At 44.3% G+C, this 288358-nt stretch overlaps 5 protein-coding genes, 2 long non-coding RNA genes and 1 pseudogene across 19 annotated transcripts; 5 read left to right on the plus strand and 3 right to left on the minus strand.

The window, feature by feature from the left end:
* Positions 1-20502: 20502 nt before the first annotated feature.
* Positions 20503-39405, minus strand: LOC118943636 (filamin A-interacting protein 1-like). Its single transcript, XM_036959585.1, has 4 exons — positions 39110-39405; positions 21595-21804; positions 20940-21125; positions 20503-20733 (listed from the first exon to the last, which is right to left on the minus strand). The coding sequence occupies exons 2-4, from the start codon at positions 21763-21765 to the stop codon at positions 20503-20505; spliced, it is 588 nt and encodes a 195-aa protein (XP_036815480.1). The 5' UTR covers positions 21766-21804; positions 39110-39405.
* Positions 39406-41148: 1743 nt separating this feature from the next.
* On the plus strand, positions 41149-46737 carry LOC110501603. 3 transcript variants are annotated; one of them, XR_002470229.2, is made up of 5 exons: positions 41149-41302; positions 41393-41467; positions 44444-44522; positions 44594-44718; positions 44861-46737. It is a non-coding gene; the product is annotated as an uncharacterized LOC110501603 (long non-coding RNA). The 3 variants fall into 3 exon arrangements; XR_002470228.2 differs by having other exon boundaries at positions 41161-41302; positions 44648-44718; XR_002470227.2 differs by having other exon boundaries at positions 41162-41302; positions 44620-44718.
* Positions 46738-49570: 2833 nt separating this feature from the next.
* Positions 49571-52276, plus strand: LOC110502117. Its single transcript, XR_005038800.1, has 5 exons — positions 49571-50011; positions 50328-50542; positions 50678-50758; positions 50944-51097; positions 51251-52276. It is a non-coding gene; the product is annotated as an uncharacterized LOC110502117 (long non-coding RNA).
* A 900-nt stretch (positions 52277-53176) lies between these two features.
* Positions 53177-76041, minus strand: dcbld2 (discoidin, CUB and LCCL domain containing 2). Of its 2 annotated transcripts, XM_021579287.2 has the most exons (13): positions 75567-76038; positions 73768-73992; positions 73469-73606; positions 64203-64327; positions 57988-58121; positions 57865-57905; positions 57369-57709; positions 56620-56767; positions 56347-56472; positions 56156-56249; positions 55734-55783; positions 55508-55642; positions 53177-55433 (listed from the first exon to the last, which is right to left on the minus strand). In XM_021579287.2, exons 1-13 carry the CDS (start codon positions 75670-75672, stop codon positions 55015-55017), a joined length of 2082 nt encoding a protein of 693 aa, XP_021434962.2. In that variant the 5' UTR covers positions 75673-76038; the 3' UTR covers positions 53177-55014. The 2 variants fall into 2 exon arrangements, with proteins under 2 accessions (XP_021434962.2, XP_021434963.2); XM_021579288.2 differs by lacking the exon at positions 56347-56472 and having other exon boundaries at positions 75567-76041.
* A 44377-nt stretch (positions 76042-120418) lies between these two features.
* LOC110502004 (collagen alpha-1(VIII) chain) lies at positions 120419-144037 on the plus strand. Its single transcript, XM_036959552.1, has 3 exons — positions 120419-120523; positions 141011-141338; positions 141589-144037. The coding sequence occupies exons 1-3, from the start codon at positions 120515-120517 to the stop codon at positions 143541-143543; spliced, it is 2292 nt and encodes a 763-aa protein (XP_036815447.1). The 5' UTR covers positions 120419-120514; the 3' UTR covers positions 143544-144037.
* A 12845-nt stretch (positions 144038-156882) lies between these two features.
* On the plus strand, positions 156883-157545 carry LOC110502028 (annotated as a pseudogene).
* Positions 157546-160997: 3452 nt separating this feature from the next.
* Positions 160998-186896, plus strand: LOC110502013 (protein TFG). Of its 6 annotated transcripts, XM_021579914.2 has the most exons (9): positions 160998-161185; positions 163875-163968; positions 165683-165896; positions 166205-166288; positions 171765-171911; positions 174285-174458; positions 174609-174755; positions 185002-185085; positions 185258-185670. In XM_021579914.2, the coding sequence occupies exons 3-9, from the start codon at positions 165713-165715 to the stop codon at positions 185668-185670; spliced, it is 1233 nt and encodes a 410-aa protein (XP_021435589.1). In that variant the 5' UTR covers positions 160998-161185; positions 163875-163968; positions 165683-165712. The 6 variants fall into 6 exon arrangements, with proteins under 6 accessions (XP_021435589.1, XP_021435590.1, XP_021435588.1 ...); XM_021579915.2 differs by lacking the exon at positions 163875-163968 and having other exon boundaries at positions 185261-186896; XM_021579913.2 differs by lacking the exon at positions 163875-163968 and having other exon boundaries at positions 165686-165896.
* Positions 186897-194298: 7402 nt separating this feature from the next.
* On the minus strand, positions 194299-232221 carry LOC110502006 (target of Nesh-SH3). 5 transcript variants are annotated; one of them, XM_036959546.1, is made up of 22 exons: positions 231696-232221; positions 224097-224276; positions 223357-223425; positions 223094-223226; positions 222129-222310; positions 221868-221917; positions 216412-216454; positions 215354-215419; positions 215090-215167; positions 212592-212897; positions 211061-211255; positions 209862-209927; positions 202579-202653; positions 201947-202060; positions 201607-201684; positions 199584-199793; positions 198806-198911; positions 198014-198093; positions 195757-195786; positions 195486-195644; positions 195203-195325; positions 194299-194964 (listed from the first exon to the last, which is right to left on the minus strand). In XM_036959546.1, the coding sequence occupies exons 1-22, from the start codon at positions 231787-231789 to the stop codon at positions 194849-194851; spliced, it is 2553 nt and encodes an 850-aa protein (XP_036815441.1). In that variant the 5' UTR covers positions 231790-232221; the 3' UTR covers positions 194299-194848. The 5 variants fall into 5 exon arrangements, with proteins under 5 accessions (XP_036815441.1, XP_036815443.1, XP_036815442.1 ...); XM_036959548.1 differs by lacking the exon at positions 215090-215167; XM_036959547.1 differs by lacking the exon at positions 209862-209927.
* Between the last annotated feature and the right edge of the window lie 56137 nt (positions 232222-288358).

The following is a 288358-nucleotide window of genomic DNA, read 5'->3' on the forward strand; positions in this document are numbered from 1 at the left end:
ATTTATCTTGAGTCACATTCAGGTTACGAGTGCCAGGAGGGAAACATGCATTCTGACAAGCAGTCAACGCACAACAATTATTGGCCTTTGTTAAAAAGGGGGGGGATCCCAGCTTTCCATTCCTACTTTATTTATCTAAATGTGCGAACTACACCATTTTAAACCCAGAGTATTTAGCAGCAGCATGGTTAGGCACGTCCATAAAGATGGCGGCCCCACATGTACTAACTACAGTTCACCGTATTGTACAGTGCTCTCATTACTCTTTTTTTGTATTGCATTAAGACGGTATACATGATCCCAAATCGATCTCCAAGAGGGCGCAATTAAAAAAATAAAAAAGTAGATTGAGCTGATTTATAGTTACATTGAACCATTTTGTGCACCGTAGTTCAAAAAGTCTGTGGATAGTTCTCATACAAAGACGTCATATCTTAATTGCTCCATCTACTGTGTATGCACCTTCACCATTTACTGTGAGTGCATAAGGGAGAGTGGGGCTAAATGTTGCACGGGTCAACTGTAGAGTAACTTGTGGTAAAACATCACCCTACTTAACATTTTTGGGGGGCAGTGACTTAAATTATGATGAGACAGATTACATTTTTAGTTTAGCAAAAGTAGTGGTAATGAATGGACAAAGCCATCGATCACGTGACACCATTCAATCCCATGTGAAGACTCAATAGCGCATTTGAAGCCAAAGAAGTTGGTTAATCGGTTAAAAGAAATACTGGTGTAATCGAAGCAGTTATTGGTACCATGATTGTCTTAAACAAAAGTTTTAATTACACTAAGATTGAACACGAAGATTGCCATTCCCATTCACTATAAAGAGCATCGCGGCCGGCCTTGAAATATGTGGCTTCAATGAGAGGGGGCTGCCGTTCTTCCCTGATCTCCACACACACACACACACACACACACACACACACACACACACACACACACACACACACACACACACACACACACACACACACACACACACGCACACACACACACACACAGGAAGATGCTCTTGGAGCTGTCTCTCTTTCCCATGGGAACTGATTCTCTAGAGGAACAACATTGTGGCTAAACACTGGTCAATTCACTCTGAGGAGGAAATATAAGTTTTTCCCTCCTTTTTGCTGGAGAAAAAGCCTCAAGTCCCCAATTAAGGGTGAAATATGTCCCCTGTGACATGTCGTCATCACACAAGCATTTACAAAACAGCCCAAAGACCCACAGTTCTCTGGAAACTTCTCTATTTATAGAAGGGACTGTTGGTGAGTATATGTGTGTGTATGCATGTATGTGAATTAGTCAGCATAGGACTAAAGCTCAAGACAAACACACACACACACACACACACACACACACACAGAGAGAGACAAAAGAGGGAGTAGCTCATGTGACATCCATTAAACCTGGACCAAGCTGATTAGCAGCATGTGGCTCCAATTCCAATAGCAAATAACAGCAACAACACTGTAATAGCCCTGATGTTTTCAGGTAGTAGTTTACAATGAAGGCAGGAACTACTGTACGTTGTGCAATTCACAAGTGTGTTAACACTTTTTTTTACCATTTAACCTGTTGAGGAAAAGCTCGGTTTGGGGTTTTATCTGGTCAGTACCCATGGTCAGACCCATGGTCAGACAGTGCTCCTCATTCCAGCCCATTCCACTGTCCTGGAATACTTCAGGAATGTATTCTTCCTTCTTCCCTTGAAGTAGCTTAGGCCTATGGGTTGGCAGATGGCCTAGCGGTTAGAGTGTTGGATCAGAGACTGAAAGGTTACTAGTTCAAATCCCTGAGCAGAAACATCTGCTGATGCGCCCTTGAGCAAGGCACTTAACCCTAATTGCACCATGGTCATTGTTGATAATGGCAGACCCTGGCTATGATCCCACCCTCCGATGGTGTCTCAGGGGGCATTGGGATATGCAAAGAACGCATTTCCAATTCATGTATTTATACACACTTATACATGTGTGAAATGGTGCACCAAATTACTATACGCCCTGACATGTGATGGAGGGCTTGCAGATGCAGAAACCTGTAGCTTAAATTGAGGAAGAAGGATGCATTTTGAAAGTATTCAGAAGGACCACTAACTTTAAACACAGGGTTCATGGGGTCCTGTTTCGCTTCAAGGAGGGGCTGGCTGCCTCATTGCCTTTCCACAATTACATGAATGATTGAATCTCTCAAAGGCATTTCCAGGAAAGCCCTTAAAATGGCTGCCATGTAATAGGCCTGTTATATGAGGAGAGCTGATGTTTGTGACAATGCTGTTGCTGGTTGCAGTTATCTGCTTGAGCTCACAATTTATTAAATTGTGTACATCTCTTATGTCCCTGCCAGTGGTAGGCCCTAATCAGCAGTGTGTGTGAATGTGTGTCGGGGGTTTTACTAAATCATGGCCAGTGTTGAGTCAAGCAGGGCCTCTCTGCTGTCCTAAGTGCCTTTACTCTGCTCTTTTATGAAGAACTGACTCCATTTCATGTCATGCCAAACTACTCAGAGGAAGGAGTTAATTTGTGATTTATAACTGATCTGTCAGGGGATTTTTTGTTGTTGCGTAAATTAAGGTTTGGCAGCCTCCAGAGCCTGTTCTCAACACAGTTCTCTGTGCAAGGCAACTGTAATCCTTTGGGCTATTGTATCCCCTTCTTTTCCCCTGACCCTTCTCAATGGCACTATGGTTCAGATCATTATTGAGCCCAGTAGTTCAGACAATGGATTCACTTAGACCTATTTGGAAATTATTGGCTGTATCAAATCAATAACCAATATTTTAGAGTTCTGAATGAACCCATCAGTTTATATCGTTGTGACTTCTGAATGAGTTTGCAGTGCCAGATCCTCCTGTTAATGGCCTTGACACATTACTGGCTGAGTGAACGGATGTGTGAGCGTGGAGGACAGATGAAACAGCTGGTTTCCACGACGACTCAGCCAAGTTTGCACTGTCCTGTCCTGTTCCTCAGGATGACTAATTAAAACATTTTATTGACACCCTTGATAAAGATGAGCAAAAATTACTGTATAAAATAAATTGTTCAAATACTGAGCTATATTGTGTGCTCCAAAAAATTGGGAAAATATCTAATTTTATACTAGTACAAAGAATGAGATTTAGTTTAAAAATGAATCATTCGTTTAAAAAGCAATCATTCAAATACTGATTCTCATTTCGACACCAAACAGCTCTCTTTTTATGTAATCTAACCAAAACACCGGTTTCAATCCAAGTGCAAATGCCGTTTAGCAAACTCCATTTGTTGGATTACATCAAAATAGAGCTGTTTGGCCACGCAGAAAATATGGGGGCATCTTGCTTCCATTGGTCCTGGGGCCCTTGTCAACGGCATCATGAACTTTACTCAGTATTCTGTATGGAGGAATGGTCTAAGATCCCTCCCAATGTGTTCTCCAACACGCTCAGTGTCGTTATCCTCTCAAGGTTGAGGTATTGAATGGTCTTGAAAACAGGGTGTCAAAAAGTTTTGACCCCTACCTTAATTTTTTGTTAAATAAAACTTGTTAAATTAAATCTCTTCCTCTGAGCAATTGTATCAGTATAAAATAATATACTTTCCCCCAAAAATGTAGCATACAATATAGCTAATTATTGTAGGATCTGGCCTTTTTTTCAATTTTTGCCTAAAATGACATACCCAAATCTAACTGCTTGTAGCTCAAGACCTGAAGCAAGGATATGCATATTCTTGATACCATTTGAAAAGAAACACTTTGAAGTTTGTGGAAATGTGAAATTAATGTAGGAGAATATAACACATTAGATCTGGTAAAAGGTAGTATATTTTTTTTATACCATCATCTTTGAAATGCAAGAGAAAGGCCATAATGTATTATTCCAGTCCAGGTGCAATTTAGATTTTGGCCACTAGATGGAAGCAGTGTATGTGCAAAGTTTTAGACTGATCCAATGAAACATTGCATTCTGTTCAAAATGTTGTATCAAATGTGCCTAATTGGTTTATTAATACATTTTCAAGTTCATAATTGTGCACTCTCCTCGAACAGTAGCATGGTATTGTTTCACTGTAATAGCTGCTGTAAATTGGACAGTGCAATTAGATTAACAAGAATTTAAGTTTTCTGCCCATATCAGATATGTCTACATCCTGGGAAATGTTATTGTTACTTACAACCTCATGCTAATCACATTAGCCCACGTTAGCTCAACCGTCCCACGGGGGGGGGCACCGATCCCGTAGAGGTACATGATTAATTTTATACAGTTATTTCTGCTCCTCTTTACAAGGGTGTCAATAATTTCAGACCCCAACTGTATAGATACACTGAGTGCACAACACATTATGAACACCTGCTCTTTCCATGAGATAGACTGACCAGGTGAATCCATGGGAAAACTATGACCCCTTATTGATGTCACTTGTTAAATCTACTTCAATCAGTGTAGATGAAGGGAAGGAGACAGGTTAAAGAAGGATGTTTAAGCTTTGAGACAATTGAGACATGGATTGTGTATGTGTGCCATTCAGAGGGTAAATGGAAATGCCTTTGAACAGGGTATGGTAGTAGGTGCCAGGCAGACCATTTTGTGTCAAGAACCTTAACACTTATCACGCTCAACACTTTCCTGTGTGTATCAAGAACGATCCACCACCCAAAGGACATCCAGCCAACTTGACACAACTGTAGGAAGCATTGGAGTCAACATGAGCCAGCATCCCTGTGGAACGCTTTCAACACCTTGAGTTCATGACCCGACGAATTGAATCTGTTCTGAGGCAAAGGGGGGGTGCAACTCAGTATTAGGTAGGTGTTCTAAATGTTTTGTACAGTGTAATTTCGTGATATGTAATTGTATCGATTTGTCCCCCTATCTCTCGCTTGGAGTGGCCATCTGTTATGTGCCACAAGACTCTCTTACATTCAGATGGTTTTGATGCGATCATTCGAACAATACCGTACATTTTTGGGACACATTTGAGAAAACATGAACGAGTCTGGAGAAGGTTGCCGGTGTGGGGCGATATTTTAAGACGTGCGAGTGAGTAAAAGATAACACACACACAGACATGTGTGCGTGTGCGCACTGAACATGTGTGTGTCGTCAACAACATGTGGGAGCGGTTAACACTTAAGACCTGTCATCCTAATGACGGGGCATAGAAAACAGAGATTCAAAAGCGTGGTCTGATGTCTGGGGTTTGAACAGTCAGATCACTGCATTCTGATAGACGTGTAATCATGCTGTAACACGCAATGATGGCCTAATCATACTATAACACGCAATGATTACATCATCCTTCACACAATGAATAGCCTAAAGTCTACAGTTCATGATCACAGCAGAACATCTAGGCAAATCTCTGTATACACACTATCTTGTAATTCTTCCACACAAACAAGTTTCTTACCTAATCTCTTTTATTTACCAGAGGATGGGGAAAGAGGAAGGGAAGGGGCGATCAGATATTAAGTGGATGGCTTTAAACCCCGAGTGGGTGGATTGAGAGGAGGAGGAAAGGATGGATAGATTGAGAAATAGATATTAAGAGGAGGAGAGTGGGAGACATTCCTTACTGAGGCACTGTATATTAGTTATTTAGAGGAGAGGAGGATGGATGAGAAATGGATTGAGAGCTAATAAACTTTAGACTCAGTCACTTGTCTTATTTACGCAGCAGATGGGATGGAGTGATGACACAGAGAGAGAGAGAGATAAACGGCAGATTAAACATCTCTTACTTTTTCCTCTCCAGCACTACCATGTGTAGTCTCTTGTCAAAGCATGGAGAATTTTCTCTTTCTCTAATGTTTTAAGAGAGGTCATTATCACTGACTCAATCTCCAACCTTTTGTCTCCATCAGGCTCCAAGGAATGTGTGTGTAGGAGTGTGTGTGTGTATTTTTAGAAAGGGAGAGAAGTAGAGAGGATAAATTATGTTGTAACAACCGTCTAATTGAACGAGTGTGTCCGACATCAAAGATAGACATGGCAAGTGAAATGTAAGCCTTGTGAAGCTTAGAGTTGTGTGTGTGTGTGTGTGTGTGTATGCACACTGATCTCACTCTTCTAGAATGTTCTTAGTCCACCTGCACAATGTCATTTATTGTTGGGAAGAGGGTGAGGCAGGAGGGAGAGAGAGGATGAAGTGGGAGAAAAACATAGATCCTTCACACTCTTACCTGTTCTCATCTCACCCTCACCTGGAATCTCTTCGCTGTGTGTATGTGTGCGCTCGCATGTCAGTGAGAGGACTTGGCCATGGTACAGTGGGGCAAAAAAGTATTTAGTCAGCCACAAATTGTGCAAGTTCTCCCACTTAAAAAGATGAGAGAGGCCTGTAATTTTCATCATAGGTACACTTCAACGATGACAGACAAAATGAGGGAAAAAAAATCCAGAAAATCACATTGTAGGATATTTTATGAATTTATTTGCAAATTATGGTGGAAAATAAGTATTTGGTCACCTACAAACAAGCAGGATTTCTGGCTCTCACAGACCTGTAACTTCTTCTTTGAGAGGCTCCTCTGTCCTCCACTCATTACCTGTATTAATGGCACCTGTTTGAACTTGTTATCAGTATAAAAGACACCTGTCCACAACCTCAAACAGTCACACTCCAAACTCCACTATGGCCAAGGCCAACGAGCTGTCAAAGGACACCAGAAACAAAATGGTAGACCTGCACCAGGCTGGGAAGACTGAATCTGCAATAGGTAAGCAGCTTGGTTTGAAGAAATCAACTGTGGGAGCAATTATTAGGAAATGGAAGACATACAAGACCACTGATAATCTCTCTCGATCTGGGGCTCCACGCAAGATCTCACCCCGTGGGGTCAAAATGATCACAAGAACGGTGAGCAAAAATTCCAGAACCACACGTGGGGGCCTAGTGAATGACCTGCAGAGAGCTGGGACCAAAGTTACAAAGCCTACCATCAGTAACACACTACGCCGCCAGGGACTCAAATCCTGCAGTGCCAGACGTGTCCCCCTGCTTAAGCCAGTACATGTCCAGGCCCGTCTGAAGTTTGCTAGAGAGCATTTGGATGATCCAGAAGAAGATTGGGAGAATGTCATATGGTCAGATCAAACCAAAATCTAACTTTTTGGTAAAAACTCAACTCGTCATGTTTGGAGGACAAAGAATGCTGAGTTGCATCCAAAGAACACCATACCTACTGTGAAGCATGGGGGTGGAAACATCATGCTTTGGGGCTGTTTTTCTGCAAAGGGACCAGGACGACTGATCCGTGTAAAGAAAATAATTAATGGGGCCATGTATCGTGAGATTTTGAGTGAAAACCTCCTTCCATCAGCAAAGGCATTGAATATGAAACGTGGCTGGGTCTTTCAGCATGACAATGATCCCAAACACACTGCCCGGGCAACGAAGGAGTGGCTTCGTAAGAAGCATTTCAAGGTCCTGGAGTGGCCTAGCCAGTCTCCAGATCTCAACCCCATAGAAAATCTTTGGAGGGAGTTGAAATTCCGTGTTGCCCAGCCCCAAAACATCACTGCTCTAGAGTAGATCTGCATGGAGGAATGGGCCAAAATACCAGCAACAGTGTGTGAAAACCTCATAAAGACTTACAGAAAACGTTTGACCTCTGTCATTGCCAACAAAGGGTATATAACAAAGTAATGAGAAACTTTTGTTATTGACCAAATACTTATTTTCCACCATAATTTGCAAATAAATTAATTAAAAATCCTACAATGTGATTTTCTGGATTTTTTTTCTAATTTTGTCTGTCATAGTTGAAGTGTACCTATGATGAAAATTACAGGCCTCTCTCATCTTTTTAAGTGGGAGAACTTGCACAATGGATGACTAAATACTTTTTTTGCCCCACTGTATACTGGCTGTGTAGTCTGTATGTCTGCACTGCCTGCCTGTCTCAGTACTAAATTGAGGTTAGCCAGGAATGCATGAGTAAGTCGCACGCTAGGCTACAGATCGGGCTAGCATGGCTGTGACACTGACGGTGTCTACTGCTCATTACATTATATATTATATAATATGATGTGATATATCATCCTAGATGTATCACAAAGCGTGGCATGTGTTGACTCCTATGTCTAAATCACAAGCCGTATGAATGGGTGTGAGAGTGTATGTCTTCCTATAGACATTCCCTGTTAGAAGTCTAACTACCTCCAGAGCCCACACCGCATCTATTAACAATTTCATTTATTTGGACTCGTCTTTTGGACACAGCCGCTGTCACTACAGTATATCGTTTCGCTCAGAAACACTTCTTTAACCCAGTAACCCTCTCTGTGTAATCGCTGTTGTCCCAACCTGAAAGCCCACACATCTAAAGCTTTGGCGGCATACAAATGTGTGTGTGCAGGACCCTAGACTAACATTTTTCACCTTTTCTGTTGATTGCACCAGCACAATTTTTACTACTGCGCACCGATAATGAACTGACCTGTGTCCGATAATGTACCTGCATTCCATACAGAACCAGGCTAATAATGGCTAGCCATCTTTTAAATTAGCATGCCCTTGTGTTCTTAAATTGATTTGGATAGATTTAGAGTTCAATGCATGGTTTCCGTTAGGAAAATGTGGCACTGGACATTTGACTGGCAGAATTTAAATTTACCAGACCCATATGCATTGGGTGCGTATCCTGATTAGGGCGTCACACCCACTGGGGTCAGAATGACAGAAATCACATTTAGATTATAGCAATTCATATTAACATGCAAGTCGAGGATGCAACGATATGCAGTCCTTCTTACTGAATTCAGATGTGCACTTTGAAGATGTTAGAATAACTGTCCACATTTACTTTTCCTCAGCCAACAAGACCAGTAACCAACAGCAACATCACCAGCCTATTTCAATCTAATATCCCCCATAGTAGAAAAGTTATTTTATTCTATTGGTTAGCTTGTCTAGAAAAGAATAGCCTTTTCCAAACAGACTCTGGGACAAACCAGTAGGCCTAGGCTAAATAAAAATAAGAAATAACATTAAAAAGCAATGTGTCTGATGTATCGGATCAGAACGTTTAGCTTAAAATGTTGATAAACTATTATTTCTTCACATTATCAAATCAAAGTTTATTTGTCACGTGCTCCGAATACAACAGGTGTAGGTAGACCTTACAGTGAAATGCTTACTTACAAGCCCTTAACCAACAATGCAATTTAAGTTTAAAAGATAAGTAAAGAAATGTAAAAAATGTAAACAGTAAAATGACAGTGAAAATAACAGTAGCGAGGCTATATACAGGTGGTACCGGTACAGAGTCAATGTGGAGGCTATATACAGGTGGTACCGGTACAGAGTCAATGTGGAGGCTATATACAGGTGGTACCGGTACAGAGTCAATGTGGAGGCTATATACAGGTGGTACCGGTACAGAGTCAATGTGGAGGCTATATGCAGGTGGTACCGATACAGAGTCAATGTGCGGGGGCACCGGTTAGTCAGGCTAATTGAGGTAATATGTACATGTACATGTAAGTATAGTTAAAGTGACTATGCATAGATGATAAACAGAGAGTAGCGGCAGCGTAAAAGTGGGGGTTGGCGGGTGGGGGGTGACAGGACACATTGCAAATAGTCAGAGTAGCCATTTGATTACCTGTTCAGGAGTCTAATGGCTTGGAGGTAAAAGCTGTTGAGAATCCTTTCGGACCTAGACTTGGCACTCCGGTACCGCTTGCCATGCGGTAGCAGAGCTGGGGTTTTTGACCCCAGAGGGCCTTCCTCTGTAGAGGTCCTGGATGGCAGGCAGCTTAGCCCCAGTGATGTACTGAGCCATATGCACTACCCTCTGTAGTGCCTTGCGTCCGGAGGCAGAGCAGTTGCTGTACCAGGCAGTGATGCAGCCAGTAAGGATGCTCTCGATGTGGCAGCTTTAGAACCTCTTGAGGATCTGAGGACCCATGCCAAATATTTTTAGTCTCCTGAGGGGGAATAGGTTTTGTCGTGCCTTCTTCATGACTGTCTTGGTGTGTTTGGAACATTCTAGTTTGTTGTTGATGTGGACACAAGGGGAACTTGAAGCTCTCAACCTGCTCCACTACAGCCCCGTCGATGAGAATAGGGGCGTGCTCTGTCCTCCTTTTCCACAATCATCTCCTTTGTCTTGATTACGTTGAGGGATAAGTTGTTATTCTGGCTCCTCCCTATAGGCTGTCTTGTTGTTGTCTGTGATCAGGCCTACACTGTTGTGACGTCTGCAAACTTAATGATGGTGTTGGAGTTGTGCCTGGCCATGCACCACCTGGGGGCGGCCTGTCAGGAAGTCCAGGTTCCAGTTGCAGAGGGAGGTGTTTAGTCCCAGTATCCTTAGCTTAGTGATGAGCTTTGAGGGCACTATAGTGTTGAACGCTGAGCTGTAGTCAATGAATAGCATTCTCACGTAGGTGTTCCTTTTGTCTAGGTGGTAAAGGGCGGTGTGGAGTGCAATAGAGGGTGCATCATCTGTGGATCTGTATGAGCGGTATGCAAATTGGAGTGGGTCTAGGGCTTCTGTGATAATGGTGTTAATGTGGGCCATTACCTGCCTTTCAAAGCACTTCATGGTTACAGATGTGAGTGTTACGGGTCTGTAGTCATTTAGGCAGGTTACCTTAGTGCTCTTGGGCACAGGGACTATGGTGGTCTGCTTGAAGCATGTTTGTATTACAGACTCAATCAGGGACATGTTAAAATTGTCAGTGAAGACACCTGCTAGTTGGTCAGCACATTCCCAGAGTACACATCCTGGTAATCCGTCTGGCCCCGCAGCCTTGTGTATGTTGACCTGTTTAAAGGTCTTACTCACATCGGCTATGGAGAGCATGGTCACAGAGTCATCCGGAACAGCTGATGCTCTCATACATGTCTCAGTGTTGCTTGCCTCGAAGCGAGCATAGAATTGAATTAGCTCATCTGGTAGGCTCGTGTCACTGGGTAGCTCGCGGCTGTGCTTCCCTTTGTAGTCTGTTATATTTTGCAGGCCCTGCCACGTCTGACGAGCGTCAGAGCCGGTGTAGTGCGATTCAATCTTAGGCCTGTATTGATGCTTTGCCTGTTTGATGGTTCATCAGAGGGCATAGCAGGACTTCTCATAAGCTTCCGGGTTAGAGTCCCGCACCTTGAAAGCGGCACCTCTACCCTTTAGCTCAGTGGGAATGTTGCCATGGCTTCTGGTTGGGGTATGTATGTACAGTCACTGTGGGGACGACGTCATCGATGCACTTATTGATAAAGCCAGTGACTGATGTGATGTACTCCTCAATGCCATCAGAAGTATCCCGGAACATATTCCAGTCTGTGTTAGCAAAACAGTCCTGTAGTTTAGCATCTGCTTCATCTGACCACTTTTTATTGACAGAGTCACTGGTGCTTCCTGCTTTAATTTGAGCTTGTAAGCAGAAATCAAGAGGATAGAATTATGGTCAGATTTGCCAAATGGAGGGCGAGGGAGGGCTTTGTACGCGTCTCTGTGTGTGGAGTACAGGTGATCTAGAATTGTTTCACCTCTGGTTGCAGATGTAACATGCTGAAAGAATTTAGGTTAAACTGATTAAAGTTTCCCTGTATTAAAGTCCCCGGCCACTAAGAGCGCCGCCTCTGGGTGAGCGGTTTCCTGTTTGCTTATTTCCTTGTACAGCTGACTCAGTGTGGTCTTAGTGCCAGCGTCCATCTGTGGTGGTAAATAAACAGCCACAAAAATAATAGATGAAAACTCTCTTGGCAAATAGTGTGGTCTACAGCTTATGATGAGGTACTCTGCTTCAGGCGAGCAAAATCTAGAATCTAGAATCTACTTCCTTAGATTTTGTGCACCAGCTGTTGTTTACTGGAGTGTGCTGTTCTATCTAGCCGTATATTCCGATAGCTGAATGTGTTCAATGTTGTCACTCAGCCACTTTTCGGTGAAACATAAGATATTACAGTTTTTGATGTCCTGCTGGTAGGATATTTGTGATCGCACCTCATCTAATTTATTATCCAATGATTGTACATTGGTAAGTAATATTGCTGGTAAGGGCAGATTTCCCACTCACCGTTGGTGGATCCTTATGAGGCACCCCGCCCTGTGTCCTCTATACCTGCGACTCTTTCTCTTGTCAATGACAGAGATTTGCCCTTGTCGGGTGTCTGAAGTATATCCTGTGTATCCTGCTTGTTGAAGAAAAAATCTTAATTTAATCCAAGGATAGTGTTCGCTGTCCTGATATCCAGAAGCTCTTTTATGCCGTAAGATACGGTGGCAGGAACATTATGTACAAAATAAGTTACAAAATACGCAAAAAAAAACCCACATCATTGCACAATTGGTTAGGCGCCCGTAAAACGGCTCCCGTTTCTTCCGGCACCATCTTTTTAGAAAGTGCACAAGGCAGTATGCTATGCTCAAATGTTCATTGCATAATGCAATTAGCTGAAAAACACTGTTGTCAAAAGGGCACAGCACATGCAAGTGTTTTCATGTGACAGAGATTAAAACATTCGTTAGAAATTTTGAAAGAGGGGAGATCTAATATGCAACAACTAGCATGGGTTGCTAATATGACTAGGATTGTGCCTTTGGCTACTGGACAATGAAAAAAAAAAACCTCCACAGATATGATATGATTTTGGCTAGGCGACATTGAAGCAAGGTAAGACATGCCTCATAATATGTATTAAAACATTCAGGTTTCAAACAATTAAGTATATGTTTTCAAAATGCATACTGCCTACAGCTCATTGCAACGCTGTGTGTGACTCGCTGATGAAACTGTAATAAGTTGTAATAAGACGATTGTGGGAGCTGTACTGTTAGATTTCAGTGCAGCCTTTGATATTATTGACTATAACCTATTGTTGAAAAAACGTATGTGTTATGGCTTTTCAACCTCTGGCATATTGTGGATTCAGAGCTATCTATCTAATAGAACTCAAAGGGTTTCCTTTAACTTCTTGGTGACAGGGGGCAGTATTTTCACTTCCAGATGAAATGCATGCCCAAATTCAACTGCCTGCTACTCATCCCCAGAAGATAAGATATGCATTTTATAGTAGATTTGGATAGGAAACACTCTGAAGTTTCTAAAACTGTTTGAATCATGTCTGTGAGTATAACAGAACTTATTTAGCAGGCGAAACCCAGAGGACTAACCGTTCAGATGTTTTTTTTTGAGGTCACTCTCTTTTCAATTGGTTTTCATTAGGAATCCAAATTTCTAAGGGACCTTCTTGCAGTTCCTACCTCAAGTTTACAGGTAAGTTTACAGGTAACTTTTGAGATATTTTGTAGTCACGTTGCGCAAGTTGGAACCTGTGTTTTTCTGGATCAAACGCACCAAATAAATGGACATTTTGGATATATATCGACGGAATTAATCGAACAAAAGGACCATTTGTGATGTTTATGGGACATATTGGAGTGCCAACAAAAGAAGCTCGTCAAAGGTAAGGCATGATTTATATTTTTATTTCTGCTTTTTGTGTCGCGCCTGCAGGGTTTGAAATATGCTTTCTCTCTTTGTTTACGGAGGTGCTACCCTCAGATAATAGCATCGTTTGCTTTCGCCAAGAAACCTTTTTGAAATCTGACATGTTGGCTGGATTCACAACAAGGGTAGCTTTAATTTAGTATCTTACATGTGTGATTTCATGAAAGTTTGATTTTTATAGTAATTTATTTGAATTTGGCGCTCTGCATTTTCACTGGCTTTTGGCCAGGCTCGGATGCTAGCATTCCACATATCCCAGAGAGGTTAATGGAAGCTTCTCTAATGTCAAACATGTAAAGTGTGGTGTACCGCAGGGAAGCTCTCTAGGCCCTCTACTGTTTTCTATTTTTACCAATGACCTGTTACTGGCATTAAACAAAGCATGTGTCCATGTATGCTGATGATTCAACCATATACGCATCAGCAACCACAGCTAATGAAGTCACTGAAACCCTTAACAAAGAGTTGTAGTCTGTTTTGGAATGGGTGGCCAGTAATAAACTGGTCCTTAACATCTCTAAAACTAAGAGCATTGTATTTGGTACAAATACTTTTTTAAGTTCTAGACCTCAGCTGAATCTGGTAATGAATGGTGTGGCTGTTGAACAAGTTGAGGAGACTAAATCACTTGCCGTTACCTTAGATTATAAACGGTCATGATCAAAACATATAGATTCAATGGTTGTAAAGATGGGGAGAGGTCTGGTCGTAATAAAGAGATGGTTGTCTGAACCGGAGCTACCTGGGAGGCTTCAGCCGGTTTGTCTGGTTCCCCTGCCTCAGCTGACGGGTTTCCATGCCTCAGCTGGCTTAACAGACTGCCATGCCTCAGTGGGCTCGATAGGCTCCCATGCCTCAGCTGGTGAACAGCTTCCCGTGCCTCGAACGAGGCAACTGGAGAGGTCTCAGCCGGCTCATCAGGCTCTCACACCTCAGCCTGTTCGTCAGGTTCCTGCGCCTCACCGGAGGCGAATGGTCCGCTCCAGATCCCCGGGATCGTCCCTTTGGTTGGCATCCTGTGGCCTGAGCTGAACACGCCAGGGAGGGGGTACCGTCACGTATGCTCTCTTCGGTGCTCTAGGTCGCCATGCTCCCATGTCTGACAGGTTTCCCGCACCTCAGCGGAAGTGACCGGTCCACTCCTGATCCCCGGGATCGTCATTGTAGTCGGAGTCCTGCGGCCGGGGCCGCATGTCAGGGAGGGGGTACTGTCACGTGTGCTCCCTCTCCGGCCTCTAGGTCACCAGGCTGCTCATTATGGCGCACACCTGCCACCATTGTTATGCAAACCTGCGCGTCATCAGACTCACCTGGACTCCATCCCATCCTTGATTACCTGCCCTATACACAGTTGAAGTCGGAAGTTTGCGTACACCTTAGCAAACACATTTAAACTCAGTTTTTCACAATTCCTGATATTTAATCCAAGTAAAAAGTTAGGATCACCATTTTATTTTAAGAATGTGAAATGTCAGAATAATAGAGAGAATTATTTATTTCAGCTTTTATTTATTTAATTACATTCCCAGTAGGTCAGAAGTGTACATACACTCAATTAGTATTTGGTAGCATTGCCTTTAAATTGTTTAACTTGGGTCAAACATTTCAGGTAGCCTTCCACAAGCTTCCCACAATAAGTTTGGTGAATTTTGGCCCATTCCTCCTGAGAGAGCTGGTGTAACTGAGTCAGGTTTGTTGGCCTCCTTGCTCACACACACTTTTTCAGTTCTGCCCACAACTTTTCTATAGGATTGAGGTCAGGGCGTTGTGATGGCCACTCCAATACCTTGACTTTGTTGTCCTTAAGCCATTTTGCCATAACTTTGGAAGTATGCTTGGGGTCATTGTCCATTTGGAAGACCCATTTGCGACCAATCTTTAACTTCCTGACTGATGTCTTGAGATGTTGCTTCAATATATCCACATACATTTTCCTCCCGCATGATGCCATCTATTTTGTGAAGCGTAGCAAAGTACCCCCACAACATGATGCTGCCACCCCCATGCTTCACGGTTGGGATGGTGTCTTTGGGTTGCAAGCCTGACCCTTTTTTCTCCAAACATAACGATGGTCATTATGGCCAAACAGTTCTATTTTTGTTTCATCAGACCAGAGGACATTTCTACAAAAAGTACGATCTTTGTCCCCATTTGCAGTTGCAAACTGTAGTCTGTCTTTTTTATGGCGGTTTTGGAGCAGTGGCTTCTTCCTTGCTGAGCGGCTAGCAAATGCAGCTAACTAAACTCAGCAAAAAAAGAAACGTCCTCTCACTGTCAACTGTGTTTATTTTCAGCAAACCTAACATGTGTAAATATTTGTATGAACATAACAAGATTCAACAACTGAGACATAAGTGGAAAAAGTTCCACAGACATGTGACTAACATAAATGGAATTATGTGTCCTTGAACAAAGGGGGGGACAAAATCAAAAGTAACAGTCAGTATCTGGTGTGGCCACCAGCTGCATTGAGTACTGCAGTGCATCTCCTTCTCATGACCTGCACCAGATTTGCCAGTTCTTGCTGTGAGATATTACCCCATTCTTCCACCAAGGCACCTGTAAGTTTCCTGACATTTCTGGGGAGAATGTACCCTAGCCCTAACCCTCTGATCCAACAGGCCCCAACGTGCTCAATGGGATTGAGATCAGGGCTCTTCGCTGGTCATGGCAGAACACTGACATTCCTGTCTTGCAGGAAATCACGCACAGAACGAGCAGTATGGCTGGTGGCATTGTCATGCTGGAGGGTCATGTCAGGATGAGCCTGCAGGAAGGATACCAGATGAGGGAGGAGGATGTCTTCCCTGTAACGCACAACGTTGAGATTGCCTGCAATGACAAGAAGCTCAGTCCGATGATGCTGTGACACACCACCCCAGACCATGACGGACCCTCCACTTTCAAATCTATCCCGCTCCAGAGTACAGGCCTCGGTGTAACGCTCATTCCTTCAATGATAAACGCAAATCTGACCATCACCCCTGTTGAGACAAATCCGCAACTCGTCAGTGAAGAGCACTTTTTGCCAGTCCTGGTGGGTTTGTGCCCATAGGCGACGTTGTTGCCAGTGATGTCTGGTGAGGACCTGCCTTACTACAGGCCTACAAGCCCTCAGTCTAGCCTCTCTCAGCCTATTGCAGACAGTCTGAGCACTGATGAAGGGATTTGTGCGTTCCTGGTGTAAACCGGGAAGTTGTTGTTGCCATCCTGTACCTGTCCCGCAGGTGTGATGTTCGGATGTACCGATCCTGTGCAGGTGTTGTTGCACATGGTCTGCCACGGCAAGGATGATCAGCTGTCCATCCTGTCTCCCTGTTGTGCTGTCTCACAGTACGGACATTGCAATTTATTGCCCTGGCCACATCTGCAGTCCTCATGCCTCCTTGCAGCATGCCTAAGGCACGTTCATGCAGATGAGCAGGGATCCTGGGCCTTTCTTTTGGTGTATTTCAGAGTCAGTAGAAAGGCCTCTTTAGTGTCCTAAGTTTTCATAACTGTGACCTTAATTGCCTATAGTCTGTAAGCTGTTAGTGTCTTAACGACCGTTCCACAGGTGCATGTTCATTAATTGTTCATGGTTCATTTAACAAGCATGTGAAACAGTGTTTAAACTCTTTACAATGAAGATCTGGGAAGTTATTTAGGATTTTTACAAATTATCTTTCAAAACCAGGTTTTTTTTGCTGAGTTTAGTTTAGCCTACTGATACACCCTGCTCAAACAGAGGGATGCTATGTTAGCTAGCTGGCAATGACTTTCCAACACAACACTGGAACTCTTCCAAGTCAAGGTAAGCTTTTGATTTTACTCATTTATTGCCCACTGGGGCCCGCCGGTGTAACTGCTTACTGACTGACTGACTAACATTACTGCATGAATGTAGCGGGCTTACTAACACATTAGTTATATTAGCTATGCTGATTAGGACTTTACTTTAGCTCAGTGGTGGAAAAAGTACCCAATTGTCGTATTTGAGTAAAAGTAAATATACCTTAATAGAAAATGACTGAAGTAAAAGTGAAAGTCACCCGGTAAAATACTACTTCAGTAAAAGTCTCAAAGTATTTGGTTTTAAATATACTTAGGTATCAAAAGTAAATGTAATTGCAAAAAGTAAAAGTATAAATAATTTAAAATAGCTTATATTAAGTAAACCAAAAGGCACATTTTTTTTACAGGTAGCCCAGGGCACACTCCAACCTTTCAGACATAATTTACAAACGAAGTATTCGTGTTTAGTGTGTCTGCCAGATCAGAGGCAGTAGGGATGTTCTCTTGATAAGTGCTCGAATTGGAGCATTTTCCTGTCCTGCTAAGCATTCAAAATATAATGAGGGCCTTTGGGTGTCAGGATAAATGTATGGAGTAAAAATTATATTGTTTTCTTTAGGAATGAAGTGAAAGTAAAAGTTGTAAATAATAAAGTAAATTACAGATACCCAAAACAACTACTTAAGTAGTACTTCAAAGTATTTTTACTTAAGTACTTTACACCACTGCTTTAGCTAAGATGGTGACAACGATGTAGGCTGTGTGTACAGTAGCAGTTTGGCTTGGAAACTTTTTTTGCCTGGCCACATACAGCTGATGTGTTGTGCAGTGAAGTCCACAAGTGAAGGGAAGAGGTGAGAGGAGAGCGCATAGGACGTGGCTGCCATGAAAGTGAACTGTGTTTACTCGTGATCAGGGGTGTATTCATTCTGCCGATTCCGTTGAAAAATGTTTCTTAAACAGAAGCAAATGGAACAAAACGGGAATAAACATACCTGAATTTGTTAGTTTGCAACTCAATTTTTTCTCTTGACCTGTGTGCACCTATGTTGTAAACATTAATTCATAGGCTAGATTGTAGCAACCTCGTGATGGGTACAGGGGAAAAAATTGTATCATGTAGTAGCCTAAAACTATCGCTGCTACATTGAACTTGGTGAATAGAATATGAAGGAGAGTCATCTGATATGCTGTAATAGAAATAAGGCCATGCTCATGAAAAGAAAATTGCCCTCCCTCATTTTAAACGGCACTGACCACCACTGCTGCCCTTTATGAGAGTGGCAACTGGCACTGAAGGAGGTAGGGTTATGGTGGATTTGTAACCAAGTGGAAATTTACCACATACAACAAGGAAAAATCCACTTGAACGGCCCTCAAACTGGTAATTACTATTGGGAAAATTGTATATCATTCTGAGCACCCACTTCTCAAACATGGTGACCTCTGACTTCACCTTTTAAGGAAATGGCCTCTAAAACAATATTTTAGGCAGTAAAATGCAGCAACAAAACATTATTTATAAAAAGCAATCAATTAATATGGTTTTTGAACTATAGAATTTGTTTACAAACATGATAGCTGTTTATAATTGACAGCCTGTTGGCCATTAGCAAATCAGCATTTTTCAACGCATCCAACTGTTAAATTCCCACCTCCCGCATGGTTACGAAAGCAGCATCAGAGTGGAAACTTGAGCGGCCCGACATAACAATCCGGTCACAACAGACAATGCCCAGAACATTGTGAATGCTGAACCTTGTGAATGGCATTTCATTTGACCGCTGTACCTGAACCAAACCGCGACCCCAAAATTGCAATAGGTACGGAACTGTGGGTTTGGTGAACCGTTACACCCCTAACAAACACACACACTGAAGTCAGCTCAGACAGATCCAGCTCAGAGAGATCCATCAGCAGCAGATTTAAATGTAGAATGGAAAATAAATGTGTTTATGCAACAATTGTTAGTGCATCCCATCGAACCGAATCGCATCGATTTGATCTCTAATCAAGCCGAATCGCACCGAATCCTTTCAAGCTAGAACGTATCGTTCCTGTATTGTATCGGAGCCCGTGTATCTAGATAAGTATCGAATCATCTTGAAAGGGAAAGATGCACATCCCTATAAGCTACTTCATCTACAACATCCAGGGAATGCATGATTGATATTTTGATGTCGAAATAGGATCCAGAATTATCAGATTTATTTTTGGACATATTTGTGCATATTGGCCTAGGCTATATTATTCACTACCTGAGGAAGTGGGAACTCTAAACACTTAGCTAGATTGTCAACTTTAAATATGACAATGTTACTAGATAACCATGTAGGCTAATTGATTCATCTATCAGTAAATGTAATATCCTACAAAAACTTTCCATCACTAGGCCTATACAGGCTACTTGATATCGGCCAATTCCCCACAAATGGCCCACTCCGCTACACGGGATGTATCAACACCATATACTATGTAGCACAGGTGGTAATGGTTGTGCTTTTAAGAATGCTCCTCTCTCTCCTCCGTGCACGAGGGAGTGACTCGCTCACACAGCAGCCGATAGCAGAACAGGGACATTTCTGATCAAATGAACATTACTGTTTGAATAAATCATGATAATTAAAAAAGAAAATCAAATTGCGAACCGAACTGTCGTGACTAGCTACATTTGTTTCACTGGCACAATAGCGACCAATAAAAAAATAGTTTCACACTGCCAAGTCAAAGGGTTGCAAATGTGTGTGTGCGTGTGTGTGTGTGTGTGTGTGTGTGTGTGTGTGTGTGTGTGTGTGTGTGTGTGTGTGTGTGTGTGTGTGTGTGTGTGTGTGTGCGTGTGTGTGTGTGCGTGTGCGTGTGCGTGTGTGTGTGCGTGTGCGTGTGTGTGTGTGTGTGTGTGTGTGTGTGTGCATGCTAACATGTGTGTTTCTAAGGGACTGAGAGTGATTAAGGAGTGAGCAGGGGTAATGGTCCGTGAGTGAGGATAGTAGTTATAAGAACAGGCCTGAGGTTAGCAGCACTACACTGCTGCGTATATGAACACATTGTGGTCACAGTGGCCCTACACACTCACTCAGCCATGGAAATCACATTATAGACTACTCTCTTGGTTGCAACAGAGGAATCTGCAGCCCTTAAACTTTGTTACATTACAGGGTACAGATGGATTGGTTCCAATGTCCTTAGATAATCTCCTCTACCCTCTGATCTCTTTCCCTATGTGACCTCTGATCTGATAGGATAGATTACCCTAATATGGTAGAGCCCCTGCTCTTAGCCTAGGTAGCATTTCCAACACGGGTCCTGTTGCGGTTGGTGGGTGTCACTGACCTCTCGCGGTCCTGCTCCAGTAGACAGGTGAGGTCATCGCTGCGTTGCAGGAAGGCACGATGCTGCTGATCCTGCTCCTCCAGCCTGCAGAGGGCGCCACTGTGGGAGCACTCCACCTGCAGCAGCTGCTCCAGCATCCGCCTGTAGCTCTGCTTTCCAGTCTCCACCAACCGGTCCAGCTAACACAGAAAGAGAGAGAAGTACTTGAAGAAAGGGTTGAAGACACCGTGGCTCTCATTGCGTTGCTGGAAACGGGCAAAGGGCCAATGGTTTATCATTAGCTTTCTACTTCAAAACCCATGCCTTAAAGCCTATACAAGCCTATGTGTGACTGGTGGTTTTAACAGTGGCTGTGTTTTCAATCTTAGCGTTAATCTCCTGATACCTCAACCATGGGTTTCTCGTAGACATCCTGCTGTGGGGCCACCTGGGCCTCAGAAGCCTGGGCCTGGAGTGAGTCTCTCTGCAAGGCCCGGAGCACTTCTACTGGGGTGAGAAAGCCATACTGGGCCTCCAACAGAGCCAAATCCATCTTCTCTGCTTTCAGGAACGTGATCACCTCGTCTCTGGCCTGGTGGGATGGACAGATGTAATAAAAAAGGAGGGATGCAGAATGATAGAGATGAAAAAGAGATTGCACTCCCAAGTCTTTCTTATGCAGCTGCGGTTTAGGCTGTGTGTGTGTCACGTTCTGTGAGGCATGTCTAGGAGTGTTTTACTCATGGTTTTAGTTAGTCACAATAGGCTATTTTATTAGAGTCTGATTCATTCTGTTTCCTCTACAGCTCATCTACAGCTGGTCTCAACTCAGTTCGGAGCAATTGGCGATGTCAATGTGCGATGTAACACTCGCATTTATGCTTAAAAGGATTTGGCCCTATTGTGGTTTGGCCAAGTCTGAGCTATGGGTTACTAGCCCGCATACTACCATCCTGATCTTGTTAGCTTATAGAGCACAGCGGCCATGATTGTGGATGAAACATCTACTGTAAACCTAGATCCAGAAATATTAGAACACAACCGTTCTGTCCTGTCCTCACCTGCAGCTCTCCCTCCATTATACTGAGGAGGAACACAAGGTCATCCCTGGACAGGTCTTTCCCCCTCTCTCCCCCCTTTCCTCCCCCCATGCTGTCCCTCAGGACGGTGCCCTTGAGGGGGTTGAGGTGGGCCACGGAGTTCTGTGAGCCATTACTGTTCCAGGCAGCCATGTTGGGGCTGTTGCTACGGGAACGTATCTGTGGATCCACCTGGGAAGAAGAGTGAGGGAGAGATTTATGGACAGGTAGTACAAGAGTGGGGAAGGAGAATATGGAGGCAGTAAAGGGAGGTTAGTGCAGTGACAATAGATGGTGATATAATTTGAAGCTGAGCACTCAGGTAAGCCTATTTCTTGTTTGAATCAATGAACGAGTGCTTTGTGTGTATCAGTTACATGTTTGATGACTCTATTACAACTAATGTAAAGTGTTAGGCACCTTGTCATAACCAGCCGCCCAGGGCAAAAAAAAAATAGATTTAGCATGTTTGCTTATGTTGCTTATATCACCCTTATGTCATCTCATAGTTTCTCTGTTAGCACATAATTGACTGGGAGGTCTGGCTGACGGCTTGGCAGGCATAAGGAGCGTGCCAGAGACCAAGGGCTTAATTACTGACCATATGAGGAGATGAACTGTGTGTGTGTGCGTCTATGTGTAGTGTATATGTGTTCTCAACGCTGACTCCCAACAGGTTACAGCAACAGCAAACAATGCTGGTCCAACCGCAGATTATATTAAGTCGTATATCCAGGCCTAATAGTATCTCTGCAGATCCCAATCTATAAGAGAATAATTTGAATACCCAGCCAAAGCGTTAACTATATTCAGGATTTTAAAGGCTCACACACACACAGCTGTGTGTCCCAAACCTAGCCAGTAGGTGGGCGCATACACAGAAAGCACACGTATGCATTATGCACACATGATAGGCCTGCTAACACACATGCATGTACACAAACAAAAATTACACTAGAAACAGGACAAGTTTTTTCAAAGTTCTACAACAGTGAGAGATGAGTCAGATGTTCCAACACAAGAGTGGGGGAGTGAGGATTTAGGCAACAGCTGGATGTTGTCATCAAAACAGCCCATCTTTCTAAACAAGAGAAACAAACAGAATGGCTTATAGAAAAAGTGGATTATAGGTTATAGGAAAGGTGATTGTGCATGTGTGTGTGTGTGTGTGTGTGTGCGAGAGCTGTCAGCCTATCTGAGTTGTGATCCTCTCCGTATCAATTACTAAGACAGATGGTACTATCTGGACAGAAAAGTCTAAATGGAATCTTTGGAACGTCCCAAGTCTGACATCACCCCATTGAAATTGAAATGTAACAGGTTTAGGGTTAGATAAGGGTTATGGTTAAGGTTAGGGTTATGGTTAAGGTTAGGTAAGGGTTATGGTTAAGGTTAGGGTTAGGTAAGGGTTATGCTTAAAGTTAGGGTAAGGGTTAGGGTTAGGGCTATGGTTTATGGTAGGGACGTCCCAAGGATCTCGGATAACAGAAGCTCAATCTGGACTCCCTTTCCTTTCTGGCATTCATCCCTCCACTCGTTTACTGGGATGGAAGGAATGATAAAGTAACACAGAGGCCTTTTATGAGGTCCCATTCTTACAGCAGGTACTTCCAACCTACGACTCACAGCCACACAGGTATCATCTTGGAGGACACACACAGCTGAGGTCTACACACACACACACACACACACACACACACACACACACACACACATACACACACACACACCACACATGCCTACATTGTGAGCAGACATATTTTGAGGTTTTGAGCTGAACACTTTTACAGGGTATGATGATGTTATATTATGTCTTTAGTTTGGCTGATATTTTCTACTGACTTGATTTTTGTTTCCTTTGGACTAGGTCATGCATGCTCTCTTGCCCCGTCCATCCTGCTAGCCCACTACGTGCACTTATCTGGACACACTCACAGATATGCACTCATGCTTATACACGTATGGACATAGGCTTAATCTCTGCAGACAAATGCAGACTAATTTGCGCATACACAACACACACCTAATTGTAAGTGCCCAGTTGAGGGCTTTCCCCTTGCAGACAGACTGGCAACGCCCATTGGCTCCTTGGTTTATTTTCTTAACCATGGAGTGCTACCCGCGTCTCGCCTGTCTGCCCCGTCTCCACGGAAGGCCACCGGCTGCACCGGGATAAAAAATAATGAACACTTTGGAATGAAAACATGGTCACAAGTGTGTACACACACCCTTTCACCTCCCACCCATTAAATAGCTCCTATATTTTACATGGTGATACACTCACACACACTTTCACCGCTCGCTTGCCCTCTTATTAAATATCGCCTCAAACCCAGATGCCATTTTAAAGCTTGATTAATGTAAACATGACTTCAGTCTATGAATGCACATTTATTCACTGACATTCTGAGTCATGTTATGTAACCATTAACGCTAATAAACCATAGAGAGGATTAGTACATGTTTAATAAACCATTAATAAATGTCTGAGAAAGTGCCTGACTTGTCCAACCTGTGTCTACCCATTCACTCCCAATAGCCAGATAATATCCACCTGTTGTGGGAGGCCTAGGTTCAGATTAAGGTTCCCTCCTACTCAGGTTAGGTGGCTAGGTGCCATGGTCATTAAGGTTATGTCCTACGGTGGTCACTTCTTAGGGAGGGTGACTGGGTAGTGGGTGATTCTCAAGAAACTGGCACTAGACAAAAAAAACTTTGTGAGAAAAAAAGCAACACATTTTTCACCATAATTCCTCTTGGATCACTAAGATCTGTATTGATATCTTTCCTAATTATGTTTATTGATAAGGTATTATGCAATTTCCACAACTACCAATGCAAAAATTCTCATTACCCCAAAAGTTTTCAAAGTACCAAAAAGTTATGAACAAATCAATTTATAATATTTTAACATCGCTCATTTAATGAAAAGGCCTCAGTTAAAAATAACACTGAAAACAAATATATTTTAAAGTAAACTATTAAAATGTTTTTGTAATTTCTCATTACCGCAACACACAACCTTTTCTGAATCTTGTTTTTTGTCAATTACTTGTGTTTACAAGTACAGTCGTGGCCAAAAGTTGAGAATGACACAAATATTAATTTTCACAAAGTCTGCTGCCTCAGTTTGAATGATGGCAATTTGAATATACTCCAGAATGTTATGAAGAGTGATCAGATTAATTTAAATTAATTGTAAAGTTCCTCTTTGCCATGCAAATGAACTGAATCCACAAAAAACATTTCCACTGCATTTCAGCCCTGCCACAAAAGGACCAGCTGACATCATGTCAGTGAAGTGATTCTCTTGTTAACATAGGTGTGAGTGTTGACGAGAACAAGGCTGGAGAGCACTCTGTCATGCTGATTGAGTTTGAATAACAGACTGGAAGCTTCAAAAGGAGGGTGGTTCTTGGAATCATTGTTCTTCCTCTGTCAATCATGGTTACCTGCAAGGAAACACGTGCCGTCATCATTGCTTTGCACAAAAAGGGCTTTACAGGCAAGGATATTGCTGCCAGTAAGATTGCACCTTAATCAACCATTTATTGGATCATCAACAACTTCAAGGAGAGCGGTTCAATTGTTGTGAAGAAAGCTTCAGGGCGCCCAAGAAAGTCAAGCAAGCACCAGGACCATCTCCTAAAGTTGATTCAGCTGCGTGATCGGGGCACCACCAGTACAGAGCTTGCTCGGAATGGCAGCAGGTAGGTGTGAGTGCATCTTCACACACAGTGAGGCAAAGACCTTTGGAGGATGGCCTGGTGTCAAGAAGGGCAGCAAAATAAGCCACTTCTCTCCAGGAAAAACATCAGGGACAGACTGATATTCTGCAAAAGGTACAGGGATTGGACTGCTGAGGACTGGGGTAAAGTCATTTTCTCTGATGAATCCTCTTTCCGATTGTTTGGGGCATCTGGAAAAAAGCTTGTCCGGAGAAGACAAGGTGAGCGCTACCATCAGTCCTGTGTCATGCCAACAGTAAAGCATCCTGAGACCATTCATGTGTGGGGTTGCTTCTCAGCCAAGGGAGTGGGCTCACTCACAATTTTGCCTAACAGCCATGAATAAAGAATGGTACCAACACATCCTCCGAGAGCAACTTCTCCCAACCATCCAGGAACAGTTTGGTGACAACGTGGCTCGGGGAACAAAACATCAATATTTTGGGTCCATGGCCAGGAAACTCCCCAGACCTTAATCCCATTGAGAACTTGTGGTCAATCGTCAAGAGGCGGGTGGACAAACAAAACCCCACAAATTCTGACAAACGCCAAGCATTGATTATGCAAGAATGGGCTGCCATCAGTCAGGGTGTGGCCCAGAAGTTAATTGACAGCATGCCAGGGCGGATTGAAGACTTCATGTAATTGTCAATAAAAGCCTTTGACACTTATGAAACGCTTGTAATTGTCACGTTCGTCATAACGAGGAGACCAAGGCACGGTGTGATATGAATACATTCTTCTTTATTTAAACAAAGAACACTTAACAAAACGAATGTGACACTATAACACGAGTACTGACATGAAACTACACATAGACAATAACCCACAAAACCAAAATGGAAAATGGCAACCTAAATAGGATCCCCAATCAGAGACAACGACAAACAGCTGTCTCTGATTGGGAACCAATTCAGGCCACCATAGTCCTACATATACCTAGACATACTAAAACCCCATAGATATACAAAAACACCTAGACAGGACAAAAACACCTCGACAATACAAAAACTAAACCAACCTCCCTTGTCACACCCTGACCTAACCAAAATAATAAAGAAAACAAAGATAACTAAGGTCAGGGCATGACAGTAATTATACTTCAGTATTCCATAGTAACATCTGACAAAATATCTAAAGACACTGAAGCAGCAAACTTTGTGGAAATTAATATTTGTGTCATTCTCAAAACTTTGATCCACAACTGTAATATGTACATATATTTGGATAAAGATTAAAAGGCACCCTATCAGGTTAATCTCAAATTACTTAATAAGTATACATTTCATTTTTCCTAATATTTCCTAAATGTCGGTGTATTGCGGTAATGATAATTAGTGTTGCATAGTTTGTCATTGAAAAACTACTGAGCTCTCTTAGAGATTTAGTAACCCAATAAATCATCAAACAGTGTCATTGGTTAATCCCAAATGCCTTGCATAAAGGCACTAACAGTGCTAACAGCTCAGGACAGACGGGAGACTCTGGCAGCTCAGGACAGACGGGAGACTCTGGCAGTGCTGGGCAGGAGGAAGGCTCTGGCAGCGCTGGACAGGCGGGAGCACCTGTAGGGAGAAGACGGAGAGACAGCCTGGTGCGGGGGGCTGCCACCGGAGGGCTGGTGCGTGGAGGTGGCACCGGATATACCGGACCGTGAAGGCGCACTGGAGCTCTTGAGCACCTAGCCTGCCCAACCTTACCTGGTTTAATGCGAACCGGGGACACCATGCATAAGGCTGGTGCCACGTACACCGGCCAGAGGAGACGCACTGGAGACCAGATGCGCTGAGCCGGATTCATGGCACCTGGCTCGATGCCCACTCTAGCCCGGCCGATACGAGGCGCTGCAATGTACCGCACCGGGCTATGCACACGCACCGGGGACACCATGCGCCTCACGGCATAACGGGGAGTTGGCTCAGGTCTCCTACCTGACTTAGCCACACTCCCCGTGTTCCCCCTCCCAATATATTTTTGGGGCTACCTCTCGGGCTTCCAACCGCGACGCCGTGCTGCCTCCTCAGACCACCGCCTCTCAGCTTTCGCTGCCTCCAGCTCAGCCTTGGGGCGGTGATATCCCCCAGGCCAAACACAGAAATAGAAAATCATAGACAACCCACCCAACTCATGCCCTGACCATACTAAACAAAAGACAAAACAAAGGAACTAAGGTCAGAACGTGACAGAAATGTGTGTTTCGTTAATGAGGCCTTAGCTCAATCTGCAAGTAATAGATGACAGCCATAATGTATCAGCCAGCAAATCATTAAAGCCCATTCATGCCTCAATGTTGGTAAAGTAAAGGTTCTCTAAGTTTTTCCCAATTTGAGCTTTTTCATCATTTTGGTAATGAGAAGGTCAAGTGTAGTAAAGAGGTTGTTTCAGAATAAGTTCCTCATTCTGAAGACATATAAGTGAAGAAATTAAAGGAACTAAGGAATACTCTTCCAGATGATGCATTATGGTTGAATTGAAAACTTGAAAAAATTCAACTAGTATACAATTTTTATTATTTATAGACAAACTATAGCAACATATTTTGTGTTTTATTCAAATAAGTTAGGTTTTTCTAAAGTAAAATGTTCTAAAATTATCTGAGAATTTAATCCGGACGCATTCCGGTAATGAGAATTTAAGGAGAACATTTTTTAAATTTAGGTGGAAATTTAGAATTTATTTCAAATAAGAAACTGTGCCATAAACTAGGTATGCGATGGCCAAGCAGCATAGGAGGTATACATGTGATATGAGTAATGTAAGATATGTAAACATTATTAAAGTGGCATTATTTAGAGTGCATTGTATAACGTGACTAGTGATCCATTTATTTAAGTGGAAGTGATTGGGTCTCAATGTGGGCAGCAGCCTCTCTCAGTTAGTGATTTCTGTTTAGCAGTCTGATGTCCTGATGGCCTGCTGAAGATACATCATGGTTTTCTAACTCAATTTTCTACTGCCATGGTAAAACTGGTTTCATGAGAATCACCCTGGCAGTTTTCTGATCAACTCCTCGCGAAATGGAACAAAACTATCATCACCACCCATTCTCTTCACCTCTCTTCTGTTAGAAAATGGCTCAGTTACTTCTTTCTCAGGAGGAGAGTTCATTACTTTTTTTCTCTCTCTCTTTCTGCTTCTATGGAGAGCTAGTAAATGTGCCAGACATATTGGAACGGGTGTCCAGTAGGGCAGGGGTTCCCAATTTTTTTTACTTGGGCTCCCCTTCCAGGATTGGAGAAGAGGTTTTCTGCTGATTGTAAAACACTTATATTAGTGACACGAGTCCGAGTTACGTTTCAGACAGCGAACCATTACCACAGAGATCAAAGGCTCAAAGCAAATCTCAGCGCTGCTTTATACACCGTGGCCTACTGAGTCAGCTCTGATGGGAAAACAAAGTAAAAGGAATTAGCTGAACCGTCGTGACCCTTATGAAGTCATATGTTGATATGTAGGGGAGCTGTTTATGCCTATTAATGTGGTTTAATATTCTGATCCCGGGTCGTCTCAGGTTGAATCTCTAATACTCTATGCACATTCACTCAAGTTAGCTGACATCAAGTTAGGATTCTGCGGCCCTCAGAGAAGCAGGGTTTTATGGAATCTTGGGGGTGAGGCAGTTTTCACAGATATTACGTTTTATTGTGTACTGTTCATGGTATGGCACCAGAGGAAAAAGTCATGCGCAATGAAGTGAAAAAAAAAACATGTCCACAATCCAGGAAATGTCTATGGTGAACAGTGTGAACCTTCTCCTACCTTTGAAACTGTACGAGAGAAAATCACAATTCATAGGACTTAACAAGCTGGCTGCCATTGTGATGAGTCACCCTGCACAAGAGGTTTGCTTTGTAGGTTTTACTAGTCTAATACTGTAATATGGATCATTTGATACAATGGTTAGAGATTCTAGAGACTTTTTACCGCTTATGAATCAGTTATATGTGTAGTTTGTCTCTCTCTGTTTCTTGTCTTTGGAGAGTTCCCACTTCTGGCCTCTGGAGTTTCACACATGCGTGGTTAGTGCTTCGTTCTCCCACACTAATATAACTGATGCATATGACCTGATGCAATGTCCCTTATTTATTGTTATTATTTTGGCTAAACTGCCCTCAGAGGGTAATATATCTCTATACGATTCCCAATAATTTTACTGGTTATTTTCTTGGCTGGATGCAGTCTCTTGGCTTTAAACATACTTAAAATCACTCTTTCCGACTGTAGACCTCTCTTTTTCCAAGCAGAGTATGCCTGTCAATCACAACGGCGTAACATGGACTCAAGTGTGGAAAGCAAAGCAGAGTCCATTTGGATGTCAGTCTGATGTAATGAAATGTGGAGTGAGGATATAAGATGGTGTGTGAGTCCTCTCCTGCAAAATTAAGATTGTACTAAATTCTCTTGACTGAAGGTCAATCTCTGGATAGGGGGAAGCATTTGAAATTACACTGGTGTGTCTTTTTGCCTGTGTGTTTGCACGCTCACATGTGAGACTGATGTGTATTTCTGTGGGATGGATACAGTATGCTTGCAAGGTAGAGAGAAGTTTGCAGTTTACGCATATCACATTCACGTACGCACACACACACCTGTGTTTGCCATCCATCCACAGCCATCAGATCCTACATTCTTCTGGCATTGCTTCAGAGTGCTACAGAGATGATTGATAGAGAGAGGATGGAGTGATCCTAAACATCAGACACACACTACCTGTCAGGGGGAGAGAGGGAAAGTTTAAAGATGCGCTTTGGCCCTCAAAGACACATGGATCTCACATGCAACCGTTCTGACATCACAGGTCAATGGTTTTATGACTCTGTACCCCTGCATTGTGAAAAACCCAAAGCTTCTTATTCTGGATGTTACCACGAGAGAGTGGAAGAGAACCAGCTGGGAAATGACAGTCCACACACACACACACACACACACACACACACACACACACACACACACACATTATTTTTTATTTAAGTAAGACATATTGGCAGTTACACAACACACACTCACGTGCACAGGAAGGGGTGAGGAAAGAATGTGATGTTCTTGTCCCAGTGGATGTTAACCTCTGTCTTTGTTTAGAGAACATTGTGTCAAGTACAGTACAGTCACCCAGGGTTGATGAATATAAAGCCATTAATGGGACGTCAGCTTCATGCCTTTTATCTTTGGCCCTTTAAAAAAAAATTGAATTATTGATAATGATAGTTGTAATTGTCAAATAGCTGGAGTATTTCATCTGTAAGTTCCGTTTTAATTTCTCCATCACTGTCTGGGCTATGAGGTTATGTACATGAGGAACTAGACTGGCCAGTAAGTTTTTGCTGTGTTTATATGCAGACTGTTTCTCTCCGATCCTAATGGAAAACTTTCTATACTATAATACTGTAGACCCCCAGAGTGCACTGTGGTCTTGTGTGACATGCTTGTGGCTTTGGATCAGGAAATGTAGACATTAGCGAATCGCTCCCCGGGGCAAGCACACACACACTACCACACTGGAGAGAAAGGGTCAAATTTAACAGCACTTTAGAATTATATGTGCTGGCTTAGTGGCCCTGAATTGTGCTCACTCTGCTGCCAAAATAAATGTCAATACTCTAAACTCACAAGAGTCTTATTCAGTATAATACATTGAAGTGTTTTGACACTTGCTTGAATAAAAATGCTTGGTTATTCATTACCACCTCTCTGCTTAGCATGTGAAAGCTGAAATGTGTTGGTCAATCCAATAGGGGGCAGTATTTAGCCAAATATTCTGCCGTGGTGACACCAGTGACTAGATAACTCTATCACCACAGATCTAAATAGACCATAGGCTAGTGGTTGATCCATGTCAGAGTTTGCAACCTGCGCTCCCTGCCCTTTCCTGAAACTGCTTCATTTCCTAACCCCCCATAAAATGTATTACTGCCTTTAAACCAAAGGAAAACAATCAACAAATGTGTTACCCCTTTCTACGGAAAGGAGGACGGAAATGTTCCTTGACCTCATTCTATGAGCAGAACATCTCCCCAGACACGTTTCATCAATCTGACTTCTCCCACCGACTCAGACACTAAAGTGGTCGTTAACTTTGTGCTTGTAGGAGGCTAAATTTACTATTGATTTAACAATAACACATCTTCAATAGTGGCTTTAGGAGGAAGAAACTGCAGGCCTCAACATCACCAATATATCCTTGGACTGCAAAATAGGTGGTTGCTACTTGACCTGGGATGAAGTATAGATTTTTGTACCACTTCAAGTTGATTAAAAAGTCGGCTAGAATTTCTGAAACACAGAAACATGTTATTTTGCTGACCCAAAAGGTCAAAATGAACAACAACCATAATGAAAGAAAAGATGAGAAACACAGTCTGGTCAAAATGGGCCTGAGGGGATATCATATTGGTCAGTTTTAGCCTTCATAACTATCCCTATACTAAGCTACTGACACACTAGTATCCAGGGGCGCAACTTTAGTTTTAGAAGTGGGGGGGAATAACTTTTTGTTTTTTAATCCAGTGGGATAAACACTCCAAACAGCCTACCCGACCACTTGGAGGTGTTCGAATGGTCCTAAAGCACACTGTTACCTCGTTTTGTATCACATTCCAATTATAAAACTGGGGGGGGACAAAAATGCTATTTCAGAATGTGTGTTGGGGGGGCATGTCCCCCCTGTCCCCAGTGAAAGTTGCGCCCCTGCTAGTATCCAAGTAAGCCAGGAGAGTGGAAGACGGAATTGTGTTGATGATATGGATATTGGATACTGAATATTGGATATTGCTGTCAGACTCTTTTTTGAATGGAGACCTCGGAAGTGTACTGTAACATCATAACATTTTGTATCTCCCAATGTTACGGTGTGAAAACAGTTTTCATGGGCACACATATCCAAAATAATGTATGGATTGCAAAATCGTATGCTTCTAACTGAAAGAGTAACTTTAACAAGAAGAATCAAGCAAAATGTATGCTGTCATTAACAGAGTTCTTCAATAATGATGCATTATAGTTGTTTGATACACATTTGATGTTTAACTGTTTAGTTAAGTGGGGAAATTATCACACAACATCAGCTCATTCAGGAAATAACTTTTTGAATGACAGTCAATAGATGAAAAGCTGGTGTGATACTGCACGTGACAGAACAACAGCCAAAGTACGGGAATTAATGTTGATCTGGACAATTGACAAAACATTTTGGTGTCTATGTTGTCACAGCAGTCAAGATAATTAGCCTATGTTGTGGACAACATTATGTCAAGATTCCTGAGGTAAGATTACAGTCTGTGGATGTTTTCACTGTTTGTTTTCAGAGTTCAAATGGACCAACCAGGAACCTGAAAATGGCTTGTTTGTTTTTGAATAGAAATAGAAAAATAAAAAGTGGGTTGGTTTTAATTTTTGCATATAAAACCAAAAACAACTGCTTAATATTTAGATTTTCACATGGGGTGGGGTTAAATTTGGAATGCCTGTCATTGGTTAAGTGCACAGCCTACACTTCCTATCCGTTCAAATTAGGAGTTCACCCTTCTAACGCCATTCCATGAATCTATGAATCTATTATCAATTAATTAATCTATTAATAGCTCCCCATATTGTGCCACACTGCCAAGATAAAGTAAGATTTCGTGTGAATTGACTTAGTAATGAACTGCGGTTACTGTAAATGGTTAGCTGACTGATATATAAAACAACCGTTTTTATTGCTAGACTAGAGATATGCTTGCTAGCTATAGTTAGTCAGTGGTTGCACATCTAACTAGCTGGAATAAAGCATGAGTGTGAATAGTAGACGTGTAAATATATCCTTTCATTGTCTACAGAAGGTCTTCAACTACTCAGAACTGTCTGATCAGCCTGATAGGGTGCTGTGGGTGTGTCCAGTTTACACCTGTGCAAATCCATGTGTGTATAGAAATCGAATGAAACATCCAACCAACGCCTCGAAGGTTGTGGAGTCCTGTCCAGAAGCAACCCCTAGCCCCTGCCCCTAGACACTTGTGGAGGTCTGAGAGGATTGGACAGGAGTAAACAATACCACCAAATTTCCACCAAGCCTTTTCGGTGGGGAAGGTGGAGCTCTCACCATGTCACCACCCATCAATCCCTCGCAGATCTCCACAAGTGTCTAGACTCTGGGCAGTAGGGGCTAGGGGTTGTTTCTGGACAGCCATGGGTATTATGGTAGCACAGTCAATTAGTCAGTCTGGCACTGTCTAAAAATGTTAAATGGTCAGTGCAGTTAAAAACTTGATTTCCTGTTTTTTTTATATATATTTCCACACACACACTATGAGATAGGGCCAGGATGATATCAGTGTTTTTTCCATGGCAAAAATGTAAACACAAAGCAGACCAAACTCTTTGGTCCTTTAAAAACCTGCTGTATGTAAAATATTGTGTGCTATATCTAAATGTGACTCTGGATGACAACATAATGATGTTTGTTTCCAACATTAGGGCTGTTTTCCTAAAGAAGTTAAATCTGCTAAGTGTTTTGTTTCAGCCTGTTCAGATGTGATGGAACTTTTGGTGCACATCATGACGTCACACAATGTGACCTGATTATAATAGACCAATGACTGTTCTTCTGGGTAAGGGGGTGAGCTCCAGACAAATACTTGCTTCCTCTGTCCTTGAGAGAATCTCAATTGCATATCCTTGATTCGTCGCATCCTCTCTTCTCGTCTCCACCTCTCACCTTCTTATCCAATGGGTTTTGAGAAGGGGGCGAGGGGGGAGGACGTGAGAAATCAAGTAAATGCAATTGAGATTATCCCCTTGTTTCCCACATTCCTCACCTCCCTCTCAAAGCACATTGGGGGAGAGGAGTAAAGCCAAGTCACATAATTAGTTAGATTGCACACAGTTGGACTTTATTTAAGTGTCACATGACCTGTCACATGATCACAGTATATATACATCTGTTCTGAAAGGCCCCAGAGTCTACAACACCACTAAGCAAGGGGCACCACCAAGCAAGTGGCACCATAAAGTCCAAGGAGCTCTCCAAACAGGTCAGGGACAAAGTTGTGGAGAAGTACAGATCAGGGTTGGGTTATAAAAAAATATCCAAAACTTTGAACATCCCACGGAGCAAATTCATTATTTAAACATTTAAAGAATATGGCACCACAACAAACTTGCCAATTGAGAGCCGCCCACCAAAACTCACAAACCAGGCGAGGAGGGCATTAATGAGAGAGGCAACAAAGATACCAAGATAACCCTGAAGGAGCTGCAAAGCTCCACAGCGGATATTGGAGTATCTGTCCATAGGACCACTTTAAGCCGTACACGCCACAGAGCTGGGTTTAACGGAAAAGTGGCCAGAAAAAAGCCATTGCTTAAAGAAAAAAATAAGCAAACACGTTTGGTGTTCGCCAAAAGGCATGTGGGAGACTCCCCAAACATATGGAAGAAGGTACTTTAGTCAGATGAGACTAAAATTGAGCTTTTTGGCCATCAAGGAAAACGCTGTCTGGCACAATCGCAACACCTCTCATCACCCCGAGAAAACCATGTTTTTCATCTGCACTGACTGGGAAACTGGTCAGAATTGAAGGAATGATGGATGGTGCTAAATACAGGGAAATTCTTGAGGGAAAACTGTTTCAGTTTCAGTCCAGAGATTTGAGACTGGGACGGAGGTTCACCTTCCAGCAGGACAATGATTCTAAGAATACTGCTAAAGCAACACTTGAGTGGTTTAATGGGAAACATTTAAATTTCTTGGCCTAGTCAAAGCCCAGACCTTAATCCGATTGGGGCGGGGTGAATAGTCATGAACACTTAAGTTTTCAGTTTTTTTTGTCTTATTTCTTGTTTGTTTCACCCCAACAAAATTGCATCTTCAAACTTGTAGGCATGTTGTGAAAATCAAATGAAACAACCCCCCAAAACATCTATTTTAATTCCAGGTTGTAAGGCAACAAAATAGTAAAAATGCCAGGGGGATGAATACTTTCGCAAACCATTGTATCTCAAGGCCTGTTAAACAGCTATCACTAACACAGAGAGGCTGCTGCCTACATACAGACTTCAAGCCATTGGCCACTTTAATACATTGATCAATAGTAACTTTAATAATGCCACTTTAATAGTGTTTACATATCTTGCATTACTCATCTCATATGTATATAGTGTATTTTATACCATCTATGCCGCTCTGTTAGATACTACTGCACTGTCGGAACTAGAAGTACAAGCATTTCGCTACACTCACAATAACATCTGCTAACCCTGTGTATATGAACAATAAAATGTGATTTGATTTGATCTTGAATCGTATTGCAATGTCTGCATCTGATTCCAAATCTGCCAGCTGAGAAATGCATTTTCTCATTCCGCTAAGGAATAATTTCTTAATTTGATCCTTGTTGGCTTTTGTAGGTATGGGTGTCATGGCAACTAGCTCAACAAATACTAGCCTCAATGACCTAAATGGAGAGAGATTTTCCAGGTGACAAGTGAAGAGCTGTCGTCGCAAGTTAATCATTTAAGAGCGTAAACTGTACATTATGTTACATGTACAGTTGAGGCCATCTTTTTATCACTAAATTGATTTGTGAAATGTAGTTTGTGTACTCTTGAATATGTTACAATGTATGAGATCTACTTTTTTTTGCCTGGCCGGTTTAAACCGTTACGGGAAATATGTCCCGTTTGTCATGTCCAGGTTGGCATGTCCAGGTTGGCATGTCCAATCATTGAAGATGACACGCCAACTTGCGCGAGTCCACTCCCTCCATATCAGACACCCCGGTCCCTGCTCCTCTCGTGTCCCTCCTCCACCTGCCTGTGCTGAAACAACAAGTAGAGCGCCTCTCCTGAGTCACACGAGCAAGTCCCCATTGAAGTAAAAAAAATATCAAGTGTATTTCGACTATCCGCATATCCCCAAAAATGCATGATATTATTTGAATAGTGAAGTCATTTCAAATGCCCATTCCTAATTAGGGGTAATTTACCTCATCCACTACCAATGGATGTTGAACGTATGCATACACTATATATCTCAAGTAAGGATTCAGTAAGTGAGGATACGGTCTTGAGTGATTAAAAGTGAGATTAATCGTGATGAAGCAGCACACAAGCACAAACAAACAAACACACACACGGGTTGATGCTATCCTGCAGGGCTGAGTGGTATCTTTAATCAGACTAATAGAGTTAGCCCTGTTAGTGATAAAGAGCTTTTCTCAGGGCATTTAGAGCTATCTGCCCCGCAGTGATAATCACCAAGAGTGTGTGTGTGTTGTGTGTGTGTGTGTGTGTGTGTGTGTGTGTGTGTGTGTGTGTGTGTGTGTGTGTGTGTGTGTGTGTGTGTGTGTGTGTGTGTGTGTGTGTGTGTGTGTGTGTGTGTGTGTGTGTGTGTGTTTTGAAAAGAGTCTACCTGGTTTTTATACGGTACTCAAAACCATTCCATGATTTTATCGTAAATTTACAACAGCAACAGGGTATGCTGTACCACAGAGACAATTTAAGTGGGTGTGTGTCAGTGACAACATGGTGTCTGTCTGAGGCAGAATCAGCTCTATCCGGAAACCAGTCAATTGATCTCCAAAACCAATCACCTCTAGATTCCCATTAAAACCAGTCATCTCCATTGATCTTAATTAAAACCAGTCAGTCACCACAATGTATTTTAGTATTGGCCCCCTCTAAGGCCATTCACTTCCATTGATCCCTGTGTCTCTCTCCTGTGAACTCATTCACCCATAAGCCTTATCTGTGTCCAGAGCAGTTTCTAACCATCTGGACTGGATGAGGGGTCAGGGGTTAGGGGTCAGAAAAAGAATGCGTCTTGTGGCAAAATTTCACCCCCCTCTGACCTTTCACCTTTTCAGGCTGTGGGCCTGCTCAGATGGAGCAAGACCAGGAGTGTGTGTGTGCGTGTTTGGTAGGACTGGCTGGCCCAGTGTGTGTGGCGTACTCGTGATGTGTGTGTAGCAGGACTGGCCCAGATGTATTGTGCGTGCGGTATATACGATGTGTGTGTAGCCGAACGGACCCAAAATGTCAGTGACTTTTAGGAGTGACCTCTGTGTGATGCGTCATGGGGGGTATTTTTACTTTTCACACGTCACACATGTATAAATCAGGGATTCATGTGCAAGTACTTTGACAAGAACAGGACAGGTCAGTACATAGCAATACAGTACATAACACAGCCTATCCTAGCAGTGTTCCGACACACAAACTAGAACACTTGTGCTGTTATGTAGGCCTACATGTGAATGTGTTTAGCATCTTTCCTTACTTTCTAGGCTACAGTAGTTGTGTGTCACGCCCTGACCATATAGAGCTTTTTATTCTCTATATTGGTTAAGTCGGGGTGTGACTAGGGTGGGTCATCTAGGTGATTTATATTTCTATGTTGGCCTGGTATGGTTCCCAGTCAGAGGCAGCTGATTATCATTGTCTCGGATTGGGGATCATATTTAGGCAGCCATTTCCCCATTGTGCTTGGTGGGATGTTGTCTATGGATAGTTGCCTGTTAGCACTGTTGTTAGCGGCACGTTTCGTTTTTGAGATTTCTTGTTTTTGTTTTGCTGAGAGTTTCACTTAGAAATAAAAAAAGATGTGGAACCCAGATCACTCTGCGCTTTGGTCCAGTTATTATAACGATTGTGACATTGTGTACTGTGTAGGGTACTGCATGTATTTGATCATTGATAGCATTCTTGCTAGTGGCTTAAATGTAATTAGCATTAGCCTTTCCTCCCAGCGGTCCAGCTGCCCTGAGGGGGTTTCATGCTAGTATTAGCATAGTGTGTTCTTGTTCTAGCATTAGAACATTATATTAATAGAGCTCTTTTCCTAGAGTCACCTCCAGGGAAATGTGATCCATCTGCTGTTCCATGGGGGAAAACCATATCCCTTGTACCCGATGCCCTCAGTAACCCTGTGCCCATACTTCACACGCACGCCTGGCCCGCACCATATACACACACATACTTATACTTGTATTAGAGACCCCCACCTGACTGTTATAGTCGTTGTTCACTCAATGTAAACCCGGCCCCTGCATAATCCTAAAATCAGTCAGACACTTGCTGAATCAACTCCACACACACACACAGCTTGACAGTGGTATTTTTTCATTTGATTTAACTAGGCAAGTCAGTTAAGAACAAATTCTTATTTACAATGACGGTCTACCACAGCCAAACCCTAACCCGGACAATGCTGGGCCTATTGTGCGCCGCCCTATGAGACTCCCAATCATTGCCAGTTGTGATACAGCCTGGAATCGAACCAGTGTCTGTAGTGATGCCTTTACCACTGAGATGCACTGCCTTAGACCGCTGTGCCACTCAGGAGCAAAATACTCTGGAGTATTTGTGGTCATTCATTGCTCAGCATTAGTCATACAGTGCTTGGCACATCATGAAACTACATATTACTGAGCGATTGATGTAGTCAACCAGGAACTGGTGTTTGGTGATTAGGTCACTGTTTCCCAGCCCCAGACTGTACAGAAGAGAGGGCATTGTTTCAGTCTCACACAGTGAGTCACACACTCAGATCCTCACGCATCTACAGTGTAGATGGAGTATGAAGTGAGTCAAACGTAAGAAGCAGAGAAACTCAATTGTAGAATTTAGAATAGAACAGCAGCTAAAACTGGCTCATCCAAACCAGTCCAAAGCAACCACAGAACTGGAATTAGTTGTTATTTCTAATAGAGCAACTCCCAGTTTACAAAGCCAATGTTTACGCAGCCAGACAGGTTAACAGGCAGACAGACAGGCAGGCAGGCAGGCAAATGTACCTGCAGGACTGATGGAGCAGACAAGTGATTCTGTCCGGCTGTGCTGCTCCGTCTGAGTCTGGTACTCCTTCCCCTTATCTGTCATCCAATAAAGTCCTCCCCTACTCTTCTTCTTCTTCTGCTCTCCTCTTGTCCCCTGTTTGTCTATTCCTTGATACACTTTTCTCTCTCTTCCCTATTTCCCCCACTTTTGTGTCCTTACATTTTCTCCAAGTGGTCCAGATAGAAGGAAAGAGAAGGGGATGTGTGTGTGAGAGAGAGTGTGTGGTTTGATCCTTATGGAAGGGATGGAGTGGGGCTTAGAGTGGAGGATGGACGGATGGAGAGAGGGAGCGATTGCCCTGACAGATGACTGTAAAGTATAGAGTGAAGGGGTGGGGCCAGGGAGTAGTGGTTGGATCAGACCTACCATGCAGAAATGAGTCGGTGCTAATTAAATGTAACATGCACCCTCTCTCACACTAGACACACACACACACACACACTTTCCTGCTACAACCCCCTGTGCCTAAACACACTAACCTCCTAACCTCTTTCCCCTGGACAGATGGTCATGACTGAAAAGTGTCAGAGCAGGAAAAAGAGAGGGACAGATCAAGATAGAAAAGGGATAGATGGAGAGAGATCGTGAGATGGGAACAGAGAGGGTGACCAAGATGGAGAACAACGGGAAAGGAGATGGCTGATAACCATGCATGCACAGACACACACTCTGGTTGGTTGGCGTTGTGTTGAGTGCAGTTTGTCATTGAGGTATATTGAGCGGCTAATGTACGTCATTGTCAGCTATGCCGGACACTCAGAGACTGACCCAACCATCCTGCAAAGTATCCTGTGAGTGTACTAAGCCTAAAAAGATCAGTGGACACCCTTGTGTTACTCCAAATATACTCCTTCATTACTCTAAATATACTCTGTAGCCACATTGATGTTACTCCACAAGTGCTTGGCAACCATAGTGATATCTACATCTCCAAGTGATTTCCAGCAACTCTTAAAGTCACAGTCTGTAAGATTTTATCAATTAATTTCAGTTGTGCCAATTGATTAATGCATTGCGAATATAGTCTAGTGTGAATGAATGCCTACGCATACATACACTAATGTGTAAGCTCTGTCACTGTCTGGGCAGACAGACACTCATCTGTATTTTAGAGGGAGAGTTATTATCACTCCTTCACCTCATAGGCCTATGGATCCATGGGAATTGGGAATGACCTATTGCTGTTCCTATTGGTGGTATTTATGAGGGTCACATGAAGAGGGAATCAGGCAATGGTGTCTTAAAAACATATTATAAATATATGCACTCCTCAGCCTACACATTCAGTCAAACACCACAGCTCGGGTTGATCTCATAAAACCCAGCCGTGCCACATGCCACCAGGTCCCCAATAAGCCCTGGTCACATTGCGATCATTATACACCTGGGACCGACAGACAGACAAGCAATGGAACATACATGGGCTTTAATAAGGACGTGCCACAAGGCAGCCTCAGGGGTAGATTATGTTCTCTGGGACAAGTGAGGTTCTACCACAGATATGGAATAGATAGAATGAACACTATCATTAAAAGGCAGACTTGTACTGTATGACAGACAGGATGTCAATATCTCAACGTAGCCGTTCAATTCTATCACCATGTGGGTGGGTCCATGACATGATAACCTGTGGAATAGTGTCAGTCTGGTCTTTACAGTCTATATCTATGGTTACTTTGGCATTAGCCTGTTTAAATTAAACCAGAGGTATTTCTGAGCAGCATTCTCCTCTGTCCTCTGTTCCCATGGGACCTGAACATGATTTCACAGCATGGGGATAAGAGGTGAGGGGTGAGAGAGATGAGGGGGGAGATGGGTGGGAAGTGGTATAGAGGGGAGAGAGGGTTGTTAAAGATAGCCAGGCATTTGGTTTGGCTCTATGTTACAACATTGATATCCATGGTGACTATAATGTAATGTTCTTGTTGACAATGCACCTTGTTGTTATGGTAACTATGCCTGTCCAGTGAGCAGAGGTTGAGGTTGCGCAAAGTCAAAATATAACAGACACTTTTTTCCTGCTTTTTCAGATGCCTCGGGGGGAGAGGAGGAGAGAGAACTGGAGAAAGAGGAGGAGAAACAGCCCACAGGAGAAGAAAGGAAAGAAGAGGAAACAGGAACCCGTTCCGGCTAAGAAGAAGACTGCACTGGTATGTAAAAGTTTGTTTTAAACTTCATTGCGTTTCATTTGGTGTACGACTGTACTACTACTTTCTCAATTATTTTATTTGTCTACACAGAAATCCCAGGAGTGATTTATGGCTCAGGAGAAGAAAGTTGATGAGGGCGAGAAAAAGACCAAGAACAAGAGATAGGTAAGACTAAGGCTGGAGGGGATTGAAGAGACACCTGCTGTCCTAAAAAGGAACTGCAGTTAAAATGTGCCTTAATTCAACCACATTGCTGTTAGAAGTGGGAATTATATCTCTGTTTGTATTCAGAAGAAGACGATCAGAGACGTTCTGGCCACGACGGAACCCAAACCGGTCTCTCTAGGCGACCTGCAGAATCTGGTTCTAAAGCACTTCAAAGATGAGGCGGCCAGGTAGCCTAGTGGTTAGAGCGTTGGACTAGTAACCAGAAGGTTGCAAGTTAAAATCCCCAAGCTGACAAGGTACAAATCTGTCGTTCTGCCCCTGAACAGGCAGTTAACCCTGTCATTGAAAATAAAAATTTGTTCTTAACTGACTTGCCTAGTTAATAAAGGTTAAAGAAAAAAAAAGATGACCACTCCGTCATCAAGCTGGAATAGTTTAAACTGCAGGGTGAGTCACCTGACCTCTGTATTCTTTTACCAGCAGGTAAGGCTGTCAGCCTTTCTGTCAGTCTCTCTCTCTCCCTCTGTACCCCTTCTCTCACTCCCCCTCTCTCTCTCCCGCTCTTACTCACTCACATTCCCTGAATAACGTAATGTGACTTTTTTTTCTCTGGTTCCTGCTTCCTGACGAGTAATGACCTCACACACAGCCTCTCTTCCTACCTGAAAGAAAGTGAGAACAGTGGGGCAAAAAAGTGGGGCAAAAAAGTATTTAGTCAGCCACCAATTGTGCAAGTTCTCCCACTTAAAAAGATGAGAGAGGCCTGTAATTTTCATCATAGGTAAACTATGACAGACAAAATGAGGAAAAAAAAATCCAGAAAATCACATTGTAGGATTTTTAATGAATTTATTTGCAAATTATGGTGGAAAATAAGTATTTGGTCACCTACAAACAAGGAAGATTTCTGGTTCTCACAGACCTGTAACTTCTTCTTTAAGAGGCTCCTCTGTCCTCCACTCATTACCTGTATTAATGGCACCTGTTTGAACTTGTTATCAGTATAAAATACACCTGTCCACAACCTCAGACAGTCACACTTCAAACTCCACTATGGCCAAGACCAAAGAGCTGTCAAAGGACACCAGAAACAAAATTGTACACCTGCACCAGGCTGGGAAGACTGAATCTGCAATAGGTAAGCAGCTTGGTTTGAAGAAATGAACTGTGGGAGCAATTATTAGGAAATGGAAGACATACAAGACCACTGATAATCTCCCCCGATCTGGGGCTCCACGCAAGATCTCACCCCGTGGGGTTAAAATGATCACAAGAACGGTGAGCAAAAATCCCAGAACCACACGGTGGGACCTAATGAATGACCTGCAGAGAGCTGGGACCAAAGTAACAAAGCCTACCATCAGTAACACACTACGCCGCCAGGGACTCAAATCCTGCAGTGCCAGACGTGTCCCCCTGCTTAAGCCAGTACATGTCCAGGCCCGTCTGAAGTTTGCTAGAGAGCATTTGGATGATCCAGAAGAAGATTGGGAGAATGTCATATGGTCAGATTAAACCAAAATAGAACTTTTTGGTAAAAACTCAACTCATCGTGTTTGGAGGACAAAGAATGCCGAGTTGCATCCAAAGAACACCTTACCTACTGTGAAGCATGGGGGTGGAAACATCATGCTTTGGGGCTGTTTTTCTGCAAAGGGACCAGGATGACTGATCCGTGTAAAGGAAAGAATGAATGGGGCCATGTATCATGAGATTTTGAGTGAAAACTTCCTTCCATCAGCAAAGGCAATGAAGATGAAATGTGGCCGGGTCTTTCAGCATGACAATGATCCCAAACACACCGCCCGGGCAACGAAGGAGTTGCTTCGTAAGAAGCATTTCAAGGTCCTGGAGTGGCCTAGCCAGTCTCCAGATCTCAACCCCATAGAAAATCTTTGGAGGGAGTTGAAAGTCAGTGTTGCCCAGCAACAGCCCCAAAACATCACTGCTCTAGAGGAGATCTGCAAGGAGGAATGGGCCAAAATACCAGCAACTGTGTGTGAAAACCTTGTGAAGACTTACAGAAAACATTTGACCTCTGTCATTGCCAACAAAGGGTATACAACAAAGTATAACATAGTATTGAGATAAACTTTTGTTATTGACCATATACTTATTTTCCACCATAATTTGCAAATAAATTCATTAAAAATCCTACAATGTGATTTTCTGGATTTTTTTTTTTCATTTTGTCTGTCATAGTTGAAGTGTACCTATGATGAAAATGACAGGCCTCTCGTCTTTTTAAGTGGGAGAACTTGCACAATTGGTGGCTGACTAAATACTTTTTTGCCCCACTGTACCTACATCCCTCACCAAACCATCCCTCATTTTTAACCTCAATGTTAAACTAATTGAACTTCTGTCCCATTTGTGCTTTAAGTCTTCTGTCATGTTGCTAGATGTGTACTTGGGTATAACTTAATAGTCTGGTGTTGGCTTCCTCTCCTTATCTCCTCTTCTTCATCTGACTGATCTGTGGAGGAAGTTAAAAGAGGAAGCCACTTTAGATTATTGACATCTGTCTCTTGTATCACAGTATATGTTTTCCCTTTCTCTTTTCGCTCAGTGTGTCCCAAATGGGCTGAGGTCCAGACGCAGCACACAGAGAATAGTTCTGTAATTTTGTTCATTGTCTGTAACTCCACCCTCAGACTCATCAAGCACAACAACTCACATCTCCTTCTTTTAAAGTTATTCATCTGATTTGTATTTCCTTTCATTTTGTATACTTTATGGTACTTCTCAGCTCACTATAATGCTCCCTTGTTTTTATGTCTTCACCAGACAGTTGACAACATTTGAGCGAGAGGCTAAAGTGCTGAAGCTGTTTGCAAAGCACATCAATGTAACATACTTACTTTATTGTAGAATAGATTCCTATGAATGTTTGTGTATACAGATGAGCTGTTCTGTGAGTGAGTAAAGCCAAGTGTGACCGTCCTCTGTATGTCTGTCTGTCTCTGTCCCCAGGTAGAGGAGCAGCTGAAGCTTGAGGTGACATACATTGGGGAGGGAACACCAGGGAGACTGAAAGCCCTCCTAGGGAAAGGTAAGGGCTTGTCCTTAGTGTGGTTTAATTTACATGATACTTTGTTCTGATCGTCTACGCTTCACCCTGAGGTGGGCACTCATTTACTCCCCCTCAGGGTTTTAACCCCAGTTTGGCTTTGCCAGCGCTGCGCTTCCTGCTTCTGGACTGGAATTGGAGGGACCAGAAGCTTCGCATGATGGTGGACATCCTTGATGTGAGACTATAATTCCCCCTGCTGGGCAAAGAACACAGTCACACTTTACACAGCACTGCAAATATTATCTGGTAGTACACAGGCTTTCTGTCACAGGCAATATGGTGTTTCTTAATAATATAGCCCTCTTTTTCACTTCCAGGTCCAAACTGATTTGCTGAAGCTGCTGGATACGGGCATCTTGAAAGGCTGTAGAGAAGGAAAAGTCCAATTGGGACTCTTCTGACACACAAACACACACCCAACCATTTCGAACTGGACCTCTTCTGCTCTCAGACAAACACACACACCACATTTATTGTAGTAAACAAAAACTGAAACAAAAATTGGGGAAACAATTGCAAAACAAACTGCAAAACACACTAAAACCAAATAAAATAAATAACAATTATTTATGTTTTGTTTAATTTTTTTATTCTGAAGTTTGAGCAAAAATCGAATATTTTTGTTGTTGTTGACGTTTAGTTTTGATTTAAATTTGGTTGAGATGTCAACTAAAGTGATTTCAACGTGAAATCAATAACAAATGTCACCATGTCATTGGAGTTCAGTAAAAGTTGGTGAAAAAAGATTAAATGCCCTTTCTAATTCCATTTTGCAAATCCAATCAGTTTTCACCTTGATTCAACGTCATCAGATTGATTTTTTGGGTTGAAATGACGTGGAAACAATGCTGATTCAACCAGTTTTTGCCTAGTGGGTAGCATGTGCATCACTATCACTAGCTAATGTATCACCAGCTAACAGGGAAGAAATCAGAGGGCGAGCGAGGAGCGTGACTGGGCCAAGCTAGAACGTCTTGTGAAGTTGCTGGAGCCATTCGCAATCCACACAACCAACTTGCTGACCAGTGACTGGGCCAAGCTAGAGCAGCTTCAAACTGTCTGATTTGGTGCCGTGTCTTCTCAACCTTGAGGCACACTTGCAGTCATCTACTGTGTCAAAACAGTTAGCACAGGTCCTCCTGAAATCACTGTTTGAGCTCTTTGCATGCATACTGAATCCTCTGGCAGCCAACTTCCATCCATCCCCTTCAGCAGCTTGCCTGATAGACCCATGTATATCTCTGGCACTTCGCTCTACAGAGATGGAGCCACTGATGAGGGAAGCGGAGTCATTTGTACTTCAACAAATCAGAGAGTACAGCTGTGGAGCAGCAGGACCCCAAGGAAAAGGGAGATACCTAGTCAGTCAACTAAATGTATTCAACTGAAATGTGTCTTCCGCATTTAACCCAACCCTCTGAATCCGAGATGTGCAGGGTGCTGCCTTACTTGACATCCACGTCATCGAAGATGCCAGCACGATGAATCCAGTAAACATCACGACCACAGTTCTTCAGAAATATAGCCTTGCATCAAAGATTGTGTCTGAGGTCACTGTCCAGCTGGAGGGTCAACCTGGCAGGGCATTAAGTGCCCGGTGTCAGATGCGGAAATACCTGAAGGGGGTAAGGGGGGGGCATGTTTACAGAGTCACCTCTCCAGTTCTGGCAGACAAGGATGACTCTTTATCCAAAGCTGTGCCCTGTGGAGCTGGATCTGGTTTCTGCCCTTGCATCCCAAGTGTTTGTGGAGAGAATATTCTCTGTCTGTGGACAACTGTCATCCGGCTTGAGAACCAGCTCTCTGGAACACAGTCTTATTGAAGATAAACCATCAAATCTTGTTTGGTTGAACAGAAACAATCACACACGTACAAGCTGGCTGACTGGCTGGCTGTGAACTGATAGATCTGTGAATAAGTGTTGTATGGCTTATGTTTCTTCTGTTGTTGCATCTGTTTTTATTAACCTTATTTGAAGTCAGTGATACTTGTTTAATATTACAGAAACATAACAGGTCAAATATGCCATGACTTAATTTGTAATTTTTTCCTCTCTCTTTCTGTCAGATAAAGGGAAAGTTACTTGATTCTTCTTACATCTAAATGAAAGGATTGGATTGGTTTAAACATGAGTATTTCTCCCGAGTGGCGCAGCGGTCTACTGCATCTCAATGCAAGATATGTCACTACAGTCCCTGGTTCTAATCCAGGCTGTATCACTTCCTGGCCATGATTGGGAGTCCCATAGGGTGGTGCACAATTGGCCCAGTGTTGTCTGGGTTTGGCCGGGGTAGACCGTCATTGTAAATAAGAATTTGTTTGTAACTCACCTGCCTAGATAAATAAAGGTTACACATCCTTCCACCATATTTCTTGCACCAGTCTAGGTGCTTATCCTTCAAATTCAAGTCACATTAGGATTGTTTTATAATTAAACCTAACCAAACCTTTATCCTGGCTAAGGTATGGTCCTGGCCCAGAACTGTACGTATTACTGCCCCCTAGTGGCCAGAAGTGACTTCCCAAAAACAAAAAACACTATAGGCACATAATGGCTCCTAGCCTCCTACGCATTCTGTCCCCAACACTAGAACTGAAGCTAAATAATATAAAAACTAAATAGAAATGTTTTTATCAAACTGAAACTAAATTAAAAAATGAGCAAATCAAGTCTGAACTAACTGAAACTAAACTGAATTTCCAATAAAAATTTAAAACAAATAGAAACAAATATTAAATCACAAACCTATAATAACCTTGACACACACACACACACACACACACACACACACACACACACACACACACACACACACACACACACACACACACACACACACACACACACACACACACACACACACACACACACACACACACACACACACACACACACCAAACTTAAGTGGGGCTTCTCAATCCAATCTCCAGAGACTGCTGGACACTTCAACCCTCTTCCCTATCCTGTTCTTACCTTCTCTGTGTGACACTTTTGATGTTATTGGTATATTTTAAGTGACCATGTAACATGTCTGATATTGTTTATACAGTGTTGTAGTTCAACACCTCCACCCCTCCTGTGGGATGGTCCGAATAAAGACATTCTGAATGGAACCAGATTCTCTTTGTTTGGTCACCCACACCACCAGGAAGCCCATCCCACTGAGTCTGAGGTCATGAGATGTTTCACCCAGTAGGAAGTCTGATTTATCATAACATCCTGTTTGTGAAGTTGTTCTACAACGAGGCAGGCACAGACACAGTCAACTGCTTTGAAGGGGAACTGATTGTAAGTTACCGTCTAAAATAAACCTTTAGTATTTAACTCGATGATCTGTTAGACTGTAAAACATCTGTATGTACAGTGCCTTGCGAAAGTATTTGGCCCCCTTGAACTTTGCGACCTTTTGCCACATTTCAGGCTTCAAACATAAAGATATAAAACTGTATTTTTTGTGAAGAATCAACAACAAGTGGGACACAATCATGAAGTGGAACGACATTTATTGGATATTTCAAACTTTTTTAACAAATCAAAAACTGAAAAATTGGGCGTGCAAAATTATTCAGCCCCCTTAAGTTAATACTTTGTAGCGCCACCTTTTGCTGCGATTACAGCTGTAAGTCGCTTGGGGAATGTCTCTATCAGTTTTGCACATCGAGAGACTGACATTTTTTCCCCATTCCTCCTTGCAAAACAGCTCGAGCTCAGTGAGGTTGGATGGAGAGCATTTGTGAACAGCAGTTTTCAGTTCTTTCCACAGATTCTCGATTGGATTCAGGTCTGGACTTTGACTTGGCCATTCTAACACCTGGATATGTTTATTTTTGAACCATTCCATTGTAGATTTTGCTTTATGTTTTGGATCATTGTCTTGTTGGAAGACAAATCTCCGTCCCAGTCTCAGGTCTTTTGCAGACTCCATCAGGTTTTCTTCCAGAATGGTCCTGTATTTGGCTCCATCCATCTTCCCATCAATTTTAACCATCTTCCCTGTCCCTGCTGAAGAAAAGCAGGCCCAAACCATGATGCTGCCACCACCATGTTTGACAGTGGGGATGGTGTGTTCAAGGTGATGAGCTGTGTTGCTTTTACGCCAAACATAATGTCTTGCATTGTTGCCAAAAAGTTCAATTTTGGTTTCATCTGACCAGAGCACCTTCTTCCACATGTTTGGTGTGTCTCCCAGGTGGCTTGTGGCAAACTTTAAACGACACTTTTTATGGATATCTTTAAGAAATGGCTTTCTTCTTGCCACTCTTCCATAAAGGCCAGATTTGTGCAATATACGACTGATTGTTGTCCTATGGACAGAGTCTCCCACCTCAGCTGTAGATCTCTGCAGTTCATCCAGAGTGATCATGGGCCTCTTGGCTGCATCTCTGATCAGTCTTCTCCTTGTATGAGCTGAAAGTTTAGAGGGACGGCCAGGTCTTGGTAGATTTGCAGTGGTCTGATACTCCTTCCATTTCAATATTATCGCTTGCACAGTGCTCCTTGGGATGTTTAAAGCTTGGGAAATATTTTTGTATCCAAATCCGGCTTTAAACTTCTTCACAACAGTATCTCGGACCTGCCTGGTGTGTTCCTTGTTCTTCATGATGCTCTCTGCGCTTTTAACGGACCTCTGAGACTATCACAGTGCAGGTGCATTTATACGGAGACTTGATTACACACAGGTGGATTGTATTTATCATCATTAGTCATTTAGGTCAACATTGGATCATTCAGAGATCCTCACTGAACTTCTGGAGAGAGTTTGCTGCACTGAAAGTAAAGGGGCTGAATAATTTTGCACGCCCAATTTTTCAGTTTTTGATTTGTTAAAAAAGTTTGAAATATCCAATAAATGTCGTTCCACTTCATGATTGTGTCCCACTTGTTGTTGATTCTTCACAAAAAAATAGTTTTATATCTTTATGTTTGAAGCCTGAAATGTGGCAAAAGGTCGCAAAGTTCAAGGGGGCCGAATACTTTCGCAAGGCACTGTATGTAGGACTGAAGCGCTAAGGAAGAACTGAGAGAAGAACAGTAGAACAAGAATGAGAAAGAAGAGAAGATGATTCTGGTTAAGTATTTCTCCCAGTAGCTTGCTGGGAAAAAATATCTTGGTAAGGAGGGGAGCGAGAACAAGGGAGAGAAACAAAGAAATTAGACCGTGTTAAAAAAGACCGGAAGAGAAGAGAGACAAGACTCACATTTCTTGCTTTCTCTGGTTGTCTGACCCTATCTGTGCTCCTCTCCCTGCCACAGCCGGAGCTCTCTGTCATGGGAAAGGCGAAGGCCAATGCTGGGCTCCTGGCCCGGAGGCCTGACAACTTGGCTTTCAAACATCAGAGACTGCCTGTCTGGTCCCCAATGCTCACTGCTCACACCATCCTGCCTTCCTTTTATTGTATGGCCACTATACGTGTGAAACTGGGAGTGTGCCTACTTGCCACCGTGCAGAATACACATGAACTGAAGGTGCGTAATCAATCCCTTCAAATGAATCAAATCTTTTTGCCTTTTTTTTCTCTACTTCCAACGTTTACACACACATAATCACTTGAAATGGAGCAGGTAACACCCTCCACAATGCATAGCTTATCTAACCATGAACACAGAGATAGAGATAGACAATGAGAAGAGTTTAAAGGTATTCTGAGAATGAGTGTACAGTATAACAGGAGGAGTGGCGGTGGAGAACGAACATGTATCTAAAGATCCAATGGGTTTTTAATGTTTGCTATCTATTTCTGTCACTCCCTCTCTCACCATCTCTTCTCCTCTCTCTCCACAGGTGGACTACACACACGCAGGGTCATGTGATAAGTGTTTTGAGACCACAAGCTGTTGAACCAAATCCAAGTCCTTTGAGAAGCACAGTGATTATGTTTCCTATTTCCTGTCCCAGAGAGATGTGTTCTTCTACTTTGGGCTGATCAACTTCCACCAGAACATACATGGACTCCAGGGATGATGGACAGATGGTCAGGAGAAAATAAAAGCCTGCAGGTAGCTACTGTTTCTGTCTACTTCTATCTATCCCTGTCTGTCTGCCTCTATCCAACTTTATACTGGTTCATTCTGAGCTTTTACAACTTCTTCTCTGTCAAACTCTTCCTGTCTGTCTGCTCTACATAATCCCAGCGCCTACAGAGCCCTTCATAAAGGAAAATAATGGACTCCCTATCGCCCCCTGCTGGGCCATGGCCAACAGCATGTTCAACGGTATTACACCATTACCCACACTATGTTCTGAGTCTCTGCTAATGATGTGACAGCATTATAAGATTTTTGGGGGAAACACCTTTTAATATCCAGTGATATGATCAAATCAATCTGACATGAGACCTGGTTTTGATTAATTTATTGACTGACTGATTTCTTGATGTGTTTTCTTTTGTTTGTCCCAGACTCCTTCACTCCGACGTACTAGTCAGGAGAGGAGGGTCCAGTGGTCCATGTTCATCTGTTCAGGAAGGGCATCCCCTGGTACACCGACAAGAACGTCAAGTTCCGCAACCCACCAGATGAGAACAAGACACTAACGTTAGCAAGTGATTGAAGGTGTGTCTCACAATACACCCACACAGTGTGTTCATGGCCATCTCGATTATGAATAGTCATGGTGTAATGTCACATTCTTATTTAATATTAATAGCCATATGTATTGCTGCTCTCTCTTACTTAACTTTCCAAATGTTGTCTATGTGTTGGCAGGCACGGCCCGGCCTCTGTACTGGTAGAAGCCCGTGTTTGACCTGGACCCACAACAACGGCTTCATCAACGAGGACTTGATAGTGTGGATGAGGGAGGCTGCCTTCCCCAACTTCAAGGAGCTCTACGGGGTCCCGAGCTAGAGAACCCTTCACTGAAGGGCTGCCGACTGGGAACTACTGCATCCATATCTCCTACAGTAGCCATTATTATTAATCTGCTTATTAATGCTTTATTCTACCAGATTGATCATTTTGAGATTTAAATCAATTTAATTAAAACGATTTCCAATTGGCAGATTACTATTTCCGACCTTGAGGCAGATTGGGGTTAGCTAGTTTCTCATTGGGTGGAAGTGAAACAGTAGGTTGTGGCTTAAAATGTTGGATTTGTTTATTTGGTCAGTTATAAAAACAATGTGGGCCACAGCACATGAAGCCCTGCGTTAGACTGCAGTGGATTCCTTCTAGGGCAGAAAGGAAGTGGTACTGTCCACAGTCAGCTGGTTCGGGAGTCAGAACAACTTCCTGCCCGTAGCCTACCTGATCACTGGCTGTCTCATCCTGCTCCTCGCTGTTATCCTCACCGCCATTTGGTGGAAGTTTGGTAAGAACAGACGGAATATGGAGGAGTGATGTAAAAGGACCAATGTGAAAAGGGGTGAGGAAGAAAATACATATTGAGTGAATCATGAGAAAGAGAAGTCTGATATTTCATTCTAAATACTGTGAATGTGACCAATTGATTTACTGAAATGGTCAACGATCCAAATGCACGTAGTTCACATTTGAGATGTGGTTTGTGTTATTAGCGTTTGATTATCATGAACGCTTGTGCTTGGTTTAATTTCCCTACATCGCCATGTGGTGGCAGAAGTGGTGTTAAAATGAAATGAGGTGGGATACATTCGGAAATTGTTTTCAGATTATTACAGTGCAGTCGGGAAATATTCAGACAGTTTAATACTTTCCAGTCGTATTCTAAAATTGATTAAATGTTTTTTTCCCCTCATCTACACACAATATATAATGACAAAGCGAAAACCGTTTTGAAATGTATTACAAATTTTTAAAAAACATACCTTATTTACATGAGCATTCAGACCCATTGCTATGAGACTCTAAATTGAGTTTAGGTGCATCCTGTTCCATTGATCATCCTTGAGATGTTTCTACAGCTTGATTGGAGTCCACCTGTGGTAAATTCAATAGTTTGGACATGATTTGGAAAGGCACACACCGGCCTTTCTAAAGGTCCCACAGTCAACAATGCAGGTCAGAGTAAAAACCAAGCCAAGGTCGAAGAAATTGTCCGTAGAGCTCAGAGGCAGGATTGTGTCGAGGCACAGATCTGGGAAAGGGTAACAAAACATTTCTGCAGCATTGAAGGTCCCCAAGAACACAGTGGCCTCCGTCATTCTTAAATGGAGGACGTTTTAAACCACCAAGACTCTTCCTAGAGCTGGTCGCCCGGACAAATTGAGCAATCTGGGGAAAAGGGCCTTGGTCAGGGAGGTGACCAAGAACCCAATGATCACTCTGACAGAGCTCCAGAGTTTATTTAACTAGGCAAGTCAGTTAAGAACAAATTCTTACTTACAATGACGGCCTACTCTAGCCAAATCCGGACAACGCTGGAGTTCCTCTGTAGACATTGGAGAACCTTCCAGGACAACAATCACACCCAAGAACTCAAGGTTGTAATCGCTACCAAAGGTGCTTCAACAAAGTAGTAAAGGGTCTGAATGTAAATGTCATATGTTTTTGCACAAATGTAAAAAAATAACACATTTTGGAAAAAGTCAAGGAATCTGAATACTTTGAATGCACTGTATAATTTATACCAGTGCTTGAATATCTATTAAGAAATGATCTTCAAGATATTGATATGAATTCATGTGAAATATAAAGGAATCATTTAAGATGACATTTTTTATTACTTATTTTCAAATGTCTTTATTTCTCTTTGTACAATCTGTGAACTCACAGAAACACGCACACTGACCTAGGGCCAGCCTTCCTTACTGATGTCCTAACCTTTAACAACACACAAGTTAAACTGGTCCAGGATCAGATTTGGTGTTCAGAACAGGGAGTGAGCTGACAAATGATCTCCTCACATCCATTACTATAGATATGACTAATTAAACACAGATACAGTACACTCATCGGGACAGACATACAGACATAGCTAGCTTCACACAGATGCTCTCTTTAGGACTGCCATACAAAGATACACCGATACAAAGGTTCAACAGACACAGCTACTCGCACAAAGACAATAAGGAAAGTCATCACGTACACACACACACACGAAACACAGCAATCACAGTAGAGACAAACAATGTCCAAGAAATACACACAGGAGAGTAATTCAGACACAGATGCACATTCACACACATACTGTATATTGGAATTTGAAGTGTTTCTGTACATATTGATACATATTCAGTATGCTGACCAGTCACTAGTGTTGTTTCCTCTCCGGACCATCTTTGACAGGATCCATGACCTACACACAGCTCTTTAAGGCTGACGAGGTGACCTACACCAGGGTTTCCCCAAACTTATTTCAACCCGCTGTGTGGTGCAAGGGAAAAAAAATAAAAACTTGCACCCAGGGTGGGCCCCGGGACAGGGTTTGGCTGGAGCTTCTTCTAACTAGCACACACAGACATCCTACAACCTCTGGATTCTGTGTGAACTTACAGACAGTGGCCATATTTGCATGCATGGCTATATGATGCATAATAGTAAAACACAAGGAAACATTTAGTCTCACTGACATACTGTGGAGAACTCAGCCCTTCAGTTGGGCAGCTCCTCTCTTGGCTCACCATGACAGCGGATTCTGCCTCAAGTCACTGGCCCTAATCTGGCAGTGTGTGAATCCAATCAGGCGAACACAAATGGCACCTAAACTTTGTGTATGGGGTCTTTTTTTGACCTGTCACCAACCAGTGTCACGTGAGGCAAGGTGTCCATGACAACAGTGTAACCATGAAAACAGTGCAACCATCATTATTTGATGCCTTCCTCGTGGAAGCGGATTCGTCACCGCTGTCCATAATGGTTGGGAACATTCAAGTGAGAGTATGTCCTTTTCAGCAGGAATTATGAAAGAAAAATAAATAAAATAAAATCATTTTGAGTAACTTGAGCACAGGTTTTTGGTGTGGATTTCACTCTAGATTTATGTACAAAGGTGATTGGTTAAATTCAAAAGTTAAGAGATCTGATTGAGAACTAACAGATCTAAAAGCCTCCAATCAAAGCGTACCGTAGTAAAAATGACATAGTGTTTTCATAAAGGACAAAGGTCACCTATTAGAACACATTAGTGGTAGAAACATGGCCTTTCTATCGAAGGCAACCATTTCAGAGAACCTAACACATGAAAGGAATATAAACTCACAGTTTGACTAAACATAAAATGAAGACACACTGACAGAGTGGATTAAGCCTGGCTGAAACAGTAGTGAGCTCTCCATCTCTCCTCTTTCATGTAGACATTCATCTTTGTGGTTTCAGTGATAAGACTGATATGGCACTATGCTAGCACTCTCCGGCCACGCATGTATATGTAAACACACACATACTGTACATACAGACTCCTGTGTAGACACACTCACATACCAAGTGAACTAACTTGAAGGCAGTGTGTTTTTTACAGACTCAGACCCAGGTTTTACATCCCCCTCTCTCTGTCCATAGGGGATGTGGTTTATGGTTACGGCCCCGTCAATCACAGTCCTCACTCCACCCCTTCAGCTCTGCCCCGCTGGCTTCTGAGAGCTGCTCTGAGGCACCTGATAGGCTAGATCCTCAGTGGGCGTGGCCTGTCCTGTACTCTTGGGCGTGTCGTACATTGACCTACCCGATTGCCCACTGTCTGTCCGCGTGAGTAGGGAGGCAGGGCCACGGCCCATGAAGCTGGAGACTGTGGGTGGCTGGCTCAGCAAGGAGCTCCCTGATAGGTGGCTTGCTATGTCAATCACGATGGGTGTGGCGTACTCAGCACCGGAGGCGGGCAGGGGTTCAGCATAGGCGTGGTAGATGTCTGTTGCCATAGGAGCACCGTACAGGTCAGGGTCAGTGTAGCAGTGGTCAGAACCTTCCTCTGGCTTGAAGGTTGATCTCTGACCTAGTGATGTCACCACACCGCTCACCAGGGGCTGGGCATATTCTAATGGAGGAGATGAAGAGGGTGTGTTACACATATAAACACTCAGTTCGGTGTGTGTGTGTGTGTGTGTATACCTGCAGGTTTGGCCTGTAGTCTGGGGGCGATCCCTCTTCCTCTGAGCCGGCCCACTTCACTGCTGCAGTAGCGGACTGACTGCTCCCCCTCCGCCATCTTGGACGGCAGGAACTGCTTCATACTCTTCCACCAGTCTGGACAGACACACACACACACATTAAACACACACACACATTAAACACACACACACATTAAACACACACACACTGAGAGTGTTGTGTTTACCTGTACGGTCCCAATGAGGTAAATCATAAGCCCCCTCTGAACTCTTCTTCCTGAGGAGAGAGAAAAACAGAGGAGGAAATCAAAGAGTGTGATACTCTGCCCTGATGCTAGGACAGCAGAGTTCCTGCCCATTTTCTGAAAACATCAAAACGTCTTCAAAGACTATCTTAAATAAGACAACTGTCACCCCCCCCCCAATAAATTGCGCTTTCCTACACGCAGACTGCTGATAACTTCTTTACTCTGGAAAAATGTACTTCCTACAGCTGTGATATGTAGTTGTCTCACCAAGCTATCTGAAGATGAATGCACTAACTGTACGTCGCTCTAGATAAGTGTCTGCTAAATGACTCAAATGTAAATGTGCTTTGTTCGGAGCTACTGAGTGCAAGGGTATTCAGTTGTTACTAGTTAATCATCACCTGTTTCTCCAGTGCCAGGCACAGACCATGGTCAAGACGAGGGCGGTCAGAACCATGACCAACACTGGCACCAACACTGCTGCCAATGCCACATCTATGACCACAACACAACCAGTGTGAACCAATCACGATCATCAACACAACTAGATACTGTAACTATTTCCCCTCTATCTGTTCCCTTCCTCCCTCACCGTTACTGGTGCGTGGGGGCATGGTGGTGTTTCTGATTTCAGGGGTGTGGGTGGTCAAGCCGTACAGTGAGGGGGTGTCTGTGGTCACTGGGGGAGGACGAGGGGGGTGGTTTATCCGTGGCCTAGCTGTCCAATAGGAGAATTGGCAGAACAGTTATAATCACTCTATGCCAAAAGAAAACCTTTGACTGCCCACAAGAAAATCTAATTTACTAATGGGCAAAAAAAAAAATCGAAACACCTGACTTGCATCTGATTGGCTGGTTTGGTTACCTTGATGGAACTGGCATCCGAGCAGCTCAAACTTAAGGGCAATTCGCTGGTGCCACTGGGTGGGGCTCATCCTCACATATCGCGCCTCGATTGGTGGGATGAAGTTATTGCGCACTTCCTGGAGATAGTTGGTGTTTCCTTGAAAACTCTGTTAGGAAAGAGAAACAGTCTTCAGTACACACGGACATTGAAGCTACAGTATGTTTCCAAATGATATCATGTTATCTTGCCTTTGCCTACTGTATTGTTAATATTATATATGGTTTGTAACAAATGTTTGATTGCTTGGGGCAGGTTTCTCTCGTAAAATAGATTTTTAACCTTAGTGAGATCATCTCCTGTATAAATATAGGATAAAAAGCAGATCCTGACTAACACAGCCACTCAATCAATCTCCATCCATCTTTAATGAGATGCTGTCCTGCGTGACCACAGGACTTAACAACCACAGTCAGCTCTCATGTTTCCTGCTATAAACAACCGCAATCAATCACTGTTGCCATAGAAACAACTCACAACCCCTCCCCCCCTACTCTTGTCTAAAGTGGCTTCCTCTCTCCTTAAAGGGAAAATTCACTCAAAACTATCTTTTTTTATCTTTTTTTTTTAAATCTTTTTTTCAAGATATTGGACTTTCAAGAAGCGAAGTATCACCTGCCACATCATCATGATGATGCAAAATGCCAAAAATATCATTTTTGAGTGGAGTTTCCCTTGAATGTTATTGATAAGAGCAGTGTTTAGTTCACCTTGTCCTGGGTAGCATCTGCCTCCCGATAGGTGCTCCAGTACTGTCCATCATTGCTATAGAGGATCCGATAGGCTGACACGTAGAACTGATACTCCAGGAGGGTGGAACCTGTAGTGGTGATGCCTGTAATCCTCTTCTCCTTCTTCAGGTCCACCTGTAGCCACTGCTGCTGGTCGCTGTGAGCCGACGCCCAGGGAAGCCCCACCCTTTTAAGGCGGGCCCCAGATGGGGCCCACTCGCTGGGCTGGCCAATCACGTCACTCCATTCCCACACAGAGGAAGCAGAAAGCTGGGAGTCCCTAACAACGCCCGACTCTAGACCCAGTGTCCCATAGCAACCTGAGAGAGCGAGAGCAAGCGAGAGAAACTGAGTGTATTTTAAGTGGGAGGACACATGGCTGTCTTGGTGATTGTGGTGGCAAGTATAGTTGAAAAGGTTACAGAAGCATGTGTGGCTGTGGTATCATGGTCTGTTGTATTGTAGCTTAACTCACCACTGGTCTTGAAAGTGAAGAGGCTGTTGGACAAGGGACCACTGGAGAAAGATAGACATAATGATGGAGAGAGATGGAAAGGGAAGAGAATGCAGATGTATTCTCCCAGACAGGAGTACTTACACAGTGGAGGAGACGTTGTTAGCCAGCGAGCCATCATAGTGAGGGATGCCCTTACTGCTGACCACACTGATCTGACCGCCCACAGAGTTAGACACTACACCTGCATGGATGGCTGCTAGACACACTGGAGATGACTAGAGGAGGGAGAATGAGATATTCATTATGATCCAAGTGTTTAGAAATGTGAATTTTTATGTATGAACATCTTCATCAAATGACTTCTATGTCAATTGAATCCTCACTGCTGTAAGAAAAGGGTTCAAACACTGCAGGGAGAAAGAGGGATGATGAGAGGGGGAGATAAGAGCGTGACATCGAGAGAGGAGAGAGACAGATGGAGAGAGAGAGGGAGCGGTCAGTCGGTGGTTAGGATTGTTCCACTGTCAACTGAGAGGCCACATATCCCAGTGAGTGACAGTAATGGCTTGTGTAAGATTTTACAGCTAGATAGATCAAAGAACAGCTCTCAGTTCCCAGACCTCAGCTCCACGGATAACAGGAGATGAGTTGGCACGATGATGTCACTTCCCGGCAGGGGGAACCCTGAGTGGCATGAAAATTTTAAAAAAAACTCTGATCCAAGGCCTGTTTTAATAGCTATCTATGAAGTGAAGGTGGTAAATTACCTTTTAATGGCATCAAAGGCTCTGCATCTGTCCTCATGCTCCTAGACCTTAGTGCTGCTTCTGACACCACATTCTTTTGGAGAGATTGGAAACCCTAATTGGTCGACACTAGAGGTCGACCGATTATGATTTTTCAACCGATTACAGATTATTGGAAGACCAAAAAAGCCGATACCGATTAAAAATAGGTCGATTTTTAGAAATACATTTGAAATAATGACAATACTGAATGAACAATGAACACTTTTATTGTTAATATAATACATAAATAGAATCTATTTAGTCTCAAATAAATAATGAAACATGTTCAATTTGGTTTAAATAATGCAAACACACAGTTGTTGGAGAAGAAAGTAGAAGTGCAATATGTGCCATGTAAAAAAGCTAACGTTTAAGTTCCTTGCTAAGAACATATGAAAGCTGGTGGTTCAATATTCCCAGGTCTTTAATATTCCCAGTTAAGAAGTTATATGTTGTAGTTATTAAAGGAATTATGACACGACGACTATCTCTCTATTCCATTTGTATTTCATATACCTTTGACTATTGGATGTTCTTATAGGCACTTTAGTATTGCCAGCCTAATCTCCGGAGTTGATAGGGTTGAAGTCATAAACAGCAATGTGCATTCAAGCATTGCTAATTGCTGCTGGCAAACGGAGTAAAGTGCTGTTTGAATGAATGCTTGTGAGCCTGCTGCTGCCTACCACCGCTCAGCCAGACTGCTCTATCAAATATCAAGTCATAGACTTAATTATAATAAACACAGAAATACGAGCCTTTGGTCATTAACATGGTCAAATACAGAAACTATCATTTCGAAAACAAAATGTTTATCAGTGAAATACGTAAGCATTACGTATTTTATCAAAAGTCTAAATATTTCTGTTATATTGCACATCCTTCAATATGTCATAATTATGTAAAATTCTGGCAAATTAGTTCACAGTTCGCAAACAAGCCAGGTGGCCCAACCTGTTGCATATACCCGGACTCTGCTTGCACTGAACGCAAGAGAAGTGACAATTTCCCTAGTTAATATTGCCTGCTAACATTAATTTATTTTAACTAAATATGCAGGTTTAAAAATATATACTTCTATGTATTGATTTTAAGAAAGGCATTGATGTTTATGGTTAGGTAAATATGTACAACGATTGTGCTTTTTTTGCAAATGCGCTTTTGTTAAATCATCACCTGTTTGGCGAAGTTGAAGTAGACTTTGATTCGTTGATAAATTAACAGGCACCGCATTGATTATATGCAACGCAGGACATGCTAGTTAACCTAGAAATATCATCAACCATGTGTAGTTAACTAGTGATTATGTGAAGATTGATTGTTTTTTATAAGATAAGTTCAATGCTAGCTAGCAACTTACCTTGGCTCCTTGCAAGCCTCAAGGTCCTTTTGACGCTGCACTCGCGTAACAGGTGGTCAGCCTGCCATGCAGTTTCCTCGTAGATTGCAATGTAATCGTCCATAATCGGCACCCAAAAAGGCCGATTACCAATAGTTGGTTCCATAGTTGGTTCCAACTTCCAAATCGGCCCTAACTAAATCGACCACGCCGATTAATCGGTCGACCTCTAGTCTACACGGACAAGTTCTTGCCAAGTTTAGATCTTATCTGTCACAAAGATATTAGTTTGTATCTGTGAATGGTTTATCCTCTGACAAATGTTCCTCAAGGTTCCGTTTTAGGACCACTATTGTTTTCACTATATATTCTACCTCTTGGTGATGTCATTCGGAAACACAATGTCAACTTTCACTGCTATGCGGACGATACACAGCTGTACATTTCGATGAAACATGGTGAAGCTCCAAAATTGCCTACCCTGGAAGCCTGTGTTTCAGACATAAGGAAGAGGATGGTGGCAATTTTTTTTACTTTTAAACTGAGAAAAAACACGCTAGTTCTATGTTCAATGCAAAAATCTGAAACTTTTTGGCGAAAAATTAAGCAGCTTTCAAGGTTTTACTGCTAACCTACAAAGCATTACATGGGCTTGCTATGTCTCCGATTTGGTCATGCCGTACATACCTACACAAGACACAGGCCTCCTTATTGTCCCTAGAATTTTTAAGCAAACAGCTGGAGACAGGGATTTCTCCTATAGAGCTACATTTTATGGAATGGTCTGTTGATCTATGTGAGAGACACAGACTCGGTCTAGACCTTTAAGTCTTTACTGAAGACTCATCTCTTCAGTAGGTCCTATGATTGAGTGTAGTCTGGCCCAGGGGTGCGAAGCTGAAAGGTAAGGCACTGGGGAGAAGAAGCGCCCTTGCTGTATCTGCTTAGCCGGCTCCCCTCTCTCCACTGGGATTCTCTGCCTCTGATCCTATTACGGTGGCTGAGTCACTGGCTTGCTAGTGCTCTTCCATGCCGTCGCTAGGAGGGATGCGTCACTGACGTGATCTTCCTGTCCGGTTTTGCGCCCCCTTGGGTTTGTGTGGTGGAGGAGATATTTGTGGGCTATACACAGCTTTGCCTCAGGGTAGTAAGTTGGTGGTCTGTTGATATCCTTCTAGTGGTGTGAAAGCTGTGCTTTGGCAAACTCTCTCTACCGCACCTGCCGTCTTGTCCTCTGAATGCTCAGCTATGATTTACTTCTGAGTTACTGACCTGTTGCACTCTCCACAACCACTCTGGTCATCTATGAACATTTGAACATCTTGAAGAACAATCTGGCCTTACTTACTTTACGCTTATAATCTCCACCCGGCACATTCAGAAGAGGACTGGCCACCACTCAGAGTCTGGTTCCTCTCTAGGTTTCTTCCTTTCTAGGGAGTTTTTCCTAGCCTCTGTGCTTCTACACCTGCACTGCTTGCTGTTTGGGGTTTGAGCCTGGGTTTCTGTACAGCACTTGGTGACATCAGCTGATGTAAGAAGGGCTTCATAAAAATGTTTTATTTGACTTTGATATACATCCTTCCTTAACTCCTTCCCCCCTTCCGTGAGTTAATACCATATAAAGATCACAAAAAAAAAAGGATTGTTTAAACATTTCTCTCTCTTCTTCAAGCATTCCCTTAGCTTTCAAGTAACTAATGCAGTCATTTGCTGATGTCATAAAATGTATCTATTCATTCATGTATTGGCAAAACACGTACACACACTACTGAACACACATTTAGTGAGATCACAGTTCCCAGCAGTGGGCAGCTGCGTGAGTGAAGTGGAATGGTTTTCCTGGTAAGGCCCCACATGGGGTTTCACAGCTGACAGGACAGTGGGTAACACCAAAGGCACCGTGTTGTGACACATACTATGCAATCATAGACACGTTCTACACATTCACACACACACACTATGCAATCATAGACACGTTCTACACATTCACACACACACACACTATGCAATCATAGACACGTTCTACACATTCACACACAATGCAATCATACACACACACACACAATGCAATCATAGACACGTTCTACACATTCACACACACACTATGCAATCATAGACACGTTCTACACATTCACACACACACACACACTATGCAATCATAGACACGTTCTACACATTCACACACACACTATGCAATCAGACACGTTCTACACATTCACACACACACACTATGCAATCATACACACACACACACTATGCAATCATAGACACGTTCTACACATTCACACACTCACACACTATGCAATCATACACACACTATGCAATCATAGACACGTTCTACACATTCACACACGCATAGACTTTAACCACATAGTCGAGGTACCCACAGGCACTGAACACTTGCCCTCACAGCTCTACAACATCCCAGTAACACACCACATCCGAAGCAACACCCCACCAAACCACTAACACAAACACACTGCACTGCTCCAAACCACCACACCCAGGAACTCAGCGCACTGACCGCTTTCACACACACACTCACATAATGCAGGCACACATACACAAACCTTCTCACTCGTTACAACACCTCACACACCAATCCAAAGGTATGGGAGAAGGTACCAGAGAACTGTTAGAGCAAGAGAGAGAAACAAATTCCTACTAAAAAGTTGACAGTGTGAGAGAGTAAAGTAGAGGTTCAGAGATGGGTGGGGTGCACTGACCCCCATGTGACTTTTGGTGTGGTCCAATGAGCAGCAGATGGCAACGCGCCATAGAAACCAAAGTCAGATTGACTCGGGTTGTAACCCCGTACAGCTCTGTCTGGCTGAACATGGAGAACCAGGAATCCTGTTCTGCTATGCAATCTGCAACACCGCTTACACAAACTCAGAAACATACACACATACCACACCACCAGGTACAAAAGTACGCCTGCACACACCACAAAGGCACGCTCACATGCACACCAGTCCGCTCAGCACTCTCCTCCAGATGGACTGGATTAGAAGCTGTTCCTTCGGCCAAACAATTAGCTCACCACCCCCAAACCCCCGTCTCCTCCCCTATGACTCAGAGACACCCCCTGACACACATACATACACACACACACTCCTGCTCTCCACTGTGCCTCGGAGCGCCAAGTCTAGGACCAAAAGGCTCCTTAACAGCTTCTGCCCCCAAGCCATAAGACTGAACAATTAATAATCAATCAAATGGCCACCGGACTATTTACATTGACCCCCCCCCCATTTGTTTTTACACTGCTGCCGCTCGCTGTTTATTATCTATGCATGGTCACTTTATCCCTACCTACATGTACAAATTACCTCGACTAACCTGTACCCCAGTACATTGTATTTGGCCTCGTTATTGTGTTACTGTGTTACTTTGTTTATTTGGTAAATATTTTCTTAACTATTTTTTGAACTGCGTTGTAGGTTAGGGCTTGTAAGTAAGCATTTCACGGTAAGGTCCAAACCTATATTCTGCGCATGTGACAAATAAAGTTGGATTTGGTTTGAGCCACCCCTGGGCCCCCATCTTCGATAACACCCACAACCCCAAATCTAGCCCTCCCGCCCTCCCATGGCCCCCGACCCGCCCAGGCATGAGGCCATCATCCGCAGACTCACTCAGCCCACATGACCTCAGACACAGCCGGGGTATTGTGAGGTCATCAGCCTGGGATGTGCATACGCTGAGAGAGGCTCTGTTTACAAAGAACTTTGTGAGGGGGGGGGGGGTTAGGACAGACAAGGTCCAGCAGGGGAAAGAGAGAGTGAATGAGATAGGAAAAAGAGAGATTGGAAGAGAGAGTAAAAGAGATATAGAATGAGAGAGAGAGAGAGAGAGGGGAACATAGCCATGAAGTGAGTCATGACTGTGTGTGTGGCCAGTTAGTTCCTGTGGGGTAGTGGCAGTGGTGGTGGGTACTACTGAGTGGTGAGCAGGACAAAGACAGACTGAGTTGGTGGAGGGGGGTATAGGGCAGTGTGAATCACCTGGGAACTTTGTGCCCTCCACAATGACTAACACTGACACACAAATACCACACAAATGCACACGTTTACACACACACAAAGATGCACACACCCACACACGTGCACAGTTCCCACCCAGTCTGTTTCTATTTTATTGACTTGCTCATCACTCATTACCCAGCACCACTCATGCACATCCAAAAACACACACCATTCCCTGAGTACTCCGCATATACTCACGTCTCTGTAGCCATGGGGAACAGTCCCAGCAATCTCCCCAACAGAGGTCATACATCCTGCAGGACAGTATCTTGTGAACTCTGCCTCAGTGAAGTGGATTCCTTTGTCGAGACAGGTGATCAGATCTAAAAACAGGGATGCAAACTGGTGAAGGTCCAAAACATGCAAAGAAATCTGTAAGAAAGTGTGCCTATTTTCAGAGAACGTGATACCAGACCAAGTATCACGATACCAAGCAGTATCGTGACACCACACGGTTTGCCCCAAAAAGTTAGGCACCAAACTGAATTTAAGGAACGCCAGAAAATTACATAGATTTTTTAAATTCATATTTATTACATTGATTAGGTATACGCATCCTACCATTGAATAATATTTTTCAACAGGCTATCATAGTGGTTCCCAACCTTTTTAATATATATTTTTTATTTGATTTTACCCCCTTTTCTCCCCAATTTCATGGTATCCAATTGTTAGTAGTTACTATCTTGTCTCATCGCTACAACTCCCGTACAGGCTCGGGAGAGACGAAGGTCAAAAGCCATGCGTCCTCCGAAACACAACCCAACCAAGCCGCACTGCTCCTTAACACAGCGCGCATCAACCCGGAAGACAGCCGCACCAATGTGTCAGAGGAAACACCGTGCCCCCGGCGACCTGGTTAGCACACACTGCGCGATGAGACAAGGATATCCCTACCGGCCAAACCCTCCCTAACCCGGAAGACGCTAGGCCAATTGTGCGTCGCCCCACGGAAGGCCCGGTTCCCAACCTTTTTTGAAGGGTCGCACACCTTGACGGGATAACAAATTCTGTGGCACACCAAAAAATGTCCCTCATAATATATTCAGTGGTAATTACCTCCACCTCATCCATACTGTAAATCATCCATTTTCTGTGACAAAGACATATATAGATTAAGGGCGTTTTCTTACATCCCCATATGATCTGGATCCTGGAGTGTTTGGCACCCTGATCCTCCCTATAAAGCATTTGTGAAACGCAAACAAACCCTGGCTGAAACTAATCCTGGACCTGAGTTGGTAGCTTTCCAAGATCCTGGACAAGAGTAAATCAAATTGTATTGGTCACATAAACATGGTTATCAGATGTTAATGCGAGTGTCGCAAAATGCTTGCGCTTCTTGTTCCAACAGTGCAGTAATATCTAACAAGTAATCTGACAATTCCACAACAACTACCTTACACACAAATGTAAAGGGATGAAATAAGAATATGTACATATAAATATATGGATGAGCGATGGCAGAGCGGCATTGGCAAGGTGCGATAGATGGTATAAAATACAGTATATATGAGTACACCGATCAGTCGTCCTGGTCCCTTTGCAGAAAAGCAGCCCAAAAGCATGATGTTTCCACCCCCAGGAGGTATGGTGTTCTTTGGATGCAACTCAGCATTCTTTGTCCTCCAAACACGACGAGTTGAGGTTTTACCAAAAAGTTATATTTTGGTTTCATCTGACCAGATGACATTCTCCCAATCTTCTTCTGGATCATCCAAATGCTCTCTAGCAAACTTCAGACAGGCCTGGACATGTACTGGCTTAAGCAGGGGGACACGTCTGGCACTGCAGGATTTGAGTCCCTGGTGGCGTAGTGTGTTACTGATGGTAGGCTTTGTTACTTTGGTCCCAGCTCTCTGCAGGTCATTTCTACTCTGCACATTCTTCCATTGCAAAACTACCATTCCAGTGTTTTACTTGCTATATTGTATTTACCTTGCCACCATGGCCTTTTTTGCCTTTACCTCCCTTCTCACCTCATTTGCTCACATTGTATATAGACTTGTTTATACTGTATTATTGACTGTATGTTTGTTTTACTCCATGTGTAACTCTGTGTTGTTGTATCTGTCGAACTGCTTTGCTTTATCTTGGCCAGGTCGCAATTGTAAATGAGAACTTGTTCTCAACTTGCCTACCTGGTTAAATAAAGGTAAAATAAAAATAAAAATTCACTAGTGTGGTTCTGGGATTTTTGCTCACCGTTCTTGTGATAATTTTGGCCCCACAGGGTGAGATCTTGCGTGGAGCCCCAGATCGAGGGAGATTATCAGTGGTCTTGTATGTCTTCCATTTCCTAATAATTGCTCCCACAGTTGATTTCTTCCAAGCTGCTTACCTATTGCAGATTCAGTCTTCCCAGCCTGGTGCAGGTCTACCATTTTGTTTCTGGTGTCCTTTGACAGCTCTTTGGTCTTGGCCATAGTGGAGTGTGACTGTTTGAGGTTGTGGACAGGTGTCTTTTATACTGATAACAAGTTCAAACAGGTGCCATTAATACAGGTAACGAGTGGAGCACAGAGGAGCCTCTTAAAGAAGAAGTTACAGGTCTGTGAGAGCCAGAAATGGTGCTTGTTTGTAAGTGACCAAATACTTATTTTCCACCATAATTTGCAAATAAATTCATTTAAAAAATCCTACAATGTGATTTTCTGGATTTTTTTTCTCATTTTGTCTGTCATAGTTGAAGTGTACCTATGATGAAAATTACAGGCCTCTCATCTTTTTAAGTGGGAGAACTTGCACAATTGGTGGTTGACTAAATATTTTTTTGCCCCACTGTATCTAGCTATCAGTCAGTAGTCAGCTAACCAATGCTAGCGGTCATCAGCTAACCTTTTGCTCGGAAAGCTCTCGCCAGTTCGTACAACGCATTTCAAACCAGAGCATGCCGGACTTATTTTTCTCTCTCCATATCCCTGGATTCCTACCGCAAACTCTGAACCTTTTCAGCTGGATCATCACAGGTAGCTAACCGCAACCCCGGGTTGACTACTCTTGGCTAACGTTTCCGTCCCGGAGCTAGCACCAACTAGCCTGGAGCTAGCCCATGCTAGACCCATCTCCTGGCTAGGGCTCCTGGGCTACTCCTGAAGCCCACTCCTCGGCTACAATATCCGGACCCCTTCTACTGCCGGTACGGGGCATGGAACCCCGCCGATACTTCACGACTGGAATACCGACATAATCTGCCGGAGGATACCAACTGGCCCCTCAGGCGCGACGTCCCCTGAAGGCCCATTCTGCTAACAGCGGCTATCTAGAGCATATTGGACTGTTAGCTGATCCATCGGCCAGTTTCTTGGACCACTATACCCATTTTGCCAATTGGACTTGGACCCCTCTGATACTTGGAACCCTACTAATTCCACGACGTCACCGCACGAGGAGGCAAAAACAGACTTTCCCCCGTTGCAACGTCCATCTAAGGCCCTTATGGTAGCTTGCTAGCTCCGGCCTGCTAACTGCCTGAATCGCCGTGTCCCCAGTCAGCCCAACCACCCACTGGCCCCACATGATCATTTGGCTACGCATGCCTCTTCCTAATATCAATATGCCTTGTCCATTACTGTCTTGGTTAGTAATTACTGTCTTATTTCACTGTAGAGCCTCTAGACCTGCTCAATATGCCTTAACCAACCATGTTGTTCCACCTCCCACATATGCGATGACATCACCTGGTTTAAACGTCTGTAGAGACTATATCTCTCTCATCATTACTCAGTGCCTAGGTTTACCTCCAATGTACTCACATCCTACCTTACTTTTGTCTGTACACTATGCCTTGAATCTATGCTATCGTGCCCAGAAACCTGCTCCCTTTACTCTCTGTTCCGAACGTGCTAGACGGCCAGTTCTTATAGCCTTTAGCCGTACCCTTATCCTACTTCTCCTCTGGTGATGTAGAGGTTAATTCTGGACCTGCAGTGCCTAGCTCCACTCCTACTCCCCAGGTGCTCTCATTTGTTGACTTCTGTTACCATAAAAGCCTTGGTTTCATGCATGTTAACATTAGAAGCCTACTCCCTAAGTTTACTTTATTCACTGCTTTAGCACATTCTGCCAGCCCAAATGTCTTAGCCGTGTCTGAATCCTGGCTTAGGAAAACCACCAAAAACTCGGAAATTTCCATCACCAACTATAACATTTTCCGCCAAGATAGAACTGCCAAAGGGGGCGGTGTTGCAATCTACTACAGAGATAGGTCTCACTATCCCGGTCTGTCCCAAAACAATTTGAGCTTCTACTTCTAAAAATTCACCTTTCAAGAAACAAGTCTTTCACCGTTGCCGCTTGCTACTGATAAATTGAGAATTTCAATAAGCATTTTACTATGGCTGGCCATTCTTTCCACCTGGCTACACCTACCCCAGTCAACAGCCCTCCGCTCCCCACAGCAACTCGCACAAACCTCCCCCACTTTTCATTCACCCAAATAGCTGATGTTCTGAAAGAGCTGTAAAATCTGGACCCCTATAAATCAGCCGGGCTAGACGATCTGGACCCTCTCTTTCTAAAATTATCTGCAGAAATTGTTGCAACCCCTATTACTAGCCTGTTCAACCTCTCTTTCATATCGTATGAGATTCCCAGTTTGGAAAGCTGCTGTGGTCATCCCCCTCTTCAAAGGGGGAGACACTCTAGACCCAAACTGCTACAGACCTATATCTATTCTACCCTGCCTTTCTAAGGTCTTTGAAAGCCAAGTTAAACAGATTTGAATCTCACCATACCTTCTCCGCTATGCAATCTGGTTTCAGAGCTGGTCATGGGTGCACCTCAGGCACACTCAAGGTCCTAAACGATATCATAACCGTCATCGATAAGAGACAACACTATTTAGCTGTATTCATCGACCTGGCCAAGGCTTTCGACTCTGTCAATCACAACATTCAAATGATTGGTGAACCAAGCGAGGCAATTACTTCTCAGATAGAGCTCAGTATGTCAAATCGGAGGGCCTGTTGTCCGGACCTCTGGCAGTCTCTATGGGGGTGCCACAGGGTTCAATTCTCGGGACGACTCTCTTCTCTGTATACACTAATGATGTCACTCTCACTGCTGGTGATTCCCTGATCCACCTCTACGCAGACGACACCATTCTGTATACCTCTGGCCCTTCGTTGGACTCTGTGTTAACTAACCTCCAGATGAATTTCAATGCCATACAACTGTCCTTCCGTGGCCTCCAACTGCTCTTAAATGCAAGTAAAACTAAATGCATGCTCTTCAACCGATCACTGCCCGCACCTCCAGCATCACTACTCTGGACGGTTCTGACTTAGAATATGTGGACAACTACCTAGTTGTCTGGTTAGACTGTAAACTCTCCTTCCAGACTCCCATTAAACATCTCAAATCCAAAATTAAATCTAGAATCAGCTTCCTATTTCGCAACAAAGCATCCTTCACTCATGCTGCCAAACATACCCTCGTAAAACTGACCATCCTACGGATCCTCAATTTCAGTGATGTCATTTACAAAATAGCCTCCAACACTCTACTCAACAATGCAGTCTATCACAGTGACATCCGTTTTGTCACCAAAGCCCCATATACTACCCACTACTGCGACCTGTATGCTCTCGTTGGCTGGCCCTCGCTTCATTCTCGTCGCCAAACCCACTGGCTCCAGGTCATCTATAAGTCTTTGCTAGGTAAAGCCCCGCCTTATCTCAGCTCACTGGTCACCATAGCAGCCCCCACTCGTAGCACGCGCTCCAGCAGGTATATCTTACTTGTCACCCCCAAGGCCAATTCTTCCTTTGGCCGCCTCTCCTTCCAGTTCTCTGCTGCAAATGACTGGAACGAACTGCAAAGATCTCTGAAGCTGGAGACTCTTACCTCCATCACTAGCTTTAAGCACCAGCTGTCAGAGCAGCTCACAGATCACTGCACCTGTACATAGCTCATCTGTAATAGCCCATCCAATCTACCTCATCCCCATACGGTATTTATTTATTTGTCTTACTCAGTATCTCAACTTGCACATTCATCCTCTGCACATCCTACCATTCCAGTGTTGAATTACTATATTGTAATTATTTTGCCACTATGGCCTGTTATCCTACCTCATTTGCACATGCTGTGTATAGATTTTCCTACTGTATTATTGATTGTATGTTTGTTTATTCCATGTGTAACTGTATGTGTCGAACTGCTTTGCTTTATCTTGGCCAGGTCACAGTTGCAAATGAGAACTTGTTTTTAACTAGCCTACCTGGTTAAATATAGGTTAAATTAAAAAATGTAAGTGTCATTATTTAAAGTGACTAGTGATCCAATTATTAAAGTGGCCAATGATTTGAGACTGTATGTAGACAGCAGCCTCTCTGTGTTAGTGATGGCAGTCTGATGGCCTTGAGATAGAAGCTGTTATCAGTCTCTCGGACCCAGCTTTGTTGCACCTGTACTGACCTCGACTTCTGGATGGAGCGGGGTGAACAGATAGTGGCTTGGTTGGTTGTTGTCCTTGATTATCTTTTTGGCCTTACTTTTTCATCGGGTGTTGTAGGTGTTCTGGAGGGTAGGTAGCTTGTCCCCGGTGATGCGTTGTGTAGACCACACCACCCTCTGGAGAGCCTTGCGCTTGAAGGCGGTGCAGTTGCCGTACAGGGCAGTGAAAGAGCCCGACAGGATGCTCTCAATTGTGCATCTGTAAGAGTTTGTGAGGGTTTTAGGTGACAAGACAAATTTCATCAGCCTCCTGAGGTTGAAGAGGCGCTGTTGCGCCTTCTTCACCACACTGTCTGTGTGGGTGGATTATTTCAGTTTGTCCGTCCGTGATGTGTACATCGAGGAACTTAACTTTCCACCATCTCCACTACTGTCCCGTTGATGTGGATAGGGGGTTGCTCCCTCTGCTGTTTCCTGAAGTCCATGATCATCTCCTTTGTTTTGTTGACGTTGAGTGAGAGGTTGTTTTCCTGACACCACACTCAGAGTGCCCTCGCCTCCTTCCTGTAGGCCGTCTCGTCGTTGTAGGTAATCAAACCCACTACTGCTGTGTTGTCTGCAAATGTGATGATTGAGTTAGAGGCGTGCATGGCCACGCAGTCATTGGTGAACAGGGAGTACAGGAGGGTCTGAGCACGCACCCTTGTGGGGCCCCAGTGTTGAGGATCAGCGAAGTGGAGATGTTGTTTCCTACCTTCACCCACTGGGGGCAGCCCGTCAGAAAGTCCAGGACCCAATTGCACAGGGTGGGGTTGAGACCCAGGGCAAGCTTAATGATGAGCTTGGCGGGTACTATGGTGTTGAATGCTGAGCTGTAGTCAATGAACTGCATTCTTACATATGTATTCGTCTTGTCCAGATGGGACAAGCGGCATAGGCAAGAGTACCAGGTATTGTGACGCTACAGCGCAAGTCACGTGGAACTTTTTTTCCCGTTGTAAACAAGCTAGCTCACTCACGTAATGTAGAATATGTGTCTTGCTTATCGTACCCTGAAACTGTTATTTTCAGGTCTTGTGAAAGCAAAATGTATTCTGTAGAATTCTCACAAAATGCTATTTAAAAAAAAAAATAATAATAAAAAAAAGACTTGTTTGTACAAAGGCAAACAAAAACCGATCACATTAACACAGCTCTCTCTGTCCTGATTCCACCCTGTCTAGGTACATATGCACACAAGCAGAACAGACACGCACAGACGGACCCACACACACACACACACACACACACAGTGTGCTGTAACGGGAGACATGGTCATTTTTTTCAAAGAAAAAACACTGAGGGGATGCCCACAAGGTTAGAAATCCCCATCCAGTCACTGAGGATGATAACGCTCTCCAACATATGAATGTGTAATAACATATCCATCTGTCTTTCACCCCATCTCTTCCTCTCTCCTCAGTAATTTGATTTCCTTCTTTCAGAGGATGTAGATAAAAGCTTTGTTGTATCTCCCTCATCTCTCTCTCCACCCCCCCCCCTGCATCCCCCTTTAGTTTCCTCCATCTTCCTTTCCCATCCATCTCTCCTTCTCCTCCATCTCTTCCCTCCCCACAGTACTCCAGGGAGACTGCCAATGTAAACAGACTCCTGACACAACAGAAGTGTGACCACACACTGGATCTGCTGTGGACAGCGCTAATGGCTCTCAGCGCACACACACACACACACACACACACAGTCTGTGCCACTCTAGTCTGCAGAGATGTACAGCTCTTTGGAGTGCTGTGTGACGAAGCCCAGCCACACTGGGACAGGTTGGGCTTCATCTAAGGGTTCTGGACACACTGTTCCCGACACTCTCACTGCAACAGCACACCTCATCATTAAGGCCGGGATTCAATCCGATCACGCGTATAAACAATGCTTACAGACAATGGTCCACGGGACCGAGCAGCTTACAAAACTGAGCCATCAGCACCGTCCACGGGACCGAGCAGCTTACAAAACTGAGCCATCAGCACCGTCCACGGGACCGAGCAGCTTACAAAACAGCTGACATTTTGTCGCTCACCGCCCTACTCCCATTGAAGTCTATGCGATCATTGCGTTTACTTGATAGCTACCTACACAAATAGCTAGCTAGAACAGAGTTAATAAGATAAATTCATTAAAAAGATTAAAAGCAATACAAATAAGTTATCCAGTAGGCCCGTCTGTAAAAGCCTTAAAGGCAATGTTACCCCGTTCGCAGGAGATCGCATTCAAGGTAAACGATGCAGATGTCGCCTCAGTTGGAAATGACCTTTAAATGTGAAGCGCACTATATACAGTTGTTTCAGATTGAACCTCCCTGTCCTTCCATCTGCCCTCGACCAAAACGCTCCTTTAACTTCCTTCTCTACTCACTTCCCATCTCACCTTTTCTTATACCCTCTCTCACACACATTCACATAAAGACACACAAAACACATCCACACATGCAAGCTCACATGTACACATGCATGATGAACACACACACAGAGCTGCAGTATGTCTAGATATAGAACTCCAGTATTAAAACACACACACGGTTATGTGGAGATAAATGCCAGCTGTAATACTCCCCAGGCATTCTCCATGTCTGTCATGTTATAGCAGATCACATCTCCCTGTAACGGAATTCACTCCATACATCTCACACACACTGACAGAGAGAGCAGCATGAGATACCACTTACAGACAACACAGTCAGTCTCATACATTTAAAATAGTTATTTATCCAGTAAGGAAAAGGAGCTAAAGGGAGAGAGTAGACGAGGAGAAATGGTAAAAAAAGAGAGAGCAGAGAAGCATTTATAATAGGACTCACATGAGACCCTGCGACTCCCAATCATGCAAACACACACTGCTACCTAGGCAACTCCCTCGGCCATGGGGGCACAATGTTACTGTAAAACAATCCATTGTAATCTCAACTAAGAGTTAACACAGGAGTCTATAATGGGGGACATTGTCATATCTGAGGATTGGATGTAGTTAGGATGTAGTTCAGACCCCAACCCCTGACCCTTGACCCATTGTACCTGTGTGTTCTATGGTGGAGTAGGACAGGGAGAAGCCCCGCCCACTGCGGTGAGTTCCACTCATGAACTGGATGGTGACCCGGTTCCCATCGGACTGGATGAGCTCAGGAACCTTCAGACCCAGACCACAGAACTTCACTGGAGGTCAGGAGGAGAGGGGTAAGTTACTTAATCTTATACTCTGATGTAGTGGTTATTATCTACATTCAGATAGTGGTACAGACAGTTATATTGATTGATGATGTACATTTCAGCCATTCCCCATCCCCTCCACCTTCCCATCTCCATCCCTCTCTCACCTATCTGGGTCCTCTGGGGTCCTACACCGTCGTAGATTCTGAGGTAGTTGACCTGACAGTTGTTGTCCTCTATGTCCAGGTCAGCGAAGCGGAAGTGTAGCCTCCGGCCCTGCGGCACACTGATCTCCCACTCACACACCGTGTGGTTGGGGTAAGTCCCGGGGTAACCCAGAGAGGACAAGGTCCCACTGCTAGGGCCCAACACACTGGGGCCACAACCATCACCTGTACACACACACACCGAGTGACTTAGGGGAGACATACATGTACTGTTCCTACCCACACATAATGGGTGGATGTATATGCACATAAGTGTTGTGTTACACAACTACACATTATGGATAAATCTAGAGTTAGAAATATCAGTGGGATAGACACACCAGTAGTTTGGACAGGAGAGGGTGAGTATAAGGATTTTACCATCACTGTTTAGTTTAGAGGATTCCAAAGGAGTTCTAGTGAACAAATCCATTGCAGCCGATTTAAGTCAATCCTGACCGTGGTTTTTGGCTTGACCCTGGCCTATACTGTACTAGGCCCAGTCAGAGGCCTCATTCGAAAACATGACCAAGTAGATGTCCGTCCTTTAATCCATTTAAAGTCAAGCTAGGTGGAGTCCACCCCATATTGGTACACTTTACAGATGTGCGAAAACTGAGAGGTAAAGACTAGAGCTATAGTGGAATAGGCTAGGGCTAGTTTTCGGAAAAGAGATATCAGTGGACAGTTGTGCGTCATGGGCTGAGTGGATCCGCGGCTGGGCTGGTGTCATGTAACGTAACTGACATATTATTCAGATGAACTTGACAACAACTGGACTCCCTTCGATACATGTGTTTGTACGTAGCATCTTATTATTCAGATTAACCTGACAACAACTGGACTCCCTTCGATACATGTGTTTGTACGTAGCAGCTTAGGATAATACTTTCGCTAACCCTAAACCTTTTTTCCTAACCTCGAACTAAATTATCCTACCTGCTATGTTAATTATCATAACCTTCTGCGTAAATTCTCATAACCTGCTAACCCCCCCCCCCCCCCCCAAAAAAAAAAAAAAAATCGTAGTTGTATAGAAGTGGCGTGTTTTCTGTGGATCTAAACACAGCGACCTCCCCACCCCTCCTGACCTAGAGAAGCAGCTTTTTGATTAGTTTACACCAACCAAATGCCGTACTCTGCCACCAATGTTTCCAAAAAACGTTTAAAAAAATGTCCCAAACGTCGAAGTAAAAATTTGAGAAGAGATATAAGTTTCTGAACCAAGGTTGTGGGGTTAGATAGACTGTTGTTATTTAACTCGTTACTTGCCTACCCGTACCGCCAAGAGACGCTGAGGCTGTTTACCTCTCTACCACTTCAACCCATCCCCCTCCGCTAGAATTTGACCAAATGGTGTATTCTCTTTTATCAGCTGAAATCCTGCCCACAAATTACTATTGTTTATTTTGCACTGTCTGTCCTTTATATCTAGGCTAAACACTTAACCAATTCTAATGACTACCAAACTACTACAGAGAAGAGAGCAACTTTTGCAGTCTGTGATTCTGGCTACATATTTGGGATAGGGGAGAGAAAGAAGCAGTCGAGCCATGTAAGGTAGGCTATCTAGCGATCGGCTCTTTTCAACCTTGCTGAGGCGCAGCAGCATAATCTCTGCCGCTGGCTATCCGGAATGCAACAAAGCAGAACCACCTCATACTAACACTGCGTCAAAGCGAATGTGGTACTGTCTATATGTATCTAGTGTACACTTGTATTACACATGGTTACATTAAGTGGCACCGACCGACACCAACCTTTCTGCGCTCGACTGCTTCTGGCGGTGAGGAGGATAATGAGAGTCGACAGGAAGAAAAGCCCGGCCTCTGTCGGTCCCCTGCCCACCATTACCGCTCTGCCCATAGCAGCCTGCAGTCCGAATGCATACTGCTCGCTTTCACACCGGTGAACTCAGAGTTTAGTCTGTATAGGCAGTTTAAAACGCTGCTCCGCAAAACCTCCCTCCTCAGTCAACCCGCTACTTCTTCTTTCTGCGCTCGGAAACGTCCGACGCTCTCTCTCTGAAAACACAGCGCGGGTCGCGGTCAGATTCGTTTTCACAACTGAATCTGAAGGAACATTACCCAAACTGCTGTAGAGCGACTTCCTCCACTTCAGCTCCTCCCACACTGCAATATGATTCAATAGGAATCCGAAACCCACCAAGTGGTATGACGGAAGAAATTAAGAAATATTTAGTATCCTGCAACGACTGTTCCCCGTTGAACGCGATATGGATGAACCAGATAATCAGCATTCACTGGAGGACAAAGTGTTATAGGTCTACAACATATTGCCCATACAGCCATATACTATACCTGCCCAATGCCATGGCCAATGACCCAACCACAGTGTCAGTGTCAGTACTTAGTTGTTGTGTACAGATAGAAGGGTTACTTTTTCTCTCCAATATCACTGAGTGGTCTAGTTATTGACTGTCTGTTGTAATTAGTAGATTGTATGCCAGTAAACATCTATAATTAATGAACACATTTTGGCCAGTGTCCAGATGTTCCTGAGTCCCAGAGGTGCATTAGTTTCTTTCTACATTTATGTCCCACACACATCATGCGGTTATTATGTCTCAGGCACACTTGGCAGAGAGGGAAGAACAAGATAGCTTGCTTTGGATTTTGATGCAACTAACTGAGTATCCATTAGTAACCCGTAGCAACAAACAGTGTTTTCGCCAGTGAGGAGCCTAGTGTAGGTGTGTGTGTGTAGGTCTACAGTTGAGGAATCTGAATGCATACAGATGTTTTCTACAGGGACATGATTTCTGCTGTGTAGAGGAGTGGCCGAAAATTGTCTCGTTATTGAATATTATGTCCTCTCTCTCTATCTCTCTAGTGTGTAAAGTTTGGGGAATTCCAGTAATGTGTGTTATTGGAGTGTTCTTATCAGTAGATGCCCTGGGAAAAGGCTGGGCTACGCCGGTTACGCAGCAGACAGCAAAACAGTTCTCCTGCAGAAATTTCTAGGCAGTGGATAGTGGCTGGAATCCTCCTCTCTTACCAGCTAACTTCTCACATTGACCAAATGTGTTGTCTAAAAGTAATACAACATGTGATTCAAATGATCTAAATAGCAGAAATATGTTTCTGATTAGGAGGTTGACCTCTGCCCCTGGATAGAAATAAAGGATGGCATTGAGGAGTACACCACATCAGTCACTGGCTTCATCAATAAGTGCATTGATGACGTCGTCCCCACTGTGACTGTACGTACATACCTCAACCAGAAGCCATGGAGTTCCCTCTTTCAAGGAGTGGGACTTTAACCAGGAAGCTTATAAGAAATCACGCTATGCCCTCCGACAAACCATCAAACAGGCAAAGCATCAATACAGGACTAAGATCGAATCGTACTAAATCGGCTCCAATGCTTGTCAGATGTGGCAGGGCTTGCAAACTATTACAGACTATAAAGGGAAGCACAGCCGAGAGCTGCCCAGTGACACGAGCCTACCAGACGAGCTAAATTACTTCTATGCTCGCTTCGAGACAAGTAATACTGAAACATGCATGAGAACTTCACTGGAACTAAGGGGCCTCGCCCGAACCGTGAAAAACAGACCCAAACCTTTATTTTTCCTCCATCAAACTTTACAGGCACTATGCATTGGGGCCAGTAGCATTCTAGTGGTATCTGCCAAACCCAGATTCGTCCGTCGGACTATCAGATGGTGAAGCGTGATTCATCACTCCAGAGAACGCGTTTCGACTGCTTCAGAGTCCGATGACGGAGAGCTTTACACCACTCCAGCCGACACTTGGCATTGGGAATCTTAGGCTGTTCGGCCATGGAAACCACTTTCATGAAGCTCCCGACGAAGAGTTCTTGTGCTAATGTTGCTTCCAGAGGCAGTTTGGAACTTGGCAGTGAGTGTTGCACCGAGGACAGAAGATTTGTATGCGCTATGTGCTTCAGCACTCTGCACTCCCATTCTGTGAACTTGTGTGGCCTAGCACTTCGCGGCTGAACCATTGTTGCTCCTAGACTTGTCCACTTCACACTAACAGCACTTACAGTTGACCAGGGAAGCTCTAGCAGCACAGAAATTTGACGAACTGACTTGTTCGAAAGGTGGCATCCTATGACAGTGCCACACTGAAAGTCACTGAGCTCTTCAATAAGACCATTCTACTGCTAATGTTTGTCTATGGAGATTGCATGGCTGTGTGCTCGATTTTATACACCTGTCAGCAACGGTGTTGCAGAAATAGCCGAATACACTAATTTGAAGGGATGTCCACATACCTTTGTATATACAGTATAATGTACCTCCATAGTATTACACTCATCCTGTTTTTTTTATAAAAACAAATATTTAACCATTATTTAACTTGGCAAGTCAGTTAAGAACACATTTTTTATTTACAATGACGGCCTACCCCGGCCAAACCCAGACAACGCTGGGCCAATTGTGCGCCGCCCTATGGTTACCATGGCAGCCACACAGTGTGATGGATACAGCCAGCAGGCTGGGAGAGCGACACCATGGTTACAGGGCTCTGAGTGTTTGCAGGGCTCTGAGATGTTGAAGGATATCGGTGTCTGTCCGTGTGCTCCTCAGATGAGTAACCCCCGCCTCCCCCTGTCCCCCCCCCCACTCTCTCTCTCTCTCTCTCTTTTAGTCAGTCTAGACAGGAACCAACACGACACAACTGCACCCTTTCTCTGCCTCACACTTCAAAAGACAACCATACTAACCCCAGAGTTTACACCTCAATCCCCTACTCCTCCTTGGTTAAGATTCTGAGGGAAAGGAGGAAGATGGAATGGAATCTGTCAACACACGCTTTGAGCTCATGTTTGATTGGCAGTGTCCCTGTTTGATGACGTCACTGTTAAGATGACTTTTTGGTATGAAGGAGAAGTCCCATCTGGACAACAGGCCAGGCTCATTACTGGGAGATGTAGACAGACACCCAGCAGCAGTAGCCAGAGCTCAGAGAGATGTAAACATAGGCCATGTAACTGCGCACATATGCATTAGACATGTTACATGGGAGTGAGCGCAGGGGTGCACCGATCAATTTGTTGAGGGCCACATCACATTTAATTAATCAGTTTAGTGTCAGGGAGGAAGGAAACCCAGCAGGACTGTGGCCCTCAAGGACTGTAGACTGTAGCAGATGACTGTAGCTAGGAAAAATACACTAGTGCTCATATTGTAGGCCATAGGCTACTCATGTAAGTTGAATAATATGAGAATTGGGTAATAAAGTACTTAAACATCTCTGACCAATTAGATTAATGTCCCAGAATCCTCCGACATTAGAATGTTCTGAGCAGAATGTTCCAGAGAAGTCAGTGGACTTGACAATTGTGGAATGTTGGTGTCTTCCACATACATTCTAACACACTGACCAGTAGAGAGAGAATGTACCTTCTGGAAGGTCCTGACAGTGACCAGGCCAGGGGTCAAGGAGTTGCAGGTTCAGAGCTACAGGCTCTGACGACCTGGAAAATGTGTCTCCAATCCACTATTTGTGCTCAAAAGACCCAAGGCAATCACAAATACCATTCCATTGGATATAAATCTATTTTTGGTTTATTAAATATGTGGTGAAATATGGTATTGAATAGATATCATATTGGTTTTACAGTAAAAGTAGTCACTGTCTTTGGAATTCAAAGTTCAGCCTGCTGTACTGTTTACACCCACCTGGTGTCAGTATAGAGCTCTTTATATGGGCAGTCACTAGACCAGTGTTGAGAGAGACAGGGTGAGGGTCAGAGTGTTGCCTCATTAGCATATGGCAGAGGCCACAGGTTCTGTCTGGTGATATCATTCTGTTTGATTTGGAGGGACAGCAGACCAGCAGACTCAGGTCACTGTAGATTGACATATAGAACATACTGGGAGAGAAAATGTACAGTGGATTCAGAAAGTATTCAGACCCTTTGACTTTTTTCACATTTTGTTACGTTACAGCCTTATTCTGAAATGGATTAAATAAAACATTTTCCTCATCAATCTACACACAATGCCCTATAATGACAAAGCTAAAACAGGTTTTTAGAAATTTTGCAAATGTGTATACATAAAAAAAATATAATACCATAAGTATTCCGACCCTTTGCTATGACAGTTTGAAATGGAACTCAGTTGCATCCTGTTTCCTGTTTACATTGATCATCCTTGAGATGTTTCTACAACTTGATTGGAGTCCACCTGTGGTAAATTCAATTGATTGGACATGATTTGGAAAGACACACATCTGTCTATATAAGGCCCCACAGTTCACAGTGCATTTCAGAGCAAAAACCAAGCCATGAGGTCAAAAGAATTGTCAGTAGAGCTTCAAGCCAGGATTGTGTCGAGGCACAGATCTGGGGAAGAGTACCACAAAATGTCTGCAGCATTGAAGGTTCAAGAACACAGTGGCCTCCATAATTCTTAAATGGAAGAAGTTTGGAACCACCGAGACTCTTCCTATAGCTGTCTTCCCAGCCAAACTGATCAACCAGGGGAGAAGGGCAGGAAGGTGACCAAGAACCCGATTATAGAGTTCCTCTGTGGAGATGGGAGAACCTTCCGGAAAGACAAACATCTATGCAGCACTCCACCAATCAGTCCTTTATGGTAGAGTGGCCAGACGGAAGCCACTCCTCTGTAAAAGGCACATGACAGCCCGCTTAAAGTTTGCCAAAAAGGCACATTAAAGCAAGATTTTTTGGTCTGATGAAATCAAGATTAACTCTTTGCCCTGAATGCCAAGCGTCACATCTGGAGGAAACCTGGCACCATCCCTACAGTGAAGCATGGTGGTGGCAGCATCATGCTGTGGGGATGTTTTTCAGCAACAGGGACTGAGAGACTAGTCAGGATTGAGGGAAAGATGAACGGAACAAAGTACACAGAGCTTGAAAAATCATAGAAGGAAAAAGCACAGTGGAGGCAGGAACAGTAGGGGCATTACTTTGATAGGTTTGCAGGTGAATGGTGAAGCTTTTATCATAGGTCCATAGAAGGGTGTGCGTGCTCACGCAAGCCTTCCAGACCATCGTCACAGTGACTCATTGGGGTTATAGAGGTTATGGTGGGTGTTTTGGGGGTGGGGTTACAGCTACCTCCAGCTACATGTATGTAACATTTTTGTTCCATAAATAAAAGTCTGCTCCATGCTGAGTCAGTCTTAGTGAAGCCACCCAGCTTCTAATAGTGGACCGTGGCCGGTGGTCTCGTCCATAACGTACCGTGCTCTGCTGGGATGTTTGGGGCTCACAGACACACACACACACACACACACACACACACACACACACACACACACACACACACACACTGCATATGGCCACATGGGGAACCTTAAAACACAGACACACACATTGCACATGAAAGACACTCAAAATACACTCAAACTGCACAAGAAGGAGACACACACAAATAAACACTGCACATGGAGGACACACATACACACACACTGACAAATGTTTGTCTGTTTCTTTGGAGCCCCCATGTGGCCCGGAACCTTAGGAGATGCAGCCTTTTCTTTCCTGGGGACTGAAAAACAAGCAGCAGATCTCCAAATCTGGGACTTTAAATGAGGGGTACCATTCTACCTCAGCTGGCCTCCCACCTGCACAGGGGAACACACACAGCTAAACAACAGGACAAAGGGACCATTCACTCACGCATATACACACACACACTATACATAGACACAGAGGGGGAACACTGCACACACACAAACATTAATGAATGGGCAGACACGCATAACACATTCACACATGGACTTTGTGTAGACATACATGTTGAGACAGAAACACTAACATTAGACAGACATGGTTTTTCTGTACAGTATGTACATGGTCATGGAAGGAACTCTAGGAATATTTGTTCCATCTGTGTGTGAAACGTATGAAGCTACGGGTCCCGTGTCCTGCGGTCTACTGCACCGTCTGTCCGTTGTGGTAAACCATGGGGTGTTGGGTTGAGCGTGCAGAGATTAACACAGAGACAGGGAAGTTCTAGTCAGAAAACACGGCTTCCTGTCCTTACATAATTGCTGTAAGGACAGGAACCAGCGGGTGACGCGGCGAGACACTCCTTCTCGACAATCCAGTACTTCTTCTCCCTCCGGAGGAGCTTCCTGCTGACATACATGATGGTGTGCTCCTCGCCTTCCTGCTCTTGGGACAAGACGGCCCCTACCCCTGTGTCAAACACTAATGGAGAAGGCTGTCTTCTCCTGAGAGGCCGCTGCCAGTTGCACCTGACAATACCCCTTCGTCAGGTTCAGGGTGCTGATGTATCTTGCCTTCCCCAAGCGGTCGATCAGTTAGTCCACATGTGGTGGGCATCGAATTTACTGACCTCGTTCAAGCCCAGGAGGTCATTACAGAAGTGGACGGCTCCGTCCGATTTCAGTACCAGCACTATAGGGCTAGACCACTCACTGTGGGACTCCTCCAGTACCCCCATCACTAGCATTGTCGTCACTACCTGCTGGACCGCCGCCCTCCCGGCTTCTGGTATCCGGTATGGTCGTTTACACACTTTTTCTCCCAGACGAGTGTGGATATGATGTTCCACGAGATGTTCTCGTGCATGCCACTTCTTCAGTAAGTTCACATGGCAAAGCTGGAGGGGTTTTCTCCGCTACGGTTGGCGGACCTTATAATTGACGTTGCCTACCCGCTCAACGATGTCGTAGGGCCCATGCCACGTAGCCAGAGATTTGCTCTCCATTGTGGGGATCAGCACCAAGACCTTTTCACCCTGGTTGAACTCTGCTGGATGGGCCCCCCGGTTGCACCTAGGCCATGTGCTCCCTCACAACTGGCCAAATCACAGTTATCCTGTCCCTCATCTCCTCCACATGTTCCACTACGCTGCAAAGGGGGGTTGGTTGCTCCTCCCAGACCTCCTTGGCTAGGTCCAGCAGTCCACGGGGCTGACGGCCATGCCAGAGCTCAAACGGGGAGAAACCAGTGGACGCTTGGGGTACTTCATGCACCGAGAACATCAGGTGGGGCAGCAGCTGGTCCCAGTTTCTCCCATCTTTCTCGATTACCTTCTTCAGCATCTGCTTTAGGGTCTTCTTGAAGCGTTTTACTAGCCCGTCCGTTTGTGGATGGTGCACACTGGTCCTCACTTGTTTGATTCGTAAAAGATTGCAGACATCTTTCATTACACAAGACATGAATGCAGTGCCATGGTCCATCAGGATTTCCCCTGGAATACCCACCCGGCTGAATAAATGGAAGAGCTCCCATGCGATACCTTTCACCTGTCACTGTGCGTAACAGGATCACCTCAGGATACCGGGTGGCGTAATCCACAATGACCAGGATGTATTGGTGTCCCCTCATGGTCTTCACCAACGGACCCACCAGATCCATCGCAACTCACTCAAACGTCACCCCTATAATGGGCAAGGGAACCAAAGGGTTTATATAATGTGCCCTCGGAGCTGTAATCTGGCACTCCGGGCAGGTACGGCAGTAGTCCTCCACTGTGCGCTTGACTCCGTGCCAGTGGAACCGATTCCCGATCCGCTCCTTGGTTATCTCCATCCCCGGGTGTGCCCCAAGCAGGTGGGTGTCGGCGAGCTGCAAGACAGTCCTAACATTCTGGGTGGGTATGAGTAACAAGTATTTCGTCTCACCATTGTACTTTACTATCTGATACAATAAATTATGCTTGATGGCGAAGTGGGGGTAGCTCCACTCACTTATCCCAGGTAATAGCAAGCCATCCAGCGCGTTCACCTGGCCCCTTGCATTGTGGTGGTTGGTGTCTTCTAACTGGGCCGTCCCGAACTGGCCCATGAGTATTCCCGTGTCGGTAAGTCCGTCTGGTACCTCCTTCTCCATAAAGGGGAGCCTGAGGTCCTCCTCGGACAATGGCTCGCTTCCCGGCGCAGGGTCGTCTCCCTCCTCCTGGTTAAACTCGGACCCAGTAGACACCTCTTGCCACAGGGCATGGGTTGCACAGGCGACTGTCCTTTTTCCTCTCCTTCCTACCTCGCATGCGCTCCTCCCCAGGTCCTTCCACAGTGCCTGGAAGAGAGTGCAATCTCTACCGAGGAGAATGAGCACGGGCAGGTTATGAACAGCCCCCACACGCATCTGGCACTCCCCCCTTGAGGTGGTTATCCACACTGGCACGGTTGGGTACCTCATTGTGTCCCCGTGTACACAGGGCACTGTCACCTCATCGTCCCCCGGTTCGTCTTTCCCCTCTCATGTGAGCCACTGCGGTTGGGCCAGTGTCACCATGCTGCCAGAGTCCAGCAGAGCACTGGTGTTGACGCCATCGAATCCTACAGGAATCACTGGAGGGGCCATCTCAGTGTGCGCCCAACAGGAGGTGACATAACTCACCATCTAATTTACCCCAGAGCTGGGGGATGCAGAGGGTATGGACTCCTCCCGGCCAGGGCAGCTCCATGCAATGTGTCCCGGCTAGCCGCACTCATAGCAGCGCCTCTGATCTAGGTCCAGTAGCGGACGTCATCATTTGTTTGGGTACGCCTTCCTCCTTCAGGACCTCGGCTGGTTCCGTCCGGGTCCCCTTCAGCCCCTCGCCTCTTTCTGTGCTTTTCTTCCCCCTCCCCATGTCCACTCCCTCTGCCCGGGCCCCTTTCAGTAGGTCATGGGTGTTCTGGTGGGTTTCCACCGTGGTCAGAAATTCCTCCAGGCTCTGGGGGCTCGACCCCACGGCACCCAAAGCTACTGAGATGCCCGCATTCTCCACCATATGTGGTATCCGTGGGGTGTTGGGTTGAGTGTGCCAATATTAACACAGAGACAGGGAGGTTCTAGTCAGAAAACACAACTTTACTAGGCAACAAAATAAACACAACAACAAAATAACGTAGGTTTGGTTCGACCCTTCTTCTCAGGTTCTGCTCTGTATCTGTCTCTCTGGTCCCCCTCGTGGTGTGCCACGGTGCTCCCTTTATATGACCTGCACAGCTGGCTGGCACTCTCCCCTAATTACCTCTACTTGGAGTCATCAGCGTCGGGGGTCACAGCCTGTGTATTCCCAGCAGAGGGAGCAAACGTTGCGGCACGTACCTCCCGTCTATCACCAACTGCTGGGGTAGACCTCCTGGGATACCACACCACCTAAACATGTGTATCTGTCCTTATATGTGTTCCATTAAATGACACTGCTTTTTGTAGCAACTTCAGCCTAAATTAACACATCGGGGGGCTGGTATAAAGGTGATGGGCAGGATGGGATGGGAGGGGTCCAAATTGAGGTGAAGTGGTGGACAGTAGTGTGAATCACCTCAAATCAAATCAAATTTATTCGTCACATACACGTGTTTAGCAGATGTTATCGCAGGTGTAGCGAAATGCTTGTGTTTCTAGCTCCAACAGTGCAGTAATATCTAACAATAGTTGAGTATCTGGAGCATCAGCATTTTTGGGTCGATTACAGGCTCAAAATTTGCTTTTCTTTCAAAAACAAGGACATTTCTAAGTGAGCCCAAACTTATGAACAGTAGTGTACATCTGAGATGGGTAATGCAAAATATGTAGCATTAATAAAGTGACTTGTGTTCCAACTATTGAAGTGGCCAGTGATTTCAATTCTATGTATATAGGGCAGCAGCTAATGTGCTAGTAATGGCTATTTAACAGTCTGATGGCCTTGACATAGAAGCTGTTGTTCAGTCTCTCGGTCCTAGCTTTGATGCACCTGTACTGACCTCGCCCTCTGGATGAAAGCAGGGTGAACAGGCAGTGGCTCGGGTGGTTGTTCTCCTTGATGTTATTTTTGGCCTTCCTGTGACATCGGGTGCTGTAGGTGTCCTGGAGGGCAGGTAGTTTGCCCTCGGTGATGTGTTGGGCAGACCACACCACCCTCTGGAGAGCCCTGTGGTTGCAGGCGGTGCAGTTGCCGCACCAGGAAGTGATACAGCCCGACAAGATGCTCTCAATTGTGCATCTGTAAAAGTTTGGGAGGGTTTTAGGTGACAAGCCAAATTTCATCAGCCTCCTGAGCTTAAATAGGCGCTGTTGCACCTTCTTCACCCCAATGTCTGTGTTGGTGGACCATTTCTGTTTGTCTGTGATGTGTACGCCAGGGAACTTGAAGCTTTCCACCTTCTCCACTCCGGACTCGTCGATGTGGATAGGGGTGTGCTCCCTCTGCTGTTTCCAAGATCAGCTCCTTTGTTTTGTTGATGTTGGGTGAGAGGTTATTGTCCTGGCATAACACTCCCAGGGCCCTCACCTCCTCCCTGTATGCTGTCTCGTCATTGTTGGCATCATGGGTGAACAGGGAGTACAGTAGGAGGCCCGTCAGGAAGTCCAGGACCCAGTTGCACAGGGCGTGGTTCAGACCAAGGCCTCGAGCTTAATCATGAGCTTGGAGGGTACTATGGTGTTGAATGCTGAGCTTTCGTCATAGAACAGCCTTCTTACATGTGTATTTCTCTTGTCCAGATGGGATAGGGCAATGAGATGGCGATTGCATCGTCTGTGGATCAATTGGGGCGGTACGCAAATTGAAGTGGGTCTAAGGTGTCAGGTAAGATAGAGGTGATATGATCCTTGACTCATCTCCCAAAGCACTTCATGATGGCAGAAGTGAGTCCTACGGGGTGATAGTCATTTAGTTCAGTTACCTTTGCTTTCTTGGGTACAGGAACAATGGCGGACATCTTGAAGCATGTCGAGACTTAAATGTCTTACTCACGTCAGCCACCGAGAAGGAGAGCTCACAATCCTTGGTAGTGGGCCGCATCGGTGGCACTGTGTTAACCTCAAAGCGGGCGAAGAAGGTGTTTAGCTTGTCCGGAAGCAAGACGTCCGTGTCCCTGACGTGGCTGGTTTTCTCTTTGTAGTCCGTGATTGTCTGTAGAGCCTGCCACATACGTCTTGTGTGTGAGCTGTTGAATTGCGACCCCACTTTGTCTCTATACTGACGTTTTGCCTGTTTGATTGCTAAACGTAGGGAATAACTACACTGTTTGTATTTGGACATATTCCCTGTCACCTTGCCTTGGTGAATTACGATGGTTCGAGCTTTCAGTTTTGCGTGAATGTTGCCATCTATCCACAGATTCTGTTTAGGGTAGGTTTTAATAGTCACAGTGGGTACAACATCTCCTATACACTTCCTGATAAACTCAGTCACCGTATCAGTGTATTCGTCTATGTTGTTCTTAGAGGCTACCTGGAACATATCCCAGTCCACTTGATCAAAATATTTTTGAAGTGTGAATTCTGATTGGTCAGACCAGCGTTGAATAGTCCTTAGGACGGGTACTTCCTGTTTTAGTTTCTGCCTATAGGAAGATAGGAGCAAAATGGAGTCGTGATCAGATTTGCCAAAGGGAGGGTGGGGGAGGGCCTTGTAGACATCCTGGAAATTGGAGGTTTAGTGTTTTAGCAGCGCGAGTACTGCAGTCATTGTGTTGATAGAACTTCGGTAACGTTTTCCTCAAATTTGCTTTGTTAAAATCCCCAGCTACAATAAATGCGGCCTCAGGATATGTGGTTTCCAGTTTGCATAAAGTCCAGTGAAGTTCTTTGAGGGCCGTCGTGGTATCGGCTTGAGGGGGAATATACACGTCTGTGACTATAACCGAAGAGAATTCTCTTGGGAGGTAATACAGTCGGCATTTGATTGAGGTATTCTAGGTCGGCTGAACAAAAGGACTTAAGTTCTTGTATGATCACAATCACACCATGAGTAGTTAATCATGAAACATACACCTGCACTTCTTCTTCCCAGAGAGATATTTATTCCTGTCTGCGCGATAAACTGAGAACCCAACTGGATGAGCGGACTCAGACAGTATATCCCGAGAGGGCCATGTTTCCGTGAAACAGAGTACGTTACAATCCCTGATGTCTCTCTGGAAGGAAATCCTTGCCTTGAGATCGTCAACTTTATTATCCAGAGACTGAACATTAGCGAGTAATATACTCGGAAGTGGTGGGTGGTGTGCGTGCCTCCTAAGTCGGACTAAAAGTCCGCTCCGAGTACCTCTTTTCCGCCGGCGGAGCTTTAGAACAGCCTCTGGGATCAGTTCAATTGCCCTGGAGTTACGAACAGAATATCTGGTTCGGGAAAGTCGTATTCCTGGTCGTAATGCTGATAATGCTGGTGAGTTACCACCGCTCTGATATCCAAAAGTTCTCCCTGTATGTAATCACACCCAAAAAATCTTGGGCTAATAATGTAAGAAATAACACAGAAAAAAAACTAAATACTGCAAAGTTCCCTAAGAGCTTGAAGCACGGCAGCCATATCCCTCGGCACCATTTTTGGTATGTGAGTGCGGATATGGCATATCATTCATTATAAGTTAGTTAGAGATGGAATCAATTCCACCTCAATTGATATGTGATTTCGAATTGTTAGGGAGACTGTTGTGGTAAAGTAGTGAGGAGGCAGAAAAGATAATCCCAGTGCAATGCCCAGAATGGTGTACCCCCGATCTACATAGAGGAGTTAGACAGCTAACTTCGGTCAACCCGGAGTTCACCTCGGGATAACCGGTAACACGAAAGTTAGACCTTTTAGCCAGGTCAATTTCTATGGCAACAAATCCTTCAGAACTAACCTGCTCCGGGTCAGGCTAACTCACGGCAAACTCCACTTATACTGAATTAAGTGTTGGAGCTGTGAATTGAGGACTAATCCAATTAGATTCCCTCCCTGTCGCAAAGAGCGTGTCATAAAAATAAATGCCCTAGTTATAACTCATGGTCTGGTCCGAGTCACATGATCAGAAATACTGCTGTCCATAGCTATGAAATTAGCCCACTGTCACGTTCTGACCTTGATTTTCCGTTGTTTTGTATTTATTTAGTATGGTCAGGGCGTGAGTTGGGTGGGCAGTCTATGTTTGTTTTTCTATGTTTTGGGGCATTTCTATGTTTTCGGCCTAGTATGGTTCTCAATCAGAGGCAGGTGTCATTAGTTGTCTCTGATTGAGAATCATACTTAGGTAGCCTGGGTTTCACTGTGTGTTTGTGGGTGATTGTTCTTGTCTCTGTGTTTGTTTCACCAGATAGGCTCAGTCATTTTGTTTTTTTTCTTTTCACTTGTTTTGGAAGAGAAGAGAAGAGAACGAGCGCCATTCTCCTTGCGGAGATGGTGCTAAATACATCAACACGGTCGGTCCCTGGGATTGGGCTGGCTAACACGATTAGGTTTGCTTGGAAGGAAAAGGAGATGGAGCCTTTAGGACGGGAATCTTTTGGAAGGATAATATTGATGGGGATTCTAAAGCTGACGGTGAAGGACGTGTTTTGTTTCCAAGGCAACTCGTTGGAGGGAGCATACGACGTGGCACTATATACAGAGGCAAAACACGATGATATCCTGAGAAGGGCAAGAGCAGTGGGAGGTGAGAGGCCGATGTGCCACTACGAAATAACAAGCCTGGCGAAGAATAATTTTAGGGTTGTAACTGTCAACATTTACAACCCTTACGTTAAGGACGAAGAGGTGAGGGCTTTTCTAGGGAGATATATGGATAACGTCTCCTCAGCAAGGCACCTCAAAGACTCCCTTGGGTTTTGGAATGGGAGGAGAGGTTTCCAGGCCCTCCTCAGAGAGGACCCAAAGGGACATGGTGGCTACCTCCATCCTCCTGCTATGTTCTCCCTAGGGGCTGACAGGGGGACGTTGTTTTATGCACGTCAGCCCCCATTTTGCAGACGCTGTATGGCCTACGGTCACATATTCGCCTCATGCAGTACAAGAAAATGCAGATTTTGTGCATCTGAGGATCATGAGGCGAGGGATTGTGACAAGCCTAAGACGTGCCATGGGTGTGGCTCGTCAGCACACCTGTGGCGGGGGTGCCCGGCCCGTCAGCGGTCATATGCGTCTGCGGCTGGGGGGGGAGCAGGGGCGGGGGATGGGGGGAGAAGAGGAGGGGAAGGAAGCACGCCTCATGATCAGAGTACAGGTCCAGAGGGGAAGGCCACAAGGAAGGAGGAGGAGCAAGAAGCGGCGGACGGAAGAGAGAAGGAAACGGAAGGCACGGGAGTAGGAGAACCAGGAAAAGCGGCGGAAGACGGCAACCGAGTGGAGGAGCATGAGAGAGAAGAAAGCGATGGAGGAGTGGTGGAGAAGGAGACGGTGGAAGAGCAAGTGGACTGGGGGGAATGTGCCCTGGTGGAAGAGATGAGGGGTATGGTGGAGGAGCTGGCGGGGGGGGGGGTTGGTATCTCTCCACTGCCGTCATCACCAAAGAAGAGAATGAAGAGGAGGGAGCGATTGGCCGACAGTGAGAGGGAGGGGATGGCCAAGAGAGTGATGGGGGTGGGAGAAACCTCTGGGTTGCTGCTGGTTTCCACAGGCTCTCAATATCTGTTGGGTGGGGACACACCTAACAGGACTCAGGACTGGGTACAGGAGGAGGTGGGGAGTTTTTTGTTTGGGGACTCAGCCTCCCCAAATTTTTTCCAATCCAGCTGCAGCACTGGGGAGGGGGAGGATTGTGGGGGTAGACCCAGGGTGCAGGGCACCCCGGAGCCAAACACTATTCCTGCATCCTGGGTTGGTGAGATGGAGGAAGAGGGGGGGATGTTGGGAATACAGATGGTGTCATCACCGGTAGATATGGAGCAGGGGAGCATCGGGTGAGTCTCCTGTTTTTGTTTTTTTCTGTCTGGGTTTAGAATTTGAGTGTATTACATGTTTTTATTTTATTCTTTCATGGGGTCTGATTTAACTTTTGTTAGTTTAAATGTAAGGGGTTTAAGGGATTGTGTTAAGAGGAGGGCGGTTTTTAGTTATTTGGAGGGTGTGGGGTTTGATTTTTGTTTTTTACAGGAGGTTCACCTGAGGGATGGAGGGGATGTTAATAGGTTTAAGAGGGAGTGGGACAAGGGGGAGTCGGTTTGGGGTGTTGGGGGGGTGCACTCATCGGGGGTAGGGATTTTGTGTGGGCACAGGGAGGTTAAAGTGGAGGATTCTTTTGTGGTAATGCAGGGGAGGGTTATAGGGGTGGATGTCACGATAAGGGATTGTAATTTTAGATTAGTGGTGGTGTATGGACCACAGGTGGTGGCAGACAGGAGGGAGATGGTGGACTGTCTGACGCCCCTGTGTGTCACAAATAGGAAATTAGTGATAGGGGGGGATTTTAATACAGATTTAGGAAGAGGGGGGGATAGCAGTGCAGGCGCCATTGCCAGGCTAATGGCTTGCCATGGTCTGGTAGATGGTGGTCTGCACACTACTCCGAAAATGGACGGTCCTACATGGCGCAACTCCAGGGGGGTTGAGCGGAGGCTCGACTATATTTTTGTACCCAGGTCTTTGGGTAAGTTGTCTGGGCGGCTGTTGCCTGTTTCCTTTTCGGATCACGACGGGGTGCTCCTGCAGGTGGGGTCGCCAGTCTGCCTCTTTGGTAGGGGGTACTGGAAGCTAGATCGGGATGTGCTGGAGGAGCAGGCTTTTGTTGACGGGTTTTATGGTTTCTTTTGGAGGCTTGAGGGTCTCCGGTCCATGTGCGAGGGGGTGTTAGAGTGGTGGGATTTAGTTAAGGTGAGGATTAGGGCTTTTATAATAGGATATTGCAAGAGGAAAAAAAGGGAGGAGAGGAGGGAGGTGGATCGTATCCAAAGGTTAATTGAACTTGAGTACGAGGCAGGCAACCTCGGCGGGTCGTTTGACTGGGAGAGATCCGCAACCCTAAAGGCGCAGCTCAGGGAGTTGCAGGAGCGGAAGGCTCGAGCTTTCCTGGAGCGTGCGCATATTGGCTTTCTAGAACACAATGAGACTTGTTCTGCTATGTTCTTTAAGTCGGTTAGGGCCAGACAGAGTAGGAAGGTAATGCATGGCGTTAGGGAAGAAAATGGTAGTATAGTTAGAGAACCAGAGGATATGGTCAGGGTGACAACTGATCATTTCCAAGGTTTATTTAAGGAAAGGGAAATAGATGTAGAGCAGGGAAATGTGTTTTTAGAACACTTGTCCAGGCGGTTGCCGGAGGACATTAGAGAAGTGATGGAGGCCCAGATCTCACTAGAAGAGGTTGAGAGCGCTCTTAGGAGGATGGGAAAAGGGAAGGTGCCTGGGATAGATGGGCTGCCGGCTGAGTTTTATCTCAAGTTTTGGGGTATACTTGGACCAGTGGTCCTCGAAGTCTTGAAGGCCATCCTTGAGACGGGGGTCCCGGGGGGGATCAATGGCTGTTGGTGTGCTGTCACTTTTATATAAGAAGGGGGAAGTAACAGACCTTGGCAACTGGCGGCCGTTGACCATGCTGTGTGTAGATTACAAGCTACTTGCAAAGGTTTTAGCAGACCGGTTGCGCACAGCCCTTCCCTACGTCGTCCATGAGGATCAGACGTGCGGGGTAGAGGGCCGCTCTATTAGATGGAACCTACAGTTAATCAGGGACTCCATCGCTTGGGTTGAAGATAGAGGACTGCCTTTAATGGTAGCAGCGCTAGATCAGGCGAAAGCCTTTGATCGCGTGAATAGATCATTTTTATTCAGAGTGTTAGGTCGATTAGGATTTGGGGAGAAGTTCATAGGATGGATTCGTACATTATATGTCGGAGCGGGGTGCCGAGTTAGTGTAAATAGTCACTTGGGTGACGTTTTTGACCTCTCGTCTGGGGTCAGGCAGGGGTGCCCACTCTCGGCTCTCCTCTTCGTTCTGTACATGGAGCCTCTGGGGGCTGCCATTAGGGCAGACACAGGGGTGGAAGGCTTGTTGATCCCTGGAAGTGGTGGGCTGCGTGTTAAGATGACGCAGTACGCCGACGACACTTCCTTGCTGCTGTGCAAGGACTCGTGCCTGACAAGGTCCCTTGCCATCTTTGGGGATTTCACCCGAGCGTCGGGAGCAGTTCTGAACCATGCAAAGTCTTCCGTCAAGTTTTTCGGAAGATGGCGCGGTAGAACGGATGTGCCCGGGGGGTTATCTCTCTGTGAGGGGGCCCTGAGGATTCTCGGGGTCCATTTTGAGACCTCCGGCTCAGCGACGCTAAACTGGAACATGCGTATCGCAGTGGTACAGAGGAAGCTAGCAATGTGGAAGGCTAGGTATTTGTCTTTTATGGGCAAAGTCCTGGTTCTAAAGGTGGATGTGTTGCCGTCTCTTTTGTATTTGGCGTACATCTACCCATTGCCGGCTAGTCTGAGGAGGCCTCTAGTGAGGCTTGTGTTTCAGTTCATGTGGAGTGGCAGGTGCGAGTGGGTCGCCAGGGCACGCATGCTTTGTCCCATCGGGGAGGGAGGTAGGGGGGTACCACATTTCCCCCTCAAGCTGGACGCAATTTTTGTTTCTTTCTTGTTAACGGAGCTTGCTCATCCAGTGATACACCCGTCCGGTTACCTCCTGCGGGTGTTCTTCTCGTATCAGGCGAGAAGCGTAATGGTGTGGTCTAACACGGGTCCTCGGGCGGAACAGCTGCCGTGGCACTTTGGTCATGCGGCCAAGTGGCTGCGTGAGCACCCTGAGGTTGAAGTTGCCCGAGTAGGTTTAGATCACAGGCACCTGTACGAGGAGGTCAGAAAGGCAGGGAGTCCGGCGCCTGTAGTGGGCATCTCGGAAGTGGTCTGGGAGGGAGTGCAGGCGCGGGGTCTGGACAACAGGCTCAAGGACCTGAATTGGTTGAGCCTCCATAAGTGCTTGCCGGTACGTTCCATCATGTACCGGTATAGTTTGGTGCAATCCCCCACCTGTCCAAGATCTTCTTGTGGCAGGGAGGAGACTGTGCGCCATGTCTTTTGGGACTGTGCCTTTGCCGGAGTAGTATGGGCTAGGGCACGGGTGTTGTTAGGTTTGGTAAGGGGGGATTTTGTATTGACGTGGGCCAGGTTAGAGAGAGGTGTAGGGAGAGCGAGAGGGACGGATAGGGACAGGTTTCTGCTCTGGCTTCTCATGAGTCTCTTTAAACGGGGGCTGTGGGAAGCCAGGCAGAACATGGTGAAGACAGGGAGAGATTGGGGGGTGGAAGGGATAGTGAGGAGGGTGGAAGGAGATTTGAGGGGGAGGATGAAGAGGGAGGAGAGGAAGTGGGGGCAGCATGCTGCCCGGGAGAGGTGGAAGGGGGGTTTAGGGCTGGGTGTCATTTAGATTTGTAAGGGGATAGATTAGGGACGGGGAGATAGGGAAAGGTAGTTTGTAGGATGACGGGGAGGGAAGATGCTCCCCTGAGGTTTTGTTTGGGGTTTTTGTTTTGTTTAAATTAAAATACCACTATTTGATTTTGTATGGAAATTATGAGTTGTAAAGAATGAATGGTATTGATGATAATAAATTATTTTTATAAAAATAAAAAAAAAAAGGATAGGTTGTATAGGTTTTTCACGTTCCGTTTGTTGTTTTGTAGATTTAAGTTATTTCATGTATCGTTCATTTTCCATTAAAGAACATGAGTAACCACCACGCTGCTTTTTGGTCCGCTTCTCCTTCTACAGACGAACGTCGTTACACCCACAATATTAATTTTCTCTTTTGGTCAGACCTGTTCAGGAGGAAGCTTTATTTTCTCACCAGGTCTGTATAAAATCTGATCTCTACTCATATAGCATATTGTGACATTTGCGTAATATGAAGAACACACCCACGTATGCACACACAGGCTCCAGTGTAACATTTTACGCCATGGTTAAGAAATCCATATGTTTGTGTATGTATGTTTATATGTGCTTTGGCTAATATATATGAATAGTTTAGTAGTTTATTTTGGAGGAAAGAGTGTATGCTTGTTACCTAGAAGGTTTTATAAATACCTTAGTGAGACACCAACAAATAGAGGAGAGGTGGTAAGGAAAGGTGACAACAGATGAGACCATCTTCCCAAACTTGTCTAGGCCACACACGCAGACAGATACGCACACACACACACACACACACACACACACACACACACACACACACACACACACACACACACACGTTATGGTTAATTGTCTTTGTTATCACAAATGTTCTTAATTTTATGAAAGCTCCTATTATGGTGGAGTTTGTTGTTGATGAACTTTCCCTCTAAAAGATCAAAGACAGAATGACATCATAGGTGACAGTATGGATGGACAGATGCTACTGTCAGATGTCTGTGTTTGCTGATTATCTGTCTCTCTCTCTCTCTCTCTCTGATTTGTGGTTATATTTATTCTCTGGTGGGTGGACGCTGTGGTGTTTCTGTCTCTCCAGACACGGTGTTTGATCTCAGCAGTCTTACACACACATTGTGACTTACACACACACATTGGTCCCTGTCAGTAATGGTGAGCTTCAGACATTGTGTGTGTAATCCAACAGTAGTAATACAGTATAACCCAGACATTTGGTGTGTAATCTAACAGTCTGTGTGTGTACTCCAGACCTTCTGTGTGTAATAAAGCAGTATTAGGGATGTGGGACATACGGAGTCCCTGAGATACTTTGACATGCCATTGGTTTGTAACAGTAGGAAGAGCAAATATCCATCTACAGTATCAAAGATGGAACCCTCCAACACTCTATCTTTCCTCCTTTCGCTCACCCTCTTTGTCTCTCATTACAGTATGAAGCGTTTGTCTTATAAATGTCAGCCGACCGCAAGGCTCTGTCTGGTTGGGTACTTCTTGTGTGACCTCTGACCCCTCCCCTGGGTGGCATGTTTGCCCCGGGCTGGTTGAAGAGGAATGTAACTCTGTTCTGTTTGTTCCATCTGTGTCAGCGCTGACACATGTCCCTTTCACATATCCACTGTGTGTGCCCACCTGCCAATCATTTTTGTATATGTCACTCAACTTATGAAGTGTATGTGTGCCTGCTTGTCAGTTATGTGTGTACCCTCTGAACCCTCTGAACCCTGGGGCTGGGTCTCTGTATCAGTTGTTATGTAGTTATGTAGCTGTGTAGTTTTGATGTAGTTGTGTAACTGTTTAGCTTCTGAACCCTGGGGCTGTTTGCATATCTGGTGGTGCACTTGTAATTGTGATGAAGTTGTGTAGTTGTGTATTGGTATAGTGGTGATGTAATTGTGCAGTGAGTAATATGTAATTGTGCAACTGTGTACTCTGAACTGTAGAGCTTGATGCGTGTATGTATCAGTTGTGGTGTAGATGTGTAATTATGAGGAAGTTGTGTGGTTGTGATGCAGTTATTTAGTTGTAATGAAGTTGTGTAGTATGTAGTTGTATAACTGTGTACCCTCTGAACCCTGATGCTGGGTGTGTAACTGTCTGTCTAGGATCCTCTCTCACATTCCTGCTCCAGGTGCTGTGTATTTTCCTTTCCATCCTGCATGAATCCCCATGTAAACCCCACAAGCTGAATGCATACATTACCTAAATACTTCGTAAAAGGTTTCATTTCTACCATCAACAGCAGAAGCATTTAAAGCAGGGGTGGGCAAATCCAGTCCTCGAGGGCCTGATTGCTGTCACAGTTTTTCCCCAGCCCAATAATGACCTAATCATGATCTTCAGTTTAGAATGACATTTGATTAATCAGCTGTGTTTGCTAGGGATGGAGAAGAAGTGTGACACCAATCAGGCCCTCGAGGACTGGAGTTGCCCATCCCTGATTTAAAGTGTAAAATTGAGATTTGGGATTTTGTCGCAGAAGGACAGGGTATAAATGTGGGAGTATTTTACCTATTCTGTCTCTTGTTGAAAAATAAGTTGTCTAAATTGTATGCTTACCACAGACAGAAAATGTGCAGAATAAGATGGAGTTGGGGCCTGGGGACTAGGAAACACCGGCCTGAGCAGGGAGAAATAAAAAGGTGATATACGGTAGTCACTGGGAATCTGTAACCTATACGTCACCTCAGTGACCCTCTGGAGAACCTTGAATGGCCCCACTAACAGGGTGCTCAGCGGGAGGTTCCTGGTAGGGAGCCAGACACGATCCCCAGGATGGAACACGGGAGCCTCAATGCAGTGGTGGTCCGCCTGCTCCTTCTGAGAGTGGACGGCTGGAAAGGAGTCAGCCCGGTGGAGGAGTGATGTAACAAATTCTGGGCATACTCCGTCCATGGAAGGAATCGGGCCCACTCTCCCTGCCGGTCCTGGCAGTGACTCCTCAGGAACCGCCCTTGCTCCTGTTAAATCCTCTCCACCAAGGTAGGCTACCAATACTCCTCGGAGACAGATTGCGTAGTACGAGAAATACCTTGATGTCCAGCGATGACAGCTGTGTGTGCCCAGTACAGCAGCCAATCCCTTATCCCTGTGGGAACGTTGATGCGCTCAGGAAGACAGGTAGTGGGTGCGGGCTCCCTCTCCAGAGCCTGGCAAATGACCACATCTACCTCCCAGACCACAGGGTCTACGACTCGAGAGGAAGGGATTATGGGTGCATTCAGAAATCTCTCCCAAATCGAGGAGACAGGACAGGGCATCTGCTTTGGTGTTCTTTGAAACTTGGCGATAGGTCAGCGTGAAGTCAAATCTCATAAAGAAAAGGGCCCACCTTTGCTTGGCCCGGATTCAGCCTCCTCCATGTTCCGATGGTCAGTGAGGATGACGAATCCGTCCTGGCACCCTCCAGCCAGTGTCTCCACTTTGCACCCTCCAGCCAGTGTCTCCACAGTTTCTTAGAGTAATAAGCACACAGATTATTTTTTGTGGATTACCTTGTCGTTGAGACATAACTGCCCCCACGCCCACCTCTGAAGCGTTCACCTCCACCACAAAGGGTATCGTGAGATCTGGGTGTTTCAGCAATGGGGAGGAGGTGAAACATCCCTTCAGTAGGCGAAAGGACTCGTCAGCTGATGGACTCCACACCAACCTACGGCGACCACGCTTGAGGAGAGAGGTGAGAGGATCGGCGAAGGAGCTAAAGTTCCTGATGAAACGGTGTTAGAAGTTGGAAAACCCCAAAAACCATTGTAACCCCTTTATGGTGGTTGGGACTGGCCATGACCTGACCGCATTTACCTTCTTGATGTCCATCTTCATCTTCCTTGCAGGCTGATTTGATAGCCTAAGATGGAGACAGCCTCCTGATGAAACTGGCACTTCTCAGCATTGGCAAACATTTGATTAGCCAGCAGGCATTCCAGGACTACTCGGACGTGAGCGATGTGATCCTCCAAGGTAGCCGAGTAGACCAGGATGTCATCGATATACACTACCACCTGGTGTCCGAGTATGTCTCCAAATACCTCGATGACGAATGCCTGGAACACTGACGGACCATTGGCGAAGACAAAAGTACTCGTAGTGACCAGACATCATGCTAAAACCTGTCTTCCATTCATCCCCCTCCTGGATGGGGATGAGATTGTATACACTCCGCAGGTCCAATTTGGTAAAGAACCGGGCCCCGCAGAGCTGTTTGATGACTGCCGGCACCAACGGGAGAGGGTAACGGTATTTGGTGGTGATATCATCAAGCCCTCAGGAATCCATACACAGGCGTAACCCTCCATCCTTCTTCGCCACGAAGAAGAATCCTGCAGACGCAGGAGAAGTGGACGTGTGGATGAAACCTTGTTGGAGCGCCTCATGCATGTACTCCTCCATGGCCTTGGTTTCAGCCACCAACAGAGGGTAGATGCGGGCAGAGCCTGCAAGCAGGTCCATGGCACAGTCCCAGGGTTGATGAGGAGGGAAACAGGTGGCGCGGGTTTTGGAAAATACTGTACCTCCTGCAGGTCCTGGTATACCTCCGGGATGTTGGACTGAAGGGCAACCACATGACTCACAATTGACATGGAACCACAGGGGAAGGGAAATCAGGTTAACCCGGCATTCAGGTGCCCAGTCCGTGATTTTCATCCTCAATGAAGTGATGTTAAGAGAGGAGGCAAGGTTCTGGTCAATAAAGTTCCCCGCGGCACCGGAATCCAGTAACGCTGTAAAACAGTACAAGAGGGACAGTCAACTAGTATGATCATCACCAAAAAGGGTTTGGCTGGAAGTGATGAAGAGGGGATACTCACACCTGCCCCAGGAGGTGGAAGATCATGTGACCGTCCATCTGCTCTCGTGGATACCGAGTTGGGACATACCGGACACTGCTGGAGCTGGTGCCCTCCTTGACCACAATAGAGACAGAGGCCCAGATGTCGTCATCTGAGTCGCTCCACCACTGGGAGGCGTGTGACCCCTACCTCCATGGGTTCAGGCTCCGATCCAAAATGTTCACTGAGGGAGGGAGAGTAGCGATGAAGTAGGTCATCCAGACGGATGGCTATCACGATGAGTGCGCCCAAGGAGAGGTTGTCGTTTCGACAGGCCAGTTCTGTCTGGACCTCTTCTGAATAGCGTACCTGCCTCTCGTGTATGTTCGAGATGTTGAACGCTGCGAAGAACCTCTTCCATAGCCATCCCCAGTTGCACCAGCTAGTCGTGGTGTTGACGAAGTAGGTATCCCTGTTTGTCAACGCTGGGAGTCGAGAAGCAGGTGGTAAGTTTAATAGAACAAAGAACATGGAACACTACAACATAGGAGTAGCTTCGTGACATGAACCACGGAAACAATAATGAGTGAGGTAATGGAGCCCAGGTGTGGCTCATGATGAAGCACAGGTGCACGTAATGATTGATTCCAGGTACGCGTGATGATGGTTGCCAGGACCGGTGGTTAGTAAACCAGTGATGTTGAATGCCGGAGGGTAGGGGCGGGAGTAGATGTGGCATAGAGAAAGCATTATCCTACTGTATAAACTGGCAAACCCACAAATATGCTGTCAAACTCAAAATCTCCCCATAGTCATATTGATAGGCATGGATTTAACCCATAGAGAGACATTAGAGACTGCATAAATCATACCATACTAAACTACTGCAATGTCAGGCTTTTTCACTCAGAAGCAAAGTTTTGCTTTAATTAATTGAAACTTGTGCTCTGGCAGTTTATGGTATAGCTGAGATGTAAGAGTTTGTTACCGTAGTAGTATTTAACGGTGGAAAGAGAAGATCATTCTAGGGACGATTGAACTCAAAGGAAGAACAAATAAGCACTAACTGTACTGGAGTCAGAGTTCAACTTCTAAGGGATCGTTACAGGCAGAAGATGCCTTCATGGGGGCCTAGTGAATGTACGGTGTGTGAGTGTGGGTGTGTGTGTGTGGTTTTATTACTAGGTCTCCCACGAAGTACACAAAGGGTGTAAAACCGTCTCATTTCATGCTGTGTGCTCACATACACACTAGACACATACTGTAAAGCACCCACAATACATCTTCACACAAAGATTACTGTGTTCTAACACTGTTAAAAGGTGGAAGCAGTGGGCATTGGAGGGATTTCACCGTTTTGTATCACAAAGACAATAGCACACACACACACACACACACAGTTGTCAGTTGTGGCACAGGTCAGTATTTCACATTTTCCAAGGCAACATAACAAGCATTTATCTTCAAAATATCATCCTTGCTCCAAAGTTACAACAGTATGAATTTACGTTTAGGATACAGTGTCTATCAAGCGAACTCTTCCCCCCCAGTCTTAACACTCACGTATGAAAGTTGTCACACCTGTTAGCCAGAGGTTTCTTTCAGTGAATTCAACAGCAGAAAAAAAGTATTTCCTTTCAAATAAATCTATATGGAGACAGGAGTATGAGAAACTAGAGTGGAAATGTAGTGAAATCAGCTGTTTAAAAATGTGTTTTTAGCGATCAGAGTTTTTTTTAAACATCTTAAATATAATAGGTATCACCACTAAAAGTTGTTACCTTTCGATCAAAATTAGTTCAATATCAGTTTGACCTAAAAACAACAACACATTACGTATCCCTCTCATAAACTGGGTGACCAGTTTGGGTGGAGAAGGCTCTTTCTGTGCCTTCAGTATAGGGAACCTACTCCTTCTACTAGTCTGCCATGCATTGGCTTGTTCTCAAATGTGCATCTATGCCTTCCACTTCCCCAGAGGAAACTAAGTAGAACCAACTAATTCAGCCAAGAAGCAAAACAAGAAACAAACAGTTCCTATAGCTAAAACTCCACCCCTCATCCATACAAACAAGTGCAGGTGCCGGAAAAACGGAAGGCTACGGTCCATTGAGCATGTGTATTAGTCCCACCCGGTTCTAGTGGAGTCATGGATGTGACAAGCCACAGGCACCTCTCTGAGACCTGAGGTTTACAGACATGCTCCATAGCAACTATAGTTTCACACACAGCCATTTACCTTGGTTCCTCTTACAGTGCTACTGTGCGGACTTGAAAAACCCTCTGTTGCGGTATGCTTAGTGTTATGGCTGGAGCACTCCCGGTAGCCGTCCCATACGTCACAGACAGGCACGGCAGCAGATACACAAAGTGTCCCAGTGTCACTCGGATGCAGGCTAGACTGTTTTCCCATGATGACTCCACTCCTGTGAGGCTGTCCTCTTTGGGAGTTTTCCTAAATTGATTCATTTGCTGACAGACAGACCCTTTACACCAGATAGAACTCACCTGCTGACGGTAGGTAGAGAAGTCTGTTGTCTTGGAGATTTCAAACACGTTTAGGTCAACACAGAGAGTCCGGCTATGACTTACAGGCAGGCCGACAGACAGGCAGGCAGTCCACCACTCACACTGTTTACTGTAGATCAGAACCAGAGAGCATTTTTGGCACCAACGATGACTTTGGTCAGTTTGCTGTGAGTCCATCATCTCAGAATTATTTTTTTTCATCTAATGTGTTTGACATTGACATTTTCCACCACCTGCCTGAGAGAGAGGGGGGGGGGGGGGATTCTAGCAGAAAACCTAAGAATGAAACCTATCCAATCAAAAACACAGAGACCCATACAACTAGAACCTATGCCTTCACTATGGGAAAACACTCAAATCGGATGTGCGTATGACCATAAACCTTTCTAAACACTAAAACAGTGCAGAAATAAACTAAGAAAAAAGAAGGAACAGCATGTCAGAAAACATCTCAATGTGATTAAAGAATCCACATAATCAAATCAAATCAAATTGGTACCCACTAAACAAACAACGCAAAGAGCTATCTAACCAAAATGGAGATGTATGGACAAACTACTTATTCAACATTTATGGCCATATTACAATGAACCAAGAGCAAATACATTATAATTTGCAAAACATAGAATCAGCTATTAAAGACTACCAGAACCCACTGGATTCTCTGATTACATTGGATGAGCTACAGGGTGAAATACAGTACAAACACTCCTACCCAAAAAGACCTATGGTGTTGATCGTATACAAAACAAAATAATAAAATGTACAGACCACAAATTCCAATTGGCTAATCTTAAACTCTTCAACTTTAACCTCAGCTCTGGCATCTTCCCCAATATTTGGAACCAAGGTCTGATCATCCAAATCCACAGAAGTGGAGACAAATTTGACCTCAATAATTACTGTTATCTGTGTCAAAGGTAACCTCTGAAAAATCTTATGCAGTATCATCAACAGCAGACTCCAACATTTTCTCAGTGAAAATAATGTCAAATTGGCTTCTTACTAAAATATCAGAAAACAAACCACATACAGTGAGGGAAAAAAGTATTTGATCCCCTGCTGATTTTGCCCACTAACAAAGAAATGATCAGTCTATAATTTTAATGGTGGGTTTATTTGAACAGTGAGAGACAGAATAACAACAAAAAAAATCTGAAAATGCACGTCAAAAATGTTATAAATTGATTTGCATTTTAATGAAATCAGCAGGGGATCAAATATGTTTTCACCTCACTGTATACACCCTGCAAACCAAAACAAAAGCAAAGTCTTCTCATGCTTTGTTGATTTCCCAAAAACTTTTAACTCAATTTGGCATGAGGGACTGCTATTCAAATTGTTGGGGAGGAAATATATGATATTATAAAATGAATGTATACAAGCAACAGGTTTGCAGTTAAAATTAGCAATAAACACATATTTCTTTCCTCGGAGCTGTGGGGTGAGTCAGGGATGCAACATGAGCCTCAAACTCTTCAACATACATGCATACATACATACATACACACACATATATATATATACTAAACAAAAATATAAACACAACATGTAAAGTATTGGTCCCATGTTTCATGAGCTGAAATAAAAGATCCCAGAAATGTTCCACATGCTCAAAAAGCTTATTTATCTCATATTTTGTGCACACATTTGTTTACATCCTTGTTAGTGAGCATTTCTCCTTTGCCAAGATAATCTTTCCACCTGACAGTTGTGGCATATCAAGAAGCTGATTAAACAGCATGATCATTACACAGGTGCACCTTGTGCTTGGGACACTAAAAGTCCACTCTAAAATGTGCAGTTTTGTCACACAACACAATGCCGTAAATGTCTCAAGTTTTGAGGGAGTGTGCAATTGGCATGCTGACTGCAGGAATGTCCACCAGAGCTGCTGTCAGAGAATGACATGTTTATTTTTCTACCTAAGCCGCCTCCAACGTCGTTTTAGAGAATTTGGCAGTACGTCCATCCGGCTGCACAACCGCAGACCACGTGTAACCACGCCATCCCAGGACATCCACATCCAGCTTCTTCACCTGCGGGAGACCAGCCACCCTGATAGCTGATGAAACTATGGGTTTGCACAACCAAATAATTTCTGCACAAACTGTCAAAAACCGTCTCAGGGAAGCTCATCTGCATGCTCGTCGTTCTCACCAGGGTCTTGACTTGACTGCAATTCGGCATCGTAACCAATTTCAGTGAGCAAATGCTCACCTTCGATAGCCACTGGCACTCTGGAGAAATGTGCTCTTTACGGATGAATCCAGGTTTCAACTGTACCAGGCAGATGGCAGACAGCTTGTATGGCGTTGTGTGGGTGAGCGGTTTGCTGATGTCAAAATTGTGAACAGAGTGCCCAATGGTGGCGGTGGAGTTATGGTATGGGCAGGCATAACCTACGAATAACAAACATAATTGCATTTTATCGATGGCAATATGAATGCCCAGAGATACCGTAACGAGATCCTGAGGCCCATTGTCGTGCCAGTCATCCGCCACTATCACCTCATGTTTCAACATGATAATGCACGGCCCCATGTCGCAAGGATCTGTACACAATTCCTGGAAGCTGAACATGTCCCAATTATTCCATGGCCTGCATACTCACCAGACATGGAGCTGTGTCTCAGTAAGACACAAATAAGGTTGTTCTTTAAAAGGTCCAGTTGCCAGGGCAACAAATTATATATAGACAGCGCTACCCTAAAGAACACAAAGAATGATGACTACCTCTGCCTAAAAATCAACATCACTTTCACAAGGCTGTTAACGATCTAAGAGACAAGGCAAGAAGGGATTTCTATACAATTCACAAAATGGAACAAACACCCATTTCAGACTGCATGCAGAATTCTGCAAAAAATAACATCAATGTACAACAGAAAACCCCAAACAAGGCATGCAGAGCAGAATTAGGACTTTACCCGCTAATTATCAAAATCCACAAAAGAGCTGTTAAATTCTACAACCACCTAAAAAGAAGCGATGCACACACATTCTACCACAAAGCCTTCACCTACTGAGAGATTGACCTAGAGAAGAGTCCCCTCAACCAGCTGGTTCTGGGGCTCTGTTTACTAATACAAACAGACCCCACGGAGCCCCAGGACAGCAACACAATTAGACTCAACCAAATTATGAGAAAATAAAAAACGAGCAATTTGACACACTGAAAAGAATCAACCAAAAACACAGCAAACTGGAATGCTATCTGGCCCTAAACAGAGAATATGCAGTAGCAGAATACATGACCACTGTTACAGACCTAAAATTAAGGAAATCCTTGACTATGTACAGACTCGGTGAGCATAGCCTTGCTATTGAGAGAGGCCGCCATAGGCAGACCTGGCTCACAAGAGAAGACTGGCTATGTGCCCACAAAATGAGATGGAAACTGAGCTGCGCTTTCTTACCTCCTGCAAACATATGACCGTATTAGTCACACATATTTCCCGCAGATCATACAGACCCACAAAGAATTTGAAGACAAATCAAACATTGATAAACTCCCATATCTGCTAGGCGAAATACTGCAATGTGACCTGTTGCCAGTGGAGCACAAACAACACTGTAAATACAACCAATATCTGTTTACTTATCTTCCCCTACTATTCGTATTACAACTATTTGCACATTGATAAATACAATGTGCATAGCTGATAATATAACATTTGAAACATCTTTACACTTTTGAAACCTTTTTGAGTGCAATGTGTACTGTGCATTTTTTGTTTTGTTTCTTATCTCTTTTGCGTGTGAGAGGAGATAGAGAGCTAGAAAGATGTTCATTTTTTATTATTTATTTCAATTTTGTTAAATATCTATTTCACTTGCTTTGGCAATGTAAACATATGTTTCCCATGCCAATAAAGCGGCTTATTCCAAGATGGCGCAGCAGTCACACGTGTGTGTTTTGTCTTGTCTTGTCACATCATTTGTTTTTTCCGTATATATTTCATATATATTTCAGTCACTCTTTCCATCTACGGACTGAATATACTTTCCTGCAATCCGCCTCACCCAATGTGGTATGGATCTGCTATTTTTATACTTTAGAACCGGGATCCCCATCAGAAGCTAGGCAGCTATCTAGATACTAGCTAGTAGGCAGTTAGCCACTGCTAGCGGTCTTCACCATGAACACGGACACCAGCAAGCTTCTGCTCGGTCAATACCTGCCAGTCTGCACAGCGCGATATCAACCCAGAGCATATCGGACTGCTTTTTCTCTACCACATCACCGGATTCCTACTGCAAGCTCTGGACCAGTACACCGGATCATCACAGCTATCTAGCTGCAACCTGAGTGGCTACTGCTGGCTAACGCCTCTGTCCTGAAGCAAGCACCAGTTAGCCTTGAGCTAGCCTCATCGTCACTCAATGCCTAGGTTTACCTCCACTATACTCGCATCCTCTATTCCACCACGCCCAGAAACGCTCCTTTTATTCTCTGTTCCCAACGCACTAGACAACCAGTTCTTATAGACTTTAGCCGTACCCTTATCCTGCTCCGCCTCTGTTCCTCTGGTGATGTAGAGGTTAACCCAGGCCCTGTAGCCACAAGCACCACAACTATTCCCAAGCCCCAGGCACTCTCAATTGTTGTCTTCTGTAACCGTCAATGCCCTGGTTTCATGCATGTTAACATCAGAAGCCTCCTCCCTAAGTTTGCTTTATTCACTGCTTTAGCACACTCCGCCAACCCTGAAAAATTCAAGCTTCTACTTTTAAAAATCCACCTTTCCAGAAATAAGTCTCTCACCATTGCCACTTGTTATAGACCCCCCTCAGCCCCCAGCTGTGCCCTGGATAACATATGTGAAATGATTGCCCCCCACCTATCTTCAGAGTTCGTACTGTTAGGTGACCTAAACTGGGATATGCTTAACGCCCTGGCCATCCTACAATCTAAGCTAGACGCCCTCAATCTCACACAAATTATCAAGGAACCTACAAGGTACAACCCTAAATCCGTAACCATGGGCACCCTCATAGATATCATCCTGACCAACTTGCCCTCTAAACACATCTCTGCTGTCTTCAACCAGGATCTCAATGATCACTGCCTTATTGCCTGCGTCCGTAATGGGTCCACGGTCAAACAACCACCTCTCGTCACTGTCAAATGCTGCCGAAAACACTTCAGCGAGCAGGCCTTTCTAATCGACCTGGCCCGGGTATCCTGGAAGGATATTGACCTCCTTCCATCAGTAGAGGATGACTGATTGCTCTTTAAAAGTGCTTTCCTCACCATCTTACATAAGCGTGCCCCATTCAAAAAATGTTGAACTAAGAACAGATATAGCTCGTGGTTCACCTAAGACTTGACTATCCTTGAGCAGCACAAAAACATCCTGTGGCGTACTGCATTAGCATCAAATAGCTGCCACGATATGCAACTTTTCAGGGTAGTCAGAAATCAATATACACAGTCATTTAGGAAATCTATGGCAAGCTCAAACAGAAATTAGCATCCTGTAGCAATAATTCCAAAAGGTTTTGGGACACTGTAAAGTCCATGGAGAATAAGAGCACCTCCTCCCAGCTGCCCACTGCACTGAGGCTAGGAAACACTGCCACCACCGATAAATCTACGATAATCGTTAATTTCAATATTCAAACATTTTTCTACGGCTGGCTATGCTTTCCATCTGGCTACCCCTACCCCGGCCAACAGCTCTGCACCCCCCCCCCCCCCCCCCCACAGAAACTTGCTCAACTTGCCCCGCTTTTCCTTCACCCAAATCCAGACAGCTCATGGTCTGAAAGAGCTGCAAAATCTGGATCCCTACAAAGCAGCTGGGCTAGACAATCTGGATCCTGTCTTTTCAAAATTATCAGCCTAAATTGTTGCAACCCCTATTACTAGCCTATTCATCCTCTCTTTCGTATCGTCTGAGATCCCCAAAGATTGGAAAGCTGGCACGGTCATCCCCCTCTTCAAAGGGGGAGACACTCTAGACCCAAACTGTTATAGACCTATATCCATCCAGCCCAGCTGGAATTGAAAGCCAAGTTAACAAACAGATCACCAACCATTTCAAATCCCACCGTACCTTCTCCACTATGCAATCTGGTTTCCGAGCTGGTCATGGGTGCACCTCTGTCACGCTCAAGGTCCTAAACGACATCATAACCGCCATTGATAAAAGACAGTACTGTGCAGCCGTCTTCATCGACCTGGCCAAGGCTTTCGACTCTGTCAATCACCACATTCTTATCGACAGACTCAATAGCTTCTCAAATTACTGCCTCGCCTGGTTCACCAACTGCTTCTCAGACAGAGTTCAGTGTATCAAATCAGAGGGCCTGTTGTCAGGACCTCTAGCAGTCTATGGTAGTGCCACAGGGTTCAATTCTCGGGCCGAATCTTTTCTCTGTATATATCAATGATGTCGCTCTTGCTGCTGGTGATTCTCTGGTCCACCTCTACGCAGACGACACCATTCTGTATACATCTGGCCCTTCTTTGGACACTGTGTTAACAAACCTCCAAATGAGCTTCAATGCCATACAACACTCCTTCCGTGGCCTCCAACTGCTTTTAAATGCTAATAAAACTAAATACATGCTCTTCAACCGATTGTTGCCTGCACCCTCCCGCCCGACCAGCATCCCTACTCTGGACGCTTCTGACTTAGAATATGTGGACAACTACAAATACCTAGGTGTCTGGCTAGACTGTAAACTCTCCTTCCAGACTCACATCAAGCATCTCCAATTCAAAATTAAATCTAGAATTGGCTTCCTATTTCGTAACAAAGCCTCCTTCACTCATGCTGCCAAACATACCCTTGTAAAACTGACTACCCTACCGATCCTTGACTTCAGCGATGTCATTTGCAAAATAGCCTCCAACACTCTACTCAGCAAATTGGATGTAGTCTATCACAGTGCCATCCGTTTTGTCACCAAAATCCCATATACTACCCACCACTGCAATCTGTATGCTCTCGTTGGCTGGCCCTCGCTACATATTCATCGCCAAACCCACTGGCTCCAGGTCATCTATAAGTCTTTGCTAGGTAAAGCCCTGCCTTATCTCAGCTCACTGGTCACCATAGCAACACCCACCCGTAGCAAGCGCTCCAGCAGGTACATTGCACTGGTCATCCCCAAAGCCAACACCTCTTTTGCCGCCTTTCCTTCCAGTTCTCTGCTGCAAATGACTGGAACAAATTGCAAAAACCACTGAAGCTGGAGACTCTCCCTCTCTAACTTTAAGCATCAGCTGTCAGAGCAGCTTACCAATCACTGTACCTGTACACAGCCCATTTGTAAATAGCAGTGTTAAAAAAATTAATTTTAAAAAGCCAATTGAATTGAATTGAGAGAGAGCGAGAGGGAGAGAGAGTAAGAGAGAGAGAGAGAGATGGAGGAGTGAGAGAGGGGGCAGTGAGAGAGCGAGAGATGCGTTTTTTACATGTGAAAATGTTCATTTGATTTTCACATGTCAAAGGTATTTCACAGATTTCACGTTTTTTTTTTGTAAGGGAAGTGATGAAATGTTATAGGGGTTTTAAGGAAAGTGGTGCGATGTTCAGCTAAAATGTCTATATAAAAAAAGCTGTACCAATCTTTCATCAATGACAATATGATTACATTTGACATGATCTCTCAGTACTGAATTTTCTATATGACCCTGCCTGGGATTTGAACTCACAGCCTCTGGATTTGGATTGCTCTGGTCTTTCTGCTGCACCACGAAGTCTGTTGCTTTCTCAGAAGTCCCCTACACATTGATTACCTATAATACATCTCTGCATTTAGCAAAACAGTGCCATGTGCACTGCTATTTTAGTTAATCTGACTATTCACTCATCATTGATTAAATTTAGTTATTTCAGCAAGTTGTCGGTGGGGCATATATAAATATTTTTTATGTTACTCCTGAATCACTATGAATATAAACGCATTTCTGTGTATTATACAAAGCTGAGATTTACTTTGAAGTCCTAAGTGTAGGAATACAGGTGAAATAGTCATTGACACGGACATGGTGGCAGGAAGACTGAAACAGGTTGTGAGTTCAAAAGTCGAGGTGAGCACATGTTGAATTATAATGAATGTATAAATAAACATACACCATGTAATCATGTGTGTCAAATATGTACGTGGAAACCACTGCGGCTATTTCGTGACAACCTAGCGACTTCTCGTTTGAATGACGTCATCTGAACATTTTAGTCCTCATGTGAAATATCATCCCATGTGAAGTGTTCCAAAACCACATGGTGCCACATGAAAAATCATGTGATGTGGTTTTTCCATCAGGGGGAACATAGTTTTACTGTAAATAATGAAGTTATTTGGGTGTAATACCCTTCCATGAATTTAAATGAATCACTGTCAGAAAGGTGAAGTTGGATTGACTATTGTTGCATGCATAATTAAGCACAACTCTGTTTAAGGGAAGTCTGGCTCCACATGTCAATCAGGTGGATTGTTTGTGGCGTGCTTGCCTGCCATGTTGCCTGCCTTATTGTGATATCTAGCGATGGTGACAGTTTGAGTAGGGTTGAATGCTACTGGGGTAGAAGAGTGGCTTGGCAAATTACTGTATGCTATACACCACTGTTTTCTGTCTGTCTTGAGTCAGACATGGGTTGGGGACACAGCCAATATTTACAGTCATTATACCCATTCTTTCAATATGTCCTCAACCACTAGCCAGACACATTAAGTAGTACCTGTGTGTAAGTCTAGCTCAGGTTGATATAAGACATTTACTGAGGGGGTTGGAGGGAGGGGATATGAAAGGCATAGATGTAAATGAATACCTGCTAGACACAGACGTCAATTCAACTACTATTCCACGTTGGTTCAACGTTATATCATTGAAATTGGTTCAATGTCATTTATTTGAAATTACGTGGAAACAACGTTGATACAACCAGTGTGTGCCCAGTGGGTAGGGATGTGAATGAAGCTAATTAATGTGTAGTTGTGTTTAATGACAGCCATGTGGTTCACTTCTTAGTTCCCACTTAGTGCTCCTTTTCTGTGTTATGAGTATAACAGGCTCCTTGAAACACTGTGTTTTGTTGATGGGACTTTGGTTGGTGTTTACAGCCATAAATCAGAAGGCTTCAGATAATCCAGTGATTCTTGTGTAAATATTTTGATGAGCACAAGGACGGAATGTATTTCCATCATTCATTACTTGTTGTTGGTAAGATGGATGCATTCCCAGCTACCACACACATTTGTTTTTTTTTTGGGGGGGGGGGGGGGGGGGGGGGGGGGTGAAAGGGCTGGAGATGGCAGGTAGGTGCCACATGTATTTATTATATCCTTGGCAAAATGTAGTTTTCAGTAACATTTCTGCATTTTACGATTTCAAAACATCACCATAAATGTAGCCACTCAGCCCCCTGACAAATAGGATCAAGCCACAGCCTTTCTAGATTACGAAAGAAAACAAAAAGAGTGTTGAAGTGCAACTATTGGACTTCCCCATCTTTCATAGAGGGATCCCAGCATGCTCTCTGTTTGTCTCAGGTCAACACTGAGCACCGTGCGCATTCCTCACATAGCTGCACATCACTGCAGAATCCTCTACCCACAATCCCATTCAGCTAACAGCAGCCATATTTATGGCCCACGATCTTCTCCTTTCGTCTAGTTACTCTGAGTGTGTACGTGTGTGTGTGTACGTGTGTGCGCGTGTGTGTGTACGTACTGTATGTAAATCAAATTCTCCCTATACGTAGAGATGGGACTCCATACGTAGCCCAGCCTGGCATCTCAGTTAACCCCTGACCTCCCAGGTACCAGCTGCAGTGATGCGTGCTAGGTCATATCCTGTGGTCATGGTCTGGTCATGTCCTGTCTTACTTCTTCTTAGAATCATCACCCTATTCTTCATCTAACAGTCTGGGCATCCCTTACTCTAACCCATACTCTACCCTCCCATCCATCATCTTCTCCATTGCTCATATACCCCTCCTTACCATACCTTAACCTTCCCTAATCTCAACCCAACATTGTCTCTAACCCTGAGCCTATTTAATAATGGTGTTTTGTCTGTCTGTCTGATGTGTCTTAGCTAAGCACAGTGAATTGTGCAGGATCCTAACTGATATCTCTTGTGATGAAGCTGTCCCTGTCTACAGTAGTCCTGACCTTACATCCATCCAGGCCAAGAGTAACAAGTGACAGAAAGCTGGGAGAAATATGAAACACATAAAAAGCCCTGTAAAAGTCTCCTCACTCTGACACAGGAAAATAAATGTACTTATTCAAACATTTCACTACCATGACATAATTATGTGTGGTCGTTCGCCAGACAAAGACAAGATAGTTAATTGAGAGAGGTGAAATCGATTCTCACATAGCGTCAAAACACAAGAACTGGCATGAGGCTATGAAAGCTGTGAATCACCTGAACAGCACAAACATGAGGTCTGTGTGTGCGTGTGTTGGACAGAACCAAAACAGATTTAAAGGAGCTGAGGAGGGGAGAGGAGAGCAGTTGAAGAGGATTGATAAGATAAGGCTGCAGAATTCAAGGGATTGGTACATGAAAAACCAAACAGCAACAAAGCCATATTTGACTAAAACCTGGGGGTGTATGAGATTTAGAGGCGTGCAAAAGATGCCACAACATGTACTGCTGGCTGCTGCTACTGTCCGGTGAGCTTCATCTATGTCAGGCAAAAAGCAACAAGACAGGATGGAAACACAAGATCTCAGTCCAAGAACATGTGCATGTATGAATCATGTCTACTGACCAAAGACTTCAAGTACAGCATGTGGGTCCAGACCTGTCAGCTGATGGCGATGCTCTGGCGGCTGGTATCGTGGCAATACTTCTGTTCCAGGACAGAAAGAAAAGCAGCAGTACAGCGGTCCTGAAGGTAGGGATGGACGACATGGCCTAAAAATACTATCTCAATACCCTGCATTTAAAACAGTCAGCAATAATCAAATGAATAGAAGGCCAGCATCCCGGAGTCGCCTCTTCACTGTTGACATAGAGACTGGTGTTTTCGGGTACTATTTAATGAAGCTGCCAGTTGAGGACTTGTGAGGCGTCTGTTTCATTGTACGAGATCTTCAGTTTCTTGGCAATTTCTCGCATGGAATAGCCTTCATTTCTCAGAACAAGAATAGACTGACGAGTTTCAGAAGAAAGTTCTTTGTTTCTGGACATGTTGAACTTGTAATCGAACCCACAAATGCTGATGCTCCAGATACTTAACTAGTCTAAAGAAGGCCAGTTTTATTGCTTCTTTAATCAGTTCAACAGTTTTCAGCTGTGCTAACATAATTGCAAAAGGTTTATCTAATGATCAATTAGCCTTTTAAAATGATAAACTTGGATTAGCTAACACAACGAGCCATTGGAACACAGGAGTGATGGTTGCTGATAATGGACCTCTATACGCCTATGTAGATATTCCATCAAAAGATCTGCCATTTCCAGCTACAATAGTGATTTACAACATGAACAATGTCTACACTGTATTTCTGATCCATTTGATGTTATTTTAATGGACAGTTTTTCTTTCAAAAACAAGGACATTTCTAAGTGACCCCAAACTTTTGAACGGTAGTGTTTATATATATATATATATATATATATATATATATATATATACTGTATGTTGAGAGTTAGAATAATAGAATACACAAGATGGTATTTCAAAATCAGTCACTCAAGTTAGCCCATGTCAGCCCCATTTGTTTTAGATTGGTAAATTAGTCTAGCGGCCAGCTATCTAAACTTTTGTAGGTAGCATGGTCGAATTACCGACTGGGGTGAGGACCATTGATCATCAGTTATTATATTAAAAACTGCCAACATTTTCCTCCATCCCATGGCAAATTGCACAGAATTGCAAGATATGAACTTTAAAATATTTTCTTTTTTTCTCTTCGCTGTCACAAGGGGGGATGCTAAAAATGTTTTGCTCTGGGGTGGGAAGCGTGAGCCTCTGCTGATGAGTTCTGTTTTATTGTGGCCTCCACTCCCCATCAAAGTTACCCATCCCTGATCTATATGATGTTTTGCTCACCACAAAAAGGTGAGATGGGGGGAGAGGGTAATGTTGGGTTACTCATAGACATACATACATTGTCAGAGTCATGGTACCACAAAATGGTTTACCTTCTCATGTAGTTTTGTGTTCTGACTGGAGCTGGTCATAGGGGTCGCCAATTTCAACACACGCACACACACATACATTCCTTTACAAGCATGTCGCTCAAGTCGTTGACAAAGTTGCTTTTATTCTGTTCATGTTCAATGTCCTTTAAAACCTGTCAGTGGGATAAACTGCTTTTTTATGTCCGCCCATGGACTGGGGGTCACCCTACCAAGCCCCCTAACCTCTAGGCCTAGACCTTGTAACCCCCCCCCCCCAGCGAGAGGCAGAAATGTTACATTCTGGGGGATTATGGGTCGGGTCTTGTCAAGTGGCATGCATAGTGTGTGTGTATGAGTTTGTATGTATGAGGGGGGACTTTACTGCGACACTGCGGTGTGAAGCCTGGTCTTTGTGTACGGGCCAGCTGTGTGTGTGTGTGTGTGTGTGTGTGTGTGTGTGTGTGTGTGTGTGTGTGTGTGTGTGTGTGTGTGTGTGTGTGTGTGTGTGTGCAGGACAATGACCCTAAGCATACTGCTAAAGCAACACTCGAGTGGTTTAAGGGGAAACATTTAAATGTCTTGCAATGGCCTAGTCAAAGCCCAGACCTCAATCCAATTGAGAATCTGTGGTATGACTTAAAGATTCCTCTACACCAGCGGAACCCATCCAACTTGAAGGAGCTGGAGCAGTTTTGGTTTGAAGAATGGGTAAAAATCCCAGTGGCTAGATGTGCCAAGCTTATAGAGACATACCCCAAGAGACTTGCAGCTGTCATTGCGGCAAAAGTTTGCTCTACAAAGTATTCACTTTGGGGGGGTCAATAGTTATAGTTATTATTTCTTGTTTGTTTCACAATAAAAAATATTTTGCATGTCCAAAGTGTGTGCATGTTGTGTAAATCAAATTGACCCCCCCCCCCCCCCCAAAAAAAAATAATAATAATAATAATTCCAGGTTGTAAGGCAACAAAATAGGAAAAATGCCAAGGGGGGTGAATACTTTCATAAGTCACTGTATATGTTTGCCATCCCCATGGGCACACTGTACCACCCTCTTTTAGGCTATTGATGAAGTATGCAATCACATTACTCCAGACCTACAGTACCAGTCAAAAGTTTGGACACACCGACTCATTCCAGGGTTTTTCTTCATTTTTACTATGTTCTACATTGTAGATTAATAGTGAAGGTATCAAAACTATGAAATAACACATATGGATTCACCCAACAACAACAAAAAGCACCGTTCTGCACTAACTGTCATTTTTATTCAGACATTTGGAACAACACAAATAAATAATCATAACATTTAAAACTATATAGAAGTAAAATGATATACAAAAATAAGATTCATAAATATCAAAAAGAAGTAACAAAGACAAATAGAAACAAATTTGTGTTTATTTGGCACTCGAGAATCAATGCATTACCCATCCCCCAACACTGTCAACCAAGAGTCAAGACTACATTACCCATCCCTCAACACTGTCAACCAAGAGTCAAGACTACATTACCCATCCCTCAACACTGTCAACCAAGAGTCAAGACTACATTACCCATCCCCCAACACTGTCAACCAAGAGTCAAGACTACATTACCCATCCCTCAACACTGTCAACCAAGAGTCAAGACTACATTACCCATCCCTCAACACTGTCAACCAAGAGTCAAGACTACATTACCCATCCCTCAACACTGTCAACCAAGAGTCAAGACTACATTACCCATCCCTCAACACTGTCAACCAAGAGTCAAGACTACATTACCCATCCCTCAACACTGTCAACCAAGAGTCAAGACTACATTACCCATCCCTCAACACTGTCAACCAAGAGTCAAGACTACATTACCCATCCCTCAACACTGTCAACCAAGAGTCAAGACTACATTACCCATCCCTCAACACTGTCAACCAAGAGTCAAGACTACATTACCCATCCCTCAACACTGTCAACCAAGAGTCAAGACTACATTACCCATCCCCCAACACTGTCAACCAAGAGTCAAGACCTAACCAATTCACAGTGGTGGTGTGCAGACTGGTTTATATTATTCTTTAGGATTCTGCACAAACCAGAAAAAAATGCAACAATATGTCTGTGAAACTATATATTCACAGTATTATGAATGAATTGTGGTTTATTTGGTAGCATTTCGTAGCGTGACGGATTTTCCTAATTAGATTAGTACTATATAAAGTTAGAGGCGATCTATATGATAGATTCCCCCGCTCTCCCTACCTCGGGCTTCCAGTTTGAGGTAGTGTGACTGATTTTACTAATTGCATTAGTACTATATAAAGTTAGAGGTGCGCTATATGATAGATTCCCTCACTCCCCCTACCTCTGGCTTCCAGTGGGGAGACAAAATATAGTTTTCAGCAACATTTTGACAGAGCTTGAAGAATTTTGAAATGAAAATTGGGCATATATTGCACAATCCAGGTGTGCAAAGATCTTAAATACTTTCCCAAGAAGACTCACTGCTGTAATCAATGCCTATGGTGTTTCTAACATGCATTGACTCAAGGAGCTGAATTTTTGTTACACTTTGACATTACAGACTATTTTGTGTAGATTGTTGACAAAAAAAATGACAGTTAAATCAATTGTATTCCCACTTTGTAACACAATACTTTAGCAAGGCATTGTATGTCAACAATCCTTCCTCCAAATGACCCTTCTATGGATTAAATGTTGTACACGTCCGAGAAATCATGGTTTGTTCTAGTTTTGTGAAGAATCACCCTAATGTCCTACCGCACCTCAAGCCGTGTGTGTGTGTGTTCTGGGAGGGGGGAATGTATAAGTCATGGGAGCCCCCAGTGAGTGAGTGACGGGCTTGTTTTTACAAAAACATTCAAACAAACATTGGGCCATGCTGGTGGTGAGAGTGGCACTTTTAACATGGCACTGGGGACTCTTAAATGTCTACACAGACTGATTTACTTGCAGTCGCAGAGTAGGGGCTTGGGGGATAGGGTAGTGGTTCCTACCCGCCCTGGGTGTAGCAGGTGTGGGATGTGAAGTGTGACGACGTACCCCTAAGAGCCAGGGGAGGGACAGGGGAGAACCAGGGGAGGGACAGGGGAGAACCAGGGGAGAACCAGGGGAGAGCCAGGGGAGGGACAGGGGAGAACCAGGGGAGAACCAGGGGAGGGACAGGGGAGAACCAGGGGAGAACCAGGGGAGAGCCAGGGTAGGGACAGGGGAGAACCAGGGGAGGGACAGGGGAGAACCAGGGAAGGGACAGGGGAGAACCAGGGGAGGGACAGGGGAGGACCAGGGGAGGGACAGGGGAGAACCAGGGGAGAGCCAGGGGAGGGACAGGGGAGAACCAGGGGAGGGACAGGGGAGAACCAGGGGAGGGACAGGGCGGAGAGTTCTCATCAAGCCCAGGATGGGACAACCTCATTGGTAGGGTCAGTTGAACTTTGTGAATCCACAGTTTTCCCGACCAACTTGTCCCACTCCTGGTTCTGGAGGGCAATATGGTGTACAAACCTTTTTGGCAGGCGAGCGCAAACAGCGAACACGAGTTTCAAGTAGTAACAAACACTTTTTTTTCTACATTTCTCATCAAGACCCTGAGATGCTGAATCAGATGTATTTGTGCTGAGCTGGAGGAAAAGCCTGCATACCATGTGGCTCTCCAGGACCAGGGTTGGTGACCACTGTTAAAGTTCTCCAGACCCATGGATGCCTTTGTTTTAAGCCCTGTGTGAGGCTGTGGTGGACTTGTCATTGTGTAGGGAACTGTTTTGAAGGAGTCCTCTCTTTGAAGTCAGACCCATGTTTTCACTAGCCCGAGGGCCGAGAAACCAACATGGCCCAGTTGTTTGCATGTCTGTTTCCATTTGGGGACGATGTCCAGGGCTATAGGTTCAGAGCTGTGACATATTGGGGACAGACAGGAACCGCACACAGAAAGGGGGGATTCCTAGCTCCCCTGGGTGCTTCTGTCCCCCTGGGATGGTGTGACAATAGTGTTGGGATGTTGACTCCTCTGCTTGCCCACGGAATTCCAGCGTTGCCACACAGAGAACGGGAAAGGAAGGAAGAATGTGGCAAAGTGGGAGTTTCGCAAAGTTAGGCTTTGCCAACCAATCAGACGGCTGTGGAACTGTAAAGGAGAGATGGTTGACCCATCATTACCATGGTGACAGGTTCAGCCTTTCAACTCCCACTGTAATAACTGTAATAAAAGAGTAGTCTGAAAGTATGATTGGTTTGGAGGGTCTCCTCTCTTATCCCCCTCTCATCTCTCCTCTCCTCTTCTCTCCTCTCCTCTCCCCACCTATCCCCCTCTCCACTCCACCTCTCCTCTTCTCTCCCCTCTCCTCCTCCTCCCCTTCTCCTCTCCTCTCCTTTCTCTTCTCTCCCCTCCTCTCCTCTCCTTTTCTCTTCTCTTCTCTCCCCTCCTCTCCTCTCCTCTCCCTCCTCACCTCTCCTCTCCCCCTCGCCTCTCCTCTCCCCTTCTCCTCTCCCCCTGTCCTTTTCCCCTCTCCTCCACTCCCCCCTCTTCTCTCCTCGCCCCCCTCTCCTCTCCTCCCCTCTCCTCTCCACCCTCTTCTCTCCTCTCCCCTCTCTCCTCTCCTCTCCTCCTCCTCTCCTCTCCTCTCCTCTCCTCTCCTCTCCTCTTCTCTCCTCCTTTCCCCTCTACTCTCCCCCTCTCCTCTCCTCTTCTCCCAACTCCCGTCTCCTCTCCTCTCTCCACTCTCCTCCTTTCCCCTCTACTCTCCTGTTCATCTGCAAACAGTAGACCAGATGTCATAGATGGATACAGGGGGTGGATGATGTTTGAAGGCCAAACACAGAGAGCTAATTGAATACTGTGTCTCAGTGCCATTGCATAGCTAGGATTCCCCTTGACTGTGTATCTGCTCTATGACACACACACACGTGCACACACACACACAGTAAGTCATTGGAGCGAGAGCAGTAGAGAGAGACACTGACAGATGGACTGGGCAGAGATTGCTCTGTATAAGTAACAATTAACAACACATTACCAAGCAAAGCACAAGCACTTTCACACATTCACACACACTGTATATTCTGTAGACTTGCCATTTTGCCTGGGATCCTTTCACTCCAATAGTTATTACTGAGTTATTTCAATAGGATATTTCTGGTTGGACTCTAAGCATGTTTTCGTCGAGCCTCTAAATAGCATTCCTGGGGTAATACTCATCAGTGGTACTGGACAATGACACCATAATATGCATCATAAACTTTCTCTGGCCTGCTGGCTAGATGGTGTGTGTGTTTGTATGTGTGTGTGTGTGTGATGGGGGTGGGGGTATGGGTCTGTGTCCCACTCATTACATTACTTTACATTTGGTTAGGTTAGGAACCCATTGACATTCTCTTCACACAGTGTGTGTGACTGTGATTAAAGCAAGACTGTTTCTCACTCAGTCTAGAGTACAGTTTTCTGGTTTTCATTAGTCAAACATGCTTCTAATCCTCTGTCTGTCTTTCTGTCTGTAGTCATCTGGGAGAAACACAGCACCGGGCAGCTCTGTAATGTGATGATAAGGTGCTGAAAGCTCCTGTAATGTCCTTCATATCACTCTACTCACACCCACTGTACAGCATGCTTTCAGTTGACTGGTTTTACTCTCACTCTCTGCTCTCTCTCTCTGCTCTCTCTCTCTGCTCTCTCTCTCTGCTCTCTCTCTCTGCTCTCTCTCTCTCTGCTCTCTCTCTCTGCTCTCTCCCTGCTCACTCTCTCTACTCTCTCTCTTTCTGCTCTCTCTCTTTCTGCTCTCTCTCTCTGCTTTAGTCTAGGTGCTGATGAGATGTGTCTGTGAGCCAACAGGAAGTGGTCATGATGAGTGTGGACTGAGATTCAGATTTCTGTAGATATGAATATTTTACTGGCAGAGAATTGAGAAAAGATGGGTGTTTGCACTATTTAGAGTAGGGACTGAAGACAGACAAACACACACACACACACACACACACACACAGTGGGAGGTGACTGAGGCTTATTGAGGCTTCATTAAAGGAACAGGAAGAGAATTTAAGCCCAGGGACAAACACACTGTCCCATTACAGCCTAACTAACGTGTACCTTTCACACCGTGGCTCAAAGTGTGTGTGTGTGCAGTAGAGCTCCATCAGGCTGAATGCCCACATCGCAATTTCAGAGAATGAAAGGGAATCCTTGCAAGCAGTTCAACTCTACTTACTGACATTAATTAAAGCACACTAGAACATTGTTGAAGTGGTTGACTCCAACAGGAATGCAAATATTTTAATCGGATGTGTTAGTGCTAGGCTAGGACAAAAAAGTGCAATGCTTTGGACAGCAGTTGAGAAACACAACATGAGACTATTCAGTTCTATTCATTTTCTTGACTTACTCATACGTCATTAGTCGTTAATCATCAGTAGTGACAGGCTGGACATGGCTGGCAGAGCTGACGCTTGCCTGTAGAAGACAGGATGGGACAGCCACCCTTTCACACCCCTCTGTCAGTGTGGTCCCCCCACACACACACTTACTGCATTCCGTCACCCACGGTGGCGACATACTGCTACTCGCTGTCCATTCTCTAAGACCCTGAGGGCTAAGAGCTCTGTCAGTGGAGGGGTGGACACATGGCGGTGTGCACGTACACAGGCACACACACACTCTGGAGACCACAAAGTGAGCGAGTCAGGTGGGTTGGGGCGTTGAGGACAGGTGTCAGAACTGCATTGGGAGAACAGTGTCATGTTCTTGCTCTTAGGACTCCTGACTTGAGTGTATGTAAGGGGTGATGGCGTCCAGTGATGGCCTATTGTGGAATCCCCTGACTCAGCATCTGACCCACAGTGTGTGTCGGGCCAGGTGGCTTGGAGTAGCTAACACACACACACACACACACACACACACACACACACACACAACCCTCCACACACAAAAACACACACAACCTTCCACACACACACACACACACACACACAAACACACACAACCCTCCACACACAAACACACACAACACTCCACACACACACACAAACACACACAACCCTCCACACACACAAACACACACATACTTTTACTCCCTACTACTGTTAAGCAGGTCTTCACTCCCCCCCCCCCCCCCCACCCCCCCCCCCCCCCCCCCCTCCTCCTCCCTCTGACTCCTCCCAGTAGAGTATATAAATCAGGCCCATGCCGTGTGGTGCTGTTCGGAGCTCCTATCACAGGGCTTTCTCTGTCCGTCTGTGTGTCTCTCCGTCTGTCTGCCTGCAGTGATTATTCCCCCTTTACAAAAGCCACTCAATGAGAAAGGTAAGGAACCTTCCAATCCTCCAGCCTCAGCTCCTTTTTCAGAATTTCAGATGACAAGCAGGGATGAATATCCTGATTATTACAGCAGATAAATGGTGTAAAGAATGAAGCTTTTTAGATGCATGTAAAACAGAAAAACATCTGCTTCAGTTCTGGGCAACATCTGATGGTACACATTTTGTCACTTGGTTTGTGTGTCTGTATATGTGCAATATGTTTGTATTTGTCTAATAAGTACTGGTCATTTAGAAAATGCTGACTGGCTGACCACCATTGAGTGTATTCTGGAGTTGTATATGTCAGAACCAGAGGTGTATATGTCAGAACCAGAAGCAGAGGTGTATATGTCAGAACCAGAGGTGTATATGTCAGAACCAGAGTTGTATATGTCAGAACCAGAGGTGTATATGTCAGAACCAGAACCAGAGGTGTATATGTCAGAACCAGAGTTGTATATGTCAGAACCAGAACCAGAGTTTTATATGTCAGAACCAGAACCAGAGTTGTATATGTCAGAACCAGAGGTGTATATGTCAGAACCAGAGGTGTATATGTCAGAACCAGAACCAGAGTTGTATATGTCATAACCAGAGGTGTATATGTCAGAACCAGAGGTGTATATGTCAGAACCAGAGTTGTATATGTCAGAACCAGAACCAGAGTTGTATATGTCAGAACCAGAGTTGTATATGTCAGAACCAGAACCAGAGTTGTATATGTCAGAACCAGAACCAGAGGTGTATATGTCAGAACCAGAGTTGTATATGTCAGAACCAGAGCCCGAGGTGTATATGTCAGAACCAGAGTTGTATATGTCAGAACCAGAGGTGTATATGTCAGAACCAGAGTTGTATATGTCAGAACCAGAGTTGTATATGTCAGAACCAGATGTGTATATGTCAGAACCAGAGTTGTATATGTCAGAACCAGAGGTGTATATGTCAGAACCAGAGTTGTATATGTCAGAACCAGAGTTGTATATGTCAGAACCAGAGTTGTATATGTCAGAACCAGAGGTGTATATGTCAGAACCAGAACCAGAGGTGTATATGTCAGAACCAGAACCAGAGTTGTATATGTCATAACCAGAGGTGTATATGTCAGAACCAGAGTTGTATATGTCAGAACCAGAACCAGAGTTGTATATGTCAGAACCAGAGTTGTATATGTCAGAACCAGAACCAGAGTTGTATATGTCAGAACCAGAGGTGTATATGTCAGAACCAGAGGTGTATATGTCAGAACCAGAACCAGAGTTTTATATGTCAGAACCAGAACCAGAGTTGTATATGTCATAACCAGAGGTGTATATGTCAGAACCAGAGGTGTATATGTCAGAACCAGAGTTGTATATGTCAGAACCAGAGTTGTATATGTCAGAACCAGAACCAGAGTTGTATATGTCCGAAGTCTTGGTATATAAGCTGTGTTCGTTGTGGTTGATTTTTGTTTCTCCGTGGGGGAAAAGTATTTCCCTGGTGTTTTCTTCATATCATGTGTTGGTGTTACATGTTTATATTTAGTCCAGTAAGATCTAAGTCTTCCTTTGTAATTGACTAAATTGTTTTAGGGTTGCACAAATCTCCTTTGGTCCACTTACATTATAGTTAGGTTGTTCTGGGATGTAATTTTTTGGGATGAAATGAGAATGGGAAGGCCTAATAGACTGAAGCTGAAGTGTCTTTAAGAGGTGTCTTTGTTCACCTTGGCTGCTTCTTGAGCCGAGGTCACTGAGATGTCTGTGGTGCAGTTTATGTTTAATTCAAATAGGATAGAGTTTGTACTGTGTCTAATGGTGGCCATGCTTGGCTACAATCTGACCAGTAGACCATAGTAGGACTGGTGGACAGGGTGTGGGCCAGGGTAAGCCTGGGCAGCAGGTAGCTCTTCTCCTTGGCTATGTAGTGAGAGTGCCCCCTAGTGGGGTGGGTTTGTCCAGTTCTCCTCTTCTGACAAAAGTTGCCATCCCCAGGGAAATGGAATGTGTGTATACGTGAGAGAATGTTTGTTTAGAAAGCATGTGTGTTTGTACACTTTTGTTTGTTTGTGTGTGTGTGTGTGTGTGTATGCAGGAGCATGTGAGTGTGTGAACGTGTGAACGTGTGCAAGTGTGTGTGCATCTATGTGTGTGTGTGTGTGTACGTGTGTGTGTGTGTGTGTGTGTGTGTGTGTGTGTTTGTGTAGGCCGTGAGATGTGTGTGTGGCAGAGGGATGAAGGCAAACTGTCAGGTCTGTGTGATGGGGGCAGGAGCAGAAGTTTGGTGAGAAAAGAGCCCAGAGCAAACACTGTCACTGGCTGACAGGAGTTCTCTCTCCCTGGAATAATGACAGCTCATTGGCTAAGTGATGTTCTCTCCCTGGAATAATGACAGCTCATTGGCTAAGTGATGTTCTCTCCCTGGAATAATGACAGCTCATTGGCTAAGTGATGTTCTCTCCCTGGAATAATGACAGCTCATTGGCTAAGTGATGTTCTCTCCCTGGAATAATGACAGCTCATTGGCTAAGTGATGTTCTCTCCCTGGAATAATGACAGCTCATTGGCTAAGTAATGTTCTCTCCCTGGAATAATGACAGCTCATTGGCTAAGTGATGTTCTCTCCCTGTCCCTATAATGTCCCAATAATGACAGCTCATTGGTTAGAGCTCACTGGAAAGCTCATTGTTGCATTAGCCTGTCAATCAAAATAATTTTTTATTTATGGTTGTCACACCCTGACCATAGTTTGCTTTGTATGTTTCTATGTTTTGTTTGGTCAGGGTGTGATCTGAGTGGGCATTCTATGTTACATGTCTAGTTTTTCTATTTCTATGTTTGGCCTGATATGGTTCTCAATCAGAGGCAGGTGTTAGTCATTGTCTCTGATTGGGAACCATATTTAGGTAGCCTGTTTGGTGTTGGGTTTTGTGGGTGATTGTTCCTGTCGCTGTGTTTGCACCAGATAGGGCTGTTTTGGTTTTTCACATTTCTTGTTTTGTTAGTCTGTTCATGTGTAGAGTCTTTATTAAAGAACCATGAATAGAAACCACGCTGCATTTTGGTCCGCCTCTCCTTCAAGTCAAGAAAACCGTTACAATGGTCTAATTCTTTGAGGCAGGCGTGACCAAGGCCTGATTCATGTGTGCAACATTACAGAACATATATACATGTACTAAGTAGATTAGTCCTGTTTCCCTGTCACCTAAAGTGAGGGGTTTTGTAAGCTCTCTCACGCTTGTGCTGTGTGAGATTATGGCTTGCCATGGACATTGCTGTTGATGCTCGAATCTGGTTGAAATACAAATTATTCAAAGTGCCTCTGTGGATGTGCAATGATTTAGACCAGGAAATCTTATCCTACAAGGCCCAGCGTGGGTGCTGGCTTTTACTCCCACACGCAGTAGCTTCCCTGGTCCAAACATCAATTAGAGACTGATTAGTTGATTTGTAGTATCAGATGTGTTACTGACAGAGGTGGGACCAAGTCATTATTATTTGAGTCACAAGCAAGTGTCAAGGTCCGAGTCTCAAGTAAAGTCCCAAGTAGACGGGTCAAGACTAGTCAAGTCCCAAGTAGACGTGCCAAGACTCGAGTCAAGTCCCAAGTAGACGGGTCAAGACTCTAGTCAAGTCCCAAGTAGACGTGCCAAGACTCGAGTCAAGTCCCAAGTAGACGGGTCAAGACTCGAGTCAAGTCGGAGTCGTGCATTCTGAGAGCAAGTCGAGTCACAAGTTTTCAAGTCAAGTAAAAAAAAAAATCTAGACATGCAACGACTTGTTCATTTACAAATCTTTGTCTATTTTTTGAGGCTACCAGACAGCCCTTTTCATTATTTTGTCTCCAACACATTTTGATTAGCCTATTGTAGTTGTAAAAGAGGAACCTTGAAATGTTGTAAGGGCATGGCATCAGCAGAAGGCAGGTAGACATGCTCAGAGTGTAGACTTATGTACAGGTCTTAGTGATCCAATAATGAAAGCTCCATATCATACAAATATACAAGTAGATTTACCAAATATACACAGGCAATAGCCCAAAAGCAATAGCCTCTGTATCAGGCTTAACCTTTCCTATCTGAACGGACACAGGTTAAGACTGCACAGCCTCCCTTTGAGAAACCGGAAAAATGGAATCTGTCTAACAGGAGCTTCAACAGGTAGGCCTGCATAATATAAGCACGGGGCCCCCAGGACCATACAATTACCCAGTTAGCAAATACAACCAAGTAGTAATTGTTGCCCAATTGCTGATCAGCTTTCAAAGTAAACAGTTCATATTCTATGACAATCCTCTGTTCCTATAATTTGACAAAAAATCCTATGGATGTACAGCAAATCAGCAATATGTTTGCCTGCTCACCACCCGCCCTGTATTGATTCACAGTTTGCTGGTCCAATCAGAGTGCCGAGTTTGCGTTTCACTTGACAATTTGTTGCAGATTTTCTTGCAGGGGCGATCTGCAGCTACTGTCTCTGGCTAAGGGTAGAGTAATCCACGTAGACTCTGGGCCTCAAAATGAGTGACAAAACATTACAAAACCTGGCCAGATAAACTCAAGTCATTCATTTAAAGTCAAAGTCCAGTCCCGAGTCTTGAGGCTCCAAGTCAAGTCTGAAGTTATTTTATTTTCTATTAAGTCGAGTCTCAAGTCATTAGTGTGACTCTAGTCAGACTCGAGTCCAGTCATGTGACTCGAGTCCACAACTCTGGAAACTGCTTGGCTGGAGCAAAATGGTTTAGATTCGGCTTGTACAGTCACAAGCACACAATGGCTTCATTACGTAAATGAACAAACAGCTGGGAGCACATTTTCCACTTTGACCAGACAAATGGCCAGAGAGCTGTCTAGCCTAACTGGTAGTGTCCCTGAGGCATCACAAGCTTTTTCCTGGACCTTATTCAGTGCTTGAAACATTCTGAGATTTGCAGATATAAAAAATATCACAGAAAACTGTGGGCTATGGGCTAACTGTAACTGATTGGTGATTGATGTTTACTATATATCATAAGGATGGGTTTCAGTGTCATCGTGATTGTTGTTGGCAGTCTATTCAGGGCATGTGGAAATCAGAGAATGTGTTTAGGATCTACCCTTAGCTGATGGGATTGTATCCAAATGACCTTCGCATAGACTTCGCCTTGACTCACAGATCTAGGTTCAGCTTACCATCCCCAAATCCTAACCTTCACTAGCAGAAGGGAAACATGCTAAACTGGCCTCAGATCAGTATCTGTGTATCTGGAACATGGTGAAGGTTCACATTCACATACACATCATAAATTGGTGGTTGAATATACTGGAGCACAGGTTGGTGTGTGTGTGTGTGTGTGTTTGTCTTGAACCCATGTAATGCTATTTGATGGTGTGACTGCCTAATCCACTGCCTTTAAAAGCTGTTCTCAACAATCAACCGTTTTCCCTTCCTCTTTTGGACAGGGCGTATTTTCCACAGCTCCTCTCATTCTGAATTCCTCTCTCCTTATTTCTGTACCAGGTCAGCTCCACTCATCTGACTCACATACAGACACAAGCCTGGAAGCTTAAACACACCCTGAGTATACAAAACATGACAGACTGACGAGATGAGAGCTATGATCCCTTATTGATGTCGCTTGCTAAATCCAATCCCACCAGTGTAGATGAAGGAGATGAGACAGGTTAAAGAAAGATGTTTAAGCCTAGAGACAATTGAGACTTGTGAGGATTGTGTATGTGTGCCATTCAGAGGGTGAATGGGCAAGACAAAATATTTAAGGGCCTTATGGGGTATGGTAGTAGGTGCCAGGCGCACCGGTTTGTGTCAAGAACTGCAACACTGCTGGTTTTTTCACGCTCAACAGTTTCCTGTGTGTATCAAGAATGGTTCACCACCCAAAGGACATCCAGCCAACTTGACCCAACTGTAGGAAACATTAGAGTCAACATGGGCCAGCATCCCTGTGGAACGCTTTCAATACCATGAGAACCTCAAACAGAGATTCCTCTTCCTCTTCCCTCCAAGTGGACATAGGAGGTACAGGGTCAAGGCAACCGGATACTAGGTTCAGTTTGCTCCTAGCAGAACTTGGCTAGGCGAAGCAAACATCTGTGACTCGCAGACTCCCTTAAAAAGACATTAGCCTGAAAAACGAGCAATATTACTGTTTGTTGCTCTTGAAACACTGTACGCCACAACATACAGTAACACTGTATGTTACTGGCCAAGGAGGTCTTAGTCGCGCAATTTTACATCTAACCTAGATGTTTGGTGCTGTATTTCTCAAGTGGAAAAAAATGTGCATGAAAAATAGTAGTCTGTCATTGAATGACAACAAATACTTAATTGAAGAATCCCTACTGTTGACCGATGATTGATGAATGGGCACCGAATATTGGCTTGTCTCAAGGAAAAAAAGTTATGTGCACCAACAGCCCCCCAAAAATGAGCAGAATGTTGCCGAACACCAAAACAAAACAAAACAACACTATACGATACTGTAAGCTTCAGAAAGGCAGAAGAAGGACAGAAAGGTCAAAGGGTTCTAAGAAGATGACCCCTACAACACATCACTGAAGATCAGGTGTTTGTACTGTATGTGTGCGTGTCTTTAATGCGCTGCGTAAAGAGCATGTTTGCACAAACATAAACCTTTACTCTTAAGAGATATTTAAACGGAAGGAATTCAATGCATTCAGAGAGGGAGAAAGTGAGAGAATCTGTAAATATAGTTTGGTTGTTTAGTTTAGCTGTGTCTAACTGGGCCTGTGTGTGTGTGTGTGTGTGTGTGTGTGTGTGCGTGCGTGTGAGACAGAGAAAGCTGGCAGCCGGGAGATGGGATGGAAAAGGAAGGAGGAGGGGGACATGTGAATTGGGAATGGTTGTGGTGGTGTGGAGAGGAGAGGAATCGGACGGCCCAGTGGTTGTCTGGACATGCTCAGTAGGCTTGGACAGTTGTTCCTTGGTTAGTGGGAATGTTTTCAACATCCAGTAGGATCACACAGTGCTGTCAGAGTGATTGATGCTATGTGCCTATTGCCTGTACTCATACACATACATCTCTGTGCTTCATATCCTCTTTCTCTCCCTTTCATTACTTTTCCCCCCTCCATTTCTCCTCTCACTCCCTCTCTCACCTCCCACACCACCCCCTTCTCTCTCTCCTCTTTCCCTCTCTTCCCCTCTCCTTCCTCTTCCCCTATCTCCTTCTCTCTCTTAGTCACTGGGAGGACTTCCAGGTCACTGAACGTGGATGTTTCTGGAGGAAGAGAGAGAGTCAGGAGGAAAATAGAGGGATGAGAAGAAAGAAGGGAAAGGGGGGAATAGACATGTCTGCTAACTTAGATAGAGAGGAAGAATAGGAGACGGTGAAACGAAAGATGAGAAGAGAAAGATGTCTGTGGAGGAAGATTGGAAGACAGTAGGATGAAGGGAAGAGAATAGACAGATGTGTCTAAAGGTAGAGGAAGAAGAGGAGGAGTAGATGGAGATATTTCCACCTCTTTCTGGAGGAGAGGAACGATAGAAGAGGAACAAAGAGAGTGTTTTACTGTGCTCAGCTATGTACTGTACTTGGCTCTTCTCTCCATTCTCTCAGACCTCACATTCCTGTGTGTGTGTGTGTGTGTGTGTGTGTGTGTGTGTGTGTGTGTGTGTGTGTGTGTGTGTGTGCGCGTGCGCGTGTGTGTGCGTGTGCGTGTGCGTGTGCATATGCAATGGGGAACCATCTATAAATGGACATCTTGAAAAGGAAAATACACCAAACAGATATACAGCCATAAAACAGGCGCACACACACGCGCGCGCGCACGCACGCACGCACACACACACACCCAGACCCAGGTGTATTTCTATCAGTAAGACATCATACTGTGGGCAGCCGCACCTTCCTTTTCTCTCTCCTGCCTCCCTCCATCATGTCCCCCTCCTCTCTCCCCTGCCTCCCTCCATCATGTCCCCCTCCTCTCTCTTCTGCCTCCCTCCATCATGTCCCCCCCCTTCTCTCTCCTCTATTTTCTTCTCCTATTCCGCCCTCTCTCCTTTCCTCACTGGTCAGTTCTGTAATTACAGCTGTGGACATTGCAAACAATTAGATCCTGCACGTTTTCACTGTGCACCAAAACAGTTCATAGTGCAATAGTTTATACTGTTTGTATTCTATCTCAAGCACAGCTTCTGCATGTAGTGTCAGACAGTAGTGTGTCATTGTTACAGATCATTTCATACGTTTTAAGCAAAAGAAAAACATCTTCACGAGGTTGATCAGAGAGGAAGTCTGTTTATGTTTACAGAAATCAAAGTGAATTGGTCTCACACAGTTTTTCAGATGTTATCGCAGGTGTATCTAGTTCCAACAACGCAGCAATATCTAGCAATACAATAACAATAACAGTATCCCAGTTTAAAGCAGCCATCTTCCATTCCCTTTGGAACACATGTCACTCATACCAAATACGGTACAGTATAAACATAGGCAGAAGCTGCTCCTCCAATAGAAATCCCTGATCACGCTTGTAGGCGATGTCATGGCGACATATGCTGGCCAAGCTCATGCGCAGAAACATTTAATCGAGTCTAAGGGTCGTCTTGGACCGGACTGCACATATGCAAGCCGTCAAATCAAAGACACTCCTTTGAAATAAAGTTTTTGATGAAAATGAAAACGTGTCAGTTCGTCACTTTGTTAGAGTAATAACATATTCAACTACTTAAAACATTGACTCGAATCTGGGTTGTGCCTTTAGGAAGAATTGTTCACTTCTTTCATTGACATTCATTCTCAAACCCCAAAACACGGCCTGGACTGCTTGGACTGCTTGGTCTGCTTCCTGGAAGTCTGGCGATGTTGTGCCTCTGGGTTTAGAAACTGTGTTCATCTTGTCTAGCCCCAATCGGACTCCTGTAACTAATGCAACCCAAACAACTGCTTTATATGATACACAGTGGGTCAGAGTAGGACTTGGTGGAACTGATGCTATCTCTACTGAATTCCTGGTGGCATCCTGTAGCTGACTGGTATTCATCTTAGAACTGCTGCCAGAACAGCCATGAGAGCCAGGAGTGTAACACACCTGATGCCCACTAACACAGTTGTATATGAAGAACATAAAGGAGGCAGTCTGGAAGCAGTCCAGGGGAAACACACACACAGACATGAAGGGCTCTAAAGTGCGACTAAAATCTCCCAGATATGAATTGTTTTAATGATTCGATGTACCGTTGTTTCCAAGTGCCCTACACTTTTAGAAAAAAGGGTTCCAAAAGGGTTCTTTGGCAGTCCCCATAGGAGAACCCTTTTTGGCTCTAGGTAAAACCGTATATGGTTCCAGGTAAAACCCTTTTGGGTTCCATTTAGAACCCTCTGTGGAAAGGGTTCTACATGGATCCCCCAAAAGTTCTACCTCAAACCAAAATGGGTTCTTCAAAGGGTTCTCCTATGGGGACAGTCGAATAACCATTTTAGGTTCTAGATAGCACCTTTTAGTTCTAACAGTGTAGAAAAAGCGAGTGCAGATTCTTTAGCGTCATAGTTGCACCATTACTACAGCGAAAACGGCTTGCTTCTGGCCCACCCAGGTGAAAAGATCAGTGTCCGGTTTCCCAATAGTGATGGAATTTAGGGTTATGAGTGTTTTAATGATCCATATTTCCTACAACAGCCGAAGATGTAACAAGCGTTTCCCACAACACCACACAGAGAGAACGGTCGGTAAGTGCGTCGTTGGAGCATGTTTCGATACTGATAGGATCGAAAGAAGGGGAGTGCTGCTCTCATATCAGCTTTCTCCATTCAAATCTTACCTTAACATTAGAATAAATTATCAATACTGACCAGAGATCAGCTCCTAAAGAGATACGCTATATTACCAAAAGTATGTGGACTTTTGCTCGTCTAATATCTCGTTCCAAAATCATGGGCATTAATACGGAGTTGTTCCTCCTTTGCTGTTATAACAGCCTCCACTCCACTTTCTACTAGATGTTGGAACATAGCTGCATGGACTTGCATCCATTCTGCCACAAGAGCATTAGTGAGGTCGGGAACTGATGTTGGGCGATTGGGCATGGCTTGCAGTCGGCATTCCAATTCATCATAATGGTGTTCGATTGGGTTGAGGTCAGAGCTCTGTGCCGGCCAGTTAAGTTCTTCTACACTGATCTCATCAAACCATTTCTGAATGGACCTCGCTTTGTGAACTGGGGCATTTTCATGCTAAAACAGAAAAGGGCCTTCTCCAAACTGTTTCCACAAAGTTGGAAGCACAGAATCGTCTAGAATGTCATTGTGTGCTGTAGCGTTAAGAGTTCCCTTCACTGGAATTAAGGGGCCTAGCCAGAACCATGAAAAACCACCCCAGACCATTATTCCTCCTCCACCAAACTTTACAGTTGGTACTATACATTGGGGCAGGTAGCATTCTCTTGGCATCTGCCAAACCCAGATTCGTCAGTTGGACTGACAGATGGTGAAGCGTGATTCTTCACTCCAGAGAAAGTGTTTCCGCAGCTCTAAAGTCCAATGGCGGAGAGCTTTACACCACTCCAGCCGATGGTTGGCATTCCACATGGTGATCTAAGGCTTGTGTGTGGCTGCTCAGCCATGGAAACCCATTTCATGAAGTTCCCGACAAACAGCTCTTGAGCTGAGGCCGTTTGGAACTCGATAGTGAGTGTTGCAACTGAGGACAGACGATTTTGACACGCTACACTCTTCAGCACTTGGCGGTCCCGATCTGTGAGCTTGTGTGGCCTACCACCGTTGTTACTCCTAGATGTTTCCACTACACAATAACAGCACTTACAGTTGACCTGTGCAGCTCTAGCAGGACATACATTTTACGAACTGACTTGTTGGGAAGGTGGCATCCTATGACAGTACCACGTTGAAAGTCACTGAACTCTTCATTAAGGCCATTCTACTGCCAATGTTTTCTATTGAGATTACATGGCTGTGTCCTCCATTTTATACACCTGTCAGCAAGAGGTGAGGCTGAAATAGCCGAATCCACTAGTTTGAAGTGGTGTCCACATACATTTGTATATATAGTGCATTACCTCCTATGGCTGTAAATATTGAGGCCGCTTATTCTAATGCTTACCCTATAATAATGCACTAAATCACATCAGTAGCATACAAGTAACAAAATAGAACTCAATGAATTGAACATGAAATGTATTTCAATATGATTGAAATAGGGCTATAGCCTACTGTTTAATTTAATGCAGTCATCTCGGTTTTCATTTGAAGCAGCTTTTTATACATCGCTTGGCGACCTTGGTTACCATGCACTGCGTCGCTGGTTGCATATCCCTACTGGCCAAGCCCTCCCTAACCCAGACGGCGCTAGGCCAATTGTGCATAGCCCCACGGACTTCCCGGTTGCGGACGGCTGCGACAGAGCCTGGGCGCGAACCCAAGGTCTCTGGTGGCACAGCTAGCACTGCGATGCAGTGCCCTAGACCACTGCGCCACCCAGGAGGCCCCTGCAGTGTGTTATCTTATCTCCTTGGTGCTTGAGCTTTATTTTCTGAAAATATTCTGGATGTTCAACACTTATAGACCCAGATTATATATTAATGAAAACAGAGTCTCTCCTGTATGTGTGTGTGTGTGTGTGTGTGTGTGTGTGTGTGTGTGTGTGTGTGTGTGTGTGTGTGTGTGTGTGTGTGTGTGTGTAAAGCAAGACCATGAAGCTTTTTCAGCCATGGGGAGCAGAGGGAGGACTTGGGTAGGTGGTATACATAATGTGGCTTTAGTGCCCTTTTTGTTGAAATACTTCTGCTTGGTTGTCATACAGTGATGACATAAAGGTCTGTAGTTGAGTGAGAAATCAAAACAGAAAAGCATATTCATGTGAGGAACCCGTCATTCTGTGCCTGGCCAATGTGGCCGTACGGTAGCAGCATGGTGAAGCTACAGATACTGGCACCTACTGAAATAAGTATTACCCATAAATCTCCTGGAGACGCCATTCATTCATGAGTCACACAAGCTTCACCAGAGTGGCGTCTGTGAGAAATAACACGTTCAGCACAGTCTGACCGTGTGTGTGTGTGTGTGTGTGTGTGAGAGATCCTCTGTGAGAGTAAGGAAGATCCCATAGAGACTTGTCCAGCCTGAACCACCATGGAGTCATTCAGACCAAACTGAGGGGGCTGTAGGTTAGGACCCATGCCAGCTTGTCTAATAACAGCCTGAGGGGGCTGTAGGTTAGGACCCATGCCAGCTTGTCTAATAACAGCCTGAGGGGGCTGTAGGTTAGGACCCATGCCAGCTTGTCTAATAACAGCTAATAGCAGGTTAGTGTGACCAAACCCTGTGTGACTGAGTGTAGTGGAGAGGAGCTCCAACCCTCGCTGGGCCATCCTTCCAAATCGCTTCTCGTTGCCTCGACTACGTAAGCGAAGCCTCGATGTCCGAGGCTGCTCTAACCCAATTACAATGTATTTACACACATTTCATAGAAGCAATTTGAAGGAGCTCATTCAATAGCTAAATACAATGCTTGTGAATGATGGTCTCTTTCATAGCATATATGTTTTGGTAACAAGCTGCATCATGTATTGATGAGGGTTGGTTGCCTGCCCTATTCCTTATGCAATAGAGCAGGAGTTTCATGATGTAGGTCTACACGTGTCTGACAGCTAACTCTGGGGAGTCGATGACAACAGGTTGGGGCGTCTGACACTAAACAGAAATCATGTTCCGTATCTCTCATGTTGTCAAAATGTTTCCCATCCTCTCAAGTTTGTCACACTCACACACACGCACACGTCCACACACACACACACACACATGTCCACACACACACACACACGCACATGTCCCTACACACACGCGCATGTACACACACACACATGCACATGTCCACACACACACACACACACACATGTCCACACACACACACGCACGCACATGTCCCTACACACACGCGCATGTACACACACACACATGCACATGCCCACACACACACGCACATGTCTACACACACACATGCACATGTCTACACACACGTACATGTCCACACACATACACAGACACACACACTATGGTTTAAGTTACAGACTGCTTATCTTTGGGTCTCTGGCTGTCCTTGTACAGTTGGTCATTTGTTAGTATGAGGCAATGAGAGATTAGTCACACGGCCTGCTAATAGAAAGTCATTGAAAGTTTGCACCTACTCCACAAAACCCCCAAACACTTTCACGCTCTTAAGAACTTTTGATGGATCTATTTACTCTCTGAGTTGCAATTTGGTGGTGTAAGTGTGTGTGAGAGTTAAACTGGCTCTGTTAAATGTCTCAGCATCTAGGCATTTCACCCAACCCTGGTCCTGGAAAGAAGTTTCAGGTTACTTACATGAATACTCACTCAAAATAACTCTGTATACACGAGTCTGCTGAATGGCCAAAATGTGAATGTAACATAAAAATACATCTGTCATTTACAGTGGGACCCTGGCCAAGCATGGATGGCCAAAACAGAATATCTATCATTTGTCAGAAAACACATTTCTGCTACAAAAGCAGCTATGAACAGAGCATGTCCTTAATCCACCTCTCAATTCTACTGTATTACAGTTTAGACTGTTCTGTCTCCACCATAATGAATCCATATGCTCACACACACACTCACTCACACAAACACACGCATGCATGCACTCACTCACACCCACACACACACCTTTATTTTTGTGAAATTTCAGGATGTTTTGGGGAGTAAAAATGCTTGACCATTAAAAATCATATTTTCCTCTACGCCTTACCTAACCTTAACCCTAACCCTCAACCTACCATTTAACCTTAACCCCAAAACACACACACTGTACCATCAGGACTGATTGAGGCTATTTGACTATAGCGCTAACACACCCATCCACCCAACACATCGTCTTCATACACCCATGTGCCTGGGTCTGCGTTATGTCTCCCCTCTTCTCTCGCTGGCTCTGCCTCTTTCTCTCTCTTCTTGTCTCATTTTCCCTCCATATTGAATTGTTGGAAAGCATTCCCTTTGGAAAGCATTCCTGCACGTCAGGCTCCCATCGCCATGGAAATGAGACGGGCCCCCTTCAAAGGCACGAGAGGGCGAGTGCCCACTGGGGGAGAGAGGGTGGCACGGCCATATTAGAATCGCCAGTCGCCTGAGAAATGGTCAGGGGTCAACGCAGTTGTCATTCTTCATAGCCAAGCTAGTGTATAGAGCTGGGACTGGTGTATAGAATGCCAGCAGCATCCCACGCTGCAACCCACTGCTGGCTTGCCTCGGAAGCTAAGCAGGGTTGGTCCCTGCATTACTGTAAAGACCAGATGCTGCTGAAGTGGTGTTGGATGGCCAGTAGGAGGCACTCTTTCCCCTGGTAGAAAACAAACAAAAACATCCCAATGCCCCAGGGCAGTGATTGGGGACATTCCCCTGTGTAAGGTGCTGTTTTTCAGATGGGAAGTTAAATGGGTGTCCTGACTCTCTGTGGTCACTAAAGATCCCATGACACTTATTGTAAGAGTAGGGGTGTTAACCCTGGCTAAATTCCTAATCTAGCCCCATATCATCCCCAGCTTCCAATTGGCTCATTCATCTACGCTGTAACTATTCCCCAGGTTGTTGCTGCAGATGAGAATGTGGTCTCAGTCAACTCACCTGGTAAAATAAGGGTTAAAAAAAGAGTTGGGACTGGTGTATAGAGCTGGGACTGGTGTATAGAGTTGGGACTGGTGTATAGAGTTGGGACTGGTGTATAGAGCTGGGACTGGTGTATAGAGCTGGGGCTGGTGTATAGAGCTGGGACTGGTTTATAGAGCTGGGACTGGTTTATAGAGCTGGGACTGGTTTATAGAGCTGGGACTGGTTTATAGAGCTGGGACTGGTATATAGAGCTGGGACTGGTGTATAGAGCTGGGACTGGTGTATAGAGCTGGGACTGGTGTATAGAGCTGGGACTGGTGTATAGAGCTGGGACTGGTTTATAGAGCTGGGGCTGGTGTATAGAGCTGGGACTGGTTTATAGAGCTGGGACTGGTTTATAGAGCTGGGACTGGTTTATAGAGCTGGGACTGGTTTATAGAGCTGGGACTGGTATATAGAGCTGGGACTGGTTTATAGAGCTGGGACTGGTGTATAGAGTTGGGACTGGTGTATAGAGCTGGGACTGGTGTATAGAGCTGGGACTGGTTTATAGAGCTGGGGCTGGTGTATAGAGCTGGGACTGGTTTATAGAGCTGGGACTGGTTTATAGAGCTGGGACTGGTTTATAGAGCTGGGACTGGTTTATAGAGCTGGGACTGGTATATAGAGCTGGGACTGGTTTATAGAGTTGGGACTGGTGTATAGAGCTGGGACTGGTTTACAGAGCTGGGACTGGTGTATAGAGCTGGGACTGGTGTATAGAGCTGGGACTGGTTTATAGAGTTGGGACTGGTTTATAGAGCTGGGACTGGTTTATAGAGCTGGGAATGGTTTATAGAGCTGGGACTGGTGTATAGAGTTGGGACTGGTGTATAGAGTTGGGACTGGTGTATAGAGTTGGGACTGGTTTATAGAGCTGGGACTGGTTTATAGAGCTGGGACTGGTTTATAGAGTTGGGACTTGTTTATAGAGCTGGGACTGGTTTATAGAGCTGGGACTGGTTTATAGAGCTGGGACTGGTGTATAGAGCTGGGACTGGTGTATAGAGCTGGGACTGGTGTATAGAGCTGGGACTGGTGTATAGAGTTGGGACTGGTTTATAGAGTTGGGACTGGTGTATAGAGCTGGGACTGGTTTATAGAGCTGGGACTGGTGTATAGAGCTGGGACTGGGAATGGGACTAGATCTAGGGCTGCGACTGACTGTTGGTGTAACTGAGTCAGGTTTGTAGGCCTCCTTGCTCACACACATTTTCTATAGGATTGAGGTCAGGGCTTTGAGGTCAAGACTTCAACTATAAATATATATATATATATATATATATATATATACATACATACAGCTGAAGTCGGAAGTTCACATACACTTAGAGAGCTGGGACACTCAGTCTGCCTGAGTCATTAAAACAAGTTTTTCAACCCCTCCACAAATTTCTTGTTAACAAACTATAGTTTTGGCAAGTCGGTTAGGACATCTACTTTGTTCATGACTCAGTTACACCAGCTCTGTCAGGAGGAATGGGACAAAATTCACCCAACTTATTGTGGGAAGCTTGTGGAAGGCTGCCTGAAACATTTGACCGAAGTTAAACTATTTAATTGGCAATGCTACCAAATACTAATTGAGTGTATGCAAACTTAACACACAAAACCAAAATGGCAACCTAAATAGGATCCCCACTCAGACACAACGATAAACAGCTGCCTCTGATTGGGAACTAATTCAGGCCACCATAGACCTACATATACCTAGACATACTAAAACCCCTTAGATATACAAAAACCCTAGACAGGACAAAAACACCTAGACAATACAAAAAAACCTAGACATACAAAAACCCCTAGACATTACAAAAACTCCATAAACCACCCTCGTCACACCCTGACCTAACCAAAATAATAAAGAAAACAAAGATAACTAAGGTCAGGGCGTGACATTCTGACCCACTGGGAATGTGATGAAAGAAATAAAAGCTGAAATAAATCATTCTCTCTACTATTCTCTCTATCAATCTGAAATGTCACATTCTTAAAAAAAGTGGTGATCCTAACTAACCTAAAACAGGGAATTTTTACTTGGATTAAATGTATATATATATATATATATATATTCAGTTGAAGTCGGAAGTTTACATACACCTTAGCCAAATACATTTAAACTCAGTTTTTCACTATATATACTGAGTGCACAAAACATTAAGAACACCTTCCTAATACTGAGTTGCATCTCCCTGCTTTTGGCCTCAGAACAGCCTCAATTCGTCAGGACATGGACTCTACAAGGTGTTGAAAGCATTCCACAGAGTTGCTGGCCCATGTTGACTCCAATGCATCTCACAGTTCTGTCCAGTTGGCTGGATGTCCATTGGGTGGTGGACCTTTCTTGAGTTATAGTTCATATAAGGAAATCAGTCAATTGAAATACATCCATTAGACCCTAATATATGGATTTCACATGGCTGGGAATACAGATATGCATCTGTTGGTCACAGATTTTTTTTTTTATGTAAAGGTAGGGGCAGAGATCAGAAAACCAGTCAGTATCTGGTGTGATCACCATTTGCCTCATGCAGCGTGACCAATCTCCTTCACATAGAGTTGATCAGGCTGTTGGTTGTGGCCTGTGGAATGGTGTCCCACTCATCTTCAATGGCTGTGTGAAGTTGCTGGATATTGGCGGGAACTGGAACATGCTGTCGTACACGTCGATCCAGACACTTGTATTTGTATATTTTTTTATTTAACGAGGCAAGTCAGTTAAGAACAAATTCTTATTTACAATGACGGCCTACACCGTCCAAATCCAGACGACACTGGGCCAATTGTGCGCCGCCCTATCAGACACCCAATCACAGCTGGTTGTGATACAGCCTGGATTTGAACCAGGGTGTCTGTGGTGATGCCTCAAGCACTGAGATGCAGTGCCTTGAGAAAATTGAGACATGGTTTGTGTATGTGTTCCATCCAGAGGGTGAATGGGCAAGACAAAATATTTAAGTGCCTTTGAACAGGGTATGGTCGTAGGTGCCAGGCGCACCAGTTTGAACTGATACGCTGCTGGGTTTTTCACACTCATCAGTTTTGTATTAAGAACGGTCTTTGTAAATACTATATACCAGTTCAAATATGAGTGCAAAATAAAGCATTACCCCCTCCTCTCCCAGAAGCAGCCGGCCAGACCCAACCCCAAAACGGAATCCCCTCTGGCCCAAGCCAGAGACACAACTAGACAGGATCAGGACCGCCGTTAAAGCCCAAATTGAAACAGACAGAGAAACACACACACAGACACACATACACAAACACACAGTCCTACCATAGGAGCATCAGCCAAAGACAACCCAAATGTCTGTCTGCGTGACTGACCTTCAGAAGGAAATTCACAAGACGGAGAAAAATCGTGTAAGACTAGAAGGCGGTCTGGACGGCCTTGTTGGACCGCTCTTCTATCTGTTGGACCAGAGCACTGCTCGTTGGATTGGACGTCTGGGTCCTGGATGTGAATGAAAAGTTAGAAAATACACACAGATGCACGTATACATTAACAAACATATTCTTGTTTCTCTCACGTGCAGACAGCAGCCCCAGACAGATAAATGTAGGAGAGGAAGCAACACAACATCAGTAGAGAAGCGGAGAGTGACGAGGTCAGGGAGGTTGCGGGCAGTGAGGTGTTCCTATTTCCACTTGGCATGCCTGAGGGTTGGCCTAGGGGTGAGAGAAATACCTCTCACTGCAGTAAGATTTCTCAGATAGCCTGTACCAATCTGTGTTGACTCCTGTTCACAATGTCACAATTGCAGCCCGACATCTGAGGACCTAACAGGACCTCTGTTAGGCTAGGAGTTCACCACAACCACATGAACTGACCAGGAACGGATATCCCTTATGATATCTATATCATTTCTCACTGTACACCTGCATTACTGCATTTGACATTTTTTTTTTTATGTCAGTAGTTCTGACATCATTCATACATACCTGTGGTTGAATCTTGTGCATGACTTTTAAGTAGTAGCCTATCTATTGTCAAAGGGTATGTGTTGATTCGGAGGCTTGGCAGGAAACATACTGTAAAACCACCAGAGAACCTAAGAAAGCAGCCATTTTTCGTAATTTATCTTCAGAAAGTGTGAACCCTATGAACTCTATGGTAAGTATGAATTTGACAGAAACGCGGAATAATAGCCTCTCCAACAAATGTATTCCATCCTTCTTCCATCAGTATTTCTCATTCACAAAGGTCAGCTGTGACAACCAATTGGAATGAACTGGCTACCTAACTGGCCAAGCCAACTCAGAAAACTCATTCCTGCTGCATATTTTGGCCAGACCAGCTCTCCGAACAAAAAGCTTTGGTTTGGAGGGCTGATCTCTAACATACTGGTGTTTAGCCTACAGTACAGACTTTGACCATCAGAGTTCTGTGTTCTGTATAAGAGAGGGGCAGAGTGAGGGATAGACAGTGACAAGAGGGATTCGGTGAGGGAGAGAAAGAAAAATATAGAGAGAGAGGTAGAGGGTGAGAGAGAGAGTGTGTGAGATAAACTGTGTGTGAGAGAGATCAAACAGTCAAACTACAGTAAGTGACAAGATATTCAGTTCAATGGCATTCTTGAAATTGCCCAGCCTTTGTAAGTACATCACTATAACAGCATATTTCTGTAGACTGTATACCAATCAATCAGTATTACTTCTCACATAATCTTTACTATTACAGTCAAACTCAAACATTAGCATTGGAATTTGAACAGAATTTGAACAGTGTTTTAACGGGTTAAAAAGTATTTGGCTACCGTAACACAAAAGAGGACCAAAGCCAAGAAACACCATCTCCCAGTTCCAGGTCTGATGCTCTTTGTTATACTGTGGCTGAGTCTTGACGGAGCATCCTCATTTCCTAAGAACATCTGGGAGGGTTCACAGTAGAAGGTCAGAGACAAAGCCTAGCCAAAAACTGCCACGTTATATGATTCATAATTTAACGAAAGAAAGAACGTGTTAAGAAACGTAACAGAGAATCATTTCTTTTCCCACCTACCTATCTTGAGTAAAACTGCTTTTTTTCTGCTATGACTTGTAGGCCGAAACGCATTTGAGTTTCTTCTGATCTGATGGGTTATTTTCAGAAGCTTTCATGTGAAGTATAAATGTCCTTGTCAGTTTGTTTGTCTGATAGTATGTCTGGTAACAGGGCTATTAGTAATGTTATCATTTTGCTCCATCAGCTGTTTGAAAGCCAAGGCATTGCTCAGTCAGTTAGTAGTCTCGTAAACCTGACCCTAGGCAACAGCATTGGAAACATTGTGTTAGGCAACGGTCTGCGGTCTGCCTAGGTCAAGTGTAGCTCAGTTGGCAGAGCATGGCAAGCGCCAGGATTGTGGGTTTGAACAGTAGAATAAAGTATTAAAATGTATCCACTAAGTACTGGAAGTTGCTCTGGATAAGAGCATCTGTAAAATGTAAATGTAGTCAGTTAGCAGTGTTGTTACAAGATTGAGCATGTAAAAAGAAAACTGTTTTGTCGTTACCACATCCTACATCTGGCAATATATACTATTTTTAAAAAGGCTGGCCCATGGTTAAGTGTTGAGTGACTGGTTGTCGTCAGCTGCGGGCAGCGCTGTCTGTGTAATATATTGCTCTTTACTGTCCAGTAGGTGGAGCCAGAGCAATGCGAAGGTGTATCAGGGCATGAATCCCTTTCTATGGGGAAAAGCTTTCATATTACCAGTCATATGGCTTTTATTGCCATGTATGTATGTTTGACTGTTTGCATTTGATTGAAAAATACATACTGGCAGTGAATTAGATTCCCTTGATTGGCTCATTGATTTACTTTTTGATCAATTGATCAATTGACTGATTGTCTAACATAGTTCTCCTCTGCTGTCTTCCCCAGGCCATGGCCGTACCTTCTCTCTCAGCCCCTCTCCTCGTGGCTCTGTTTCAGCTTGCAGTACTACCTCTCGTTCACGCAGGGGTATACTACGGACACAAGCAGCACCAGCAGCACCCCCAGCAGCAACCCCAGCAGCACCAGCCTATGCCACACCTGTCCCACATGGGCATGGGCAGCAAAGAGCAGCACCCTCAACAGCAGTGGCCAGGAAAGGACATGCCCCACATGCAGTACCCCCATTACAGAAAAGAGATCCCCCAGATGCCCATGCACATGGGCAAGGAGTACCCCCGCAAAGGTGTGGTAGTCAACAGTGGACAGGACAAAGGTGAGATCGAATGGCAATCTCAAAGGACTTGTGGCTCTGGTCGAAAGTAGCGCACTACTATGGAGTAGGGCAATAGTATGTTGTTTATATTGCGACTATGTCAATCTTCAATGTTCATTATCTAACCTAACTCTAGTTAAGACATACACACAAGCAGATTGTACTTCATTTTGCTCTTGTGCTGAATATTGTGATATGCCTGCAATCTTCCAATAATGTTTAGACTGATTGGACATCTTATCCCCTACAGGTCAGACCATCCCCAGTGGGGCTGTGGGAGGTCTCCCTGGAGGCCTGCCAGGAGAGCAGGGCCCAGCTGGGCCTGCAGGACCTGAGGGACCCTCTGGGCCACCAGGTCCTCCTGGGGTAGGACAGCCAGGAGGTGAAGGAAAACCAGGCCCCGCTGGTCCCCCAGGATTCCCTGGTGTAGGCAAACCAGGACTCCCGGGAATTCCAGGCAAGCCAGGGGGCATGGGAGACCCAGGTGTACCTGGAGAGCTGGGCCCCAGTGGTGGAGACGGTCATATGGGGCAGCCAGGGCCTCAGGGCCCCCCTGGTCCTCCAGGTCTCCCGGGGACAGGAAAACCAGGGGTTGGGGGGTTACCAGGACAACCAGGACCCAAGGGGGAGCCAGGACATAAGGGCCTGCCGGGACTACCAGGATTACCAGGACCCAAAGGTGACAAGGGAATTGGACAGCCAGGACAGCCAGGCCACAAAGGGCCAGCAGGACCCCCTGGACCTCCAGGCCAGGGAGGGATGCCAGGTGTGGGCAAGCCTGGAATGAATGGCATATCGGGGCCACCAGGAGGACCAGGGAAACCAGGCCCTCCTGGAGAGCAGGGGCTGGCTGGACCAGCAGGAGAGGGTGGCGAGACCGGTCCACCAGGGTTGCCAGGCCAGGGAAAACCAGGCCAGAATGGTCTGCCTGGACAACCAGGCATGCCTGGTGGGAAAGGGCACCCAGGCCCTCCAGGTTTGCCAGGGAAGCCTGGATTGCCCGGATTTGGAAAACCAGGATTCCCAGGACCCAAGGGAGATAAAGGGATGGGTGGGATGCCCGGAGGCCCAGGACCAAAGGGAGACAAAGGCCATGGAGGACTTCCAGGTGTGATTGGAACACCTGGACCAATCGGACCAGCTGGTCCACTTGGCCCTATGGGACCCCCTGGAGGTCTTGGCCAACCAGGGGCAAAAGGAGAGGCTGGAGAGGGAGGGCAAAAGGGGCTGCCAGGTGGCCAGGGTGAGCCTGGTCCTCCTGGACTTCATGGTCAGAATGGCTTCCCTGGAGAGGGAGGAGAGCCAGGGCCAAGGGGTCCCGCTGGGCCTGTAGGACCCCAAGGGGAAGGCGGACACAAAGGGTTACCAGGCGCCCCTGGCATTCCAGGCCTATCTGGGCCGAAGGGAGAGGGAGGACTTCCAGGAGAGAAGGGTCCCCAAGGCCCTAAGGGCATTCCAGGTCTGGGAGGTGCAGGTGGGCCGATCGGACCTCCTGGTGCCCCTGGGTCTAAAGGTGACAGCGGATTACCTGGTCTTCCCGGCGTTGAGGGTAACGGAAACCCAGGTGTCCCTGGTCCTCTTGGACCTCCAGGTAAAGAAGGTCCTGGAGGACCACCAGGAAATCCAGGCCAGCCAGGTCTACCTGGTCCCCCAGGCCCACCCGGACCCCCCGCCCTCTCCCCTAACATGGGAGCAGTCCTCACTGAGATGGGTATTCCTCCTGGGTTGGATGGAGTCAAGACCACCGGCTATGGCAAGAAGGGGAAATATGGAGGAAACAGTGGAGAGGTAATGGGCGCCAACGGCCTGGAGATGCCTGCGTTCACGGCTCTGGTGACCACACCCTTCCCACCAGTGGGCACGCCTGTGGTGTTCGACAAGATCCTGTACAACGGCCGTCAGAACTACAACCCCCAGACAGGCGTGTTTACCTGTGACATGCCCGGGATCTACTACTTTGCCTACCACGTCCACTGCAAAGGGGCCAACGTGTGGGTAGCGCTGATGAGGAACGATGAGCCTGTGATGTACACATATGACGAGTATAAGAAGGGATTCCTGGATCAGGCGTCGGGGAGCGCAGTGTTACCTCTACAGCCAGGGGACACTGTGTACCTCCAGCTACCCTCGGACCAGGCCGCAGGACTATACGCTGGCCAATACGTCCACTCATCCTTCTCTGGGTACTTGTTGTACCCTATGTAGCAACAACTATAGAGAGGAAGAGACAGTGACAGAGGGAGAACATTTTGGAGAAATGTAAGCATTGTTTATAGAAGTCTTTAAATGTGTATGTTCTTTTTTTTAAACATCAACTATCTGTGGAGATTGATGCTGTTGATATCGACGCTGTTGAGATCGACAGCGATGGGAGGACGCGTCGCACAGTCCCTGGGAAAATCTGAGAGAGGACTGTGTGTGAGTGAATGTACATATATGCAGTTTTTATAACCATTTATGTTGTGGTACAAAGATTAATGTATCTATGTACCGCTCTTAAGAGTGTTACAATGTTACAACACTGCATTAAAAGATGCCATTACATCAACAGGGTTCACATGTTGTGAAATGTAGTCATATGTACAGTTGAAATCGGAGGTTTACATACACCTTAGCCAAATACATTTAAACTCAGCTTGTCACAATTCCTGACATTCAATCCTAGTAAAAATTCTCCATCTTAGGTCACTAAGGATCACCACTTTATTGAAATGTCAGAATAATAGTAGAGAGAATAATTTATTTCAGCTTTCATCACATTCCTAGTGGGTCAGAAGTTTACATACACTCAATTAGTATTTTGTAGCATTGCCTTTAAATTGTTTAACTTGGGTCAAACATTTCAGGTAGCCTTCCACAAGCTTCCCACAAGAAGTTGGGTGAATTTTGGCCCATTCCTCCTGACACAGCTGGTGTATCTGAGTCAGGTTTGTAGGCCTCCTTTTTCCGTTCTGCCCACAAATATTCTATTGGATTGAGGTCAGGGCTTCGTGATGGCCACTCCAATACCTTGACTTTGTTGTCCTTAAGCCATTTTGCCACAACTTTGGAAGTTTGCTTGGGGTCATTGTCCATTTGGAAGACCCATTTGCGACCAAGCTTTAACTTCCTGACTGATGTCTTGAGATGTTGCTTCAATATATCCACATAATGTACCTCCCTCATGATGCCATCTATTTTGTTTAGTGCACCAGTCCCTCCTGCAGCAAAGCACCCCCACAACATAATGCTGCGACACCCGTGCTTCACTGTTGGGATGGTGTTCTTCGGCTTGCAAGCCTCCCCCTTTTTCCATATCGATGGCCATTATGGCCAAACAGTTCTATTTTTGTTTCATCAGACCAGAGGACATTTCTCCAAAAAGTATAATGTACAGTTGCAAACCGTAGTGTGGCTTTTTATGGTGGTTTTGGAGCAGTGGCTTTTTCCTTGCTGAGCGGCCTTTCAGGTTATGTCAATATAGGACTTGTTTTACTGTGGATATAGATACTTTTGTACCTGTTTCCTACAGCATCTTCACAAGGTCCTTTGCTGTTGTTCTGGGAATGATTTGCACTTTTCGCACCAAAGTAGGTTCATCTCTAGGAGACAGAACACGTCTCCTTCCTGAGCGGTATGACAGCTGCGTTGTCCCATGGTGTTTGTACTTGCGTACTATTGTTTGTACAGATGAACGTGGTACCTTGAGGCGTTTGGAAATTGCTCCCAAGGATGAACCAGACTTGTGGAGGTCTACAATCTTGCCTGATTTCTTTTGATTTTCCCATGATGTCAAGCAAAGAGGCACTGAGTTTGAAGGTAGGCCTTGAAATACATCCACAGGTACACCTCCAATTGACCCAAATTATGTCAAATAGCCTATCAGAAGCTTCTAAAGTCATGACATCTTTTTCTGGAATTTTCCAAGCTGTTTAAAGGTACATTCAACTTAGTGTATGTAAACTTCTGACCCACTAGAATTGTGATACAGTGAATTCTAAGTGAAATAATCTGTCTATAAACAATTGTTGGAAAAATTACTTGTGTCATGCACAAATTAGATGTCCTAACCGACTTGCCAAAACTATAGTTTGTTAACAAGAAATGTGTGTAGTGGTTGAAAAACTAGTTTTAATGACTCCAACCTAAGTGTACGTAAACTTCAGACTTCAACTGTACGTATCAGTTTAATTTAAAGCGCTGCACAGACGAATGTGGAAAGAGAGATATCTCTTGTATTGCCACAGAGTACCATGTGTTTTTTCTCAAGTCCCTACATGTTCCTTTGCAAACTGGCAGCTGCCATTAATGAAACTGTGGCAAAGAATGTAAATTGAATAACTAAAGAAAACAAATACAATACCTAGGAAAATGGCACCTGCAATGTGCTATTACAGTACTTACAGAAAGGAAAACCAATAGAGATTCAAATAAAGTGGTGCAATGGTTTATTTCACGTTTTAGTTTGTTGCGTAACTTTCTTGTTGTGTTTTTGATTAATTTGTTTGATTCTTTTTTTAAACTTTTGCAGACAAGCATCATGTGTGATGTTTATAAGGGTGATTGTGTCGCATTAAATGGTTGGCAAAATAATGTATTATGGGTAGAGTAGTGTTGTGCACAGCAATGCCTCTTGTGGCAAGTAAAGAATAAGGCTCCAACAGACACTATTGTACCCAAAAATTGGAAGACCACTGCTGTCCTTACAAAGCCTTGTATTACTGTGTCGGGTGTCACCTGAATAAAGCAGTAGTGTTATAATGACAGTTATGAAAAACATTTGAACAAGACCCAGACCCTCATTAAGAGGGGCCTAAACGTTTCTGTAAGTAACAGATACAATGATAATCAATTGTGATTCTTATGAATAACTTTTGGATAAGCTAATTGATCCCTCTTGGCTCAGTACAGAATTGAAATAATCTGATTATAGGTACTCTATGTGGAGGTTAAGATTTAAGAATAATAAATACTTTGATGTCAATAAGAGAACATGATGGCCAAACCAAACCAGGAGTAAGTGAGGAGACTTATGGAATTAGGTTTCCTTGTGGAGCCCAAGGAATAAAGACAAATGGTGCGTTCGTACATTCCCTCTGGCTATCTACTTCCATTTCAGAACACTCTAGTCTGAGTGTGCTAGAGCGCAGAATAACTGATGAATTTACAAACATGGGGCGACGCACAATTGGCCCAGCGTCGTCCGGGTTAGGGAGGGTTTGGCCGGCAGGGATATCCTTGTATCATCGCGCACTAGCGACTCCTGTGGCGGGCCGGGCGCAGTGCACGCTGACCAGGTCGCTATCCGGGTTGAATGCACGCTGTGTTAAGAAGCAGTGCGGCTTGGTTGGGTTGTGTTTCAGAGGAGGCATGGCTCTCGACCTTCGCCTCTCCCGAGTCCGTACGATTGGATACCACGAAATTCGAGAGAAAAAAGGGTTAATTTTTAAAATAATTTACAAAGAATATGGCCGGTGTCAGTAAACGTTGGCAAAAAAGCGTAATTAAATTGTTGCTATCAGCACAGCTACAGTCACCAATGCTCTGGATAACATAGAAACAGCCTAACCAACTCTGCTAGGTCGGAGAAAAATGTCAGAGAGAGGCGCTCTCTCATTTATGTCTGGAATTAGCTTTAGCCAGTTAGCTTGGGTGCTCGACTTCAGTTGTGAGGTCACAACGCTCGGATCAGCCCTACTCCTCGGCCAGAGTGTCCAGTGTGTGCTCTGAACGCTTCGAGAGAGAAATGCTCTGAATTTACAAATGGACAATCTGACAACACTCTAAATGTAAGAATGGCCAGATCACACTCGGAGCGCTCTCTGGCACTCCAGAGTGAATTTACGAATGGCCAGATCACACTCGGAGCGCTCTCTGGCACTCCAGAGGGAATTTACGAATGGCCAGATCACACTCGGAGCGCTCTCTGGCGCACCCAAAGAGTAGAACATTAAAAAGAGAGGAAGAAGGGTGAAAATGCCTTCCTGCGTGCCCCTCCCTCTCCTCCTCCGTCACCCATGTCCCTATAACTAACCCATCTACCCTTCCCTCACCCACCTCAGCCCCTGCCCCCTACCCTTCTACCCCCCAGTGCCCCAGCACAATAGGCTTGACAGAGACTGATAACAAAAACATCCTGCAGCATTTATCACTATAATGTATTATTTTGACTACTGACCTCCTGATTTTAAAGTGGAATAACATGTACTTAAAACTTTTTTTGAGAAAATTGATTCCAGATATGAATTCAGTTTCCTTTCTTTATTTGGTGCTAAAGATTCAGTAAACCAAGAGAAACCCTGAGTTTGAATGTTTTTACTGTTATACTGGTGATGTTGTTTAAAACAATAATAAAGATGATTTAACTAGAAGGTCATTTGTTACTCTTTTTTTCAACATACACTGAATATACAAAACATTATGAACATTATGCTCTTTCCATAAAATAGACTGACTAGGTGAAAGCTAGGATCCCTTACTGATGTCATTTGCCCGGACGAATTGAGGCCGAATATTAGGAAGGTGTTCTTAATGTTTTGTACACTCAGTGTATATCAAGACTTTTATTTATATAAATGTTTTATTTTTATTTAACTAGGCAAGTCAGTTAGAACACCTTCCTAATATTCTTATTTACAATGAAAGCATACCCCGGCCATAACCCAATGACGCTGGGCCAATTGTGAGCCGCCCTATGGGACTCCCAATCACGACCAGATGTGATAGTGTAGTGACACCTCTTGCACTGAGATGCAGCGCCTTAGACCGTTATGCCACTCGGGAGCCCAAATAAGACAGGTATTATTTCATTGTGTGACCATAATAAGTGCACATCAGATAAGTGCAGTTTACCAGTCCAAATGTTGTACTTGCTCCTGATCTAGGCTACAGTAAATATGCCCTGGTTTAATAATGCAGTCATTAATTATAGTCATGATCATTGCAGCTGACTGGATATGCCTTATGGTGTATAGATGAGGATACTGTGCTGCCAGACAGATAGGATACTGTGCTGCCAGACAGATAGGATACTGTGCTGCCAGACAGATAGGATACTGTACCTTGACTTGTTCAGATGACTATTAAAATAGTCTATGATATCTTCGATTCATCCTATAGTTTTCAGGCACATCTATGGGGACATAGATATATATAGATGTATTTCCTCATAATAAGAGGTGCTTTCTTTCTTCCGCAAAACACAAAAATACATGTTTTGGTTTCTTAACAACAGTTCACATGTCTCGAAAAGGATGCAGCGACTGATCTTCCGCGCGTGCGAGCACACGTCACTGTCATCTATTCACCCTGCTTTTATTGTGCCGAGCTACGATTATCACAATTGATAACTTCCAATTTAATTAATTAAATATGGCCATTAATAATTACATAATAACAGAAGGCTACAACAACAAACTGAGTATTAGGCTATTTATTAAATCTGTTTGCCAGGTCAAGGTAGGCTACACAAGTGGCACAAATTGATTTGCAATGACTCCAGTGATATTGTAATTTCAATATACACTGCTCAAAAAAATAAAGGGGACAACTCCAAGTCAATCACACTTCTGTGAAATCAAACTGTCCACTTAAGAAGCAACACTGATTGACAATAAATTTCACATGCTGTTGTGGAAATAGAATAGACAACAGGTGGAAATTAGAGGCAATTAGCAAGACACCCCCAATAAAAGAGTGGTTCTGCAGGTGGTGACCACAGACCACTTCTCAGTTCCTATGCTTCCTGGCTGATGTTTCGGTCACTTTAGAATGCTGGCGGTGCTTTCACTCTAGTGGTAGCATGAGAAGGAATCTACAACCCCCATCAAGTGGCTCAGGCACTGCAGCTCATCCAGGATGGCACATCAATGCGAGCTGTGGCAAGAAGGTTTGCTGTGTCTGTCAGCGTAGTGTCCAGAGCATGGAGGCGCTACCAGAAGACAGGCCAGTACATCAGGAGACGTGGAGGAGGCCGTAGGAGGGCAACAACCCAGCAGCAGCCTTTGTGCAAGGAGGAGAAGGAGGAGCACTGCCAGAGCCCTGCAAAATGACCTCCAGCAGGCCACAAATGTGCATGTGTCTGCTCAAATGATCAGAAACAGACTCCATGAGGGTGGTATGAGGGCCCGACGTCCACAGGTGGGGGTTGTGCTTACAGCCCAACACCGTGCAGGACGTTTGGCATTTGCCAGAGAACACCAAGATTGGTAAATTTGCCACTGGCGCCCTGTGCTCTTCACAGATGAAAGCAGGTTCACACTGAGCACATGTGACAGAGTCTGGAGACGGCGTGGAGAACGTTCTGCTGCCTGCAACATCCTCCAGCATGACCGGTTTGGCGGTGAGTCAGTCATGGTGTGGGGTGGCATTTCTTTGGGGGGCCGCACAGCCCTCCATGTGTTCGCCAGAGGTAGCCTGACTGCCATTAGGTACCGAGATGAGATCCTCAGACCCCTTGTGAGACCATATGCTGGTGCGGTTGGCCCTGGGTTCTTCCTAATGCAAGACAATGCTAGACCTCATGTGGCTGGAGTGTGTCAGCAGTTCCTGCAAGAGGAAGGCATTGATGCTATGGACTGGCTCTCCCGTTCCCCAGACCTGAATCCAATTGAGCACATCTGGGACATCATGTCTCGCTCCATCCACCAATGCCACGTTGCACCACAGACTGTCCAGGAGGCGGATGCTTTAGTCCAGGTCTGGGAGGAGATCCCTCAGGAGACCAACCGCCACCTCATCAGGAGCATGCCCAGGCGTTGTAGGGAGGTCATACAGGCACGTGGAGGCCACACACACCACTGAGCCTAATTTTCACTTGTTTTAAGGACATTACATCAAGGTTGGATCAGCCTGTAGTGTGCTTTTCCACTTTAATTTTGAGTGTGACTCCAAATCCAGACCTCCATGGGTTGATACATTTTATTTCCATTGATCATTTTTGTGTGATTTTGTTGTCAGCACATTCAACTATGTAAAGAAAAAAATATTTAATAAGAATATTTCATTCATTCAGATCTAGGAAGTGTTATTTTAGTGTTCCCTTTATTTTTTTGAGCAGTGTATATTTATTGTATCAAATGGTAGGCTACAGTAGCCTGCAACTGCATAGAAACGTATAGCCTACTTGATGGCCAACAGATCCAAATTCCATTTCAAATTTCCACTAGCTCAGCGACATCGTTTTCAAAGTAGCCCAATTCTCAATAGTTGTAGCTACTTGCTGGGCCAGTCATATTTATTGAAATTATATTGCTCTTGATTTTTTTTTTTTTACTTCAAGAATAGAGGAGCTTTTAATATTCAATTGTTTTAGGGTAGAAATAGAAGCCTGATCATCACATCGGTGTGTGTCGTGCTGCTGCTCCAGTTTCAACTGTTCTGCCTGCGACTACGGAACCCTGACCTGTTCACCGGATGTGCTACCTGTCCCAGACCTGCTGTTTTCAACTCTCTAGAGACAGCAGGAGCGGTAGAGATACTCATTAAAGATCGGCTATGAAAAGCCAACGGACATTTACTCCTGAGGTGCTGACTTGCTGCACCCTCAACAACTACTGTGATTATTATTATTTGACCATGCTGGTCATTTATGAACATTTGAACATCTTGGCCATGTTCTGTTATAATCTCCACCCGGCACAGCCAGAAGAGGACTGGCCACCCCTCATAGCCTGGTTCCTCTCTAAGTGTCATGTACTGTCATGTTGTGTCTTGTCTCTGTCCTTTCCCTTCACCCTGTCTCCCTCTGCTGGTCGTTGTTAGGTTACCTTTTCTCCCCCGCTTTCCCCCAGCTGTTCCTTGTCTCCTCTTGACTACCTCGTCACCCCTTCTCCCACCTGTTCCCCTTTTCCCTCTGATTAGTCCCCTATATCTCTCTCTGTTTTTGTTCCTGTCCTTGTCGGATTCTTGTTTGTTGTGTTTCATGCCTGAACCAGACTGTCGTCATGTTTGCTGTAACCTTGTCTTGTCCTGTCGGAATCTGCCGGTCCGTCTGAGCCTACCTATGTTTGGTAATTAAAGAAGCTCTGTTTAAGTTAATTCGCTTTTGGGTCCTCATTCACGCACCGTAACAGAAGAATCCGACCAAGAATGGACCCAGCGACTTCGGATCCTCTCCACTCAGCCGTCGGGATCCAGGGAGCGATGCTAGGCAGACACGAGCAGGAAGTGTCTGCTGCTCGACATGCCGTTGAGACCCTGGCCACCCAAGTCTCCAACCTCACAGAACAGGTTCACCATCTCCGCCTCGATCCACCGGCCACTTCCAGGGCTTTCGAATCTCCGGAGCCCAGAATCAATAACCCGCCGTGTTACTCTGGGGAGCCCACTGAATGCCGCTCGTTCCTCACCCAGTGTGATATTGTGTTTTCTCTCCAGCCCAACACTTACTCCAGGAGCACTGCTCGTGTCGCCTACGTCATATCTCTCCTTATTGGACGGGCTCGTGAGTGGGGCACGGCAATCTGGGAGGCAAGGGCTGAGTGTACTAACCAGTATCAGGACTTTAAGGAGGAGATGATACGGGTTTTTGATCGATCTGTTTTTGGGGAGGAGGCTTCCAGGGCCCTGTCTTCCCTATGTCAAGGCAATCGATCCATAACAGACTACTCTATTGAGTTTCGCACTCTTGCTGTCTCCAGTGGCTGGAACGAGCCGGCCTTGCTCGCTCGTCTTCTGGAGGGTCTCCGCGCAGAGGTAAAGGATGAGATTCTCTCCCGGGAGGTTCCTTCCAGCGTGGATTCCTTGATTGAACTCGCTATTCGCATTGAGCGACGGGTTGATCTTCGTCACCGAGCTCGTGGAAAGGAGCTCGCGCTCTCCGTCGCTCCCCTCTCCGCATCACTACCATCTTCCTCTGCCGGCTCGGGTGCTGAGCCCATGCAGCTGGGAGGTATCCGCATCTCGACTAAGGAGAGGGAACGGAGAATCACCAACCGCCTCTGTCTCTATTGCGGTTCCGCTGGTCATTTTGTCACTTCATGTCCAGTAAAAGGCCAGAGCTCGTCAGTAAGCGGAGGGCTACTGGTGAGCGCTACTACTCCTGTCTCTCCTTCAAGATCCTGCACTACCTTGTCGGTCCATCTACGCTGGACCGGTTCGTCAGCTTCCTGCAGTGCCTTAATAGACTCTGGGGCGGAGGGCTGTTTTATGGACGAGACCTGGGCTCGGGAACATGACATTCCTCTCAGACAGTTAAAGGAGCCCACGGCCTTGTTCGCCCTGGATGGTAGTCCTCTCCCCAGGATTCAGCGTGAGACGCTACCTTTAACCCTCACTGTTTCTGGTAATCATAGTGAAACCATTTATTTTTTAATTTTTCGTTCACCTTTTACACCTGTTGTTTTGGGCCATCCCTGGCTAGTTTGTCATAATCCTTCCATTAATTGGTCTAGTAATTCTATCCTCTCCTGGAACGTCTCTTGTCATGTGAAATGTTTAATGTCTGCTATCCCTCCTGTTTCCTCTGTCTCTTCTTCACAGGAGGAGCCTGGTGATTTGACAGGGGTGCCGGAGGAATATCACGATCTGCGCACGGTGTTCAGTCGGTCCAGGGCCACCTCTCTTCCTCCACACCGGTCGTATGATTGTAGTATTGATCTCCTTCCGGGAACCACCCCCCCCCGGGGTAGACTATACTCTCTGTCGGCTCCCGAACGTAAGGCTCTCGAAGATTATTTGTCTGTAGCTCTTGACGCCGGTACCATAGTCCCCTCCTCCTCTCCCGCCGGAGCGGGGTTTTTTTTTGTCAAGAAGAAGGACGGGTCTCTGCGCCCCTGCATAGATTATCGAGGGCTGAATGACATAACAGTGAAGAATCGTTATCCGCTTCCTCTTATGTCTTCAGCCTTCGAGATCCTGCAGGGAGCCAGGTTTTTCACTAAGTTGGACCTTCGTAACGCTTACCATCTCGTGCGCATCAGGGAGGGGGACGAGTGGAAGACGGCGTTTAACACTCCGTTAGGGCACTTTGAATACCGGGTCCTTCCTTTCGGCCTCGCTAACGCTCCAGCTGTCTTTCAGGCATTAGTCAATGATGTCCTGAGAGACATGCTGAACATCTTTGTTTTCGTTTACCTTGACGATATCCTGATTTTTTCACCGTCACTCCAGATTCATGTTCAGCACGTTCGACGTGTCCTCCAGCGCCTTTTAGAGAATTGTCTTTTTGTGAAGGCTGAGAAGTGCACTTTTCATGCCTCCTCCGTCACATTTCTCGGTTCTGTTATTTCCGCTGAAGGCATTAAGATGGATCCCGCTAAGGTCCAAGCTGTCATTGATTGGCCCGTCCCTAAGTCACGCGTCGAGCTGCAGCGCTTTCTCGGCTTCGCGAACTTCTATCGTCGTTTCATCCGTAATTTCGGTCAGGTGGCAGCTCCTCTCACAGCCCTTACTTCTGTCAAGACGTGCTTTAAGTGGTCCGTTTCCGCCCAGGGAGCTTTTGATCTCCTCAAGAATCGTTTTACATCCGCTCCTATCCTTGTTACACCTGACGTCTCTAGACAGTTCGTTGTCGAGGTTGACGCGTCAGAGGTGGGCGTGGGAGCCATTCTTTCTCAGCGCTCCCTCTCTGACGACAAGGTCCACCCATGCGCGTATTTTTCTCATCGCCTGTCGCCGTCGGAACGTAACTATGATGTGGGTAACCGCGAACTGCTCGCCATCCGGTTAGCCCTAGGCGAATGGCGACAGTGGTTGGAGGGGGCGACCGTTCCTTTTGTCGTTTGGACTGACCATAGGAACCTTGAGTACATCCGTTCTGCCAAACGACTTAATGCGCGTCAGGCGCGTTGGGCGCTGTTTTTCGCTCGTTTCGAGTTCGTGATTTCTTATCGTCCGGGCTCTAAGAACACCAAGCCTGATGCTTTGTCTCGTCTCTTCAGTTCTTCAGTAGCCTCCACTGACCCCGAGGGGATTCTCCCTGAGGGGCGTGTTGTCGGGTTGACTGTCTGGGGAATTGAGAGGCAGGTAAAACAAGCGCTCACTCACACTCCGTCGCCGCGCGCTTGTCCTAGGAACCTTCTTTTCGTTCCCGTTCCTACTCGTCTGGCCGTTCTTCAGTGGGCTCACTCTGCCAAGTTAGCCGGCCACCCTGGCGTTCGGGGTACGCTTGCTTCCATTCGCCAGCGTTTTTGGTGGCCCACCCGGGAGCATGACACGCGTCGTTTCGTGGCTGCTTGTTCGGTCTGCGCGCAGACTAAGTCCGGTAACTCTCCTCCTGCCGGCCGTCTCAGGCCGCTTCCTATTCCCTCTCGACCGTGGTCTCACATCGCCTTAGATTTTGTCACCGGACTGCCTTCGTCAGCGGGGAAGACTGTTATTCTTACGGTTGTCGATAGGTTCTCTAAGGCGGCTCATTTCATTCCCCTTGCTAAGCTTCCTTCTGCTAAAGAGACGGCACAAATCATCATCGAGAATGTTTTCAGAATTCATGGCCTTCCGTCAGACGTCGTTTCGGACAGAGGTCCGCAATTCACGTCTCAATTTTGGAGGGAGTTTTGCCGTTTGATTGGGGCTTCCGTCAGTCTCTCTTCCGGCTTTCACCCCCAGTCTAACGGTCAAGCAGAACGGGCCAATCAGACTATTGGTCGCATCTTACGCAGTCTTTCTTTTCGCAACCCTGCGTCTTGGTCAGAACAGCTCCCCTGGGCAGAATACGCCCACAACTCGCTTCCTTCGTCTGCGACCGGGCTATCTCCTTTTCAGAGTAGCCTCGGGTACCAGCCTCCGCTGTTCTCATCTCAGTTCGCCGAGTCCAGCGTCCCCTCCGCTCAGGCTTTTGTCCAACGTTGCGAGCGCACCTGGAAGAGGGTCAGGTCTGCACTTTGCCGTTATAGGACGCAGACTGTGAGGGCTGCTAATAAGCGTAGAACTAAGAGTCCTAGATATTGTCGCGGTCAGAGAGTTTGGCTCTCCACTCAGAACCTTCCCCTTAAGACGGCTTCTCGCAAGTTGACCCCGCGGTTCATTGGTCCGTTCCGTATTTCTCGGGTCATTAATCCTGTCGCAGTTCGACTTCTTCTTCCGCGATACCTTCGTCGCGTCCACCCGGTCTTCCATGTCTCCTGCATCAAGCCCGTCCTTCGCGCCCCCGCTCGTCTTCCCCCCCCCCCCCCATCCTTGTCGAGGGCGCACCCATCTACAGGGTCCGTAGAATTTTGGACATGCGTCCTCGGGGCCGTGGTCACCAGTACCTCGTAGATTGGGAGGGGTACGGTCCTGAGGAGAGGAGTTGGGTTCCCTCTCGGGACGTGCTGGACCGTGCGCTGATCGAGGATTTCCTCCGTTGCCGCCAGGTTTCCTCCTCGAGTGCGCCAGGAGGCGCTCGGTGAGTGGGGGGGTACTGTCATGTACTGTCATGTTGTGTCTTGTCTCTGTCCTTTCCCTTCACCCTGTCTCCCTCTGCTGGTCGTTGTTAGGTTACCTTTTCTCCCCCGCTTTCCCCCAGCTGTTCCTTGTCTCCTCTTGACTACCTCGTCACCCCTTCTCCCACCTGTTCCCCTTTTCCCTCTGATTAGTCCCCTATATCTCTCTCTGTTTTTGTTCCTGTCCTTGTCGGATTCTTGTTTGTTGTGTTTCATGCCTGAACCAGACTGTCGTCATGTTTGCTGTAACCTTGTCTTGTCCTGTCGGAATCTGCCGGTCCGTCTGAGCCTACCTATGTTTGGTAATTAAAGAAGCTCTGTTTAAGTTAATTCGCTTTTGGGTCCTCATTCACGCACCGTAACACTAAGTTTCTTCCTAGGTTCTGGCCTTTCTAGGGACTTTTTCCTAGCCACCGTGCATATACCCCTGCATTGCTTGCTGTTTGGGGTTTTAGGCTGGGTTTCTGTACAGCACTTTGAGATATCAGCTGATGTAAGAAAGGCTATATAAATACATTTTCTTTGATTTTGATTTGTGTCTGCATAACCAATTCTTTGAATGAAATACATGTGAAAAACACATATGATACTCATTATTAAAGGATCAGATGATCCGATTCTTCAGGATCTGATTCTTTTGAAACAAAAGTATACACCTCACACACAGTTATTGGCTTAAAAACAGAAGACACCTGTACCATGTCAGATATAGAGTTGAAATGTGTTACATTTTGAGTTTGCATCCCACAATTACACTGTATATACAGTAGATCATAGAAGACTGAAATGTAACAAAACTGTTTGACATAGAAACACCAGATTGTTGTCGTTTAAAAATATATATAATATTGATTAATTATGAAATCATCCTAAATATGAATAATATTCAACCCATGAGGCTTTTTTTTGTCATTGACTGCAGGAAAGGGCTACAGGCCATTTCCAACTGAGCTGACATTGGTAGCAACTGAGCTGACATTGGTAGCAACTGAGCTGACATTGGTAGCAACTGAGCTGACATTGGTAGCAACTGAGCTGACATTGGCAGCCGTCTCCGCCAACGCGTTAACATTGCCTTTACATTTCAATTGTGCTTTAGCGCTGAATTTCAGCGCTAAGGTTTGAGTAGAGCCCCAAGCCTAATAGACTAGAAAGATTAATGATTGTTTGTTGCTTGGTTTTCAGGGAAGCAGGTTGTCACCATGACGTCTCGTGTGGGCCCTCAAGCTTCAGGTACTGAAGGGAGTGACTTCAAACACAGAGAGAATGTGGCCCCGCAGTACCAGTTGAGGTAATCATATCTGTCTGTGCTTTTATCTGTCTGTATGCTTGTCTGTCTTGTCTGCCTACTTTTCTATCGGATCATACTGTCTCAACCTCCTCTCCCCTTTTTCTCTGTGCCTCCAGTGCCTTGATAAAGTAGGAGTTGCGGAAGCTCAACTTTGTCCACCTTCTGCTGTGGCTCGTGGTGGCGGCCCAGGTGACCATCAGCAAACTCGACCTGGTGCCCAGCGACCCGGCGTCCCTACAGATGATAGTACCCCTACCTGATCAGTTTCTTTCCACTGGTCACCAGCAGCCTGTCGCTGTCCAAGAACAACATCAGCTACCTGGTGATCTCCATGATCAGCTCAGGCCTGTTCTCTATCGCTCTACTCTTCTACGGCATCATGGAGATGCTCGGCGAGGCCCAGTAGCTTTACTGCCAAGGCAAGGTCTGCCGCTTCGTCTTTGGCTGGGCGGAAGTCACCGTCATGTACCTGGTGATAGTGGTGGCGGTGCAGGTGGATGCCTGTCAGATATACTACAGCAAGAAACTGCTGGACGCCTGGTTCTATTTCACACAGGAGAAGAAAAAGAAGTGATGCAGATGTATTGTGGGTTTTGAGGCAAGGGAAGAACTGTTTTTTTCTATTTTTTTCTGTCTGTCTCTAGGATGCATTTATAAGTACTGTATATTGTTATTTATTTACTACCACATAATCCCTGTCCATTATTTTTCCAGATTGTCTAGTCAACCTTGCATACTCTTTCTCGCCAAGCTTGCATACTCTCTCTCTCCATTTCAAAGATACTGACTCAATGTACATTTTATCTCACACACACCATAGGAGGATGCTGAAGGGAGGAAGGCTCATAATAATGGCTGGAACGGAGCGAATTAAAAGGCATCAAAAACATGGAATCCATGTGTTTGACTTGACACATTTGATACCATTCCACCTGTTCCGCTCCAGCCATTACCACGAGCCCGTTCTCCCAAATTAAGGTTCCACCAACGTCCTGTGATACACACATTAGTATATTACATACACACACAAAAACATACACAAACACACACACACGTCTCATTCCACTACTCTGGATCCATGTTGTCTATTTTTTCCTTCCCATTTCATCTATCTTGGGGCTCCCGAGTGGCCCAGCGGTCAATAGCACTGCATCTCAGTGCTAGAGTCGTCACTACAGACACCCTGGTTTGAATCCAGGCTGTATCACAACCGGCCGTGATTGGGAGTCCCATAGGGCTTAGCACAATTTGCCCAGTGTCGTCCAGGGTAGGCCGTCATAGTGAATAAAAATGTGTTCTTAACTGACTTGCCTAGTTAAATAAAGGTTACATAAAAAATATATATTCTCCCATGAACGCTGTGGGGTGTTACTACCTTGGTTCTCTACTTGTTGCCATGTCAACTAGCCTCTTCATCTCAGGTCCTGGATCTTACTGGACCTAGCCTGAGCTGTGCCAGCCAGCTAGCAGTTAGTATCAGCAACACTCTACTTAGTTTGACAAGCCTCAGAGTTAGAACGAGAGAGACTGCAGCTTCCTCTGAGACCACAATGTTTACTGATACAGCTGTTAGTTGTGTGTGTATGAAACAGGCCCTTGTGTGAGACTGCAGCCGGAAGGAGGATCTCTCAACTGACTCTTTGTCTCAACAGAGGAGGAATGAGGGCTGAACAAGTTTGTTGCCATGGTATCAGTAAATGGACATCGGTTGACTAATCTGTCAAATATTGAAAGCACTATAAGGCATGCACACAAGTACTGTCCAATGCTTGAGCCTGAGAGACATGAGATTCTGTGTTCCAATGGCAAAAAAATTATGCTTTATCTCACTAAGTAGACTTGAAAGGTTACGCTGTGTCTTGACTGCTATCAAGGGGTCTTGATTTGCCCCTGCCAGGTAATGTGCCCAAACTGTAATGTTCATCATTCATATACCTCTTAAATGACATGTATGCTTGACCCATTTCCCCATCAATTCATATGTTCTTTTTTACCATCAATAAAAAGGGAAATTGAATCCTTGTTGTCTTGTGTCAAGATTGTTGTGCCTTTAGTTGTCTTGATTGTTACTGACCTTGTAATGTGCTTAATGAGTTTTTATTACAGCTACATACGCTTAGTCACAAATAATTCATTCATTTTCAGTCCTGTGAAGAAGTATGGAAGGCAAATGATACCATTAAAAGTAAACTGTTTATGACAACACATTATACTGTATATAGTACAAGTCAAATGTTTGGACAAACCTACTCATTCAGGGGGTTTTCTTTCTTTTTACTATTTTCTACATTTTAGAATAATAGCGAAGATATCAAAACTATGAAATAGCACATATGGAATCATGTAGAAACCCAAAAAAGTGTTAAACAAATCAAATGATATTTTATATTTGAGAGTCTTCAAAGTAGCCACCCTTTGCCTTAATGACAGCTTTGCACACTCTTGGCATTCTCTCAACCAGCTCCATAAGGTAGTCAGTCACATGCAAGGCATTTCAATTAACAGGTGTACATTGTTAAAAGTTCATTTGTGGGATTTCTTTCCTTCTTAATGCATTTGAGCCAATACGTTGTGTTGTGACAAGTTAGCGGTAGTATAAAGAAGATAGCCCTATTTGGTAAAAGACAAAGTCCATATTTTGGCAAGAACAGATCAAATAAGCATAGAGAAATGACAGTCCATCATTACTTTAAGACATGAAGGTCAGTCAACACGGAACATTTCAAGAACTTTGAAAATGACTTCAAGTGCAGTCACAAAAACGATCAAGCGCTATGGTGAAACTGGCTCTCATGAGGACAGACACAGGAAAGGATACATTCATTACAGTTAACTGAACCTCAGATTGCAGACCAAAAAAAGACTTCAAATAACAGACACATCTCAAAATCAACTGTTCAGAGGAGACTGCTTGAATCAGGTCCAAATTCAGCAAAGAAACCACTACTAAAGGACACCAATAAGAAGAAGATTGGTAAAGAAACACGAGCAATAGTAATGTGTAATGATGAGTACAAATTTGAGATTGTTGGTTCCAACCGCCATGAGTTGCAGAGTAGGCGACCAGATGAACTTAACATGTGTGAAGCATGGAGTGTGGGTGTGATGGTGCTTTTTTCTTCTTGTTTTTTTAAACCTTTATTTAAGGTCAGTTAAGAACAAATTCTTATTTTCAATGACAGCCTAGGAACAGTGGGTTAACTGCCCATTCAGGGGCAGAACAACAGATTTGTACCTTGTCAGCTCAGAGATTTGAACTTGCAACCTTCCGGTTACTAGTCCAACACTCTAACCACTAGGCTACCCTGCCACCCCTTTCTGGTGAAACTGTCAGTGATTTATTTAGAATTCAAGGCACACTTAACCAGCATGGCTACCACAGCATTCTGCAGCGATACGCCATACCATCTGGTTTGCGCTTAGTGGGACTATCATTTGTTTTTCAACAGGACAATGACCCAAAACACACCGCCAGGCTGTGTACGGGCTATTTGACCAAGAAGGAGAGTGATGGAGTGCTGACCTCAACCTAAATGAGATGGTTTGGAATAAGATGTACCATAAAGTGAAGGAAAAGCATCCAACAAGTGCTCAGCATATGTGGAAACTCCTTCAAGACCGTTGGGAAAGCATTCCTCATGAAGCTGGTTGAGAGAATGCCAAAAGTGTGCAAAGCTGTCATCAAGGCAAAGGTTGGCTACTTTGTAGAATCTAAAATATTGTTTGATTTGGTTACTACATGATTCTATATGTGTTATTTCATAGTTTTGATGTCATCACTATTATTCTACAATGTAGAAAATAGTAAAATAAAGAAAACACTTTGAATAAGTAGGTGTCCAAGCGTTTTACTTGTACTGTGTGTCACTGCAACCTTTGAAATGAAAAGAACGACCTGCAAAACACAGTACAGAGGAAAGCAGTCACACAGAGTCACACATTTATAATATAAAACTCAATTTCTCAACCTGCGCCTATGCAGAAAAAAAATCTGCTGATTTCCCTCAAATGTCACTGTCAAACGTGTCAAACAGTCGAGCCGCTGCGACTGCGCCCTCCGCTGTATGCCACGTACAGGTTGACGTCGACAAGCGGACAGACTTCCTGATGTGAAGCTGGGTTTCTGTGTTTGCCAGCACAGGTAACAGATTTAGCCTGACACGGTCTTGCCAGAACCACCGATACCACCGCGGGATCAATACGTCCATTTACAGGTGGGATTCATATACTTGTTTTTTATTTAAAATATTCCTAATATTTATGTTGACAACATGAATCAGATTCTAAACGTTAGCTATGCTAACGATTGATGCTAGCATCGGGTTTGTTGTTTTTATAGACTCATTTATTTGATGGTAGAAGTGCAATGAAATTGTATTGCTACATGATGATAGAAATACAATGAAATTGTGTGTTTGTGTTAAATTAAGTCGATGAACATGCGTTCTTTGACGCCGGTAAGAATGTTCAGTTTGGATAAATATTTTGCAGGAAGTCAACATTATAACCACGAATGGGAGTTTTGAATGGGTCTGTATTTGGCAGGGTTCTACATCCTGTCAGTGACACAGGAAAATGGCCTGGTTATGTTTATGATACAACTTGGCTTGCATACCAGTTACTTTCCTTTCGACACGTATTAACGATACAATTAGTTAGCTATCTAGGTTATAAATATTGCCAGTACAACTGATTTTGAGTTAGCGAGTTTATTGACATCACAACGAACTGCCAAGTTAGCAAGCTAGCTGTATTGAATCTCAGACAAGACTACAAACTGCAATCCTGAACCTCGCCCTTTCATTAACAAGTACTATAACTGAATGATTTATGTAATGTTCCAAGCCAAATCAAATCAAATCAAATTTTATTTGTCACATACACATGGTTAGCAGATGTTAATGCGAGTGTAGCGAAATGCTTGTGCTTCTAGTTCCGACAATGCAGTAATAACAAGTAATCTAACTAACAATTCCAAAACTACTGTCTTGTACACAGTGTAAGGGGATAAAGAATATGTACATAAGGATATATGAATGAGTGATGGTACAGAGCAGCATAGGCAAGATACAGTAGATGGTATCGGGTACAGTATGTACAAATGAGATGAGTATGTAAACAGAGTGGCATAGTATAGTATAAAGTGGCTAGTGATACATGTATTACATAAGGATACCGTCGATGATATAGAGTACAGTATATACGTATGCATATGAGATGAATAATGTAGGGTAAGTAACATTTATATAAGGTAGCATTGTTTAAAGTGGCTAGTGATATATTTACATAATTTCCCATATATTTACATCATTTCCCATATGCCGTATTATGTTGTCCTCGATAACATAACTATTAGCTAGCTAAGTCTATTTGTAGGTAATCTTAACTAACCTTGTTTGACACATTATTGTTGGTAATTTAATTTAGCTAGCTAGATACTATACTGTTAGCTCTAGTTTGCTAGCCACTGCTGGACAGACCAACAAGTTGTTGCAGTTCACGCGATTTGAAACTATTGTAACTATTTTCTCGATAGGCTCATTTTAGTGTGGACTGGATAGGGAATAGATTAGGATAAACAATCTGTTCATCTGATTAGCTCGCTAGCCCGTATTTTGTTCTAACGACATTAAACAGCAGTGTTCCATAATCTAATCTACACATTCTGGTAATTCCCTCTTTCAATGAAAGTTACAGTACTAGGCCTAGAGGCCAAAGTCTTGTTGAACCAGACTGACAGTTCATGCTAGCTCTCAGGCTAGCTCATCTGTTGTACTTGAACCTTAGACTTTGGAAGCAGAGTGAAACTGTAAACTATATAGTAGCACTTGAGCAATGTCGTAAAGGGCAGTGACGTGTTGTTTGCCATACAAAGGTAAAGATGAGTGAATCCAAGGTTGATTAATGATAACACCATTCTTCCATGGTCCAAGCACTTTGTCTGTATCTGTGGTGATGCTTAAGTTTTTCAATGGTTGTTTGTCGGCTTACTAATCATCTATATGACTGTAGTCCTTTAGTGTAGAGTGGCTTATTTGCATCATAGGCGCCTGTTATTGTTATGCCCTCCCTCTCTTTCCTTAACCCTAAAGGCACCAACGGAGGTACTTTTTTTACCCCAAATTGGTAATGATAGACTGTCTTTTCAATCAAGCATTGACACTTTATTTTAATCACCTTTTGTAACACAAGTAAATGGTTTAAATTACCCAAAATAAGCATATGTTTTTTAATACATTTATAGCAGGGTGGGGCTTACTATATACCGGAAATCAGCACAATGTCTCTTGTGGCAAAATTATGAAAGTTAGAACTGCCATTGAAAGTACATGGTCACTAATCTGGTTTCCTTCCATCCTTTTTATGCGAGTAAAGTACATGTTGGATAAAAAATGTAATTTACAGGCCTGATGTGGGATATTTTTGTGTTGATAAAATGAATTATCAGATTTATGCAGATTTTAGAGAAACAACATGTCGGTACATATAAGTGTCTTATATCGGCTGAAAGCTTAAATTATTGTTAATATAACTGCACTATCCAATTTGCAGTAGCTATTACTGCGGGAAAAAATGCCATACTATTGTTTGAGGAGAGCTCCTAACAATAAAACACTTTTTTCTCTCTTTGCGATAGGTTTGATAAATTCACCTCTGAGGGTGAAATGTGTACTTACATTCTGAAATCTTGCTCTGATTTATCATCCAAAGGGTCCCAGAGATAACATGAAGTGTCGTTTTGTTAGATACAATCATTTTTCATGTCCTAAAAAGATCCATATAGCATGCACGATCGATTTTGTATTTCCACTTGTTCAATTTTCTAAGAAACTAATCTGTGACAATCTCACCCTCAACGTTGTTTTAACGAATCAAATCATGTTCGTATCTATTCTTAATTAGTTGTGTAGTATATCCTATAGGACACCATATTTGGTCTGAGAGCGATGCCTTCAACGACGCGGGCGGCCATCATTTGAACGACTTTCTTTGTCAAGTAAGCACCAATTGGGGTCAAACAAAGCTAGCTAGACAGCTTTACGGGAGTATCCGGAAACCCTGTATATGTTGTAAAATGTAGCTACTAACCTTGTACGACAGCATGCCTTTTCATTTTGGACAAAAATTATAAGGATTTTGAGTTATGAAGTTATGAAAACGGGTTATTTTGCAAATGTTGAACTTATAATATGGCTACTAATACTTGGAAAGCTAAATCAAAGTCCAAGTATACAGATTTGACGATATTCTTGCAAAAAAAATGAATATGAATGCAAATGTCTCCTTCACGATTTGCCCAAATGTACCTGGGGGACTTCACACTAAAAGTCTTGTTGTTCACTCATTTTTCAAGTTATCCATCTGAAACTGCACATACACTGCTGCCATCTCGTGGACACTATCAGAATTACAACTAGAGTGATGGTTATTGCGTTGACCTTTCTCTTGCATTTCAAAGATGGTGGTAGAAAAATACTTCTTATTTTTTCCCCTTTGTATTTTCTTCTACCAGATGTATTGTGTTATATTCTCCTACATTCAATTCACTTTTCCACAAACTTCAGTGTTTCCTTTAAAATGGTACCAAGAATATGCATATCCTTGCTTCATGGCCTGCGCTATAGACAGTTAGATTTGGGTATGTCATTTATTGAAAAAAAGGGGGCCATCCCTAAGAAGTTTTAATGCGCTAATATTGATATAATCATATCGAAGTGAACCTGGTGTCACGCGATGACATCCTGTCTGCTAACCCTATGACACGTTGGGAAAGCATGCAGTTTATTAGACTACAGATGAAATAAGTTATGATGAACTTCACATGGTGGTGAAAGTGCAAGGTGATGAGTTTGACGCTCCTTTCCAATAAACACTGAGTGTATTATTCTGATGACGTGATCATCGATACCTTGCTGCCGTTTGACTAATAAAACAATCTTGCTCTTTTATCCATTTTAATCTCATAATGTAGGCCATTCGTGTGCTATAGCCAACAGCGTGCAGATACAGTATCTGTATACTGTTGGCTGGAGTGCATGTGCCAATAACGGAATGGGCACACGCGCTATATAATACAAATATCAATGTCAGAACCATCAGTAGAGTTAAAAATCCAATGGAAACCCATTGAACTTCATTTGGTACATGACTATAACTAAGAAATCTAAGAGGCGTTAAAGCATCTACATCCAGCTCAAGGCTCCAGCTATGCATTTGGTTTGCGAACTTGTTAGCCAAGTGGCTGGATATCAAGCTTATTAGTTACAGCAGAGACATTCAAACCCTCCTGGATCAAGATCCCTGTTGCCTAAATTGTTTAGTGTCCCAAAAAAATTGCCTGTTGTGTGAACAATCGGTAAACCGTATGTACACCGGTATGGTACAGAGACTGGATACCGCCCATCCCTACTCCGTTCCCATTGCATCTGGAAGATGACTCTCGACCTGGTATAGAGATATTGACTGGAAGCTAAATATCTATTTCAATGTTATAGTGGCTGCCACGCCACCTAAGGGCCAAATCTGATTATATGAGAAATGTTTTTTTTGTCGCAATCTAGTTGCCTGACAAAGTCCCAACATTTTAAGAGGGATAAAAATAAGCCCTGTTGGCGCTATTAGGGTTAATGGTGATATAATAAGACACCATAATCCAACTTACATGATTCTCCGCATGCTCTAGGTGTGTTAAATCTCTTATGCCCCCCCAGCAGTGGGAGCAGTAGAGGGAGGACGGCACCATGAACGGACAGCTGGACCTGAGCGGCAAACTGATCATCAAGGCCCAGCTGGGCGATGACATCAGACGCATACCCATCCACAACGAGGACATCACCTATGACGAGCTGGTGCTGATGATGCAGCGTGTCTTCAGGGGCAAGCTGCAGAGCAACGATGAGGTCACCATCAAATACAAGGATGAAGGTAAGCTGTGCTGCTCTAGACCAGCACTGGATTAAGTTGTATTATCACCATTGTGTTAGCTTGATGTCATCTGACCCCTCAACATTTAGTTTCCTGCTGGTAATGGAAACAGAGGTTCTCTTTCAAACACTTGAGAATGCATCCCCCCTATCCTCCCCTTTTTACAGTAATCTTCAGCCATAATTGTAGATGTTACACAGGTTTCACCTATTCAGCCATTTCAGAATAGCCATTATCTCAAGAAATGGTGGAAAAAAGGATTGGAATGTGACCTGATTCTGATGCTGTTCTCTCTTCTCTTCCTGCAGATGATGACCTCATTACTATTTTCGACAGCTCGGATCTCTCCTTTGCCATCCAGTGCAGTAGGATACTGAAACTCACTCTGTTTGGTAAGATATCATCATACACATACATAACCATCCCTCCCTTTTTTTAGCATAGCCCTATGTGCTGCTGTGCCAAGCACACCCATCTTGTAATAATCAAACAAACTTGATTTGTCCCGTTAGAAATTAAAGTAGGTTCATTCTGTTATTCTAGTCTTTATGGTACCGTAGTATAAAGAACTTATTTCCTTTGTAGCAACTTGAATACTCACGCTGACTGTTCTGTTCCAACAGCCCCCCCTCCAATAGTTTTATGGTTCGTGTACATTAACATGCCACTGGGAGGCAGTCTAGTCTCATATTTTGACATTGAACCCAACACTACTGCTTTGACCCCCTTGACACTCTTTCTCTCATGCTCTTTCTCTCATGTCCCAAGGCCGGCATCGATGTGCTGCTGCTTGGGTTGTAGAGGCACCAAGCTATACTTGTGAAGTTGTCTGTTTTTACATGTCCCTCAGAGGTCAAGCTCCAGCTTGCGTTCCATGGTTGGGTGTCAACCCATTTTAAGAGTGTGTTCTGCCTAGGATGATGGATGGATTGACGATTAGCTTGTGGTTTTTCAACAGAAAACTGTAGGTCAAAGGGAGAGTTATGCTGGCTTTACTGCTTTAGGCCTAATCATCATGATGCCCTCGTGTGTGAGAGACTTCAGGTGTGGTCTAGCTGTGGGTCCATTACACAGAATTGTACACTGGTCAGGTGTTATGGATCCACCTTTGTTTTACAGTGCAGATGTCAGATGTGTGTTACCGTTTACACACACCTCTGCTCCCGCTCATCTCCAATGCTGTCAGACCTCATTATGTTATTTCATGTGTTCTGCTCCCAATTATACTGCAGCACAGTGTCCCTGAACTGTCCCTGCTATTATTAGATAGATAGGGAGTGGCAGCAAAGACAGACAGAATGAAGGAAAAGAAAAATAAATGTTTGGGGATTTATTTTGTCGCGTCTTTACTATCATTAAATTGAAGACTTAGTTTTTATCAAAGATTCTCTGTAATTAGTATTACGCGATCAAACTGATTAATCATGTAACTGTAATTAACTAGGAAGTCGGGGCACCAAGGAAAATATTCAGATTACAAAGTTATAATTTCCCAATATAACCTTTCAGATATTTTCATATCTGATCAATAGTCTTCTGATGAATGAATTATTTACTTTACCTCACGTTAGTCTCATTCCAAACGTCGTAAATTGTTGGTTATCTGCACAAACCCAGTCTTCACTGAGTCATCCATACATCAATTGTCTTAAATGATTTATTTATTACTAACTAAGTAATTCACAGAAATGCATAAACAAAACAAAGTAAATATGGTTACAAGAAATGATAGGAGAATGTGGATGTTTCGGCGGTTGTCGTTCTTCGCGTTCAATGATAACGAATTCCTAGCTGCAGACTAGTAATTAATATCAAAGACTTGTTCTTATTCTGTCGGTATCGATAGTCTAAGAGTTTAACCACGTGGTATGGTTAAAAGATTCAGCAATGGTCAGCAACCTTTGTCCTCTCGTGATTGAGAGAAACATGGTCTACTTGAGGAATTCTCAAGATTGGGATTTTATTCGGAATTGCAGAAAAGGGGCTGTCCCAGGATGCCTGACCCTAACTGGGTTCATGGGCGGTCCTCTGATTTAGTTCAACTCAAAGGGAATTGGAGTTTCCTTCATTAAACAGTCCAAAATCACATTACACAATTTTACAAACAGTATCATACTCACTCATTCATCTTATACAACGATTAGATGTAAACCTCATATGAGGCTATTATATACACCGCGTTATGGTTAATGTGGCCGCACCGTCTCCCATGAGCTTCCCCAAGTTGTAACAAACGGACCAGTTCGTAGCTGGATTCTTCACCCATCTTTTATACCTTCTCCAGAACGTAAACGTTGTTCAGACCTCAAGTTCTGTGAGGTGGAATAAATTCCTTTGTTCTCTATGAAGCTTCACTCTATCTCTATACTGTGTGGCCATGAGGCAGGGTCTTCCCTAGGAATTTATGACCTCACTGACCACAGCAGCCTAGTTGAAGGAGCAGAGAGCGGGGGATGGTGCTCGCTGTACCCAAAGAGGGCAACGTCATGACCATTTATTTTTTTACTCCATCCCGAGACCCAGAGCATCAGCATGCGCCACAGTCGTGACCGCACATGGATCCCATATTTCCAGACGTGTGCCAGGATTGGAAGCAGGAGGGAAGAGTGGGATCCTCCCGGTGGGCTGTGTCTCTACAGGATCTTCTCCTGACCCCCTGGGTCTCTGCTAAATGTTACACACACACGGGGTTCTGGGATTCTGTCTGTAGAATTCCACTAATGTTAAGGGAATTCTAAAAGGATTTCCACTCTCCTATGTGAGATTTGGTGGTCTCCTATAGTGTTGGACAGTGCTTTTCTCTGTCTGTCCTGGTCATGGTCCAGGTGTTGAGTCATCTCAAATGACACCCTGTTTCCCATATAAATAGTTATAATCATTTGGTGGGTGCTTATAATTGCCCTGTTTCTCACATATACACGTGTGTATTAATAGGCATGTGTGACTTAGAACAATTTATTTGCGTATCCCACTTCCTGAGAAACCCTTGGAGAGTGGGCTCACGGCCAGGATCTGCCATTATCAACGGCAACCCTGGAGAAATTAGTGTTAATTGCCTTGCTCAAGGGCTCATTGACCGACTGTTCGAAAATGTTTCACCTTGTTCCTTCAGGGATTTGAATTAGTGACCCTTCGGTTACTGTCCTAACTCTATAACCTCTAGGCTACCTGCCACCCATATCGTGCACTACTTCTGAACAGAGCTACAGCCTTCGTCTGGTTTGGGTCATATGGGGTTGTGTGTCAAACCAGAGTTCTATGTGGGGCTGATTGTTCCCCTGCTGGTACCAACTGACCATGTCCCATGATATCCCTGGAGGCGAAAGACACGCACACCTGTTTAGCTGAGGTGTTGGCTATAGCGGAGTAGAACACTTGGAAAGGAAAAGGAGAGCCGCACACTCTGGGAGCTCAGATGCAATAATTGAATAACCAGCGTTTCAACAGACAAGCTGTCTTCATCAGGGTCGACACGTTGGTGGTTTGGTTATTAAATGATTGCGTCTGAGCTCCTAGAGTGTGCGGCTCTCATTTTCTTTTCCATGATATCCCTGGACCATGTCCTCTGTGCCCCTATAACTCTCTCACCCCCATTCAGCCCTCTGCACCACATTGTCCCTGTGAGGTTCCTGTGTGCTGATTTAGCACCTCTGGCCTTCTAGAGATGAGGCTCATATGAGGGACGGACGCCCTCTTCTGTTGAATTATCACTCTTATTGTAATTGTCTGCTAAGTCCATCCCCGTCCAGGCAGTGCTGATGAGGATTGTGGTGCTATGGCAGCCTGTCTGCAGCCTGGAAGGCCTCTATAGAGCAGCACTGGGACTCATTGAGATGATACATGGTTCCTCTAGTCTCTCAGGCCCAGATGTATGCTGTGGTGTTTAGCACTAGACAGGGATCCATCTAGGGCTGGGCAGAATGGGCTAAAAATGTATTATCTTCTCAAACTTAAGGCAGATTCACAATATATACAGTGCATTCGTAAAGTATTCAGACCCCTTGACTTTTTCCACATTTTGATAGGTTACAGCCTTCTTCTAAAATTAATTCAATTGTGATTTTATCAATATAAAATGTAGAATATTTGCATGCCAGTGGGATGGAAACCTAGCTGATTACAATAAAATCATGTCTAAGAGTTTGCATTTGGAGGTATGACCAATAGAATCGGTCATTTGGAAACAAATAGTGAGTTTAAACTGCTTGTTGTCAGAGGAAGAAGTTGTCTTTGTTGTTGTGAGTGGCAGGGGGAGGGGCTTGGTGTCAGTGTGCGGTTGGGAAGGTGCACAAGGAGACAGAACGCTCAACCTAGATTCTTGTGATACAGGCATTTGGAACATGCCTGTATCATGTTCCACATAACATACATTCAAATTAATTTGATATGGCCAGTCCTATATCCCATCACTAGGCACATGGCCAGCAAACACTCACACAGTTAAACGTTCTGTCTCATTCACTCTCTAACACACCCACACACAGAGCTAACAGCAAAACAGACCCAGTGAGCAGCAGAACTGTACTCAAGCATCTTCAAGGCCCAGACTGTAGCCACTGTCAGCACTGTTCATCACTCTTGTCATGCATAGTAGCCTTTGTTTATTTTTCCTAGATTATTTAATTGCCATATCCTGTATATCACTACAGCATGCTGCCCGTTAACGGTATTACCTGGCTCCTCTCCTCTCTAGAAAAGTGCTCTTGAATAACCTAGTACTTCCTAGTACGTTGCCATTTAACCCACTCTCATTGACCATGACCTGGATGGATCTGTCTGGCCTAACCATATCTGACCTCATGTCAACATCAGAGTAGTTAATTTATGAGTTTGCTTAAGAACACAGGGTATATATTACAAATAGATGGTGCTAACAGCTGTTATATAGTTGTTATTTCATGGAGACATGACTCCACATTTTCTGTGCTATGTACTTTGACCTCTGACCCAGTGTTGTGGTGGTGGAACCAGGGGACTACTAGTCCTCTCTGAGACTGCAGGTGTCTGGGGCTCTATGTCCAAGAAACGTCCCTAGTGTCTGTCTGTCTGCAGTCTACCCCCTTATGACCCGCCACTAACAGGACAAGTGCACGGCATAAACACACATAAATAACACAATACATGGACAGTTATGTGAGAGATTGTGTTGCTGAGGGCTGGTGTGTCCAAACCGCAGGATTCCTCACTGGCAAGAAGCTACAGATCACTCCCACGCTTGGGAGTCTGTGATCACAAAGACACTGGGAATCCCCCACCACACACACACACACACACCTGCAGGCATGCTGACTTATCAGACTGCAAATGTCTGCGTGTAACAGAAGTAATGTGTTTACTAAAGACAATGACAGCCTACATTTGATTTTAACGGGACAGGGTTTATGAGAGATGGGTGAGACCAGTAATAATATAATAGTAATAATGGTTGTTGGTTTGTTCGGGTGCCATGTTGTTCCTGGCTCCATAGCTGAACATCACAGTCTGTTAATCCTACTTACCCTGAACAGGCCTGCTGCTCGGTTCCTAGCTCGTTTGATCTGGTCTGGACCCCAACCCCTGGTCTGGTTTAATCTAGTTTGCTCTAGTCTGGAATTGACTTGACTCACGCAGGACCATAAGAAATGTACAGACCTCAAGACTCATCTGTTACAGTGATCAGGAGGGCTGTCTGGGGGAGATTACTCCATCACTGTCTTCCATGGCTCTGGAGTGCTGTAGTGTGGATGGAGAGGGATGGAAGTGGGCCCCCCCCCCCCTTCACCCTCACCTCCTTCTCCCACATCTTGAAGTTCCATACCGAGGCGCCACATTCAGCATTTGAAATGTATTGATGTTGAAATATCATCTCTCACTCTCTCCCCCCGACAGTGAATGGTCAGCCGAGACCTCTGGAGTCCAGTCAGGTGAAGTATCTGCGCAGGGAGCTCATTGAGCTCAGGAACAAAGTCAACAGTCTTCTGGACAGCCTAGAGCCCCCCTCAGAACCTGGCCTGGCTGCATCAGCACCAGACCGGGGTAGGTACACACATGCACACCCCTATCTGTTTGCTAGTGTGACGTGTGTTTTACATCATTTAATGTAATACAGACATGCACACATCTAGCATATTTGTTATAACTTTATGAAATACTAACAGCTACAGGCTGGTTGTTTTTATTAGTTCATTAATTTCTCTCTGAAAGAGATGTTTTGGAAGGAGGACAAACCATCTTTCACTTCTAATCCAGTGGCCCAATCACATTCCACACCTGCCCCTTGTTTTTAAATCTTTTTTTAACTAGGCAAGTCAGTTAAGAACAAATTCTTATTTACAATGACGGCCAACCAAAAGGCCTCCTGCGAGGACGGGGGCTGGGATTAAAAATCAAATATAAATATAGGACCAAACACACAGAGACAACACTACATAAAGAGAGACCTAAGATGACATCGCAGCATGGCAGCAACACAACATGACAACGCAGCATGGCAGCAACACAACATGACAACGCAGCATGGCAGCAACACAACATGACAACGCAGCATGGCAGCAACACAACATGACAACGCAGCATGGCAGCAACACAACATGACAACGCAGCATGGCAGCAACACAACATGACAACGCAGCATGGCAGCAACACAACATGACAACGCAGCATGGCAGCAACACAACATGACAACGCAGCATGGCAGCAACACAACATGACAACGCAGCATGGCAGCAACACAACATGACAGCGCAGCATGGCAGCAACACAACATGACAGCGCAGCATGGCAGCAACACAACATGACAACGCAGCATGGCAGCAACACAACATGACAACGCAGCATGGCAGCAACACAACATGACAACGCAGCATGGCAGCAACACAACATGACAACGCAGCATGGCAGCAACACAACATGACAGCGCAGCATGGCAGCAACACAACATGACAACGCAGCATGGCAGCAACACAACATGACAACGCAGCATGGCAGCAACACAACATGACAACGCAGCATGGCAGCAACACAACATGACAACGCAGCATGGCAGCAACACAACATGACAACGCAGCACGGCAGCAACACAACATGACAACGCAGCACGGCAGCAACACAACATGACATCGCAGCACGGCAGCAACACAACATGACATCGCAGCACGGCAGCAACACAACATGACATCGCAGCACGGCAGCAACACAACATGACATCGCAGCACGGCAGCAACACAACATGACAACGCAGCACGGCAGCAACACAACATGACAACGCAGCACGGCAGCAACACAACATGACAACGCAGCATGGCAGCAACACAACATGACAACGCAGCATGGCAGCAACACAACATGACAACGCAGCATGGCAGCAACACAACATGACAACGCAGCATGGCAGCAACACAACATGACAACGCAGCATGGCAGCAACACAACATGACAACGCAGCATGGCAGCAACACAACATGACATCGCAGCACGGCAGCAACACAACATGACATCGCAGCACGGCAGCAACACAACATGACATCGCAGCACGGCAGCAACACAACATGACAACGCAGCATGGCAGCAACACAACATGACAACGCAGCATGGCAGCAACACAACATGACAACGCAGCATGGCAGCAACACAACATGACAACGCAGCATGGCAGCAACACAACATGACAACGCAGCATGGCAGCAACACAACATGCCAACGCAGCATGGCAGCAACACAACATGACAACGCAGCATGGCAGCAACACAACATGACAACGCAGCATGGCAGCAACACAACATGACAACGCAGCATGGCAGCAACACAACATGACAACGCAGCATGGCAGCAACACAACATGCCAACGCAGCATGGCAGCAACACAACATGACAACGCAGCATGGCAGCAACACAAAACATGGTACAAACATTATTGGGCACAGACAACAGCACAAAAGGCAAGAAGGTAGAGACCACAATACATCACGCAAAGCAGCCACAACTGTCAGTAAGAGTCTTTATGCCAGGGGCAGTTTTCCAGGATGCCTTGCATCAGCGTTGTTAGCTTGTTGGCGTGTGGCGGACAGCAACAGGTGGATTTGTTTATCCGAGGCGAAGTGGAGAGAAGTGTGGAGAAGTGTTTTTTTTACAAGGTGTTTCCTTTGGTGTGGTAACATCCTTAACCCAGGGTTAGGATAATACACCCATTAAAGCCACTTGTAAGCCCCACTTACGCAGTGGTTTGACTGTTCAATGAGTAACGATAATTGAACTATTTATGAACAACTCTCTCTGCCTCAGACTGAGGTGTGTGTGTGTGTGTGTGCGTGCTTCTCTAGCATCTTTGTCCATGTCTTTTTTGTGATTGTGTGTTGACACGTGTCGCTCTCTCCTTTTCTCTCTCCACTACCTTCCACTCCCTCTCTTCAGACTTGGTGGATAGACATGAGGGGAGGGCAGTGGCAGCAGCAGAGGCAGCAATGAAGCAGGCCCCGGTCCCAGTCAGCGCGGCCAGCATGTCGGCCTTCGACCCCCTGAAGAACCAGGGCGAGGTCAGCAAGAACGTCATCTCCGCCTTCGGCCTGAGTGAGGACCAGGTCCCAGGTAATTCCATCGTTGCCTTGCAATTTCTTTTTTTTCCCGCTTTGTTTGTACTTTCTATGCAGTCTTCTGACTACATTGTTGTCACACACCTTACCCTCACTCTCCACCCTGTTTTATTTTTCACATACCCTTTCGCTATCTCTTATCTAGCCCCCCCAGGTGTCTTGGCTGAGGAGCGGTCAGGTACTCCAGACAGCATTGCCTCATCCTCGTCTGCCGCCCCCCAGCCCGGGGTACCCCCCCAGCCACAGGCCCCCTATGCAGGGGTACAGCAGGGACCCCCAGCAGCCATGGACGGTTAGGAACACATACAAAACAAACACATTCTAAATGACCATGAAACTTATATGCAGACACACCACAGCTCTGCATGAGTGAATACATGTAGGAAACGGTGTGATCTGAGGAATTGTGCAGTAGGAGAGTACAACACTTGTGGTGTCTGTAAATAAAGTGGGTTTAATGGCTGTTTATGTCCCTGGAAACACATCACAAAACCATGACAACTTAAGTGAGTGTGGGGGGGGGGGGTTGTAATAGCTGTTTATGACCTCTGAGAGGGAGAGATTATCAGTGTGGGTGGTTTAGCACCTCCAAATACCTGGGGTCCACTGAGACCCCTAAAAAGTGTGTGTGCGTGCATTGACTCTGTTGCTTTGTCCTGTCGAAACAGGAGAATGAATTTGGCCCAAGAGCTACCCCATTTCAGTTTGTGCTTTAAACTGATCCTAGACCCGTGCATTGCCTAAGGGCAGCCTTGACCCAGTCAGTGTGTTGTGGAAAACACTTCTCTTGCGTGGCAGCATTGGGCCGTTCTGCCCCAGTAGAGTTGTCACTACGCCCAGTCACTACCACCACTGTTGTTTTTTGCTCTATTTTCACCTCATCACTACAGACAGTTTCACAATGGTTTAACCCAGATGTTCACTGCTCGGGCTTGTCTACAACCACAAACAGGAGGAATAGATTGCCCTACTTGTATTCATTGTTTGTCAAGCTGTTGGAATGAAGTGGAACTGCCATCTTGGTAGGGGATGTAATGCCATTGATGCAGCAGAACTCTATCTGACTTGGTGATGGCTAGATGCTGCACTTGGATTGGCCAGTTCCCCAGTCCTGAATCCGGTACCGTATATATATTTTTTTACACTCTGCATGTTGTGATTTAGTGGATGATGTCTCTTAACATAAGACTGTATGTAAGCCCATTTTAGATTGATAACATGGAATTACTCATTCACAGACACAGAGAAACTGTTCACGGAAGTAACTTAATCAACTGTATAAACGGTGTGTTCATGATCTTGGCATCCACCTTAGTCAGCCAGACAACTCTTCATGTAGAATCCCCTCCTGCTATCTGCACTCCACCATGAACATCATGTAGTTCTTGGAAAATGGGATGTCCATAGTCTCCGGCCCCTCTAACGGAGGGATGCATGAGCGAGGGATCAGATCAGACCGAGGTGGGGAAATTAAAAACAAGCAGTCATCCCTCTGTCGTCTCTAGTTGTGAGCTACTTTGGGGTGGTGTTTTTAGGGGGAAATGGTTTTTGGTGTTAATCTTCCCGACCAGACCTTCCCTGAGCTTTTCCTCTAGGACCTACTGGGTATTCCCATAATGGTGTTATGGAATCAACACAGAGATGTGCCCTGCTGGTGAGTTAACTCTCTTACCAGATGACTAGGTGCATGTGTCCTAGGGTTTGGCATCTCAGTATATGAGATGGACAGAAACGGGAAGGGAGGGGACAGGGGAAAATGTTGCGAGTCAGTCTTCTTATTTAGTGAGTTTGTTATTTTGGATGTTTTGTCATTGGAATGCACTTAAAAAAAAAAAAATGTTTATGCTGTGGCTCTCCGTAGCCTCCATCTCTGGAGACGTATCCGTTTTCACCCAAAAATACCCACAAGCAGCATGCAAACAACCACACCACAGGATCCAAACCACAGCTGGAACACACATATCCACACGGTAGGCTCGTTGAGCTGTGACTCAGAGGAACCATACCAGCACCTCCAAACCACACCTGGAACGCAGACTGCGGACCACATGGTCACGGTTTGACCGTGTTCCCCAGAACAGTGGTTTTGGCTCGGTCAGTGTTCATGCTTCTCCAAGGGGTTGGGATTGAGTTTAGCAGAGCCAAGACACCCATAAGAGTCTTAAGTTACACAGTAATTCATCCTTAGTTCTTACTTCTACAACTCAGTGATTCTCTATAAATTCCAGACCCTTGCGCTTTGTGCTGGTCACTTTTAGTTTGTCCATCAATGACCGCACGGTCATATAATGGTCATTGGTAGTTATTAGGTTCAGTGTGACCTCGCTTACCATGTGGTTGGCTGTCCTTTTAGATGTTGAGTCCAACCCTGTCATGACAGGGCTTCTTCTGGATGTCGTCATGGGTTCATCCTCCTATTTTCTTCGCTGTGCTTGTCCCTCCATCCGGTTCTCCCAGACTCTGGGCTGCAGCTGGTGGGCAGACAGCCTCGTCAGGCAGCATGGACATGTCTTCACCAATCCCAACACTCCAATGTTGCCAATGCCTGACCATAATTTGATCCCCAAACGTTCCCTAAATTCAACACCGTCTCTGCCCCTCTGTCTCCCCTGAGTGCCTGGGTTATAGATGAACAAAGTCAACACAACACAATGGAGACCGATTTGTATTGTTGACCAGGAATAGGAACAGTGCACTTCTACCAACATGTTGGGAATGAACACTTTGATTTAAGGGTGTGGTGCATTGGGAATATGCACAGAGAAGACTTCTTCAGAAAGTCATCGTGGACACATGTGCTTTGAGGGTAGATGGCCAGATAGCTCCCCCTCTTTCTCTGACAACACATGGTTGGTTTGTGTATACAAGCAAACATGGCACTAACAAGATCCCTAAGCAGAATATGTATAGTGGCTCTCTTTCATATCAGACGATGATCAACCATAGAGGGTTCTCTGGGTGAGAGGGCAACCAAAAGAGTTATAGCACACCTGTTCACCCACCTCAGTAAAGACGGTGACCCTTATCAGACTACCAATATAATCTTTTCCTTTTTGAGAACATCCCCAAAAGTCTAAAACTACAGTCAAGCAATGGCATTCCAGAGAATGATTTTTCCAGCTGTGTTCTGTTCAGTTGAAGGAATACATGTGCAGGCAGTCGGTCTCTCTCCATAGAGACCCAGTGATTTCTCTTTCCTTTGGGATTTAAATGTACTGAGCAGAGATCAGAGATGAAGTCCTCTGGCCAATGAGGCCTGACGGCAGCCCCATCCGTCTCTCCATCACATTATGTAATATGCATGATGGATAGCAGGCAGGAGACCAAAACAGCCAACCCACACATTGTCATTCTCACTAGAGCACCATTGTGCTCACATTACAGGGGTTGACATTGGGGTTACAGCTGTTGTCCCCCTTCATTATAGGCTCATTAACCTGTGAACCTTAGACTGACTGTCCTGTTGTAACTTATTGTTGAAGTAACTGATTTGAACTGTTGACATTCTCCATAGATGTTGTCTCAGAGCAATATATCTGGTTTCATCATATAGGCGGCTTTTCACATCATGTTATAATTGAGGGAAAAGCAATGGTGGAGGAATAAAACATGGTTCATTCATCTGGTCCAGACCTGGGAAAAATAAACACCTAAAGTATCCTGAACAAAAATATAAACGCAAAATTTGAACGTATTGGTTTCATGAGCTGAAATAATAGATCCCCAAATTTGTCATAACCACAAAAACCTTTTCTCTCAAATTGTAGGTACAATTTTTTTTTTACAACCCTGTTAGTGAGCATTTCTACTTTGTCAAGATAATCCATCCACCAGACACGTGTGGCATATCAAAAAGCTGATTTAAACAGCATGATAATTACTAGGGATGCACCGATATAACATTTTTGGCCATACTGATATTTTCCTTGCCAAAAAAAAACAATACCGATATTACATTTTTTTTTCTCGTTTTAAGCATTCTAGTACAGTTAAATAGTTACACACACACACTGACGCAGTGGTCTAAGGCACTGCAGCTCAGAGCATGAGGTCACTACAGTCCCCGGTTTGAATCCAGGCTGTATCGCATCCGACTGTGATTGGGAGTCCCATAAGGCGGCGCACAATTGGCCCAGCGTCGTCCGGGGTAGGTCGTCATTGTAAATAATAATTTGTTCTTAACTGACTTGCCTAGTTAAAGGTTGCACACACACCCCACTGACAGTTATTTTGTTGGCATTTGTCACCATTACCAGTAAAACATAATCAAAATCTATTTCTTTCACTTACTGGCTGTTTTGTTTTTATTAGTTTCATTCTCAACCAGGATTTCATCATACATGTCAAGCAGTGAAGTTTCAGCTCTGTCCGCGGCCTCTCTTCCTTGGTGCGCACTGTCAACGTTCCAGCTATGCATGTAACGTCATGTAAACCCTGTTTCTTGTCTGCATCGAAGTAGCGGTCCTTGTACCTAGCATCGAGCATGGTGGCGACACAGAGAGAGAATGCCACCGAATCGCTTGTTCACAGCCTCGAGTACTTTTTGTACGTTTTAATCTTAGGGCTAGGCGTCCCGCTAGCGGGACAACTTCCAGTGAAACTGGACAATGCACAATTCAAATAAATAATCATAAATATTATGGATATTAACCATTTAGGTAAATAGAAGTGTCTTATATCGGTTGAAAGTGTAAATTCTTGTTAATCTAACTGCACTGTCTGATTTACAGTAGCTATTACAGCAAAAGCATGCCATGCGATTGTTTGAGGACGGTGCCCCACATCAAAATATTTTTCAACCGGCACAGGTTTCATAAATTCACAAATCGAGATTAAATATTCACTTACTTTTGAAAATCTTCCTCTGATTTGTCATCCAAAGTGTTCCAGCTATAACATGTAGTGTCGTTTTGTTAGATAAAATCCTGTTTTATATCCCAAAAAGTCAGTTTAGTTGGCGCCATCGATTTTGAGTAATCCACTTGTTCAGCAAGTCAAAATACATTTCTATTTACTCCTCAGATACCCTAAAATGTAATCGAACTATAATATTTCTTATGGAAAGTATGTTCAATAGGAAACCGATTTTAGCAGGTGCGTCCTTTCTTCATGGCGCGCGCAAACACAAATTTCCAAGACTGGGTCCCTGTACTAAAACTGATATTTCTTCTTTGTTTTTGAAGTTACAAGCCAGAAACCTTGAACAGACTACTGACATGCTGTGGAAGCCATAGGAATTGCATCCAGGGAGCTAATTTCCAGTATGCCTTTATACTTTCCATTGGAAGAGCATGGTCTCTCAAAAAAAATCCAGTTGGTTTTTCTTTGGATTTTCTCCTACCATATCTATTATGTTATATTCTCCTACATTATTTTAACCTTTCTACAAATTTCAAAGTTTTTTTTCTTTTTTCTTCTAATGCTACCAATTATATGCATCTCCTGGCTTCAGGGCCTGAGCATCAGGTAGTTTACTTCGGGCACGTCATTCAGACAGGAAGTGGAGAAAAATAGGGGCCTAGCCCTATTAACCCCACGGTCTGTCAGCAGTTTTGTTGAGCGGGCGTTTCAGTGCCATGACAGAGGGTATCACGTCTGCTGCAGATGCAGTTGATTAGCTTATTTCTCCAGTCAGTTGTTAGACTGGCGCTAGTAGTGTGTTCATGTTTCAAACATGTTCTCAAATGCCATTGAAATGGCAGCAGCGGTATGACAACCAGCACATTCTTGAACCTGCAATACGGCTTTCCTCAGTTCGAAATCCTCGTCGACCCACAGTGCTGTCAGACTCTGCATGCTCATGGGGCTGACATCGCTGTTCCAAATGTCAGTCATGAAGCTAATAACAGTGACGCTCGTGGATGTGTTTCAACAATACTGTGTAACTCTGGTAGAACCACATCTGAAAAATAGCGGCTACTTGGTAGCGTGTACCGGTGCTCGACCAGTCGGCAAAAGCCAACATCATCCACAACAGAGAACGGAGGATAGTCTAGGGAAATGATTTCCATTATCTTGGCGTTAATGGATTTTGCCTTTGTCTTGCTGAAATGTTCTTATTATTTCAAATGACTGCTCGACTTGAACTTGTTTAGTTGTTGGAAGTGTAGCGCTTAGTGTTTTTCTGCTTTTGTTCTGTGTAGCGCTGCATTTTTCATGGTGTCATTACAACATCGACCTACGTTATATAGGTATGCACGTCATCTACCTACGTTATATAGGTATGTACCTCATCTACCTACGTTATATAGGTATGTACCTCATCTACCTACGTTATATAGGTATGCACCTCATCTACCTACGTTATATAGGTATGCACCTCATCTACCTACGTTATATAGGTATGCACCTCATCTACCTACGTTATATAGGTATGCACCTCATCTACCTACGTTATATAGGTATGCACCTCATCTACCTACGTTATATAGGTATGCACCTCATCTACCTACGTTATATAGGTATGGACGTCAGCTTTGACATCGGTTTTGCACATCGGCGTTAAACTTGATATCGAGCCGATGTCGGCATTTTTTTGCTAATATCGTCTGATTCCGAGATATCGTACATCTCTAATCATTCATTACACAGGGGCTCCTTGTGCTGGGGACAAAGGCCACAATAAAATGTGCAGTTTTGTCACACAACACAATTCCACAGATGTCTCAAGGGAGCGTGCAATTGTCATTGTCTGACAGCTGATGCTTAAAGTTAGAGGGATTAAAACTAAATGCATGCTCTTCAACTGATCGCTGCCCGTACCCGCCAGCCCGTCTAGCTTCACTACTCTGGATGGTTCTGACTTAGAATATGTGGAAAACTACAAATACCTAGGTGTCTGGTTAGACTGTAAACTTTCCTTCCAGACTCACACTGAGCGTCTCCAATCCAAAATTAAATCTAGAATCTGCTTCCTATTTCACAAAGCATCCTTCACTCATGCTGCCAAACATACCCTCGTAAAACTGACCATCCTACCGTTCCTTGACTTCGGCGACGTCATTTACAAAATAGCCTCTACTCTACTTAGACTACATCCAAATTGGTTATCACAGTGCCATTTGTTTTGTCACCAAAGCCCCATATACTACCCACTACTGCAACCTGTATGCTGTCATTGGCTGGTCCTCGCTTCATACTCGTCGCCAAACCCACTGGCTCCAGGTCATCTATAAGTCTTTGCTAGGTAAAGCCCCGCCTTCTCTTAGCTCAATGGTCACCATAGCAGCACCCAACCGTAGCATGCTCTCCAGCAGGTATATTTCACTGGTCACCCCCAAAGCCAACTCCTCTTTGGCCACCTTTCCTTCCAGTTCTCTGCTGCCAATGACTGGAACTAATTGCAAAAATCACTGAAGCTGGAGACTTATATCTTCCTCACTAACTTTAAGCATCAGCTGTCAGAGCAGCTCACAGATCATTGCACCTGTAAATAGCCCATCTGTAAATAGCCCACCCAACTACCTCATCCCCATACTGTTGTTTTACTCTACATCCCAGCATCTCCACTTTATCTTCTGCACATCTATCACCCCAGTGTTTAATTACTAAATTGTAGTTATTTCAGAACTATGGCCTATTTATTGCTTTACCTCCCTAATCTTACTACATTTGCACACACTGTACATAGACTTTTCTATTGTGTTATTGACTGTATGTTTGTTTATCCCATATGTAACTCTGTCACACTGTTTTGCTCTATCTTGGCACGGTCACAGTTGTAAATGAGAATTGTTCTCAACTGGCCTACCTGGTTAAATAAAGGTGACATTTAAAAAAATAAAAAAATGCTGACTTCAGGAATGTCCGCCAGAGCTGTTGCCAGATAATGTCATGTTAATTTCTCTACCAAATGCCGCCTCCAACTTTGTTTTAGAGAATTTGACAGTACGTCCAACCGGCCTCACAACCGCAGACCACGTGCAAACGCGCCAGCCCAGGACCTCCACTTCTGGCTTCTTCACCTGCGGGATTGTCTGAGACCAGCCACCCAAACAGCTGAAAACTGTGCGTTTGGACAACTGAAGAATTTCTGCACAAATTGTCAGAAACCGTCTCAGGGAAGCTCATCTGCGTGCTCATCGTCCTCACCAGGGTCTTGACCTGACTGCAGTTCGGCGTCGTAACCCGACAGGGCAAGTGCTCGCCACTGGCACTCTGGAGAAGTGTGCTCTTCACAAATGAATACCAGTTTCAACTGTACTGGGCAGATGGCAGATATGGTGTTGTGTATGGTGAGCGGTTTGCTGATGTCAGCAACGGTGTCCCCTGTGGTGGTGGGGTTATGGTGTGGGCAGGTATCACCTACGGACAACAAACACAATTGCATTTTATTGATGGCAATTTGAATGTACAAAGATACCGTAACGGCATCCTGAGGCCTATTGCCATTCATCTGCCGCCATCGCCTTATGTTTCAGCATAATGCACAGGAGATGTGTCGCGTTGCATGAGGCAAATGGTGGTCACGAGATACTGACTGGTTTTCTGATCCACCCCCTTACTTTAAATTTTTTTTGTTATAGGTATCTGTGACCAACAGATACAAATCTGTATTCCCAGCCATGAGAAATCATGAGAGATTAAGGCCTCATAACTTTATTTCAAATGACTGCTTTCATTATGTGAACTGCAACTCAGTAAAACCTTTGAAATTGTTGCATATTACGTTTCTTTTTGTTCAGTGTAGTAATACAATGCATTAACAGAAATGATTTGTAACCAGATGACAGGGATTAACGGTACATTTACTACAGGTAAAATTGATTTAAAAAAAAAAAACAATTAAAGGGCAAACAATTCCCACAATGAATGCAAAAAGATTTGGCAGGAGACAGCTGAGTGCATTCTGGAGAGAGACCATCATCGCCACACCTTGTCTCAACATTTTAAAAGTTATACTCAAGACACATCTTCACACACAGTTTCGATGCTCTTCACTGACAGCCGCGATTTAATAATCAGCTAGGCTTTTTGCCACGCGCGCCGCCTTTTGAAAGACTTCACTTCTCTCCTGTTCTATTGGTTTTCATATCAACTTTCTTTCGTTGTCCAGGAGCCGAAGACACAATCCTAGTCATATCAACCCATCCTAGTTGTTGCATCTGTAGGTTCCCCTTCTAAGGTTCTAACAGATGTTCATCTGTCATATAATGCTGGCATCAGGTGCAGTGTTTTAGAATGGTGTTTTCCTGCAAATTGCATTTTGGCAAATGTTTGAAAATGTTTTATTGTCTGCTTCATTACAGGAGTGTCATGTTCTGTTAAGAGGCATTACCATAATGTAAATGTGGTTTCTGTCATTCTGAACACCGTTAGTGGACACTCTAATGGGTTACTCACCCAGTGCATATGGGTCTGGTACATTTCTCAAATGGACAGTAAATTGAAATATTCCAGAACACGTTGTCAGGCACCACTTTTTTCTTTTTTAATGGAAACCCTGGTGTGGTGGTTGAGAGAGCTGGGCAATACGGAAGAAAGAAAAAAAACCCATCAATTGACAGAATTATAACAATATATTGAATGAAAAATATTCATATTACCCCGTTAAAACTACTACTTTAAAAGTTGTAGCCATCAATTGTCCCATCAACAATCACCCATATTAGTACAGTTATTTCCTTTCAAACTTCAGCATTTTCTCGTAGGACATTATTGGTTATTTATCGTAATGAACAAGTGTGTTTCAGTGCCAGAAAGATACAACAAAAATTTGCACAATCACAAATTACTGCTTCATTAGCCTACTGATAGCCTAGCACCAATCTCCAGGCCCTATTCCCCCACAAAGGAGTTCCATAGGGCTCTGTTACGAGCCCTCTCTAAGAGTGGAAAATCAACGCTCCACTTTAACTGGCACATGAAAAACCAGTGAACCGTAAACCAGCCTTCTCTCATTATCCTTTTACTCTGTGTTTTTAATACTTCGTCGCCCTACTTTACACGCCAGGGGCTCTGGGAGTGCGGTACAGGCCTTGTAAAGGGAATACTCTGGTGGCCAACTACATGTTTGCTGAACATGGTGAGACTCACTGGAAAACTTTAGTTGGCCAACGGTTTCAGTGTTTTGCGAGTGTAGTTTGCTTTTTATTTTCAGACTCTTTTAAACCCACTCCTCAGTCCACGTTATTAAGGGGACATGCATTTTTTTAAAACACGGACTACACACACACAGTTAGACGTGAGGTCATGGCTAATAAAAGCTGGGAGGAAAGTGGCTGTCCACTGACACAGACCTGTTTAGACAGACGACACTCGCTTTGACCCAATACACACTAGTCTATCCAAATGTGTGTGTATATAAGAGCGAGCAAGGGAGCGAAGTTTTGTGTTTAGCTTAGATCTGTACAGCTGACTGTGATGTGCCATAGAGCGTTGTCTCGGTGCAGGGCTTTGAGGAACCAATCCTTTTTTAATTCTAGTTGTTGGAGCTGTTTGCACTAAGCCCATCCTGTCCGATTCTAGCAGTGTTGTTTTTTTTTTGTTTTTTTTTCCCCCAGCAATCATACCGATGTCTTTCTTTCTTCCTTCTCCAGGTCAGATGTACCAGTACCAGGCCCCAGGTGGATACCCACCCCAGCAGCCAGCACCACAGCAGCAGTATGGCATGCAGTACCCTGGTAAGACACACTCATTCCTCATCACACTTTCCTTTAGAAAAGGTCCAAGAAGGACAGGCTAATCTTGTAACAATGGCCCAGAGCTTCACACAAATGATGCTATGAATGAGAAATGGATCACAACTAAAAGTTATACTCTACTTCTGTCCCCAACTCTGTCTCGCTCTCTCAGCAGGATACACCCCCCAGCCCGGGGCCCCGCAACCTGGCGGCCCTCAGCCCCAACAGCAGCAAACTTTCCAGAACTACCCTGCCCCCACCTCCCAGGCCCCCGCGCCTGGCCAGACCCCAGCCCCCGGCTTCCAGGGAGGCCAACAGCAGGCTCCTCCACCTCAGGGTGCACAGCAGTACCCCCCAGGGGTCTTCCCTCCCCAAAACTACACCTCCCAGGCCAACCAGCCTGCCAACTACAGCCTGCCCCCAGGCTCCCAGCCCCAGCCTGGCCAGGGTTACCAGCCCCGTCCCGGCTACACCCCTCCCCCCGGTAGCAACGTCACCCCCCCTCCCGGGGTGTCAAACCCCTACGCCCGCAACCGGCCCCCCTTCGGCTCGGGTTACGCCCAGCCTGGTCCCGGGTACCGGTAAGAGGGGAGGGAACGGGGAATGTTATCCACCCACCCCTCCCCTGCGTGTCCTGGCTGTTAGGCTGGGGTTCGGTAAACATGGTCTGCTAATCTGTCCATCCCTCTCAGTCCTCAGATATTGAGGAGTGTATATCCCAAACAAGCTACAAACCCTCAGTCTGATCGTCTGTTTGTATTCTGTCTCGCCCCTTCACCCCACTCTCTCTCTCTCTCACACACACACACACACACAGATACCGATGTGTTATGGCCCTGCTGTATGACACACAGTGTACTCTAATAGAGCTGGGACGATAAACCAAAAATTGTCAACACCGATCACACTGACCATTTATCGAGGACATTTTACTGATATCAATAACCACAAGTAGCCTATACTAGAGAAATGTGAAGTTTGAAATGAAATAAGTTTGCTAATATGGGCTATTGCCAACATTACTTTTGATAGTTCCAACATTTGAAAGTTATAGTAGTAGTTCTAAGGGTATGGTAAAATACAGAAGTAGGCTTACTGGTGCACATTAATGTTCTAAACTTATCATTCTATTAATCGTTATGGTGATAATTCAGTCATTTATCGTAATATGGATTTGTGTCCATATCGCCCAGCTCTAGGCCCCACCCTCACTCTCCAGCCCTGTGTGTCTGTCATCGTGAACATGTAGTCAGTCTGTAAGTACACTCACCTGGAAAGACCAAAACAGGCCTGTGTATGAAAGCTGTTTAAATTCTTTTATACATTTTATTTTGCTAGTCTGACATCTGTAATGCATACATGCATCTGTATACGCTGGTCAAGAGAGGACGTTGATTGGTATTGCATTTAACTGGTTTTGGATAGACAGTAGTTTGCGGAAGCGCGTCTACAGATGTGTGTATGAGAGACTAGTGAAAGTGTTCAACTTTTCTTTTTTTTTCTTTTTTTTCTATATATCATTTGTTTTCCTCACCGCCATGTTAATATTATGACTGGTATTGTGACGTGTCATGGAATCTGCCCTTTGGTTGAGAACACTGTGTATTTAATTATGGGAGGAGTAGTTTTGATCCTCCAGAAGAATCCTACCATGTTTAGCCTCTTAAATCACCTCATTGTTTATTGCTATTGCTCTTTATTTTCCTCACTGGTTTGTACTAATATCAATCAGAAATTCCACCTTGAAGTGACATTTAGTTTATGTATGGACTAGCATTTTCTCTGGAACCTAATAAAGGCTTTGAAACCCAGCTCGAAGTTTTGTCTGTCTTTTGTTTTTCATTCTTCTCCCCTCACACTGTGGTTTGAGTTCACGGCTCTGTGTTGATCTTAGCTTTCGAGAGCCTTTCCTCTCCCATCTAGGTGGATTTGGAAAAGTGTGGTAATGCTGGTGTTGCTATTTGTTTTTCTAATCAGGCATTGTGGTTGGCTGGGATGTGTGGTGAGGAAAAATGTGCTTGGTCCCTCAGCTCTGCCTGCCTTTAGTCAACTAATGGCCAAAAGAGTGAAATGTGTTTTATTTAGTGTGTGTGTGTGTCCACTTGCTAATGCTATGACCATGTGAACACCACACATACAGATATGCACAATGCATTTACAACAGTCAGCGCAGTAGTAAAAAAAGAACCATACGTAAGGATTTATTGTAGAAAATAGATACAGGAATGGTTGTACATATCTGAAACAAAAATACAATTTTCTGTTCAACACTAACATAACGATTGGGATTGAAAATAACAGCTGCAGCCATTTTGTGAGCAGCTATACACAATGTAAAACAATCTTCATTTGGTTGTTGGTTTCCACATAAATAAGCCTTTTATTGACATGGCTGTCTCATATTTAAACTCAAACAGCAAAAGATTGCAAGGCTAAAGACACTGAGTTGAAATGTTCAGAATGTTGTAGATGGATGTACTGTGTAAAACTGACACATTTCCTCATTGTACATACACAATGCATTCCTATTTGAACATTCTGTGATGTTGCACCCTCCTGAACAGGCTCCAGAGGTGGACAATTTGGGTAACTTCCAATGTGCATCAGTCCACATAACATTACATTCCTGGCACATTCTCTAAATTGAAATGACTCCAGATGAGTTAGAAATGTGTTAAAGATGAAAGAACAAAGCATCCCTTATGCCGTTCTTTCCAACTGAGCCCTTGAATCTTACAAGGCCTCAGTGTCTGCTCGTTTCTCTTTATTTGGTCTTTCATTGGCTACAGAACCCATTCAGGTGTTTTTCTAAGTGCTTGACACACCTGAAGTCAGTAGAACCACCTTGCAATACAAACTTTATCTTCAGACTTAATGGGAGTAAAGAAATATTGTTGTGTATATTAACTTGTAAATAATGGACCAAGTAAGACAAACTTTCTAATTTTTCAGTTGCTAGAGGCGCGACCCAGTTGTTCATTCGATATGTTCGGTTGCCATGCTCGCTGGCAATGTTCTTGTCCCAACTAGCTAGCCAACTAGCTACGGTCAACGCCGTCACGACCTCTGCAGCCAGAATAACAGCGGAGTAGATGCATTTGTTTGTTTAAGCTGTTTTCTATTTAAATTAATTTTGATGCATCCATAACAATGAGCTGATACCAGATTTTGCCTGGCATAGCTAGAAAAGTTTGCCTTCTCGTCATGACACTCACATGGGCAGCCAGCACTAGGAAGAGTCTTGGTGGTTCCAAACTTCCTCACTTTAAGACTGATGGAGGTCACTGTGTTCTTGGGGACCTTCAATACTGCAGACATTTTTTGGTACCCTTCCCCAGATCTGTGCCTCGATCTGTCACACTGTAGTTTGTTGCTAGTAAATCTTCAATATGATAACCAAATTCAAAAATATCAATTGCTGAAAACAACGGGTCAAACGAGAAACGTGGGAGGATTTGACAGCATAGCTCCACTTGCGTCATGACTGCAACAGTAGGGACCACAGAAATTCATGTTCACATCACTCACCAGTGGTTATTACTAGGCGATTCAAAATAAAATACAAATTAAGTATAATTGTAGGCCAACTCTAAATTTGTTAATTTTAGGCTTGACCAATTATGTACCAAATGTATTTATTTGATCTTTTTGGTCAGGGGGCTGGAACTTAATTACACATTTGTAGACAGCAAATTGCCCGCAAGAAGGGCAAACAGATAATAATAATTTCAACCCTTGCTTACATTTGTATGCGATCACATATCTCTATTATGTGCGAGAATACTTTGGAACCGATTGCCAAAATTAAAATCACATGGAGCTGATTTGCTCTTTTTAGTCTTTTATGTCCCCCCCCCCCAAACATTGGGGCGTTGGCTTATAAACTCAGCAAAAAAAGAAACATCCCTTTTTCAGGACCCTGTCTTTCAAAGATAATTCGTAAAAATCCAAATAACTTCATAGATCTTCATTGTAAAGGGTTTAAACACTGTTTCCCATGCTTGTTCAATGAACCATAAACAATTAATGAACATGTACCTGTGGAATGGTCGTTAAGACACTAACAGCTTATAGACGATAGGCAATTAAGGTCACAGTTATGAAAACTTAGGACACTAAAGAGGCCTTTCTACTGACTCTGAAAAACACCAAAAGAAAGATGCCCATGGTCCCTGCTCATCTGCGTGAACGTGCCTTAGGCGTGCTGCAAGGAGGCTTGAGGACTGCAGATGTGGCCAGGGCAATAAATTGCAATGTCCGTACTGTGAGACGCCTAAGACAGCGCTAAAGGGAGACAGGACGGACAGCTGATCATCTTCGCAGTGGCAGACCACGTGTAACAACACCTGCACAGGATCGGTACATCCGAACATCACACCTGCGGGACAGGTACAGGATGGCAACAACAACTGCCCGGGTTACACCAGGAACGCACAATCCCTCATCCTGACATGCCCCTCAAGCATGAACACTGACATTCCTGTCTTGCAGGAAATCACGCGCAGCCATACTACTCGTTCTGTGCGTGACTTTCTGCAAGACAGGAATGCCAGTGTTCTGCCATGGCCAGCGAAGAGCCCGGATCTCAAACCCATTGAGCACGTCTGGGACCTGTTGGATCGGATGGTGAGGGCTAGGGCCATTCCCCCCAGAAATGTCAGGGAACTTGCAGGTGCCTTGGTGGAAGAGTGGGGTAACATTTCACAGTAAGAACTGGCAAATCTAGTGCAGTCCATGAGGAGGCGATGCACTGCAGTACTTAATGCAGCTGGTGGCCACAACAGATATTGACTGTTACTTTTGATTTGGACCGGCCCTTTGTTCAGGGACACATTATTCCATTCTGTTAGTCACATGGAACTTGTTAAGTTTATGTGTCAGTTGTTGAATCTTATGTTCATACACATATTTACACATGTTAAGTTTGCTAAAAATAAATGCAGTTGACAGTGAGAGGACATTTCTTTTTTTGCTGAGTTTATGTAGGCCTTCATGCGTAAGCTCTAATATGCATATGGGTGTTTTGAATTAGTCGTCACCTTAGAAAGCGCTGTCAATTTCCTTGTGTTAAGCTTTGAAATAACATACAGTGGGGCAAAAAAGTATTTAGTCAGTCACCAATTGTGCAAGTTCTCCCACTTAAAAAGATGAGAGAGGCCTGTAATTTTTTCATCATAGGTACACTTCAACTATGACAGACAAAATCAGAAAAAAAAATCAGAAAATCACATTGTAGGATTTTTAATGAATTTATTTGCAAATTATGGTGGAAAATAAGTATATGGTCAATAACAAAAGTTTGTCTCAATACTTATACCCTTTGTTGGCAATGACAGAGGTCAAACGTTTTCTGTAAGTCTTCACAAGGTTTTCACACACTGTTGCTGGTATTTTGGCCCATTCCTTCATGCAGATCTCCTCTAGAGCAGTGATGTTTTGGGGCTGTTGCTGGGCAACACGGACTTTCAACTCCCTCCAAAGATTTTCTATGTTGTTGAGATCTGGAAACTGGCTAGGCCACTCCAGGACCTTGAAATGCTTCTTAACGAAGCCACTCCTTCATTGCCCGGGCGGTGTGTTTGGCATCATTGTCATGCTGAAAGACCCAGCCACGTTTCATCTTCAATGCCTTTGCTTTCAAAATCTCACGATACATGGCCCCATTCATTCTTTCCTTTACACGGATCAGTCGTCCTGGTCCCTTTGCAGAAAAACAGCCCCAAAGCATGATGTTTCCACCCCCATGCTTCACAGTAGGTATGGTGTTCTTTGGATGCAACTCAGCATTCGTTGTCCTCCAAACACGACGAGTTGAGTTTTTACCAAAAAGTTATATTTTGGTTTCATCTGACCATATTACATTCTCCCAATCTTCTTCTGGATCATCCAAATGCTCTCTAGCAAACTTCAGACGGGCCTGGACATGTACTGGCTTAAGCAGGGGGACACGTCTGGCACTGCAGGATTTGAGTCCCTGGCGGCGTAGTGTGTTACTGATGGTAGGCTTTGTTACTTTGGTCCCAGTTCTCTGCAGGTCATTCACTAGGTCCCACCGTGTGGCTCTGGGATTTTTGCTCACCGTTCTTGTGATCATTTTGACCCCACGGGGTGAGATCTTGCGTGGAGCCCCAGATCGAGGGAGATTATCAATGGTCTTGTATGTCTTCCATTTCCTAATAATTGCTCCCACAGTTGATTTCTTCAAACCAAGCTGCTTACCTATTGCAGATTCAGTCTTCCCAGCCTGGTGCAGGTCTACAATTTTGTTTCTGGTGTCCTTTGACAGCTCTTTGGTCTTGGCCATAGTGGAGTTTGGAGTGTGACTGTTTGAGGTTGTGAACAGGTGTCTTTTATACTGATAACAAGTTCAAACGGGTGCCATTAATACAGGTAACGAGTGGAGGACAGAGGAGCCTCTTAAAGAAGAAGTTACAGGTGTGTGAGAGCCAGAAATCTTGCTTGTTTGTAGGTAACCAAATACTTATTTTCCACCATAATTTGCAAATAAATTCATTAAAAATCCTACAATGTGATTTTCTGGATTTTTTTTCTCATTTTGTCTGTCATAGTTGAAGTGTACCTATGATGAAAATTACAGGCCTCTCTCATCTTTTTAATTGAGAGAACTTGCACAATTGGTGGCTGACTAAATACTTATTTGCCCCACTGTACACAACGACCATGTTTTCTACTCAGTTTCAACCTGTTGTTGAACTTCTTTCTTCAAATTGATCATCATAGTGAGGTGAGATTTAAAAGCATCATGCTATTCTGATGTGTTGTGATTTTTTATTTAATTTGCATTCATGTCAGAGTGGTTAGAGGGACAATAGAGTCCTGATCACCAGGCCATTAGTGAGCTGTTGATCATTAGAAATTAAGTGGGGCACTACTAACACATGTCCAGAGTGCATAAGAGGAGAATACTGTGACTCAAAGGTCACCTAGGATCTCATGACTGCCGGTGTGGCGATAATAGTCACCTCAGCAGCCCTACTCACCACGTTAGACCATCAGATGCTCCAAAATATATGTCTCTGCATAAACAAATCAATGCTAGCTAGCTATGTTTTTCCTCGTTGGACCTGCATTTACAATGTATCCAATTTCCGTTAGTGTGGTGGATGGTTTAGCTTTCTGTAACTTTGTAGCGAGTATGGTCTGCATGTGTAGGCGAATGTTGCGTCCTGATATCTTTTCTAGCCGTCCAGTTATGTGTTTTATGTCCATTCTAGAATGCCCTTCTAGCATATCAGAAACAAGTATTCAACAATGCTGTGGTAAAATATAAATAATAATTTCATATTGTGCAACCCGCAACTGTCAATCCTACAGGACCAATCAAGAAAGGTTATTGAGTACAGTGCCTTGCGAAAGTATTCGGCCCCCTTGAACTTTGCTACCTTTTGCCACATTTCAGGCTTCAAACATAAAGATATAAAACTGTATTTTTTTGTGAAGAATCAACAACAAGTGGGACACAGTCATGAAGTGGAACGACATTTATTGGATATTTCAAACTTTTTTAACAAATCAAAAACTGAAAAATTGGGCGTGCAAAATTATTCAGCCCCTTTACTTTCAGTGCAGCAAACTCTCTCCAGAAGTTCAGTGAGGATCTCTGAATGATCCAATGTTGACCTAAATGACTAATGATGATAAATACAATCCACCTGTGTGTAATCAAGTCTCCGTATAAATGCACCTGCACTGTGATAGTCTCAGAGGTCCGTTAAACGCGCAGAGAGCATCATGAAGAACAAGGAACACACCAGGCAGGTCCGAGATACTGTTGTGAAGAAGTTTAAAGCCGGATTTGGATACAAAAAGATTTCCCAAGCTTTAAACATCCCAAGGAGCACTGTGCAAGCGATAATATTGAAATGGAAGGAGTATCAGACCACTGCAAATCTACCAAGACCTGGCCGTCCCTCTAAACTTTCAGCTCATACAAGGAGAAGACTGATCAGAGATGCAACCAAGAGGCCCATGATCACTCTGGATGAACTGCAGAGATCTACAGCTGAGGTGGGAGACTCTGTCCAACAATCAGTCGTATATTGCACAAATCTGGCCTTTATGGAAGAGTGGCAAGAAGAAAGCCATTTCTTAAAGATATCCATAAAAAGTGTTGTTTAAAGTTTGCCACAAGCCACCTGGGAGACACACCAAACATGTGGAAGAAGGTGCTCTGGTCAGATGAAACCAAAATTGAACTTTTTGGCAACAATGCAAAACGTTATGTTTGGCGTAAAAGCAACACAGCTCATCACCCTGAACACACCATCCCCACTGTCAAACATGGTGGTGGCAGCATCATGGTTTGGGCCTGCTTTTCTTCAGCAGGGACAGGGAAGATGGTTAAAATTGATGGGAAGATGGATGGAGCCAAATACAGGACCATTCTGGAAGAAAACCTGATGGAGTCTGCAAAAGACCTGAGACTGGGACGGAGATTTGTCTTCCAACAAGACAATGATCCAAAACATAAAGCAAAATCTACAATGGAATGGTTCAAAAATAAACATATCCAGGTGTTAGAATGGCCAAGTCAAAGTCCAGACCTGAATCCAATCGAGAATCTGTGGAAAGAACTGAAAACTGCTGTTCACAAATGCTCTCCATCCAACCTCACTGAGCTCGAGCTGTTTTGCAAGGAGGAATGGGAAAAAATGTCAGTCTCTCGATGTGCAAAACTGATAGAGACATACCCCAAGCGACTTACAGCTGTAATCGCAGCAAAAGGTGGCGCTACAAAGTATTAACTTAAGGGGGCTGAATAATTTTGCACGCCCAATTTGTCAGTTTTTGATTTGTTAAAAAAGTTTGAAATATCCAATAAATGTCGTTCCACTTCATGATTGTGTCCCACTTGTTGTTGATTCTTCACAAAAAAATACAGTTTTATATCTTTATGTTTGAAGCCTGAAATCTGGCAAAAGGTCGCAAAGTTCAAGGGGGCCGAATACTTTCGCAAGGCACTGTATGTGTGTATGAGTGACGAATTTAGTGTGCGTGTGTGCCTGTGTAATGCTTTCTTTCTTTTTTTGCAGAGGCTTTTGTGTTATAGCAACCCTTTTAGCAGACTGGCTAATATAAACCACAAGAAGCATTGAATAGCAACTGCTTGATAAATAACATCATACACGTCATTACATTTTCAGGGAGCCAGCTTCCCAACAGTTTCCGGCGTTCATATGTAACCTCTTGAAGCACTCTGACACACCTTTATTAACTTCTCTCCCGTTTTTACAGGCTTTGAGGACTGCCTCATGTCGTGTTTGATAAATACTGAGATGAGACTTAGGGCTCGGTTCAGTCTGTAAAGCTGAAGAGTAGCAGATTCCGTGATGGAAATGTAAAGGTCATTTCGGATATTAGCCGACATAAGCAGTGTTTATCGTAAAAGCAGTCTCTGCTAAAGCAGGAACGTTGCCTTTAAATATTCAATCACACTGTAAAGCTGAACTTCCGGTATGCGGATTGAATAGATCCCCTAAGGAGATATGACAAAAGAACTCAGAGTTCCATGACAAGGTATGGTCCTGTACACTTTTATACAATGGAATGTGGGCCATCACCATCTGACAGACAGACAGATGCATCTCCATGGTAACATACTGACGCAGTCTCCATGGTAACAAGAGGGAGAAGCCCACCTCAAGGGCCACTGAAACCTCCTCAGTCCTCCTCCTCTCACCCTGGTGAGATCATCATTCTTCCAGTCAGGCATCTTCCTGGCCACCCCTCTGGTGGAGGGGTCTTACCATTTCCCAGGTATGGGTGTTCCGCACTCGTACCAGCCAACGTAGGTGGCGTGTGAGTTCCCTCCGATCTCGCCGAAGTTGACCGGTTCCTGACGCATAGCCCGGTAGAAGCCTGAGACAATAAAGCAGAGGGAATATGAGAACACTTCTTTTACAAATGGTTTGGAATGTGAATGGTCTTTTAACATAGTCTAGAGATCAGTGTTTCCCACAGTTAACCTTGAAACATCAAACTTCTGTAGTCATTGAAAAGTGACCAAGAACCGTGGTCATGGGCACCTGTACATGTGTCTACGGTTCTTTCCCACAAATGTCTCTAACGGGTTCCAGTATTTGGCCCAGTACTCTACCTGATCGGCTGGGTAGTTGGTCGGCCAATAGCTGGCTGCCTGTTTGTCCGTCCAGGAAAGAATCTACAAACTGGCAGTGGTCCTCCCCATGACCTGTTTGGTCCCCGATGTTGTAGAACTTGCCTGCACAAGGTCAGAGGTCAAAGGTTATGGCTCTGGTTAGATAAACCTTGTTGAAAATTCCAATGTAACCTATAAACTCTTCATATACGTACATGCACAAATACAAGGAATAGTATAGACAGTAAAACATAGACAAACACTCTTACTATACTATACTGACCGGTGAGCGAGTCGCTCATGTAGATCTTGTATCTAAGGGAGTTGCACAGCTGAATGCCCACAAACTTGCGGTACCAGGTCCTCTTCACATACTGCTTCCCATTACACTCCGAGTAGGAATCTGCTTTGAACGGGAACTGTGTCCAGATAGCATCTTTACCTGGAGGGAGCAGAGAAAACAAGATCTAAGGATTGATATGTAAGGCACAGAGAATGGGATACAAACTAGGGAGGAAAGATGTGTGAACATGACATACTGAGAGTCCACTCACCTGAGACATTCTCACTCACCCGAGGGTCCGCTATAGAGGAGAGAGAGTAAAAGAGAGAAGGCATCATTAGTCACACATCAGTCCATTATTACCACATTAATACAGTAATAGAACCATACTCACCCTTGGGAAATAACGGATCATATTAAAACCATGGTTCAGATTACAACAAAAACACATTACATTGTTCTAGTTAGCACATTGTTCTAGTTAGCACATTGTCCTAGTTAGCACATTGTTGTAGCTAACACATTGTCCTAGTTAGCACATTGTCCTAGTTAGCACATTGTTCTAGTTAGCACATAAAACGTTGTGTCTCCCAGGGATTTCACTACAGGGTAAAGAACCATTTGACCAATCACTCTTCTCTATTAGTACTTTCACCACAGCATTGGACATTAGCCCAGCACAGTCCCAGTGGAGTCTTATTACTGTTTAGACACAATGTTGCTTTGGATCAAATTAGCTCATTGACATGATCGAGTATTTTAGAGTGCATAACGGATATGATATTACTCTTAATCTGGTCCATCTGTAACTATTATGTGACTATGACTTGGGCCAAGAGTTTTCCCTGACCATGAGGGCTTAAACTCTAAGCCTATCAATGTCCAATATGATCATGATACCCTCCCTTTGGAAAGTTGCACCCTGGCGTTAGCTCTCCATCTCTTTCTGGAGGTGAGTGTGTGTTGTGTACAGGAGTAGGGCAGGGGAGGCTCCTCAGAGGAAGAAGGCAATTCATCCTCCTCAGTGAATTTCATCAAAATAAAAAATAGTGAAACATTACTAAAAACTATACTAAATATATTCATGCCACCAAATAATTGACGAAATCACACTGTTTTGCAATGAAGTAACAAGTCTATGAAGTCTATACAGTAAACTCCACAGCACTCTGTTGGGTAGCACCATGGTGTAGCTGGAGGACAGCTAGCTTCTGTCCTACTCTGGGTACATTGACTTCAATACAAAACCTAGGAGGCTCATGGTTCTCACCCCCTTCCATAAACTTACACAGTAATTATGACAACTTCCGGAGGATGTCCTCCAACCTATCAGAGCTCTTGCAGCATGAACTGACATGTTGTCCACCCAATCAAAGGATCAGAGAATGAATCTGCACTGCAGTGCATAAAATGTGGCGATTAGTTGACTCAAAAAGAGAGAAAGACAATAGTTGAACAGTTTTTAAAAATGAATTTCTTCCAAAATGAAGAAGCGAGAGAGAGAGATTTGGGTTTTTTTAAAGTATGAAAAATGTATGCACTCACCAGTGGAAGTCATTCTGGATAAAAGCGTCTGCTAAATTACTAAAAATAGGTAGCAAGCAGCTAACTATTTACACACATCTATTAGCTAAAGGCTAATATGTCCTATTAACAAGTAACTAATTTGCAACACATCTGGAAAGCTATCAGGGATCCTGTTAGATACGTCACTTAGAGGCTAAGCCAGGCTAATGCAAAGTATTACAATTGAAACAGTCGGTGTGGTTGCTGATTGATGATTGACTTTTACTAATTCACCAGCACAGCTAATGGGGCTCTACGATGTTAACGGTGGGAATTGTGGTCTAGACACTGATCTAAGGTCAGTTTTGCATTCTTTCCATCAACGCTTCAGTGCTAGATGATATCAGATCTGCGTTAGCAGACATCCACATAGCAGTTGTTTTGCCGGTGTTGGATGTGGAACTGTGTTAGAGTTGCTCCTTGCATTACCTTATTGCGGACACTGCCATTGGATGTAAAAAAAATAAATAAAAAAACACACCCGACATCATATCCGACAAATCCGCGTTAGAAGTTCATGCAGGCACGTTACTTTCAAACACTCCAATGTGTGATTCTATTGTCTACACCTCGATTAGATGGTGATAGGTTATAAATTCCCCCATCTAAATGAACATGAAAACATGCATTAGCCCGTAGTTTACTATTGCCATTTGGAAGTTCTAACAGGGCAGGAATAATAAGAAAAGGAGTGGTTTGTGACATACAAGAGCAGCCGCTCACTGATTTGTCAGGTCATACAACAGTTACACCTCCAACACCGCCAAAACATCCACTATGCGGTTGTCAACGCTCGAAACTGATTGGATCGGTACCTAATGTTAGGATATGGGAAAGATAAGCTAATTCTAGATCCATCCATGCTGGTGGAACGGCTATCTGGAGCTGGCCTCCATTCCGGATCCATTACATAAGTGTAATCCGATACATTGGCTGGGAGTCCATTTCCACTCTCCACCTACCTGACTCTGTGTTGAACAACACTGGCTTGCTGGCAGGCCCTTCCCCAAGCTCATTCTTGGGTTTCACTTTGAACTCGTAACTGAAAAAGAAGGGAAAGATAAATAGTCAACACGGTGTCAAGGCACTGGTGTGCCTAGGTCAGTAAATACCGAAATCTCATTTTTGATACACTTTCAATCCCGAATGCCATGCTGATAGCTTTCCCAGTAAAGGAAACCTTAGTCACTCTTGTTCACCATAATCATAACTTTTGTGGAGCTTGAGTTTATATTCCACCCATCTCTAACACTGTGACACTTGATATCTTTATTCTCCAGACAGCCTTGAGTGCATCGAGGCCAGTGATTGCTTGTGACCACATTTCTCTCTCCATTTTCCTCCCTCTCTCTTTCTTTCTGTCTTTCTCTCCCCTTCTCTCTTCCACAGACACACACACTAACACTCAATTCCACACACACACACACACACACACACACACACACACACACACACACACACACACACACACACACACACACACACACACACACACACACACACACACACACACACACACACACACACACTTCTAATGGCTGTTCCATGTGTGATGTTTAGATGGTGGTCTGTGGGCGAGCAAATCCAGCCCAGTGGTAGGTTCTGGTAAATCTGGTTTATACTCTGAATCTGTAGATCCCAGCCAAAACCAAGACCAGGATCCAGCATCATTAATAAACACATTGAGCCTTACCAACCCAACCCTGCTCCAGCAAGCCTTCACACACCACATAAACACAAACATAGACACACACCTGTTCTCTGGTTTTAGGTTCTCCACTGCAGTGTGAGTCTGGTTGGTGGTCAGGATGGACACCTCTTCTCCATTGGGTCCATGGGTCCTTGAAATGACCTCATACTCTGTCAAAGGGGAAGCAGGAAATCCACACATGGAATCACATCCACACATCCACACACAACATGTTTACTTACATCTTTACAACTTCATATCATACAGATGGGATATTAACATAAAAATGTTCATTTTAAATGTGCACAGCAGCATCTTAACGAGGCAAGTATAAACATTTGACACAGGATTCAGAGGATTTGGGTGGGGTTGGCAAGGATTGGCCCCAAAGAAAGTGCTCTGAAAAGATGTAGTCTCAAATCTCCACAACTTGTTTTCATTGTAGAGAGAAATATCCTGATTGAGCACAGATGGAGTTTCATAACGTTATTAAAATACCCATTGTAACAGAGTCTTATGCGTTAGGACTTCACTCTTCCATAACCAGGAGTGTTTTATGAACCTCTTTGGGTATGTGCTGCTGCACGCACGCACACACAAGCACGCACGCACGTACATGCACGCACACACGCACGCACACAAGCACGTACATGCACGCACACACACGCACGCACGCACACACGCACGTACATGCACACACACGCACGCACGCACGCACGTACATGCACGCACGCACACACACGCACGCACGTACATGCACGCACACACACACACGCACGTACATGCACGCACGCACACACACGCACGCACGTACACAAACACAAGCACACTTCCCCCTTAACCTGTGGTGTCGTTGTCGGTCTTCTCCCAGTCCAGGATGACAAAGGAGGGGCATCCCTCTACAGTAACCACGGTGAGGTTGGAGGGGGGCAAGCGGGGGGGTGCGGTGACGTTCTGCTCCACCCCCTCCTCCTCAGGGAAGAAGCTGAGGGACTTTGTTATGGAACACGGTTCGTCTGGCTTCTTGTCAGTCTTATAGATCACATGAGGGGCTGCAGGAGAAATTAAAGAATTGGTGTTCAAACAATAATAACTTAAAAGACAGAAGTCTGTAGGATTAGAAAAATATATGCCATTTAGCAGACGCTTTTATCCAAAGCGATGACCATGCGTGCATACATTTTACGTAAGGGTGATTGCGGGAATCGAACTAGTTATCCTGCTGTGGCGAGGCCCATGTTCTACCAACTGAGCTACAGAGGAACACAATTGGAAAAGGAAAAATAATGAAAAAATAACTACAGATTTACTTAAATGTATTTCAATGCACTATATTGTAGTGCCACATATTGTATTCCTTCTGCGTTCAAGACACATTAATTACAAACAGGAAAGTAATTTAATATTTGTCAAATTCCCATACTTTGCAGCCATTGAAACAAATCTCAAAACAGCTTATGATCAGCAGTATAGTTGTATTGTTGTTTACATCTCTCACATCAGAGTGGTATACTACAAAGCAGTAGAAAGGAGTAAGAAGCCCAGCCTGGTCTCATAGACTAGACGTAACATAGTAAATGTAAATCTGGGACACTGAAATTAGTATACGTTAGATTTGGTATGGTTACATAAGACAAACGGTTACTTAAGGCAAACCAAAAAGGAAAGGAGGGTGGATGGGTGGGTGTATAACGCAAACGTCTATCGACCCAAAGGTTGTGTGGTTGAATCTCATCACAGACAACTTTAGCTAATTTGCAACTACTTACTACTTTTTAGCTACTTTGCAACTACTTAGCATGTTAGCTAAACCTTCCCCTAACCCTTCTAGCTAACCTTTCCCCTAATGCTAACCCTTTAACCTAACTCCTAACCTCAACGCTAACCCCTAGCCTAGCTAATGTTAGCCACAAAAAAAAGTAAAATATTGTACATTTTGCAAATTCATAACATATCATATGAATTGTAATTCGCAACATATCATACTAAATGATATGATAGTTTGTGTGTATGCATTTCTAAAAATGTATGTAGTTCTGTCCTTGAGCTGTTCTTGTCTAATGATGTTCTGTATTATGTCATTCTGTATTATGTTGCATGTTTTGCGTGGACCCCAGCAAGAGTAGCTGCCTCTTTTGCAACAGCTAATGGGGATCCTAATAAAATACCAAATGGAGTGCTTTGGATTGATACGAATGATACGAAATGCTCTGAGACCAGGTTGGTAAGCCAGCTAACTTGCCTAAACACTATATAATGAAATAACGTTTTATTTTTTTTGAAAGATAAGATTGAAACGAGCATAGTCTAATTGACTCAACACCCAAAAACACTTATCGAAGTTTGGCTTTCTTAATGAACCAGAAACTGTGTTGTTTATCAAAATTAGGCTAACTCATTGATCTGCTTTGTACTCCGTAGACAAGAGCTCTAAGTCAACTGGAGCTCATCCAAGAATCTGGATAGGGAGTACAGGCAAGACAATCCAAAACAACTGGCGGTAAGAGGAAGCACAAAAGGTTTTTGTTCTCCGGGCTAATGTCCACAGTGATACAATACAACTTCCATTGTCCATTGTCACAGCTCCCTCCTGCACACATCATACAGACACACAGGTGAGAGGAGCACAGGGTCAAACTGCAGTGCAGCGCGCCTGGATGAGGTTGTGGGGTGGGGTTAAGGGCCTTGCTCAAGGGCCCAACAATAGGGGATTGCTGTTAGGATTATTAACCCAGCAGCCCTCCAGTTGCAAGATCAATTTCCCCCCTTTTTTACCAGCTCCACACCCGGGATTCTCTGGCCCTGTCCACTGTGAGTTTAATCATGTGGGTTTGTTGAAGACTGTTATAATGCATGTGTCCTTACCTACGAAGCGCTTCTTGCCCATGGCGTCCACTTCCGAAGTAGGGAGAGAGCTGAACACAGAGGAGTTGTCACCTGTGGCTACAGAAAGACAGAAAATGAGATTGAGAACCGCAGAGTGAGAAGTTTGTTATGAATAGTACTGTGATGTGTTAGCATTCCCTGGCAGCTCTCTCAGCCAGCTTTGGTCTCTCTCTCTGAACTCAGATAACCTTTCACACTAACTATTAAACTCAGATGTAGCATGATTCAAACACACGCACCTACATGGTCACACACATGTACAAACATGAATGCACAAGACATTATTATAAACGAAAGTGCACTCATCACTGAATCTTACCATTCAAGGCCGGGGTGAGGGTTGTGGTCTTTTGTTTGGTGGGCTTAGCCGTGACTAGAGGGAAAGACCTCAAGATGGACGCTTTGTCTCCCTGCTTCAGGTCCATCAGCTTATCTGAGAACAGAGGGGACCGAACACTGCTCAGTCATGTTAACTACTAATACAGTTATGGTCATCTGCTGCAGACATCACCCAGGTGAATCTGAGTTGATTTCCTGCTGAGGGAGAAGATATGAAATATGTGTGTTGCATCGTGTTGGTGTTTCGTAAGAGAAGTGAGTCAGAACAACACAAACATACTGCATACACACAGGCACACGCACTTGCATACACACAGGCACACGCACTTACACACACTCAGACAAACGCACGCACGCACAAACACACACACACACAGACACACACACACACACACACAGGTGTTGCGTCTCAAGCTGTGTGAGTATTCTTCAGAGAAGTGCAAGGTGCTTTAGAATCTAAATAAAACTTAACTGAGGGAAGGTTGTTAAAATAGAATCATCAAGATGACAGCAAAATTAAGAAGTGCAAAATGTGGAACATTTTGGTAAAGTGTTGCTTAAACAGAAGTCAAAGTATTCAGTAGTCAAAACATTGGTCAGTGTTGCCCTCACCCTTGTTCCCTGATTTCCCCACCAGGTTGGGCCTCTTGTTGACAGGAAGAAAGGGTTGCAGAACTGCAGGGGAGCCTGGGAAATAGAGGCCATGTTAGGGTTAGGAACTGAAACAGCAATGGAGGCTGCTGGAGTGCACTGAAGAGAGCCCTAACTCATAAGTGAGGATGGATGTTGTGCTTTTGAAAAAGGGGGATATAGAAGAGAGAAGTTGCAGTGTCAACTGAAACCATGGAGAAAAGATGGGGGTGGAGGAGAGTGCTAACTGTGACCACACCCGAGGAGCAATGCCATTCAAACAGGTTCAATAGATTGGACTTGAAATGTAAAAAAAAAAAGTATCTTGAGAATTTCTACTACATTGCACCGCCATAGTCTATGTGACTAACCCCAAACATGTCAACTCTTAATTAATAACCTTCCACCATAACCCTACTACACAGCAAATGATCCAGTGTTATACACTAACAGTCACATTTAACACTGCGCCAGTGTCTATATACAGGTCCACACTTTTGAGTGTTAAATTTACTAGGAAGTGCCTATAGTTTGCACCAATGGTGTTATGCAATAACACCTAATATAGTATGTTTAACCGTTACACCAAGAGGTCGGTATCTCTTGACAAGGTCACTCAGTGTTCGGTGAAGGCTAGGGGGCACTATTTTCACGTCCGGATGAAAACTGGGCCTGCTACTCAGGCCCAGAAGCTAGGATATGCATATAATTGGTAGATTTGTATAGAAACTAAAAAACTGTTAAAATTATGTCTGTGAGTATAACATCATTTATTTGGCAGGCGAAACCCTGAGGACAAACCATCCAGGAAAATCTTTTGAGGTCATTCTCTTTTCAATGGGATTTCTATGGGAATCTAGAATTCTAAGGCAGTGGCATGCAGTTCCTATCGCTTCCACTAGATGTCAACAGTCTTTAGAAATTGGTTGATGTTTTTCCTTTGAGAAATGAAGTAGCCCTGTTCAGAACGAGGGTCGGGTGAAGTGTATTGTTATGGTTGGGGCGCGTAACCTGAAAGCTCACTCCACATTGTTTTCCTCCGGTATTGAACACAGTTTATTCCGTCTTAAATTTTATAGATTATCTATGTTTAAAAATACCTAAAGTTGGATTAGGAAAGTTGTTTGAAATTTTGGATCAAGTTTACAGGTAACTAATTAGACAATGTGTAGTCATGTTGCACGAGTTGGAACTGGTGTATTTTCTGAATCATACGCACCAAATAAATGAACATTTTGGATATATAACAACAGAATTTATCGAACAAAAGGACATATTGGAGTGCCAACAGAAGAAGATCTTCAAAGGTAAACCATGAATTATATGTTGTTTCTGACTTTTGTGTTGTGCCTGGCGGGTTGAATTATGATTTTCATGTGTATGTTTGATGGGGTGCTGTCTTCAGATAATAGCATGGTTTGCTTTCACCGTAAAGCCTTTTTGAAATCTGCCACTGTGGCTGGATTAACAAGAAGTTCATATTTAAACCCATGTATAACACTTGTATGATTTATGAATTATTATGAATATTTCTGTTTTTGAATTTTGCGTGCTGCTATTTCACTGGGTGTTGTCAAATCAATCCCGTTAACGGGATTGGCGGGTGAAGGGATCACTAAGAAGTTAAGGACTATACACTAATATTTATTGCCATATGCTTTTCTGTAACTATTTATAAAGACTTCCAAACTGACAGATGATATGCTCAAACTTGAATTAACATTACCATAGACTACTTAAACTGGGACAACATTTCCACTCACGGGTGGCAAAAAATAACAACTTTAAAGCCCACACTAAGCCACACCTCCAATATAATTTCCCAGTCTGCCTGTCACGTTCGTCGTACGAAGGAGACCAAGGCGCAGCGTGGTAAGCGTACAAGCTTATTTATTTAAAGAATGAACCCTGAACAAAATGAACCGTGAAGCTATACAAACAAGTGCTGACAGGCAACTAACTACACATAGATAAAATCCCACGAGACACAAAGGGGAAATGGCTGCCTAAATATGATCCCCAATCAGAGACAACGATAAACAGCTGTCTCTGATTGAGAACCATATCAGGCCAACATAGAAATACAAAAAACCCTAGACCAACAACAACCCTAGACATACAAAAACCCTAGACAATGCAAAAAAACTAGTGTACCCACCCTAGTCACACCCTGACCTAACCAAAATATAATGAAAACAGAGATATCGAAGGTCAGAGCGTGACACTGCCTTGACTTTTCAAGTGAATTGGTTCCCACCCATGAATGTATTTGTTAGTCACACATCATTCATTCATTTTCAGTCCTGTGAAGAAGTATGGAAGGCAAATGATACCATTAAAAGTAAACTGTTTATGACAACACATTATATACAGTACAAGTCAAAGTTTTGGACACACCTACTCATGCAAGGATTTTTCTTTATTTTTAATATTTGGACATTGTAGAATAATAGTGGAGGAGTCACAACTATGAAATAACACAATTAGTTAGTAACCAAAAAAGTGTTAAACAAATTTATATTTGAGATTCTTCAAAGTAGCCATCTTTTACCTTGATGACAGCTTTGCACACGCTTGGCATTCTCTCAACCAGCTTCACCTGGAATGCTTTTCCAACAGTCTTGAAGGAGTTCCCACATATGCTGAGCATGTGTTGGCTGCTTTCCCTTCACTCTGCGGTCCAACTCATCCCAAACCATCTCAATTGGGTTGAGGTCAGGTGATTGTGGAGGCCAGGTCATCTGATGCAGCACTCAAACACTCTCCTTCTTGGTCAAATAGACCTTACACAGCCTGGAGGTGTGTTGGGTCATTGTCCTGTTAAAAAACAAATGATGGTCCCCTTAAGCGCAAACCAGATGGGATGGTGTAACGCTGCAGAATGCTGTGATAGCCATGCTGGTTAAGTGTACCTTGAATTCTAAATAAATCACTGACAGTGTCACCAGCAAAACAACCCCACACCTCTTCCTCCATGCTCCATGCTCCATGGTGGGAACCACACATGCCGAGATCATCCGTTCACCTACTCTGCACCTTACAAAGACACGGCGGTTGGGAACCAAAATTTGGACTCATCAGACCAAAGGACAGATTTCCACCAGTCTAATTTCCATTGCTCATGTTTCTTGGCCCAAGCAAGTCTCTTCTTATTATTAGTGTCCTTTAGTAGTGGTTTCTTTGCAGCAATTTGACCACGAAGATCTGTTTCCCACAGTCTCCTCTGAACAGTTGATGTTGACATGTCTGTTACTTGAACTCTGTGAAGCATTTATTTGGGCAGTTAACTCTAATGAACTTATCCTCAACAGCAGAAGTAACTCTGGGTCTTCCTTGCCTGTGGCAGTCCTCATGAGAGCCAGTTTCATCATAGCGCTTGATGGTTTTTGTGACTGCACTTGAAGAAACTTTCAAAGTTCTTGAAATGTTCTGGATTGACTGACCTTCATGTCTTAAAGTAATGATGGACTGTCGTTTCTCTCTGCTTATTTGATCTGTTCTTGCCAAAATATGGACTTGGTCTTTCACCAAATAGGGTTATCTTCTGTATACCACCCTTACCATGTCACAACACAACTTATTGGCTCAAATGCATTAAGGAAAGACATTCCACAAATTAACTTTTAACAAGGCACACTTGTTAATTGAAATGCATTCCAGGTGACTACCTCATGAAGCTGGTTGAGAGAATGCCAAAATGTGCAAAATTGTCATCAAGTCAAAGGGTGGCTACAATGAAGAGTCTCAAATATAAAACATATTTTGAAACACACTTAAACATATATAACAAATATATGAAACATATATAAAACACACTTTTTTCATTACTACATGATTCCATATGTGTTATTTCATAGTTTTGATGTCTTTAATATTATTTTACAATGTAGAAAATAGTAAAAAGAAAGAAAAACCCTTGAATGAGTAGATGTGTCCAAACCTTTGACTGATACTGTATATCATAAAGCCTTACTTTGATGGTCAAGTTTTACCCTAACACAGTGGTGTTAGGAACCTCCTGGTTTACGTGCCACGTCAAGCCTGCAAGCATATTGTGCTGGAATCCAGCCAGGGATAAGACATCCAAAAGTTGGAATTTTTATTCACCTGTAACCTGCATTCAGAATGACTGTCAGGGTTAGTAAATGAGACTACTATAAAGGAGACTGCCTAATCCATTTAAGCTGGAACAACCATTTTAGTAACGGGTGCAATACGTCTAACTAACTGATTGGATCAGTTTAGAAAAATGTATCAAGCAATCAATATACATGCAAAAACACATATATTAAAAAGAATTCTTAAAATGTTTTAATGCAGTAGAGCATTCTTGGAATTATGATAATGATGGCCTTGGTTTTGATGGGAACGTTTCCACACAGTAAAACTGACACAATCACACTCTCACATTCAATACTGGTTATTAACACCAACACTGGGGTTATTTTACACTACTGAGTGTTAATTTCAGTATTAGAGAGTTAATTAAATTCCTGAATCAACACTAGAAATGCTACACTGAAAAGTCTGCTCTAGGTAACACTGGCCAATTTGCTGTGTAGAACCAGCTTTCATATAAAAACACTGGGGCCCCTCCTGTACTCCTGTTCACCCACTGCTGCGTGGCCAAGCATGACTTCAACACCATCAGCCTATAGGGGACAACAACCTCTCCCTCAATTTGAGCAAGAGAGAGGAGCTGATAGTGGACTACAGGAAAAGGAGGTCCGAACAGGCTCCCGTTAACGTTGACGGTGCTGAAATGGAGTGGGTTGAGAGTTTCAAGTTCCTTGGTGTCCAGATCACCAACAAACTATCATGGTCCAAACACACCAAGACACATTTTTCCCCCTCAGGAGACTGAAAAGATTTGGCATGGGTCCCCAGATCCTCAAATAGTTATGCAGCTGCACCATCGAGAGCATCCTGACCGGTTGTATCACTACCTGGAATGGCAACTGCTCAGCATCTGACTATATGTGGCTACAGAGGGTAGTGCGTACAGCCCAGTACATCACTGGGGCCATGTTTCCAGACATCCAGTCTTCACAGAACACAGCTCTGTGATAAAGACACTGGAATATCAAACTCAGAACAAGCCACTCAAACAACTCAAACTGAACTGGGATCTACTATTTGCAATCTCATTCAGGAAATAGAAAATTCTCCCTGAATAGCTTTACTCTGGACCAAATTGAGGTTTGGCAACCATAGCACAGGTCTCATTGAATAAATGCACTGACTGGACATACCGTAGACTTGGTGTGGTAGACACTATCTGAGACTGATAGGGGCAGTTGTTTGTGTACTTGCTAGCCTGGCTCATTCTATTCACTAAATATCAATGGCTGCGACAACCTGGCTTGCATGTCTCCTTCTCTGCCGTTCAGGCTCTTTCCAGACAGAAACTGGTGGGAGGTCCCATGACATGTCATGATTAGTGGTCATGTTCACCTCTAGGGGTTCTGATGTTCCTAAGCCCTCCTTGTCAGGACTAGATCATTCATAAATATTACCCTTGACCTATGTCAACCCCCCCAACCAATTCATAAATATTAACTTGGCTTGTGTTGACCCCCCTTGGCACAGCTAGATTTGACCACAGCATGCCTGACATTCTGTCAGTGATAAATCAGGGATTTATCAGAGATCAGACAAGGTTAAGTAGAATTTGAGGCCAAGGGTGGGCAAATCCTGGAGAGACACAGTGCGCGTGCCGCTTTCAACCTTAAATGCAGTATAAAAAAAATAATGAAAGGTCAAACTTTGTGTGATGGGGATCAGAGTTATGGGAATGTGGAAGTGATGTCATCAGGAAGCTCTGTTCATCATCCTGAACCCTATAGCTGGTAATGGGATAATCAGATTGCTCACAACAACACCCCGCAAAACACACACTGGGCACTTTGGGTGACAAACACCTCACTGCTGCACTGTTTTACAACAGCAGTGACACACATGCTCTTACGCACGTGCTCACACACTGTTTTGAAGTGTGAGCGTTAACAGCAGTAAAGTGTTGTGAGTGCTGGTTTCTGTCAGACTCCTCTCTGGTGAGACAGTGAAACAACACTGTTTTGAAGTGTGAGCGTTAACAGCAGTAAAGTGTTGTGAGTGCTGGTTTCTGTCACACTCCTCTCTGGTGAGACAGTGAAACAACACTGTTTTGAAGTGTGAGCGTTAACAGCAGTAAAGTTTTGTGAGTGCTGGTTTCTGTCAGACTCCTCTCTGGTGAGACAGTGAAACAACACTGTTCAAAGCTTTATGGTTTGCCTAGAACAATATTACCAGAGAAAATACTCCACTGTTTTACAGCTTCTCTGTTTTGACTGTTGCAACACAGGCTCATAACACTGTATGATTTTAAACCTATTTAGAGGACATTTACAGTTGAACAACATCAAATCAAACATGAGACTTACAATCCATTTAGTACAGAATTCACCCTGAGCAACACATGCTTCAGGAGGCGGTTGGAACCACATAAATAGGATACAAATAAACCCAAGACTGACAGACAGACACCACTGACGGATTGTTTCGACATCATGAATACATCCATGATTGACTTTTGCGGTGTGGTGTGTGTGATGACGGCGGGCAAAGACAAAGTGTGTTTTCATTGAGTAGAGCTGCTTCCAGCGAGCCCTGCGGCTCCTAGAAGACCTCTGAAACCGTCCCAGTTTCACAGACACACACACTGGCTGAGACTGAAGCAGAAACTGCCGCCACTAACTCATTAGAGTGAAGTGAGGTGTCAACATTGGTGAGTGTGGTCATTTTGGGCTTGAGATATAACACATTTTCGAGAAAATCATGCATTGATGTCACGGAGAGATTTGTGCGAAAATTCAAGCCATGCTTCCAGATCTCATGTTACTATAGGATTTGGTCCTTTTTGACCTGAACAATAGGTCTAGGGTCAGACTGTAGCATTATGATGGGAGGGAGAGAATTATTCTTCAGTCTCAGTCATATTGACAGTGAAAACATGGACAAACACGCCTGCAGACCCACACCAACAATAACAGGCACAGGACGTATGTGGACGGTGATGCTGATGGACAGACAGGCTGTCCAATAAGAATGGACAGTCACACGGACATACAGACAAGCTGGCCAATCATAGGACAGGAACAGGTTGTTGTGACTTAAGCTCATGGAGGGCTCACTGCAAGGAAGTAAAACAAAATGGCATCTCTCGTGGGAGATGGGTTAGTGGGTGAGAGACACACTGAGAAGTAATGATCGTCTCTGTTTTTTACCCAGTCGCTTTCTGGACCAGATGGCAGGTTTGGGAAGAGCAAGGCCCTTATTGTGCTCCCAGTCGGCTGTTGGAGGGAGAAGAGGGCTCATTGAATTAAACACGTCCGCACACCTCGAAAACACAGCAAAGACATGCTAAGAACACACGAGAGGACCGCTCAGTACCAGACCTGTCGAGGGAATATTCTAAACCAAGGGACAGAAAGGAAAATAAGGAAAGTTTCAGATTTCAGTGTGATCCAACATAATACTCTGTCTCCTTCAGAAGCACCAACATAATCAAATATACTTCAAATAAACGTCAAAATGACTAAAACCAAATGGAAAATATGTAGAAATGATAATGGACCTACAGTCATGCAGTTTCTTGACTGTGTCCAGCTCGCTAACAATCACCAAAATGAAAGCTAGACAGTCAGGGAGAATAAAAGTTCCCAAAACATTGGATAGAGGACAATTCTTTGTACATTTTGGAAATATAACCAATTTTCAGTGTGGCCCTGGTAGGACCTGGTTGAAGACCAAATCCAGGCCCAGGGGCAAAAGGTGTTTGACACCCCTGCTGTAGAGCATTCTCCTCTCCCTCTCTCTCCCCTGCTCTCCCCCTCTCCCTCTCGCTCTCTCTCTCTCAGAGGGGTCTGGAAGTTCTAGATCTGTGTGTGCCATGCTGTGGTGGTGCTAGCTGCCCAGTGCTGGCTGCCCAGTGCTTGGCTTGGTTTGGCATGACTGGTGTAAATGTGATCTATGTCCTAGTCAAAGAGCCGGCCAACCTTCCCGGATAAATCGGTCGACCGGGCGACCATAGGGAGCGTAAATCACGTTAACGACCCTGACCTCTGAGACGCCGCTGTTCCTAGAGGTACAGGCATGAAACGTATGCCAAAGGGGAGGGCCTCTGAGTATGGGTGCAGGGAAGGAGGTTTTGGAGAGACTTACTGTCTGGACCACATGTACTGGACACACACACGAATGCAAATATGCGTCCAAAAACATTGGCAGACATTATTAGGCATATTACACATTCTATGGTTCACTCTGGACCAAGAGCCCATGCCACCCAGATCGGTTCATCTGTGTGTGTGAGAGAGAGTGAGAGGAGGTAGAGAGAGTGAGACCCGAGGTAGTGCTGGGGAGGAAGATAAAGATAAGGAAGAGGAGGGTGAGCAGGAGGAAGAAGAGGAAAAGATTGCTCCATTACCCCCTGGTGTGTCGGAGGTGAGGGAGGAGTTGGTGTTGGTGTCCCTGGGTAGAGAGAGAGGTCTGATGCCGTTAGGGGTGGAGTAGAGAGAGACGCGACTGCGAGGCAACGTTGTGTTTCTGGCCACCGTGACAACGACAGAGCGTGAAGGAGAGCGAGGCTCGGTAGGGGTCAAAGGTCTCAGGAAGCTGGTACCTAGATGAACAAGGAGAGGTGTAGTAGAGGGGTTAGAGAGAGACGGGGTCCGATTCCATGGAGACGAGGTTCAGGGGTCATTCAGTTGAGATGGTAGCAGCCCTGGATGATAAACAAATGAATGAGTGAGTGGGTAAATTAATGAGTGAGTGGGTAAATGAATGAATGAAAGAAAGATGCAGATGTGGAAAGGAAGAGTGAAGTGAAAAGAATCCATGAGGATACGAAACAAAACTTCAACAGACCTTCTATTATATTCCATAAAAGTTGGATGATTGAATAATGCAAGTGAGCAAACTCTCCAGTATCTGAAATGATCAGGAATGCGGTGAGTGTGGTGGAATGAGGGTGGAGGTGGATAGGCACGAGTGATGGAGGGGTGGAGGTGTATAGTTCATTGTAATGGTAGGCGGCAGGTAGCCAGGTTTGAATACTCTGGTTTGAATACTCGAGCTGACTAGGTGAAAAATCTGTCAATGTTCCCTTGAACAATTTGCTCAAGGGGCACTGTACTACTATGGCTAACCCTATAAAACAACACATTTCACTGCACCTATAAGGATGGAGAAGGGGTTGAGGGTACAACAGGCCTGGGTTCAAATATCTCAATTACTTTTGCATGCATTCAAAGTAAGTGTTCAGATACATTTTATTTGAAAAGACAAGTAGTTGAATATTTTAATGTATTTAGAAATACACTTGGAAAGTATTTGAAAATAATCAAATATAATCCAATGCATTTAACCTGCAAGTATTTGAAAATAGTATTTGAAATAAGTATTTGAAAAAAATACTCTCAAATACATTTGGTAGACTATTTGGTTTTTACAAATAACCATACAAATTCTCAAATAAAATTACTTGTTTTGAGTTGTGTATTTGAAAGTACTCAAAAAGTATTTTAAATACCAGATACTCAAATACACATGTATTTGAACACAGGTATGTGGTGCAACACAAACAACAACCCATAGCAACGGTGTATGATCTATGATGACAACAGTGTTATGTGTAAGCTACGATGACATCCAATGAATGATTGATTGATGGTGAACAGACATGACAAATGAGAGCTTTGGGTTTCATGAGGTTGGATGACAACAGAGATGGTGATAGGACTAAATGTTGTCATCGTTACTCCGGCTGTTACTATTGGCCCTCTCAGTGATGAGGGCTTAACTTGGTAGAGGTTGTCCCACCTGATATTGGCTGGGAGCTGTGTGAGAGAGAACTTTGTTTGTTATCAGAGGTTAAGAAACTTGGACTCAATGATCCATTATACATGTTTTTATGGCTCTGATAGAGCCTAGGTGAGGGGAGAGAGCAAGATCTTTACCCGTGGGGGTCTGTCGGTTCTGGGTGACCTTAGCAGGCTGTTGGGGCTGGGCCTGTTGGGGCCTAGCCTGGGCCGGTCCCCTGTGTCTCTGTCCGTTACGATTGGGGTTAAGTACAGGGTCAGCTGGGGAAGTCAGGGGAAGGTTGGGGGAGGGCAGGAGCTGGGGGGAGGCATGGGGGAGGGTGGGGGAGGGTAGGAGCTGAGGGGAGAGTAAGGAGAGGTTGGGGGAGGGCAGGGGGATGGCAGGTGAGGCACGGGGGAGATCCACAGAAGGAGAGGAGGCAGATATGATCTGATCTGCTCGTCCTGGGGTGGGTGAGAGAGGAGAGTGGTACAATGAGGCCATAGAAATATAATCTAATAGAACAGACAGTACTCCAAGGACAGGTCTTTGACAATGGAAAACGAAGAGGAGAAATTGGCATGGAAATAGAATGTTTTAGAGAAACCATAGAATCCATTAACAGATGAAATAGAAGAACCATAGAAAATAGATAGAAAGACTCTCCGATAACCGGGCTGATATGTGTTTACGACTTGGGCTAGGGAAACTTATCCTGAACCTCAATCAGCACATAACATATACCTGGCAAGATGTTGATACAGAGGGTTGGATTTCAAAGGATCTGAGCCCATATGGAGCAGTTTACAGTGTAACGACCGTGTAACTACACACATACGCTGCTACCAGGCCTAGGACACCTGTGAGTGACGGCCATCCAAAATACATTTGGCTGTGTGCCACTGGATGACTGTGATCCATGAAGTTTTAACAGAGGGAGTATTGATCACCTAATGAGGGATTTGAATGACCATCTTTGATTGATTGTTCAATCCGATCAGGTACTTTACCTCAACTCACAGAAGGATGAGAAGAGAGGAGAGAGAGAGAGAGAGAGAGAGAGAGAGAGAGAGAGAGAGAGAGAGAGAGAGAGAGAGAGAGAGGAAGGAGAAGGTTGTAGATGAGTATATAACATGGCATCCCAGTGTCACTTCTCATGTTAATGGCCATATAATGGTGATGCTAGCACAGTTAGGGTTGTGGGGTGCTTGTGGTGTAGTTGTGTTATAAACAGACAGGTAGGGCTTTAAATGTAATGAGTTAAAAGCAAATCACCAATAAATGTATTGTTGTTATTAATCTATTTCAGGTACTTTATCCTTTTCCTGACGTTTTGCGAACTTTTGTTCCAGAGGGACAACAGGAACGATAGACAAATAGGAATACAATGAAAGATTGGATAGGAATGGATAGGAAGGGAAGGGATAGGATAGGAAGGGAATCGATAGGATAGGAAGGGAAGGGATGGGAAGGGATAGGATAGGAAGGGAATGGATAGGATAGGAAGAGAAGGGATAGGATAGGAAGGGAATGGATAGGATAGGAAGAGAAGGGATAAGATAGGAAGGGAATGGATAGGATAGGAAGGGAAGGGATAGGATAGGAAGGGAATGTATAGGAAGGGATAGGATACGATAGGAAGGGAATGATCAGAATAGGATAGGAAGGGATAGGATAGGATAGGAAGGGAAGGGAAGGGAAGGGAAGGGATAGGATAGAAAGGAGGTACAGAGTATAGAAGATGAAAAATTAGGACATTTTATGGTAGAGCTGAGGCTCTGTTCCTGTTGGGGAGAAAGCGTGATAATTTTGTAGCATGCTACTTCATCATGCAGACTGAACACCTTCTAGACTGCAACTGGCTGAAAGCAAAGCACTGTGAGTTAAAACAATGATTCTAAATGAACAGTTGTGTTGGGGAATGTTGAGTGGAATGTTTTAAATGTCTTAATGAATGTGGACAGGTATCATGGTATAAGATGCTGATTGATACACAGTATGGACAAATGGATGCACAGAGACTGTAAAGAAGTGAGACAAAGGTAGCACCTTTTTTTCTAAGAGTGTATCTAGAACCTAAAAGGGTTCTTCGGCTGTCCCCACAAGAGAACCCTTTGAAGAACCCTATCTGATTCTAGGTAGAACCCTTTTGGGTTCCATGTAGAACCCTTTCCACAGAGGGCTCTACCTGGAACCAAAAAGGGTTATCTTATGGGGACAGCCAAAGAATAGTTTTGGAACCCTTATTTCTAAGAGTGTAGAGGAAGACAGAAAGAGACGATTGACTTGTTTGTGGAATGAAACTGATGAGAAACGCATTGCGGGAACAAGCAGCGCTTATGCAATATGCTCAAAAGGTCCTGGGATGTTCTCAGTAGGCCCATACAACCACGTGGCTAAGTCATGCTGCCATGGCAACCTACCTCCACCTTCTTGAGAATTGTCTGAGGCAGTATTGGAACTGACAGCCATCTTCTCCTGAGATCCGGGGCTCTCTACTTACTGTACTCAGTGCATACCAATCTTACTCATGCAGCCAATCATAAAAAAGATCCCTCTGAAACCACGCCTGCCCACCCTTTCATTGGCTGCAGCCAAGCTGGCTGACGGTTAAGCCGTCCTGTCTCATTAGGGAGTAAAGTGTCTGTCTGTTTACCAGTTGGCTCGTGCTGCACCTGAGGCATTGTGGGTCGGGGAGTGGACACGAAGTGCTGTCTATTGGCCGAGGTTGGCGCTGAGGAATATAGCAAACTTTAAGAATCACACACAATCTGTGGAGAGAGATTTGATGTCCTGCTACAGGATATAAACTGTGAAATGGTTTTCTGAGTAAAAGAAAGAGACATGAAAAGTATAAGATTGAAAAAAACGGCAAGGTCAAGAAGGAGAGATCATAGGACATAGCTGCATGGCTCATTACCGAAGGTGGTCCTTGGAGCTACAGGTGTCCTGAAGAGGGTTCTGCCCTGGCTCCTGTTATGGACAGCTGAACAGAAGGAAGGGACACACATCAAAACAGCTATCATCACTTTGCCATCCTGGAGCTTCCAAATGAAAATAACATGCATGCAGCTCTGTTCAGTTCACTGCAGTGCAGTATGTACTGTATGTATGGGCTCAGTGCATTACAGTTAAGAGCAGATTGTACAGTATGGCCTAAGTACAGCATGCCTGTCAAAAGGATGATTTCAAAACATTGACAGCCCTAGCAAGCATGCATCTTGCTGATCACATCGTCATCCAAGGCAACATGTATTGTGTGTACAACAGGAATGCCATCTTCTCTGGTCACCTGGAATAAACACTGTGGTAATCAGAAGGACGAATAAGAGATTACTGTATAACATGGGACTGAATGATGATGAGGTCGTGTCTGCAGAGTCGTAAATCAGACGTCCTATTAAAAATTCTTTCAGTGCTGGTTCCTCAGAGCAGGGTTCAGTGAGGAGGGGTGAAACAGACGTTTCGGAGGGAGAGTGATAAATCATCAAGTCCTGTAAAGTCTTTGCCGCTGTATTAAACCAGGGTTCAGTGGGTATGACCAAAGCAGGAGTGTGTGTCTGTGTGTGTGTGTGTCAAAATAAAATGTATTTGTCACATGCACTGAATACAACAGACGTAGATTTTGTCGTGAAATGCCTACTCATGAGCCCTTTCCCAACAATGCAGAGTAAAAAAATAAAATAATAATACAATAAATAAATGAAATAGTAACACAAAATAACAAAAACAAGGCTATGTAAGGAGTACCAGTACCGAGGTAATGTCCTGGGGTACGAGGTAGTTTAGGTAATTGTGGTAATATGTACACGTACTCTAGGTAGGGGCAAAAGTGACTAAGCAATCAGGATAGATTATAAACCGAGTAGCAGCAGCGTATGTGAAGAGTGAAAATGTGTGTGTGTGTGTGTGTGTGTGTGTGTGTGTGTGTCAAATCAATGTGTCTGTCTGTCTGTCTGTCTGTGTCTATTGGCTTACCGTGACGAGGAGGGAAGAAGGCCCGTGGCATGTTGACCGTTTTCTATTAGGAGAGAGAAAGAGAGTGAGCGAGAGATGGGGGGAGAGAAAGAGAGATGTGGGGGAGTGACAGGGAGGGGGTTTAGAAAGAGAGATGTGGGGGAGTGACAGGGAGGGGGTTTAGAAAGAGAGATGTGGGGGAGTGACAGGGAGGGGGTTTAGAAAGAGAGATGTGGGGGAGTGACAGGGAGGGGGTTTAGAAAGAGAGATGTGGGGGAGTGACAGGGAGGGGGTTTAGAAAGAGAGATGTGGGGGAGTGACAGGGAGGGGGTTTAGAAAGAGAGATGATACTGTATGAGTCGTCACTGGCCTGTCCGTCAATGTAAATAAGTTCTTAATTAGTTCTTAATTGAATTGTCTGGAAAAATACAGGTTAAATAAAATGAAAAAATTATACAATGATAGTATGAAGAGCTATCTACTTCACTAATTTAGTGAGTCAAAGAATCAATTTGCTCTCGCTCACTCTCACTCTCGCTCACTCTCTCTCACTCCCTCTTACATAACCCCATGCCCTCTTCTCCATGTCTGATCTGTAAACTCTCCAGCGGGAAGATCGTTATTCCAACTTTCCCTCAGGAAGTGCCAGTGTTGCGGCTGATGCTGGCCAGCTGTGCAGCTTTACGAGAGCGGGGCCGGCGGCACGTGAGACGACAGAGACACACAGTCCAGTCACTTAGCACGGCCAGAAAGTTAAGGCTAACGCTTCTCTCCATATTTCCCTCCACTCTCTTCTCTCCTCTCTTTTCTGCTTCACCTCTTTCCAAAATCCAATATTTACTTTGCCCTCTTCTCCTCCTCCAGTTCTCCTCTCCTCTCCTCTCCTCTCCTCTCCTCTCCTCTCCTCTCCTCTCCTCTCCTATCCTCTCCTCTCCTCTCCTATCCTATCCTATCCTCTCCTCTCCTCTTTAGTAATGCAGATATTAGCTGGCTAAGGTCCTCTTTACTGCTATTGGCCAAATATGGCTAGCTGGTTGTTTAGCTATTTTCCAATAAGGAGTAGGATGGAAAGAATGTGCTGCTTGCAGCTCTTATATTACACTCTGTAGACTTACTAGAGCACATTACATACTAGAGAACATTACATACCAGATCACATTACATACTAGAGAACACTACATACTAGAGCACACTACACACTATAGCACATTACACACAAGCACATTACATACTAGAGAACATTACATACCAGATCACATTACATACTAGAGAACATTACATACTAGAGAACATTACACACAAGAGCACATTACATAATCACTAGACCACAACACATACGCTAGCACACCACATACTAGAGCTCATTGCATACTAGAGCATGTTACACACTAGAGCACATTACATACTTTAGCACAGTACATACTTTAGCACAGTACATACTAAACACTACATACTAGAGCACACTACATACTAGAGCACACTACACACTAGAGCACACTACAAAACAGAGCACCATAGTACATACTAGCGCACACTAGATCACACTACATACTGGAGCACAGTATATACTAGAGCACACTACATATTAGGGCACAGTGCATACTAGGGTACACAACATAATCACTAGACCACAACACATAATAGAGCTTTTTGCATACTAGTGCTCATTGCATACTAGAGCACACTACACACTAGAGCACATTACATACTAAAACACTACACACAAGAGCGCATCACACACTAGAGCACATCACACACTAGAGCACATCACACACTAGAGCACATCACACACTAGAGCACATCACACACTAGAGCACATTACATACTAGAGCAAACTGCACACTAGAGCACATTACGTACTAGAGTAGAGTACATACTAAAACACTACACACTAGAGCACATTACACAATAGAGAACATTACATACTAGAGCACAGTACATACTAAAAAACTACACACGAGAGCACATCACACACTAGAGAACATTACACACTAGAGAACACTACATAACAGGGCACATTACATACTAGAGCACACTACAGTACATACTAGCGCATACTAGATCACACTACATACTGGAGAACCCTACATACTAGCGCACCCTACATACTAGAGCACATCACACACTAGCGCACCCTACATACTAGAGCACATCACACACTAGAGCACATCACACACTAGAGCACATCACACACTAGAGCACATCACACACTAGAGCACATCACACACTAGAGCACATTACATACTAGAGCAAACTGCACACTAGAGCACATTACATACTAGAGCACAGTACAAACTAAAACACTACACACTAGAGCACATTATACACTAAAGCACATTACATACTAAAACACTACACACAAGAGCGCATCACACACTAGAGCACATCACACACTAGAGCACATCACACACTAGAGCACATCACACACTAGAGCACATCACACACTAGAGCACATTACATACTAGAGCAGACTGCACACTAGAGCACATTACGTACTAGAGTAGAGTACATACTAAAACACTACACACTAGAGCACATTACACAATAGAGAACATTACATACTAGAGCACAGTACATACTAAAAAACTACACACAAGAGCACATCACACACTAGAGAACATTACACACTAGAGAACACTACATAACAGGGCACATTACATACTAGAGCACACTACAGTACATACTAGCGCATACTAGATCACACTACATACTGGAGCACCCTACATACTAGCGCACCCTACATACTAGAGCACACTACATATTAGGGCACACTAAATACTAGGGCACACAACATAATCACTAGACCACAACACATACTAGAGCTCATTGCATACTAGAGCTCATTGCATACTAGAGCACGTTACACACTAGAGAACATTACATACTAGAGCACAGTACATACTAGAACACACTACACACTAGAGCACATTACATACTAGAGCACACTACATAATCACTAGACCACAACACATACACTAGCACACCACATACTAGAGCTCATTGCATACTAGAGCACAGTACACACTAGAGCACTTTACATACTAGAGCACATTACATACTAGAGCACATTACATACTAGAGCACATTGCATACTAGAGCACAGTACATACTAAAACACTACACATTAGAGCACATTACACACTATAGCACATTACACACTAGAGCACAGTGCACACAAGAGCACATTTCACACTTGAGCACATCACACACTAGAGCACATTACACACTAGAGCACAGTACATACTAAAAAACGACATACTAGAGCTCATTACATACTAGAGCTCATTACATACTAGAGCACACTACACAATAGAGCATATTACATACTAGAGCACATTAGAGCACACTACACACTAGAGCACACTACACACTAAAGCGCATTACACACTAGAGCTCAGTACACACTAGAGCACATTACATACCTGAGCACACTACACACTAGAGCACACTACACAATAGAGCACACTACACACTAAAGCACATTACGCACTAGAGCACATTACATACTAGAGCACAGTGCATACTAAAACACTACACACTAGAGCACATTACACACTAGAGCACATTACACACGATAGAACATTACATACTAGAGCACACTATACACTATAACACTTTACGTATTAGAGCACACTACATACTACAACACTACACACTAGAGCACACTACACACCATAGCACACTACATACTAGCACACATTACATATTTGAGCACACTGCATACTAGGGCACACTACATAATCACTAGACCACAACACATACACTAGCACACCACATACTAGAGCTCATTGCATACTAGAGCACAGTACACACTAGAGCACATTACATACTAGAGCACATTGCATACTAGAGCACAGTACATACTAAAACACTACACATTAGAGCACATTACACACTAGAGCACATTACACACTATAGCACATTACACACTAGAGCACAGTGCACACTAGAGGACATTTCACACTTGAGCACATCACACACTAGAGCACATTACACACTAGAGCACAGTACATACTAAAAAACAACATACTAGAGCTCATTACATACTAGAGCTCATTACATACTTGAGCACATTGCATACTAGAGAACACTACATACTAGAGCACATTACACACTAAAGCACACTACATACTAGAGCACACTAAGACACTACACACTAGAGCACACTACACACCAGAGCACACTACATACTAGCACACATTACATATTTGAGCACACTACACACTAGAGCACACTACATGCTGAAACCCTACACACTAGAGCACATTACATATTTGAGCACACTACACAAATTACATACTAGAGCACACTACACACTAGAGCGCACTACACACTAGAGCACAGTACATACTAAAAAACGACATACTAGAGCTCATTACATACTAGAGCTCATTACATACTAGAGCATACTACACACTAGAGCATATTACATACTAGAGCACATTAGAGCACACTACACACTAGAGCACACTACACACTAAAGCGCATTACACACTAGAGCTCAGTACACACTAGAGCACATTACACACTAGAGCACAGTACATACTAAAAAACGACATACTAGAGCTCATTACATACTAGAGCTCATTACATACTAGAGCATACTACACACTAGAGCATATTACATACTAGAGCACATTAGAGCACACTACACACTAGAGCACACTACACACTAAAGCGCATTACACACTAGAGCTCAGTACACACTAGAGCACATTACATACCTGAGCACACTACACACTGGAGCACACTACACACTAGAGCACACTACACACTAAAGCACATTACGCACTAGAGCACAGTACATACTAAAACACTACACACTAGAGCACATTACACACTAGAGCACATTACACACGAGAGAACATTACATACTAGAGCACACTATACACTATAACACTTTACGTATTAGAGCACACTACATACTAGAGCACACTGCATACTAGAAGACATTACAAGCGAGAGCACCTTACATACTTGAGCACATTGCATACTAGAGAACACTACATACTAGAGCACATTACACACTAAAGCACACTACATACTAGAGCACACTACATACTACAACACTACACACTAGAGCACACTACACACCAGAGCACACTACATACTAGCACACATTACATATTTGAGCACACTACACACTAGAGCACACTACATACTGAAACCCTACACACTAGAGCACATTACATATTTGAGCACACTACACAAATTACATACTAGAGCACACTACACACTAGAGCGCACTACACACTAGAGCACATTACACATTTGAGCACACTACACAAATTACATTACATTACATACTGGAGAACACTACACACTAGATCACACTACATACTAAAACACTACATACTAGAGCACACTACATAATGACTAGAGCACACTACATAATGACTAGAGCACACTACATAATGACTAGAGCACACTACATAATCACTAGAGGGCAGTAAAAGAGCAATGTGTGCAGCACTTACCACAGGCTTCAGAGGTGTCCTTGGTTTGTAGGGTTTCTGCATGGCCTTCCCTGGAAAACACAACACAATACTAATGAATAACTGGAACTAATAGAATATATGTTACTAGTATTGGACCACAAGGAATATACTGTACAGTAAATATAAAACATGTGATCTGTGTGAGATGCTGACAGAGTCAATGCTGCATCAATTTTGGGCATTTAAAGGGGGAATGATTTGAACTATGGAAGGAAAGAGGGGAAGGGTTTAGGTACGTACCGCTCATGTTGGTGTTGTGGATGACTGGCTTGCTCCATACTCCGCTGCGTTCCTTGTTGTTGGGTCGGACACCAAACTCATAGGCCGTGTTGGGCTTAAGGCTGTCGATGACCGTGTCGCTTGCGGGGCACGTCTGGTAGGTCCACTTCCGGTTCCTCTCACGGTAGCGCACCGTGTAGTTCCTGCGTCAACCCAGATAGAACACAACATTGTTCATTATCACACATTTTCATCAGCAGTATTAGAACATTGTGTATGCTGTAGTGACAAGTGTCAACAAACATAGAATGGAATAGAAATGTCAGAAATGGTGTGGTAACATGGATGGTAAAGCGTTATGATGGCACAGTTTCCTAGGATTGATTTGTAAGTTAAAACAATGGCTTGTTATAAAACTGTGAGAGTCTGTCCACCATTTTGTGTCAGTGACTGCCATGAAAGTAAAGCTGTAAGTTCTGGTATCCTGGTTGAGACGTGTTGTGCAGGCCAGGGGCACAGGGCAGTGACAGCCATAACTGACATTAGAGAGTTTAAAAAGCCAGCAGGGACTGGGAGCAGAGTAGGGTGAGGTCAAGCTTTCCAATGTCTTTTCCAGGGGAAGTTTAGAGAAGTAGAGAAGAATGTGTCAATGAGTTGATGTGTAGGATGAGGATCACTCCAACCACTACTAAACACCTGTGCCCTCGCCCACTGCCTTCCACCTCCACTCAGTAACCAGAAAGACTGGCAGACGATGTGTTGCAGTTCGACCACATGTTTAAAGCTGTCTGTTGTATATAATATGAGGGTGAGTTTGAGTGAAATACAGCTTTGTTTTTCTCAAGCTGGGAAAATAATCTTCTTACTATGGTGTCAGAGCATGACGAACTAGCACCGGAACCCCTGTAGGTAGGTTGGGATGTGGGCTGTGTACCTGTACTGGCTCACTCTGCTGAGCGTGCATGTGCGTGCATGCGCTAACTCACCCGTCCTCCAGGCAGTCGTTCATGATGTTCCCCTCGTAGGGCGTCTTGAGGAGGGTTCCCCAGGACAGCAGCACGGAGGTGGGGGTCACGGACCCAATCACCAGGTGGAGGGGCTTCTCCAGGTTCACGTTGCCTATGGAGTCACAGGGGTCAGTTCAAAGGTAAATCTCGTCAGATTGAAAGGAATGGGCATAAATGAGAAAAGAGTCAATCATTTATCACATTATTACTGGTAACACTTGGAGTTGGTGCATGTGTGGTACCTGTGCACTGTTTCTTCACATCATTGACTGGGATGGGCTGGACAGCGATCAGGTACTTGGGCTCGGCATCTGGAATAGAGTCAGGGAATAGCCTTGATCACAGAAGATTGTTAATTATTGACTCTGAATTTGATCGTGTTTCAGGAGGCCCTCAATGGGGTTGAGTTTGGACGTTCCCAAATGTGACCTGACCGAACATTCCAGAAATGAATAGGGCAGGCTGTCTTTGACATTACACTGCGAGTGAGGTGTGTGTGTGTGTGTGTGTGTGTGTGTGTGTGTGCATCTTCATGTGTGTAACACAGGACGTTGCAGGCACCTTCATTTGAGAGGATGGGCTCGTGGTAATGGCTGGAGTGGAATAGGTGGAATGGTATCAAATACATCAAACACATGGCATTCCATTTGCTCTGTTCCAGCCATTATTCCGAGCCGTCCTCCCCTCAGCAGCCTCCACTGGTGTGTAGGTGTGTATGTGTTGGAGGGGTGTTGGAGTCTGCACAGATGTGTTCTCTGTCGGTGATGACATTAATCAAAACATGACTAAACCGTCAACATAACACACATACTGTCTGTGTGCGAAACCACTCTATAGTTGCTGGTCTGTAAGCCTCAAAGGCTCAAATCTTTGTATTCCTTTGGAAAACCTACATGGCATCATTCACATTTTGATTATACTGTCAATGCTATGGGGAATGATCATGCAATCATACATAACACACAAAACACACACGCCTCACCAATCTCTGTCTCGTATGGCAGTCCGTTCTCTGGGAGTTGGATAAACTGTTTAGAGAACATGCTGCTGCCGTAGCCCAGGATGTAGCCCTCCAGCTTGGTGTCAGCGTTCGGACGTACAAACTTCATCACGATGGTGTCGCCTGTAGCGTTGATCCTCACCTTCATGTTCTGACGTCGCACTGTGGGAGAGGAGAGTGTTCAGTAAGGTCGGAATGGAGGGCACACACACACATTGGGCACAATGAATGCCTTTCCTCTTTCTCTACACACACAGACAGAGGCTGCTTTGAATTGGAATAATAATAGTCTCAAGACTGGTTTCGTTTACATAGACAACGGAAACAAATCAATCAAATTGTATTAGTCACATGCGCCGAATACACCTTACAGTGAAATGCTTACTTAAAGCCCCAAAGCAACAATGCAGTTAAAAAAAATATGAATAAGAATAAGAAATAAAAGTAACAAGTAATTAAAGAGCAGCAGTAAAATAACAATAGCGAGACTATATACAGGGGGTACCGGTACAGAGTCAATGAGAGGGGGCACCAGTTAGTTGAGGTAATATATGTAGGTAGAGTTATTAAAGTGACTAGGCAGAGATAATAACAGAGAGTAGCAGCGGTGTAAAATAGGGGGTGGGGGGGGGGGGCAATGCTATTAGTATGGGTAGCCATTTGATTAGATGTTCAGGAGTCTTATGGCTTGGGGGTAGAAGCTGTTTAGAAGCCTCTTGGACCTAGACTTGGAACTCCGGTACCGCTTGCCGTGCGGTAGCAGAGAGAACAGTCTATGACTAGGGTGGGTGGTCTTTGACAATTTTTAGGGCCTTCTTCTGACACCGCCTGGTATAGAGGTCCTGGATAGCAGGAAGCTTGGCCCCAGTGATGTACTACCCACTGTAGTGCCTTGCAATCGGAGGCCGAGCAATTGCCATGCCAGGCAGTGATGCAACCAGTCAAGATGCTCTCGATGGTGCAGCTGTAGAACCTTTTGAGGATCTTAGGACCACTGTCTTGGTGTGCTTGGACCATCTTAGTTTGTTGGTGATGTGGACAACAAGGAGCTTGGAGCTCTCAACCTGCTCCACTACAGTCCCGTTGGTGGGGGCGTGCTCGGTCCGCCTTATCCTGTAGTCCACGATCATCATCTTTGGCTTGATCACGTTGAGGGAGAAGTTGTTGTCCTGGCACCACATGGGCAGGTCTCTGACCTCTTCCCTATAGGCTGTCTCGTCATTGTTGGTGATCAGGCCCACCACTGTTGTGTCATCGGCAAACTTAATGACGGTGTTGATGGTAATGATGGAGTCGTGTCTGGCTGTGCAGTCATGAGTGAACAGGGAGTACAGGAGGGGACTGAGCACGCACTCCTGAGGGGCCTCTTTGTTGAGGATCAGCATGGCGGATGGGTTGTTACCTACCCTTACCACCTGGGGCGGCCCTTCAGGAAGTCCAGAATCCAGTTACAGAGGGAGGTGTTTAGTCCCATGGTCCTTAGCGTAGTGATGAGCTTTGAGGGCACTATGGTGTTGAAAGCTGAGCTGTAGTAAATTAATTGCATTCTCACATAGGTGTTCCTTTTGTCCAGGTCGGAAAGGGCAGTGTGGAGTGCAATAGAGATAGCATCATCTGTGGATCTGTTAGGGTGGTATGCAAATTGGAGTGGGGGGTCTAGGGCTTCAGGGATAATAGTGTTGATGTGAGCCATGACCAGCCTTTCAAAGCACTTCATGGCTACAGACTTGAGTACTACGGGTCAGTAGTCATTTATGCAGGTTACCTTAGTGTTCTTGGGCACAGGGACTATGGTGGTCTGCTTTAAACAAGTTAGTATTACAGACTTGGACAGGGAGAGGTTGAAAATGTCAGTGAAGACACTTGACATATCCTGCCAAAATCAACAGCGTTTGAACCCCCAAGACCACATGCCCTACCCAAGGAGCTCAGAGAAACAGGTTACACAAGGACAGAAACCATAGAGAGACAAAGACCCAAACAGAGAAAAGTGCAGTGCAGAGGCAGAAAACTGGTTTCATTGGTGTTTACTGGTAGTGTAAACAGCAGGGTGAGAGACCTTTGGCCAGGACTGTGTTTGGTATGAGAGTTTAGGGAAGGATTTAAAGTGTCTGCCTCGTTAACACGTGAAGATAAACACAAAAACAGAGAGAAGTAAAGCAAAGGTGTATGAGAGAGTGGCAAATACACAGTAAGTGGTAAGTCTGACTTACACAGTAAGTCTGAGAGCAGAATTCTCAGACATTTTACCTCACTGTACAGCATGTGCATTCAGCGAACTGCAGTGAGATATCTAGGGGCAAACTAAAGAGTAAAATGCAAATTGTGGAACGTGCTTTTGAAAAATAAATGTGCACGTACTGCCAGCGGACGCCAGAGACAAAGAGGTTGGGGAGAAATGAGGGGAAACCATGCTTTGATGAATAGCCTCAGTCTTTGCCAACTGTGTGTTTCCTATCAAGACTGCATTTGTTTTGTTTCTCCCTCTATATTTCTGATGAAACAATGGGGGATTGGCTCTAGCTCTGGCTCCAATGAGAGGGCTTTCCAGTGTATGAAACATCAGGAAATTTCTGGCTGCGTTTCTCCAACTCCAAAACAAGCAAACATTGGCTCAGTCCCCTAACAACCTGGTCCAAATCCCAACAGTTTGGCCGTTCTACAACAGGGACTTATCTGTATTTCCAGTCTAACATGACTGGAAGTTTATAAATAGACAGTATCATAACCCCAATCATCAATCTACATCAAAGGGAAACTGTTCACAACCAAGCCACCAGAATAGATAACAAGAAATTGGAATATTAGCCAACCATAACACAGATATCTAAGGGAAGAAGAGGATTTTGGTATCGTCTTGGATACGAGGCAGAGATGATTAGGAATGACACAGAATGTTCAAACTGACCAAAGCCTTGTCACGGTCACAACTGACCTAGAGCTTGACGACCAAATGAAAATCCAGAACCACCTGATCATCACCTCCGGCATTGTGCGCGCACGCACACACGCACACACGCACCTAGGGCTGTACTGAGGGCAGAAGCCAGCACACCTCTAGTTAGCCTGTTATTTGTAAAGAATAAATACTTCCGCTAAATGCCATGTATCAACTGACTCTATGACCTTGCACTGATGAACCACAAAGACAAGGGATACCTCTGACAACCAAGGCCCATAATTAAATTACTAAGCGTTTGCACCGGGTGAGAAGTTTGCACCTATAGCAACAACATATTACTCACATGTGCTACCATAGTAATTAAATGTAAATGAAGAGGCTGTGCATTATGTTGTGATAAGGACACAGTGTGTACGGTGTACTTCATGTTGTCTAGGACACACTGTGTTCCAGATCTCAGCAGCAATGCTGATTGTTGTATTATGCAATGGATAAATAAATCATAAGGCCTTTCATAAATGTCAACTGGATGTTATTAGAAGGTGATAGCCAATGCACATTTTCCAAATAGCTGCAGGGTTTGTCTGAGTGGTTGCTAAGAGGGAGGATCAGTGAGATGTTGTGTTTTTATTGAGGAGAACTCTGCCCGTCACCATGTCATAAGGTTTGCTACAGCAGCTTTATCCATTATCACACTTCATGAAAATATCAGAGAAAAGCACCTAGCTGTACCTAAAGGGGCAATGTTTCGCTAAGGGATGGGAATGGAGAAATGCAACCATTCAAAATCATAGAGCTATGGATGCAAGGACTGACCATCCATAATATCAAACGTTTGTTTGCATTTATTTTGTATACAAACATTGGAGTAAATCAAGTTTACATTTTTGGTTCTGATGGGGTACGACAGTCGAACTAAGCTCATGAAGCATTTATAAGGTCTATGGGTATTTATCATTAATTTAAGCACGAAACATGGATGTAGCAACTGCAGATTGGCCCTTTAAACTTCAACAATCCTAAACGGAAATCCTGCATTGCTCAAGAGATGCAAGCTCAAATTCATACATGTGAATCACCACAAAAAGTGGACCAAAGGATCAGCCAAACTATGAAAACACAGCCAGCACACTTAAAAGATACAATAAATACTTCCTCTCTGATCCCACTATTCCTCTTGGGATTGCAGAAGCTCCCTTGGACAGGAGACACTGAGCGGAAACATTGACTGGAGGCGACTGGACTTCACGACGGCCATCTTGGCTCATCCCTGGTGATGGATGGTCCTCTTGGAGAGGGAGGTGGTCATTAGGCCTGTCAGAGGGTGAGCTCAGTGCTCTCGCTGCTATGAAAATTTACAAACACCCACTCCGCGGGTGTTTGTGCGCGTGTGTGTGTGTGTGTGTGTGTAGCTTTGGAATCAGCATTGTCACATTGTTGATTTAAGTCTTGCTCTTTTGCACACCCAAACTAGATCCTCTTGGCAGCTTGTTTTCGGCCCTCCGTCTTTCAATTTCTCTTCTCTCGTGTCCTATCATTCCTCTATTCATTCCTCTCTTTGAAAGGACATTGATTAATATTATCCCGCTGTATGCACATACAGTACATAAAACACACATTCACACACTGCTAGGTAGGTTTTGTGTGCGTGGGGCTTTATGGCTCTAGTTGACTTTACGCAGCTCTGCAGGTGTTTAGTTCTTGTGTTTCCATCCTGGGAATGAGAAGGTGGAGAGGTGCAAAGGGACTTGGCTTCCCACGGCCAGCAAAGACAAGTTTTACGACTCTTGGTAACAGAGTCGGCTTCATTTAATTCAATGAAGTGTAAAAAATCTCTCTTGTCCAACTAGAAGAAAAAGTGTTTGGAATGGTTCTGTCTCCAAACAAAAAGAGTCAACTTTGAGAAAAACAGAAACAGCTTGAAGGTGGTAAGAAATGACAAGCAGACCTCACCTGTCACAAAATTCCAATGGGGGATGGGGGAGAGGGGATTTGATACGCTATAGTGGGCTCCACACCACTACACCACACCCTCGGCCATGGGCCAGCCCAGCCATGCTTCGGGTTCTCAGGGGGAGCTTTACCTCACAGCCCAGCTGGAGCAAGCCGTGCCTGGGCTAAGGCTCCCACGCTATCCCCTGCACTGGTCCCCCTGATCTCATACTATATCTCCCACATATGGCTCAACTGCAGTTGTTTTCTTTTCTCTGGCAACAAAACTCCATTTCTCCCTTTCACCAACTCTCCCTCCCTTCATCTCTCCGGCACTCCATTGTTCTCTAATCATCCCTCCATCTTTCTAAACCTCTCTCATCCATCCGTCCATCTCTCAGGCTGTTAGAGCACACACACCCAACATGCACAAAGAAGTATAAAGCACATCAACAAACTGATCCAGAGTCTGTATTTGAGGTCACTTCAGCCAGAGATAACTTGACGTAACATATTCCAACTAGGGACAGGGAACACATGTCAAAATGAAGAGCCACACCCACCTCTGACAGACCTCCAAAGCAAACTCACGTTACACTCGTTCATCCAATCTCAATGTTATTGTCTGTAAGCCAACTTCAGCTAACAACACACTGTGGAACTGTCTGTAAGCCAATGTCACAGTTTTTCCACAGTGCTTGCCCTTCTAACCGACTCTCCTCTGTAGTCTCACTCACTTAAAATCAGCTTTATTAGCATCAAAGTTTTCAAAGTGCCCAACTTTAATTTACAGAAAACAGTGTGGCGGCACTGTGGAGACATGGGAAACGGGAGCCAGAATTAAACTAAAACACACTGCGTGTATATATATAGTGTGTGTGTGTGTGCACGTGTGTGTGTGACCCTTGTGTATGCGTCAGAGCGGGTGTGGGTTAATGGGACAGCATGGCAGAGTTTCCCGTGACTGTTGTGAAAATCCTAACCAGAGTGATCCCTCAAAACAGGGCTGATTCCCATATTAAACAGATTCCATTTTATGGCCCCATTTAAAACATGTTGAAAAATAACTAACTGCTGAGAGAGAGAGAGAGAGAGAGAGAGAGAGAGAGACAGACAGACAGACAGACAGACAGACAGACAGACAGACAGACAGACAGACAGACAGACAGACAGACTTGCAACCAGTGAAGAACAAACACCATTGTAAATACAACCCATATTCATGTTTATTTATTTTCCATTTTGTACTTTAACTATTTGCACATCATTACAACACTGTACAGCCATAATATGACATTTGAAATGCCTCTATTTCTTTGTAATGTCTACTGTTCTATCTATTTCACTTGAATTTAAAATAATTCAACTGCAATAAAAACACATTTTCTGTCTCAAAGGTGAGACAAGGACAAAGGGCCAAACTACCAACAACCCTGACCTGTAACCTGGAAACACTTTCATTAGTGCAAACTGAACACTATTAGAGGCAGCAGAGAGGAAGAGGCAGAGCGAGAGGTTTCACTAACGTCAAAATCTGTCCAAAATAAGCCCAATGTATTTCTATGGGCTTTATATGCAGACCTAAGCTTGTCGGCTGCCTTTCTGCCTTTAGGACAACGACTACCATTGTTAGGACGGAGACATGAGCATCTCGACATTATATACTACATTATATACTACTCTGGCAGCAGTTAACCTCTCTCATCATCACCTGCCCACCTTGTTTCATAGAAATGGGACAAACTCACGTGGCTCATAAAAACAGCACAAGCACAATTATGGACATGGTCTGTAGTGAATTGGAACACCTTGCTCCAGGTCAACTAAAGACAGTTCATCCATTTTCAGCATGATGTACAGTAGACCTACAGTAGTGTAGTGTATTTTACATTGTGGCACAATAGGACAAACTTTACGAGGAACTGGGGTGCATGCTTCTAGACATTAGAATCATTGGCCTTCCTGGCAATGTGTGGCAAGGCAACGGCCACCTGTGGACGTCACGGCAACATCTGCAGGACATACCACCCAACATATAATAACAATTGCGTACCATTCATCATGCTGCATAGTATGCAGAGTCCTATACCACAACCACATAGCATGAAAATGAAATCGTCACCTTGGTTTGGACCATGTAATGGAGCAAGCAGTTTCATAGCATTGGGCGTAGTTTCAGCGGAAGGATTTTAATATCAGTCACATGCCAGTTTCAGATCCAACACTGCAATAATGTCTAGCAATATTATCTGAACGCATAATCACTACAGGATTCATCGAAGCTGTCTACTACGATTTAACTGTGTCTGATTGTGATAAGATACCAGCCACCAATACTGTATAGTTTGGTCCAACAATTCTTCATGAACCTGAGCAGTCACCATCATCAAATGCATTGCAATAATATAATGTGCATGGGTGACCACATTTAATTCAACTGCATGTCCACATAAATTTCATTCACATTTCATTTATACAATCTGAGGCTAACTTTCTTTGCAAAACTCAATAGCCTATAATTTGCATGGCAGAATTCCCATAACAACATATATTCATGCTATGTGATGTAAAGTCGACTCCTGATACGTGCATATTGTATAACTGCAAGCTCTGCATTGGAGTTCTTCAGTTCTAATTCAAGTCTTTTTCAGTTTATACAAGCCAAGCAATTCCATTAACATTGCATTTCTTTGGAGTTGACTGTAAAGGTTTTACATGGCAATGATGGTGATACAGATGTCACTTACCTCTGCTTCTCCGAGCCGTGGATGAGCCGGCCAGTGCAATCCCAACGATGAAAAGGAGGAAGAGGAAGACGAGGAAGGTGTGTGAGAGCTGCATGGTGGAAGGTGATCTGCAGCGGTCTCAGGACTGGCTGGTGGCTCTCACTAGATGCAGTTGACTGAAGACTTAATAATCTCAGTCCAGGACTAAGAGGTGGACTAAGGTGAGCTACTGGACTACAGTACTGGAGAACTTTCACAGAGTAAATATCAACCAGCTCTGGACTAGTTCACAGACTGAGCCTTGTACATGACTAGAACAGTAGAACTAGAACATTAGAACTAGGATAGTAGAACTAGGATAGTAAAGTAATTATCCTAGTTCTGTGTGAGGTATGCTGACTCTGGTGGCTGGACTACTTCACTGAGCTGGTGGGTCTCAGGACTAGTGCAGCACACTGGACAGGCTCTGGCTGAGGCTGTGTCTGAGGCTGAAGGGCTTGATGCTCTGGGGCTCTGTGCTGTGCTCTGGGATGCAGGGAGACCAGCCTGTAGCATCTATACCTACAGAGGGAGGGGACAGACGGAGGCGGACACACCCCCTTTCTCTTTCACTTGGCGTCACACCCACTCTCGCTCTCTCTTCGGTCTCTCTGGCCCTTTCTTTTTCTCTCTTTCGTTTTCTTTCGTTTTCTCTCTCTCTCTCTCTCTCATCCCCCCCTTTCATTCTTCCTATTTTTCCATTCGTTTTTTTCTGCAATGGCAGTCTTTTCCATCCCTAAGGCCCTTGCTGATTTTTCATTGTACTTATTCTCTCATTCTTTCTTTCATTCTTTCTCTCTTTCTCTCCTTCCTTTTTCCTCCCTTTAATTTCTCTCACTCTACCACTCGTTACTGCTCTCTTCATTTAGCCCAAAGTTGTAAGGTGCTTAAAGGTGATGTAAGAGTCTCTTGCAAAAATGGAGGTATGAGGAAAATTAGAAAAGAGGGGTGTCCCACAAGTCCAATATTCAAGAGTCTTCTGCTCTCATCCCTCTCTCACACAATCTCCATTAATTTCTACTGTACCAATCCCCAAAACCCGTCACGAACACGTGCATCTTTGGCGAATACATCCAACACGTGTGGTAACACGCCTACTATGATCACACACCCAAACATGGCATTTTGGCAACATGTACAGTAACCCATCACAAACACGTGCTGGTATACAGTAGTAGGGCAGCATCATAAAAACGCCTTTCAACTGCAGACTCATCCATCAATGTTTACAGCCATTGGGCACAGTGTGTGTGCGTGCGTGTGTGTGTGCATGCACATGTGTGTGTGTGAGCGTACGCATGTGACTAAACGTGTGCCTGGGTGTTTATGTCTGGGTCCAGACAGCAGTCAGTCATCCTGCACGGTTCTGCCAGAACCAGGCCGCTGGAATGCGAAGTGTGTTCATGAATGTGTGTATGTGTGTGTTTCTAGGAGCTCCGGCCCTCTGGCACTGAGGTTCCATCCCACATGCCGTCACACGAGACAGGAACGAGGCCTCGGCCAGAGGGGGCAGGGCTATTCAAACAGGAAGTCCCTACACACCGTCATATTCACAGGCTTCATTCACCAATATCCATTAGGACAGATATGTGTTATGGTTAGACAGTCTACTTGCCTTTAAATATTATAATTCAGGGGTTATAAACAAGAAAAACACCTAGATTCAGAACAAAATCAGAAAAAGAATGTCTGGTTCATTTCCTTTAGACATCAAAGACTATGCATTTAGTCAGATCACAAAATGGCTGTAGTTATTAAAATGTAGATTCAAGTGTAATAATATTTTTGGATCATACTGACCTACTTTCTTTGTCTTGTATAGTATACCAGCCATAGACAGGTGTGTCAGGGTTCATCTGAGGGCTGAATGTTCCAGGAAATGGACATACGCCATGTCCAGAGGTCAATGTAGAGCATCATCCCTCTGTTCAACCTCTCTATTCAACCTCTCTCTCTAACTATTGTTCTTACTTCCACCTTTTCCACCTACCATTTACATTACATTACATTTACGTAATTTAGCAGATCCAGAGCGACATACAGGAAAAAAATTGGGTTAAGTGCCTTGCACATCAATATATTTTTCACATAGTTACCTCAGGGATTCAAACCAGCAACCTTTCGGTTACTGGCCCACCGTTCTTAATCGCTAGACTACCTGTCGCCTCCTTACACCTTTTCCCACCTCCTAACTTTTTCTACCTTTTCCTCCTTCCACCTTTTCCTCCTTTTCCACCTTTTTCATAATTTTTCACCTTTTCCTTCTTTTTCTACATTTTCCCAAATTCTTCCACCTCCTTCCACCTCTTTCCACCTTCTACCTTCTCTCACATTTTTCCACATTTTCCTCCTTTCACCTTTTTCCTCCTTTCCCAACCTCCTTCCACCTTTTCCCACCTTTTTCTACCTTCAACCTTTTTCCTCTTCCTTCCACCTTTTCCACCTCCTTCCACCTCATCCACCTCCGCCTACCTTCTTCCACCTCCCTCCCATCTCGTCCCTCCATTCTCCCTGCCCCTATAGCCTGAGTGTAATCAGTGTTGAAGACACAGGAAGAGACAGAACAGTGAGTACAGGGGGGCATTGTCTGAGCTCGGCTTACATAACTATGTCTTTGCTGTAAAAGCTATGCCCAAGCCTCGGGAGAACTTCAGGGGGACGTCAGAGGAAACTCTCTCTGTACAGCACAATACCACCTCTGTCCCTCTGTACTGGGCACAGAATAGGTGGCCAGAGAAAGAGGGAGGAGGGAGAGAAGATAGAGTGATAAAAGGGGGAGGGGAAAGGGGGAGGGAGGGAGGGAGGGAGAGAGGGAGGGCAAAAATGCAGGGGATGGACTAAATACTGTATGTACCAACAAAAATGGCAAAAGTACTCTAAAATGCTACGAGACCTCTGAAGTGAGACAGGTGCCTTTGATTTGATTCTGAGAACCAGTTTTAGTCCATTTTTTGTCCGTTTTAGTCTAGTCAATGATCCCCATACTCCGGGAAAGATAAATGATGTATGACAAGATAACTGTTTCCATAACATATCTCATTTCCATTCTTAATACATTTCCTGTGTTCACTATCTCCAGGCCTTCTCCATGCTGTCCAGATATCCTGTAGTGGAATGTTTCCTGGTTTAGTTCAAGATAGCCATCTACCTGTCAGACACTGTCTGGAGCTATCCTTGACCCTGACCCCTAACCCTATGGTGACTGCAGATGATCTGGTATTTGCCGCTCTCCCTCTCCCTTCCTGAAAGGGGAAAATGTGATATTTCAGTGGCTGAGTTCAGAACCATGTAGGTCAGACACGTTGTAGTCGTTCTGCTTTAGTAATCACCGATTGGTCGTTCCCATCCTCCATTTTATAGCCTTTCACCACCTCATCAGGCCCACCTGCCAACCAGAGCCACGCAGCCGGAAAACTTCACTCACGCACACATGCACAGCACACACACACACATATACATACACACACACATTCAGGGCAGGGGCGAGGTCAAATGAAGCACTCAAACACACACACACATGCACACACACTTACACCATCACACACTCGCACACACACAAAAACACACATACAGGGCATGGGCAGGGTGGACGTCAAATGAAGTGCTCAAACACACACGTATGCACACACACACACACACACTCAGGGTGCTGATCTGATCTGCGTCTAGACCTGTGTGCGTGTGTATGTCTCCTTCTGGCTGTTCAGCCTCTCTCATCCATTAACTGATTTATAAACTCATCCTCTGTGACTGTGGAGAAGAATCACCTTGAGTTGAGTGGAAAAACATTCCACAAACGAATCAAACGACCTTAACCGTCAACGCCAAAACAAGACTCAATATTGAATCAAAATGTTAGCAATATAGGGTAATGTATTTTTGTCTTTGTTTTATTTTGGTGTCTGTTTGCCTGTAGGTCTATGATGAGGTGGAAACAATTGCTGCCGAAGCCAGAAGCGGATGGTATTTTGCAGATCACCCAAGTCACAGCTTTGTAAGTTTCCCCACTTGGACCAGGTTGAGATTTTGAAGAATAGAAAAATAAAATGATTTTGTTTTTTTCCGTCTTCTTTTCCAAAGCCGTTTTCATCTGCTGATGCCTGGAATGGACTGGCTTATTATGAGCTCCTACGGTTCCCTTTCAGGTCAACATCCAAACAGCAAGGGGATTATGGCAATTTGGGAATATGCAGTATGATTATCGATGAATCGATAGAAACTATTGATGAATGTGTGGTCTTAAACCCCAAAATATGAATTATGTCCTCTGTCAAACCATCGTTTAAACACAACATATTCATGCTGTCACTGTAAAGGAATTTGTTACAATTTCATGAGTGAAAGTTAAACGATATATTATACACATTTTCAGCATCAATGTTTGGGCAAATCAGATGACCTCTAAACCTTTAACACTAGTCTATTGGTTGAGCTGTATCATGTGACTTGCAGGTAGAATCTCATGTCCAACTGGGTGAAGGGGGAAATAATGTCCATGAGGAACACTAATGGCCCAAGACGGCACAGTGGAAAATATGATGTATGGAATGCTCCCTAAAATATTTGCGCAGTTCGTCAGAGTTTTTTCCTCTCCTTCTGTTGCAGGTAAATGGGTCAGTCATTGCCTCCATGTTATTCTTCAGTCCTAAGCTTCACTAATGCACATAAAACCCCTCCCAGACACACCTATGCAATCCCCGACACAGATGATCCACATCTGTGTCCACACCTGCTGAGATGTTTGACGTTTGGCAAATTTGCGTCATTATCTTGCATCTCTGTTACGGTAAACGTGTGTGTGGGTCCTTTTACAGCAACATTGTTGTTTCAGGGAACATCTGTTGCTACGTTTAGTGGAGGAATGTCATACCACAGCGATCAGAGTCCAGACGCCTTAGTGACATATGATACTTATAACCTAAGCCTTTGAAAACATACGTCATCAGGGGCATGTAAGGCATTGATAGGGACCAAGAACTAAAACAAGTCGGAGGTCAAGACTCCATTGAGGCAATCAGAACATCTTGACGGGTTGTGTGGGTAAAACACACACACACACACACACACACACACACACACACACACACACACACTATATCACGCACACACACACCCTACAAATGCTATAACACACACATTTCCTACACACACTATAACACACACACAGCACACCCTACACACACACACACACCCTACACACGCTATAACACACACACACATAGCACACCCTACACACGCTATAACACACACACATACAGCACACCCTACACACACTATGACACACACACACACACAGCACACCCGACACACACAGCACACCCTACACACGCTATAACACACACACACACACACACATACAGCACACCCTACCCACACTATGACACACACACACACACACACACACACACACACGCTATAACACACACATACACAGCACACCCTACACACGCTATAACACATACACACACACACACACACACAGCACACCCTACACACTCTATAACACACACACACACACACACACACACACACACACACACACACACATACAGCACACCCTACACACACTATGACACACACACACACACACACACACACACACACACACACGCTATAACACACACATACACAGCACACCCTACACACGCTATAACACATACACACACACACACACACACAGCACACCCTACACACTCTATAACACACACACACACACACACACACACACACACACACACACACACATACAGCACACCCTACACACGCTATAACACACATACAAACACAGCACATCCGACACACACAGCACACCTTACACACTCTACAACACACACACACACACACACACACACACACACACACACACACACATACAGCACACCCTACACACACTATGACACACACACACACACACAAACACACAGCACACCCTACACACACTATAACACACACACACACACACACACATACAGCACACCCTACACACACTATGACACACACACACACACACACACAAACACACAGCACACCCTACACACGCTATAACACACACACACACAGCATACCCTACACACATACACACACACACACACACACAGCACACTCTACAAACGCTATAACACACACACACACAGCACACACACAAACACACACACAGCACACCCTACACACACTATGACACACACACACACACACACACAAACCCTACACACGCTATAACACACACATAGCATACCCTACACACACTATAATACACACACACCACAGCCTGCACACGAATATAACACACACATGCACACCCTACACACACACACACACACACACACAGCACACCCTACACACACACACACACACATAGACCTTACACACGCTATAACACACACACACAGCACACCCTACACACACACACACACACACACACAGCACACCCTACACACGCTATAACACACACACACACACACACACAGCATACCCTACACACGCTATAACACACACACAGCACATCCTGCACACACTATGACACACACACACACACCCACACCCTACACACACTATAACACACACACACCCACACACATACTATGACACACACACACACACAAACACAGCACACCCTACATAGGCTATAACACACACACAGCACACCCTACACACCCTACACACCCTATAACACACACCCTACACACACTATAACACACACACACAGCACACCCTACACACGCTTTAACACACACACACAGCACACGCTATAACACACGCACACAGCACACCCTACACGTTAGGCACACCCTAAAAACTAGACATGCCATAGCATACGGACAAGCACACACGCACACAAACAATCACACACACACATATGAATGCCAGAGAGAATGGTGAGTCCACACAATGGCAGAACAATACAAGCTAATCAAGGTGCAACAGAAATCAGACAACCATCACAAAACACAATAATACAATATCCTGCATGATTACATCAGAGCAAAAGATTTACGTTTGTCTTCTGACAACAAGACACCGGTTAGTTAAACAAAGACAGAAGGCCGTAGCTAAAGCAGATACAATAATTCTTTACGTAAAACCAAATAACAGACACACACCATGCTCATGTCATCTCCAGAATCCACAGTATCTGCGGCATGGAAAATCGTTCACCTAAATATCAAAGACAGTGCAGCATTTGGTTTAGAGATTAACTCTCTGAGTTCCCCCGTGTCTGAGTGTGGTGGAACACTCATAGTGTTGGCCCGGTGTAGCTGGCGCTGAATGGACAGTGGTACAGTACATGAATCACCGAACACAATGGGTCAACATGAAGGCAAAACCCAACAAAAAGGACACAACCTTTCCAAAGACACAGATGGATTGTTGTTGTTGCTGTGCTGGAAGGAAGGAAACACACAACTCAGATGAAAACTAGCCCAACGTAGCGAGGTGTGCAGTGAACACTTTACGACGTAACACGTTATGACACGGTCATACCCATGTCATAATGTCATAACAGAGGACATAACCTGTTAGAATATGGTCATAACACTGTCATGACCTATATATTTACACCTGTTGTGACATATATTGCTTTATTTTATGGCCGGTTATGACACATAAAAGTCCAAATCGAAAACTCAAAAAAGACTTTGTTGTTGTTGTAATGAATGATTTACTGTAAGGACCGACGCCGGAGATGAGGAGCAGGTACGGTGAGTCAACATTTAATCAGGAAACAGACAAAGACCAAGACAAGGACAGCGTCAGCACACGGGTACAAAACAACAATGAATGCAGAAGCAGGGAACAGAGCGGGGAACCAGACAGATGCAGGGAAGGTACTGACAGAGGTGATTGAGTCCAGGTGAGTCCAATCATCAAATGATGCGCGTGATGGGGGGAAGGCTGGTGTGTGTAATGATGGTGGCAGGAGTGAGCAATGCTGGGGAGCCTGGCGCCCTCGAGCGTCAGCGGGGAAGAGCGGGTGCAGACGTGACAATTTATAGTCATGTTTTTTTCCTCATATTTTAAATAACTTGTAGAAAATAAACTTTATGACACTGTCATGAAGCATTATAACCACCCTGTGTCACTTTACTTGGCACAGGTACACTCAGAGGAGAGTGCTCTGAAATCAGAGTAGATAGCCAGAGAGAATTTATGAAAACACACTAAGAAAATACACTTTGACACTGTCAGTAAGCATTATGACCATCATAATCATATAAACCAGATAGGCCTATCACGTACATGCCATTATGTCAGTCATCAGTAAAAAAATAGGGAGATTTGTCCTGCTCCGGAAATCTTCTCCTGCATTCATCCCAGTCATCAGCAACAGAGCATTGGGCTATGTGCATGTTTGACATCAATGTGTGCGCAATTACAATGATAATTGAATATGGTAAATATATATTTTTTCATATAACAAACATACTGCTTGGCTATGGTGTAATGGAATGTTTTGCCTTGTGTGGTAGGTTTTTGTGGGTTCTGACACTCTTATGTAGGTGTCATAACCAGCTATAAAATAATGTAATATATGTCAAAACAGATGTAAATAGGTGTCCTGGCAGTGACCATATTCTAACAAGTTGTGTCGCCTGTTATGACATATTATGACATGGTTATGATGCTGGATGTCTAGTAAAATGTCACCGTGAATTCCAAGTAATCACTGGGCTCTTCATGTGTTTTTTATGTTGCGTTGAGAATTGCAGTGAGGTGTTGCGTATCGTTTGGCTTTCACTAACAGGTGCTGCTCAGGGGACTAAGAGAGATTACATGGAGACATGAGTACATGTATAGCAAGCCTCTTCAAAGATCCACTAGATCTGCCAAAAAAACGATTATGAATCAAATCAAATCAAAGTTTAGTTGTCACGTGCGCCGAATACCACAGGTGTAGAACTTACAGTGAAATGTTGACTTACAGGCTCTAACCAATGGTGCGGGGGAAAAAAAGGTGTGTGTGTGTGTGTGTGTGTGTGTGTGTGTGTGTGTGTGTGTGTGTGTGTGTGTGTGTGTGTGTGTGTGTGTGTGTAGGTAAGTAAAGAAATAAAACAGAAAACAGTAAAAATACATTTGAAAATGAGAGTAGCAAGGCTATATACAGACACCGGTTAGTCAGGCTTATTGAGGTAGTATGTACATGTAGATATGGTTAAAGTGACTATGCATATATGATGAACAGAGAGTAGCAGTAGCGTGAAAAGAGGGGTTGGCGGGTGGTGGGTCACAATGCAGATAGCCCGGTTAGCCAATGTGTGGGAGCACTGGTTGGTCGGGCCAATTGAGGTAGTATGTACATGAATGTATAGTTAAAGTGACTATGCATATATGATAAACAGAGAGTAGCAGCAGCGTAACGTTAAAAAGCACAATGCCACTGTATAAGCCTACACTCTGACTGACAGGGAGAAGAGATGGGTATGCCATCTCTGCAACGAAAAAAAACGATACATATTTTCACTTGATTCTCAGAGGTTCCATGTGTGGAATTATCTGTATAATCTGTGGTTTTAGCCCAAAGCATGATGACAAAAATACTCTCTGGCATCTTTTTCTCCTCCTCGTTTGGAGAAGCTGCGTGTAAGATGTGGCGGAACAATATTGTCCTCATATTTTCTCAACAGAGACAAAGATGTGAAGAATGATGAAGGGCCTCTTGAAATACCCTCAATGCCATCACCACAAAAGAGGGACAAAGAGAGAGCGGAGGAGAGAGCGGGATGGAGGGAGGGGAGGAGGGAGGTAAGGAGAGAGAGAGTGAGAGAGAGAGCAACATAAAGACAAAATTAGGAAGATATACAGTACATGATGAAAACATTGAAAGTCAATATATATAAAAAAATATTTTAAAAAATAAAAATAATCAGAGATTGAGACTGAATAACGAGAGAGAGAGAGAGAGAAAGACAGACAGAGATACGGAGAGAGACAGAGGGAGCAAAAGGAGAGGGATTGTGATTGATATGTGTTTGTTTTGCTAGCTGGCTGATCTGCTATGGTGTTAAACTCTCTATAGTCTGGGCTCCCTCTGTGCTCCAATGGGTGACTAACACAAATAAAACACTGAGGGAAACTCACTGCAGCTCTGCTCTGGGGAAACAGTTAGAGGGTCGAGGGGTGCAATGGGATAGAGGGAATGGGTTGAGGAGAGATGGGGTAGAGGGGTGGAAGGGGATAGAGGGAATGGGTTGAGGAGAGATGGGGTAGAGGGAATGGGTTGAGGAGAGATGGGGTAGAGGGAATGGGTTGAGGAGAGATGGGGTAGAGGGAATGGGTTGAGGAGAGATGGGGTAGAGGGAATGGGTTGAGAAGAGATGGGGTAGAGGGAATGGGTTGAGGAGAGATGGGGTAGAGGGAATGGGTTGAGGAGAGATGGGATAGAGGGAATGGGTTGAGGAGAGATGGGGTAGAGGGAATGGGTTGAGGAGAGATGGGGTAGAGGGGTGGAAGGGAATAGAGGGAATGGGTTGAGGAGAGATGGGGTAGAGGGAATGGGTTGAGGAGAGATGGGGTAGAGGGAATAGGTTGAGGAGAGATGGGGTAGAGGGAATGGGTTGAGGAGAGATGGGGTAGAGGGGTGGAAGGGGATAGAGGGAATGGGTTGAGGAGAGATGGGGTAGAGGGAATGGGTTGAGGAGAGATGGGGTAGAGGGAATGGGTTGAGGAGAGATGGGGTAGAGGGAATGGATTGAGGAGAGATGGGGTAGAGGGAATGCGTTGAGGAGAGATGGGGTAGAGGAAATGGGTTGAGGAGAGATGGGATAAAGGGAATGGGTTGAGGAGAGATGGGGTAGAGGGAATGGGTTGAGGAGAGATGGGGTAGAGGGGTGAAAGGGGATAGAGGGAATGGGTTGAGGAGAGATGGGGTAGAGGGAATGGGTTGAGGAGAGATGGGGTAGAGGGAATGGGTTGAGGAGAGATGGGGTAGAGGGAATGGGTTGAGGAGAGATGGGGTAGAGGGAATGGGTTGAGGAGAGATGGGGTAGAGGGGTGAAAGGGGATAGAGGGAATGGGTTGAGGAGAGATGGGGTAGAGGGAATGGGTTGAGGAGAGATGGGGTAGAGGGAATGGGTTGAGGAGAGATGGGGTAGAGGGAATGGGTTGAGGAGAGATGGGGTAGAGGGAATGGGTTGAGGAGAGATGGGGTAGAGGGAATGGGTTGAGGAGAGATGGGATAGAGGGAATGGGTTGAGGAGAGATGGGGTAGAGGGAATGGGTTGAGGAGAGATGGGGTAGAGGGGTGGAAGGGGATAGAGGGAATGGGTTGAGGAGAGATGGGATAGAGGGAATGGGTTGAGGAGAGATGGGGTAGAGGGGTGGAAGGGGACAGGTGGCTCCGTATGTGCAGCCTGTGCCAGAATAACCTGCTAGCAGGAAGATATGAGCTTCCATGGGCTTTAATCTCTCTCTCTCACACACAAAGACATACACACACACAAATCCAGATATCATAAATACAACCTTAACAATACTTCTGCACGTTTTCTAAAGTAAAGCATAACAGCTATTCACACACAGTACACCATCACAAAGTACTCCATGCTGTCTCTGCAGCATCTGAGGTCAATCTTAATGACAGATAAAGAAGAACCATTTAAGCAAAACATTTCTCCTAACAGTATTCCAGCTACATATAGATACCCTTACGGAAAGACAACACATCCCAGAACAGCCTTGGGTGGTTGCCACTGGGGACGATATTCACCATGTACAGTAACCGGCCTTATTGAATAAAACCCCCATAGGAGGGGGAATCAGATCTGATCCAGGACTCCAGGTCCTCTGCAGTGCTGCTACTTTTTTTCTCTCCTTATTAGTTGATTAATTATTGGCAGTGATTGGTCAGAGAGGCCTCTCATCTAGTGTCCAAGGCCTGAATCAGTCTTGACACACACAGGAAACTATTGAGCATGAAAAACCAAGCAGCGTTGCTGTTCTTGGCACAATCAAACCGGTTCGCCTGGCACCCATTCACCCTCTGAAAGGCACACGTACACAATCCATGTTTCAACTGTCTCAAGGCTTAAAAATCCTTCCTTAACCCGTCTCCTCCCCTTCATCTACACTAATTGAAGTGGACTTAACAGGTAACATCAGTAAGGGATGCTAGCTTTCACCTGGATTCACCTGGTCAGTCTATGTTATGGAAAGAGCAGGTGTTCTGCTTGACACAAACGGCACTTACATATTTTGTCTTGCTGCCCATTAACCCTCTGAAAAGAGCAGGTGTTCCTAATGTGTTGTATACTCAGTGTATATATAGAGAGAGAGAAAGAGGGAGAGAGAGATATATTATTCTCTAGGCTCTATTAGCAGACAAGGTTTTTTTTTCAGGAACCTTTCAACAGGCATTCAGGGAGCCATACTTTATTACATAACTATGTCCTCTAACCCTGGAACCTTATACACCCTGCCTGTGGTCCTTAGGGAGGTGGAAAGACAAGAGAAGAGAGATAGAGGGGGATGTGGAAGGTTAAAAAAGAGAGTGATTAAAGGAGAAAGAGGTTATACTCCTGAGAAAGAAATAATATATGAAGTATTATGAGAGATTGACAGTTGTGTATGATATGAAATGCCAGGTGTGTTCTTCCTCCTCCATCTCAGTTATAATAACAGGTGTTATGTAATAATCATTTCACCCTGTAAATTACTGGATATGTCATCATTTTCAATGAATGAAATGCAATCAGCCGTGTGCGTACGCTCAGTACAGACCTGGCCATGACTTCTGGCACAGACTATATCCTAAATACCTTATCTCCCTGACCTTCTTATTGTAGTCTACACCGCAATACTTTATTTATTAATTTAGGAATCCGTCAACTAACTATGTATTAATGTTCCCACCGTCTGTCTTTAGCAACAGCTGCAGTGAATAAGACTGAAAGGAGGGATCCCAGTAGGATACCCAGCAGTGTGTGTGTGTGTGTGTGTGTGTGTGCGTGCGTGCGTGCGTGCGTGTGTTTCCACATCATTCTCTTTTTCCTTACACAGGAGGGATCCCAGGTGGATGTCCATCCCCTGCAAGACTGGGGAATCATGGATGTGTTTCACATGTGATCCGTGGCACGTTTTGGCCACAATCTCCATGGTTCTTTACTCACTTCTATTGTCAGATGGAAGAGATTGAGAGGGATTTTCCGAGAGCAAAACCAAACTTGTGTTTGTGTACAGAGCCAGAGATAAGAAGGATGGTCAAAGAGAGAAGACACATAGACATTATTGTCCTCAAGAGGATTGCTGTTTTCATAACGCATTGAAGTGTACAAATGCAACACAATGTAACATGGAACAGTATTTTCTAACTCCAGATGTATCCTGATTTCTCCACCATGATCTCCCCTCTGTGCTGAGACGGGCCTCATATTGACTGTTCTGAAGCATTGAGGGGGCATATTTGAATGATGGTCTTGGTTGTGGTATTCCGTTGAAGTCACAAAGTAGACCTCACAGAGAGTTTGGGCTTAGAAACGCGGAGCCTCCTGTTTTCCTGATTGTTTCCTATAGCCTTTGATACACAATGACTTACTGACATGTGTGATATGACACTTTTCCTTCCAACCCATTCCAGCTGCTCCTACGATGAGGTGAGTCTGTCAACAGTACCAATGGAGCATTACAGGGCTGGGTTCCAATTGGGTTCCAATGTCTACAGACTAGACTGAGAAGTGTCAGCAAATCACACACTGATGAGGGCCACTCAACTGAAACGTACAACCGTACGGCATGTCTTTAACTTCATCCTTGTGGAGATGCAAGGCTTTCCCTCCCACAAACATAAATATACACTGAGTGCATAAAACACCTGCTCTTTCCATGACATAGACTGACTAGGTGAATCCAGGTGAAAGTTATGATCCCTTATTGATTTCACCTGTTAGATGGACTTTAACCAGTGAAGATGAAGAGGAGGAGACAGATTAAAGAAGGATCTTTAAGCCTTGAGACAATTGAGACATGAATTGTTTAAGTGTGCCATTCAGAGGGTGAATGGACAAGATAAAAGATTTAAGTGCCTTTGAACGGGGTATGGTAGTAGGTGCCAGGTGCACCAGTTTGAGTGTGTCAAGAACTGCAACGCTGCTGGGTTTTTGACGCTCAACAGTTTCCCGTGTGTATCAAGAATGGTCCCCCACAAGGACATCCAGCCGTCTTGACACAACTGTGGGAAGGATTGGAGTCAACATGGGCCAGCATCCCTGTGGAATGCTTGTAGAGTCCATGCCATGACAAATTGAGGCTTTTCTGAGGCCAAAAGCAAGTCAATTTTAGGAAGGTATTTGGTATACTAAGTGTTTATTAATATATATATATGTGTGTGTGTGTGTGTATATACACTGCTCAAAAAAATAAAGGCAACACTAAAATAACACTTCCTAGATCTGAATGAATGAAATATTCTTATTAAATACTTTTTTCTTTACATAGTTGAATGTGCTGACAACAAAATCACACAAAAATTATCAATGGAAATCAAATGTATCAACCCATGGAGGTCTGGATTTGGAGTCACACTCCAAATGGAAAACCACACTATAGGCTGATCCAACTTTGATGTAATGTCCTTAAAACAAGTCAAAATGAGGCTCAGTAGTGTGTGTGGCCTCCACGTGCCTGTATGACCTCCCTACAACGCCTGGGCATGCTCCTGATGAGGTGGTGGATGGTCTCCTGAGGTATCTCCTCCCAGACCTGGACTAAAGCATCCGCCAACTCCTGGACAGTCTATGGTACAACGTGGCGTTGGTGGATGGAGCGAGACATGACGTCCCAGATGTGCTCAATTGGATTTAGGTCTGGGGAACGGGAGAGCCAGTCCATAGCATCAATGCCTTCCTCTTGCAGGAACTGCTGACACACTCCAGCCACATGAGGTCTAGCATTGTCTTGCATTAGGAGGAACCCAGGGCCAACCGCACCAGTATATGGTCTCACAAGGGGTCTGAGGATCTCATCTCGGTACCTAATGGCAGTCAGGCTACCTCTGGCGAGCACATGGAGGGCTGTGCGTCCCCCCCAAAGAAATGCCACCCCACACCATGAGTGACCCACCGCCAAACCGGTCATGCTGGAGGATGTTGCAGGCAGCAGAACGTTCTCCATGGCGTCTCCAGACTCTGTCACGTCTGTCACATGTGCTCAGTGTGAACCTGCTTTCATCTGTGAAGAGCACAGGGCGCCAGTGGCGAATTTACCAATCTTGGTGTTCTCTGGCAAATGCCAAACGTCCTGCACGGTGTTGGGCTGTAAGCACAACCCCCACCTGTGGATGTCGGGCCCTCATACCACCCTCATGGAGTCTGTTTCTGACCGTTTGAGCAGACACATGCACATTTGTGGCCTGCTGGAGGTAATTTTGCAGGGCTCTGGCAGTGCTCCTCCTGCTCCTCCTTGCACAAAGGCAGAGGTAGCGGTCCTGCTGCTGGGTTGTTGCCCTCCTACGGCCTCCTCCACGTCTCCTGATGTACTGGCCTATCTCCTGGTAGCGCCTCCATGCTCTGGACACTACGCTGACAGACACAGCAAACCTTCTTGCCACAGCTTGTATTCATGTGCCATCCTGGATGAGCTGCACTACCTGAGCCACTTGTGTGGGTTGTAGACTCCGTCTCATGCTACCACTAGAGTGAAAGCACCGCCAGCATTCAAAAGTGACCAAAACATCAGCCAGGAAGCATAGGAACTGAGAAGTGGTCTGTGGTCACCACCTGCAGAACCACTCCTTTATTGGGGGTGTCTTGCTAATTGCCTATCATTTCCACCTGTTGTCTATTCCATTTGCACAACAGCATGTGAAATGTATTGTCAATCAGTGTTGCTTCCTAAGTGGACAGTTTGATTTCACAGAAGTGTGATTGACTTGGAGTTACATTGTGTTGTTTAAGTGTTCCCTTTATTTTTTTGAGCAGTGTATATACACACTTATGTGTGTATATATATACACACTTATGTGTGTGTGTATATATATATACATATATATATATATATATATAAATATGTGTATATATATGTGTGTATATATATATGTGTATATATGTATATATATATGTGTGTGTGTGTGTGTGTGTGTGTGTGTGTGTGTGTGTGTGTGTGTGTGTGTGTGTGTGTGTATATATATATACTGTATATACAGTGCCTTGCGAAAGTATTCGGCCCCCTTGAACTTTGCGACCTTTTGCCACATTTCAGGCTTCAAACATAAAGATATAAAACTGTATTCAACTGAATCAACAAGAAGTGGGACACAATCATGATGTGGAACGACATTTATTGGATATTTCAAACTTTTTTAACAAATCAAAAACTGAAAGATTGGGCGTGCAAAATTATTCAGCCCCCTTAAGTTAATACTTTGTAGCGCCACCTTTTGCTGCGATTACAGCTGTAAGTCGCTTGGGGTATGTCTCTATCAGTTTTGCACATCGAGAGACTGAAATGTTTTCCCATTCCTCCTTGCAAAACAGCTCGAGGTTGGATGGAGAGCATTTGTGAACAGCAGTTTTCAGTTCTTTCCACAGATTCTCGATTGGATTCAGGTCTGGACTTTGACTTGGTCATTCTAACACCTGGATATGTTTATTTTTGAACCATTCCATTGTAGATTTTGCTTTATGTTTTGCATCATTGTCTTGTTGGAAGACAAATCTCCGTCCCAGTCTCAGGTCTTTTGCAGACTCCATCAGGTTTTCTTCCAGAATGGTCCTGTATTTGGCTCCATCCATCTTCCTATCAATTTTAACCATCTTCCCTGTCCCTGCTGAAGAAAAGCAGGCCCAAACCATGATGCTGCCACCACCATGTTTGACAGTGGGGATGGTGTATTCAGGGTGATGAGCTGTGTTGCTTTTACGCCAAACATAATGTTTTGCATTGTTGCCAAAAAGTTCAATTTTGGTTTCATCTGACCAGAGCACCTTCTTCCACGTTTGGTGTGTCTCCCAGGTGGCTTGTGGCAAACTTTAAACAACACTTTTTATGGATATCTTTAAGAAATTGCTTTTTTCTTGCCATTCTTCCATAAAGGCCAGATTTGTGCAATATACAACTGATTGTTGTCCTATGGACAGAGTCTCTCACCTCAGCTGTAGATCTCTGCAGTTCATCCAGAGTGATCATGGGCCTCTTGGCTGCATCTCTGATCAGTCTTCTCCTTGTATGAGCTGAAAGTTTAGAGGGACGGCCAGGTCTTGGTAGATTTGCAGTGGTCTGATACTCCTTCCATTTCAATATTATCGCTTGCACAGTGCTCCTTGGGATGTTTAAAGCTTGGGAAATCTTTTTGTATCCAAATCCGGCTTTAAACTTCTTCACAACAGTATCTCGGACCTGCCTGGTGTGTTCCTTGTTCTTCATGATGCTCTCTGCGCTTTTAACGGACCTCTGAGACTATCACAGTGCAGGTGCATTTATACGGAGACTTGATTACACACAGGTGGATTGTATTTATCATCATTAGTCATTTAGGTCAACATTGGATCATTCAGAGATCCTCACTGAACTTCTGGAGAGAGTTTGCTGCACTGAAAGGGGCTGAATAATTTTGCACGCCCAATTTTTCAGTTTTTGATTTGTTAAAAAAGTTTGAAATATCCAATAAATGTCGTTCCAATTCATGATTGTGTCCCACTTGTTGTTGATTCTTCACAAAAAAATACAGTTTTATATCTTTATGTTTGAAGCCTGAAATGTGGCAAAAGGTCGCAAAGTTCAAGGGGGCCGAATACTTTCGCAAGGCACTGTATATATACACAAACACACACACACACACACACATAAATATATATATATATACACAGTGGCATGTGAAATTATTCACCACCCTTTGCATTTTTCCTATTTTGTTGCCTTACAACCTTTATTTATTTTGGGGGGGTTTGTATCAGTTGATTTACACAACATGCCTACCACTTTGAAGATGCTAAATATTTTTTATTGTGAAACAAACAAGAAATAATACAAAAAAACAGAAAACCTTTTGCAGCAATTACAGCTGCAAATCTCTTGGGGTATGTCTCTATAAGCTTGGTACATATAGCCACTGGGATTTTTGCAAGTTCTTCAAGGCAAAACTGCTCCAGCGCCTTCAAGTTGGCTGGGTTCCGCTGGTGTACAGCAATCTTTAAGTTATACCACAGATTCTCAATTGGTTTGAGGTCTGGGCTTTGACTAGGCCATTCCAAGACATTTAAATGTTTTCCCATTAAACCACTCGAGTGTTGCTTTAGCAGCATGCTTAGGGTCATTGTCCTGCTGGAAGGTGAACCTCCATCCCAGTCTCAAATCTCTGGAAGACTGAAACAGGTTCCCCTCAAGAATTTCCCTGTATTTAGCGCCATCCATCATTCCTTCAATTCTGACCTGTTTCCCAGTACCTATCAATAAAAAACATACCCACAGCATGATGCTGCCACCACCATTCTTCACTGTGGGGATGTTGTTCTCGGGATGATGAGAGGTGTTGAGTTTGTGCCAGACATAGCATTATCCTTGATGGCCAAAAAGCTCAATTTTTGTCTCATCTGACCAGAGTACCTTCTTCCATATGTTTGGGGAGTCTCCCACATGCCTTTTGGTGAACACCAAACGTGTTTGATTATTTTTGTGTCTTTTTTCTGGCCACTTGTCCGTAAAAGCCCAGCTCTGTGGAGTGTACGGCTTAAGTGGTCCTATGGACAGATACTCAAATCTCCGCTGTGGAGCTTTGCAGCTCCTTCAGGGTAATCTTTGGTCTCTTTGTTACTGTTCTGATTAATGCCCTCCTTGCCTGGTCCATTAGTTTTGTTGGGCGGCCCTCTCTTGGCACGTTTGTTGAGGTGCCAAATTCTTTCAATTTTTTAATAATGGATTTAATGGTGTGATGTTTAAAGTTTCTGATATTTTTTATAACCCAACCCTGTACTTCTCCCCAACTTTGTCCCTGACCTGTTTGAAGAGCTCCTTGGTCTTCATGGTGCCGCTTACTTGGTGGTGCCCCTTACTTAGTGGTTTTGCAGACTCTGGGGCCTTTCAGAACAGGTGTATATATACTGAGATCATGTGACAGATCATGTGACACTTAAATAAAGTCCACCTGTGTGCAATCTAACTCATTCACTTTTGTACATCGCCTTGGTCCGTACAATTGACCTTATTTTAGTGCCCCAAAAAACGTAATACTTCCAGATCAACTGTAATGTCAATACCATTGTAAAGCACAATTTCTCCCTTTTTCCAACAAAATTAATGACTGCCCATTTCTGCATAATTCAAAAAGACAATGAGCTCCGTTGGGTCTTTAAAAAAATGGCGGGTGGGGAAGCAAAACTAATGTGTGGTAATGAGAAGGAGAGGAGATGTGTGGTAGTGAGAAGGAGAGATGTCGTGTGGGGAAACGTAATTTTTTCACTCGATCTGTCCAACATATCACCTTATCGCCTCTAAGATGTAAACAAAACACTATAAAGAGTTTATATAATGCGTCATTAGATACCTATTTGAAGGTTTGTGTCGAATTTGAATCGGGTTTTTAGGGTGGTGCTAAAGTGATCTTCAGAAGTAAACAGTCGTGATAGCTTACAGTGATGATGCAAAAAATGACTAGGTATCCCCCCCTCACCCCCGTCACTGTCCCTTTCTTGTTTTTAAAGGATGAGAGAAGTGCTACACCCGGTGGAGAGAGATTGTAAGACAGAAATAGTTCCTTTTTGTGTGCTGTACGTTACGACATGACACGTCACGATGTAACGGAGGGTCAGTTTTCTCAACTTTTCTCCAATACTATAGAGCCATTATCATGTCGATCAACGCTTGAATAGAAACCTAGTTCACACCCCTGATTTTGAAGTCAACAACACAGTCGCTACAGTCCCATTAGTTTTCTTTGTAGCCTTGTTTGAATGTTGCGGTTGAGCACATTTGTACGGAATGGGGTGAGTTTACGTTAGTTATGTGACCTCTGAAGGTAATTGGTTGCACCAGATCTTATTTAGGGGCTTCATAGCAAAGGGGGTGAATACATATACAAGCACCACTTTCCAGTTTTTTATTTCTTAGAATTTCATGTAACAAGATATTTTTTTTATTTCACTTTCGCACACTACCACACTAATTTCACACACTACCAATTTGGACTATTTTGTGTGTGTCCATTACATGAAATCCAAATAAAAATCAATTTCAATTACAGGTTGTAATGCAACAAAATAGTAAAAACGACAAGGGGGGTGAATACTTTTGCATGGCACTGTATATTATCCATCCCTCTGTTTCCCATTAAAATAGTTGCCTTAGGGAGCACCTGTTGCCACCTCCGCCAGTCTGCATTTTGGTTTCACCACAGTGGCTCCTGACTCCAGAGCTGGCCTCTCACCAAGCATATTCCTAAAACACTCCAGTGCCAAGATCTGGGGCTGCAATGCTGCTGTTTTATATCTCTTTTTGTTCGAGCGACAGAATGAAGTCACTTGGCGTGTAATAGCCGTGCGTTTGGAGGAATTGGGGGTAATTGTCGTCAGAATTATACGAAGACAAAACAGAAGTCTATCACGTTGTGGAGGGTGTAGGACTTGCAAGACTGGGTAATACAAGCAGGAACACATCAAGCTACTTACAGATGTACAAAGACCAGGGGAGAAACAGGTTTGTTTGTTTCAGTATCATGCTGTAAGGGTATCTGAGTGCATTTTAGGTTTTAGTTGGTCAAATATGCACCAGTGTTAAATAGTTAAACGCCTGACAGCTAACAGCATCTCATGTACTGTGATGTTTTGAGGCCAATGGTAAATTTTGTGAAACGAAGTAAGCCTGTTCAGAATAAAAAATATTCCAAAACATGCATCCTCTTTGCATTAAACTAAAACTACAAAAACTGTGGCAAAGAAATTATCTTTATGTCGTGAGTACAAAGCATTATGTTTGGGGCTACTACAACACAACACATCACTGAATACCACTCTTCATATTTTCAAGCTTGTTATGGGTTTGCTTGTCACCGGGAAAGGACTAGGGAGTTTTTTTTTAAATAAAAATAAACAGAATAGAGCTAAGTACATTCACAGTCCTAGAGGAAAACCTGGTTAACTCTGCTTTCCAACAGACACTGGGAGACAAATTCACCTTTCGGCAGGACAATAACCTAAAACACAAGGCCAAGTATACACTGGAGTTGCTTACCAAGATGACATTGATTGTTCCTGAGTGGCCTAGTTGCGGTTTTGACTTAAATTAAAGTGAAAATCTATGGCAAGACTTGAAAATGGCTGTCTAGCAATGATCAGGCAGAGCTTACATAATTATTTAAAGAATAATGTGCAAGTATTGTATAATCCAGGTGTGCAAAGCTCTTAGAGACTTACCCATAAAGACTCACAGCTGTAATGCTGCCAAAGGTCATTCTAAAATAAAAAATAAAACAACTTTTTCACTTTGTCAATTTGGGATATTATGTGTAGATGGGTGAGACAAAACATCTATGAAATCAATTTTGAATTCAGGCTGGGACGCAACAAAATATGGAATAAGTCAATGGGTTTGAATACCATGGAAATAATAATTCTTAGACTTTCTGAAGGCACTGTAGATATCATCAGTGACATGACTGATTTCTGGTCAGTTGATCTGCCTCTTTAGCCATGGTTACATCTTGCATTAACATGTGGTTGTCATCATCCATTCAAGATGATCCGATTACTACCTGATCGAGATTTGTTGCGTCTACACATGGTCTACACATGGTAATAAAATGTCTCATCTGCGCACTGCGTTCGTATTGTGACCAGATTCCCTGGTCCCTCCTTGTCCCTGTATGCAAATTAATGCAACCTGACACAAGCTGTATAAATTGACAGAAAACAGCACACTTTTATAGCTAATACTTTTACACTCTCATCGTTAAAGCTTATATTTGTTATCCAGCGGTTTAAGACTGGGCGTAATAGGCTATAGTCCCAACATCCTCAACCTTTCCACAGCCATACAAATACATTTTATTTAATTTCTCCTTTTAAAAACAGTAAAACAGCTTTGTAGGCCTAGGTGCATTGGTTGTGTTCTTAAGAAGAATTAGCACACCAAAAGTTTGTTTTTCGAAGAACTTCTTATATGATAACCTATAGCATGGTAAAAACAAATTATATTTAATGGATCAAAGTGGTCAGCAATGGATGAAAAGTGCAAAGGAGCACTATACTATGGAAAAAACCATGGAAGGAATAAAGTATCCTTCATATTATACTGTACATCAATCCATCAATCAAATGTATTGATGAAGCCATTCTTACATCAGCAGATGTCACAAAGAGCTGTACAGAAACCCAGCCTAAAATCCCAAACAGCAAGGAATGCAGATGTAGAAGCACGGTGGCTAGGAAAAACTCCCTAGAAAGGAAGGAACCTAGGAAGAAACCTAGAGAGAAACCAAGCCCTGAGAGGTGGCCAGTCTTTTTCTGGCTGTGCAGGGTGGTCATTAAAGACAGATTGTTATTCAAGAGGTTAAAACGTCCATAGAAGAACAGCAGGGTCAAATAATAATCCCAGTGGTTGTTGAGGCCTCGCACGCTGACAGAAAGCCATACGCCTTTACACATAATTTTGGATATATTCTGCACTTTATTGCTAGCAATTTGTCTGGAAAATGCTCAAAGATTCACAGAATATAATATAATGAAATCAAAAAGGATTGCATTATATTCCAGGAGTCAGATTTTTGTTTAGCATAGGCCTAAACAGTACCAAAGGCAAAGAAATGTAACATGCAGGGACAACGACCGTGTTTAAGTTTACTACAAATCATTGATTCGTGATAATTCATTAACAGTCTCTTTCACTCATCGAAGGGTTGATAGACTGAAATAGTAGCATTACAGAATTTAAACTGAACAACAATGTATTAGGGATGCATATGACGGAGCAGAAGAGCGTATGACAAGCGCATGGCAAGGTATAATTTTCCACCTGTACCTTTAGATCTTGCCATAGTGGACTTTTATAACATTTCCATAGACAAGCCACTGTATTATAATACCACTGTAGCCTATTATATTAATATCTGACATAGCAACTGAATTAGACTATTCATATTACCCAAAAAGTTAACAAAGCGCTCCCGCTCCTGTTCCCACTCCTGCTATTACAGTCCTTGGCCTTTCTGTACGATGTTTTCAAATATTTGGTTTTGCGCTGGCATTAGACGTGAGAATGGGGAAACCCTTTTTCTCTCATCCGGGATGATATCGCTTCAGAAATATTTGCATTTCTATATGCGTGATCTAATTTCAGTTGGACTGTGGCAGCCGACCACTGTGCCAGTAGGCACTTGGTTTTAATGAAGACCAGGATGTTAATTCTGGTGGAATTGTAGAGGTGTTGTTGTCCATAATTACTACCTCAACTGGCCAGTGTGATTTTTTTGGAGAGGGCGGGAACACCGAGACATTGGCCGGAGGTATATGGTTTGGTTGTTAAGATTCGTTTACACTTCAAGGCTATCCATACAAGATGCTTCATCGACGACCTCCAGAGGTGGTCAGGAAGATCTAATCACAATCAGATCACAAGGCGTCTTTTGATTGTCTACAACTGTCGACAAGATCAGGACAACAGACGGGTGTTAGAACTGTCACACCCTGTTCTGTTTCACCAGTCTTGTGCTTGTCTACACCCCCACCAGGTGTCTCCCATTTTGCTCATTATCCCCTGTGTATTTATACCTGCGTTATCCGTTTGTATGTTGCCAGTTAGTCTTGTTATATCAGGTCTTATCAGCATGTTTCCCTGTTTCTCAAGTTTTTGTTTTCTAGTCTCTCTGGTTCTGACCTTTCTGCCTGGTTCTGTCCTGACCCTGACTGCCGTCCTGTACCTGGTTTACGAACCTCTGCCTGCCCTCGATCTGCCTTTTTGCCTGCCCTTTTGTTATATTAAATACTCGGAGAATCGAACTATCCACCTCTTGTGTCTGCGTCTGGGTCATATCCTGAGGCATGATAAGAACCAGGTATAAACAGGGCTTTTGACACCAAGCTGCTCCAACCTCACTGTGTCTCTATGACTGTTCCCAGACCAGTGCTAGAGAGGCTCAGCCCAGTCAGTAATTGCAGAGGCCAGCAAGGGGAGAGCATGGGAGATATCCAGATCCAGTCCTAATTGTGAGCAGGTGACCAGCAGCAGGCACAGTGCTGCAGACAGATTGGAAAAACCCGGCCTCCATTCCAACTGCCACGGCAGTCACAACGATCACATTCCCGCCAAGGCTGATTAAATGTTCCATAACATTCCTTAATCCACACACACACACACACACACACACACACACACACACACACACACACACACACACACACACACACACACACACACACACACACACACACACACACACCAGAGGAGGCTGGTGGGAGGAGCTATAGGAGGACGGGCTCATTGTAATGGCTGGAATGGAATAAATGGAACGGAGTCCAACATGTGGTTTCCATATGTTTGATCTGTTTGATACCGTTCCATTAATTCCATTCCAGACATTACAATGAGCCTGTCCTCCCCACCAACCTCCTCTGACACATACACAACAAACACACACACCTGATATGACCAATAGGGCGATATGTCTGGGCACCGCAAAAAATGGAGGACACACACAACAGCATAGCATAACAACAAACAGTTCCTCCAGGATACTCAGATCAGGAACCATCAATGAGGATGTGGAGGAGTACAACAAGTATGATGTTTGACAGGAATATGAAGTTCAGTAAATATATTTTATTCCAATATTATTTTTTTTTTAAACTTTCCACAAGAAAACTGTTTGGTGGTTTGGTAAGCGTTACAGGGAAAGGTGTGCACGCAGTCCCAGGCATGTATACACACACACATGCAAGCAAGGCATGCACATACTGTACGCACAACATATGCTGGCAGATATGCACATATCTGAACACACATACGCACACTTAAAACTTCAAAAAGTGTGTGCAGTTGATGGAAGTGTGTCGTTTTTATATTGAGGTCACAGGTTGGTGTGTAATCATTACACACACACACACACCGTTTTGGGGCTTAGCGGATTTGTTAGGGCTGAAGACCATCTGGTAACCATATTGCTGTCAAAGACAAGTCTTGTGATTGGCTGGACACCAACCAACATCAGCTCAGTGAATATCTCCAATTAGCCAGAGGTCTCATCACAATGGAAAGAAAAGACTAAATTATGCATTTGTTGTATCATCTCTGAATGTAAAATGTTAGATCACTGAGTATGTAAAGGGAAAACTGTTTGTTTTCAGGACAGTATTGTACAGCTGACCAGTGATGTGCAGTCAGGGTAGGTAGGGTAGACAGTGAAAAAGCCAAATTAAAGATACAATGATGTATTTTTTTTAAGTTATTAAACTCCTTGACGCACACAACCTTATCTGTTAATGGACAGGGTCAGCATTGGTGTCGCATGCGTTTTGCCTAAACATGTTGTGTGGGTATTGCCCTGGGGTATGCTCTGCACAGGCAACCACCATGACACCATCTCCCTCACTGTTAGCTGTTGGGCAGGCGAACAGAGTGAATACTGGACTGTCCATTTGCCTGAAAAGTAATTACCGATTAATACTTTTTAACTAGACTTTTACACATTTTGGACACTTAATTTTGCTTTGTGGAAGTAAGGAATTTGTGTCAGTGTCAAGAGTGAACCTCGTATTTCCCTTCACAAAGTGGAGATAGCTAGCTAGCTAAGCGATTCAAAACCAATCTGCTGAAAAGGTAAGTTATAGCTAATATACAGTGTATTCAAAACGATGAACATGGTGGTTATGATCTTTTTCAGCGGCAGGGACTGGGAGACAAGTCAGGATCGAGGGAAAGATGAACGGAGCAAAGTACAGAGAGATCCTTGATGAAAACCAGCTCCAGAGCACTCAGGACCTCAAACTGGGGTGCAGGTTCACCTTCCAACAGGACAAAGACAGGACAACGCTCCCCATCCAACCTGACAGAGCATGAGAGGATCTGCAGAGAAAAACTCCCCAAATACAGGTGTGCCACGCTTGTAGCGTCATACCCAAGAAGACTTGAGGCTGTAATCGCTGCCGAAGGTGCTTCAACAAAGTACTGAGTAAAGGGTCTGAATACTTAGTCAAATCAAAGTTTATTTGTCACATGCACCGAATACAACAGGTGTAGGTAGACCTTACAGTGAAATGCTTACTTACAGGCTCTAACCAATATTGCGAAGAAAAGGTATGTGTGTGTGTGTAGGTACAGTGCCTGTATTAACTTAAGGGGGCTGAATAATTTTGCACGCCCAATTTTTCAGTTTTTGATTTGTTAAAAAAGTTTGAAATATCCAATAAATGTCGTTCCACTTCATGATTGTGTCCCACTTGTTGTTGATTCTTCACAAAAAAATACAGTTTTATATCTTTATGTTTGAAGCCTGAAATGTGGCAAAAGGTCGCAAAGTTCAAGGGGGCCGAATACTTTCGCAAGGCACTGGAAGTAAAGAAATAAAACAACAGTAAAAAGACATTTGAAAATAACAGTAGCAAGGCTATGTACAGACACCGGTTAGTCAGGCTTATTGAGGTAGTATGTACATGTAGGTATGGTTAAAGTGACTATGCATATATGATGAACAGAGAGTAGCAGTAGCGTATAAAGAGGGGTTGGCGGGTGGTGGGACACAATGCAGATAGCCCGGTCAGCCAATGTGTGGGAGCACTGGTTGGTCGGGCCAATTGAGGTAGATTATATGTGAATGTATAGTGTGAGCGGGCCAAGTAATTTGGCGTTACTCTAAAGCAGAAAGGTGGAATAAATGAGTCAGGAGTAGGTTTTCTTGATTGAACAGGGGTCCCACAAGGTCCATAGCTATGCGTACAAAGGGGGGTCTCTATGATGGGGAGAGGACTCAAAGGGTTACATAGGTGTGGCCGTGGAGCTGTACGCTGACATTGGTCACACGTCCTACAATACCTGGCCACATCCCGGGGGACACTGGGCCAATAGAATCTCTGCATGATTCTGTCGATAGTCTTGTCCCGTGCCCGGTGTCCTCCTAGGACGTGGGAATGGGCTAACTGTAGGACTGTATCCCTGTATGGTATAGACACCATTAGTAATTTGTGGTTTTCCCCCCTTCGTTGCACGACCCAATATAAGAGACCCCGCCTCATTGCATAGTAAGGAAGAGGGGGCTCACCTGATCCGTCGACGTTCCTCCCGTCGATCACCTTCACCTTCCTCATGGCCTCCCTTAGGTCTGGGTCTCTATGCTGCGAGGTGCCGAACTGTCCCTTTAATTCCTGGGGCAGGTCGACCTCGGTAGAGGGGTGTGGAGGTTGTTCCCCATCCCCACCAAGGGTGACCGAGGAGAATCCCTTCCAGGTTCCCTCCTTGGATGGTGCTTCAAATATATCCCTTAGCGCCTAGTTTCTCCTTCCTTCCTTCCTTCCTTCCATCCTTCATCGTGTATAACCCTTCGCAGGTGTCTTCATCTGTGGTTTCCTGGAATCTGTCGTAAACGTTGGGTCGCTATTTCTTCCTCTGCTCCAGAGGACGAGGACGCGGCTACGTCTCCTTGTAGGACTACTACCTCGGGCTTGGATTCTCTTCTTTCCTGTCCCCCTTCTTCCCGTGCATAACGTCATCTGCCGAAGCTCCTTATATAGGGTACAGTCTTGCCCAATCAATACTGGTACCTTCAGCTGGGGTTCTTTCCCTGTTAAATGTACACCTTCCTTTCGGAGTGGGAATAGACAGATTCACGGTGGGGTAATAGTGGGTGTCTCCATGGATACAGGATACGGCTACTTTGTCTGGTAGCAGTGTTGCGGAGGTCACCATCCGCTCCTCTACTAACGTAACCATACTTCCCAAGTCGAGAATGGCTACCACATCTTGTCCTTCGACTCACACCGGAATCTCTGAGGCTGGGGCTATCTCTGCTAACCAACAGAGTTGATCCTGCCCTCTCGAACCGGGATGTGTGGGGGTAGGCAGTGATGACTCCGTGACCATGGACTCGTACTAGGACATTGTGGGGCATAATGGTCGGGAGACTGACATTTAGAACACCGACCCTGCTGTGTGGGGGATGACTTCTCCCACCTCCAGAGGGGGTTTGGACATTTTGGTGGCGGACGCGCCGGGGTGAGTCGTGGTATGGGATTTGGAGAATCCTTCCGTGTCACTTTTTAACAACTCCCCTGTAGATCGATATGTTTCCACCGCCTGGGCTATGTCGTCGGCTGACAACGGGTTGGCTTGCCCCACAACCCTTTTTAAGTCACTGGGTATCTCAATATCTTACCACTATGAGGGTCTCTATCACATGCCCTACTCCCTTTCCAGGTTCTAGACACTGTTTCCTCAGTCGTATTAGTGCGAAGATCTGGGCACGTTGTTGGTCAGCTCTATCTCTGTCAGTCAGCTGGTACCGGGACAGGATCTCAGTTTTTAGTCGCCCGTAGTCCGCAGCTTCGCGGGAATCCAGGTCAAAATAGGCTTCATGGGCCACCCCGGTCAAAAAAGGGGCTAATGCTCTCGCCCATTCCAAGGTGGCTGTCCTTTCGAAGGTCATTAGGAAGGCTTCGATATCATCCTCCTTGGAGAGACGAGGTAAGATGGTGTGAGCAGCCACTCTTGGCTGAACTCTAGGTTCTTCTCGCCAGCTCAGCTGTTATTGCAGGAGTTCTATGGTTGTCTGCTGTGCCGTGATCAACTGTTGTAGTAGGGTTTTGTCCATCGTTCTTGAATAGTTCCTCTGTGTCTACTAGAAGAATTTTGATTTACTCAATTATCCTTGTATCACTCGTCCACCTAATGCCCGCCTTCTCCACCAATGTTAGCAGACCAAGTAGTTTGGCGTCACTCTAAAGCGGAAAGGTGGAATAATCGAGTCAGGAGTAGACATAATCAACTTAATCAATGAAAATCTCCCAAGGAAAAACATACATCTTCTTCTCCAGATGAAACAGGAACACAATACGATTATCTTTAAACTACAACAAAAGTCACGGGTTTGTCACCGTCTTAATGGATCTTCGTGGATAGCTCCCCTCTTGGTGGCCATCCTCCAGAGATAGTTTTCCCCCTCTATCTGCTGGTTCCATACTCTCTCTTAAAGGGGAAAGAGAATATGTCATTAGTACCGTCAGCTGTGCTTAATTGCCTCTGGTTACCTTGTCTCACATGCCTTGTTGGGCTACTATCCGTGAGCCCAGCCTGCCCTCTGGTGGTCCTTCCACAATAGTTAAAGTGACTATGCATATATGAAAAACAGAGAGTAGCAGCAGCGTAAAAGAGGGGTTGTGGGGGCACACAATGCAAATAGTCCGGGTAACCATTTGGTTACCTGTTTAGGAGTCTTATGGCTTGGGGGTAAAAACTGTTGAGAAGCCTTTTGTCCAAGACTTGGCACTCCTGTACAGCTTGCCATGCGGTAGTACAGAGAACAATCTATGACTGGGGTGGCTGGGGTCTTTGACAATTTTTAGGGCCTTCTAATGACACCACCTGGTGTAGAGGTCCTGGATGGCAGGCAGTGATGTACCGTACGCACTACCCTCTGAAGTGACTTGCGGTCGGAGGCCGAGCAATTGCCGTACCAGGCAGTGACGCAACCGGTCCGGATGCTCTCGATGTTGCAGCTGTAGAATCTTTTGAGGATCTCAGGACCCATGCCAAATCTTTTTAGTTTCCTGAGGGGGAATAGGCTTTGTCGTGCCCTCTTCACGACTGTCTTGGTGTGTTTGGACCATTCTAGTTTTTTGTTGATGTGTTAAGCTCTCAACCTGCTCCACGACAGCTCCGTCGATGAGAATGGGGGCGTGCTCGGTGCTCCTTTTCCTGTAGTCCACAATCATCTGAAGACTCATCTCTTCAGTGGGTCATATGATTGAGTGTAGTCTGGCCCAGGAGTGGGAGGGTGAACGGAAAGGCTCTGGAGCAACGAACCACCCTTGCTGTCTCTGCCTGGCCGGTTCCCCTCTTTCCACTGGGATTCTCTGCCTCTAACCCTATTACAGGGGCTGAGTCACTGGCTTTACTGGGGCTCTCTCATGCCGTCCCTGGAGGAGGTGCGTCACCTGAGTGGGTTGAGTCACTGATGTGGTCATCCTGTCTGGGTTGGCGCCCCCCCCCCCCCCCCCCCCCCCCCCCCCCCTCCCCCCCCTTAAGTTGTGCCGTGGCGGAGGTCTTTGTGGGCTATACTCAGCCTTGTCTCAGGATGGTAAGTTGGTGGTTGAAGATATCCCTCTAGTGGTGTGGGGGCTGTGCTTTGGCAAAGTGGGTGGGGTTATATCCTTCCTGTTTGGCCCTGTCCGGGGGTGTCCTCGGAGTGGGCCACAGTGTCTCCTGACCCCTCCTGTCTCAGCCTCCAGTATTTATGCTGCAGTAGTTTATGTGTCGGGGGGCTAGGGTCAGTTTGTTATATCTGGAGTACTTTTCCTGTCCTATTCGGTGTCCTGTGTGAATCTAAGTGTGCGTTCTCTAATTCTCTCCTTCTCTCTTTCTCTCTCTCGGAGGACCTGAGCCCTAGGACCATGCCCCAGGACTACCTGACATGATGACTCCTTGCTGTCCCCAGTCCACCTGGCTGTGCTGCTGCTCCAGTTTCAACTGTTCTGCCTTATTATTATTCGACCATGCTGATCATTTATGAACATTTGAACATCTTGGCCATGTTCTGTTATAATCTCCACCCGGCACAGCCAGAAGAGGACTGGCCATCCCACATATGCTCTCTCTAATTCTCTCTTTCTTTCTCTCTCTCGGAGGACCTGAGCCCTAGGACCATGCCCCAGGAATACCTGACATGATGACTCCTTGCTGTCCCCAGTCCACCTGACTGTGCTGCTGCTCCAGTTTCAACTATTCTGCCTTATTATTATTCGACCATGCTGGTCATTTATGAACATTTGAACATCTTGACCATGTTTTGTTATAATCTCCACCCGGCACAGCCAGAAGAGGTCTGGCCACCCCACATAGCCTGGTTCCTCTCTAGGTTTCTTCCTAGGTTTTGGCCTTTCTAGGGAGTTTTTCCTAGCCACCGTGCTTCTTCACCTGCATTGCTTGCTGTTTGGGGTTTTAGGCTGGGTTTCTGTACAGCACTTTGAGATATCAGCTGATGTACGAAGGGCTATATAAAATAAATTTGATTGATTGATTGATTGATTGATCTCCTTAGTCTTGGTTACGTTGAGAGATACGTTGTTAGTCTGGCAGCACCTGGCCAGGTCTCTGACCTCCTCCCTATAGGCTGTCTTGTCGCTGTCGGTGACCAAGCCTACCACTGTTGTGTCATCGGCAAACTTAATGATGGTGTAGGAGTCGTGCCTGGCCATGCAGTTCTGGGTAACAGGGAGTACAAGAAGGGACTGAGCACGCACCCCTGGGGAGCTCCAGTGTTGAGGATCAGCATGGCAGATGTGTTGCTACCTACCCTCCCCACCTGGGGGTGGTCCGTCAGGAAGTCCAGGATCCAGTTGCAGAGGGAGGTGTTTAGTCCCAGGTTCCTTAGCTTAGTGATGAGCTTTGAGGGTACTATGGTGTTGAACGCTGAGCTGTAGTCAATGAATAGCATTCTCACATAGGTGTTCCTTTTGTCCTTGTGGGAAAGGGCAGTGTGGAGTGCAATAGAGATTGCATCATCTGTGGATCTGTTTGGGTGGTATGCAAATTGGAGTGGGTCTAGGGTTTCTGGGATAATGGTGTTGATGTGAGCCATGAAGTGCTTTTCAAAGCACTTTATGGCTACGGACGTGAGTGATACGGGTCTGTAGTCATTTAGGCAGGTTGCCTTTTTGTTCTTGGGCACAGGGACTATGGTGGTCTGCTTGAAACATATTGGTATTACAGACTCAATCAGGAACATGTTGAAAATGTCAGTGAAGACACCAGCCAGCACATGCCAGCACATGGTCAGCACATGCCAGGAGCTCACGTCCTGATAATCTGTCTGGCCCTGCAGTCTTGTGTATGTTGACCTGTTTAAAAGTATTTTTCACGTCGGCTATGGAGAGCGTGATCACACAGTCGTCCGGAACAGCTGCTGCTCTCATGCATGCCTCAGTGTTGCTTGCCTCGAAGCGAGCATAGAAGTGATTTAGCTCATCTGGTAGGCTCGTGTCACTGGGCAGCTCGCGGCTGTGCTTCCCTTTGTAGTCTGTAATACTTTGCAAGCCCTGCCACATCCAACGAGCGAGTCACTGGTGCTTCCTGCTTTAATTTTTGCTTGTAAGCAGGAATCAGGAGGATAGAGTTGTGGTTGGATAGCTTTGTACGCGTCTCTGTGTGTGGAGTGTTTGTGATATAAAATAATTTTCCCTCTGGTTTCACATTTAACATGTTGATACAGATTTGGTAGAACTGATTTAAGTTTCCCTGCATTAAAGCCTCCGGCCACTAGGAGTGCCGCCTCTGGGTGAGTGGTTTCCTGTTTGCTTATTTCCTTATACAGCTGAATGAGTGCGGTCTTAGTGCCAGCATCTGTCTGTGGTGGTAAATAAACAGCCATGAAAAGTATAGCTGAGAACTCGCTAGGCAAGTAGTGTGGCCTGCAATTTATCACAATATACTCTATATACTCTAGTGGGAAGGCAGGTAAGGTAGGAGAGGGTAGGTTAGGTAAGTAGTGGGTGGGTAGGTAGGTAAGGTAGGAGAGGGTAGGTTAGGTAAGTAGTGGGTAGGCTGGTAAGGTAGGAGAGGGTAGGTTAGATAAGTAGTGGGTAGGCAGGTTAGGTAAGTAGTGGGTAGGTAAGGTAGGAGAGGGTAGGTTAGGTAAGTAGTGGGTAGGCTGGTAGGGTAGGTTAGGTAAGTAGTGGGTAGGCTGGTAGGGTAGGTTAGGTAAGTAGTGGGTAGGCTGGTAAGGTAGGAGGGGGTAGGTAAGTAGTGGGTAGGCTGGTAGGGTAGGTTAGGTAAGTAGTGGGTGGGTAGGTAGGTAAGGTAGGAGAGGGTAGGTTAGGTAAGTAGTGGGTAGGCTGGTAGGGTAGGTTAGGTAAGGGGTGGGTGGGTGGGTTGGTGGGTAGGTAGGAGAGGGTAGGTTAGGTAAGTAGTGGGTGGGTAGGTAAGTAGTGGGTAGGCTGGTAGGGTAGGTTAGGTAAGTAGTGGGTGGGTAGGTAGGTAAGGTAGGAGAGGGTAGGTTAGGTAAGTAGTGGGTAGACTGGTAGGGTAGGTTAGGTAAGGGGTGGGTGGGTGGGTTGGTGGGTAGGTAGGAGAGGGTAGGTTAGGTAAGTAGTGGGTGGGTAGGTAAGTAGTGGGTAGGCTGGTAGGGTAGGTTAGGTAAGTAGTGGGTGGGTAGGTAGGTAAGGTAGGAGAGGGTAGGTTAGGTAAGTAGTGGGTAGGCTGGTAGGGTAGGTTAGGTAAGTAGTGGGTGGGTAGGTAGGTAAGGTAGGAGAGGGTAGGTTAGGTAAGTAGTGGGTAGGCTGGTAGGGTAGGTTAGGTAAGTAGTGGGTGGGTAGGTAGGTAAGGTAGGAGAGGGTAGGTTAGGTAAGTAGTGGGAAGGCAGGTAAGGTAGAAGAGGGTAGGTTAGGTAAGTAGTGGGTAGGCTGGTAGGGTAGGTTAGGTAAGTAGTGGGTGGGTAGGTAGGTAAGGTAGGAGAGGGTAGGTTAGGTAAGTAGTGGGAAGGCAGGTAAGGTAGAAGAGGGGACTTTGACATTTACTTTCTTTGCTTTGGTTCCGTCCAGACCCTTTTCCCCATATTACCGTGTGACGGAATAAATTCCTTGTAAACGGTTCCACTCTCTCTGCCTTTGTCATCCTTACTCGCACCTACAGTCCCATACCTCTTTCACTTCATGGAGTTGAGTTGTATCAGGGTGTTGCGTTCCCTCTTCACAGGTGTACGTAACACCATTTTTAGAATAAGGGTGTAACTTAACAAAATGTGGGGAAAAAATCAAGGGTTCTGAATACTTTCCAAATGCACTGTATCTTGCTATATGTAAAGTGATATGTCGTGTTGAAATATTTGAAAACATTGTACAGAAAGGCCAAGGACTAAGGCCACAGTTGTGGTTGCTATATCAGTCTATGGCTGAGCTGTGTCACTTTGTCTGATATTAGACTGCTCTACTCAACTCAGCCATATACCAATGTAGCATCCACAGTTACAACTGTATATGGACACATTTCATCCAAAATAATTCTCAATGTAAACTCAATAGCCTTTCACAATGGATTTACAATGACATAATGCCACCATCAGAGGCGATAGCTTGTATCTTGGTTACATTGTTATTTACATTTGGTGAAAATTGTTCTACTTCGTGCCCCTGCAGAAATCTAATTAGCATAATAAAAATATCCCCCAAAATCAATTGAACCTAGAATTATCTTTTTGTTTTTGCATTGGATGCATCAAATCCACCGCTTCTGCCTGTCACACTTGTGCGTCTGCGGTGAAAGATGAGAGCTAGAGCGGTGTTTGCAAGACCATGAGACATCCAGAATTTGGGTCTTCTCACAATTTTCTGTAGCATCTGAACGGTTTGGCCTACAAAACTATGACCCCTCTACGGAATGAGACTCTCACGAACATGATGGTGTTTTGCTCTATGACCCCACCCTGAAGGTGGTACAGCTGATATGCCAACTTCTGTCTGTAGCATCCTAACCGTTTGGGCTACACACTGTGGAAAGGTGAGGCTCTCACGAACATGTACATGGTGGTGGTTTTGCTCTAGGATGTCCACAGGCCTCACAAGATTCGTCTGAAGGTCCCCCGGGACCAGTTAAAAACATATATGTAAGGACTGAATATATGGAGACTGTTTAGTGACGAGGTAAAATACAAGTAAAGCAAGTCAATTATAATGCTCTCAGATATACTGTAGAATAGACACTTCAAATAAAATGTTTCACACTTTTTTTGGGGGGGGGGGGGGGGGGGGGGTACTTCAAGGGGCCTTAATTCAAAATCAAATAGCAAAATGGTCCTTGGTATGACCTTAAAACAATTCCATATAGCTTAGTAGAACCCACCCCTCCCCTGGCTTAGACAGGGTTAAGACTCTTGTGGGATAATAGCCTACCCTACTCTGGTTGTTGGAGCTATTTGTTGTATGGTGAACTTGGCCTTCATCCAAGTTTATTTGAGTAAATCTGCTGGTAAGTGCACATAACTGAAGATACACTTTTTGATGTGAAAAACAGATATATTTGCATACCCAAGTTTACTGCACGTGTACCGGATGGCTAACATATCACACAGTAACATCAACTCACCTAGGAGCCCAGAGGGACATGAAACCATCATGCTCCAAAGTCACGGTTGGCTTCAGTGTGTTATTGTTGCAAACGCAGGTTCAAACCTCATGTCCAAGGTGGCATTTGCATTCATGACAGTCTTAAGCCATTGAATGTAAGCTGTATATACAAAAGTATGTGGACACCCCTTCAAATTAGTGGATTTGGCTATTTCAGCCACACCTGTTGCTGACAGGTGTATAAAATTGAGCACACATCCATGCAATCTTCATAGACAAACATATAGCTAGCTGCCTATCAACCTAGCGGGGTTTCTTGAGGGCTTGAACGCAGCCTGCGACGCCGTTAGCCAATGTGGCTGGGACTGCGGATTGTCCCGGGCTTATGCCTTTCTAGATCCCTGCTGTTTGTTGTGTTCAATCTTCCCTGTGACCTGCCCTGTCTGGAACTGTGAGGAGTAACAGCGTAACATACGTTGCTAGCTACTATGACAAAGAAAGCTGTCGGGAGTACCGCTGAGGACAGTGGTGTCTATCACACGTGAAGGATCTTTTACACAACCAAACTACAAGCAGTTCTACAAGCAGTTGTTAAAACAAGAAAATAGCTTCAAGTGTTGTGTCCAAATACTGGTCGATTCAACTAATAAAAGAATGGACAACCTGACCAGAGAGGTCCAGGACCTGAAGAACAGTTTGCAGTTCTGCCATTGTCAGCCCGATGAGGTGAAACAGGACAACGACAAGATGACAGCAATCTGTTAGTCATTGAGAGAGGACACCACTTGTGTGTGTGAATCCATGATAACAATGACGCATAAATCAGAATATCTCAAGGGACAATCAAGGCGGAACAACATGGTTGTAGACGGAATTGCAGAATCTCCTTTGAGACCTGGACGGAGTCTGAGGTCAAAGTGAGGGAAATGATCTCTGAGAAATTATCGGGAGGTGTGTGTATATATATATATATATATATACACACACACATATATATTCAGAGACATATCCCTGTAATGCTTAAAGAAGATCTTATGTCAAGTGTTAATGAAGTGTTGTGGTTGCAGGTTCACTTGGCACATCTAAAGCCTTTTATTTTGGGGTGTTGCTATCGGCCACCAAGTGCTAAGTGAAATTCTTGATAATGTATATTATGTAAACAGAGATGTCTACTTTCTCAAGCTGCCCGCTCAAGAGGAAGCTTCTCACTGTAACCAGTGCCTGTTTATTTTTATTTAACTAGGCAAGTCAGTTAAGAACAAATTCTTATTTCCAATGACGGCCTAGGAACAGTGGGTTAACTGCCTTATTCAGGGGCAGAACAACAGATTTTTACCTTGTCAGCTTGGGGAATCAATCTTGCAACCTTTCGGTTACTAGTCCAACGCTCTAACCACTAGGCTACCCTGCCGCCCCAATCTGGTTCAGGTTATTAATCAACCTACCAGGGTGTTTACAAACACTTGAGGAACAAGTTCATCCAATGTATCAATCACATGTGTACTAATACCGTACAACTTTGTTCTAAAGCTGTATCTGTACCCCTTTTCCTCTTTCTCTTTCTCGGAGGACCTGAGCCCTAGGACCATGCCCCAGGACTACCTGACATGATGACTCCTTGCTGTCCCCAGTCCACCTGGCTGTGCTGCTGCTCCAGTTTCAACTGTTCTGCCTTATTATTATTCGACCATGCTGATCATTTATGAACATTTGAACATCTTGGCCATGTTCTGTTATAATCTCCACCCGGCACAGCCAGAAGAGGACTGGCCATCCCACATATGCTCTCTCTAATTCTCTCTTTCTTTCTCTCTCTCGGAGGACCTGAGCCCTAGGACCATGCCCCAGGAATACCTGACATGATGACTCCTTGCTGTCCCCAGTCCACCTGACTGTGCTGCTGCTCCAGTTTCAACTATTCTGCCTTATTATTATTCGACCATGCTGGTCATTTATGAACATTTGAACATCTTGACCATGTTTTGTTATAATCTCCACCCGGCACAGCCAGAAGAGGTCTGGCCACCCCACATAGCCTGGTTCCTCTCTAGGTTTCTTCCTAGGTTTTGGCCTTTCTAGGGAGTTTTTCCTAGCCACCGTGCTTCTTCACCTGCATTGCTTGCTGTTTGGGGTTTTAGGCTGGGTTTCTGTACAGCACTTTGAGATATCAGCTGATGTACGAAGGGCTATATAAAATAAATTTGATTGATTGATTGATTGATTGATCTCCTTAGTCTTGGTTACGTTGAGAGATACGTTGTTAGTCTGGCAGCACCTGGCCAGGTCTCTGACCTCCTCCCTATAGGCTGTCTTGTCGCTGTCGGTGACCAAGCCTACCACTGTTGTGTCATCGGCAAACTTAATGATGGTGTAGGAGTCGTGCCTGGCCATGCAGTTCTGGGTAACAGGGAGTACAAGAAGGGACTGAGCACGCACCCCTGGGGAGCTCCAGTGTTGAGGATCAGCATGGCAGATGTGTTGCTACCTACCCTCCCCACCTGGGGGTGGTCCGTCAGGAAGTCCAGGATCCAGTTGCAGAGGGAGGTGTTTAGTCCCAGGTTCCTTAGCTTAGTGATGAGCTTTGAGGGTACTATGGTGTTGAACGCTGAGCTGTAGTCAATGAATAGCATTCTCACATAGGTGTTCCTTTTGTCCTTGTGGGAAAGGGCAGTGTGGAGTGCAATAGAGATTGCATCATCTGTGGATCTGTTTGGGTGGTATGCAAATTGGAGTGGGTCTAGGGTTTCTGGGATAATGGTGTTGATGTGAGCCATGAAGTGCTTTTCAAAGCACTTTATGGCTACGGACGTGAGTGATACGGGTCTGTAGTCATTTAGGCAGGTTGCCTTTTTGTTCTTGGGCACAGGGACTATGGTGGTCTGCTTGAAACATATTGGTATTACAGACTCAATCAGGAACATGTTGAAAATGTCAGTGAAGACACCAGCCAGCACATGCCAGCACATGGTCAGCACATGCCAGGAGCTCACGTCCTGATAATCTGTCTGGCCCTGCAGTCTTGTGTATGTTGACCTGTTTAAAAGTATTTTTCACGTCGGCTATGGAGAGCGTGATCACACAGTCGTCCGGAACAGCTGCTGCTCTCATGCATGCCTCAGTGTTGCTTGCCTCGAAGCGAGCATAGAAGTGATTTAGCTCATCTGGTAGGCTCGTGTCACTGGGCAGCTCGCGGCTGTGCTTCCCTTTGTAGTCTGTAATACTTTGCAAGCCCTGCCACATCCAACGAGCGAGTCACTGGTGCTTCCTGCTTTAATTTTTGCTTGTAAGCAGGAATCAGGAGGATAGAGTTGTGGTTGGATAGCTTTGTACGCGTCTCTGTGTGTGGAGTGTTTGTGATATAAAATAATTTTCCCTCTGGTTTCACATTTAACATGTTGATACAGATTTGGTAGAACTGATTTAAGTTTCCCTGCATTAAAGCCTCCGGCCACTAGGAGTGCCGCCTCTGGGTGAGTGGTTTCCTGTTTGCTTATTTCCTTATACAGCTGAATGAGTGCGGTCTTAGTGCCAGCATCTGTCTGTGGTGGTAAATAAACAGCCATGAAAAGTATAGCTGAGAACTCGCTAGGCAAGTAGTGTGGCCTGCAATTTATCACAATATACTCTATATACTCTAGTGGGAAGGCAGGTAAGGTAGGAGAGGGTAGGTTAGGTAAGTAGTGGGTGGGTAGGTAGGTAAGGTAGGAGAGGGTAGGTTAGGTAAGTAGTGGGTAGGCTGGTAAGGTAGGAGAGGGTAGGTTAGATAAGTAGTGGGTAGGCAGGTTAGGTAAGTAGTGGGTAGGTAAGGTAGGAGAGGGTAGGTTAGGTAAGTAGTGGGTAGGCTGGTAGGGTAGGTTAGGTAAGTAGTGGGTAGGCTGGTAGGGTAGGTTAGGTAAGTAGTGGGTAGGCTGGTAAGGTAGGAGGGGGTAGGTAAGTAGTGGGTAGGCTGGTAGGGTAGGTTAGGTAAGTAGTGGGTGGGTAGGTAGGTAAGGTAGGAGAGGGTAGGTTAGGTAAGTAGTGGGTAGGCTGGTAGGGTAGGTTAGGTAAGGGGTGGGTGGGTGGGTTGGTGGGTAGGTAGGAGAGGGTAGGTTAGGTAAGTAGTGGGTGGGTAGGTAAGTAGTGGGTAGGCTGGTAGGGTAGGTTAGGTAAGTAGTGGGTGGGTAGGTAGGTAAGGTAGGAGAGGGTAGGTTAGGTAAGTAGTGGGTAGACTGGTAGGGTAGGTTAGGTAAGGGGTGGGTGGGTGGGTGGGTTGGTGGGTAGGTAGGAGAGGGTAGGTTAGGTAAGTAGTGGGTGGGTAGGTAAGTAGTGGGTAGGCTGGTAGGGTAGGTTAGGTAAGTAGTGGGTGGGTAGGTAGGTAAGGTAGGAGAGGGTAGGTTAGGTAAGTAGTGGGTAGGCTGGTAGGGTAGGTTAGGTAAGTAGTGGGTGGGTAGGTAGGTAAGGTAGGAGAGGGTAGGTTAGGTAAGTAGTGGGTAGGCTGGTAGGGTAGGTTAGGTAAGTAGTGGGTGGGTAGGTAGGTAAGGTAGGAGAGGGTAGGTTAGGTAAGTAGTGGGAAGGCAGGTAAGGTAGAAGAGGGTAGGTTAGGTAAGTAGTGGGTAGGCTGGTAGGGTAGGTTAGGTAAGTAGTGGGTGGGTAGGTAGGTAAGGTAGGAGAGGGTAGGTTAGGTAAGTAGTGGGAAGGCAGGTAAGGTAGAAGAGGGGACTTTGACATTTACTTTCTTTGCTTTGGTTCCGTCCAGACCCTTTTCCCCATATTACCGTGTGACGGAATAAATTCCTTGTAAACGGTTCCACTCTCTCTGCCTTTGTCATCCTTACTCGCACCTACAGTCCCATACATCTTTCACTTCATGGAGTTGAGTTGTATCAGGGTGTTGCGTTCCCTCTTCACAGGTGTACGTAACACCATTTTTAGAATAAGGGTGTAACTTAACAAAATGTGGGGAAAAAATCAAGGGTTCTGAATACTTTCCAAATGCACTGTATCTTGCTATATGTAAAGTGATATGTCGTGTTGAAATATTTGAAAACATTGTACAGAAAGGCCAAGGACTAAGGCCACAGTTGTGGTTGCTATATCAGTCTATGGCTGAGCTGTGTCACTTTGTCTGATATTAGACTGCTCTACTCAACTCAGCCATATACCAATGTAGCATCCACAGTTACAACTGTATATGGACACATTTCATCCAAAATAATTCTCAATGTAAACTCAATAGCCTTTCACAATGGATTTACAATGACATAATGCCACCATCAGAGGCGATAGCTTGTATCTTGGTTACATTGTTATTTACATTTGGTGAAAATTGTTCTACTTCGTGCCCCTGCAGAAATCTAATTAGCATAATAAAAATATCCCCCAAAATCAATTGAACCTAGAATTATCTTTTTGTTTTTGCATTGGATGCATCAAATCCACCGCTTCTGCCTGTCACACTTGTGCGTCTGCGGTGAAAGATGAGAGCTAGAGCGGTGTTTGCAAGACCATGAGACATCCAGAATTTGGGTCTTCTCACAATTTTCTGTAGCATCTGAACGGTTTGGCCTACAAAACTATGACCCCTCTACGGAATGAGACTCTCACGAACATGATGGTGTTTTGCTCTATGACCCCACCCTGAAGGTGGTACAGCTGATATGCCAACTTCTGTCTGTAGCATCCTAACCGTTTGGGCTACACACTGTGGAAAGGTGAGGCTCTCACGAACATGTACATGGTGGTGGTTTTGCTCTAGGATGTCCACAGGCCTCACAAGATTCGTCTGAAGGTCCCCCGGGACCAGTTAAAAACATATATGTAAGGACTGAATATATGGAGACTGTTTAGTGACGAGGTAAAATACAAGTAAAGCAAGTCAATTATAATGCTCTCAGATATACTGTAGAATAGACACTTCAAATAAAATGTTTCACACTTTTTTTGGGGGGGGGGGGGGGGGGGGGTACTTCAAGGGGCCTTAATTCAAAATCAAATAGCAAAATGGTCCTTGGTATGACCTTAAAACAATTCCATATAGCTTAGTAGAACCCACCCCTCCCCTGGCTTAGACAGGGTTAAGACTCTTGTGGGATAATAGCCTACCCTACTCTGGTTGTTGGAGCTATTTGTTGTATGGTGAACTTGGCCTTCATCCAAGTTTATTTGAGTAAATCTGCTGGTAAGTGCACATAACTGAAGATACACTTTTTGATGTGAAAAACAGATATATTTGCATACCCAAGTTTACTGCACGTGTACCGGATGGCTAACATATCACACAGTAACATCAACTCACCTAGGAGCCCAGAGGGACATGAAACCATCATGCTCCAAAGTCACGGTTGGCTTCAGTGTGTTATTGTTGCAAACGCAGGTTCAAACCTCATGTCCAAGGTGGCATTTGCATTCATGACAGTCTTAAGCCATTGAATGTAAGCTGTATATACAAAAGTATGTGGACACCCCTTCAAATTAGTGGATTTGGCTATTTCAGCCACACCTGTTGCTGACAGGTGTATAAAATTGAGCACACATCCATGCAATCTTCATAGATAAACATATAGCTAGCTGCCTATCAACCTAGCGGGGTTTCTTGAGGGCTTGAACGCAGCCTGCGACGCCGTTAGCCAATGTGGCTGGGACTGCGGATTGTCCCGGGCTTATGCCTTTCTAGATCCCTGCTGTTTGTTGTGTTCAATCTTCCCTGTGACCTGCCCTGTCTGGAACTGTGAGGAGTAACAGCGTAACATACGTTGCTAGCTACTATGACAAAGAAAGCTGTCGGGAGTACCGCTGAGGACAGTGGTGTCTATCACACGTGAAGGATCTTTTACACAACCAAACTACAAGCAGTTCTACAAGCAGTTGTTAAAACAAGAAAATAGCTTCAAGTGTTGTGTCCAAATACTGGTCGATTCAACTAATAAAAGAATGGACAACCTGACCAGAGAGGTCCAGGACCTGAAGAACAGTTTGCAGTTCTGCCATTGTCAGCCCGATGAGGTGAAACAGGACAACGACAAGATGACAGCAATCTGTTAGTCATTGAGAGAGGACACCACTTGTGTGTGTGAATCCATGATAACAATGACGCATAAATCAGAATATCTCAAGGGACAATCAAGGCGGAACAACATGGTTGTAGACGGAATTGCAGAATCTCCTTTGAGACCTGGACGGAGTCTGAGGTCAAAGTGAGGGAAATGATCTCTGAGAAATTATCGGGAGGTGTGTGTATATATATATATATATATATACACACACACATATATATTCAGAGACATATCCCTGTAATGCTTAAAGAAGATCTTATGTCAAGTGTTAATGAAGTGTTGTGGTTGCAGGTTCACTTGGCACATCTAAAGCCTTTTATTTTGGGGTGTTGCTATCGGCCACCAAGTGCTAAGTGAAATTCTTGATAATGTATATTATGTAAACAGAGATGTCTACTTTCTCAAGCTGCCCGCTCAAGAGGAAGCTTCTCACTGTAACCAGTGCCTGTTTATTTTTATTTAACTAGGCAAGTCAGTTAAGAACAAATTCTTATTTCCAATGACGGCCTAGGAACAGTGGGTTAACTGCCTTATTCAGGGGCAGAACAACAGATTTTTACCTTGTCAGCTTGGGGAATCAATCTTGCAACCTTTCGGTTACTAGTCCAACGCTCTAACCACTAGGCTACCCTGCCGCCCCAATCTGGTTCAGGTTATTAATCAACCTACCAGGGTGTTTACAAACACTTGAGGAACAAGTTCATCCAATGTATCAATCACATGTGTACTAATACCGTACAACTTTGTTCTAAAGCTGTATCTGTACCCCTTGGATGCAGTGATCACAATATAGTGGCTATATCCAGGAAAGCCAAAGTTCTAAAAGTTGGGCCTAAAATAATATTTAAGAGATCATACAAAAGATTTTGCTGTGACTCTTATGTGGACGATGTTAAAAATATGTGTTGGTCTGATGTGATTTATAAGGAGCATCCAGATGCTGCACTTGATGAATTTATGAAATTGCTTTTCCCAAATATTAATTAACATGCACCTGTTAAGAAACAGACTTAAAACTGTTAAGGCTCCATGGATTGATGAGGAATTGAAAAGCTGTATGGCTGAAAGAGATGGAGCCACAGGAGTGGCTAATAAGTCTGGCTGCACATCCGACTGGCTGACTTACTGCAAATTGAGAAATTATGACTAAACTCAACAAAAAGAAGAAACTGTATTATGAAGCCAAGATCAATGATAACAAAGAATGATGGGGAAAACACATTGGAGAACTTTTACATGAAATGGGCAGAAAGACCAATTCAACTCCATTTGTTTATCAAATGAGATGGCTTATTCATCACAACACCATTTGATGTTGACAGTTATTTTAATGATTCCTTCTTTGGCGAAGTGGACAAACTTAGGCAGGACATGCCAACAACGAACACTGAGCCATCGTATCCATGCACAAAAAAACTAATAATGAAAGAAAAGCATTGCATTTTGAAAAGTTAGTGTGGGAGATGTGGGGAAATTATTGTTAACAATCAATAATGACAAACCTCCTGGCATTGACATCTTAGATGGAAAGCTACTGAGGATGATAGCTGACTCTATAGTCACTCCTATCTGTCATATCTTTAATCTGAGCCTAGAGGAAAGTCTTTGTCCTCAGGCCTGGATGGAAGCCAAAGTCATTCTGTCCAAGAGTGGTAAAGCAGCCTTTACTGGTTCTAACAGCAGACCTATAAGCTTACTGACAGCTCTAAGCAAACTGTTGGAAATAATTGTGTTTGACCAAATACAATGCTATTTCTCTATAAACAAATTAAGAGCAGACTTTCAGCATGCTTATAGAGAAGGGCACTCAACATGTACTGCACTGACACAAAGGACTGATGATTGGTTGAAGGAAATTGATAATAAGAAGATTGTGGGAGCTGTACTGTCAGATTTCAGTGCAGCCTTTGATATTATTGACCAAAAGCTGTTGTTGAAAAAAAGTATGTGTTATGGCTTTTCAACCTCTGCCATATCGTGGATTCAGAGTTAACAGAACTCAAAGGGTTTTCTTTAATGAAAGCTTCTCTAATGTCAAACATGTAACGTGTGGTGTAACTGCATGGCAGATCTCTAGGCCCTCTACTCTTTTCTATTTTTTACCAATGACCTGCCTTTGGCATTAAACAAAACATGTGTGTCCATGTATGCTGATGATTCAACCATATATGCATCAGCAAATCACTGAAACCCTTAACAAAGAGTTGCAGTCAGTTTTGGAATGGGTAGCCTGTAATAAACTGGTCCTGAACAGCTCTAAAACTAAGAGCATTGTATTTGGTACAAATCATTTCCTACATTCTAGACCTCAGCTGAATCTGGTAATGAATGGTGAGGCTGTTGAACAAGTTGAGGAGACTAAATTACTTGGCGTTACCTTAGATTGTTATCTGTCATGGTCAAAAGATTCGATGGTTGTGAAGATGAGGAGAGGTCTGGCCGTAATAAAGAGATGCTCTGCTTTTTTGACACCACACTCCAAAAAGCAAGTTCTGCATCTTGGTTATTGTCCAGTTGTGTGGTCGAGTGCTGCAAGGAAAGACCAATTAAGCTGCAGCTGGCTCAGAACAGAGCGGCACATCTTGCTCTTCATTGTAATCAGAGGGCTGATATAAATACTATGCATGCCAGTCTCTCTTGGCTGAGAGTTGAGGAGAGACTGACTGCATCACTTCTTATTTTTATAAGAAACATTAATGTGTTGAAAATTGTTTGCATAGTCAACTTTCACACAGCTCTGACACACACACTTACCCAACCAGACATGCCACCAGTGGTCTTTTCACAGTCCCCAAATCCTAAATAAATTCAAAGTATTATATAGAGCCATTATTGCATGAAACTCCATTCATCTCATATTGCTCAAATGAACAGCAAACCTGGCAACACAATGCCTCTCCCCTATTTGACCTACTGTAGATAGTTGTATATGTATTGGTATTGATGTGTAGGCTACATGTGCCTTCTAAAAATAAAAATAAATGTTTGATGTGGTTCTGTCCTTGCGCTGTTCTTGTCTTGATGTTCTGTATTATGTCATGTTTTATGTTTTGTGTGGACCCCAGGAAGAGTAGCTGCTGCAAAATGGGATCCTAAAATACCCCCCAAAAAGCTGACTGTATTGCATTATATTCCATGTGATACTCTCTCAGCCTCTGTCTATCCAGATCCTCGCTATAATGACCATTAAGTTTGAGTTGTTTACCTCCCTACAGTAAACAGCGTTCAGATGCCTAGTGATGTCATCCAGACTTCCTGTCAGTCAATGCTGATGCAGATTGGCTGTGGTAAGTATAATTGAGACTTGGTAAGTGGTGAAATAAGTATAGCCAGTTACAGTTGTAATGGCTTAGCAGATCATATAGATCAATAGATTATTGCGCTCCCAAGCAACGAATGAATCTATTATTATGGTGGGAGATTATAATACGGTTTGAAGTACCACAAGCACTTAAGGAGATCAGAAATATCATGGATACATACGAACTAGTGGATATATGGAGGTTGAAACCCCTGACCTAGTGAGATATACATGGAGGAGGCTTAATCAAGCGAACTGTCTTGATTACTTCCTGGTCTCATTCTTGCTGGCATCAAAAGTTTTTAATAGGTATTAATAGGACTATTAATAGGATTAATAGGAGAACGAATGCGATTGGACCACCATATAATTGTCCTCCATATAACTCTTACAGAATTTCCACGTGGACGGGGATCTTTGAAATTTAATTGATTAAAATTCACTAGATTATTTATTCTGGTATTGCCCCTATGTAGCTTGTTTCTGGTCACAGGTTCAGGAATAGTTAACAAATCACAACATTCACTTAAAATTAACCTTACAAATAGCCGTGTTTGGTGAATTGGAAAGCCATAGTCAGTCAATAAATAATATAATAATACTCGTAGGAAAGATTTTCATCTTTAGCTGACAATCTGTGGATACTGTACAATTAGAAAGGTTCAAAATGTATGTAAAACATCACAGCACAATTGAAAAATATATGGCACATGGAAACCAAACGAGGGTGGCCTATGGTGATAGGTGGGATAGGCTGGGAGTGGCTGAGGGGTGGTCTATGGTGATAGGTGGGATAGGCTGGGAGTGGCTGAGGGGTGGTCTAAGGTGATAGGTGGGATAGGCTGGGAGTGGCTGAGGGGTGGTCTAAGGTGATAGGTGGGATAGGCTGGGAGTGGCTGAGGGGTGGCCTATGGTGATAGGTGGGATAGGCTGGGAGTGGCTGAGGGGTGGTCTAAGGTGATAGGTGGGATAGGCTGGGAGTGGCTGAGGGGTGGGATTAAAGAGTTTATGTTTGGTCATGTGTTATTGTTATGTGATTGCTTTATGTAAAAGTACCATGCATATGTAAAATGTATGTATATGTAGCAAAAAATCTGTAAAAAACAAACAAGATATGTGTCCTCTGAAGAGGGTTGTGGATGGGTAAAAAAAGACACATAATACATATAATACTGCTGCAGACTGTGGGATATCCTAAGAGAAAGAGAGTAGTGAGGGATGGAGAGAGATGAGGGACAGAATAGGGAAAGGGAACGGGGACAATAAGCACTCCATCTCATCATCATTGTATTTCCTATATGTTGTTTTATTCATTATAGACGATGTAAAGGGCTTTTCAAACATTCCACTCAAATGCTTAATAATTGGTTGGTATGGTATCGCAGAACAGCAGTAGGTATCAGTGTCAGATCTAGAGCAACACTTACTGTAAATGTGGTGAGACACAGATTTAAAGAATCCCCAAAACGCAGAGGCCAACTCAAACAGGTTGAGATGGAGGAAAACCAGTGCTAATACAAGGTAGTTCTATTCTTTGGTTGTCATATTTCCTTCATACCGTTCTTCCCATAATCTGTGTTTACCCAGATTATAATCTTTTGATTTAGTATACTTTGGTTTCCACTCCCACTGAACTAGAGCGGTCTTAAAGACTCACATCAGAAGATCGATTTCATCTGCAACAGATACCGTATAGACCTAGACTAGAGAGAGAAGTGGAAAATAACGTGTGTTCAACTCAGGATTGAGCTAGAGGGACATAGCTTTTACTACCATACCTTAACCGGATTGGCTAGAAACATACCAGTCAAGGAACCAGCACAGCCTATGGGCATTGGGGAAACCCAGCCACAAGACACTGCTTGTCCTTTTCTCTCTGTTCTTTTTACAGTAACGGACAGATGGTCTGATCCTCCAGTACAGGCAGATTTGATGTTCGTTATGGAGCCCCACAGGACTGTATCACCAGAAGAAGAAACAGAAACAGGTTGAGACTGACAGGTCTAAACCGTCTGCTCCTCTACTGTTACGTAATAGTGTGTTTCAATATGCCACATAGCAGGGAATCTTACCTTTGGAAATAAAATACAGATTTGTATCAACATCTGCTACAGCACCCCCCCTGCTTGGACAGCCATCCAGACAGCCATAAAAGTGGTTCTGTTTGTTGGCCCATTCAGTCTTCCAATCCCAAGCCAGAGGAGAGTTGGCAAATCAACCAATCAAGGGGAGATCTGTCATGCCGTCCAACCATTCAGAAAGGGGGGATGGCCCAGTTTTGCGCTCCAAAATTATGAGGTAATGTATGTAGTATGGAAGGGGGGATGGAGAGGAGGAGGGGGTTTAAAGTAAGAAACATAAAACATGTTCTGAGAGACACTGAATCCTTCTCAAGTGCAGCACCACATATATCCCTCGCCCTCCTTTCCCCACTAGGATAAAGTAACAAAAATGGTTGGGCACGGAGACAGCACAGACCAAGTCCCAGCCCAGCCCAGCCTGCCCATATGGTTCATATTGAAGAAAAGTACATTGGCATGCACTGTTACATGACCATTCAATGGTAAAAGATGATCAAATGAAAAGGGTTCACTATTATGTGGAAACCATATAATCAGGAGCTGGGCATATGGTTGGAGTGGTTTCTGATGATGATGGTGATGATGATGTTATGGTGGTGATGATGGAGGTGATAATGACAATTACGATAACAAAGGTGATTACTATGACAATTATGACGACAACAATGCATTGCAGACCTAGTAACGATGGTATCGAAGTGTACTTTCTCAAAGCAAAGCCCTGGAACATGCAGATCCACTGGCACAGATTCACTCATTAAGTCCTATGTTTCTCTCTCTGTCTCACTCCCAGGCCCTCCGAGCCCCTTCCCTCTGCAGCTGCACACTGTCTCCTGTTCCACGGAATGTCTTCCCTCTTCCACGGCACATGTTTTCTGTCTGCTCCCGGGTTGGACAGCTGTCACAACAGCATGTAAACACAGTCCTCAAGCACACGGGATGAGGAGCTAGATCACAGCGCTCCCATTGATTTTCACTGAGAGAAGAGAGTCCAGGTGGGAAGAGCAGGAGCTTCTGGAAGCTGTTCCGACAGAGCAGAACCGACTGGAACTTGGCCTCCGCTCACACACTAGACTTGAGGACAAGCAGCCTGTGTGCTAAATTAAAGCTATCACGCAGAGTATGATAGTGTGAGATAAAGAGCCAGAGAGAGCGACCTAGTCAGACAGAGAAAGAGAGGGAAGAGAGGGAGAGACTAAGAGATGTGATGTCATAGAGGGAGAGAAGACACTGTGATGTCATAAAGAAATATAGAACCTTAACATTGTAACAAAATGTCACAAAAAACTAAATAGGGCCCTAAAATAACTGTCACACAAGGGAGAAACAAGAATAGATGTAATTTGTATAGCGCCTTTCATTACAGCAAGAATCTCAAATACAAAACAAAAAATGTCCGTTAGCCAATTGACAGTTATGGATGGAAGATCTTCCACAGTCATCCACAGAAGCAGGAACAAGTCCAACAGGCCACTCTCCATGCGCACCTTCCTCAGTCGTGTACTTAAGTCGTTTTTTGGGGTATCTGCACTTTACTATTTCTATTTTTGACAACTTTTACTTTACGACTTTACTTTCCTAAAATAAAATGTACTTTCCCATTTTCCCTGACACCCAAAATTACTCGTTACATTTTGAATGCTTAGCAGGACAGGAAGATGGTCCAATTCACACATTTATCAAGAGAACATCCCTGTTCATCCTTACTGATGATCTGGTGGACTTACTACATGGACATGCTTTGCTTGTAAATTATGTCTTAGGGTCTAGCTTTCCGTAAATAAAATAAAAAAACAAGAGAAGGAGGCCGTCTGGTTTGCTTATTATAAGGAAATCAAAATTATTTTTAATTGTACTTTTACTTTTGATTCTTTAGTATATTATTAGCAATTACATTTACTTTTGATACTTAAATATAATTCAAACAAAATACCTTTAGATTTTTACTCAAGTATTTGAGTATTAATATATCTTTACTTTTACACCACTGGGGGAAACGAGGGTCAGACCCGGGGGGGAAACAAGTCATTAGTCAGGTCACCTCTTTATAGAACCCTGAGGGAGAACCAAATCAAATCAAATTGTATTGGTCACATACACATGGTTAGCAGATGTTATTGTGAGTGTAGCGAAATGCTTGTGCTTCTAGTTCCGACAGTGCAGTAATATCTAACAAATAATCTAACAATTCCGCAACTACCTAATACACAGTAAAGGGATGGAATAACAATATATACATAAAATATACGGATGGCGATAGAGCGAGGGGCATAGGCAAGATGCAATAGATGGTATAATACAGTATATTATAAATACAGTATGGGATATGTAATGCAAGATATGTAAACATTATTAAAGTTACTAGTGATCCGTTTATTAAAGTGGCCAATGATTTCCAGTCTGTATGTAGGTAGTAGCCTCTCTGTGTTAATGAAGGCTGTTTAACAGTCTGATGGCCTTGAGATTGAAAAATAGCTTCAGTCTCTCGGTCCCGGCTTTGATGCACCTCTGGAGAGCCCTGCGGTTGTGGGTGGTGCAGTTGCCGTACCAGGCGGTGATACAGCCCGACATGCTTTGTCGACAAGGCATTGTTCCCGCGTTTGAGTAGACTGCATTCACAATAAATGTTGCATATGTTGGCTCAATCTGAAATTATATCAATGGCTCATTGTCAACAAAGATTGGCCATAAACTTTAAAACTGTAATGTCATATAGGTCAGAAGATAATCATAAAACTGATGTCAAGAAGGGAAAAAGGACAACAAAGTTGTGATGTTACAAAGGAGGAAAAATAATCCTAACATGGTGTCACAAAGGGAGAAATAACCCAATGGTGTGATGTCATAGAGACAGACAGAGAGAAAACATGTGAAACGTGCAATGCCATGTCACAAAGGGAGAGATAACCCAATGGTGTGATGTCATAGAGACAGACAGAGAGAAAACATGTGAAACGTGCAATGCCATGTCACAAAGGGAGAAATAACCCAATGGTGTGATGTCATAGAGACAGACAGAGAGAAAACATGTGAAACATGTGCAATGCCATGTCACAAAGGGAGAAATAACCCAATGGTGTGATGTCATAGAGACAGACAGAGAGGAAACATGTGAAACATGTGCAATGCCATGTCACAAAGGGAGAAATAACCCAATGGTGTGATGTCATAGAGACAGGCAGAGAGGAAACATGTGAAACGTGCAATGCCATGTCACAAAGGGAGAGATAACCCAATGGTGTGATGTCATAGAGACAGACAGAGAGAAAACATGTGAAACATGTGCAATGCCATGTCACAAAGGGAGAAATAACCCAATGGTGTGATGTCATAGAGACAGACAGAGAGAAAACATGTGAAACGTGCAATGCCATGTCACAAAGGGAGAAATAACCCAATGGTGTGATGTCATAGAGACAGACAGAGAGAAAACATGTGAAACGTGCAATGCCATGTCACAAAGGGAGAAATAACCCAATGGTGTGATGTCATAGAGACAGACAGAGAGAAAACATGTGAAACATGTGCAATGCCATGTCACAAAGGGAGAAATAACCCAATGGTGTGATGTCATAGAGACAGGCAGAGAGAAAACATGTGAAACGTGCAATGCCATGTCACAAAGGGAGAAATAACCCAATGGTGTGATGTCATAGAGACAGGCAGAGAGGAAACATGTGAAACGTGCAATGCCATGTCACAAAGGGAGAGAGAGCATTGGACATCACTGTGTCCTTTCATTCCCTCAGTGAGCTCAGACTGGATTGATATGTAAGAGGCCTATCGTGATCCAGGAAGGATCTGAACCTTACCTGCCTCACCCAGTCAACAGAGACACAACAGCTGGGCTATTGATGGCCAGAGGAGGGTTCACTGAAAAGAAATCTGCCTCCCTGTGAAAAACAGTTCCTACCCAAAACCACTGAGCTGAGAGCCTTGCTGACAGTGGGATTGGCAAGTCCATGTCTGAAAGTTGAGGTCATGTTTTTCACACTCCTGATGTAACGCGGCTCAGTGTCAGAAATAGTATCTGGATGATACACACACAGCAAATTGACCAGTGTAACCTACTGTTGATTCTTCAGTGTAACATTTCTAGTGTTGATTCAAGAGTGAAATTAACACTCAGTAGTTTAAAATGCTACACACAGATAAATAACATAGATCTCCTAACTAATCCAATAAATTATTTACATTTATTACACCTGTTACTGAAATGGTTGTTCCAGTTTAAATAGTTTAGGTAGTTTCCTTTACATCACGCTGACAGTCATTCTAAATGCAGGTTGTGTATGAATAAAAATTCCAACTGTTGGACGTCCTAACTCTGGTCTGGATTCCAACAGGAAAAACATATCACTTTGCCAGCCGGCAGGCTTGATGTGGCCTGTAAACCAGTAGGTTCCAAACATCACTGTGTTAGGGTGAAACATGGCCATCAAAGCAAGGCCTCATGATACAAGTAATGTATTGTCATAAACAGTTTAATTTTAAGGATAACATTTACCTACAGTAGGTACTCACTCACAGGGAAACGTGAATCCGACGAGAAACGTGAATCCAACCATCAGCCCTGGTGAGACAAAACCGCGACTCGTCAGTGAAGAGCACTTTTGCCAGTCCTGTCTGTTCCAGCGACGGTGGGTTTGTGCCCAAAGGTGACGTTGTTTCCGGTAATGTCTGGTGAGGACCTGCCTTACATACAACAGGCCTACAAGCCTTCAGTCTAGCCTCTCTCAGCCTATTGCAGACAGTCTGAGCACTGATGAAGGGATTTGTGCATTCATGGTGTAACCCGGGAAGTTATTGTTGCCATCCTGTACCTGTCCCGCAGGTGTGATGTTCAGATGTACCGATCCTGTACAGGTGTCGTTACAAGTGGTCTGCCACTGCAAGGACAATCAGCTGTCCGTCCTGTCTCCCTGTAGCACGGTCTTAGGCATCTCATAGTACGGACATTGCAATTTATTGCCCTGGCCACATCTGTAGTCCTCATGCCTCCTTGCAGCACGCCTAAGGCACGTTCATGCAGAAGAGCAGGGACCCTGGGCATCTTTCTTTTGGTGTTTTTCAGAGTCAGTAGAAAGGCCCAAGTTTTCGTAACTGTGAGCTTAATTGCCTACCGTCTGTAAGCTGTTAGTGTCTTAACAACCGTTCCACAGGTGCATGTTCATTAATTGTTTATGGTTCATTTAACAAGCATGGGAAACAGTGTTTAAAAACCCTTTACAATGAAGATCTGTGAAGTTATTTGGATTTTTACGAATTATCTTTGAAAGGCAGGGTCCTGAAAAAGGGATATTTGTGTTTAAGTGTTATTGCATAACACTGAATGTGTTCATTCCCTAACACTAACAAAGTGTAACAGCGTCAGCACAATGTTAATTTAACACTCAAAAGTGCAGACCTGTATAGACACTAGCCCATTGTTGAATTTAACACTGTCGGTGTTGATTTAACACTGGAGAATTTGCTGTAAAATCTCAATTGCTCTGATAATGGCAGAGAGGATGCTATGGAAAGAAAGGGCAAGGAAAGGCATCCTGTAGGGACAGATACATCAATGGATAAAAAGCAAGAGGTGGTCTCTAATTTCAGAGGTTAAAATAATATTTACAACATTGTGACTACAGGAGAGGTAAAAACCTGCAGTGCCAATGGATGGAGTACCAATTCCAAACTAAATCCTAATGTATTTAAGGAGCAAAGAGAATTCAGTTAACCATGGTCGCATCATGTGTAACACTGTCTAAGACCAGAAGACGTTAGTTCCCCAAGCCAATGCCTAGGCTTTACCCCAGCGTCCTAACACAGTCTTGAAGTACGTAGATGACCCAGGTTCAACAGCCAGCCAGTCACACGCACGGCATCTTAACCATCTCTTCTCATTGAAACTATCTTTGGTGCATTAGCTGCCAGTGTATCCACCATGGAATGTTATTGTGAAAGGAAATGTCTCTCTTACTTTTTCTATACTAACTCTGTTAGGTGGTCTTGTATCAGAGCTAAACCCCCTACGTTTAAGATGAACAACTGACATACACACACATCTGTCTGGTATAAATCACTAGAAAAATGTTACCTCACCAGCCACTAGGCGTCTGAGTGACAGAGAAGCACCGTGGCAGCATCCCGGAGGACAAGAGGGGAATTGAATCACCTTAAAGAGCTATAAATTGCTTTTTAAGGGCCAAAACATAAAGTTTAAGGAGAATGAGGACCTCTGGAACGAGAGGCAGGGGAGAGGAAAAAGCACTAGAGTCGTTGACTCTCGGAGGCAAACAGTGGCTGATATCGTGTTGTTACATAAACACACTGTCAACGTGAACGCGAGATGAAATACGTATGTTTTCAATTCCTGGAATATAGGAAAGAAGATCAAAGCTCACCTTAAAAGGTCACTGTGCTCACATTAGCAGATAGAATACATGCAGTAGTGACTGTACATCACTCTCTGTCTCAAGCACTGGGGGGGTCCATACAAGTGTACTGCAAGAACTCATCTATCAATGTGGTGTCAATGAGGAGAACATAGCCTGCATGTTGCTAAATGGTATAAGGGCGCCATTTGTGCCATGTCAGAATAGAATAGCACCACATGGCCTCTGTCTGGGGTTCAGACCTACTATTTGCATGGTCAGAGGGTCTACCCACACTTTGTCCTTTTCAACTCAATGGAAAAGATAAAGATTTGAGATGGGTAAACTGGTCCTGGTCTAAGGATGTAAGACAGACAGACCCTGGTGATGACTTCAAGAGCTCTATCAGCCAATGACCTCGCTCTCACCCTGAGACCGCTGGTCTGCTGGTGAGGCACGTGGGCCGAAAAGAGAGTAGTAAACCAGCCACGTGCCGCTCTCCTTCTCCCTCTTTCAGTCTTTCTCTCACCCCCCCAAAACACGCTGGAGACATTAGAAGGCCTGCATCAGACGGGAAGGAGAAAGGAAAAAGTCTGAAAATAAACAAATAAACCATGGGGAGAGAAGGAGAAAGAGTGATAAAGTGAGAGGAAATAGAGAGGGAGATAAAGAGAGAGAAATAAGAGGAGCGGGAGAGAAAGAGGGAAGTGAGAGAGAAAGAGAAAAAAGAGAGGAATAAAATAACCTATGCTTCTATTTTGCACTGAAAAGAGAGAAGATGGAACGCAGACGTATGTTCTGTTCTCTGTAACCGCCTACACATGGTCATCAGTCATCTATGGTCTTCACTCTCTGACAATTAACAATTAGCCAATCGCTCTTCTATTACCATTTTATAAGTGGTCAACAGCAGTCCGCAAGACCGCAAGTTTTAAAACACTGTTCTTTCTGCGACCATCAGCAGTTTCTGTTGAGCATTGTGCAGAACCGTCAGCCTGAGGTCATCTGTGAGGTCGTAAATCAGCCAGGTTTTATAAGACACTGAACAGGAGGCGGTCCTGACACCCTGAAATGAGCTGCAACCTGATTGGGCAACCAACATTTGTTGATAGCTGTAACTCCCCTCAATGTATTCTGAACATTTCAAGACTCTAGGACCAAGACAATTCTAAATAGCTTCTGAAGTTTCATAATTGTATGTTTGTTAATGGGAAAATATGGTCATTTTTTTCAATTTCCTGAAAAGTTTTTGTTTTGAAAATAATCGATTTTCATCCGACAGCGACAATGATGCTCCGTGTGCATGCCTGACTCAATGTTTCCTGCTGTGTTCTGTGTTCCATTCATCAGTGGACCAGGCCTCAGCTATCTGTGCACATGTGGGTGGATGGAGGAGTTGGATTGGCTGGATATACAGTATCTTCAGTCCGTCAGGGAAGTGAGTCCCTGGGACACACAACAATTCTATTAAGTTCCTACAAACCATTTAATAATGAACCAGTACCTGGGGAACATCGATCAACAGGCTAATTCATCTCTAATAAGTTTTGGAGGGCCTCCATGCCAAATGTTTTCCCCCCTCTAGAGACGCCAGGTCAGGAAGCAACCATTTCTGTATCCATGTCTGGGGAAGATATTGTCATAAAAAAAACACAATTAAGCAGTCTCTATGAAATGCACAGAAAATAAACAAAGATATTAACCCATAGATATTAACCCATTACCCTGTCCAAACCCTAACCATAATGGGGGAAAACAAACCGGGCCTTAGATCAAGGTCCAGGGTAAGAAGGTGTCTTTTCAAAAGGCAAATATTCAAAACAATTTAAAAATCAAATCAAATGTTATTGGTCACATACACGTGGTTAGCAGACGTTAATGTGAGTGTAGCGAAATGCTTGTGCTTCTAGTTCCGATAATGCAGTAATAACCAACGAGTAATCTAACCTAACAATTTCACAACAACTACCATATACACACACAAGTGTAAAGGGATAAAGAATATGTACATAAAGATATATGAATGAGTGATGGTACAGAACGGCATAGGCAAGATGCAGTAGATGGTATAGAGTACAGTATATACATATGGGATGAGTAATGTAGGGTATGTAAACATTATATTAAGTGGCATTGTTTAAAGTGGCTAGTGATACATTTTTACATCAGTTTTTCCATTATTAAATGTGGCTGGAGTTGAGTCAGTATGTTGTCAGCAGTCACTCAATGTTAATGGTGGCTGTTTTTCAGTCTCTCGGTCCCTGCTTTGATGCATCTGTACTGACCTCGCCTTCTGGATGATAGCGGGGTGAACAGGCAGTGCTCTGGGGTGTTTGTTGTGCTTGATGATCTTTATGGCCTTCCTGTGACATCGGGTAGTATAAGTGTCCTGGAGGGCAGGTAGTTTGCCCCCGGTAATGTGTTGTGCAGACCTAACTACCCTCTGGAGAGCCTTACAGTTGTGGGCGGAGCAGTTGCCGTACCAGGCGGTGATACAGCCCAACAGGATGCTCTCGATTGTGCATCTGTAAAGGTTTGTGAGTGCTTTTGGTGACAAGCCAAATTTCTGCAGCCTCCTGAGGTTGAAGAGGCGCTGCTGCATGTGCTTCACAACGCTGTCTGTGTGGGTGGACCAATTCAGTTTGTCCGTGATGTGTATGCCGAGGACCTTAAAAAACTTACTACCCTCTCCACCACTG

This window comes from Oncorhynchus mykiss, chromosome 22 (assembly GCF_013265735.2).
Source record: "Oncorhynchus mykiss isolate Arlee chromosome 22, USDA_OmykA_1.1, whole genome shotgun sequence".
In the NCBI taxonomy this organism is placed as follows: domain Eukaryota; kingdom Metazoa; phylum Chordata; class Actinopteri; order Salmoniformes; family Salmonidae; genus Oncorhynchus; species Oncorhynchus mykiss.

What these genes read in the sequence shown, in the direction of transcription:
- LOC118943636 (XM_036959585.1), bottom strand. Translation starts at nt 21,765, where the DNA reads ATGGCTGCCTGGAACAGTAATGGCTCACAGAACTCCGTGGCCCACCTC. An exon ending in TAATGGAGGGAGAGCTGCAG is followed by an intron (nt 21,126 to 21,594) that starts GTGAGGACAGGA and finishes CCATCCCACCAG; the next exon opens with GCCAGAGACGAGGTGATCAC. An exon ending in ACGAGAAACCCATGGTTGAG is followed by an intron (nt 20,734 to 20,939) that starts GTATCAGGAGAT and finishes TTTCTGTGTTAG; the next exon opens with CTGGACCGGTTGGTGGAGAC.
- dcbld2 (XM_021579287.2), bottom strand. Translation starts at nt 75,672, where the DNA reads ATGGGCAGAGCGGTAATGGTGGGCAGGGGACCGACAGAGGCCGGGCTT. An exon ending in ACCCCAGAGGACCCAGATAG is followed by an intron (nt 73,607 to 73,767) that starts GTGAGAGAGGGA and finishes CCTGACCTCCAG; the next exon opens with TGAAGTTCTGTGGTCTGGGT. An exon ending in ACCTCATTGGGACCGTACAG is followed by an intron (nt 55,643 to 55,733) that starts GTAAACACAACA and finishes GTGTCTGTCCAG; the next exon opens with ACTGGTGGAAGAGTATGAAG.
- LOC110502004 (XM_036959552.1), top strand. An exon ending in CAACAGTGGACAGGACAAAG is followed by an intron (nt 141,339 to 141,588) that starts GTGAGATCGAAT and finishes TATCCCCTACAG; the next exon opens with GTCAGACCATCCCCAGTGGG.
- LOC110502013 (XM_021579914.2), top strand. Translation starts at nt 165,713, where the DNA reads ATGAACGGACAGCTGGACCTGAGCGGCAAACTGATCATCAAGGCCCAG. An exon ending in ACTGAAACTCACTCTGTTTG is followed by an intron (nt 166,289 to 171,764) that starts GTAAGATATCAT and finishes TCCCCCCGACAG; the next exon opens with TGAATGGTCAGCCGAGACCT. An exon ending in GAGTGAGGACCAGGTCCCAG is followed by an intron (nt 174,459 to 174,608) that starts GTAATTCCATCG and finishes TCTCTTATCTAG; the next exon opens with CCCCCCCAGGTGTCTTGGCT.
- LOC110502006 (XM_036959546.1), bottom strand. Translation starts at nt 231,789, where the DNA reads ATGCAGCTCTCACACACCTTCCTCGTCTTCCTCTTCCTCCTTTTCATC. An exon ending in AGCTCCAAGGACCACCTTCG is followed by an intron (nt 215,168 to 215,353) that starts GTAATGAGCCAT and finishes TATATTCCTCAG; the next exon opens with CGCCAACCTCGGCCAATAGA. An exon ending in GTTGTTCAACACAGAGTCAG is followed by an intron (nt 195,787 to 198,013) that starts GTAGGTGGAGAG and finishes TCTCCTCTATAG; the next exon opens with CGGACCCTCGGGTGAGTGAG.